Source organism: Falco biarmicus, chromosome 4 (assembly GCF_023638135.1).
Source record: "Falco biarmicus isolate bFalBia1 chromosome 4, bFalBia1.pri, whole genome shotgun sequence".
In the NCBI taxonomy this organism is placed as follows: domain Eukaryota; kingdom Metazoa; phylum Chordata; class Aves; order Falconiformes; family Falconidae; genus Falco; species Falco biarmicus.
Window position 1 is genome coordinate 34,150,552 of NC_079291.1, and position 242,747 is coordinate 34,393,298.

A 242,747-nucleotide genomic window follows, 5' to 3' on the forward strand; every position below is an offset into this window, starting at 1 on the left:
ATCCGCAAGCAGGAACCTGTGGCTGGACAGCCCCTCGGAGAGAAGCTGGAAAGCTCATCCCTGCCCAGTGCTGTGGCTAATCCCGCCAGCTGTCATGCAAAGGGAAAGGTCTCATCGACCTTGTTTTCCTCCTTCTTTACAAGGAGTCCTGTGGGGTTTTCCCTGCCCTCTTCCATCCCCCAAACCAGTGTGACATTGGGACAGGGTGACGGGGAGGATACCAACAGCACAGGGTAGCCTTACCAGATGCCCAGCCTCGATAGCAAAATTCAGATTTATCACCTCCCAAAGGGGAACCAAGAAGCAAGCCAGCATGCTGTAGAGAGAGGGAAATCAGAGAGAGAAAAAAGAGGACTTCAGCTGTCCTGCCAAATCCTTGCTTCTTCTCTCAGAGCATGTCCTGGTAATTAATATCTGCAATCTGAGGTTTCCGTACAAAGCTGTAAAATACTGTTTTAATTTTGGGGGTCTGAGTTTGGAACACTGTAATAGAAGTGGAGTGGGGAAAGGAGTGGGAAGGTAATGGGTACGCTTTGAAAGAGCCGCACCAGAGCCTCCCCCATGGCCATTTCTGCTTCAAACACCTGGAAGATGGACACCTCCATATGTCTCCAGCACCATCGCTCTGCTAGACATGTGGAATGTTCACGTCACAGCTTTGAACAGAAGCGTGCTGCCTGCGAGGAATCATATTGTCATCCTGCCCCTCCAGACAGCCTCTGCATTACAGTGCAGGCTAAAGCTGCCTAGGGACTTCTGTTTCAAATGGGTAACAAAAAATTACAGCTGACTTTTCCCTTTCAACTCCCTCCTTCATATCTCTTCCACTCTTAAATTCCCCATAAGTCAGGGGCTTTGTCCATGCTTAGTAATCAATCGAGAGATGATAGATAGATAGACAGACAAACAGATAGATAGATAGATGGATGTTGCTCTTTTTGCATGGAACAAACTTGCCACAAGCTGCGTGGAACATACCGATGCTTTTTGCAATACGCTGCTGTTTAGACCCAGCATGGTTACTCTTCCCTTAGATATGAGATTGCCAGGTTAATAAGGAGCAGGAAGAACAAATGCAAAGTCTGCCAGATTTCAGTCGGTCACATTCCCGAGAAAGACAATTTCTTCAAGAAGGAACAATCTCTTTAAGAAGGAATGATTCAACTCTACAGTCTGTGTAACTTGATCTGGCTTCTCCGAGGTCTGCTCACTAATGTCTTCATATTGGAGGTGACAAGGAAGAAGTCCTTGGAGAATTAATCCTTCAGCTGGTCAAACAGAAGGCCCTCCCAGTCTTTCTCATCCGGATCCTTATATCTCATTTAGGGGAGCACTGTGGAGGAACTCCTGGCTCCATTGGAATTACAAGCACGGCTCCTCTTTATTTCAGCCCACTAAAATTTCCTCGCCCTGTAAATTCAACAAGGTCTTCTATGAGCAGCCCAGTCTGTATGATATCTACTCAAGTTGTCAGCAGGCTCTTGAGACAAAGTTCTTACAGACAGATGAACACGTTTTCTGTCAGGTTGGGATTGATCCAAGGCCCCATTGGCTTCACTGAGGTCTTCTTTGCTCTTCAGCTGACCTCCTTAGCCAAAGGCCACGGGGACAAACTCCCAGTTTGAACTGAGCTTTCCTTCAGAAATGCTGTTTGGACTCCTCCTTCCCTCCATTGTGACTCCAGAAGAAAGGAGCCAGAAGCCTCTAGGAGCCTGAACTGTTTTTTTCATTAAAAAAAAAAAAAAGAAAGAAAGAAAGAAAGAACAGCAGGCTCCAAAGTATTCCAGCTGTGAACATGTGACACTTTTTCAAAGGGAATGCAATGTTTACAAAAATTTGACATTTAGGTTTTTTGGACACATTCTTTTGACTTTTATCTGATTCTGTAATATTGGTACAGCAGCTTAAGTGGAATATTAGATTTTTAAAAGTGAATTTTCATTTCAACCATTCGGATGCTGTTTGTAATCTTTAACAATAAGGTCCCCAGCAAGGCAGTGTCAGCTAGTGCGGTTTTAAAGAATCACAAATTCCAGGTTTACTAATGGACTTTAAAAAGGGACAATTAGACTTTAAAATGAAATTGGACTATTTTTAAAGTTTTGAAATACATTTTAACCTTTAGACATCTTCCCTGTTATTGTGAAGATAGCTTCCTGGCTTGTAGAACTGAAAGGGTCACAAGCAGAAAATCCAAAGACAATGGCAAGTGATTAATAATTGCTACAGGTTCCAATGGAAGATGGACACATGATTTAATTGCTTGAGGCACTAGAAGAAAATAGAATGTTGACAAATGCCAAATGACTGTGCTAAACTGCACAATGCAGCTATTCTGCCTAAACATGGGTGGTCATGTATGAAATAAAAATAGTAAATAGATCTGAATCCCATGTTATACTATTCATATAGGTCATGTTTCTTATTTTGGAAATACTGCTTGGAAAAAAGCAAGTAAAGCAAAGAAGGCAAAGGTGGGCCAGAGAACAATGAAATCTATTTAAAATGTGAAGAGGGGAAGGGATAAGAAGAGAAGGTCTGATGAATTAATGATTGGCAATATGAAGAACATTTCAGTAAGATTATTTACGTGAGTGATAGGAGGCATCTGGCCTGTACACTGTACAGTACATATGTAGCGCATATGCAGCTCCAGTATCTCATCTATATGCATGTTGAAGTACTATTGAATTCAACTGGAGTTGCATACGCACTACAATGACAGATTATGGCCTTCACAGCTTTTCTATATTTGTACTATCCCGTGTGCAGGCCAGATGCCTCCTATCACTCACGTAAATAATCTTACTGAAATGTTCTTCATATTGCCAACCATTAATTCATCAGACCTCCTCTTATCCCTTCCCCTCTTCACATTTTAAATAGATTTCTTTTGTTTCAAGGAAATCTTCATGTTTGAACAGACTGTTTTTATGGTTAGTATAAATACTACAAACAGAGTCCCTTGTCACATTTTATTTCCATTCTTTCAAAGTCAGAATATGATTATATGTACCATTCATATTCCTAAATATAAAATATCTCCATGAGACTTTTAATTTTATGACATTGATTTCTGCCTACTTACAGTCAAAGACATGCCATGAAGTGGTGTTACTCTGTATTCCGTATAGAAAAAATAGAGGAGTTTTCCAACCACTTCAAGAGAAATGCCTTGAATTCATGGTGTTCTTAATTATTTCTTCTGCCACTAAGTCATGAAGACTCACATGATGTTGGGGTGAGATGTGACGTTCAGCATCAAAGAAGACTACAAGGCGATGTGCAAACAGCAGCGTCTGGATCACTTAGTGCTTCCATGATACAACACAGGCAAGCCTACAGGCTTCACTAGACTTACTCCAGGTGATGTGCAGTGTGCACATGTATGCTCGGGGTTTTCCCCAAAATACTTGAGATGAGGTGAGACACAAATTATTGCCTGTATGAATAAAATGTACAGCCAAGTTTATCTACAGGATTTTCTCATTAATAATGCCTTTAAATCCAGGGGTGGGGGGGAATCGCAAGATCACGAGTAGAGGTAAAATAACTTTCTAACTTTCTTCACATAGGGAGCATCTTTTCTAACATAATATGTATGATAGAGATTTGTATTTGCATTCCACATGTATTTCATCCATTAGATCTTGGCAACTTTCTACAGTGGCAATACGGAAAATAGAAGAGTTGTAATAATACCTGTACAAAAAGAAAAGAAAAAAAAAAGAAAAAAAAGGAACTTCAAGTAATGGACGGAATCTGTACTGAATCTGTCCAAAAAATACCACAACTTGGGTGAGTTTCCTGAAGACATAATTAGATTTCAAAAATAGTGTAGGACTAAGTGAATTTCTTAATTAAAATCTAATTATTAGAATACTTCATAACAGCTACTGTAAGGATTATTAGCTGACAGCAATACTTGTTGAAATAATAAAACTTGATAACAAAAGTTTTATTAAAATCTCTGTATATATGGTTTTTAATTGCAAAATAACAAAATGTATATAATGTCAGCTGGGAAGGCTTTATCAAAGAGAGGTAAAATATGGAAGTTAATTGTATTGAATAAGAATTGATGTGGGAGAGAGTCCGCAAGGCTAGTTGTCTTCTCTTTCTGTATGATGGCAAGGAAGAAAGCAGGGAAGTCCCCGAAGGCTTCTTGGACTGCCTGCAGAGCTGGAGGAAGGAAGGATGCTCGTTGCCCAGGGCACCATCAAAGCAGCTGGTTTGGGGCTCCTGGGATCACATTGCTCTTCAAGGCTTGGACCAGAAAGCTGCACAAACCCTGAGCATTCAGGGCAGAAGGCCAGTCCATGGAGAATGAAGAATAGTGGCAAACTTCTGCCTGAAAGCCTGCTAGGGTAGGACACTCTGGCTTTACGTCACAGGTGCCAAAACACCACCATGTAGCTGAAACTTCTGAAGCAGCATAGCCAGCTTTTCTCCATTCACTGTATCGTAAGCAGGAATAAACTCCCTGACATAGCATACTGTTGCTGAAAGGAGATGTCCTAGTGTCTTTCCCTCTGCCATTTTTTCTCGTTCATACTGTATTGGTTGTCAATGCTCAACAGCAGTGCTGGGCTGACAGTCCTGAAGACAAAATGTACTTGTCACTCTACAGAGCGGCTGCAGCAGAAGCCAGGCAGGGCAGACAGCAGGCTGCACCACCAGCTGGCCTCTCCTTGTGCTGGAGTGGTCACATCAAAGGCTCTGAGGGCAGCTCCTTCCACACGCCTCTTCATCCTTTGGGCTTCGTGCCAAGCACATTAGAGCAAGGCCAACAGGGAGTGATGCTGGGTCTGCTGCTACACGCTCACCTGTTCGTGGGGAACTGGGCTGGGGCTACAGCTTTTATGCACTGCAATGAAGAGCCTCAGAGCTCTGCTGACACCATGAAGGGAAGTACAGGTGGTGAATGATTGGAATTGCTGGCGTCCAAAAGGAAGCTTATTCTCTTTTAAGAAAGCAGCTGATAAAGGGATAAACAATCTTAGTTAGAACAACAGCCTGAGAGCTGAGCTCAGACACCAGACTTTTCATGCCAAATAGCATTGCCACTGGCTGTAGCTAAGAAGAAATGGGCTCCTTGGTGAGTCTTTGGTGAGATATGTGGAGCTCTGTACCTTTTCAGATTGCTTTTACTTCATGGTGGGGTTATAAACTACCTACTACACTGATTTTGCTAGGAGCTCAGTGAGTAGCAGAACCTGAGCGAGGGAGATATTTTAACCTTTCATAATAACATGACTTAGTATCATTTTTCCTACAAGGCAAAATGAGCTATTGGGAAACAACTCAGAAACAACTCTGCCTTTTGTGGTTTAGACCCATAAATTTGGGTGGCCAGTCTGTTCCTCTTCAAACAAATGAAAGTTTTGAGGCTTCCTTCAAACGAGGTGGAACTAAGCCTCTGTGAGAAGTCTCATATGGATATCTCTTGCAATGACAAGAATTTTATAGACAGGTCTTGTCTACATCCCTCTCTATTATATGATTTAACATAGCCAGGTGTTAAGGCCAGCAAGGAATATCTTTAAAACTATTCAAGGCTGTTTGCACTTCAGAATCAGGATTTAAAATTGCAGGTATGGTAATTAGGGCTAAAAAGGCCACAACAGGTTTTATGTTTTGTTATCTAGAGGAGATTCTCTTAGTCATAGGTATAAAGGACAACCTTCAGTCAGACATCAGCCCCCTCAAACGGACGGCATCTTGCTGCTTTACTCAGCTACGAACCTGCTTCAATATTTTCAGTATTGAGAGGATAAAAAAGAAATGTGAAAATATGGGAAGGAGCTATATACTTTGTAAGACCAAGTCAAAATGTGTCAAATTTCACCTGTAACAGCAATAAAATAGTTAATTCCTTTTGCTTACCAAAACCTACATCTGGTATTAAAACAAAGAGATGTTTTGGACCAGAATAGTGTGAAATCATTGTTAGAAATGGACAAATCTTGGAAGAACTTTCACCTTTGATGAAAATCTGAAATAGGTTTTCATCTTTACAAGGGAAGAGAAAGCTTCAGGCGACATATCAAAGAAATTACAGAGAAAATGAAATTCCCACTTTTGCATGCAGTTGCTGCTCAGGTATGAATACTCGGCTACAAAAAGAGAGACAGCTGTCAGGATCACCAGCATTAATGGATACATGTTTAAAAACAAAGGGATGTCAATTCGTTCAGTTACTTTATTGTGCCGTTGCAATAGCTGTACCACACACAGATGCATTTCCATTTTACTCTTGAGAAAACTTTACTAAAAATCGCTGGGAAGTGAAGCCAAAAATAAGAAGAAAGCGAAATAACCAATTCCCACGGTTTACAACAGTGAATGTAAAAAATCGTGCTTTCTCTGTCAAAGTTATTTGCGCGGGGGGAGGCCGCAATTACACCGATTATAACAATCTTCCAGTGCCACCTTGTGGCTCAGCGTAATACTGCAACATGCAGACAACTGCACTTCGCATTCGCCAGGCATACGCAAGCCATTATGCATGCAGCAGTCCATAAAGTTAAGATAACAAACTGAGAGCAGGAAGAGAGTTTTTCATCTTATATATTGAACAACTTTCTGTCCCTGTGTCATAGTTTAACCCCAGGTGGCAACTAAGCCCCACGCAGCCGCTCGCTCCCTCCCTCCTGGTGGGATGGGGGAGAGAATCGAAGTGAGAAAACTCATGGGCTGAGATAAAGACAGTTTAATAGGTAAAGCAAAAGTAATGCACGCAAGCAAAGCAAAACAAGGAATTCATTCACTGCTCCCCATGGGCAGGCAGGGGTTCAGCCATCTCCAGGAAAGCTGGGCTCCGTCACACATAATGGTGACTTGGGGAGACAAATGCCATCACTCCAAACGTCCCCCCCTTCCTTCTTCTTCCCCCAGCTTTACGTGCTGAGCAGACGCCATACGGTATAGGACATCCCTTTGGTCAGCTGGGGTCACCTGTCCCGGCCGTGTCCCCTCCCAGCCCCTGTGCCCCCCCCAGCCCACCCACTGGTGGGGTGGGGTGAGGAGCAGAGAAGCCCCCGGCTCTGTGTGAGCGCTGCTCAGCAGGGACTGGAACATCCCTGAATTACCGTCTCTGTTTCCAGCACAAATCCAAAACACAGTCCATTGATCCATTTCATTGACACATAACCCAGAGGACACAAACTTTTTCAACAGGGAAGGAATATCTTTGAGAAGGAAAAGTGTACAAGGCAAAGGGATGTCAGCGGCAATGGAGTGACCCCAGCAACAGCTGCAGACCAGGTCATGCTCAGACTGGTACTGTGACCGTGAGTTGTGGGTGCGACAGTGCAGGTCCCCAGGCTGGCTAACTCCACATCCTACTGTGAAACTGCCAGCCTCAGCTACAAAGACTTTCAGTGATGGCAAAGACATTTGGAGGACATTAAAATTAAACCAAGGGGAATCAAGTGGCTTGATTTCCATCAGCATGAAAATCCATGAAACCCACAAATGACATGTGTATGAAAATAATCTCCAGGTTGCTAAGACAGAATTTACTAATAACATCAAAATCAGTCCTGGGTAATTATGTCTCAGATGACCATGAAGTGCCAGTCAAGCATTATGCAGCAGGCTTTATATTGGGATTCCTGTTCTGGAGAATCAGCCACTCACCCTACTGACAGATACATCTTCTACTTTTCTGCCTATACTCCTTACAAGTCTGTGCTGACAAATCTGTTGTTTCATGTCATCTGTCGATAGTATATATTACGCCATTTTCAAAGGTGCTGAGCTTATGATTGTACCACTCATAAGGTAATAGGATCATAAAACATAATTGTAAGAAGCACGTTTTCGGAAGATTCATCTTCCTCTTGAGGACATAAGATGTGTCCATGGTTTTATATCCACACATAGATTTAGGGAGGCTATCAGATGTTGACAGAGGCCTGATTTAAACAGCAATGGTGTTTAAATCTAACAAGGTGGCCATGATCACTCCAGCTTCCCAGGTAAATTGAGGCTTGCAGATTTCATTTTGTCTTTACAGACCTGGAGGACACTCTCAAGATGAATGACAATACTCAGCTAAGCACATGCTAACTAAATAGGCATCTAGGTACACAACACAACTTCAATACACTATGTTTTTTCAAGTTTGGATATTTCCAGATTCAGATATATAGTATATATTCTGCAATAACAACGGACTGTTTAGAATAAAATCTGCTTTTCTGAGCTGAGTAGTTTCAAGCACTGCAGTAAAATACACGGAGTAAATTTGGATTCCAGACATCAGTTAGTCTTAAGGGGGCATTACCTTTAAATTTAAAGCAGGCTGGGGATTGCATAGTTCAATTAGGTTTTAAGTTCAGCTAAATTTAAAACATTGCCAGCACGGTAGAGTGTACCTAGATAAAACAGACTTACAGGTTTAGAACTTGTTCAGTTTAAGACCTTGCTGACTAAAATTTAGTAAATCTGTGAGCATGGTAAACTCCTGGTTTGAATTAAATCCACAGATTCAACAATGTTTAACTGGATCCAGTATAAAGCTGGTCTGAGAGAATGATAAATAGGTAGCTGGTTTCCATTTGAGTGCTGGGCAGTGCAATGGTAGATTAATTACCCTTAATTAACTATCTCCTTTGTAGAAGCTTGGAGCACACTATCTAACAAGACCAGGAGAGCTGAAGCTACTTGATTCACTTAATGCACAGGTGTCATCTGTACAATTATCTGCCCTCTGAGCAGATGGGGTGCACTCACAGCAGCCGAGCTCCTGGCCCTGGTAAATCTAACAAATTGAAGGAACTTGGGGAGACAGAAGAGCACTACCAATAGCCACAGAGGCATCACAGTGCAGTCTCAGCTGTGGGCTAACAGCACCTGTGCTACCAAACAGTCCTGCGGCCGGGCAGCATCCATCAGAAGAGGAGTGAACATCTCCAGTAAATGGGTCCCTTGAACCATAGGATGCCCATATATTCTTTTGCACCAAGGATATCAGGCAGAGGACAAGGAATCTAGCTTACATTGCGAAGCAGATACAGTACAGAAAGATTCAATTGTCTGGCACACAGATAATCCAGTTTCTGATGCCATGGAAAACTGGCCACTGGTTTGCATGCCACGCAAAAAATGGCATACAGAGTGCTGGACCTCTGAAGGTTTCTAGAGGGTTTCTTACACAACATCAAAGATGATATGGTAGCTGTGGACCATGACAGTATCAATGTTAAAGGGAGAAAATTTAATGATTTAGGCTGGGGACTAAAGTGAACTCTGAAATACCTCCAGTACCTTGTCAGAGCCAGAGAAAAGATGCACTTAAAAGCACAGTTGAGAAAATAACAAAGGCAAAAAGGTTGATTTTTTGAACTCTTTGGAATAGCTGAAATCTATGTAAGAAGGAAAGCAAAACCAAACCAGAACCAAGTCATTAATTCATGTAAAGCCAGTTACAAAGAACTTTGAAAATAAAACTGAAGGAAAGTCAATGCTTGTGAAAAAGCATATACTCCTTCCAACCGTCTGTAATATTATACCTCTCTCTCTCTTTCTATCCAGACAAATGGCATACCTCTTCACCAAGTCCACAGCTCTGGCAAGGCACCTGACCCTCTCACTGTGTGGAAGGGATGCTCTCTCCGCTCTGTCCCTCAGAGGACTCATAAATTCTCATTAAGAAAGGATTATACGCATGACAGCCCCTGGAGGCAGAGCTGCCTCACCTCTATGATGACATGCCAAGATGCTTCAAAACCCAGAGTACTTGTAATTTCCCAATCCTTTCACAGAGAGCAGATACCCCCGTCCATGACATGAGGCCCAGCTCTGGCACTGACAGCTGAGAGCAAACTGCTAAGTGCCTGGTTTCAAAGTATCCTGAGATGCACTGGGAGCTGGAGCATCCAAAACTTTGGGATGTTCTTGATAAACACACGGCATGAAAGCACAGTGCTCTCAAGGACTAATTGGGAGGGTCTGTTCTTTGCTCATGGCCATAGCTAGGGAAATAAAAAACAAGAATTCCTTCTTAATGAGGAGATGTAAGGAATAAATGGACTCATTGGACTAAAGACCCCGGGGAAAGACTTCTGCTCCTGAATTTCCATTCACTTCAGACATTTCCTCCGGCTGCAAGGTACCGGTGGATAAATCAAGCAGGACCCTTTCAGCAGAGTGGTAGGATGGGATCATACAATCTGTGTGGTAAAGCCAGGTCAGTGAGCTGTTAGGAATTTAAAGAACCTTCCTAGATGTGCTCAAAGGTCCCAGGGGAGTGCCGTGGTGCAGAAGGATGCCAGAGGTACATGCTGTGTCCTATCCTCAGGACTGCCTTAGAAAATAGTGTAGACATTACCCACTTATGACTGCATAGCATAACAGTTTGGAGAGCCCACATGAGAAAAAGCCGTTATTGACTCAGCTCCAAGCAGTGGCCTGCTTCAAAGTGGCTTGCAAAAGGGCCGTAATATCTCTTTATATTATATGCACAGCAACTATGCCCATGGGAGCAAAAGATTTGAAAGAATTAACATGAACAGTGTTTGACTTCAAAAAGGGAACTACCTAAAAAAAGAGAAAGCTGGGGAGGAGGAATGTAAATGTAACAGGCAAAAGGGTAAAAAAAAATTTATGATGTGGAAATTGTTTTAAGATGTCTTGTTAGAGGCTCTTAGTAAGCCAGTAACAACTACCAAAACACTTTAAAAGGAACAAAATCACAAGTCAGTTATAGTAAAAAACAGGGTGAAGACAGATTTTAAAAGTAAATAGAACAAAAAAAAGAAGTTTCATCCAAGTGAGGAAAAGAGAAGAAGATCATAAAAGCTGGCAAGTTTAAAGAAAACCACAAGGAAGCCCAAAATATTTTTAGGAGCAATTTGCTGAAGGCATAAAAATGTTTCATAAAAAACTCTTTAAACACCTTTAAAAGCAGGAAGTCTGCCAGCTAGTTAGTCAGGCAAATATATGATCAAGATGTAAAAGGAATGCTCATGAAAGATAAGGCTGAAAATGTTTAATGAATTTTTCCACTACTGTTCATGGTGGAGGATCTAAGGGAGGCTTAGGCACCAGAGTGCTTTATACGGGGGAAGAATATGATGATCTGTCTCAAACGGAAATGTTAGAATAAAAGATTTCAGAGCCAATTATAAAATAAGTTGTAACAAATCAGGTTCCAGGACTAAATAAAGTTCACTTGGGACTCCTAAAGGAATTCATGTATGAAACTGCTGAAGAGTCAACTCCATTTCGTAACTTAAAACATACACTGGTCTCAGTGCCAGAGATGTGAAGCGTGATGCCAATTTTTTTAAATATTTGTCGACATGAACCTAGGAAATCTGTTTTCCATCATGGTCAAATTGGTAGAAACTATATTAAAGAACAGAATCTATAGACTCAGAAATAAACATGACATGTTGGCGAAGGGCCAGTATGACTTTTTGTGGTGGGAAGTTGTGCTTCATAAATCTACTACATTTCTTTGAAGTCAATTAATATGTAAACAAGGATACCGCAGTGCAGTAGTAGTATGTGGATTTCTTTAAAAGTTTTGTCAAACTCTCACTGTAAGGGCTTTAAAAACACTAAGCTTTCCTGGAGGAAGGTGGAGGTCCTGCTATGAATTCAAAATTTTCACAACGGAGGGATTTAGCCATGGGGCTCACAGGGATATGTGCAGGCATTTTCAGTGCTCAACAGATTTGCAAATGGTCTGGAAGGATCATCATAGCGATGTGCCAAGATTTGCACACCATAATGACACGGAATTATTCAGGACAGGAAAAAATGAAGCTGGCAGTGAAGAGTTGCAAAGGGATCTCATTTACAAAGTGGCTTGCATATAAAGTGGTAATAAAATGTAAAGTGAAGTTCAATGTCAGTAAATTAGAAGGTAGACCCTTATTTAAACTTGTGCTCTAAACTAGCTATTTCCACTCAGGAAAGAGGTGTGTGGAAAGTTCAGCTTAACAGTCAGTGGGAATTATGTAGACAAATAGACCTTAAGCATTTTTTAAAAAACAATAAAAAGCAAAGTCAGAAAACATGAGTACATCACTCACAAATGGTTACTACATCATTGACTGTGCACAAGTCTGCTCACTCGGCCTGCAAATGGCTTTAACAGAAGTAGGAAAGCTGCAGAGAACGATAAGATCACCATTGTGTTACAGCTTCCACATAAGGAGAGCCTCTACAAACCACCTCCTCTGCTAGTAAAACCAATGGCAAAGGAGCAAAATGATGTGGAGCTGGTAAGCAGGCAATGATTTTGCACTGTCTCAATACAAGAAGAAAGGCTCACCCAGTGAACTGAGAAGGTAGTATTTTTAAAGGCATGTGAAGGTCAAGATGTAAGCGAATTCTGGAGCTCATGACCAAAGGACGTGCAGCTTGCACATCTGAAAGAACTGAAAAAGAGACAACTTTATGGAAGATAGAGCCATCAGGTGCTATTAAATAGTGACAATAGCCCAGCTGCTCCCTCCTAGGTCAGTCACTGTTTAAATTGCTGGTTAGGTGAAGCTGGAAAACTTTGTTCTTATACACTTTCCTCCAGTATTTACTGTCAGAGGCAGACTTTCAGACTAAACAGATCTTTTATCTGTCCAGTCATCCTTATATTATAGTAGCAGAGCTGCACAAAACATGACTAAAGAAACCATTTGAATCACCAAGTCCATTCCTCAGAAGAGCAGGACTCCAACGACAGCTGCCTGGCTCAGAGAGCATCCATTGAACCAGCAGTCTCTAGGAGCCATAAAAAGCTTCCCCATGCTTAAAATCTAAGTAAAAGGCAGAAAGACATAACTGCAGTGAATTACCAGAAGAGAACAGGAGAGATGAAGGGCACCAGCACCCTCCTAGATCCCTCCCCTCATAAAGTAGAACTGCAAAAAGCAAACAATGCCTACCCAACAAAGGAGGGCAAAAAAACCCCCAGTAATTTCTGCTGTACTACTGTGGATGAAAAAAATTCCTTTTGAATGCAAATGTATCAATTTGTTTTTTCTTACTTTCCTAAAAATACAGATGCCTAAGAGCCACTGTTAAAAAATCTGATGTTACATTTTTCCTCTCTCTGTCGCAATTTTTGTTGAGGTGCATCTGGTTGACTAAGGCTCTAGGAAGGCAAGAGAGATGCCAATTTTTGTAAAAGGAAATGGAAGTGCTGTTATTCAACTCTGCTATACGATCACTAAATCTTAAAGCTTGTTTCATAGTGGAGGAGCAGTGAAGCGGGAAATTGCTAATGCGAAGTGTATAAGAGAAGATCCACTACAGCAGGATTCAGGCCTCATCCCAAAAGCCACTGTTGCAAAGGAAAAAAGAAGAAATACGTGAGCACAGGAGAGCACTACGTGAATAAAACAGCTTTCCAAATCAGAAAAAAAACCCCACCAAACCACCAAACAACCTGATCATTTTACTACTGCATTCAAAGTTTAATTGTGTGTTATAATTTTGTGTGCAGTGATTAGTCTTCAGCAATGCACACAGCTGACACACAGCTCAGCTCCCCAGAAACAAAACCACATCAGTCCATTTACGCAGAGCTGGAATAGTAATATAATTTACTTAAAAATTACTGATAATCTATCTGAGGAGACAGGCCAATAGCAGCACTTTTGTTTTGAAGGTTTCTAGCTAAAAGTTGCTGGCTGTCCCTGTGGGGTTTGTTGCGACCCCGTGGGCAATGCTGGTGGGCAGTTCTGGGACGTTTGGGCAGGCTCACTCAGAACGTCACTCTTTAGTACAGCTATTTGTGAAGAGGTAAGTTTTTTAGATCACTGTTTGATCTAGGGCCTTTAAGCACCTGCTTTAATTCTGTTCGCTTAAGCAGTACCATGCATCGATGGTACTATTAGCACTCTTGAAATTAAGCACACATTGAAATGTTTTCAGAGGCACAGCTTGTATTCCTGCAGGTATGTGACTTGCTGTGTCTGGCAGGTTTAGGAATGTGCAACAATTTAAGATGACTGATAACTGAAAGTGTGTGTCTGCAGAAGTCTTCACTACAAAACAGTCCATGTGTGGACAAATTACATCATCTTCTGCTGAGGTGCTGTAAAACATAAGATTCCCAATCAAAATTGATTTCACACTATTTGTTCTACCCAGATGCTGCAGTTTCTGTAGTGAATATTTTCTGTTCACAACACTGCACGGACCACTCTGTAAGCCCAAAAGGGAATCTTTTATATCTCAGATTGTCTCTGGTGTCTTCTCACCAAAGGAAGGCTGGACATCCTTCTGGAACCCTGCTGACAGGGTAAATGTGCTATGAACAAAAATGGTATCTACACTTTGGATTAGCTACAGTATCATCTGGGTTTTATTTATTTACTTATTTATGTAAAACATGGAATTCTCTGCAGAAGTAATTTGCTGAAAAATATAGTCTTCAGGAAGTAGCCACAGCCACAATTGACAGTTTTCAGTGTATTTATGTCTGTGATATGGCAGTACTTTAACAGACCTTAAATACAGAATTACGTAATGCGCCACGCTTCATTCTCAACTGCGTGTGGTGTTCTTATGTTTTAGTATTCAGCATGCTCAGTAATATTCACAAATATTAAACAACTCATTCTCACAACAATAACTGAAGCAGAGAAGTTTGGTTATGCAAGTAAATTGCAAGTTGGAAAATGTAGGGCTTGAATATAGTCTAACCTCAATAGAAAATCAAACTCTATAGTTTATTCAACATAAAGCTACACCTAGCTCCAGCCTTAAGGTTAAACCGTGGTTTGTACTTGTTGAAAGCAACTAACCTGGTGCATCACTATGCCAACAGATGCTGCTATGGATGAAATTTCCAAAGGTTTTGCTAAGCTTGTGATACAAAGTAAAATGTTCCATATTCTTCACATCCCTCTTGTGCACATTGGGCATGAACCAGGAGCATTTACTCTCAGAGGGACTGTTCAGTTGATCCCTTGCTGATAAACAGTGTTATCAGTACAGAGAACCAAACATACAAAATGGATCTAGTCTGGGTAGTATTTTCATAGCTATCTTTTCTGGTGCGGCTTCATCACACTTAAACGTAACTGTCAGAAATTTGGCCTGTAGACTTAGCTAGCTGTCCAGACTTCATGGTCAAAGGACCAGGGCAGGAAACTCCAGAGGGTGATTCATCTCACCTAACTCAAACTTGAAGCTTTAGAGGACTTTGACATTTGCTTTAGCTTCTTGGTACCAATTAGGTACCTGCTTTAGTCAGATCATATTGTGTTTTGAAGATGCCATCTTTCTCCACTCACTGAAGAAGGAGTGACAACATAGATTAGGTCCTATTTTTCAGATAACTAAAGTTAGAGAGAATGAAACCCATTTCTTGTGTCCTTTAACTTGCTGGAATCAACAACTGTGGATTTTAAATGACAATATGTAGGTAACCCCTTGTCTGACTTTGTTTCCAGACACTAAAATTCTAACCTTAAAGTCCAAACTACTCAATGGTCAAAATCAGAAGCTGTTTTGTAAAAAAAAACATCAACTAACCAATGGTCTGAGATACCAATCTGAAATCACTCTGCAGGTCAAACTTCAAAGGCTTTTGGATTTTCTCCAATACAACTGTTAAGCTGTCACCAGGTAAGGGATAATGTAAAGCTCTTGCTCAGATACAGACATCTACATATTATCACCACATGTATATACAGAATGAACCAGGAACATTCACTGTCAAGGAGAAGCAGTTGTTGTCAAACACAGCTGAGGTGCTTTCAGCAGTGGCATTTTTCACATGCTGCTTTATTTAAACAAGCAGGCTTTTTATCAGCTCCCTGGGATAGTAATCTATTCTGCTGAGAAACCCACCTCAGCCACTCAGTTGAAAATAAGTGAATAATACAATGCACAAAGACTTCGGGGATACCTTTGCTGTTCTCAGTCCAAGCAAAAAAAAATTTCACATTTATTATTTAACACAAAGATTTCAGTGAATGAGTAGTGTAGCCAATACACCTACTCTAGATGCCACCTTTGACTGTGCAGCAAACCAGTGCCTGGAAGTCCCCAGCTTCTGGGTTTCTGTCTTGGGCCCTTCATCACTCTCCTTGACTGAGATGCCCTATAGTAGGCATCAAAATAAGTGGATGCCATGACAAACAGTCTGAAGATGGCAAAAATCAGGGCGGTGGAGCAGGAACTCAAATTTATGTAGCATTTGGCCTCTACTAGAATAGGAATAATAGATCAATAGATTAATAGATTAATATTCACTGTGAAGCTCTGCTGGCAATGTTTCCTCCAAGTTTTACTACTACCAATAAGCAAACATAAATAAAAGACCTGTGTTCCATTTGGCTGAGTTATATGCTGCCCGCTCCACTCATCCATTGTCCTCATTAGCAAAGGCCCGAAGAAAAATGGCTCCATTTGTATCTATTTCTTATCCAAAATTCCCACTGGATACCCAGCTGTCAGAACATCTCTGTGCTTGAAGGCATTCAAGCATTTCTGAACCAAGATGTGAGTTTTCTCCTGTGTTAATTACAGGAACAACATGCTGAGCTGCTCTTCAATCAGAAATTTCCTTTTTGCCACACAAGAATGTGTGACATACAGTGTATGACTGAAAGGAAAAGAAAAGAAGTCAGAGCTGTATTTAGCACTTACATAAAACTGAATTTGCATGTTTGGTAGACCATTGCAAAATAATTTGAAAGAATGTCACTGGATCAAATAGTGTAACAATAAACTGCAGAGGTATTGAAGATGTTGGCTGAGCTTCACTTGTCCTAACTTTGTGCTTTCTTCTACTGGGAGAAGAAGTGCCAAAATTCTGAATTTCCCAGTCGGCAAGTTTGCTGACAACACCAATCTGTGTGGTATGGTCAACATGCTGGAGGAAAGGGACGTCATCCAGAGGGACCCTGACAGGTTTGAGAGGTGGCCCATGCAAACTTCATGAACTTCAACAAGGCCAAGTGCAAGACGCAGGTGCAGGGCAATCCCAAGCATGAATACAGGCTGGGCAGAGAACGGATTTTGGGCAGCCTTGAGGAGAAAGACTTAGGAGTATCGATTGTCAAGAAGCTCAACATGACCCAGCAATGTGCGGTCACAGCCCAGAGAGCCAACGGAATCCCAGGCTGCATCAAAAGAAGCGTGGCCAGCAGGGCGAGGGAGGTGATTCTGCCCCTCTGCTCTGCTCTGGTGAGACCCCACCTGGAGTGCTGCGTTCAGCTCTGGGGCCCCAAACATAAGAAGGACATGGACCTGTTGGAACAAGTCCAGAGGAGGGCCACAAAGGTGATCAGAGGGCTGGAGCACCTCTCCTGTGCAGACAGGCTGAGGGATTTGGGGTTGTTCAGCCTGGAGAAGAGAAGGCTCCAGAGAGACCTTCTAGCAGCCTTCCAGTACCTAAAGGGGGTCTACAAGAAAGCTGGAGAGGGAATTTTTACAAGGGCATGTGGTGATAGGACAAGTGTAATGGCTTTAAACTAAAAAAGAGGGTAGATTTAGATTAGATATTAGGAAGAAATTCTTTACTGTGAGGATGGTGAGGTGCTGGAACAGGTTGCCCAGAGGAGTTGTGGATGCCCCATCTGTGGAGGTGTTCAGGGCCAGGCTGGATGGGCCTTTGAGCATCCTGGTCTGGTGGAAGGTGTCCCTGCCCATGGCAGGGGTGTTGGAACTAGATGATCTTTTAGGTCCCTTCCGACCCAAGCCATTCTATGACCCTACTGTAGGTACCACTGTGTAGGAGTGAAAGGAGAAGAAAAGAGATGCAAGATCACTTCCACATAAAGAGGTAACAACACAGCAATGAGATGTGACGTGACACTGTCCTTGCAAAGGAAAAGATTGGAAATGGATGAGGCAAGTGAGATGAAAGCAAGAAATGGTTTATGATTGTAAACAGGCTTATTGTAAAGGGAAGTGAAAAGGTCACTGGACTGCAATCAGTGACTGACAGAGATGAAAGAGAATGCTGTGTGATGAAAGGATTCCTATTATGTACAGCAACAGGCTCTTGAAAATGGAAATACTGTACGTATCAGCTGATGCCAGATGAGCTGCTAGTGAAAGACTGTATGAAAATGACATCACTGAAGGAGAAACAGGGGAAAAAAGAGTCAAGGAAAGGATTAGAGCATGCATGGGATTGCTGCCAAACTGCTTAAAGAATTAGTGAGTGGTATAAAAGTGTCTGCCACTCTATGCCCTTATGAAAAATGTTACCTGTTCATCAGACCGTGCTGCAAAAGCAGCCACTGAAAAAGAGCTGCAAGAAATCAAGAGCTGCAAGAAATCAGGAGCTGCAAGAAATCAAGACACATGAACCTGCACAATGTTTCCAAGAAGACAAGTTGTTCGGTCCACGAGTACTGGTAGACCAGCCTACGAGAGGCTGTTTGTGGCTTAGCAAAAGATGTCGCTGTGTGTGCAGTATGTCTCCAGTGATGCTGGTAGTCAAGAGATGTTGGCTTGGAGTAGGTCATTCTGTGAAACCATGGAAAGAAGTTCTGCCAGGCTACTGAAGAAAGTCCCAGGGAGCTGGGAGGTGACTGCATGGGTTCAGATGTAATCCAAAATCTTCTTACAGGGGCTGATACTGAGGTGTCTGTCTGGGTTTCACTTCAGTTTTAATCACAGAGAGCAGCAAGAGCAGTAAGCAGTAAAAGAGTAAGAGTAAGAAAGTAAGAGTAAAACAAAATAGTAAGTAGTAAGAGAAATCCCCTGTAAATGTCTTGGGAATAAGCAAAGTTGTGCACATGGCAGTATTGCCTCCTAGATACATCAGTGGTAAAAACGTGAGGCATTGGTGGGTAAGCTCTGCCAGGCAGCTGTGAGCAAATGACTGGGGCAGCGACATGGGTGAGGAACTGCCAGCAAGTGAAGTGTTGACTGCGGGAAAGGATACACGGCCCATCCAGGGGAGCCTGCAGATTGCCCTCTTCTCTTCTCTCCCTCTACTTATACCACAGAGTAGCAAAGCCTGACTGAAACAATTCCCTCTCCGTTCTCATCCTGCGGGAGAGGCTACCAGAACAGCAGGTGCTTCAGCGTGTGCAGATCCTGTCAGGCATGTAGCTTTTCATGAGCCTGAGCTTGCCTGCGTGTTCCTGTCCACATAAAACAGGGGAGTCAGACTCTGAAGACAGTCTTCTGTCTTAGCCAAGCTAAAAGAATGAGAGATGCTAGCTAAAATGATGCTGAAGGCACAGTGAGATCAGTTCATAGTGCTGAGTCTCAGCTGGACTCTGGAAGCTGCAGCTGCTGGGTAGTGTGGCTCTGAATAATAATAGGAAGAAAACACAGCAATGTCACTAGTATTTGCACCTTACAGAAAATGTATTAATTGTGTCAGCTAGCTACCTCTGTGTTGTACTGAAAGGGTGGTGAGACCTTCTCTGTCCTTCACAGGACTGAAACCTCTGTGCTTTTCTTTTCATCCCTTAGCTTCCCACGGTGCTTCCAACTCAGAAATGATCTGAAATACCCCTTGGTTATCTTTGCATGGATGTAAGATGTTCTGCTCTGAACACACTGAGTGTGTCTTTGCGGAGTCTTTTCCCTTTGGGTCCAGGCTACCACATCACAGCAGCCTTCCATATTACACCTTCCAATGATGGCACCTGTCTGGCTTTCCTGCGTAGGTGTGTGATTACCTGGGAACAAATAAGTAGCAACAAGTGACTTATAAAGCTCCTAAATAAGCTAATATTTTGTCAACATGCTCCAAAAGACCTGTTTTAGAAGGGAGTCCCAGTTACCCCTAGTAAGTGACGCTTGTATGAAATGACATCTCATTTTATCCAGTCGTATTTTGACTTTATAATTTTTTATTGATCTTAATGAGAAATTTCTTCTGCTTTTGCAGTACTTCTTTCTGCATTCTTCATTAAGCATATAATAAAATATGCATGGCTATAAACTCTTCATTTGTTAAGTACCATAATTATATCAGAATGATTGGCTGTGACAAATGCAAGACGCTCTGTGCTACAACTATCTTAAGAGGGCTGCAAGCATTAGCTGGCATTCCCTGAGTGTATTTCTCATTACATCCCATCATTTTACTGTCTTTCAACAATTATGTCCCTTGTCTTCATTCCAGTGTTGCCTTGGGGATAAAGTAATGAGTCCTCAGGCCATTTTCCTCTCTCTCTCTCTCTCTCTCAAGAGAAAGCAAAGTACCAGACAGAGCAGAAGATAAAGCAGCTCACATAGTAGGAAAACAAAGAAGGAGATGGAACTATACATGAAGGAAATTGTGAGAAGATTTGATTCACACTGGGTCTAGGCATCATTTGAGTAAACTGTAAGAGACACCAGTTTGCTCCATTCTGCAAAACTCCATTGAAATAATTTTAGTTTTTTTCATGCAGACTGAATCCTTTCTCACTGCCTCAGCTGCTGAATTTCGAGTATCCCCTCTGAGCATTAGATCACGGACTCAGAACAAGTATTCTATCTATTAGAGAATGGTATGGTAGACCTTGATATTTATGAAATAGAAGGAAAGATAGTTAATTTTTTTTACACTGCCAGTTGCTGGAGACCTTTCCATAGCTATCGTCTCATCATTAATTTCCCATGTATAATTCTGAAACTGAATTATGGATAACACACATCATTTTCCACATCTTCAGCTTTCATCTCTTGTAAGTCCTGTGAAAACTGTACATCTTGGATTCTCCACCATTTTAAACATGGTATCATCTCTGCTTCATGTTCCTTCCTGTCCAGAGATTAGCAGAACCATTCCCTATTCCCTTTCGTTCCCCTCTCCTGGCACATCTCTATCTGCTTCTCACTTCATAGGCAAGGTGAAGGCCTTCATGGCTGACACTGGAAGGCAAGCTGGCCGTTGCTTCTCCCAGCTCTGCTTGCTTTGCTGAAGTGGAGTCAGATCTAGCCGTGCCCACTTTCTGTTGCTGCAGGACTGACCCCGGCTTAGGGCAGCTGACAGCGCTGCAGAGCACGCTGCTGCCGTGGCTTCCAGCTGAACGTTCCTCCACAGTGCAGAGACTGACTTGGTCAACATCTTCGTGCTTGGATCCTCAGGGGTCTTTATTTTTATCACCCAATGGGTATTTCAGCTCCCACTTCTTTTGACCAGGAAATAAATAACAGTGGCTCTTCTCTCAGAAATCAATATCTATTTGAAATCTCTACAGTTATCAGCGCTGTTGTCCTCTTTAAACTGCAGAACATTTGACAGCTTTATGCCCTAGCAACACAAAGCAAGGCAGACTACGCTGTTTAAAATAATTTCCTCTTGCTGGGAATGTGTCGAAACCGCATGTGTGATATAACACACACCTCACCACAGTCCCCCACAGCCTTGCAGGCTTCCTAACCTAAGAAGAATGTCCTGAGGAGGCTTGGAAATAGCTGTAGCTTGATGTGGGAGGCATGAAGGCCACCTGTAAACAGTACAGCAGATTGTTTGGATTTACCCAGGGAAGTCAGAAATAAACGCATGATTTATGGAAGAGGTGTGCAGAAAAAGAAGTTGTTAAAAGCTCTGAACATAGCTGTTGTGGCTCCTGAAGGTTTGTTTACAGAAAAAGACACTTAGTTTCCTTTAAAGTTATTTGTAAAGAAAAGGTAGAATGCAGAATTTCCATAAATGGGTTTCATCCTTCTTTTTCTGTATCCAAAACACCACGTACAGAAGGATTATACCATTCTAAGCTAAAGAAGTCACACACACATCCAGTGGAAGAAAAGAATGCAAGTCTACAAATAAGAATAAAATATCCTGCCTCCTCATTTTCCATTCACATTGCCCTTGAGGGCAATCCTGATTTTCATGAAATCAAACAGTTCTGGCTGTAGTAGGGGCAGGGTTTCTTTGGTTGCTTCTGCTCCCCTGCCCCATCCCACCCCATTGCCACCAGTCCAGCCCTCCTTGTCAGACAGGCTCTGCTCATGGCCGCAGCTATTTCTCTCTTCAGCCACAACCAAGTAATTTCTCTGTGGCTGCACCTCCATGGTAACTCTCAAAAAAGACAAGCACAGTCCAAATGCAGCAAGTGTTTGAATCCTCATCCTTTTTCCTTCCAGTTTATTCCATTCCAATCAAATGTGACCAAACTACACATTTTGGTCCCCATTGCTGCTACTTTTACTTTTGCTTATACTTTTTGGCCTTTTCAGGGCTGTAAAGTGTAATTTCTCATTTCTGCAACCTCAGCTGGTATCTTGAGTGCAAAAGCCCATTCCCAGATGCGGAGAATTATCCAAATGATCCTAAGACATCTAAACATTGCTTCTCACTACAGAACTATGGATAAACAGGCAGATATGGGTTGTGGCACTCTAGGGAAAAGAAATAAATATTTTTGGTAGATAACTTTTCATCTGGTGTTTTTATGTGATGGCACTTTCAAACGTCTGCTGCATCCTACCACCTTGCACTGTGATACCATCATAACTCTTCAGTGATGTCCAGGTGGTATTTGCATAGCAAACCTCTAAGGGATATCTAGATTCTTCAGGAAGGGAAAACAGTAATTTAGTAGCTTGCCTTTCCCCCTCTAACACTAATTCTCAGGTTGATATTGCAGGATGATGTGAGGAGCAATGACATGCAGAGTGTTCTGTCTTCCAGATAAGGTGTAAAACCAGGAGTCTGCAACCTGCAGCCACTAAAGATACTGTGCCGCTTTTCTCTAAGGTATGTTATTTCCTTTACTCCACTGAAATCCCAGCTGTGAACCTTACATTCTGCCTATCTATTTTCTCCTTAAAATTAAATTGCATAGGATGGTTTTCATTTCCTGCCCCCTCACTTCTTGTGTTGTGTGGCTATGGGCAGTTAAACAACCACAGTGTATCACCCTGGAGGTGCCTGTACCTCAGTAGAGGGTGAAATAATCCTTTTATGAAAAGATTTACCTGCCTGACAGGAATGTTGTGAAGTTTAAGCCTTTTTTTTTTTTTTTTTAAGAGGATTGAGATAAAAAGCACCATGAGTATACAGATGACCTGCATATTTACAAGGAACTGACAAACTTTGAATGCAATTAATTGAGATCTTCATTTTTTGAGATTTCACCTTCTTTCATCATTTTTTGAGAGGAGAAAGTTGGTTTTGATTAAGCAAAATAAAAGCAGTTGAAAGATAATCCAAACAGGAAAGAAAAACCAACCATGGTGCTTTTCTTTGAAGGAAACAGCTCTCTCTGCCAGGCATGATCTCTACAGGACGCGTAAAGCCTATTGTGAAGGATGGCTGTCATATTAATGCGTTTACAGGTCTTTTGCTGCAGCCACTTTGAAGACAAGTGACTCAGCTGTATTTCTTTCTATTCAGCAAAACTAGTGCTTGCTTTGAATATCAAAGGGAAAAAAACCCAAACAAACAAACACGAAAAACCACAGAGAGATCTCTGTCAGCAGTTACACAGCCAGTGCAATTCCTGATGAAAACGATGGCAGATGCCTAGTTTTCATTGGTACCTTGCACTTTCATTCCTATCTTGTTGAGTTTCACAGATCTGGAGACTTGCCATCTGAGAAAAATTAACTCCTTGAGATGAAACAAGGGAATGTGCTTAGAACTAACTGAGTGTTAACATTGATTTCAACAAATTTAGCAGACAGGGCATGGTTAGACGTTATGCCGTGCCATTCTGGCAGAGGGAGACACCAGAAACATCTCTAGTTACGACACTGGAGGATCATCTGCCTTGGAAGAGTAATTGCTATTAATAAACTATTTTTCTGGCAGCATCCAACAAGACTGAGAGACTTTCAAGTAGTAACAAAGACTAGTCCCTAACCTTATAGCCCTAAATTAAATAGAGCGTCAGAGGTAAGGTAAGTCAGTACTAAAATGTACAGGGTGCTCCTTAGCATGGTGTGAACCAGATGCTGTAAACCAGGGGTCCTCAAACCTTTTCAACAGGGGGCCGGCGCGCGGATGCAGTGGCAGGCAGTCATCTGCGGCTGCCTGGTTTCCCCCCCCAACCCCCGGCTGGGGGGTCTGTAAATACCGGGGGCCGGATTGAGGACCCTGGGGGGGTGTATCCGGCCCACGGGCCGTAGTTTGAGGACCCCTGCTGTAAATCAACCAGGCAGTCTCAAGTAAGATTTGGGATGACCTTGAGAATCCTCCAGTCTTGTATTTTGGTCATACAGTGTTTGTAGAAACTGACTGCTTTATTCCTGATGAGTTTTGTCAAGTACCTCCTGTGAAAGTAGGTATACACACTGCAGGGAGAAAATTAAGTGCAGTCTATTCTCATTTATTTTCAGGAGAATTTTCCAACTTGTAGTTTAATGAGACTTCACAGAAAAAATCCAAAATCTTCCTGTTTAAACTCTCCTTTTAAAGTCAACTTCTACCTGACCCTCCCCCCATAAAAAAGTAAATATACTAACTGTGGGCTGGCCTCAAACCCTAATTTACCAATGTTTTATATTAACCAGATGTTTATTTTGTCTGCATTATCTCATCCCTTTCTTGCCTGGATATTTGAGGATTAGCATATGCTGTGGACAAGATCAAAGAGATCAATTTACAGTTTGTGAGCCTTATAAGGCAATTATTTGATTTTTGCAAACGCAACACAGCTGTTGTGCATGCAAAAATCTACTTACTTAATGGTATGTAAAGAAAAGATTTCTACAAACTATTTTGTTCAACAGAATTCACTCCTCCATCTCATACAAAAATCAATTAAGATGAAAATGCAACTGGGCTGTGTATGTGTATTTTTTCTTTTTTATCAATAGAGACCCGTGTCTCCAGATTCTATTGAAGTAGGTTTTCAAAGCTCTTTTGTTTTCACCTGTCTACAAAAAATCATTCACGACATCCTGGATCTCAGCTCACAGTGACTGCCTGAATCCAAAAGGTAAAGCACTCCATCCCCAGGGAGGGCACCAGCTGTCTCATTGATTCCACATGGCTCTTGGCTGATGCTGAAGTAGCACTGGCATCATTTCCAGAGAGAGGTGTATAATGAGGTAGCGCCATGTTAGCCATTAGCAGGGAGAAGTAGAACATCTGGTCTGGAAGAAAAGAGGAGTCCAGAGCTGAACTATCAGCATCAAAGCATGCATTTATGGGGCAGCATAGGCCAGGATTCACAGCCTAGAAGCCACAGATTTAAGGATGAAATGGGATGTAAAAATGCGAGTAAAAATAATAGGGAGAAAACTCTTCTCCAATGTATTTCTTTTCTAGGAGTTATGTTCTCGCTGACTTAAAACCAGCCCTGTCAAAATTCTTCTACTCTGATGAAAGAAAGGATACTCAGGATAAGCCTCACTTTGTATAAATGCACAGTTATTTCCTCATCATTTTATTTATTATCTATCTGTCCCTATTACTTTCACAGACCAAGCTACCACTTTGATGTAATCCCACTAAAACCCCAGCTCAGTGCAACATTTCCTACCCTTTGCAGGTTGCAATTCTACATCAGGAGTTTGCAAATGCCAGGGAGCACCCAGCCTGTGGGCTGGGAGCAATCTCCTCATGCACCTCTCCCACAGGCTGGAGGGATGAGGATGTAAACAGTGAAAATTCTTCATCAACAGTTGGTGGAGATAGTGGGGAATGTTTTAAAAAACACAGACAGCAGGAGAGAAAAGGAAAGAAGTCATCCTAGGCAGCCCTTGCTAGCAGGTGCATTCACACCAGGTGCTGGCTCTGTTCTCCACTGACTCAATGAAATCTGTCTATAGCAGCAGGATGCTCGCAGTTTTTGCAGTGGTATATACAAATTCCTGGGTATATTTCAACTTGGCTTTTGTTGGGCTGATACTTTTAAGAAATCTTGGGTTATATTGACAAAACAAAAGGAGGGGAGAAATGCCTTCCTGTCATTTGCAAGGGGTAAAACATTCTCTGCATCAGCTTCCGAAGTACAGCTTTTTTGCTGACTGCACTGTCAGGTACCTGTGTGAGTGTATGGTACCTTCACAGCTTTCTCATCATCATTCTGGACAAAAAAAAAAAAAAAAAAATAATCCTTGCTGGGCAATGTTACCTCCTACTGATACCAAGGAAACTGGTCAAGTACGTGTGGTGCCAAGTCCTTGTGGCACGCATTTCATAATGGAATTCATCATTCTCTCTTGCAGTCATTGTGCCGGTGGGTCTGTCTGGAGTTCTGCTGTTAGCTTTGGTGGGGTTAGGATTCCCAGCATTGCTCTGTCCCATGACTGCTTTAGGATAAACTGTCTGATGAACACAGCTTGTTAGTTGTACACCAAGATTTTTGTGCTTTTGCGTATTAATCCCTAAGCTGAGATCTTTGCAAAGCATTATGATGTTGATAGCAATTTTCTTACAATGCTAAATATGGAATAGTTAAATCTGCCAGGGACCTTTTAATCAATATGTCTACCAGTTTTCCTGCTGTCCTGTCAGGCTTTTCATACTATGGATTTGATACAATATGCTTTAACTGATACAGCAAAGAAAAGCACTGTTGGAACAAAAGACTCCCATGACCCCTCTCAACCCCAATCAGGACTCCCCAAAGTCCCTTATTTCACGTTGCAGGGAGTCAGATGCACAACAGTAAGTTATCAGCTCCTAAAACAGAATACTAATCTGTTATCCTCACCCATTTTCTCCTCTTCTATTTACAAACCACTCCAGGTAGTTTTCTACCCTGAACTGCTCATTGTTCTTTCTCTACTCCCCCACCTGCCTCCTCAGAGCAATACATCATCTCCTTTTCTAATCATCTTTTCTTATCTCACTTTTGAACTACAGAATATTCTGTGCCATTTTGGATTTGCTAGACCATCTTCTTCTATCAGTGTATCCTGCTTACTGACTTTTTCAGGTCCTCCCCTTTTTATAAATACCAGGAACGCTGAGGGTTTTGGCGTATATACTCTATTCCCCAATTTAGTGTTATGAGACCATCTCTGTATTACTGGGGGTGTGAACTCTGTAAAACATCTTCTTTCCTCATCCCCTGGTTGTCCAGATTGGCAGACTGCTTGGTGTAAACTGCATCCCTGCCTTCCAGCCAGTGCATGTGAATATTTTTTTTTTTTGCATGGACACTGAGGCAGAAAGGGAGGGAGGTATTTCTCCCAACCTTTAGCTCAACAAGGAGCTGGGACACTGCTGGTGTGTGTCTCCACAGCCAGGAGCTGCAAAATACTTCCAAAACCTTAGATACAGATATAGCCATGGGCGGTGGGGGGGGGGAGCAAAAAAAAAAAAAAGCCACTGCATTAGAACAGACCATATAAAAAAGCTCTTTGCAGACCCATCTGTATGAATGTAAGTGGCTCATCCATTTTTCTATAACAATTCTGGTATCAGTTGCCTGACAAGTTACTGGGGGGGGGGGGGGGGAGAAATAACATGTCATCAAAATGAACTCCTTGAATATTTCCATTTTGGTGCAGAGAACATTTGATAAAAAGAGGCACTTGTCATCTCTTCCTTAAACATAGTCTTCTGCCTGTTTTGTTCAAACCACTAAAAGCTAGATAGCATATGCACAGGGAGTAAATTCTTCACAGGCGGGCATCTGGATCAGTATATTGAAATTGAGTCTATTTTTAGGTGACTGATGCTAGCTTCCCCATGAAACTGCATATTCGTAGTTTTCAGGCTTTCTGAAGTGGATTCTTGCCATAAATTGATTATAAGTCATTTTGAGTGCATGGGAGGAAGGGCCTGCTCCAAAGTCTATTGAAAATACATTAGAGTCTTTCTACTGATTTGAAAAGCTGAGGATCAAGCCAGCAAGGATTCATTCCGTCCATGTAAAATACGGGCAATTTGCATCAGAAATGCAACATAAATGTATATCTTATGCAAAACTCAGCTGAACAACACACTTCACTACCTATCTAGCAAATTCCACAGCTGGAGATATTGTTCTTTCTTTTGTATCCTTATTCTTCTTATCCACGTAGTTAACCAGATATTTGGGGGTTTCTCAATTGTTTCATTAGGGTATAAAGTGATGAGAGAGTCTGTGATTGCTCTGGTACAACCCATTTTCTTTACCAGGAACAAGCATAAATCCCTGATACAGCAGGAACAAGCAATAGACTGTCTTTTTTTCCCCCGCAGCATTCTAAATCTGTCTTTTTAACAATCATGCTGCCCCCAAAGCTGCTTTTTTCCCCCTTTGGTTTTCCTTCAGTCATGCCACACATACTCTTCTGTCTTGTTTTTCTGGTCCTTTCTGCTTGTTTTTCTCATGGCCACTGATTCTCTGCTCTGTTCATTAGATCCTTAGACTCTGACACTGCTTTCCAGAAATCTGGGGCTGCTGGGTTCTGGTGTCAGCGTTCGTAGTAGCAATCCTGTTGGGTCAGTTGCTGCTTAATACCTACTGTCACTAACTGTTCTCATTTACCTTAAGAGACAGTGATTGTCACACCTAGTAATCTCAGTGATGTCTGTGATTGTTTCCAAATCAAAAAGCTCAGGTCCATGATCAGGTTACAACATCAGGTAAGTAGTTACCTTGCACTACATGATCCACAATAAGTGTCCAAATATCCTTCCTCTTAGGCCATGTCAAACACATAGGAAATTAATTTAGCTAAGTCCCAGAAGAGTGTCATCCAAATCAAAATAAATTTCATATTGACTCACTTGATGTTCTCAGGCCACTGAGGCTCAAAGAAGGCTATATATAGATCAATAGGTTCACATGGGGTCAAACGAGAGGAGCATATGGTTTTAGACTTCTTCAGGGAAAAATTGAGCTTCCAATCTAGCCATTCCTCATTTTGTGAACTTGTGTTACCTTGAATGATCACACATTGTGAAGCACTGGTTATATATGAAATTATTACCTTTTGGGGACACTGTAACTTGTATAAGCCACACACTGTTAGGACAAAATTCAGTGTCCAGTGCAATTCTGTTAGATTCTTTTTTCTCTCAAGCTCAAAAATTTTTATTTCTTAAAGTTTTGAAACACATGTAAAGTCAAGATGCATTCATAGAACTTATTTTAGCAAATAAGTGTGGTATTTGATCTTGAATGGAGCCAGTAATAGTGATTCCTGGGGTTTATTCTAGGGTCAATCAGCCATTTACAGAGAGTTTTGAAGACTCTCCATGTTTTAATTTTTGGTCTTGTATGATGGCCTGGAGAATATTTTTTGGTAGACTCATGAATTCTCATTAAGTTATGAACTCTGTTTATGACTGTTATTTTCAACATGGAATAAATTTGTGCAAAAAGACACCGTGCCTGAGAGACAGAAATGAGTTCTTGGGGCCTTGTATGGCTTCTCCCCAGAAAAATGATGGAAGTCACTGCTGAGACATTCACTTTTCATCATTCCAAGCATCAAATTAAAGAAGGAACAGAGAAACAACACAGAGGAAGGACAGGAGGAAAAGATATTTAAAACTGGATTTTCCAAGCAGCATTCTAACAAAACCAGCAAACATCCCCCCCCCCCAAAAAAAAAAAACAAACAAAAAACAGGAAAGAGGGTCTGACAAAGAAAGATCCAGAAGTCCTGAAAAACTTTAACCACAATATTAATGATCCTTCAAAAAAATTGTACGGGGGAAATTTTTTTTAGATCTACAAATCTTCTTTGTTTTCCGTGTATTTCATTATTGGTATGCTTAATTTCTTTTGCAAAGGCTGAATGTGTTTAGCTTCAGCTGTCACAGAGCTCTGCAGAGTTAAATAGCCCGTCAGAGCTACCTCAGGAGAGCTCTTCTTCTGGGCCTTGATGAAACAAAAACTGTTTCAGCAGAGTGTACATGAGCACAGCAACATTCAAATGTTTCTGGAATCATATTAGTATAAAAAGTAATGCTTTTGTATGTAAGTTTTGCATGCCCCCCCTTTCACTGTTGAATAAAAAAAAGCCTATGTACACCAGAAGTAATAAATTGTGATATTGTGCTCATAGGCAAAACTATTGAAATTAATGACAAGAAAACCACAGCATGTTCAGCCTTCTATATGATTTTTACTTTCCCGCTTATTCTGGGCCTTTGCTATGCTTTATCAAAACAAAAAGTTATAAACACCTACACAATCTGTTTACCCAGGTCTTCTACTCCCTGATGGAAGGCTTTCACCTCTCAACCACTATATAAAAGATGGGCACTGTTGCTCTCCCTATCCTTTCCCTGTACCTTCAAAGAAGAAAATTATTTAATTATCTGTTCTAATGAGTTGACATGGAGGCATAAACAAAAGGAATCTCTGTCTGAGTGGCTTAAATTTCCCCATACATTAGGCATCTAACTCAAATCTGTCAACTCCAATCCCAGAGCCAGTCCAGTTTCAGATCTGAGCCTGACTATACATGAAAAGCTAGGTATAAAAGATTTGACCAGGGTCATGTAGAAGTCTGAGATGGAGTGAGGGATTCAATTTCTGTCCCTCAAATGGCTTGTTCCCTTCTAGCACACCTGGAATGGCCCTGAGGACCAAAGCACTAGCTATTCATATAATGAATAACCCTTCGACTAAAAATTGCTCCAGACACAGTCAGCAGCAGGAGCAAGGGTAAGTGGGAGGACTAAGCTAGCTGATAACACTTGGTAAACTATTAACCAGCCCACATATGGGCTTGAAAGGTTTGTATGTGTATATATTAATCTTTTCTGTAAACATACAGAGGACAATTATGGACACAGTGGCTTAAACTGCCAGTGTTAATAGATTGCTGACCCAATGCAATTGCTGCTCCACGACTCCCACAGGTATCTGTCCTTTCTGCTGAGAAGGACACCCTAGTTGGGTCCCCACACCCTGCAGGAATTGGTTGAGAAAGACAGAAATCAGTTATGCAGGGGAAAATAAATCACAAAGAAACCCAAAATAAAGGAGTGTTTCTGTATATACGTATGTTTATAATTGGTGTTTGGTTTGCACTGAAAAATAGAAGAGTCACAGAAAAGCTCTTTGTGACACCTACTATAGAAGATAATCTTGAAGAGTGTGGGACTTGTCCTCTTTTGAATCCAGTAACTCCCTCACTTAGAATGCATGGAGTCTGCAATTTGTTGGCCCAAATAACTCAGGCTATAAAAGCAGAGCAGGTCTCTGTGAGGGTGTATAAGTACCAAGTGTGAAAACCCCTGAATCTGCATTTGAGTACATGCCCTGTGTGTCCTGGAAAACCCAAGATCCCAGCAGAACTATTACATCCCGATCCAGTTTCTCTGGGCATTCTGTTTTAATGACTGTATATTGTTGGTGGCTGTAAAAAAGGTCTCTGTTCCACCCCAGAATTACATACACATCAACTCTGAGAAATGTCATTCCTCTTTATATCAAAGCAACTGGCTTCCTTTTGGAATAGAAGGTGCTATATAAAGCAAGATATTACAATCTGAGCAATAAAATTAGAAATCCTAATCTCTCGATGCTGGACACAGAGAGAAGTTCATTGAGGCCCTGATTTACTGTAGTATGTTATCGAACTGTGATAATGCAGATAAAAAGGGAATGGAAATGGCAAAGTTATTAAGCTAATTGTATCTGCAAGGATATTAATTTAATTTATCTCACTTGATTACTATTGCCATCAAGCTCCAATGCAAATCCTGAAGTGTGAGTTAAACAGATGACTGAATTTAGTTAGGGAGAAGGGAAATAAAGGAGTAACAATTATAAATGCCACTTCCTCACATGAATTCGGAAAAGAAAATCTTTTTTCTAAGTGATACTTTGATGCCCTTCTTGTTTTCTAGTCTTCTTGTTAGGAATTTTTAAAGTTCCCAATTTAAAGGAACCCATAAAGAGGACTAGTGTGTACAATTTTGCTTTACTGGACATGATTATGTCTGCCTGATACTAAAACTTAATTTTCTGGAGTTTCAGTAGATGCTTAGAAGCATACAGAAATCAGAAGACCTAGTGACCTCAAAGAGAAATGTGAATGGTTCTCCTTCTGCCTACAAATAAACAATGTGCTCTAATTAGCTTTAGAATTTGTATTAGGTTATTGTGGTGCTAACACACCCCAAGAAGAATTAACATGTGAAATACACAGTTTATGGTTTATGTTTCCATTTCAGTGTATGGATTCTTTCTTTACTTACCACCTTTCTTTAAAGAAAGAGTTAGGGTTGTGTTAGGTTTCTTATACTGTACATATTTAAAAGCTTATATCCAGGGGCTAGCACAATAAACCAGTGTATTCTGATAGATTAAAAGTGAAATTCAGTCTTCTTCTAACAAAATGGCAAGATTCCAGGGTGTCACCTAAGGTATAAATACTGGAATCAGAGACTGTTATCCTCATTCTGACTAAGGATATATCTATAATATATACTAGAGTTTCAGTCACTTGCTGAGGGTAATTTAATCTTAGAAAGACTATTTTATTAGAATGACTGTGGTGCTTCTGGTACCCAAGTAGGCTTGTTCAGAGCACTGTGCTCTGGAGATACAACCAAAGACCTGCAGCAGAGCCTTCAGTCATCTACTTAATCGCCTTTTACTTCAGTTTTCTTGTGGACAGAGTGAAAGACAGATTGAAAGCCAGAGCTGGGGCATAAGACCTAAGGTATAATTAATCTTTATAAAGTATTATGAAACACTGAAATGAAAAGAACTAAGTAACAAACCCACACATCAAGAAACAAAACTCAAACTTCATACTGTGAATTAACTCTCCTAGCCCAGCTTTACCTGTGCCTCTTTTTATTCTGTGTCCCTATCAGTTCTCATCCCTGGTAAAGTATTTACTGCCAAAAATTAGAATATCATCGACACAGTCCACTGATAAATACCTTCATACTGGACTGAAATAACTTCAAATAATCTTGCTTTTATTAGGAATCTCTAAATGAAAAACACCTGCCATCATCACTCCAAAGCCTTCCAAAAGAAACTGTAGTCATCTCTTGAACCCAATTAAATAAAAGCATAGATTAATTTCCTACAGTTTTGGGTCCTGCAACTGGGTTCTCGTATCTTTTCAGGTATCAGGACTATGCTCACGCTGCAGCCCTTCCTCAGGCCAAGAGGAAAATATTTCTTTCTGTCTCCACCCAGATATATATTTCATAAAATGTTTGGAAATTGATCTTTGAGATTAGTGTTTTTCTCTCAGACTGGCTGGAACAAGCCAGAAAATTCAGTGGTTATAATGACATGAAAGAAGGGAACAGTAAAACACACATGTATCCACACACACATTAATCCAGCAATGATTTCATTAGCCTACTTTCTTTAGGAAACTGAGCTGAAGCAGTTTGAAATAACTTCAAATAGTATATAAAAAAAGAGGAATAAACATTCAGAATTGTAGGGAGGTTGATTCACTTCTGATAAAAATCACACCATAGTGTATTACACCAAGTCTTAAAACCTCAGTCCTGCAAAACATTTAATATTCATTCTTAAGGTAATGCCTTTAAGACAGACTACATGCTTAAAAGACTTGTTAAATTGCAGAAATACTTTGTGCTGAAATTTAGGATTCAGATCTTACGAATTTAAAATAACAGCTAAGCCAAGGGTAGCCGAGGTTTATTATTATAGCTGTGTGCAGCATGGTAATCAAACCCATGGAAATGTCTGCAGCTGTACCCACAACACCGCTTCTGAAATGTTTCCTTCACTAAGTTGACCTCTTAAACTAAGTGGATTGTTGCCTACCACGCAACATACACATTAAAAAACAGAGAATAGAAAGCAAAATATTGTTTTGGCTGCCATATCCCTAGGTTAATAATCATTGTAGGAGCATATGTTGAGTTCTAGTATTAAATAGAAGGGTTTCATATTACAGATTATAGGAAAACTCATGTGAACAAAGTGGCAGATATAGACAATCAAAGTGTCTATTGAGGCATGGAGATGCAATACAAAAGCAATCAGTGCAGAAAGCAAGGCAGTGACAATACAATTTTAAATCCATTTGACAGGGAAACTATATCTGTTGAAACTTCTCACGGTGAATGAGTATAAAACTCATTATCAGTATTGCAGCATGTCCCATGACACCACTTTATTTATTCAGATGAAGATCGGAGAATGTGAGTAAATACAGCATCCCTGTCCTCTAAAAATTATTTGCAGGTAAATCCTTTGCCTATATTTTTCTTTGTGCACTTTCCATGATTCTCTCCTGCAATCTCCCTGCCCACTGTAGGAAAACAAGCTTTATAGAAAGTACAGGGCATATGCCTGTGAAGTGTATTTACCATTTAGAATGGTCAGTGAACACATTCAGGGTCTTAATGATATTGGTAAGTACTGAGTCCTTAATCTTGGCTTTTATCATTTAATGTTCTTGATTATTTCAGATGTCTGTGAAGCATCAAGACTACTCAGTCATGCCTTTTAAATGGTGAGAGTCATTTGGCTGGCAGAGTCCATTCAGTCGTGCTGTGACAACATACTTTGCATCTCTACACAAATGTTTGGGTTTTACTAAGTACTTTTCACATACCAATTTTCCCCCAGAGTCTACGGATCTCAAGCAGTCTGCAGCACATTTCAATCCATATCCACTGGCTAGCACCTTGAACCTTAATGTAAAGGGATCTGTTCATCTCTTCTCATTTGAATGCAAAGAAATCTCATAAATTATCATTCCTGAAATATTTCAAATGCACATGACCAATCACATTTGTCCATTTTTCAAGATGGCAAAACTTTTAAAGATCAGTGTTAGTGATTACCAGTGGTTTGGACTGTGATTTTTTTACCCCAAATCCAGAACTACCTCTGATTTGATAGTGTCTGAAACCTGAACACTCTCTTAGCACTGGTATGTGATTTCCAGTGAGCTTTGAGTCATAGAATCAGAGTCATAGAATCATAGAATGGTTTGGGTTGGAAAGGACCTAAAAGATCATCTAGTTCCAAGCCCCTGCTATGGGCAGGGACATCTGTCGTGGTTTAACCCCAGTCAGCATCCAAGCATCACGCAGGCACTTGCTCACTCCCCCTCACCCAGAGGGATGGGGAGGAGAATCAGAAAGGAATGTAAAACTCAAGGCTTGAGGTAAGAACAATTCAATAGGTAAAGCAAAACATGCCCCACACGCAAGCAAAGCAAAACTGAATTCATTCAGCACTTCCCATGGGCAGGCAGGTGCTCAGCCATTCCCAGGAAAGCCGGGCTCCGTCATGTATAACGGTTACTTGGGAAGACAGACGCCATAATGCCAAATGTTTCCTGCTTCCTTCTTCTTCTCCCAGCTTATATATACTCAGCATGACATCATATAGTACGGAATATTCCTTTGGCCAGTTCAGGTCACCTGTCCTGGCTGTTTCCCCTCTCAGTTTCCCGTGCCCCTCCAGCCCTCTTGCTGGCAGGGCCCAAGAAACCAAAAAGTCCTTGATTTAGTATAAACATTACCCAGCAACAACTAAAACCATCAGCGTGCTGTCAACATTGTTCTCACACCAAATCCAAAACACAGCACTGCACCAGCTGCTAAGAAGAAATTTTAACTCTATCCCAGCTGAAACCAGGACGTCGTCTTTTACTACACCAGGTTGCTCAAAGGCCCATCCAACCTGGCCATGAACACTTCCAGGGATGGAGCATCCACAACTCGTCTGGGCAACCTGTTCCAGTGCCTCACTACCCTCACAGTAAAGAATTTCTTCCTAGTATCTAATCTAAATCTACCCTCTTTTTTTAGTTTAAAGCCATTACACTTGTCCTATCACCACATGCCCTTGTAAAAAGTCCCTCTCCAGCTTCCTTTTAGGCCCCCTTTAGGTACTGGAAGGCTGCTAGAAGGTCTCCCTGGAGCCTTCTCTTCTCTAGGCTGAACAAGGCCAACGCTCTCAGCCTGTCTTCATAGGGAATTTGCTCCAGCCCTCTGAGCATCTTTGCAGTCCTTCTCTGAATCAGACTCACGTACAATAATGACTATTGTTTGCTCTGCTTTGTAGTGGAAATCTAGTGAAGATTCAGACTCTACTTTTCCTTTCTTTTCCTTTTTTTTCCTCTCATCCTTGCTATAATCTCTGTAATTGTGATAATAGCAATCTGAACTACCTTGCCCTTTTCCTTGTTAAGTAATTTGATTTCAAAGCAACTCCTGTTCTCAAGTTCAGTAACCTCAGGGAAGAGGTGAAACAGAGAGGTCATTCAAAATACAAAGACTATCAAAAAGGTTTAAATAACTGAATCATTAAGATTCTATAACCTCCTCTCCATGACAAAGATGGTAATGAGAAGAGGAAATAGCATACTATGCAATGTATTCATTGGGAAAATTACTGTAATGAAACTTAAGCACAGGAAATAATACAAATGTAGCCTGTTCTCATTATATTCTAAAGAGTGACATTTCTGTATCCCTTTCTTCCTGCCATTGTTACTCTTGTATGAAAATCAAACCATGCTTTCAGTCTCAAAATTTTGTCATATTTTGTGCAGCATACAATACAAATGTATCACAGAAAATTGTAAGACAAGATATGTGGCCAAGTGGTCAGAGTATTTCTTCAGTGTTCATACAAAGTGGGAAACAAATCTTATGCTCAAATTTAAATGCAGTATTTATCAATCATTACAACTATATTAAGATTTATAAGGTACAGCACTGCCTTTGGAAATATCCAAAATAAGTCTCTAAGTGCAACCATGAACCAGTTGTAACCTGTTGAGACACAAACTGAAATCACAAGTTCTCCTTAGGAGACTTGGATGCAGATGATTACTCCAGTCATCTACAATATTCATGGACTTGCCATCTGCAATGCAAAATGAGCAAGATGCTACTGGTACTTCCATAGCTCATTCTCCGTGTTGGCCTTCATCTAAACTCTTTAAATCTCCTATGATCATGAGCACAGAAGGGAGACCTGTGCAGTGGGGCCCTGTACTTCTCATCTCATTAAATCTGATATTAACTTAATGAAATGAGGCACACTGTATGTAACTTTTTCATAATCCTCACCTAAAAATCAATTAAATGAACCACAGGCATGTGTTATCAAAGGATCCTTTGTCCAGATGCACTAATGGACTGGAAGAACAAGTTACTTCTTATTCTTTAGACTCACCTATAATGATGTGATGCTTGAGAGGTGGGGATTTCTCTTCTCTTCCCATCTGGCTTGCTTCCTTTGAGCAGAACTCCAGCACTCACTGCCTGGTGGTCCTCACATCAATAAAAAACCCCATGTCTCCAGTGTTATGTCTTTACTTGACATAACAACAAATGAAAATGTTCTGTATATCCACTTCTGTTTCATGTAGCTTTGGCAACTGCCAGCTGGAATAGGAAAAGATGTTCTGATTTCAATGGTTGACAGAACTGATAAACAGAGAAAGCCAGCCAGTGACAACTGAAAAGGAACAGGACATTACAGAAAACCTGTATGTTAACACCAGAGTCCAAGGCCAAACAGATCACTAAATAAGATTCAAACCTCACCCTTTCCTGGTGCCAACTGTCACCAGCAATCAGACCTAAACAATTCCTAAGTTCATGTTTTTCTTCACAGACTCATAGTAAGTGCATCTGTATGTGGATAGTGCAGTGGCTGTCAAACACAGATCGCATTGAATACATTCTGGAAAGAGCAGGCAAAATGAGCGCAGCTCAGCACCTCTCTACTTTCTGGAGACCAATCTATATGCAAACTTGGGAACCACTCCACAGGCATTTCGGGGGTACCTAAAGAACCAATCACACACCTGAGACTTGGGTTCCTTCGTATAGCCAGATCTCCCCGCCACCTCCACACATCAGTTCTCACAACCATTGCACTCCTCCAGACAAGGACCTGGTAGAAGAAGACAGGAGTGTGAATCAAGTGAAGAGACCTGGATGTTCTTCATGGCTTCAGCTGTTCTTCTTCTCTTCTATCCCAGTGAAGCCTGGTGAAGAAGGGGGAGTAAATGGAAAGAGGCATATAAGAAAAACTTCGAAAACTGAGGGCTCACAATATAACATTTTCCTAGTATAAAGTCTTGTCTTATATTGGAATACTGCTTTTTCCCTGTCTGGATTCATGGCCACCCCTGCATACATGCATCTGTCCTTAGAAGGTGCAGGTGTCACCTTGTAGGTGCATCTAAGGATTTGAGGAGTTGGGGCAAGGGCCAAGGACTTGTCATGGACATTCTTCCTACCAAAGTCACACATTTTGATATCTGAGTGACATAAAAAGGCTCTGTGACTCTGGTAAAACACAGAGAGTTTGGTGCAGATCTCACATTAATACCTCCTTTCCTAAAACTTCACTATAGCAAATTCCAGGACAAGCTTGTCTAGAGATGAATTTTAATGTTGTACAGAAACTTCTTTCCAACACTTCACATGATATTACCAGGCACGTGACAAACTCTGGATGGAGCATTTATGACTCCTGACATCTAGAGCATTCACATGCCTTTTCAATGACAGCTGCTGACAAGAAATAGCATCCTCCAGCTGTACAACTTTATCCTTCCCTCACTTGTGAATTGAGACGTTTGGCTTTAAAGTGGCACTCTGTACTGTACTCTTAAAACTGCAATTGCCACTTGATGAAAGGAAGCCAAATGCTCCATCAGTGACATTCTGACAGCAAGTGAAAATCTCCTTTCTAAGGACATAATGGGCAGGATGCAGCCATATCATTCTTTCCTCTTATTAAATCACACTATCAGTGGGACTAACTATCAGGCAGTAGACACATGGACTCCACAAAAATATACAAAACAGAAGAAGGATACAAAAGACAAGCATGCGCCCCTCCTCAGAACTGAGCATCATGACATTCCATGAATAAATTCATGTGATTACTCCTCCAAAGCAACCCAAGAAAAACAGTTGGCACTAATGTAAGGCCAGGTACCCTATCACCTTAAGCTTGGCCTTCACAGTAGCGTGAAACCATGGGGGTGGAAAGAAACAGCAGTTCCTCACTATCTGCATTCACTTGCAGGATAAATTTTAAAGAACAACACAAGCATAAGCACAATAATTGCCAGATAGTTAAACAAGGATGAAAAGCATGACCAGATGAACAGAAAGTCTGAGTTTGTTCATTCTTTTCTCCCACAGCTGCTGTCGGGCCACAATCTCCTTCTCAAGTCTAATTAGCAGGCCAAATTAAGCCCTCATGTTACTCTGTTCAGTGGAGTTTGCATGTGGCGTACATTTACACTACTGTGCTATGGTAGGGATTTTCTGAAGTGACTCTCTGCTAGTATTTAGATATTGAGGAATACGATTTCAGAAATGGCTGAGTGTCCTGACACCCAAATAGTTTCTCTGTATAAAGACTGAGATGTCAAAGATCCAGAGTGAATTAATTAGTTGCAACTCTAGGGAGGGTAAATCCACTGTCGTCTCCATATCAGACCTATCAGGTACACATACCCTACAGCATCTTCAATGACGGTAGACACCAATGCTTAGGAATCTTAAATATGCCACATAAGTCAAACAAAGAGGGTTTTGGCTTTTATGTATGCTGTATCCAGACACAATGACTCTGGGTTATTTATCACATTTCTTCAGTTTAATATACAGAGAATAACGAGGCTAATAAAAATCAGATTAAATATTGATAGTAGGTTTTTGTTACTTTTAAATCCTTCCTTTATTTACTCTTATGATACTATTCTCAAATTATCACTCAGTTCCAAAGGACCCACATGGAACTAGCGAAAAGATGCCCTCTTGAATACAGACAACTGCAAGGCCAAGGACAGAACTCCCTTCTATCCCACTGGATCAAAAAGGAGCAGCTTATTTGGGAGATCCCCGCTATAAAAAGAATCCAACTCAAAGACTATCCATGTTCCTACTACATCCTCCCTAGGGAAAGGCTGACCATATCTCCTCTTCAAGAAACCATAGGAGTCAACAGAATCCTTCTACTTTTATCTATCCTTACTTAGGAGGATAGGAGGAAGGAGTTCGCACTGTGGAAAGCTCTCTTTCCTTTACTTGGTGATACAACTTGGACTGCTATGACACAATATTTTTGCTTCTCTCTTGCACAAGGAAGGCCAAATTTGTGTTGCATGGGATAAGTGATGAGTGGATTTGGGCCTTCCTAGGCAGATGTCTAGTTCAGACTTGAAACTAGAAGTGTCTCATGTAAGAAGGGCTTACATGCAGGGCAAGGAAGGAGAGAACACACATCACTACACCTACCTCTGACTGCAGAGCAAGCCCAGACCCCAGTGCTCCAGTCAAAAGTACCATGCAAATTACCTTAACTGACCCCAGTTTATTCACAGAGCATTTTATTCTAGAACATGCATCCTGTGAATCCCCTTGGCAACTAGCTAGCAGCTGGCAAAATATTCTCTGGCAAATGCCCATTAAACTTCACATAACATTCCAATAACCAAAAAGGCTTTATCTCTAGTTTGTAGTCTCTCTCTCTCTCTTTTTTTTTTTTTAAGCATGCTGCAGCACCAGATAAGCTTTTAAAAAAAGCTGTCCATTATTTGATGTTTCCTTTGTTCAGAAAATATGACAACAAATAAACTTTTGGGGAAAAAAACCCAGACCACCAATTTGATATTTTCAGTAGTGCTATTCACAAGACAAAGAAAAGATACACTTTTAACATTCTTGCCTGGAATATTAAAGTCCTGAGTTTTGCCAGAGAGATGATTTGGGTATAGAGAGCTTCATTATCAAAGGTCTCAGCAGTTCTTCTTGTCTGTATCCTCCCCAACAGCATCCTGGATGTCACAATCACTTTCAGAGAAAGTAATTTTGAGCTTCCACAGAAAGCTATTAAAAGTAACCTGGATCTTACAGATATAGCACTTTAACCTGAGAATTTTAAAAAGCCAGTAGCCCTTCTTAATTTTTTAATGAAGATTTAGCACTGGGTATTAGCTCCTGGGCAGAGCTGTATGTCAAGTATATGTCCTATAATTTGTTACTGAAGAATGAACATTAATGTCTGTTGCCACCTTAGGAGACAGGCTCAACCCGAGCAATACTTTGCTAATAGTTTGCAGGGTGGGAGGATTTTGAATTTCCATAATTTTTAATGATTCATTTGTGTTTTAATGGGGATCCAGGTTCACTTCACATCCTTGGGCCACTGCAGACATTTACCCCCTGAGTTAATCCTGTGTTCATTCCCTAAAATGAATATTCATACCATTCAAATACAATTTTTAATTAACTGCACCAGCAGCATTATCATTATTGCACCTGAAAGATCCAAAGCCAGATCAGAGAAATGTTTCCACAATAGAATTCAGTAAATTCTGCTCACATTCCCTTCTAAGGCTGATCACCTTTAAAGTAATGAGAATAAACTGTGGGATAATATAAGACAGATCTAATTAAGATAATGAACTGGAGATTATGAACATTGCTACTCTGTGTCTAAAGAATTTTAATATATTAGTCTAACAGAAGGTTAAGGATTTACAAAAGGAAAGATAGAAATATACGGTTAAGGATTTACAAAAGGAAAGATAGAAATATACGGTGCGGGGTTTGGGGACAAAGCTTGAGATTTGGCACCTAAAACATATAAATAAGAGGGATAAAAGGAAATAAAAGAGCATATTTCAGGAAACACACATCATAATTTCTTTCAATTAATTTACTTAATACTTGTATAGAACATAGTATGACAGAATTCTCCCTACAAAGTGAGGAATAAAAGAAAGCAGCCAGGGAAACATTATGACAAGCTGAGAGGCACTTATAAGGCTATACTGTGGAGAGTTTTATCCTAGTTTCCATCTGATATGGCTATTATGGCCTTGGATTAATTTTTCTTGAGGGAGCAGCCTAATTAGCTTGCCAGAAGCAGCAAGGAAAGGAAAGGGAGGGAGGCAGGCAGAGAGGAAGGGGTAAATGAGCTGTTAGGTAAAATAGAGTCGATATCAATAAGACCTACTGTTCCATTTCAGTGAAGCTTCATCTTCCAAAACAAGGCAGCAGAGAGACAAATGTTTGAGGGTGAAACTAGAACTCAACAATTTTCTGTAATCAATAGCAGATTGTCAGAAATCGTCCTTCTCACATTTGCAGAGGTATATTCTTCAAAGCAAATGCCTGGGAACTGCTGCCTTGGAACGGTACCCCCAGATAATTCACTGTAATTATTCTGCTACGGATAAAGTTTCACTCCAGAAACAACCATTATTACCCTTCTAGAATAAAAACATCAGTTTACTAGCATATTCGTTAAAGAGTAAGTAAAATTAGGCCAGGCTGTGTTGGCTCAGCACTGCTCACTGAGTGCACACCAGTCTCCCCTGCCGAGAGGGGATGTGGGGAAAACCGAGGTCCTGCGGGGTAAGTCAGCACCGAGGCAAGACTACAGCTCAGGTGGGCATAGCCCGCTCATCACTGGCAATGACAGCAGCATGTCTGCAGCGCCACAGCTTCTCCCAGGCTACACTGTCTTGCTTAAAACTGCAGGTAAGCGCTGAGCTGTGAAGCCTCCACTGCTGTAGAGGGACTGTTCCCCATACTCGAGTTACCTGGGGTAACATCCCAACCCCTATGAGCCCAGAGTCTCCATGGTGTAAGGAGTGACACAGCATCTAGAGATCATTTGCTCTGTGTGGCATGCTGTTACTGTAGACTAACAGGTCCTTTGATGTGTCCAGGTACCTGTAGAAGTAGAAACATGTCAAAATGTCCACAGTATTATTCTGATTTATCACAGAGTCCTTCACAGAGCTAAGCTAGCATTATTCGAGGCAACAGGAGGCACCGGACCCTGCACTCAGGGGAGTGCAGGGTTCGTAACAGAGGCTGGTCACTTAACAACAGGGAAGCGGTTGGTGACAGCCAGCCCAAAACACCATTTCATGTTGCGTTGCCATAGCAATACAATATGAGGACAATGGAATCAAATTTTGCCTGATTAAAGACAAGGTTTACCTTAGAAAATATCCTTTGACAGAAAGAAATATCTGAAAATAAAATGACAGTAATCTCGTTCTGGTTCATTTCTACTGCTCCAAACAGGATGCCATGGACAGTATGTAATGGCTCCAAAATGCATTTCCAAAAGAATTCTCACTGTTGCTTCCTGTTCATTTTTCATCTTGTTCCAGACACAGAGGTGTACTATAGTTAAGTGTAATTCTCATTGGCTTCACTGAAATAGCAGGGCTGTTTCTCTGTATTTAGGAGCATCTACTTTCCTTGTAGCTATCCATGGATCTGGAGACAGAGAAATTTGATATTTTTTTAGCTTTCCTTCAGACTATTCTACTAAAAACCCAAAACAAACAACAGCTTTTTGTCCCTAGAGAAGCAATGAGATAACATCCACAACGTATTCTGTACAAAGAGTAAACCCTGTCTGTGAAGTAGATAGGTGCTTCCTGGAGGCTTGTTCAATGCCTGGGGTAAGCAAGGCAATAAGGACATAACCAGTCTCACTGCTCATACTCTGAGAACCAAGCACATTGCTTTTACCCTCGCTTCTCTCCTATTAGTACAGTATTAAAAATAATTCCAAAGGAAAACATTCAGCTGCTCACACTCGTCCCCCCGCACAGAGGGTGAGAGAACAAACACACACCAGCTGTTCCTCATGCTGCTCCATGCTCTGCTGCATGTCACCCTGGTGCTTTGGACATGAGCTCAATACAAAACCCCAAAAGAATAAACTGGAAACGAAGACTGTCCTAACATTGCTGAGACCAGCCTGAAAATATCAGAACGAGAGCACTGAAACAATTGCTTATAGGTCTGCCAGCTGTGTACTACACACCAGCTCACCGGGAGAGGACAGATTAAAAGAGGAGTCATCACTCCTTGAATTTTAAAATAGACTCCTAGGGCATGTCTTGAAAAAAAATCAGTTTATCTGAATGACTTGTATTGACCAAATTGACAATGCACTGCAATGAACTGTTAATACTGCCCTGATTCATACACATTTAATATGGTCATTAAACACATTTAACTTCCACTGTGATTATGAGGAGCTGAAACAACATGGTGTTTGGACAATGAGCAAGGCAGAGAGAAGACAAGGCTCCTCTTGGTAAACACTTGGCTGACAGAAGGTTCACTAGCCCTAGGAGGGCTGTCTTAGCCTGCCAGTGAGCCCACAAACTGTCCTCCATGAACAGAGGAGATGAAGCAATTCTGAACACCTAAAAAGTTAGTATTTCTTTACTAGGAAAAAGCAGCTGGAAATATGTAGGTATGTTTAAGCTGGTATTGGCTGGTGTGGGTTGAAGAAGGTAGGTCTGCCTCCCTTTAGGAAAAGGAAACACTACTTCAGCGAGGCTAAGTGACTTGGTTTAAAACCTTTTTCTCAAACAGCTGTGCTCCCTTGGATTAGAAGTGATCTAGTCACTGAACTCGGCCTAGTCACTGACCACTGGAGACAAGGACCTATCCAAAGTACAGGAAGGTCACTTGATTTCAACCCAAGAGTTAAAGGTACAAAAGCTAAAACATGAAATCTGAGAAAGGAGAGAGAACACAGATAAAGCTGGCCTTCCAAATTGTTACAGGCTAGCAAAAAATCTTAGCAATGAAAGATGCAAAATAATCTTATTTTCCTATATGATAATTCTGACAATTTTTTCAGACAGGTAATATAATTAGAGCTTGATCATTTTTAGTGTAGCTCATAATCATCACAGAGAGATGAGACTGCACTTGTCATCTCTGTTTTGCAGAGCTGAAGTATTTTTACCAGTATTTACAGATGTGCCCGTTCTGTCCATGATTTGTTAGGCTTAAAAAAAAACAATCCAAAGTGGTCTTAGTTCACATAGACACTAACTTATTCCTTGAGCTTTTCCTCCATCCTCAGGGAAGACAGAGAATTCCTTCATAGATGGAGAACCAAGACCTATCTGCCGTGTCATTTAAGAAAATTACTTCTGATTAAACTGGAAATTAATGAAATTATTTGTTGTGAGATCACAATCTCAACTCCAAATTTGATTTATTAGCAATTATTTCTCTTTTGTCGTCAGTGTTTATTGTCTTTTTGACACTGCTGGCTTTCATGAATACCTTCATTTATAAATATTTTCCCTCCCCAATATTTAAATCAATAGTTTCAAATACTCTTTTACTATCCATTATCTTTCCAACTTTTGTTGCCCTCAAGACCACATTTCTATCCCATGCATATGCATAGAGATGAAAAGATCAAGAGATACGAGCTCATTCAAATCTCATCATCTGTCTTATATCCAATGTACCGTATATTAATGGAGCATTAAAGTTTTTGAGTTAAATCAAGGTAAAAAATTCAGCTATGATGATAACGTCTGCTATAATCCAGCAATTGCAATTTTAACTGCTGCATGAATACATGAGTAGGACATATGATTTGAATAACAATGGGAATATTGACAAATATTGAGTAACTCTGTGAAAGTGTAACATTTAATACGGTAGTATTCTTGTTAAATAATACTGTATTCTTGTTAAAAAGTGAAGGGGAAAAGGCATGTCACCAGCTCGAGGACAAATCCTGATTTTCTCACTGTCTGTGCACTGATCCTTAATTAGTTCTCATACAAGCAAACTCCAGGTGCTGAAGTGTACCACTTTACAAAAGTTTTAAAGGCCTTTGGTATTGTGCTGTTCTGTTTAAAGTAAACCAACTTAAGAAATGGCCCTTTGGTAGAAAAACCAGAAAATATCCCATTGAGAAGAAACTACAAGACTATGTAACTCTCTTATCACTCCTTTAACTCAGCAGCTGCCAAGATGACCTGCATCAAAATTACCAGGATGATGAGATGCAACTCCAGCTTGGCACAAGGAGTGTGGGGAGGGAAGCATTACCACCCTGGTAAGACCAGAGAGCTCTTAAAGGGAAAGTTTCCAGAAGTCTGGACTTACAATGCTACTGTGATGACATTTCTGGACGGTGTCCTCACAAGCAGAAGTCACCATAGTGAAAATGAGTCATTTGCCACCCCCTACAATTTCTACTCCTGAAAAGTAAAATGACCCAATACAAAGTCAGGTGCTGTGGGTTTGAAGTATTTGTCATAATTATTCACTCTCCAGTACCGGTAGGAATCCCCAGAAAAAACTGGGCTCCTCTCTGCTAGGCCCGATGCATGGAAAAAAGTCCAAACCCAACCCAAAATCTAAACCCAATCCAAAAAGCTTACAATTTAGAGACAAGTCTCAGGCATCTTATACCTGAGACTTAGAGGGATTAAACAAGAAAGCCTCATCTTCACTCTTACCCATGCAAAACAATGTGGGGACTTAAAAGGGGCCCTGAAAATCCCTTCACTGAGTGAGGTTTCTTTAGGAGAGGCATTATGAAAGGACACAATAAGCCTTGTTCCCAACATCCTTTCTCAAGGTCTTCAGTAAGAAGCATGCTACAGTTTGGAGCACGGACAAGAGGAACAGCATTACAGCTATTTCAGCCATGACATTTCTATTTCACGCAATCCTATTTCACATCCCCACAGGACACTGCAGAGGAACCACAGTTTGAGCTGAACAGATTACACTAGAGCTTCCACCAGACCCCAGGGCAATCCAAGGTTAAAGTAGCACAAAAGTATCTTGACACTACTTTAGCCTATCTTCCTTCTGGGTCATGATTTCTGTGTTTCTACCCTAGAGACAGGACACAGAATTTCATCTGATTTGCTTCAAGTTGTCAGTTCTAGAATTGATTTCAAATGTCCTGAGTTCCCAGTCTTTACACTGCAAGAACTGAGGCTGCTCAGCCTGGAGAAGAACCGGCTCATTGGGATCTCACCAATGTGCATAAATACCTGACAGCAGTGAGTAAAGAGAGAGACAGACTCTTCTGGGCAGTACCCAGCAGCAGGATAAAAGGCAGTGGGGCACAAACTGAAATACAAGACATTGCATTTCTAACACAATGAAAACCTTTTTGTGTGTGTGGTGAGTGTCATCAAACACTGGAACAGAGAGGTCATGGAGTCTCCATCCTTGGAGATACTCAAAACTTGATTGGACATGGCCTGAGCAGCCTGCTCCAGCTGACTCTGCTTTGAGCAGTGGCTTGGGCGACAGACAGTATCTAGAGGTTCCTCCCAACTTCAGCCACTCTGTGGTGCTGTGAATTCAGGAACCGCTCTAGACAATAACTTGATGGCTACTTTACTGTAACAGAAAGGTATCAGCATCTGTAATGCTTGCTTCAAAATATTCACTTCTGTGAAGGAACACAGGATGTGCTGACATGGAGGTGCAAATGGAAACATGCAAGTAGGAGCTGCTCTGGGATACAGAATTCAAAACTACTAATTATGAACTGCTAATGCTGAACACAGTGCTGGACTCATTTCTTCAAAGTTGGTATTTCTGCCTGCTCTAGCCCAGTTCTCAAGGGTCCCTGAGTGGAACAAAGGCTGCAGAAACTTGGAACTAGAGAACTCCCATACGTTCCTGTGTCTTGAATGATCCCCCAGCTTTACATTTAGTTATACACAGGCTTTCTCATGTCATTGTTCTCAAGAGACATTCCTCTTGGGGCGGGGGGGTGTGGACAACTTGTTGGGTGGGGTTTTCAAGGGCATCTGAGGGATTTAGAAAACCAATTTCCACTAGAAATTCAGCCACTCTGTGGTGCTGGGACCATCAACTGGGACATCCTGGCTGCTGATGAAAATGCTTCCCACTGTACTTATTCCTTGCTATATATGATTCCTTGCAATGAAGCCTATAATTTCAGTGATGTAAGACCATGTTAGGCTCACATGTTCATACTCCTGTAACAATAATAACCTACTACTGTGGTTCTCATCACCCCAGATGTTTCTGTCCAGTAGTTCTCTAATTTAGGAATCACAGACATCCAGGCTGGCAGCATGTATCAGGTAAGGAACAGAAAATATTTGCCATAAAATAATAACCAACATGGTGAGGTTGTTAGCTGACCTAAAACAGTATAGTTCTGCAATGGCACGTGATGAGCTTACTAGGATTTTTGCACAGCACCAAGACTGACGTTCTTCTTACCTTCTTTTTTCAGCCTCTATAGCATCAGCCTGTAACACTACTGTTCCCTCACCTTGGTAAGCTGTCACAGAAAATTACAGAAATTAGGAACTCTATGGAGGGCCACATATTTTGTATCTAGAAATAGGTTCAACTCTTCACAGTGGCTTGCCTCCATCCTAACAAAAACATTTCACCTTTCACTTTCATCTCAGAGCCCCTGCCAGCAAAATGTGAATTACATGTAGTACCCACATCCTGGACTCCTGAGCCCAAGAAGAGCAGGACCCATGAGTCCACTCACTTAGTCCTACTTTATCCTGACACTGGGATCTATGAACCTCAAATGGAAGATAAGGCAGGAATAAAGCCAGCAAAATCAATGCTGTCTGTCAGGTTTGCCTGTCACAGATAGGAGCTTCTTTGACACCGCTGCAGAGCTAACAAACAGAAGGGACATTCACATCATGCACACACTTCTCAGCGCAGCCCCCCTGCACCTCTCGTCTCTTTGAAAAGCCAGAGCTCCATCAATACTGCATGCACAGCTTCAATGATGCTGTTTCTTTGCTTCCACATTGACATTTCGCAGATCCTTAATAACCCCATATTAAAGCAAAAAGTGTAGTTTCACACATGTTAATGAGAAGAGCATAACGTTAGCTCAAGGAGCAGGAAAGTACAGCCCCGCAATGAAGCACTTTGCCAAAATACCTCAGTGTTCACATGGGCAGGTGAAATAGATACTCAAGCACAGAGTAATAACAAAGTCATATTCACATGCAAGGACATCTGAGCATACAAGGCACATAATGAATTTGTGTTTAAACATCTGAACGGAGTGCCTCTGCACAGAATGCTACGAAGGGATTAAGCCAAAAGAGTCATGTGGCAGTGACTCAATAAGAAAGATAAAGCACAGTCATTTAGGCCCCACTTTCCCCCAAACCTTAGCTTCAGCTGCTCAGGCTTCATTTACATTACCACATCTTGTGCTTCAGCTATTAACAGCATACTACATTGTGACTGGCCTTTTGTGGGGACACAAAAAGAACGAGTGGTCACAAGGAAACCTTTGTGCCTCTTCCATGGTTGCATAGGAGAGCCAGTCCTTGCAGTCCACAGCTGTATAGGGAGTTTCAGAGTTAATAATGCCAGCAGCAGAACACTTTTCAAAAGAAAGTGGAGCAGAAGGGAGGGCAGTTAAAGCTCTGCTCTCTTTCTCTCACATTAGCTACCAAACTAAAGAGAGGGAGTTTATGCTATACCCCCACAAAGGAGACATACAAACTACTTGTCATTGGAGAAATCCTTTCCATGACACTGAGACTTTCCATCTGCCCTTGAGAGCTGACAGGCACAATGCTTTCAGGAATTACCAGTGCTGCAGTGCACCTGCAGTTCCCCCATGATTTTGTTGTGCCCTTGCTAGTGTCGGGTGAATAGGCATCATACAGGATTTATGCATGTCCTATTGCTGGATTTATTTATGGTGTTTTTAAGCACTGGCCATATGCATGGTGCTTAATAAGACATAAGCTCTGCCTGGAAGAGATTATTTGTTACATAGTCATTCATTCCCTGCCTCAAAAAATTGCAAAGGCTATTTTAAAAGGAATATAAAAAGCCTTATTCACCTTAATCACAGAGTCCACCAGCATGCCCGACTAGCCAATCTGTGCTAGTGATTTCATCCTAAATGTCAAGCTTTATGAATGAGCAATTTGGGAAGTTAGAATTGGAAGCCCCAATCCTGAGCATGTTTTTACTAAGGATATGCTTACATTTTGTAATATGAGCTGAAAGCCCTATAGAAGACTTGTTCACAACCTGCAGGAAAAAGGATAAAATAAGAAATAGGGGATGATACTAGAAAATCAAAACTCTCCTGATGAGGAGAGAATTAAAAAGGCTATTTCAAATAAAATTGGACGTGTCCCACATGCAGAAAATACATTTGTGTGCGAGAGAAAGAGCCAGCAGGTGTCATCCTTGCTTTATACAACCAGCCTCTCCCTGGCTTGCAAGCAAATTCTTGCAAATTTGTTTGATCTGATTATTAATATTGACAGTAATTTTCTTCTGAGGAGTAACAGTTACACCAGTTAACTGTGTTACCAAAGAAGTCTATATCCAGCAGTATTTATATAGGTTAAAATGTTGAAACAGCTGTTACCATAGCAACCACTGCATCAGATGGATTGTAACTAGGTGAATGAGGAGACTGGAACAACTTCCTGATGAAAAATTCAATTAATATGTCAGTATTTGTAGGCAGAAGCTAAATAGAAAATCCTCTGAGTTGGCAGTCGCATTTTACATGCAATGTTTTTCTCCAAAAGGGAAATGGTGTCCATAATACCTTTATGCTTCTTTTCACATTTACATGTATGCCTATTTTCAAGGTATTCATTTGAGAAACACATTTATTTTCCTCATACCAAATTCTAACTGGTTAGATGATGTATAGGCTTTCATTCCCATATCCACCTCACACAGGTAGTGTTTTGCAATGATAGTGGTCACTCTGTTGTGTCACAACAACATATAATGTTTCTTTTATTAAAAAATGCATGGAGTATAACTTTAAAATATGGGTCTACAAAGACAAAGTGGTGTGACATACTCTATATGCTAAGGTCAAAAAAAGCCCAGTCCTTGTGCAATTTAATTTCTGAAAGGTTCCTTATCTCCTGCTACTCCACAGCACTCTGAATTCCCAGGGATGTTGTCAGTCTCATGCAGTCTGTGCATGCACTTTCATGGGTGCAGCACTCAACCCTGTTTACTTTTGATGTTCTTCTCTCATGACCTTTTCAACCCACTCCCCATCCCTCCCAGTACAGTCTAACCTGCAGGAAACTCCCCCTAAGGAAGAGCAACAATGTGTCTATCCAAGACTCCTGACTCATTATCTTTTCTGCTTTAAGTCATGCCATAATTTGGTGTAGGGACTTGTAGTCATTTCTTCTGAGACCCTCAAACAATTTTTTGGCCTATCCTCGTACGACAGTGTCCTTTGGGTCCCATACTTTAAAACCCTTTAATCTGCTTCAGCCACAAAAAACTTCAAATTTTAGCCAATACCCAAGCCATCTTGTTTCCATTTGAAAAAGAAATGCAATACGTGACTCAGATTATTTCCACGGTCTCATACTTTTTTATAAATAATGAATACAAAGAACATAGACAAATTTCTCAGAAGCTGCTACGAAGGGTTTCCCACGTATAAATTTTAAAGTCTGGATTTCCACCTAATCATCTGCTCAAAATAAGCTTCCCTCTCTCTCATTCACCCTTCACTGAGGTAGTCCTTCACCCAGGACTACATTTAGTTTCCCTTGTTCTCTAATTACTTTAGGCAGACAACTGCACCAAATTGATGCATCAGTCCCTGAATCTGTGGTCTATTTTGAGGCAAGTCCCTTTGGATAAAAGTCTTGCCAGCCTAAAAGCCTTTTCCAGCCTAACACATTTCTATTACTTTGTTTATCAATAAAAAGAGGGAAATTGAATGGCTTCCTCATTTAGAATAAAGCATAAGTATTGTAGTAATACACACCCAGCAATACTTTTGAGGTCAGCCAACAAACACCACCATCAAGCAGACCAACACCCTGTGTCACACAGGATATGGTCAAAGTAGACATTCAAAGGAAGCATAAACTCAACATGAAGCTTGATACCATCATGAGTAAATCAGTGACAGCACATGACCTCCGAAAAATGTTTTTCTGTGAGTCTGTGTATTAGTGACTCATTACCACAGTTCTGTGCGTTTGGAAGGTTTTCTGTGCAACCACAAGTATTAAAAACAGCCTTTAAAATTGATCTCTTAAATTTTGATCAGTGGATATTGCAGTTAGGTGGCATCAAGAGGTATGTGAGAGGCAGATTAGACTAACAAACAAGCCACTGAACTCAGCTGGCTGAGGCTTGACAGACTGGCCTTCTGTTTTCAGCCTTCTCACTTATGTGTGATGGGGCCACAGATAAGTCACTTTCTCTCACTATAATTCTGTTTATTTTCTGCTATCCTTTTTCTGTCTTGCCTGTTAAGATTATTTAGAGACAAAGATTACCTTCCATTTTATTTACACTGTTTACACAGAAGAGATCGTATGTTGTCAGGATGTCTGAGTGCTCAAGCAATGCAGTTATTCTGCTAACAATTACAACAAAATTATTGATAAATCATAGACACTGTGGCAAATGTCAACTCCTTGAACACAGCTTTACAATTTTGGTCATATAAGCAAGGCCATTCCATGTTTTATTGATATTTTAATTATTTTTTTTTACAATGTTACACGAAACATTTCCTGAAATCAGACAATTTTTGTCCAAGTTTCCCTTTCAGTTCTTTTTATGTAATGAAAGAACCAGGTAAAAAGATTTTTAATTTTTAAAGAAATATTTTCAAAATCTAGTTATATTGGGATTTCTGCAGGGAATTGCTGTTTGTACATTAGAATGCAATAAAGGAGTTAATTGTCATATTTTAACATCAATGCAGTTTCACCACATCTAAATTTATGGATCTTAGAAGTGGAAGATGTTGATTTCAATGACACTAACATAAACGTGGGCGTTTTATTATGCAGATTATTACAAACACATGTAATTTGATTTGGATTTGTACATGATATAAGACCAGAATAGAAGAAAGTTGAATCAAATCAAATAGGTTATTCTGGTAAAGATAAAATATTTTTTTTATCATGTTGGCAACCATATTAATGAATAAGAGGATAAATGTATAAATTCTATCTACTCTTCAGAAATATTTATACCATGCACTCCGAAGACTGTGAACACGGAGGCAGCAGCATAGCTAAGTAAGCAAGGGAACCAGAGCAGTATCAAGATGGTATCAAAATGCTGCCTCTGTGTTAACTTGTCTTCTTTTATTAGCTTGGAAGCAAGGTCATGCCTACAGGATGATAGCATAGTCAGACATCACCAAGTATCTCTCAGCTTGGTGCACTGTACAGAATTTGCACACAAGCACAGGCCAGCATGAGACTGGGCATTTCTAGAAAGCTCCACTCTGCTTTCTAGACATATCCAAGGAAAATGGTTTTGCTGGACTGATGCTATAGAATACCAGCTTAAGAAACACCAACTGACAATTACTAGCACTTCCTACTGTTTATTGAAAGAAAAATCAAAGTCACTGTCTTACACTGACTTGTTCTCATCAGCTGGAAATGTTCAACATAAGTCAACACAGGTGGTCTGGAGAAATTCAGGCACTTGCCCCTTAACCAGCTGCATAGAGATTTTTGCTATGTCATTCCAGACCAAAGATCTTTCATAATCTGCTGCCATTTCCTGTGCTGTAATTCTGAATCTTGTATCTTGACACAATCTACTGCTCCAGCAAGTTCTTATTTTTTTTATTTTTTTTAATTAGATGGTTTTTGAGATTTAGCTTGTGAAAATACGCCGGTACCTATGGACCACTTCCAGATTGTGAAAAGTATTGTACGTATGGGGCTTTTTTAATGGCTCAGATTGCAGAGAGCCTTAGATTTGTCCTGGGAGCTGGTTATCTAACTGTCCTTTGTGCTTTTGAAAATATCCTGTGGGCCCCCATATTTACTTTTCTAATTAGCTAAAACAGTTTGGACCTGAGCCAACAAGATTCATTCAGAGGCACTCAACCAGGTTCTTAATGTAAATTTCAAATGTCTTTATAAGCACAAGGCTAGCAAAAGCAAAGACAATGCTAGGAAACCAGGCTTCCTTTGGACCAGTCACAATCTCCTCTGAGTTAAAAAATTCCAACCAGAAATGGAACACAGCTAATTATTTTTATAACATTATCATTATCCATTTTCTCTGTGTGGTACCTTGCACATGAGAATCCAAAGCACTGTGCTAAAACTCAGTATTCCTTCATGACTCTGCGGTCAACCTAAAAATGACACAGATTTTACATTTTGGAAACACAAGTTACAATTTATGAAGTTCAGAGAAGGTGATGGGGAAGTTTAAGGAATTCTAAACAAATTAGATGAATAGGTACTCTTATAGCACAACGGTAATCAAGGCAACAAAGGCAAAAGTTACTTTTATGGTAAGCTTCTATATAATTTGCACCTCTTCTCAAAAAAACAGAAAAACTGGCAGGTGGTGTGAGGAAAGGGCTAGAGAAAATCACCAAACATGCCAGAAGGCTGTTAGATAAGCCACAGAAATAGCCTTTTCTCTGTGTTGGGTGTGCATCTGATCATACAGAGTGTCTCAAGACCACTGCAGATTTACAGGAAATTCAGAGAAGAATGAAAGAAAGAAAAAGAAAGAAGGAATTTTACAAATGGAGACTGAAAATACTTATACTGCTTTTCTTAGAAAGGAAATGAACAAAAGAGTTACAGTACAGGCACTTTAATTCTACCTCCTAGTAATCCTAACCATGTCTACAAACTAGTGTGATCAGGATTATAATGGTCAATATGTAACAAACAGCTAGAAGTAAGAAAACTTCATGGTTATGGTCTTAAATTGAGGGATCAGGGATCAGGCTGAGAACTATATGTGACCTGCAACTAGCTCCTGTACAGCTTTTTGCATCTTCCCCTAGTGCTGACCATAGTTAGACACAGGACAGCACACAGTCTCACTCGGTAGCGCAGTTTCTTTGCTCCTTCAGCCAATGGACACAGACTATGAAAATGTGAAAACGGACACATGCCCAAAGCTATAAACTGGAGTCGTTAATGTGACGAAATTGCAGTTACAACACTACTCAACACTAACTTTCATTCCTGAAAAACAGAAAAGTCATTCATAATGCACCCTGCTTCCCCATTCAGTGCAGTCATTTTTTCCAGCTCTTTATCTCCAAAACGTCTTGGAAAAAACCTGCAAGAACTAAAAATAACAGCATTAGCTCATCACCACACTCTGGTCAACGAGTTGAGTAATGCAGACCTTATGAAGATGTACGTTTAAAGCTCGTTTAGATGAGCTGCATAACACAAGCCATTAAACACAACTCTATTGATTTAACTTCATTACCTTCAGCAGACTGGAGTTTAGAAATTATCCGCTCCATTAATGAACACCAACCACAGGAAAAAATGGTTATAATTGATTAAATCTTAGTTGAAAACACCTAAGATGAGATGTTTGTCATTATAGATAAAGGTTTACTATAATCTAAGTCTATGTTAATGCAAAATGCTCATAGTCTACTTCTGTTCAAAAAGCCAATATGCAGAAAATCAAATAATCCTAGTGATAGGATTAGAGACTGGTATCTTTCTGGAAAAGCATACAAGATAGTAAGTTTAAAGAAGGCCAGAACAGTAAGTTCATATTTGTTTGCTGAAATAGAAAGGAGCACTTTATATGTTGCAATTAAATAAACCATTTTTTTTCAGAAGATTTAGAGAGAACTAGCCACACAAAGCAATCATTTCCTCACCATAAAACTGTATTATTTTCTTGGCAACAAGAGCCTTACGGAGTTCCTTCCCACAGTCACAGAAGTTAATTTGGAACAAATGAAAATTCATGCTACAGGGATATGCTGGCTGTAACACCACAGCAGGGTATCTAATGTTGCCTCCCATGCATGCCAACTACCAGGAATTATTTCTATCAATTCCTACTGAACTTGAGTATAAACTTTATAAAAGAAAGACCTACTGCCCTCTTTGTGATTCTCCACATAACAGCCACGCTTGCTTGACATGTTAAGGATCACTGAACGTCTTTTGACTGTTTTGCTGTTTGATTATTCTAGCATCATGGGTTAAATTCTGGTTTCAGTTAGAAACATAAACCTGAAACAATGAAGTCCATTCATTTCACATTTGTAGCAATGTAATAGAAGAATTTCGCTTTGATGTGATGAAAGAGGGAGCAAGTAGCAGTGTTTACACATTTCTACAATATGGAAATACATGTACATTTTATGATAAAGTTTTTTCTGTGCTTTTGAGCAACGTGATGTAAGGTAAATTTGTGCTATTTTCTCCAAAGGCTGTATCCAGCTGACATGACTGTACCATGAGAAGTAAAATCCTGGCATGACTGAAGTTGGTGGCAAGACATTTACATTACTGCTATTTGAAAACCTATCAAATCTGACTGTACCTGGGTGCAACACAGGCATTTTAGGATGTATTATGTGGTAGTTGTTCTGCTTTGTAACTTGAGTGCCAGGCAGGGCATAGCGGTGTTCACAGATCTGAACCAAGTCACTGATTAACAGTTCTATTAAACAGGAATAATGTTCCTACACTTAACACACTTATCATAATTAAATCATATGGCAGAATAATAATAGAAATTGTCCTGAGGTAAGTCTATGTATATGCATCTACTAGTTAAGACACATGCATGTTATGTAGTACATCAGCCCCTTTCTCCAGTCTTTCAAGATGCCCCTAAATGGCAGCTTTGCCCTCAAGTGTGTCAGCTGTTTCCTCCAGTTTGGTGGCAGCCATGAACTTGCTGAGAGTGTTCCATCCCATCATCCAGGCTGTCAATAAAGACAGTAAACAATGCTAGCCCAGGATCAACCTCAGAAGAGCTACACCAGCAGTTACCTAAACTTCAAATCACTGATTCTTTGAGCCTAGTGGTTAAGCCAGTTTTCCAGCTGCCTTGTAATCCACCCATCTCTCTAATTTGGCTATAAGGATGCTATGGCAGACTTTGACATAAGCTTTCTAAAGTAAAGGCATACAACATTTGTTGTTCTCTCTCAGTTACTAAGAGGGCCAGTTATTTCATCATAGAAAGCTATCAAATTGCTTAGGAATGACTTATCCCTGGCAAATCCATGATGGTTGTTCCTAACTACATTCTTTTCCTCTAGGTGCCTGGAAACGGCCTCCAGATGGATTTGATCCACAGTCACCCTAGAGACTGATGCCAGACTGAACAGGCTGATCATCTTTACAGCCCTTCTTAAACACAGGGGTGTTTACCTTTTCCCAGCCATCAGAAATCTCCCCCAGTCACCACAGCCTCTACAGGATCACAGATAGCACCCTCCCCATGACACCAACCAGCACCCCATGCTGTCCAAGGAACTGCTGTATCGTGTCTGCCCAGCGAGCCTGAGTGGTCCTTAACCCAGCCCTTCTCTCCCACGGGTAGTACATGCCTCCCTGCAACTCTGCTGCAAGGCACAGGTAGGCCTGCAAGCAGATCTTGCCAAGAAATACCAATGAAGATACTTACGATTCTACACATTCTTCTGTAGCTCTCAAAAAAGCTTTATAAAGGTAGGCATAAAACCAATAGGAAGGGAGGAGGTTTCTAATGTTGGTGGGTTTTGTAGCCATATTTTGTAACGCATGTTTGGTATGGCTAAACAGCATAATGTCTTCAACATTACTCAGATGTTTGGTTCTGCATTGTTTTTCCTGGTTCAAAAGAGAAATGTTAACCTGAGATACGAGGTTATAGGCATTGTAAATGTATCTTGTTTAGTTTGAGTTACAGTATTAATGTTTGATTTAGATTGCATTGATTTTAGTCTTAAGGAACCCACAGAAAAAACATTGCTCAGGGACTGAACTGAACTCACTGGGCCTGAGATTCTGAATTTACATAAATAGAAGGACTATAGGAGCTTGGACCAGCAGCCATTGTAGTCATCAAGACTTCAAACTGGACCTGTAGCTACTGAAAAAACATTTAAGTGGCTCAAACCCTAAATTTTTACTTAGTCACTATGAGTCCGTTCAGTGAAATTTTTCATTTTTATTACTTGTTCATCCCTATAACATATACCTTCAAATACAAAAAATATATAACTAGCTAAAAAATTGTTAATTGCATTATTTAAGAGGAAAGATAACATTGGGGTTGTGTTCCTCTGCCAGAGCAGCTAGGTGCATAAAATGTTTGCCTTTGTACCAACGAGCAGACTACTTAGGTCTTGTATTCTGGTATGCAGAAATAGTAAATATCACATCTTTCACCACTCAGATTAATTGGGAAGGAGAATAGATAGACCTCTCCTTTACACTGTACAGGAACCACCTCTTACAGGGGAAGTTAGAATGAGCTGTTGGTGTAGACCAGAGGGATGCAAGCCCACAACACACCAGAGTGTCCCAAAGGCACAATGGCTTCGAGCTGCACAGATTGCACATCGTTCATGGATCAAGGCTCTGCTGAAAGGAACAGTCTAGTCCTGAATAGTTTTATTTTCCAGCATTCAGGATAGTGAATTATTTTGCTGTAGAGGCAACAGATTAGAAATAGAGCTGTGAGAATATGACATATTTTGCATTTCCAAATGCAAACGAATTTAAAACTACCAATAATATGTGTTATAAGCCAAGTTTTATCCTGATGGGAATTGAAATGAATGAATTAGGATTCTCTCCAAAAAGGACGTGATAATGGAAAAGCTGACAGATTTTTCACTGCAGCAGCTTAGCACAGTACTCTATTGTGGTACAAATCACTACGTTGATCATGAGAAAACAGAAAATTTTAGCAGATGTTATCTCTAAAAGTATTAAGATGATCCATGGTTTTGATAACTCAAAATGACAAATAAGCAATCTACTGTGGTCTCACAATAAAAAAAAAATGTTTTCTCAAAAATTACATGGATATTTTAAGTCTTCTTACTAATGGCATCTGAGGAGCTTAAAAAAGCCTTTTTCAAATCCTGCATTAGGAGAGAAGTTGAATCTCAAGATTTTTTTAAATCTATATTCCAAGTAAACATTGCGCTCTCTTCAGCAAGAGTGAGCTGAGTACATCAACCTGGTGAGCAAAATAGTTTAGTTGTCCACAACATTTTCACCTTTGTTAAGTGTTCTGAGGATATCAAAACACTTCTCATAGAATCAAACTGAAGATAACCTCATGAGCAAAATGCAGGAAATTACTTGTCCTCAGTTATGTGGAATATGCTTATATATATGTGATAGAAAAAAGGAACAGTACAAACAGAAAATATTTAATCTCTAAGAGAGCACAGCTTGTCTCCTGGCATAAATGATCCATGCTGTTCCCAAAAGAGGAGAGGGGGGAAAAAAAACATTGCTGAATGAGTGATGCAGCAGTATTTTGAAAAACATATACTTTCTCTATATAAAAGAACACTTTAACCTTTTTTCTTCAGTTCAGCTGGTGAGTTCCCATGGTGAGGTGAAGTGCTTTTCAAAGGCATATTATGAAAAGGGTTGGAAAATAGAATTTTCGATAATAATTGACATTTCTCATCACTTAAAAAAAAATATCTGCCTTACACTTTAGAAAATTAAGTGGTTTGGTTTTCCAATGCAAAGATGTATTGAAGTTGGACTAGGCACTATTTTCAGAATAGCAGCCTCCAAGACTCCTGTTGGGGCATCTTAAAAAAAAAAAAAAAAAAAAGGAAAATTATTGGTAAATATATTTTCCTCAGGTGTAAGATCGTAGAATATTAGAAGATGAAACTTCACCAATGTTCTGTTCCTCAGTTTCAAGAAATGCCACATTTTTTCTGCTAGACTGTAAAAATAACATAAAGTCCTTATGTCACAAGGAACTGAAAAATATCTTCTATCTCAACGTGGTCATTTTGGGACAGCCATCAGATTGCCTTGGAGGGCAAAGAGATTATACAGCACTGGAGGACCTGATTCAAGCTGTCAAAATCTGAGAGATTATTTAAACCATGACGCTTGGTTTTACTTCCATTTTATAACTAAGAATTCTTCAGCACATTACAAGGACTTACCAAGCAAAATGACCTCATTTTTAGTTTCTTTTCAAGTAAATATCAGAATAGTTTACAAAATTGAACATCAACATGTTTTGGAAAAAATCAAGTATTTTAATTTATCTGCAGTTTGTCTTGTTAAGGGTGCTCAGTAGGAACATGAAGTACCAAGCCACAGTATTACTTGGTAACAATTATCTATTAGGGATCATATCTTCAGAAAATTCAGCAAGTATGCATTTTAATATAGAAGCATTTATACAATACATGAGTGGTTGAACGTAAATTAATCTCTGTAGTTGCTTGTAATAGTTAATGTGCTATAGGATTTATTTTTTGATGTAGTAGAATTATTCTTAAACTTCCGAGAACAAGCAGTGTCTACAGTTCACAGCATAACAGCTGTTACAGTTTTTTTTAATAGACTTTCATCCTCCTAACACATGAAACATCTCCAGGAGAGCTTTCACAATTAGGTGACTCATATTCTTAATGGACAAGAATATTTTAATAATATAATTGTTTCAAGATTTTCTTTTTTATATGGAACAACTCTCAATGAATGCATCAGGAAACATGGTAACATCCAGGAGCTTCAGCCTGTATTTACTATATTATTCTCTTCTAAAGAATTGTAGGCAATAGAAAATGTGCCATTCAGTCCATATTACCACCACACAAATCTATTCAATGAAGAACAATTTTGTCAATACAACCTCCTCCCAAGAAGTTTTATTTATTAAATATAGTTTCTGTTAGTACTCTGCTCCTTTCTCACCCCCAGCCTTGTGGAAAAGGCAAACACATCTTACGAATTTCTAGGCTCTGAAAACATTGGAAGGAAGATGGAATGGTTAAAAGCAGTGGTAAATCAATGTAAGAAGCCTTGGCCAGGCTGGCACAGGTTTTTGACAAATCATTGTATCTGTGTCTCAATTTCTCATTTACAAAGTGGAAACAATGATCCTTGTTGTCTCTCTCCCATTTTGCATTTTCTTTCAGACTGTAAGTCTCTTTGGGAAAGAAATTACTATTTGCAACATGTATGCATAGTGGCCAAAACTCCAGCGCTTATGTTTGTGTTGGGATTATTCAATAGTATTGTTGCAGACCACAGTAAAATAAATTCATAGTACACTGCAGGGGCTGGACTGCTTACCCAAGCCCACAGGAGATGAACGTAATACTCAAGTATATCTGCATTTCAGAGCACAGCTGATGACTCCAGGTTGTCTGAGTGTTTAAATCAATATTTTCAAGTAAATAAAAGGAGATTTTATTATTATTATTGTTCTCAGATAGAAATCAGTGCAAATTGCCACCATGCCAGTTCTTATCTTCCTACTGTCTACTAGTCTTTATTAAGGATAAACCAGGTATTTGAATGCCCCACTGATTCTCTGGTGAATTTCTACAAGTACCAACTCAATCTAAACAACTGATTAGCTAACACAGCTCTTTTGATTCAAAACGTCAGGCAGGAAAAATAGATGGTCACTCCACATGCTCCATCACTGCCACTCAAATGAAAAGTATTTGACAGTAAAGAGCATTTAGTGTGCCATTTGCAAGAGTATCCAAGGAGTTTGATAATGACAATAAGGGAGAGAAATAGTGTAGGGTAGTGGAAGAAAGTACAACAACAATGTTCAGTATCAGTTCAAGAGGAAAGAGAAGTATTGCACAACTCATTGACCATGAATTGGCAAAAAGAGTATATTAACCTCCACTTGGACAGCAACATTAAAAGTTAGGATTTTGGACAGTATCTAGAAGTGAAACCAATCCCGCACACAGAAAAATCCAGGCAAGCCCTTGTGCTCATAACTGCTTAATCTTAAACTTGCAGAAGCATAAGAAAGTAATGTTGACTAAACGTCATGAAATCCACTGTTACAGGCTGACTCCTATTTGGCAAATGGAGTTTGCAAAGTTTTGGTCCTACCTTAATGGTCAGAGATGCTGGCACACCTCCAACCTTGAGCCCCCTAATTCTAAACCTGCTGTCATTTCAGCAGCCTCACTATCCTAGTACAGATTTTCCAGCTTATGAAAGCAGAAGCAAATAATTAATTAATTAGATCTCTGAAGCTCCCAATAGGCTGAAGGTTTTCAGCAGATCACTAAACTGGAATTGTGTTTATCGCAGATGCAAGTGGTCAAGCAGTCCTTACATTAATATAGCTTCCTCAACTGATGACTAGAACTGGCCTACATTAGCCTCTCACTAATGTAGTTGCAGGAATATAACACACACTAGTCTCTTCCAATCTATATGGATTGGCTCCTTCAGTTGATGATGTTAATGCCTAAAGAATATCCTCTACTTTCCACCGGCTTTTCATCTAATGGTCTGTCACACAAAAAATACAAACTACATGCCTCATCAAGCTGAACTGCCTAATTATAGAAATAAATACAACACAGCAGAACATGAACTGAAGAATTAAACACCACTAAACTGGACAGATAATTTTGCTAAAAAAATTTGAAAACAGATTAAAGATTGAAAAGCCATTTATAAACTGCAGTGGTGTTCCAGACACTGTGAGCAGTGTGGCAAGAAAAATAAAAGACAAGCAGATAAATCAGAGACCAAAAGACCAAAAATTTTCATATAAGGGACTGGAGGAAGTTTAACAGAAGCATCATTTCCCTTCCCGCTGATTTCTAAATTTTGAGCAGAAACTCAAAACCAGCAGCAACTGTGTCCATAAAACACAGCATGAAATGATGGCGCTTCCTTATGTGGATGACAAACAAGGGGCAAGTGATGTGTTATAGGAAAATTAAAAAAACATCTTATCGTGTGAAAGTTCGACCACCAATTAATAATAATACTATTACAGTCCAGGGAAGATGAGAAACCTTCAATGTCATATCTGGGACATCTGAAACCATGCAAATTTTTGAAGTAACTAATTCACAGATATATCTAAATTGGGCATAGAATTACAGTACATGCAAATCTTGAAAAATCTTAAGAAAATAATACACAAAAGGGAAAATTATCACTCCTATTTCTTCAACTGTTAAACAACTCACTACCACTGGGCTTCCAAAACACTTGAATTTCTAGTTTACTTTCTCCAGCTCCTGATGGTTTTCCTTTTTCTTATTTGAATTTCTGTCTTATTACTTACAGAAATATAATAACCTAGGTTTGGAAAAAACCAACCACAAACCCACACACATTTGTTAAGATTATACTATATAGACAGCACAGAACACAGGGGAATGTACCAAATTAAGTGACAAGAGCAGCCTAGCTCATAGTATGCTATAGGAGCAATGTGATATAGTAAACATGACTGGACAGTGAGTTTCACTGAGTCAACATCTGATTCCAATCTTTGTCCAATTACAAATTAAATGCAGCTGGAGCAAAGTGTAACACAAGGCTCATGCAGAAAAGATCTTACAAGAAGAGGGCTAATATTTACTGCTAGCTCACTTTTTCAAAAGCTCTAGGTTTGTGTGACTGGGGGCTTGGAAAGTCAGCTCTCTAGCATAAAACATGACACCTCCATCTGTGGTATGGTTAATAGTTATACCTCAGAGGGCTGCGCTTTATTGAATCTTAAAGCAATTTTGATGATGTCATCCAAACAATCTCAGTTTGCAAGAGGATGTGGAGTTCTATAAAACAGCAAAAATGGACCTTTTTCAAGGTTAGTGGATCAACTGCTTAGTTGGTACAGTACTACAGTACTTTGACACCTAGGTGGGGAAAAAAATGTTAGTAACACAATGAATGTAGCACCATGCTTTGGGGTGTTTTCTGCATCTAGTCAGCCTTGCCAAAGAACTAAACTTGTGAAAACTAGTAAGTACACCTTATCTCATGTATTACTTGCAGAAACTGTTTTCTGTACTTACATTTCTGTATTTCTGCTGCACTAAAAATATATCCATGGGAGTTAAGGCAGGTGCTAGAACAACCAGATGGCACTTGCTTATATTTATAACATTCACGTCTGGTGATAAACTATATGAAACATGACAAAAGATTAAGAAATGCCTGCACTATAGTAAGGAAATAAAGGGTTAAACTATTTTTTTTAAGATTATATAGTAATCTCAGCTAATGCCTCAAGGCAATTAAGCTGGACAATGCTAGAAGTTGTCTGTAACTTGCAGAATGTGGCCTCATGTAAACTAGAAAGAAGCTAGACTCAGTCCCTGATTCTAGGTATATTCACACACATACATAACTGTTGGCATAGAAATAATTCCATGATTACAAAAGTACAATGTTTTCCAGAATCAAGGTTTATTCAGGACTGTTTGAGTTCCTACCTTACTGTGGTGACATTAAAAAAAAAAAAATACTGTCCAATTTACCAAATAAAGTCTCCCTTGGTTCTGCTCCTGCAACAGCTGAAGTACTTCCTTTACATGCTGTAAGATTTTCTTTTTTTTCACGCTCTTCTGGGAGATTTGCACATATAAATCCCATTAAAAGACACAGTGAGTTCTTCAGGTTCACTTACAAAGAAAAAACTACCAAAAAAGCAATGCCAGACCTGGATAAAGTGATCCCAGATCCTCATCCACCACAGAAAGACCTTTTGTTAACTATTAGCACTGCTTCCCTTTGGAGAGGTAAGAGGTAACTCCATCAACATTTTTTCTTTCAAAACCAGCAATACCTGGAATTCATTTGACTAATCCATTGATACCTCTAATGCAAGTTTTACACCTGAGCCTGTTAGTCATTCATAATCAAGGGAACTCATGCCCAGAGAATGATTACTCTCATCAGCAACTAAAATAAATCAGATAAACCACACCCTCAATCACACCTTTTTCTATTTGCTCTAAAAAGAGCTCTAGATAGTCAAAACAGCTTAATAGTGTCTACAGTGCAACATCTAAAGGTAAATGAGATCTAACATCAGGTTTCCTGTATACCAAACTTCCAGCTGCTGAAGTGTGCTATACCTCTTTCTGCAAGACTGAAGACCCCATTAAAAGATTTGTCTCCTATGAAAATATTTGCTTACTGTTACTATGTCTAAACACACAGACTATCCTATTAGGGTTTCTGCAGTTCTGGAAAACAATCCCATATTCTTTGCCATAAACCCATTCAGGTTGTCAGCATACTGTCTGCGCTACATACATCATGCTTGGGTACAACGTGCTGTTAGTCGTCACACCAGTGTCAATGAGGGAAATTATAAAACCTCCCAAATCTTGCCTGAAATTCCTCAGGTTATACAGCTGTTAATTAAATTATCCCTTTTGACTTTGGTGCTCTGGGAGTGCATGCTTAGCTACCTACCCATTAGGATCCCAAGTCTTTTTCAGAGCTACTGTCTCACAGTAAGGTCCCTGTTGCTGTAAACACCTTGCATTTTCGCTCCTACACGTGCAACTTCCAGAAGTCATTCGGCCAGGTCTCACAGAAACACTGTGACAGCCACCAACATGAGCACTTCAGACCTCAACAAAGTTCAGCAGACGATGCCCCACTACTATCCTCATTTCCACTCCTCTCTTCCCTTTTCATTTTCTACAGTTCCTCCCATTACCACTGTTCTTCAACCCTTTCCTGGGGCCCTACCAGCTCAACCTCATCTCCTCCACTCCTGCTTTTGTTCTCTGTGTTGTGCTTAAACTGCTGCTCTCCGTACATGCAGTACAGGGAAGTTAACACTTCCACATGCAGGTGAGGTAATTTTTCACCCTATGTTGCTGCTCCCCCATTTCTCCTTTTAACTCCCACTTATCCAACAGATCGCTTTCAAATGCCACCTGTGAACTTTCCCCCCACATTTCAAGCTCTGAAATCAGCTTAAAACCCACCTTCAGTACTTTACTCAAAACAGCTCTCACAAAATCCCAGATGGCTCGTTTCTGACTCTCGCTCCAAACCAATGCCCCTTGACACTGCCACCTGCCCGCTACACCAAAAGGCCTTTTTCTCCAAGTTTCCTTGACAGCAACTACCAATTTATAGCGGCCAAAACATAAAATCGAGTATTCCCTGATGCGACACCTGCAGCCCACAGCAGGCGGGGGCTGAGAAGGGCTCGGGGTTTGGGGCGAGGCGGCGAGAGGAGCCCCGGAAGGGCCCGAGGCCGGGGGGTCTCTCCCGCCGCCTTCCCCTGAGGCCTCCCTCACAGCGCGGCCGGGGAAGGAGGAGGAAGCGCGGCCCGGCCAAGCCCAACGCCAGGAAACAGCGAGCCCCGGCCGCCACGGACCCGGCAGCCGCCGCCCTCCTGCCTCAGGGGCTGGGCGGGCGGCGGCTCCGCCCCGCTGCGGGGACCGCCCGCGCCGGCAGAGGCGGCTCCGCTCGCCGCCGTGACGCCAACGACGCTGGAACACCTGGAGGGGCGGCGGCGGCGCCTCCGGCTCGGCCCTCCCCTCCCCTCCGCCGCGGGCAAGGTGAGTGCGGGAAGGGGGCACTTGCTGGGCTCCGTGCCGGATCCTGGCGGAGAAAACGGGTTCTGCCAGCGGCTGCTGCGACCGGTGCCGGGCAGCCCCGGGTGGGCGCCGCCTCCCCCGCGGGCCGCCCGCCTCTTGGGGGGAGGAGGCGGCGCGGCGGCCGGGCCTGAGGCGCTGGCGCCCGTTAGGGCTTGGCGGCCGGTGTAGCCAGGGCCGGACCTGTCCAGAGGTGAAATTTGCGAGACGCAAGATGGCATCTGCCCCTCCTTTTCGCCTTGCGTTCCCTTTCCCGCCGTGCGGTTATCTCGCCATGACTATGACATTTATCCGTTTCTGCCCCCCCTCCCTCCCGTGCATCGCCTCTGGCCCGCCGCCCGCGGGAAGCGGGGAGGCTGGGGAGGGAAACGGCGGCTTCTCCTCAGCGGTTTGCGGCGGGCGGCGTGTGCCGCTGGCCGGGGCGCGGCGGCCCTCCTGCCCCTCGGGCCGGCTGGCGGCGGCCGGGCCTCCCGTGGTAGCGTAACGTCAGTTACCGAACCGGGCACCGGGGCGGTAACAGCTGGTGAGATGTGAGTTGCAAAATCCCCAAACTTCGGGCTCAAAGCTTGTGTTTTGTGAAAGGTTCATCTTAGTAATAAGGTTTGTTCTGCATCCATCCAGCTGGCATGCGAACGTTGCTTATGTGTTCTGGTTGTTTAGAAGGAAGAAGGAAGATAGAAAATTGCTTGAAACGTGAGGCCAGTTTTTTAGCAAGAGGGAAGGGTGAAGGGCACTGTGCTCTCTTGATTCGTTGGTGTCACTGTGTGTATGTTCAGCACCAAACCGAAGCCAGTCTCCTGTGCCATGCTGCTCTGCATAGCGCTGACAGGCGCAAGGTCGTGCGTGGACCCTCGTAAAGCAGTAATTCAGATTTCCCTTAGTTCAGATGTCTAAGTGTGAAACTGAATCAGGTAATATCAGGAGTGTGTCCCTTAACACCCTACCCCCAAGTTGCATTGTGTACATGTTTTGGAAGCTTGGCAGTGGAGTTGTTCTGTTTGATTGGTTGTAGTATTTTGCCCCTGCCTGCAAGCCTTGCTTTAAACCAAGGTGACTGTTTCCAGGAAGCATCTGTTTGTTGGGGTTTTTTTCTCCCCATGTTTTCATTCTGTTATCCTCTTTCTTTCCGTTTCTGCGTGGATTTTATTTGATTTGGGTCTCAGAAAGCAGCTGTGGCTCTTGTTCCAGAGCAGACTTCTTGGAAATAAACTGTTCTTGTGTTTTGCTCTGGCAAGGCCATTGCTGTAAGGAAAAAAACTGTGTTTGATAGCTTTTCCAAGGTGTTGGGCAGAGAAAATGGCAGGCTGGGTTTTGGAGTGTGCCGTGCAGGCTGTGTTTGGTTATGGTCTTTCATCTGATTTTTCTGGTAATCCACACTTTTTCCACTTTGTCTATCCAGGGTTCCGGAGGACTGAGTGCAAGCACTGCTTGACAGTGCATGGCACAGACCTAGGAGTTGCAGTTCTTAGTGGTACTTAGCATGAAGTCCAGGAGCATGTTATTTAGACATCAACAATTTTTTATACTACTGTTTTAATAGGGTAGCGTATGGGTTTAAACTGAGTGACTGAATGATTTAAGATTTATGTTAATACCACTGAAGAAGGAATTTAGTGTAAAGCCACATAGACCTTTTGAGTGGTAAACTGCCATAACTGGTATAACCAGTCACTTTTTTCCCATGGCAAGCTCTACTGGAAGGTGATGTGGCAGTGAAATGCTGCCAACCCTTGGTCTGAATGAGTTTCTAAAGTTTTACTGTCAGAACTTTATGGGTGAAACGTTATTTCCAGAAAGATTCAGTGCACTCAAGAGTTAGATGCTGGTAACTTGAATTTGCTGCCTTCTTAATTGAGAAAGAATTAAGTGCTTTTTAGATAATGGCAATCTATTTCATTGTGTTTGTGGGAGCTGAGATTCAAATACGGAGGTTACTGAAAGTTTGCAGGTTCAAGAACACCAGTTATGACTGTATGGAAGGAGGAGGGTTTCTTTAACATTTTTCTTTCAAAAGATTGTATTATTGGGGTGTGGAGGCAATCAGTGCAAAGTAAAATTTCTGTTGAACAGGAATTGTTCAACACAATTCAACCAATATACTGGGTTTTCTTTTTTTTTTCACTTCAGTAGACTTTCAAGCCCACCCATCTTGCCTGTTCTTCTCTGTTACCCATACTCTACAGGGCTGCTAAATTGTTCAGATGAATTCCTAAGTAACCTTTTCTGGAAGAAACGAATAATAACAGCTCTTTTCACTCTTCAACTACTGTTGAAAGCTGTTGGTAGGAGTTGGCAGAAAAAAATGTGCTAATATCTCAGCTAAACTAGAAGTCAAGAAATGTCCTCAATGACTTTTTTTTTTTAATACTTTTTTCAAAATCTTCTCCAGCAGCGTTGCTCTGAAGTAGTTGATTCTTCAAGATGTTTTTCCACTTTTCGACCATAAAATCACTCTAAAGACAAAATTATACCATGTGATGCAGGAGCATTAAAAATACAAAAGCCTAGAGAGTGAACAATGTCAAGCAAAGATCAAAGCAGTCAAGAACAGTAGAGACATTTGACCTTTTATGTGTTGCTAGTAGTAACAGTGACACGGTAGTTTTTCCTGTGGCTATTGTTAGTCATGGCAAACTGAGGGGCATTTTGACCGGTTATGCAATCACTTACGTCAACCTTGGGAACTGTCTCTTCTGAGTCATTGAAATAGTAGTCGGGTCCATCTTGCAAGTAGCTTCACAGGCATCGCCGCTGCTTTAGGAGCAGTCAGCTGGTGTGCCAGGATCTGAGATCAGTATTGTAAAAGTTGAGTGGACTGTGCATCTGTCAAGAACAGACAGCCTGTATTGGTTGTGGTGTTTACTCAGAGAGCAGTGAAAGAAGATCATCGTGTAATGTAGTTGCTGTGCATGCTAGAACTGTTTTGTTAATCAAATCTCTTATCCACAGATGTAAATGATCTTCTGAGGGAATCTAGAGAACATTATTTTCCCCTGTTAGCTCCCACAGCGTTATTTCTCCTTAGGTACAATGGCATTGCTTCCTGGCTTCTGCATGGATGAAAAGGGAAGAGGGAGGGAGAAACTTGAGAGTGTTGACTCTGTCAGTAAATAGGGTATGTAAACAAGAAAGCCATTAGTTTGAAATTCTAAAAACATATTTATTCATATTTAGTGTAATATACATGTGAAAAGAGGCTCCTGACTTTTTTTGTACATCCACTGCTTTTCTTATAGGTTCTACAAACGGAAAGTGTCCTAAGGTCAAGGCTCTAGACAGATATGGGTAGAATGTGTCACAAAAACCATCTTCATATTGTCTTTTATAGTCTGCACACAGCAGGTGTTCCATATGGCATTTTCTTTTATAGTATTTGGCTACTAAGTTTAAAAATACTGCTTTTTAAACTGAGAGAACTATTGTGTAATACAAAACAATCTGATAGTAATTTCAGAGACATGAAGCGAGTCTGCATTTAGAATGAGATTAAATACGGTATTGCATATATCCCCAACTTTGCTCATTTACAGAGTGAGGTTAGACCAGCCACTCAACAGCTTGTATTCAAATTATTCATCCATAAAATGCATGTAGTACTTATCTGGTTCTTTCCTAAGGACATTTGCTCAGTGTTCTTCACAAATGTAAGTGGAACAGTAGTAGTCAAGTAAAAGATGTTATGTGAGGGCAAACTGATACTATGTGCAGTTCTTATATTATTTCACAATAAGCAGCTGAAAAAACAGTATAATTTAGAAAAGGACTTTAAAATTTATGTGTAAATTTTATTTTATCTGTGTTTGTATGTAAATGATGAAGTTCTGCATGCAAGCTAACTTATCTAGAAAGGGCTATTGTTTGCTCATCAATCTTCCAAATAAATGCTGGTAGCCTCACAGTTGGAATATTTTGTTCAGAGACTGTACTATATTGTGACTACATGTGCCATTCTTATCAGTCTTTTTGAGATAACCTGCTGGTTTTAGGAATTTGTCATTCAGCTGTTTAAAAAGTGAAGAAAAAAACCCCAGTTCCAAGTGCCATTTCAAGACATGTTATATTCTAGCAATTACGCCTGTAAGTTTAACTTGATAGTCTTTGTACATACATATAGTACCAAATAGACACAAAATTGTTTTTTAGATAGGAATAATAACAGTTGACTTGATCCTTGCACATCATAGGAGCAAAACCAGGTTTTTAAAAACGTGGGTTGGCCAAAACTAACCACTCGAGTATTGAAAACCAGTGCAGTTAAGATGTATTGATGCTCTTAAGTTCTAGGTGTAAATGAGTAATAAGTTCCCAGTGTTCAAATGTGCTCTGTTTACCTGCCACTGTCTTCTATTAACTTGTACTTGTCAGAGTTGGGAGTAGAAAAATAAAAGACTAAATCATAGCGTAAGAAACAGGGCCCTGAAAGTCACCCGCTGTTTAGACTACACCAGGAAAATAAGCAGAATAATTTCCTATGTTAATTGTCTATTCTGAAACTTTAGAAGCATGGTAATTGTTACTGGAATAATACAGTTATTATTTAATGAATATTAAATTACAGTACTCTCTGCAGTAGCTATTGGTCATTTGCCCTGCATAGAGAATATTAAGTCAGCATACAGTTCAGTGAAAGACAGGTCATTATATACTTAATGTTAATAATACTACTAATCACTTTGTTGGATATACTGTTTGCAGACAGGTGCCTGGGTAGTGCTACAAAATGATAGGAGGAAGACCTAAAACATCCAGATTTCTTCATGCCTTTTGCATGGTTTCTAATCATGCAAATCCTTAATCACACAATCTCAGTCATTTAAGATACCTGCTTGTGTTACTGTGGTTTGTCCTCCACACAAAATAGCTTGAAAAAGAAGGGAGTGTTATATTGGCTCAAACTAGCTCCTTGGAAAACAGACTCAAATTTCTGTGGTACTTCTTCTGTTTTGAGTACATGGTTGGGTTTTTTCTGTGTGTCAGATTTTTTTGTTGTTGTTGATCCTTTGAGGAATCAAGACAAATGGATAAATGGAATGGAATAAATGAACTTTCTGCTAGGCTGTCTCATAAACCTTGATAGAGAGAAGAAAATAGAAGAAATTGTGTATAGGAACGTTAGTTCCAGAAGTGCTTGCAGTGAAAGAAAAAATTGGTTCCAGTGGGCTTACGGGATGTGGCTGTGTCCCAAGCACAATGTGTTACTCAGTATGCTGCTAAATCTTTTTTTCCCCCGCAGTAATTCAACAGACCATCGTGAAATCCCAGTGTTAGGAGTAGTAGAGAAGCGCCTGTTATGCACGATTTAGCCGTGTGCAGTTCAGGTGCTTCAAGCAGAAACCACCATTTCTTTGTGGTGGTGAGGCTCTGGTTCAGGTGCTCAGAGTTGCTTTATGGAGGTTCTACGCCCTATCTGCACAGGGGCTTAGTACTGAGAGACTTATATGGTAATTTAGGTACCACAGTTAGATAATTGGGGTCAAACAGCATGAATTTCTTTACCCCTTGGCACCTCCAAGGTGTATGAATATAGCAGGAGTCCTTCTCTGTATAACAGATGCTGTTTTGCCCTGTGCTTCTTTTAAGAACATACGAAATTTCTTCCTAGATGTCAGCTCCTGAAATAGTTTAAGAGTAATTCTGTTGATACAGCTCCCGTGGAAGACTGCAGTATTTCTGCTGAGAAGTTGTGGATAATATGTAAGATACACACTTTACAGGATAAGTAGCAAAGCTGTGGATCTGTCTGAGACAAAGGAATAGACAAAAAGTTGTAGTGGATGGAAGGAACTGCTAATGCAGCACTTGCAGACCAATACTATAAACTTTTTGAATTAATAAACAACGGCATCAGTGAGTAGTCTAACAGCATGAAAATACTCCTGGATTTAAAGCTAAGTATGGATGATTCTGGAGGATTAGAACATCAGTGATGAGCATTAAGAGCTTTAGAGGAAAAATGAAATCTTGTCATTCATCACACTGATGTAACTTAAACAGCACAGTCATTTTAGCAGAATTTCAGTGGTAGCTATTAATGTAGTTAAGAGTAGAAATATTTGTAAATCTGTGTATAATCTTGACGGTGAATGCCTGTATAGACCCATACTTCAGTTTTTGCTCTTTTCCTGTGTTGACAATATGCATAATTCAGATCAGTAGTCTGCCCTATTCTCCTTTGCTTGGTCAGGTCAAAGTGAAATGCAATTTGAAGCCCATGGTCTCTGTAGGAAGACCAGAGAATATAAAACTGTGCGATGCCTAATCTTCATAGTGTGACAGCTTCTTGCTTTGGAGGCCCATTTACTTGATTCAGTTTGATCACAGCTTCCAGGGAGCAGGGTGGGGGAGATAGGTTGTCAGCCAAGAGCTGTTGGAGACACAGATGGCATTGATTCCCTCACCCAAGCACATTTTCTTTGCTGCAGAGTATTTTACATAAATGAAACTATCACACTTAGCTTTTACAGATAGAACTCCTTAAAATTCCTATCTTTTGTTACTTAGTACCATTCTACTATTACTGTATTAAAAGTTTCCCGGAAGATTATTAGATTTAATAAAACTTTTATATTAAGTGAATCAACTGCAATGCATGATTCTGCCATATTTGAAGTTACAAGCTGAAGGGGGTTTAGGGTGTAGAGAGTCTCTTGGGATTTGATGGACCACAAAACATATTAGCTGCTTTGAAAGGACAGTAAACCGAGAAGACAGTGCTGTCAGTGAAAGTGCAGACTCCTCTGTATCTTTTTTTGATGAACACATTACTTTCACATAAGGGTTGCTGAATTCTGCTCTGCTTCTCATTCAGTTCCCTTTTGTTGTTTCTGGATGCATCTCAAAAGAATGTGTTGTTCAGTCTACTGCCTTCCTACATAACTATACTAGGTCATCTTTGGATGTTAAATATGATCTGTAGATCAGCATATATAACATTTTTGCAAGGATTGCAGCTCATGTCTTGGTTCTGAGAAGTTGTGATTAGATCAACAGTTTGTTTTAAATAGTCTTAACAGTTGAAAAGATTCCTGTTTGTTGTCTCTGGTTATAAGATCTGTTAGCTAAGCTAAGAGCATAGTAAGGACTGTGTAAATAATGCTCAGCCAAGGAGAGAGATTTGAATTAGGGGAAAAGATTTTATTTTTTAAAAAAATTGATTTCCTCATAACCTAGAAGAGCATTAAAGTCTGAACTTCACCTTGCCATGTGACAGTATTTATAATTACACTCACTGGAAAAGAAACACTGTCTGAATGACATTGATATACAGAATTGTTTATTATCAGTTTAGCTGTTGAGGAGAAGGTACTCATACCATCTTTTTCTTATGAATAATCTCCAGATACTACTTGTATAAAGTTGTTCAGCTTTAAAAAAGATAAGCAAGCATGTATATATGTTATACAGAGCATGATCTGGAAGGTAAACCTGTGGTATGCTGGAGCTTGAATCACTCTAAACACCATGAAAGCATTTTCCTGTTTGCATAGAAAAATGTAGATGGTGTATGCAAATGGTCTTGGCGAATATAGAGAATTGGAGGATTTTCCATAGGAATAGAAATATATTGCTAATGAGGGTGTTGTCCATCAAGTTTCATCCCAGCATCATGGCTAAAAAATTATCTCAGTAGGAAGACAGGGTGATGTAGTACAGCAGAAATATTACCAAGTTGTGTGTGCATTCCAGCTATTTGGGCTTTCTGTGGAAATAATTTCTGGGCCAATAGCCTACAACCCAGATAAACTGCCACAGATGCAGAGGTGCCATGGTTGGCTGTTTGCAGGGCCATCTTGGATCCAGCATGTTTTATTAGCTGTGGCAGAGCACTACGTGAATGCAGCTGTACCGCTTCTGAAGCCAGGCTCAGTCTAGAAACAGTTCAGCTGTATTTCACAGTGTCCAGGCTGGTAGGTGGTGCCAGTCCTCTTTGGTGTCATTCTGCAGACGAGGAGGTTTGTGGAACACAATGCTGAGGCTTCTTTGTGGCTCCTCAGAGGACTTGATAGGGATTTACAAGGTTTTGGCAGGGTTTATGAACACAGTTCGTTCCATATGTGAATGGATGTTTCAGCGCTGTGCTCCATTGTGTGCTGGGCAGGAGCGCCAGCTTGGGTTTAATATTGAAACTGAGGTAGCATCTGTCTCAAAACACTGGGAAACACTTGCAAAATTACTAGAGCTGTGTGTGGACTTCTTCAGGAAACCTTAGATACAGCACTGTGCAGCAATAAACATGGATTTGTGTACAGTGAGCTGAAATGTAGCATTGCTTTCCCTAGCATGCTATAGATCACTTATGTTTGCTTCCTCCCTTCCCCCTCTGCCATATCTTAGAGTATCCCTACCTTTTGGGTTGCCAACATAAAGGCTGCCTGTCATGGAGATCATAACTGTTGCATAACTTCCTATCATCAAAGATAATGGAAACTTCCCAATAAAAATGCTTTCCAGTGGGTGCTTTTTTTTTTTTTTTTTAATGAGTGTCAGCATAATATTATTTGCTGAAATTTTTCTTCTTTTTAGTCTTAATACACTGGGAAGAAAAAAGAAAAAGTCTCTTTCATCAGCTCCTTGTGGCCAATTAAGCTTGGTTTTATATATAAAACTGTATGGTAACAGGTTAATTTTAAGTTTGACTGCAGTTTATTGGTGGACTCTAGTTAGTGTCATGTGTTCCATTGTTGTCAGCTTTGGCAAAAAGCAACACTCTTGTTACCTCTGTTGGGACATTTACATCTTGTTCTTCAAAAGCATAACAGAGTTCGAAACCTAAAGGAGTCAAAGGTTATGTGATGATTCCTTGGTCTCTCTGCAGCCTCAGGGCCAGCATTTCGTGACCGTAGGGATTCTTTGTTACATGGTTATGAAGTGTTCCTTTTAGATCCTGAATAGTTCACTGGGCTGTTCCCAGACCCTTTTATTAGCATCTCTCACTTTTTGTGGCTAGACTTGGACTTGGAGATTTTTTATTTTAAAAAAATCTCACTGCTTTCAGCTATCTCAGATGCTTTTAATAAAGCCTTTTGTTACAGTTCAACCAGTATCTTAAACCTCTTTTATTCCTGGACTTGGAATAGGCAGTAACAACGTGTGAAGTTAGAGATGATAAAAATAAGTAAGTTATGGCCATGTGACTGCAGGGACAATTCACATTGTACATGTAGCAATATCTGAAGAATAAAAACTGTTAATGTCAAAAGTTTCAGCTCTCAATGAAAATAAGCAATATGACTAAAAGATGAAAATATTGTAGGTAACTCTTAGAAAGCAAACATACTATACTTTTTTTTTTGTGTAGCCACAGTGGTAATGGTGCAATGCTATTCTGTCCATTCACACCATTCTTGTGGAAAGTCTTCTGTATTAAACCAATGGTAGCAAACTTGCTGCTCTCCAGTCTCATCTTCTTTTACATTGTACAGATTTTCACAGAATCATATAGGCTGGAAGGGAGCACTGGAAAGGACATAATCCAGCCTCCTGTTCAACCAGGCCCAGTTAGAGCAGATTGCTCAGGGCCATGTCCAGTGCTTGCCTCACTGGGCAGCTTATTCCAGTGCTTAACCAGCCTTATGGTGAAAAATTTCCTGCCTATGTTAAGTTGGAATTTCACATGTTCCTGCTTGTGTTTGTGGCCACTTGTCCTTCCAGTGTGCACCTTTGAGAAGAGTTTGGCTGTTTGCTGTACACCTGTCGTTAGGTAGCTGTAGACAGCAATAAGGCCTCCTGTTAGCCGGGTAGTCTCATAGCAGAACAAATATGTTTTGGGATCCAGACCCTGACTGGTGGACCCACTCTGGTATGCCAGTGTTTTTCTTGTATGGAGAGCCCCAAACTGGACACTGCTGCAAATGTAGTCCCACAAGAAGCTGCAGGAATTCTATGGGACACCTAACAAAGGCATTGCCAAAATCAACATACAACATCTACTACTCTCATTCACCAGAGGCAGTTATCTCATAGTAGAAGGTAGCTGGGTTACTCGGGCACGATTTGCCCTTAATAAATCTATGCTGGGTGTTTCCACTCACCTTTTTGTCTTTCATGTGGCTGGGTATGGTTTCCAGGGGGGTTTTCTCCATGATCATTCCAGGAACTGAGGTTGAAGTTGATGGGCCTGAAGTTGCCCTGATCGTCTTTGCTGTTTTTTTGAAGATGGATACGGTATTTGTCTTTCCCCAGTCATCAGCCACTGGATGTTTCTTAAAAATAAAATCCTAACATTACAAGCTAGAAATTGATAAATTTGCAGTAGAACTCGGATACAAACATGAGTATTCTTGTAATAGCACATCAACTACATCCAGCTCAAGTAAATATTACTTTATTATCTTCTTCTACCTTTGTTTCAGACTCCAATATCTGTGTTAGTATATACTGTTTCCATTTCAGAAGAGCTGAACTGTGATGCTGATACATGAAATATGAATTAGTTTACAGTTCTGCAAATGTTACACAAGGGTATCTAACTTCAAACAATGTCTGTGTGAATGGAAGTCATTTAGGGTACTGTTGAGATCAGTGGGACCCAAACCAATTTGGTTTGTCATCTAAATGAACAGCTAAAAAGAATAGCCTGTAGTAGTGGACATCCAGGTTTTCTGGAGTGTTCTCAGTCATTGAGAAAGGTGAAACTAAGCTGAGTCTTCTGAGGCATAACTGGTCTATTTAAGAAAGTTTCTTGAACAGCATCTGGAATGAATGGGATCCAGGAACATTCTTGATGGAAATTACAGGTGAAATAGTGCTGCCCTTATCAAAAGTCATCTGATTGGTTTTGAGCAACCACAGTTGAGTTTTCTCAATGCCAGCGCTTACTAGGCTGTCTTTGTACAAACAGAATTCTCATTTTAGACCAAAAACTAGCTCTGTGCTGGAAATAAAGTAGGCCTAGGGATTGAGCTATGTGGTAATACCACATGCCAGTAGCCATTTCCACCAGGCAGGGTAGGTAAGACTCCACTTGTGTTTCCTGCCACCCTGACTGGCCATACAACACTATAGCAGCAGGTATTGTAGCCTCAAATGCCATCATGTCACACGTCAAGACAGGGAATACATGCCCTCATTTTCATACCATGAAAACACTGTCCTAACAGCTGTGACACAGTCCTCACTCTGAACTAACATATCCCCACAAATGACATCCTAAGGCAGGGGTCCTCAAACTTTTTAACCAGGGGGCCGGCACGCGGATGCAGTGGCAGGCAGTCATCTGTGGCTGCTTGGTTTCCCCCCCAACCCCCGGCGGGGGTGTCTGTAAATACCGGGGGCTGGATTGAGGACCCTGGGGGAGTGTATCTGGCCCACGGGACGTAGTTTGAGGACCCCTGTCCTAAGGGCGTAGGGGTGCTATGTAGGACTCTGAGGAGTATAAGTAGGAGTCAAAATATAAGCTCGCATGTTTAGGAAGAAAAAGCATGAGCTATGCTTGCAAATGAGAACTGTTTCACCATGACCCTGGTATACATAGGTATATATTGAATTTTATTTTATTTATAGGGAATTGGTTTCCAGGAGAATCAGGTGGACATGTAGAGTGTGTAAAGTCAGTGCCTTAGACCTGTTCCTTGTGTTGGTCATTTACACTTTGTTCCACATAATTAATGCATGTTATTCCGTCTAGATAGACTGTTCTTTGGTTCCTGTCAAACCAAGTGTGCTGCTGAATAACTGAGTCATGAATGTGTATACAAGCTAAATCCTATGTTCTTATCTTATTCGTGCACACCCACTGTTGACTTAAGGAGGACCAGTGTTAAAACAGTGAAGTTGAACATAAAGATGTAAGATGTGCCTGTGCCTTATGGCTGTAGAAATTACAGCAAAGCCATGGCCGATGCTATCTATTCTGTATATTGTCTGACTCAATGGTGCTATAACACAAACAACAATCTGAAACAGTTCTTTCTTCCTCTTTGTTGTTTAGCTGTTGGTGTTTGCATTTAAACTCTGCTCTGAAGACAGTTAGGAATTTTCTTATGTTATCTCCTGCAGTGCTTGTGAGCACTTCACAAAAATTCCAATTCAGGAAAATTTCCTGCTCTGATGCAATCTTGCAGCATCTCATGGAACTTTGCCAGGAAGTTTCACAGGTACTGGTAGCAGAAAGGTTAGAATTGTAAATCTGGGATTTGGCTCCATTTGGCTTCAAATGGAAGTGCATGTGCTTCACGGTTGCAGGAAGCACTCAGGTTGTTTGCATTCCCTTGTTCGGGTTCCTGCAATATGTTCCAGTCCCTTTGCCACTCAAGTGGTAACCGTACCCTCTGTAAGCAGCACCGTGCTAGATATGTTGCCGGTGTCACCTCTCCCGATGGCAGCCCCTTTTCTCTCTCACCCAGATTAGTGCCAAAGTCCAGTTTAAGCACCATTACCTTCCTAGATGCTTTTTCCATTTCTGTTTTCTCAGTCAGTCAGCTTTGTATCTTAGTGCAGCCTGTTGGTGTGTTCCTTCATGCCTGGTCTTAACAAAGGCCATTTTCCAGCAGCACCATCTGGCCAGCTTCTTTTTGGTCTCCTGTGATCATGCTGCAGTGCCTCCATTTGCATGCTGGCTGTACACTGGAGAATAGAGTCCTTTGAAAGCAGCAGAAGAGAGAAGCCAGGTGCTCTTTGTTTATGAGGAGTATCGGGCTTCACTTGTAAATTTGGCGTGGCAAGTGTGCTCACTTACTGGTGCGAAGTGGTGTGTGTGCCATCTCATCAGCTCAAAATATAGTGGGAGACTTGAGTATCCAAGCCGGAGATACTGACTTATAAAATCTGAAGTCCAAATGCATACAAATCATAGTCCCTCATAGAAAAACTACCTGCTCGTTAAAGTTCACACCCATGGCTCAAGGTATGATGTACCTGGTGTTTTTAAAAAAACAGATCAGTGGGACATGGGCAAAAAAAGTAGCTTGAACTTTGTTGCGGTTAGAACTTTGGGGAAAAAATTTGACAGAGGAAGATACCTAGCATGGACTTTTTTGGCTTCCTTCATCAAAAGTCACTGAATTTATGTCAGATAGATTAGTTTTTGCCTGGAAGATTTGCTAAATTATAATAATTGGCAACATCAGTGACAGTACTACAATGTGTTTGTCATGGGTTTAAGCAAGAATTGTGTGTTACATGAGGAAAGCATTTGGTCCACAGATTGAAAGGTTTTCTGTTGTAACATGGTAAACAAGGTGCTACAACATAGTATTTTTTTATGTGAAAAGGTAGGACTTTTCTAGTGTCTAACTTGAAAATTGTGGTTTAAAGATGTTTGTATTAACTGATAATTTTGTATTTTGTTTAAGTGTTTGAAGAAAACAAGAACCATGGAAGGTCAGAAGTAGTAAGTACCTTGGTCACTTTTTTCTTATTCTAAAGAGCTAATGGTGTTTGGCATGTTGATTTGTCACTGCCTGAGTCTATCACACATTATGTTCTGGCATCTAGTGTTTAAATGAAGTCACTGGTAGACATTCTGTTTAAAAAGAATAAAAATTAAAAAATGAAAAACTACCAAAGAGTGGAAAAACAAGTAAATTGACTAGACAGAAAAATAGTGTGTTATCAGTGTTTCCTGCTTAATGGAAAGAAGTGTATGAACTGTCATATTTCAAGAGGTTTATCTGTGGTCATCAACCTCAGAATAAAGTACATCCTTCTTTTAGTTATATTTTCTGATTGTTTAACAAAACCTAAATACGTCCATGATTGCTTGACACAAAATCCATGTTAAAAGGTATTGACAAGTGTCTACCAGTAAAAATTTTACACCAAATATTTCAGTAATGTGATTATAAATCTTTCATTATCTTAAGCATAAACGGGAGCCAGTAAATTCTCCAAATGAAATTAGAAGCTGAATTTGTGTGTAGTGGTAAGAGATTATATTCCTCTTATTCCTTCATTTGGTGTTTCAGTCTCTAATTCAGGAATCTCTATTAATCACAAAATATTTGTGTTTGTGTGTCCTCATATTAATGACTCATTTTTATTCCTTGCACCATGCCCCCAGAATTTCTAGTGTCCTCAAGCGAGGTAGATAATAAGGATGGTTGATACCAGATGAATTACGGTGTTTTCTTCACTTGACCACTGAACTGAGATACTGGCTGTTTGCACAGCTGTAGCAGAAGTTAAAGCACACAACTAGCCGTACAGCTAGGGTCTTTATACTACCTTGCCAGCAGTTTGCTTTTTTTATTACCATTATTATTATTTTTAAAGTAATGCTATTTTTATTAAACTCTGATATTCTGTTTTTTTCATAATGCAGGGGGATCATCTTGTTACTTATTAGAGATTGTAGATTTTGTATTTTAAAGGTGTAGCATATATCAGGTCAATATAGGCTTCACCTACCTTGATAGGCTGGCTGTTGTCAGGAGTGTGTAATGGTTTGTTTATGTAGAATTCTACATGAAATGTGGTATGTTTCGCATGTGGTGTTTATTTTGTGCTGTAGCACCAAAAAGGCCTATTATTTTAATTTTAATGAAATTCATAAATTAAACCCTTGGAACTAATGTTTGAGTAGAATTAAATGGGTAAATACCTTTGCTTTTAAACTTTGGGGAAGAAGCCAAGAAGTGCTGTGTGTAAGTGCATTTTGAATTTTATCCTTGCTCGCTTCCAGTTTAATTTCTTACCGTTTCTTTGGTGATTAAGGCGCTGTCTCCCAGCTCACTGATTAAAAATGACTAAAGCAAGTAACAAATCCCTGTGAAACAAACTTCCTTTTCAGGTTAAGCTGTGTCACTAGTAACTACATAGGGAAGATGTTCTACCCTTTTGGGGAACCACTTGTGTCAACGGCTTGTTGGTTTAGAATGGCCATAGTATTTCACAGCAAGCATCTATCTGTCTGTTGCTGTGTGGCTCAATACATGACGTGATGTGTATGTTAGGTCTGAAGACCTTTCGTGGTAACATCCAAGTGAACAGAGCTAGTAGGCAGTGTCTCAGTAATGAACCACAGTTTGTCACTCCACAGGTGAAGGGTATCTTTTTTTCAAGATAAACTCAAGCTCTTTAATTTTCCTGGAGTATTTAATATAGCAATGTTTAGCAACTATTTATTTGTACTAAAGATCTGCAAAATCACTGCAGCTTTTTATGTATGCACATAGGGGAAAAGACATCTATTTTTGCAGAAATTAATAATGGAATAACACTTCCCAAAAGAGATCAAGATTTCATTGTAAGGCTATATTTTCTATTAAACCATCTTGGTATGGTTTAAATATTGTGGAATATGGAGTTTGTCTTTAGATTGCACTTTCTGTCAGGTCTGCTACAGGAATGCAGAATCATCTGTTGGTAGAAAATAATCCTTGAAAAAATGTTACCTGTTATACACCCAAGGTTGTCATGTTGTCATTGCATAAAAAAAAATGTGAGCTAGCTATCTTTCACATAGCATGTTTAAAAGAGATGTGTTCTTCTAAGTCTTTGTTATTCAATTGTAAAAAAAGGAGAGCAAGAAGTAGTCTAATTCTAGTCATAAAATGAACTTTGTGAAATCCTGACACTGTTGAAATTGCATGAAAATTGATGCCTGCTTAAGCAGCTCTGCTAGTTCACTTAAAACTCTTCTACTAGTTATACAAAAATAAAAAGTTAATTCCATGGGCTGTAAATCATTCTGTAATGCATTGGCAAGAATTCATTGCAGCTGATTATTTGGCAGTACTATATGCTAGAGACATTCAGATTGAAAGCAGTGTATTATTTTCCAAAGCAGGATGGGAAATACAGTACTAATTTAATTGCTTTGTTATTAATGCATAATGAGGAAGTGCATTTTAGAATATACATGTCTTCATGCAAATGCAATATTCTTGATCTAGCATGTTAAAACATTTTTTTAAGCATCCTATTGAAGTTTTGGAATTTTGTTTCTTAATATTCTAGCAATTATCCAAGGGAGTTTTATGACCAATATGCTCAAAGCCAAGAAAAATCCGTGGTCAATAAAATGCAACAGAAATACTGGAAGACAAAGCAAACCCTTATAAAAGTTACAGGAAAAAAGGAAGATGAGCATGTTGTGGCTTCAGATGCAGATCTGGATGCAAAACTAGAGGTTTGTAATGTTTACATAATGTGTATTGTCTGTTAATTTATTTTTTTTTTCATTTCAAGCCTCTAATATGTGTACACATAGTATATAATAATGTATAAACATTTTTATCACTATTTTCTTGTAATAGTTTTTCTTCATTTTGACAAAGGTACCTGTGTATATACAAGAAATATAGCAGCATTTTGTAACACCAAAACCCATGTCCCCCAATCTTATTTAGAACCAACATCTCTTGTATTTATTTTAAGGTTTGGGGAGCGGGTTTTTTTCTTTCTGTTGGTAGGAGGGAGCAGGAGATACCCTTTGTGCTTGTATCAGTCATTCTTACCCTTTGCTTATATCTGTCGAGTATTGTTTTAAGAAAAAATATCTTCTATAGTATATACAAATGACATCCTTTGTACAGTTATACAATACCACATATACCAGAAAAATATGCAATATACCAAGAAGGAGCAAGGTGCATGGTAAACTCTGCTTTCTGGAGCTTTTATGCTGGTAAGTGGGTTCTGACATGAGCAAAGAAGCTTCTGAAAGTCTGTAAAGTGTAACCAAGAGAGAGAATCCTGCTGTGTGACAAATACAGTCCTGCGCTGTGTGACAAATACAGTCCTGCGCTGTGTGACAAATACAGTCCTGCGCTGTGTGACAAATACAGTCCTGCTGTCTACATCCTCAACCTCATTGCAAAAAAAAAATTATAATCAGGGTTCTATGAATTGAAGAGCTTGAACATCTCTGGCACAAAGAAAAGATAGAGAGTGGCCTTCTGAAGTGTAATAATCAAGTTAGTGTCCAGCTAAGTTTTATTGGTACCGTTTTGTTACCTAAGGGTAAAGGTTTTGCCTTACTGGTTTTCTTGCAGTTTCTCAGAAAATTATTGACTTAGGATTCTCAGTTTATTCACATTTTAGCTGAAATACACGAAGCTGATTTACAACAAACAAATATTTGTAGTTCTAGCTATAATAGTGATAACTTACAATGTGATGATTCCAGCTATGGGGTCTTCATAGTGGGTTATAAATCAAGAGTACTGATGTAAAACAAGCTGGAAGGATGGGACAGTATTTTGTAAATGTATATCTGAGTTTGTACCGTGCTTACAGTGTTGCAGATCATCAGGAAGGATGCTTTGTTAGCACTGGGAGGGTTGGAAATAGGAAAATCTGTGTTTACCAGATAAAAAGCTAAAGCCTGTTTTCACTTGAAGAACTTCTCAACTGCAGGCATGCTGTCAGGTTAAAAGACAAGACCTGTGTAAATGTACAGAAGGTCAAGCAGATGCAAAGGAATACAGTTACTGTGCCAGTAGTCCATTTTGCTTATATCTTTGTAATACTTGGTACAGTGGAGCTTAGGTTTGAGTTACAAGTTGAAGGTTTTAGACAGACAGACAGAAAGAGTAATAATTCTCCTGTTTCCTAGAAACAGTCTCCAAACTTAGTTAAGACTGACTTACACTTCCTTCGGAAGCTGCTGCTTTATAAATTTGGTTAGAAAACTGGACCTATGCCAGTGAAAAGTTCAGTTTAAATCAGTAATTTTCCATGTTGACATACCAATGCAAGTATGCATATTGCTGTACATGATAAATATGATAGACATTTTGATAACTTTTTGCTCTGAGTTTTTTAGAAACAAAGATTTATACATCATCATGTATATCCAAAGATATCATAAAAAAAGAAAAAACAACGTAAGTAGTTTGGTTAACTATCAGCTGTTTAGATTAGACCTGTTTCCAAAATTATTTTTGTCTTTAATTTCCTGTTGTAAGTTATGATTTGTCTGTCTGTAGTTTCACGGGAAAACTTAATCGAAAGGAAGGCACAATTGATAAGGAAAAACTGCTTTCAAGCTGGAAAGATTACTCATTGTTCAAGAAAATAGTGATCCCTAATAATTCCTACAGAAAATTAAGCTCTTGTATTTTGATTGTTGGTGTTTCTTGCATACGCTTACGATTTTTTTTGTGTATTTTTTTGCAATATCAGCTGTTCCATTCTATTCAGAGAACATGTATGGAGTTGCTGAAAGCAATTGAACTGTATCAGAAAAGGATTTGTTGTAAGTATGATCAAATACAGTAGTTAAAGTGATAAGGAGGTCTGCATTATGAAGTCCTCAAACAAGTGGAAAAGTAAAAATGAAAATGAGGATCTACTAGCTTCATCCTATTTCAAAATAAAGATAACATTCCTTGCAGACAGCTAAAGGCAGACTTGCTTATTTGCTTGAAGATCTCCTATTCTTAAGTTTTATATTTGATATGCAGTGATAGGTAGCAGTAATTATGGGAGAAAGCTTGTGGTTTAGGGTAGGTTTTTTCCATTACTTGTTTGGCTTGTTTAAATGCAGAAGTAAACCCTAACTTCGTTCTGAACTGGTTTAATTTTTTTAAAATCAGGATTGACTATGAAGAGTATTTGGTTTATTACTGGTTTTATAATTAAGTAAGCCATGCTATTACAATGAATTTGATAATGCTCACTCAGCTGTAACAGGTGTACAGTAACTAGCGGCAGCCATTAGTGAGAGACAGAGACCTCATTTGGGAAGTTTCAAACAGCAGGTTGTATTAAATGACCTCTAAATGTTCTCTGCAATCAGTACTGTTTGATTCTCTGCCCCTGTGATTTCTGGCCTGGAAAAGAGAATCCAGCTTTGGAGACATCTTTCAATTTCCTTTTGTTAAATGTTGCCCATATTTTCTCAAGTGTTTCCTTTTTCTCTTGCCTGTCCAAAGAAAGGCAGAGAGAACGTTTCAGGATCTGGAGGTGAAATTAGAATACAGAGTAGTAGTGTATTGAGTTCAAGAAGTGTTTCAGAATAGCAGGTGAGATCTCCAACACAGACATGCATGAGGCACGTTCTACCAGAGTACGTTATGAGTCTGCATTGGATTTCACTGTCAACATTTGGAAAAGTAACAAGAGGACTTCACGAGATCTTCTGTCATTGTGTTAGGCCATTCTCCCTATTGATAATGGGAAGAAATTGGTACTATAGGAGACAACTGCTTTGGAAGACTAATAGATAAGGCCATAATGAAATGTTTTTATAAGGATGTGAGAATGTGAAGACCCATGGTCTCAGTTTGGAAGTAGTCAACAATTCAATGTAAACCTACTTTGTTATTTTTCTTCATCTTTTTGTTTAGAACACAATCAGTTGATTTGAAATAGAAATATTTTGGATATTTGAGATATAAATTAAAAAACAGTGTTTTAATTGTGTAGAATGTTAAAGTTGTAAAATAATCTTGCAAAGTTATTTGAAAGTATTCTTTAAAATGAAGTACTGGATTTTTCATATGAAAAATTAATTTCTGTAGTCAAGCATGAGACACGGAGAGCGAGAGAGAAGCAAATGAATGAGCTTTGGGTAGTATAACTCAGGATTAGCTTCAGCTGAAGCATGCTACCAAAGATCAGCTGAGGAAGTCCAGGTGGTAAAACAGGATCAAAAAAAGCAACCAAACAAAACCAACCCAAGACTGTGATACTATAATCAAGATCGGGCCCTTTGTGTGAACTAACCAACCTCATTCTTCTGTTCAAGAAATAAATAGCATGTTTCTCCTGTCTTCAGACACTGAAGTTTTGTGATTCTTGCTAAGTATATCAACAAAAGTCTCAAGTGCATTGGATCTTCTGTTTACTAAATGCAGAAATTCCCTGAAATTATTTATTTTTGCTGTGCTGCTTGGATTTAGAGTGACTTAACATATTTGATGTTAGGCCAGTTTTAAAGCTGTTAGGAACCTATTAAATAACAGGTTTGCCCACTCATTTGTTTTTTTGTTAGTTCTGTCTCAGGAAGAAAATGAATTGGGGAAATTTCTTCGATCGCAAGGTTCTCAGGATAAAACAAGAGCAGGAAAAATGATGCAAGCCACAGGAAAGGCCCTCTGCTTTTCTTCCCAGCAAAGGTATATGTGTCAGAATTACTGCCTGATTTACAAAGTATGTGAGGTAGTGGTAGTTGATTCACAGTTGTCACGATTTTGCCATTTGAAATTTGTGAGGAACCGAATAATAGGAAAGTTACTATAGCAGGTTTAGTCAATAATATAGGCAATGTTACTGGCTTGTTCTGTGTAGTTTTGCCTGGTCCTGTTTTTTGTCTTATGGACCTGCTATGTCTGTGTAACTCTGTGTCCCCCACCTGTGGCTGGTTCCGCTCAGCAGTTCTAAAGCTGTAAAGGTGCATCTGCACGGCCTCTGTAGCAGTGAGGTTATAAAGCAGCAGTTAGGTCCCTCTCCTGGTTGGTGGCACTTCTCACTCTGCAGAGAAATGTTGCAGCAGGCTCATTGTGGAGGTGTCTGGGTCCTGGGAAGGACAGGTAAACAGGTATTTTTCTGGGCCATGAAGTCTCATACCTTGAGTAGAAGGAGGAGAAAGGAGAGGTCTGAATGCCTTTTTCTACTTCATCCTGACACCATTGGAGTCCCTCAGGACAAGATCCTAGATCCCCACTGAGCACAGTGGGTAGGAGCAAATCAGTAAAAGATAAGGACTCCGGAGGGACCCACATACACACAAACACATACTGTTATCCAGAGCTTTTGACTTCTCACTGTGACCCTGTGTTTGCTCAAAGAGTTTAAAAGTAACAGTACATGATGGCATTAAGGTATTATGATGCTTTTTTTTAACAATTTTTTGACTATGAAAGTTCAAAATTCACCATCATTTGCAATGGAAAATTATATTCCATGATGTTTTGCAGGATTTTTTGAGGGGGGGTTAACTATTGTGATACTTTCCAGCTTTAGCTTAATAGCTGTTTGGCTCAAAATAAAACATTGCATACAGAGCACTAGAACTTCATATGTTTATCTTGGGCTAGAGTCTGATCATTAGCACATCCAGTAACAGCCATGAGTGGGATCTTTAAAATACATGTAAGGCACCTTTGAGCAAAAGCAGTGATGGTTTGCTTCTTTATAAAGCTTAACTGTTCATAGAAATCCCAGTGTATGACGTGCCTACGTAAAGCCAGTTTTCCTTTGAATGACTGGGTATTTGTAGGATGAGAAAACATGGGGGCGGAGCCACTAAGAAGTTCACATTTTATTATATCTCTTAACACATGTTTAAGGCATCTTTTTACATAAACTCACCTAAAAATAAAACTGATTGTTTGTCTCTCTTGAGCCATTCTCAAGCTCATGTTGAAACTGGGACTGCTTTTATTTGCATTGCATGCCGATAGCTAGCTCAGTAGTTGGAGATCATGAAGACACAATTTGCTAGTTACTGGAGCTGAAATTAGAAATTCTTTTATGCTTAGGAAGACCCCAAGTAGCACACTAAACTAATTCTACACTGATATGGAACTGATTGAACCCATTCCAGTGAGGTGGCTGCTGGCAACCAAGAGGAAAGTAGAAGCAGCAGGAGGAAGCAAAGCAAAAGTTGCAGTAATTCCGTCTAGTTTTGAGATCCCATTAGCAACTGAAGTGATGACATAGGGAAGACAACAGTGTCCCCTACTGCTTTTCCAAAGTGTAGTTGCTGGAAGAAACATATAAGAAAATGCCTAAGTCCTTCCAAAAGACAGATGTCCTTCAAAGAAATTGTTCAGGTTCCTAAAAAACCCAAACCAAACAAAAAAAAAACCCCAAACACCCCCCCCCAACAAAACAAAACAAAACCACAAAAAAAACAAACAAAAAAAACCCCAAATAAAACGAGGGAGGAGAAGGAAGAAAAATCAGATAATTATCTACTTGACAGGTGACTTCTTTTGTTTACATTTAAAGATTGAAAGGCTAATGGAAGTGCTTATTGTGATGCTTAACATGACAATCCTGATACATCTGTGATACGTATCCACTAATAAATCACCTCAGATACATTTTTTTTTTTTTTTTTTTTTTTTAGAGTTGTTAAATGTAACTTGTGAAGAGGAGTGGTAATAACATACGTAGGAGCAGCTTGGCAAACTAGAATACATATATGCATTAGGAAAGGTTCCTTTTTCACTTGCATGTGTAAGTGAAAGGTCACTACTTGAACAGGAAGGTTCCAAACACAGTATTCAAGCAAAATCACACCATTCATGTGTACCCCCAACCAAGCTGTAGAGCCATCTGAACATACACTAGCACTTAAGTGAACTGTTTTGGCTGTGTATGTTTTTTTCATTGCTGGTAAAGTGTCAGTAGTTGTATTAATCCATCTGCCATTGTGGAACAATTTCTTTAACATGTTCCTCTCCTTCCTTTCCTTCATGCCTTTCCCCAGGTTAGCACTACGTACTCCTTTGAGTAGATTATATCAAGAAGTGGAGACTTTCAGATATAGGGCCATCTCAGACACATGGCTGACAGTAAACCGAATGGAACAGTATCGGACTGAATACAGAGGAGCTCTACTCTGGATGAAAGATGTGTCTCAGGAGCTGGATCCAGATCTTTATAAGCAGATGGAAAAGTTCAGGAAGGTATGAAGTTTCCTGTAGCATCCTAGAAGGGGATGCCTGATGAATGACAATGAAGCATGGTTTCAGTTCTTCTGAGGAAGGCATAATTCAGCAGCACTAAGGATGCCATTTATCGTAACTAATCTTTTCTGTGTGACAGAAGTCCAGTTAATCTGATATGGAATACAGTATCCCTCACAGAGTTGCTGAAAGGAAAGATACAGTAGTAGGAAACAGCTTTTTCCAGTAGTCAACTTCAACCTAAATCTTTATAATTTAAATAATATATATTTTTAAAGAAGGTTATCTATTTTTAAATACTTAGCTGCAATACCTGAGTGACTAATGGAAGAAGATACGTGTGCTGCCAGCTGGGGAAGGGAAAACTGTTTTTTGCAACTGAAAAGTACAGAATAACAGAAATGCTATAATATCTGCTGCTAAACTTTTGGGTGTAGTTAAAGAGCAACATCTACAGAATTGGCTGTTGTTGGTTTTAGGGGAGGAGCTGCAAATGTGGAATTTGTTTTTAAGTTCGTCGTGCAGTTCAAGCATGACTCTTAGGCAGCTGCTAAACACTAAAACTGCTAAGAATGCATTCTCCATAAATCATCTTCATTCAGTATCACTCGAGTTTGCTAAACTCCTCCCCTCCCAAAGGGCTTCCAAAAATCACAAGTCTTAGGTGGTAGTTGCAGGTTTGCTACCAGGTGCAAGTATAGAATTTATTTGGACTGACCTGCCCTAGTCAGTTCAGGAATGCTCATGAGAAATTCACATTTGCTAGTGAGACACTAGAGCTGATTTTGTTAAAAAGACTGTAATGTTCACATTTTGCTGTTCATACATCTTGATTATTAGGAGCAGTTAGGATCCTAGGTATAAAATGCTGGCTTGTGCTTGGAGTAAAGGCAGTAAAAAAAATGTACTGGAAGTGTGTGATAATTGAAAGCAGAGGCCTAATAATAGAAATAGTATTAAAGTGTATATATGCATGTGGCTCAGAGATGGGTAGTGTACAAAAGAGAAAACCCTGTTCATTGATGGTTTAAGCAGCCTGTAGCTGAAAGTGTTTGGAGATGAAAGATGCTTAATTTGGGATTTTAAAAGCTTGAATAAACCATCCTAACGGGAAATGGCTGGCATGCATCTAGGCTTCGCCATTTTTTGTAAACTGAAGTGGTGACAATAGCAATTAAGGAAGGGATGGAAAAATGAAACTCCAGCTAGTCATCTAATCTTTATTTAATGCTTCAGTACAGGATATTCCTGTAAGTCTTGTGGCACCAGACATATATTTTATTATGCCTTGTGGGAAATGTTCATAATGGCATGTTCTTGCAGGTAAAGTAATTGGTATGGTCTTGGCCTCAGCCAATTGCTTATGTATGTTTGATTTATTAGAAAAACACTTAAAAAATGTAATGTTAGAGTGAATAAAGCAGTACTAGTAATGGTCATACAAAACTGATTTATAGCTTTCTTGCAAAACAAATGCTATGGAAGGTATAAATTATATAAATGGCAAAGTAATTAAAATAACGTATGCTTTGTACAGTGAGCTGCTGTAATTGTTAGATGTGAATTTTTGGCCATCTTGGATTGCTGTGCTTCAAGGTCAACAAAACCAAGATTTTTTTTAAAACTTTTTTTTAAAGGTCTCTCAAAACTTAGTAGTAAAACTGGAAATACTAATTATTTTGGATTATTTCTAGGTCTGAAATGAGTTATATTCTGACATAAAGAAATAACGAATGTAGATTCTAAAATTCTGTACTGTTACCTCAGTTTAAAAAAAGTAAAAATTGGAGAAAGTCTGTTTTTTGAACGGTTTTTGAACCGTTCTTTCTTTGGACTGGCTGTCAAGTGAAAACATTTCAGATCACACCGTAATGCAGAGAACAAAAAGCTCTAAATGTTGTAGCAAACAAAGTAAAGAAATGCCCTTGGTATACGCTTCCCTACATATCCCATCTGTGCAACAGGCATATCAAACTAGTCTTTGAAGATTTTAACACTTGCAGAAAGTAAACTTTTTTTCATTTGGAAAAAAACCCCACCCCACAACATTACAAAAATAAAATCCTCAAGCATAATGTACGTAGATAGCTGCTGCTGAGCAAGGCACAACAGTTTGTTTTTAGTGCTTTACAAATGTAGTGGGCAAACAAAACTAATGGTGGACACGTAGTCCTAAATAAGTAAAGGAGTTTTATTGTCTTTGTGTTCTATCCTTTCGTGCAGATCTTAATCATGCCATAGTGTGGCAGTGTAATGCTGGGTTTTTAGGGCTTTTTTTGGATCTGTAACAACAATTTAAGAAGTCCTGCTAGTTTTGTGTTGACAAAGATGTAATTACTAGTGTAAGGTTTTTGGTTATAAAATAGTGTTTGATCTGATGCTGCATATCTAGTAATACACTGGCAAGTAGTTAATGAAGCTGATCCTCTTGGAGCACTTGAAAGAAAGTTTTCTTCATTCTTCTACTTGTAAAAATCCTAACTACTACTTTAGTTAACATCTTTTTTATTTCGAGTAAAATGTGCTGGTTTAGTGATCTTTAATGCACCTGGTGCATCAGCAGTATTTATATCACTTGGCTATAGGACTTTTTCAAGTATGTAGCCTTTTATAATGTAATCCTAAATGTATCTCTGTGTATACAGATATGGTATTTGTTTTTGGAGACCAAAGCTAAAACAATCCAGATGGGTTTTTCATACCTTCCCTCAGAATAACTCAGGCTAAAAGATCAATGGTTAAGTCAGTATTTTCAGAGCTGATAAAATCTGAGTTAAAACATTGGCATTTTTGTAGCTCGCTTTCAGAACAGTGAGGTACTTGAAAGAATTTTCTAATGCTGTTTTCAAGGCATCAGTCTAAATATGCAAGCCCCAGAGCACTGCAGAACAGCCTTTTTACATTGTTTGAAGATATCCATGTGATTGTAGCTACTTCAGTCAAACCAAGGAAACAGGTGAAGTATTTGCTTTTCCCTGCAGAGTTCTATAAATGCTATGTAGCTTCATTCTTTTTTTTCCTTTTTTTTTTTTTTTTTTGCTGTTAATGGGTTTTATGCACACTCCAGTGCTGTTCTAGATATAGAGGTCTTCCACCCCAAGTTTTGAGTTTGAAGTGTTTGCTTGAGAGAATCTAAATAGTACCTTGGCAATGCTGTGATATTGAAAAGAATTTGAGTGAGTTAATACCCCTTTACCAAATTGTTCACCACTGATGAGGTTTTTAAGGTTCTTGAATCCAAGGTGTTTTATCTGTCTGGTGACTGTACACTACAGCATGAGCTCTGCCGTGATGTAAAAATATAGAGCAAATCACCTAAGTGCTGATAGACCCCCAGTGTCCTGCCTCCAGCTCCGAAAAAATTAAGGTGTTCTATGCATTTCCTGAGAAGGGACATGCCAATATGCAGAGTGATATGCTATGATACGAGGCAACAGCCTCCCAGTGCAGCTTACAGGAACACTGAAGAGACTCTGCTGTTCAGTTTTACTTAGCTATCTCAGATGCCTATGCAGTGCAATGTAGACTTTCTCATCAAATCTAGACATTACAGTGCTACCGCTAACATGTAAAAAATGGGAACTGAAAAAATTATCATGCTGACCTTTAGGTTAACTAAGAAAAATTACGTCTGTGACATGGCAGGATATATATCTTGCTACAATGATAGAGCAAATTAATCCTTTCTGTATTTGTTTTTTGCTTCTGTCATTCTTCTGCTCCTCTGCTTCCCCTTCTGAGGCTTGAACCAAAGCTGGAGTATCTTTGTAAATACCCAGTGGCAGTGATGTGATATGTGAGACAAGCTGCGCTGCAGCAGTGTACTCAGAACTGGTTACCTGGAGGGTTGGGCTCTCTTTCTCCCTGTTGTCTAGTCATCTCTGCTTTGCCAAAGCTTCTTTCCTAGGAGTTCTGCTTCGGTATGAACCAAACAAAGCTCAGATGGGACAAAAAATAGGTTGAAGCTGTGTAATTGTAAGGAATGATGCATGGGCTGGTTGCAGCAGAGCTTTCTAAATGCTTTGAGATTGAACTGCTTGGCGTACGGTGTGTCCTGTAGCTGTCTCTGTGGTACTTGGATATTACAGTAATAAATATCTGAGTTTGTAAACAGTGTGCATTAGATAGGGTACTGTCTGGAAAGAGTTGGGTTACGATCAATATATTTGCATGGGATCTGTGAGGGGAAGAAGTAGCATGGTTTGTGCTGGGCCTTCTTGTTCTTGAAAATTAGAAAGTCCCTACTCCACAGTGCAGGGCCCTGAACTACCTCAGTGGTGTTAAGGAAGGTAGATTAGATCGTACCACAGAGAAGAATTGTTGGAATATTCCTGACAATATCCTAAATGATTATAGGATCCTTAATGCCTAGCTGTTACTTTGCATGCAGCTGTCAAGAAACTTGCAAGCTTGCAGCTGAGTTGTTTCGGCAGTTTACTTCAAGTTCTTCCTGGTTGTAGCACACTCTATACTTGAAACAAAATTATTGCCCTTAAGTGGCATTTTAAAGATAAATCTGGCAAGAGAAAAAGAAAAGCAGTGAGAAAAAAACAACTTCAACAAGAAGAACTCATAAAAATAGCTTAAACTATTGTTTTTATAAATGTCCTAACATAGGGAGTGTCTGATCTATGCAAGTTCTCTGTTAAGTATCTTTTATGAAATAAAAGTTAAAGCTTTTGTGGACAGCTGGGGAATAATGAAGATCTAAGTAAATCCATTGATTAAAAGGTCACAAGGGAAACACTGAAGTGTATGTATTCATTGTAAAGATCTCCGCAAGCATGGGTAAGATATATCTGCTGCAACCTTACAGGTAATGCTGGGGAGCTACATCCCTGTTCCCTTGCTGTCCCCTTGCTGTCCCCTTGCCTGCTTGCAGTGCCTGGTATGAGTGTATTTTGGCTTATGTGATGATGCAAGGGGCTGCAACATGCTACAGCATCATCTGCTACTCACCTATTCATTAACATCAACTGCAAACAGCCCTGCAAACATGGAGGCACTGTGGAAATGTGTTGGAGCTTTTTTTGTTTGTTTTTTGTTTTGTGTTTGTTTGGTTTTATTCTCTGTTACATTTGAAAACTCTTGGAGAGCTGAGAAAATACAAAAGCCTAAGGAAGGAGAAGAAACAAATATGATGTTGATCTTTGACTTAAGAACAGACTTGGTAGTTGCCGTCCTTGTAAACTTAATTTCAGTTCCTGTTAAAAAAAAAAAAGAAAATTAAATCCACAGGCATTTAGAGTCTAACAAACTGAAAAGTAAGTAAACAACACAGCTTTATAAATAACATCACAGATTCTTTTTATTATTTTCCATTTTTTATCAAAGTGTTATATTAGTAGGAAGAAACTGCAAATCTGGATTGTTGCAGTGCCTTATGAGCAATTACTGGAAAAATGTATTTAACTTTGCTAGAAAAATAAGATTTCTCAGGAGCTGAGAGTTGAGAATACTGGCTGAGGGACACTAAACAGAGTTTCAGAGGATCATACAATATAAAGATGGAAAATACCTTAAAGATCAACTAAACTCTTTTCCTGCCAGGGCAAAATTGTGCATTTGTAGAATATTTTCCAAGTGTTTTTCTACATCTAATAAATACAATTCAGTTGAGCATAACACTCTTAGAAGTTTTGTGGATATTGGTGATGTTCTAGTTCAATTATTAAAAAATCAACTAAAAGAAAATGTGCTAATGATAATTACATCTGCAGACAATATTGAGCTGGAAAGTTTTTTGGTTTTTCAAGCAGGAAGCTGTACCAAAGAATAATTCTGTTGGCCATTGCAGTCACAGTGGTGTAATCAATAGACTCTCAGCTGCCATAGTTACAAATAGCAGTGTAAGTGATCGATGTTAGAGCCAGCTATGGTAGTCACTGTTTACCAACTTTGGTTTTTAAAAAATTAAAAAAAAAAAAAGTCATGGAGAGCAGTTGTGTCTGTTTCTTTTTAGGTGATACTTCCACATTAAATTCCGGCATTAACCTCATCTGGAAAACTTAAAGCATGTTTGCCTTTAGGTGGCAAAAATGTGGGCCTTTGCATGTGAGAGAGCAGATGATTGTTGTGCTCAGGAAATGTCAGAAAGATTTGAGTAGCGTTAGTAGACCACACAGTTAGATATGTGTGGCACTATAATGTGAAAAATAATGCTGCCTTTCCTAATACCTGTTAGGAACGTGAGATGGTAAAATCTATCACTTTGATAGTCTGTCACTCTTAGTTCAAAATCTTCCCTTAAAAAAAAAAAAAAAAAAAAAAAAAGCTACCCCCACCCCACCCCCCAGTCTGTTTGCTGATTTGGGTTGCTGCTGCGTAGTAGATGAATAGGTGAGATTCCAGGATATCCAAGATCTCGCTGGATCTTTCACTGCAAGATAGCTGCATACTCTAAAATTAGTAAGGTGGTGTCATACTGCACTCGAGATCCACATCTTAGTGTAGCAATGTGGTGTAAAGAGATAACAACATGCTCTTACAATATGATGATAAGCAACACCTACACGTATCGCTTCTTGTGACATGCCTGTGCCACCAAGAACATGTTTGATTTCATTCTGTTAGGGAATAGCAGTAAGAATGTTATTTTGTAATGGTTTTTATAATATGAAAGTATATAGGGTTGGCAATGTTAAATTTAATGACTTATTTAGCAATTACGATAGCGAACATGAAAAAGTGGTCTTTATACACAACTGTAGTTTTTGCTTTGTCATTATTGTCTCTCCTTGGAAAAGCAAATGGAGTTTCAGTGCTGAGCATGTTTTCTCTGTGCAGTTTCACTGTAGTGCTTTTTCCAGGTTCTCCAATGTCAAATTTGGTAACACTAAGTGGAAAAACCAAAACATTCCAAGGTACTATACATGCAAAATGCTCAAGCATTTTAAGGCAGTTGTGAAAGATGCACCTTTTTTGAAAACATGACCTTAGGTAGAAATGTTCTTCACAGTGTAGACATTTTATAGACTTTAATTACTATTTCAAGTACCATTTGTAAGAATCGGGGTAGACAATAAGAATCGATGATTTTCTGAAGCCATTTCATGTATATTAAATATCACTGATGATTGTTGCTGCGTTAAAAGCAAAGTAACAATGTGTGATGGAGATGCCCTTTTAAAAGCATAATAAGAGTATGCCACTTAAAAATAGAAACAGGCTTCTTGGAACAGCTTACATCATCTTAAGAGGTATTGCTTGTAGATCATAGTTGCTTTCACAGGTTGATGTTTGCCCTTGAGAGGCAGTTCATCATCTGTTCAGGTTTTTTTAAGGAAAGAGTCTGAGGTGAGACTTAGCAAAATGGCTGTAGGGTAGAATAAAATGAAGTGCTAGACTATGGATACAATGCATCTTCTAACCATGTAACCTAGCTGAAATAAAAAAAAGGTATAGTCAGTGGTTTAATTGTGCATTTTCAGACTTGTATTTATTTAAAGAAAAGTCAGGCAGACATATCCTAAAAATGTCTGTTTACATAAGTAGCAGAACTTGTAATGTTTCAACAGGATACAACAATATATATTCTAAAAAATCAGTGATTTAAATCAATAGTAATGTTAAGTCCAACTTTAATGTAACAGTTATTAGCCCCAGCATTAAAAAGGCACTCTCAAACATGATGTGACAAAAATCAAGCTCCAAGAATTTTTCTCGTGTCTAATTACAGAAATATGTAAGCATTAAATGTAATACTGATTATTATTTTTTTAAAAAAAGAAAGGAACAACTGAACAGTTTTCACTTAATTATTCTGCTGTGGTTTAGTCTTAGAATGAAAAGATGATTGCCTAGACAGTTTCTGTTGCTCACATGAAAACTGCAAACTGGTCTGTGTGGGCAAAGCCCTTACCCCATGTGGATCATTATGTGAATTCAGAACCTAAATGAAGTGTAAAAATGTAAACAGAGGAGGTTGTGAAAGGAGAAATGAGATTTGGAAAATTCCCTTAGCCTTAATAATCTGAAAAAGCTAGGAGGATAGCTAAAGAAATATTTTTTAAAAATAAATGAAATACAGATGTGACTGAACTGAGAGAATTCTGCAGGAGAGAAGAATAAACAGGAAGGGAAATACAGCTGTTGGGAAAAACATTGTTTACACAAGAGAACCAAGTTTTTCTATGGTCACCACTGCCCAGGAATTCTTCTTACACTTTCCTAAAATGCCTGGGCACATACATAATGTAGTCCATCTGCTTTTACTTCATAAGGCTTTTGCCGTTCAGTTATATGCTGCGTAGGCTCTGAATGATTACAAAGATACTATGCTAGATTTTTCTCTTTCAGATAATGAAACCAAATTGAAGATAGGATTAAAAAAAAAGCCAACAAACAAAAGGTACTGTTCTAAGCAGAAAAATGACTACTATGCCATTTCATCTCTGTTTTAGGGATGTTCTGTCTGAACCCTGTTTAGGATTGAAATTTTGTTTCTTGTGTAATAGCACAGTATGAAGTCTGAAGAGCATTACAGAAAGATTTGGGTGGGTGGTTGTTGGGTTTTTTTTTTACAATTACAATCTTTCTGAGTTTGTATCTGGACAAAATATAATTAGTTTTGAGGGAAACAAGGCATACTTATTGATGTATTAAATGCCAACCAGGAACAGCAATAATAATGCACGGGATTATGTGCAGCACACATTGTGTTACAAATTAATCATGATTATTAGTAGAATGACATTTCACATTCTGTGCTGAAAGAGGTTGAATAGAAAACAAGTCCCAAAACCACAACTTATAATACATAACTTATATATAAGATATATAACTTACATATGTAACTGCATTAGCGCTGTAGACAGTGACTTTGCACTCAGGAGAGTGAGAACATCTGGAGACAAAATACAAAAGGCAACTTGGTTGTCACAGTGATCTAGTTAAAGGTATCTTTCTTGGAGTGTTGGTGTCCCATCCAGCCAGGATTTGCAACGTATCTTTCAGTGGCATTCCTTGGCACTTTGTACATTTGCCTATCCCACCACACTCTGCAATGGCCAAGAGGATCTTGCAGGCCAGTTTACTGATTTATGATGCTTTCACTGGGGAAAAGGTTACTGCACCTGAACTTGAGCTTTTCATACAATATTTCCAGGTTTTGGATGCAAAGAAATGAAAAAACATAAATGACATTTTCTAACTATGAGGACAGTGCACCTAAAGGAGTCAAGAAGACCTCCAAAATGTCTTCAGTAGATGAGATAAACTGAACTGTGCAATTACTAGATGCATAAAATCTTGGGCATAGTAGAGAGACTCGTTTTATGCTATATTACAGTTTTCTTTACATTGCCCCTCTGGTCTTTCAGTGTTCAAAGGTAGTAATTACCTGTCTCCATTTCCTGCAAGGGCTGTCTAATTGGTCTCCACTTGCCAGCATCCCCCCCTGCACTATGTGTGCCAGCCATCCTTGGCTCTCAGATTGTCTAATATGATTAACACAGTTGAGTTAATGATAAACTCAGAGCAATTCTCAGCACTTTTAACTCGTAAGTCCAGGTTACCTCTGGTTTAAAGTTCAATATGATCCTGCAGACCTGAAAACTTACTTCTATGCTTTTGCCATTTATTTTGGTAAGCCTGCTTCTTGCTACAAGTATTTCAGTCATTTTTGGCAACTCATAGACTTTCATCTTACTAACAAAATGTGACTCTCTGTTTCCAGACTACATAAAATTCTTTGCATCTGTGCAAAGAACTGCTGGATTTTATCAGCTCCCTTGTATGAGGAGAGGAGATGTTCAGAGTTAAGAGGATCAAACTCTTCCCTAAAGAGAGAATGTATTTTCATGCGTGGAAATGTGCACCCATTTGTAGTTTAGAATAGTATGTGTCCAAGCATGCTGTTGTGGTAATTACTCACAGCTGCAGACTGACGGATGCGTGCTCACTACTAGAACTACATTTGGGGCTCAGTGTAGAAGTCTGTCCCCAAACTCTGAAGTAATGCTATTTAGATGAACATAATTCTGTATGCAATTTAAGAGTCTCCTGGTCACATAAACAGAAAAATCATTGGTGATTATTTTCTCTGTATGTCCTTGCTTCAAGGTCTGTATTAGTGTCAACATGGTTGGGTGGTTGGGTGTTTTTTTTTTTCCTTTCAACCTAGTGAAGCACACATCCTGGGTTTGGCTAATACTGAAACTTCTTACCAACAAAGTTGAGGCATGTATCCAGGCTGCTTAAAGTAGAAAAAAGCAGACCTTCAGACAAGGCTAGAAGCTATATATTTATTGACTTCCCTTCATTTAAATTGTCATTTCATGTTTGCTCCCTTTTAAAAATAACTTGCATTTTCATCCAAGCTGTAAAAGCGAATAGAATTACTGTGGTAACCTTTCCATTTTAATAGCTTGAGGAACGTGTTATGTTCTGTGCTGGCTGATAATCAGAGAGTAGCCAGAAGGTGTGAGCTCTGAGGGGCAGAGCTGTTCTCATACACACTTTGTTCCTGTAATGACCCAATGTGAACGAGTTGGAGTACAGACAGCCTCTCCTCCTAGCTCTCTGCTGTCACATACCTATCTGCATGAAAATTCCCTCCTTTGATACAGTTTGAAGTTAAATAGAGTAACTAGAAGTTGTTTGGGTTTATGCTGGAGAAAAGTAGAGGAGAGGCCTCACGCAGCCAGCAGTGGTATCAGCTGGGGTGTAGCTGCTGTCTGCAGCCCTCTGCCCCCTGTACCTGCCTTTGGAGGAGAGCTGTGGCTGGCTGGGTGGAAGCTGCTGAGGTCAGGCCCTACCCTGCATAAGGCGTGGACACATTCATTCGGAGCTGATTTCTTTCTGCACAGGCAGGAGATGGGGAAGTTGATAGGTAACGTGTAAGGAGCATGGGGTATTTGAACAGTGAGGAAAGATTTTTGGAAAGGAGAAGCGAGGAGTACACATAGCCCTTTTTCCGGGAAAGTGTGTGGCTATGCAGAGATGCTGCTTTTTGGAAAGATGGAGCCTAAATGAAGCTGAGCTGGTGCACAACTCTTTGTGAACACTTACTGCATTTTGATAATAGCATCTATCAATTTAGCTTAAAAATGTATTTTCCTCAGCTTAAATTCAAGTAAACAACTCTTAATTAGATATAAGCCTTGTGTAAACACTCTTAACATCTGTTTAATTCAAAATAATTTTTAAAACAGTTAAGCTGCAGAAGAGTGACATACCTCCTCTGTTCCTAGGCCTGTGGGCTCAGAAGCTCTTGAATCTTTTAAGATGGGGTGACTCAGTACCGGTTTCTGGCTTTGCCTGATTTTTATGTTGTGATCTTAATTTCAGTAATGACTTTGAGTGTGGTTTTGAAAAATTGAAGACTGTTGCTGCTTTCAGCTTCTTAAATTTAACAAACTTTGCTTCATTTTGCAGTAAATGGTGGTTGGGGTTTTGAAAGTGATCTGCATCTTATATTTGAGAGTTGGTTGCATCCTGTGTTTGACAGAATTTTTTTTTTTAAAAGCTTATAAATTGTATTTTCTGTGTATATTCTATTTTATACCTTGTTGCCATGAACTCATTGCTGGTAGAGCAATTGGATTAATATTCTGGAACTGCACTGTGCTGCTCTGTTTGTGAAAGCTGTTGTGAGGCTTAAAGATTTTGTTTTCTGATTCTTGGTTGGATGAACTTGCTGGATTGTGCTGAGAAATGTAACTTTGATCAGGGCTGTGTCCAGCTGCTGCATAGGTGGAAAAGATTTTGCAGAGGCTGCTCTCTCACCAAATGGTGTGCTATGATGCTGGAGGGGCAGAAATCAGGAAAGAGGAGGAAAATATCTCCTTAATTCTTGGTAATTCCTTAGAAAAAAAACTTCAGAGGTTTTCTGTGGCTGTTGGGCTGTACCTTTTAACCTGGTGTTTGGTGTGGTTGGTTGGTTGTTTTTTTTTTTCCTGTGAAGGGAATAAATTATTTTTTAATAATGGAGGAGGAAGTGTATTCCTACTGCTGCAGGGCAGCTCTTCAGAAAGTTGTTACTCAACACAGAGAGCAATATTACTTGCCACAGAAAGTTTTCATGTCTCAGAGAAATTTGATTTGGATGTCACAAGACTTCGCTGCTGCAAAGACATGTTTGGATCCAGGTCTTTGCACTACTATGATATTGGTAGCAGGGAGGAAAAGATGTCAAATTCAAGTCAAAAAAGTAAGGCAAGGGAAAAGACACATTCTCTTGAGACACCTTCAATTAGAATACCTTGTTGATTGAATAGCAGGAAAACTTTTGGCATATGAATTTAAAGTATCTTTAATTGATGGGCCTGTTCTGATTAAATATCTAACCCAGCAGTAGGGCTGCTCCAACAATATTTTTAGCAAACTACCTTATTAGAAATAAAAAAAGGGGGGGGGGGGGGGGGGGGGGGGGGGCGGGGAATTAGCTATATATACTTTTTCCCAGAGGATTAATGTAGACAATAACACTGTTCAGTGTATCACTCCCCTCTTAAATATAATGAGTAAAAGTTTCACTCAGCAGACAACCCCTTTAGGACTTGAATGAGGAGAGAGGAGTGTTGCCTGCATGCTTGGGCAATGAATGCCGGAAGATAAGCTAGGCCTGTCCAGGTAGATCCTGTAGGTTTTGGCAATCTGTTTCCAAAATGAAAACCCAAGGTCTTTATATATGTGTGTGTATATATATGTATATATATATGTAATGTAGACTTCTGTACAAGGGGGTACAAAATTTTATGGAAGTAGTGATATCTGAACTGCTCCTCTGGACTGCAGTTATAAAGAAATGTTGGAGCATCTCAAAATTGCCCCCACCCCTTCTCTAAATGAATCTGTGTGAATGCAAAGCTGTCATACAGTTACAATATGTGAAGCATTTTTACGTGCTTTCTGTTATTCAGGCATGTTTGGGCGTAGGCAGTGCTTGAATACACCCTGGCAATTGAAACTGAGCACTTGTATAGTTATAAAATTGTATAACTCAAGGTACTTTTGAATTGTGATAATGGCAAATCTGCTGTTACATGGTGTTAAAAAAATTACTACCTTGATGGAAAAGCTCATTTGAAATATCAGTGCTGCCTTAGACCACAAAATAGAATTCTCCCACCATGAGAAGGCACTAAGCCAGTCTGAATCCAGCATAGCAAACTCACAAACCCGCCTTGACCTGCAAACATGCCTGGGGGTTACCTTATTCTTAAGGGTGGACATGTTAGTTTAAACAAAAATCCACTGTCTGCCCATCATCTCTCTTCGCTGGTGACCAGTGCTAGCAACCAGGGACCTTGCATGGAGCAAATACACAGTGGCTTTTTTTTTGTAGCACTGTGAACGGTGGAGGTATCATAAGATAGAGTGTTTGGATTTTGTCTATACAATTGTCTAGTTGCATTTTGAACCAATGTAAATTCTCGCCACCACAACAGATTGCTGTGATCGGAGAGCTGCCCTACTGACAGAGTTGTGTAAAGATCCATGTCCCTGTGTTGTACTCGAATGGCTAGCTTGGTATATGGCCCTCTGTTTTCTGTGTTGGCTGAAGTCTGGTCTTTTACAACTGTTGTATGTGTGGTATGATGGACTTCCATCATACTCCTCCTTAGTCATCTCGCTTTTCTGGGCTGGAAAATCCTAATGTGTCGTTCTTTTTACAGAAACTCATTTACATCTTTGATCAGTCATTTTGTTCTCGCCTGCTTTTTTTTCCCCATTGCTAAGCCTGAACTGATCCACTCTTGCAGATCCAACTTGGCTTTGGGTGGAAGAAAAATATAGAGTGCAAAAAAGTCTTCATGTCACTGTGTAATATTTACAGAATCACATGCATAATATGCGACGAGGTTCTCATTTTTCCCATCCTTAAAGAGACACGAGAGAGTTGAAAAAGGTACATTATAAAACAGCAGGAATAAACACAGGGCTGGGAAGGAAGTGAGGCAGTAGGAAAAAAGAGAGAAAGGACTAAGATAAATGTGTATGTGTTTGCATAAAGGAGAGAGGGAAAGCTACTTGGTAGGATTCAATTTCTGTAGTAGCTGTCATGGAATATATCAGAAGATAGTACAACCAACCTTTGTTTTTTGAAGGGGGGAAGAAAGGAAGAATATGCAAGCCAGCCATAACCTTATATCCTCACAGGGGTCAGAGAACTGTTCACATCTGCTGACTGTCAGTGGTTATGAAGTAAGCAGTTTTGACCATGGCTTACTCATTACTGCCAGGCTGGAGTTACGCGGTGTGTGAGCCAACAGGCTCAAGGCAGTAAAATTTTTACAGGCTGAGTACTGAAAAACTTAAGAGGGAAATGTGGCATAAATGTGACACAAAAAGAAAATTTCATGTTCTGCTGAGTAAAATCCAGAAAGTAGTCATGGTGCCTGTCTACAACCTGGCTGTTTGGTAAATATGATATTTGTATAATATCTTTTAGAAAAAAATCCTCTCTTGGGATTTCAAAATAGCAGTACGTAACACAGCATACCTAACACCTTTTCTTACCTTATATTTTTATATTGCTGTTAAAGGAAAAAACAAAACAAAAAAAAAAAAAAACCAAAAAAAAACAAAGGAAAAAAAGAAGAAAAAAAGCAGCATTGTTCATTAAGCACTTTGCTCTTTAATATGGCATTCTCCTAGACCAGGACTATAGACACGGATTTGAAACCAGGAAGAAAAAGGCAGGCATCTGACCTAAAGTACTGAGAGGATAAGGACAGGGCTAGAAATTGGGACAAAGTTACTTAGGCAGGAGAAAAAAAGCACGAGTCTCTGTGGTCAAAGAAGAGAACAGAGAATGGAAGTAGTAATTTGTCCGGGATATATTTGTGTCCCAAGCCCAATGGCTGCACCTCCAGTGACTGGAGATACAAGTAACGTGACAGTCTGTGTTTGGAGTTCTAGATTAAGGAGCTTTTTTGTATATTTAATCACAATTTCATCTCATTAGTATATTTAATTATTTTGTCCTCCCCAGCACCAAATTGCTAATTGCAGCTCTGCAAATATGTTTGCAAGGTTTCTGCAACAGTTTTTGTGAAGATCTTCTGTAAAGATATAGTTTAGTTGTCAGCCAGTGGCAGGAGTCTCTTGATACAGTTTGAGTGAGCACAGATCGCAGTCCACATCTCTGGCTTGAAAAACTAGATTAGGAAGAGTATCAAAAAGTGTAAAATGTAACTTAAGGACTAGGGGAAATTACTTAAAATGAGGTGTTTCTATGTCAATCTGTCTTGTTTAACAAAGAGTTGGCTTGAACATGGTGTTTAACTTGCTGGGGCTCCTCAATCTGCTGCTTAGGAATTCATCAAGAATCAAAGCTTGAAAACTTAGAGTGGATGAATTAAAATGGTAAATAAGGCATGTATTTATATACTTACGATTATTATTAGCAATAAGGATTTTATTTTTTTTTTCCTGGACATCACTTAGGATAAGATTTATCTAACCTAACTTCAGACATCTGCTGTGTAGATGTCTGCACTTAAACTAATCAATAAGATCTCCCTTTATAGTCCAGTGGAGAGAAACAGGCTCTTTTAGGGTAATATGAACCAAATTCTAGTCTCAGTTGTGTTGGCTTGATCTTCATCCATTAAAACAGATCATAGGGTAACAATGTGGATGTCAGCCCTGAGCTAGGCACACCTACTGTGTCCTTCTGGAAGACATGCCTCAAGGTAAATGCAGGAGTAATGTTTTGTGAGGTTAATCTACTGATTTGTTCTGGCCTTAAACTCTCTAGCCAAATACATGGCAATTGTCTAGGCACACTTTTCTAGCAAACCTGCAAAGCTTCACAAAGCTGGATCAGGTATGAATGACCAAGCAGATAGGAATCCTGCTGTGCACAGGGACAAACTGTGGCAAAACCGGAGCCAAATTAGTGACTACAGTTTTGAAGATTGCTATGGGAATTGTAATGGCTTTTTTCAAAAAACTGTTGAAATGAGCCATATCTGATAAGGACATGTGAAAATCACAGGATCAGAGAAAATATGGGATCATTTCTGGTGCTTCCTGGAGTTCAAAACTTGTTACCTACAGATACCTGAATGTTTCTAATATAGTCTTTTTAACATAATGAAAAAAGTAAATTAAGTATATATTTTTTTTAATTTAAAATAACATAAAAAATATTGGTATTTTATAAAAGTAATAGTTTAACTAAAACTAATGACTTCTGATGTGTTTTTAAAACTATGACAACTTAATTCAACACAAATACACACAAATGTACTAAGCCCCTGCGAACCTCGTGAAGTTCAGTGAAGCAAAGTGCAAGGTGCTAAACATGGGTCAGGGCAATCCCAAGCACAAATACAGGCTGGGCAGAGAATGGATTGAGAGCAGCCCTGAGGAGAGGGACTTGGGAGTGTCAGTTGACAGGAGGCTCAATGTGACCCAGCAGTGTGTGCCTGCAGCCCAGAGAGCCAAAGGAGTCCTGGGCTGCATCAGGAGAAGCGTGGCTGGCAGGGCAAGGGAGGTGATTCTGCCCCTCTGCTCTGCTCTGGTGAGACCCCACCTGGAGTGCTGCGTTCAGCTCTGGGGCCCCCAACATAAAAAGGACATGGACCTGTTGGAACAAGTCCAGAGGAGGGCCACAAAGGTGATCAGAGGGCTGGAGCACCTCTCCTGTGCAGACAGGCTGAGGGATTTGGGGTTGTCCAGCCTGGAGAAGAGAAGGCTCCAGGGAGACCTTCTAGCAGCCTTCCAGTACCTAAAGGGGGCCTACAAGAAAGCTGGAGAGGGAATTTTTACAAGGGCATGTGGTGATAGGACAAGTGTAATGGCTTTAAACTAAAAAAGAGGGTAGATTTAGATTAGATACTAGGAAGAAATTCTTTACTGTGAGGGTGGTGAGGCGCTGGAACAGGTTGCCCAGAGGAGTTGTGGATGCCCCATCTGTGGAGGTGTTCAGGGCCAGGCTGGATGGGCCTTTGAGCATCCTGGTCTGGTGGAAGGTGGCCCTCCCCATGCCAGGGGAGTTAGAACTAGATGATCTTTAAGGTCCCTTCCAACCCAAACCGTTCATGATTCCCTATTATATGATTATGTTGTTTTCTAGGTGGATCAGGTTTTAAAAGTCATAATTGCTAATAGATTTAAAGTACAGAACATTATCATTCAACCTTTAAAAGATTTTCAGGTTCTTCTGTTCTATGAAGGGAGATGATACTCTAATTATATATATATATATATATATGAATGTATGTATTCATAGTTTAGGGTCTAAATAATGCAACTTAGGGAAGTTTCTTCAGTATAACTTCTTGAAAAGCACCTAATCTTTTCCTTTTCAAATTATAATTTATTCAGTGCCTCAGGGCAGTGGGGCATATTAGAGGCAGAAGAAAGAGCTATCAGAGTATGATCACTTCCCTGATGAAAAAACAATTAACCGCCTGGTTTTTCTGCAGCATAGTACAGCATCACAGGCACAGATGGGAACAGAACACATAAACTGTTATTTTATTTCTGTTAATTTCATGGACTTGAGAAATTCTGTTGTTTTATCAGTTGCATGCTACACACTAATTTAGCGCTGTGCATTGTATCGCAGCTATCATGTGTTGGTGTAATGTGTCTACATGAAATTTAGTTCTGTCATATAATCCTTTCCTCGCCTGGTACACAGATATTCTCCTGTCTGTAGCATCTTTAATAGCCCTTCCTGAGGGGGACAGAAGGAAAAGGGAGAGAGGAGTTTTAAATCCTATGGCCTTACCCATGAGAAATCGCAAAAAAAGCCCCCCCACAGAATTTGGAATTTTATGTAGAAGAGTTCAATTTTGTCTTCACACCAGTCAGGATATGTTTATATTTTACTGCAAATCAGTATAACCAGAAAAAAATCCCCCCAAGCCCTTCAAACTCTGTAAATTCTCAGACCAGGAGCACAGCTGAAGGCTGAAGTTTGCTTGAATGTGTTATATCCCAACAGCCAGTGGCAGCTCTAATGCTTTTTAGCTGGTAGGTGTTGCAATAGGAAAGTTTGCAGTAGACCTGGGGGTGGATGCGTGTGCATATATGCCTATAGCGTAACAGAGGTTTAAGAGAACAGCGCCACACAAATGATGGAACGGTTCAGGCTATTCCTGGTTACGTTTACAAGACAGGGATTTTTAGCTGTTTGATTTTGCAAAACAGAACAAGTGGCTGCTGTAATGTTATATAATGTTCTGATGGGGTAGACTCACTATCCTGGGGGCAAGTCACTCACCCCTGTAGGTACACAGTAAGGGCTTGTTTTCCGAGTGCAATACTAATTTAAGACCCCTGTCCTTCAAACACTTGGGCTTGTGCTTAAGTATTCCATAACTCTGGGGCAGACCTGTAATTTATTTGGTGCATTTTGGTGTTGAGGACAATGAGACCCAGTCTCATTGAAACCTTCAGGAACTGCTGCAATATAAATGTTAAATAATAATGAGTAATGCTATTGAAATCAAAGCCAATAGTCACGTATTTAAATGAAAGTGTGAATTATCATCAGAGGCTATTGTTCTTGTGTGTGAATTAAAACTATTACAGCTGTTATTTTGTCTCCCATTCTGATTGCAGAGGTAGAGGAAGAATCTTGGTTTTGACTAAACTCATTTTTTGAGAAGAAAACTTAAGTTTCAGAAGGATTCTGAATGTAAATTTGAATAGGGTAGGATTGTGGAATAGCAAAAATGTAGCAAGTTTGACAAAGTTTGCGTGAAAGCTGCTGGGTTTGCGGTAATAACATATCAGTTATAATGTGACTTTTTACTAGGATTTTTTTTTCTAGACAACTTCATATTGTAAGGACAGCAAAATACGTGTTGAAATCATGGAGATTTGATTGTTCTGACTAGGAACAAAAATGTTGTGATTAAAGGAAAAAACCTTTTTAACAGCATATGATGATTTTATGGTCATTCTGTTTGTAGACAATTGATACAATTGATGTTTCAGATACTTTTTTGGCAGAGAAACATGATTGTTCTTGGTCCCGGTAAATACAGTGAAATGCTGCTACTGCTGTGCTAATCCGTATTAAGCTGCATTTGCTTCTGATATATTTGCTTCTGCTTTTTTTCCCCTTTTTTTTCCCCCTCTTTTTCTTTTTTTTTTTTTCATTGCTGTACTTTAGCACTCTTCTATTGTTTACATTGAATTCCAGGACTGTTGTGAACATGCTGCAGCCTCCAGTGATAAATCTGAACAGGTGAATTAGATGCTTCAATTAAATCTCAAATCTTTGTGCAATTATGGCAGGTACTTTGCTAGTAGATATTTGCAGTTATTTGAGTAGGTATTGATTGCATTGGATTATGTTGTCTATCACTGTCTCTGTTGAGTATATAGTTTGTTTCTCACTGTGAATGTTGCAGTGACTAGAAAAATGGTCTTTGGTGGCTAAAAGGTCTTTGTGAGGTATCGTGTCTTGTGATAGACTTGCCTTGATCAAGTCTGTATATAATGAGAGTTTTCTACTGTTTACGGATACCAAAAAAGTTGTGCTAGTGTCCTTTCCAGAATCTTTATCTCTTACAGTGCAACTAGCCTAATACTCATTCAGCTTTCACTTACCTGCTGTCTTTCCATATGAATTTGCCAATACATTTAAACTACTTCAACACGGGACGTGCATTTTCAACAGTCATTTCAAAGTATTATTTGCTTCTCTGCTGCTGCAGTGACTGGGAATCCGAGCCATAGGTAGCAGCTCCACTCTGCTAGTCTTGCGTAGGAAAAGAAGAAAAAGGCAGTCCGTACGGCAGGTGTACCTGCAGTTTCTCCTCTCCTCACACAGGCATAACTTCTCTTTCGAAGCTGACATATCAGTTGTTCTTTTGTGGCAGAAAGGCAGACAGTACTTTGTTGTAGGAATGGTTTGGGTTGGAAGGGACCTTAGAGATCGTCTACTTCCAGCCCCCCTACCGTGGGCAGGGACACCTTCCACTAGAAGTTGTTTGGTGCTTTCCAGAGTAAGACAGGTAGATGTGCAGTGGTAATTAAGTCCTTTATATGAATTGCAACATGACTGCAAATTTGCTTAATCAAGCTTAATAGGATGAGACGCATGGGGATGCGTGCATGAGCGCAGATGATCATAATTAAGTCCGAAGTGGCAAATTGAAGTAATGTATCATTGGAACTCATTATACACTTTAGGTTATCTAAATTCATATCTCAAGGATAGTTTAATTTCTTGAACAAATCTGATGTGTATCTGCTCAGCTTTAGACCAAAGAAATATTATTTGGGTCTATTATACTGCCCAAGTAGTCTTCCCTTTTAGGTAGGTATTTGTAGCTTTATAAATTTCTTCTCCTAAAATTGATTTTTATCAGTGTTTCTCATCAGATCATAAACAAAGATTTTAATAACCAGGGCTGTAGCAGAAGTATGCTACCTCATCTCTAACCATTGTTCTTATGTGTTACTCCTGCAAGTTGATGGAGGATTGCATTAATAAATGCGATAAATACTATTCCAGCCCAAGGGAACAGTTGGGTTAAAGTATAGTCTGCAAAATCTAGACCATACCAAAGCACACTGAAACCAGGTTTAGTACCGTGCAAGATATTGGAAGTCCTTACATTGCACATGGAAGAATTTAGTTACAGGCATTTTGTATAAAATATTACCTTTTCTGTTCTCTGGCTACCCAACATCAATCTTGAACTTATAAAAAAAAAAAAAAAAAAAGAAAAAATCAGTAAGTGCTTATATATGCTTCTGTAAAAGTGTAATGGGTACTCCTTGTCATAACACCACTCAAACTATGAAGCTATTACAGTTTTGTGGAAACTGAAAATCTAGTTCCATATGCTTTCTGTGCTATATGCAGAAATGCTGTAAGTTACACTAAATAATTTGTCCTCAAACTACAGCCTACTTCAGGTTGCATTTAATTTTCATGTAGTCTTTAAAACGATCAGGTATGCCAGAAAGTGCATACCTGACTTAAAGCAGAGATTTGTGCCAATTCCATCTGCTGGTAGAGTTTACCCAGAGTCTCCAGCAGGAAGGTTTGCTATATTCCAGGCATTTTTCCCTCTTGATTTACTTACCTCCCTCCTTCCAGCCTATGCACACACTGTGCATGCTTTTCAGATCAAGTAAGTGAGAGGTTGGGTGACAAATTAGACTGGAAGCATCTGTTTCTGCTTCTGTGCTGGAAATGCTGAGACAAAAATATACTGTATGTGAAGTGAGTTAGTGCATTTATCCAACATAACTTCACTTTGGAGATGATGCTTCACTAGGTGAATTGTCCCTGAAATTGGACTACTACTGAAAATAAATTTTGCATTTTATAGCAGACTAAAGGAAAGTTAATAACACAGATGTACTGTAGAGGGCATAAAGATTCACTGGAAATACATGACAAATCTGTATTTTAGTAGCTGAACATACTCAATAGGGTTTTCTAACTGTATCTGAACATTTATTTATTTTTTTAATGCTAGCACTCTTGAAGACTGGGAGTTTTCTGTTTGAATATAGGTTTAGGAACCTGTGTTAGTAAATATTTGCTCTTATAATCAAGCATTCCAGAATCTGACCTTCAAGCCCTTAGGATTTAGGATTTTAACATTTCTTTATTTACTTACTTATTTTAGTCTTATGAAATTATTTCAGTTTTATCTGGCATCTTATAGTTTGTCAAGTTATTGATTTAATAAGATATTCCTTTCTAAATTTGTGTTTTCTTATGTGCTCTCTTCAAAGAATTCTATTCCATAAAAATTGTACTTAGATGTTTGCATTGGGAAATTAAAAACAGGGTGCTCCAGGTTGCTGCTTGGAAAAAGAAAAAGGTGAAGAGTAATAATCTCTTTTTGTGTCAGTACTACCATAAGATTTTCTTGTACAGCATAAACTTCACAACTAGCACCTGCAGTTTCAGGTGCTTAGGAGGTCTTTCATCATAAAATGTCCAAGTTGCATTTGGATCGGCGCAGTTCTCTTACGGTTGGTAAAATCCTGACACTTTTCAGACCAGGATGTTGAAGAAATTTTTTATGTTCAGCTTTAATGAAGTTAAATGTATGAGTAAAATTCTGCAGGACTGAAACCACAATGAGGTCCTCTTTCTCATGTCTTCGAGAGTAATTACAGAGAAAGGAGATTAGTATGTATTACATCAGCTTTCCCTTGAGTAGAAAACCAAAGGTTCATTCTAATGATTTGTGTGGTATTAAGTAGATTATGCTTTGTAAGCACTAAGGTTTTATACCTAATTCCTGAATCCACAAGTAATCTTAAAAGATGTCTAATAATAATTTGAAATGAAAATGCATTTATTGGCAAACATAAAAGGCAAAAGGTCATGCTGATGTACTATGCGGTGTTCTTTCTTGGCTGTCCTGCACTGCTGCTGCAAAATGGAGAGTACTGCTCAATAAACTTTCAGTATATCAAAAAACCTAAAAGCATCCTTAATTTAATAGTTCTCACAGTATTGCATCTTCCCTGGGTGGCAAGAGAAATGTGTGGCATTTGGTAACACAGCATTAAGTATTTTGAATCATCTGTCTGAGCATGTCAAACATACGGGTTTGTATTTCACATTGTGTTGTAGATCTCCTCTTCCCCTTTATGAATGCTCTAGGTTTTAAAAGAGACACTAATTACTTGTTCAGTTAAGATAAATGCTGACACTGTCTCTTGCTAAATGTCCCTGAAGACTGTATGTAGGCAAACTACAACTCAAATTTTACAGGTTTTGGGGGGGGGTTAGATTTTTTCTCTCCTTTTGAGAAGTTGGAGAAATGAGGTAGACCCAAATCTCAGTCTGTTATATAAAGTCCTTGTACAGACTTGCAGTTGTAGAAATTAATAATGATATTTAGTAGTACTTTCTTTTTCTTGTGGCCCACCATCTTTGACAGAGTATTTATATCCCCCATATTTATATTTGTTGCTCACTTGAACTATCAGTCTACAAAGCCACATCTATTTTTACAGTGTTTCACCAGTGCTATGATATGCTGAATAGCAAAGGGATTCTGATTTCAGCTGCACCATTGTAGAATATAGTTTTATATGGGACACATTTCTACTGACATCAGTCAAATTTCTCTGGATTTTCATGGCTGTAACTGAGATGAGAATTTAGTCTCAAGTCTCACTAGGTTTTTCAAAGCCCTACAACATCTCTTACTTAAATACCTTCCTGTTGTAGCAATTCTTTCTGGCAAAAGATGTAGGTAATCCCATGTTTGGATTTCAGTTAGAAGTTCCTTTTTGCACAGGCCCATGTTTTCCTTCACAATTCTCTTCTTTAGACTGAAGTTGTAAATCTGTGCTCTCAGTCACTCACAGCTAAAGCAGATAAGGGATTTGAGGACCTAATGTAGGACAAAGGTGTTTTATCCAACACTGGATAAAGCTTCCACGCTCCTTTTGCCACTGTTCCCATCCTCCTCCATTGCTGCTTAATTTTGAAGGCAGGTAAGCGCTTTACCCACCTGGTGTTCTGACAAAACGATAGCACATGGGGTGGGACTCTGGCATTCATAGCATGGTTTCTCACTCAGGCTTCACCAGGCACAAGCTGAAAGAAGTAGTGTAGAGCCCCTCGAGGATCTCAAACCAAGAGGCAGCTCATGCCAGTGTGGTTCCAGCTGGGTAAGGCTCTTCATAAAATATCGTACTTCATAGGGAGATATCTTGGCAGTAGTTGCTCCTTGCTTTTTGTATCATTTGTCATGCTTGCCAAGGGAGTAGAAGCCATGAGAGCAATTTCCTCCTTCCTGAGGGAATCAAGAATTCTTCCAGCTCTGGACACCCTCCTTTGATTTGAAACTCTTCATTATGCAAAAAAACCAAAGCAACTCATCAGTAAAATATTGTAGTCTTGTGGTTAGGGCAGTGGATCAGGTCATAGGTTTGAGGTGTGTTATTACCAGAACTCAAGATTTGTTTGTTGATTGCTTAGTGTAATATGTGGGGTTATCCTGGAAGACTTCCCCTTTTCAGGTGAATGCACTAACCGCAGCACTGTTTTATAAAGGTAGAGTATCACTGCTGTTCCTTTATTTCTCATTTAAAAAAAAAATAAAATTGTTTTCTAGGCATCACCTTTTTCTACGATTAAAATCTCACCTGTAGGATTCTGCATTTATTGGTAATTTTAAATTACAGTAGTTTCTTCCTTATGAACACATCAGGCCTATGATACATGCAGCCCTATTGGATTACTTACGCAGAGCTAAGCTGATCAGTGAAACAAAGTTTGCCTGTATCCAGCAGCGCAAGAGTCCCACAATTTGTATGGGTAGGTCATCTGATGAATTTGTGATGCAGATCTTTTGCTGGTTTTCTGCCTGGTTGGAAGTCTCATATGCTCTAATTGAGTTTGGGAAAATAAGGTTAGAAATACGGTAAGCCTAGTGTTCCAGATTGCACTATGAGGTGTGTATTTGTCCTGTCTGCACAAGGAGCACAGGCACTTGCTTGCAAGGTTCTGGATTTACTTCTGAAGATCAGGAGCATATAGATTTCTCAGATCTTGTTTGAGTCTGTGCATTCTGAGCAAAATCAGTTTACTCTGTGATTTAGGCCAGTAAAGGAAAGGAAATGTATTTAATTTTCATTCAGTGGGTTTTTTCCACTGTGAAGGTTTTTTTGGGTAAAAATTTTATTGTAAATGTGAAAGAATAATAATAAGAAAAATAGGAAAATCATCATGGTTTATGATTTGATTGTTTTCCATTGTTTTTGGAAGAAAACCAAATTTTGCATACAAATTTTGTCATCAACAGATTTGTTTTGTTAATATAGTATTAGGGTAGTGTAAAAAGCTGTCATAAAAATGAGGGATCCTGGGTACAAAATACCTACATCAACTTTCTACTCCGATACCTGATCATGAGAATACCACTATTGTTGTCAAACATGTGCGGCTTGTGTAACAGAGGGTGTCTGGTATGTACTTAACAGGTGGTAGAATCATTTGAAAAATGAAAATACTTTGAAACTGAAATTGTTTGCTCCTAAGAAAGGGGACCTTGTTATTTTTCTTATAGCAATAAACAAGAGAAGCACTCCATTTTAGAAGGAAAACTTTAATAAGCCAATTTTTGTAGCAGTTCAAAGTTACTGAAGTGCTGTATTGTCAACAAGAGTTGCAGTTTGACTTTAAAGTTTGTTAGTGTAATTTGTCTCCTACTGTAGGTACATGGAGACATCTCTGTGTGCCTGTATGTTAGGTAGTAAACTTTTGTTCCAGATTTGTTGGCCAGGCTTTGAATTGTTATTTCTGTAGAGATATCAAAATGAGTATGTTTTCCAATTATTATCTTCTCAGTATATATTTAATACTAATATCCATCGTATAAACAGGAGATAGAAAACAAAATTTCTTCACTGAATATATTAGAAAAATAGTAACATAGAAGATAGCGAAAGTCATATTTTAGCACGTATCAGCCTGCCATACATTAACTTCAGTGGGACTGATTCTATAAATAAACTTGTATATAAATTTTAATTGAGTCTGTTCAGTTGTCTGATTTCCCTAAAATCTGTATTAGTTCGCTGTTCTGTGAAAAACAGAGAACAAAATTCACTACATAAACAATTGCCCCTTTGTTTGAAGGTTCAAGCTCAAGTGCGACACGCAAAACTCAACTTTGACAAACTGAAGACTGATGTCTGTCAAAAAGTGGATCTTTTGGGAGCGAGCAGATGCAACCTACTTTCTCATGTGTTAACAACCTATCAGGTATACAAATAAATTGTTGACTCCAAAAGAAATATTTCCTGTTGATATATGGGGGTTTTAAGAGGTTACCGTGGCAATATTCTACTGTAAGAGTATGTAACTCGTATTGGAGGAGAGATGTGAAGATTGCACTGAAAGCAGATTGTTGTTAAGCTAACGCTGCATTAAAATTTTATCCTACCTTACAGACAACCCTTCTTCATTTTTGGGAGAAAACTTCACACACGATGGCAGCCATCCATGAAAGTTTCAAAGGCTATCAGCCATATGAATTCACTATGTTAAAGGTAAGGAATGTATAGATATGTTTGTTTGCCCCGTGATAACCAATAAGAGATCATACAAGGATGTGGAAAGTACACATTCATATTTTTTCCATATATTATCTGACAATTTTATCCCTGTTGTGTCTTCTCATTTAAATACAGGTTTTCTGTTTAATGCACTTCTGGCTAGCAGGATCAAAATCTGCGTGTAGAGTGCAGTGACTAAGGAATATTTCAAAGGAAGACATTATTCAGGGCTGGACTTATGTATGTGTTTAATGCTAACTGGGATTATGTTTGATTATTCCTAAAGAATCATAAAATCCAGCAGAATTAGGGACTTAAGTTGCTCTCCAAAATCTCACAAGTGAATTAATATTTTGCATCTGTTTTTAAAAACTCACACGCTTTAAGAACACTGTATTGGACTGAATAGGAGTACATGGATACTCAGGGTTCCAATACTTGTACTCAGACTTTTTAACCCTTAACTGATCTGGGAAATACTGTTTTGCTTGATTAGTGATATTTGCTGATCCTTTATAATCTTTGAATATGGAATATGTGCAATATCTGACTGATGTCTGAGTTCAGAGTTTTACCAGGTGTCTAAAAATAATCATTCAGCACTGTGTATTTTCCTGGTCATGCCTGCCCCTGATATGAAGTTGCTTTGCCTATTGCAATTCGAGGTTCAGTAGAGGAGTGGGAAAACAGTGAAAAAAAATGTTAATTTTCCAGTTATCCCCATAGACATCTTTGTCCTGTAGTTATTTTTGTGTAACATAATAACTATGTGATTGCCTGATCCTGTTTGCATGGGAGAAAAATAACATTTGTCTGAAGGAGGCCCGACAAAAAGGTTACCATTGGGAGCAAAGTGGGGAATGAACAGCTTGCGGCAAAGTCACTTTTGCTTGGAGAGACAACCCAGTTTGAAAATGGTTACCAGTCGTGGCCTCAATCTATGAGACACATGTGCATATGACACCCAGAAATGGAAGTTGGGCTGCATTGTGCTATATATAGCCCGTGGCTACCCCAGAGCTCCTAGAAAAGGGGCACCTGGAGGTATAAGGTTTAATTCACCCCAGATACCAAACTTGTCTGTACATGACTATGCTATATTTAAAGTTGTTTTCTAGAATGCGGGTTGGGAGGGAGCAGTTTCTGAACTTTGAAGTGCATAAAGAGCTTGTGGAGACTGTTACTCCTGCAGCTTGAAACATCACAACAGACCAACCAACAAAAAAATGTCAAGCTCAACCTCTCCTAGCTGAGGTCAAAAATAAAAGAAGGCTCATAAATGTTTTCATCTTACCTAGCCTCTGAAGAATCCTGTCTTGCAGAAGTCCTCGTTCGCTATGAAGTTAACATAACTAAGCTTCTTTCTTGCATAGTCCACATCATGAAAGACGGGGTTTAGACAGAGCTTATATCCAGATTTCAGCAGGAGACAGCTGGGCATAGGTCTTGACATTGCTAGTAATTGCCTACAGACGCCTCCCATTGCAACAGTGTCTAGTTCACAGCCTGGGTACCATGCTGGTGGGCTGTTTTCACAACTTCCTGGTCTTAGAAGGTTTCTGAGGAATTTTTTCTCTTTGCTTTGATACAAACCAATTCCAGTCTTAATTTTGTGTAGGTAGCCTATATTGTTGCTGGGTATTTATTCGTTATTCTCTTTTATATCTAAAAATGTGATTATTTGAACAAGACATACTATGTTTCAAAATGTACAGTAACATTTGGACATTTTGGAGATAAACTTGTACAGAAAATGCACCTGTTCTGAAGTGTGGAGTACCCTTGTGATGGAGGATGAGAGAGGCTGGGGGTGCTTGTTATTTTCTGAACTTCCTCCTGTGAAAGATTTCAGTATAATCTAAATTTGAAATTAGGGTGGGAATCTATGATGAAGAAATACAATCTATATTGAGTCCACACGTGTAACAAGCACTCCCTTGATGCAAAAAGTTACTGTAAAAATGGCTGTGAATATTGTATTGTGTTTAGGATGCAGCCTAACTTTGTTATGAGAATCTTAACCATTTTTATTGTTGGCCTGCTGTGCTGAAAAGATGTGATTTCCTGGTTTTTGCGGTGGTATGTATGCTGAGAAATTATGCTAATCAGGAGGTAGTTTTATACTACAGTTTCATGGAAGTCTGTGCTTTCAGAAAACAGCTGCTTGGGAGTAAGACTTTTGTATCAGTTCTTTATTTCTTTCCATCTCTAGAGCATGGTACCATTTTCTGTACCAAAGTTAAGTGTCCTCCATGATCTCTTTTCCCCCAGTTAGTAGTTTCTGTTTGTTTATGTTATGTGATTGCTAAGGAGATTAAATCGAAATCTGGTGGTTGCATCAGGTGAGGTTCTGTTGCCTAAAAGAATAGAAGTCTGCGGCTACTTCAGGTGCCTTACTAGGGTAAGTCACCACCTCTGCTTGTCATTTCTGAAGGGTGGAAAACTCCCGTGAGTCCCGTGTCTCCTCTGCTAGACCTGGGTGTGGAACAACAGGTATTTATGGTTAGGGATCTGATCCCTACCAATCATACCATATGTTCGTGCCAGAGTAGCTATATATTAAGAAGGACCTGCAGCTAATTCTACATTGAGATTACATGGTGTTATTTTTTTATGAAGCACTAATAAATGGCTATAGCTGATCTAGGTTAAGTGTAGTTTCTGATGGAGAAACTTGTGGTCTAAAAATGTACCCAGTGAAGATGCCATGTTTGCTTTGACTTTATGCATTAAAAATATACAAGCAGAATATATAATTGCTTAAAACATACATAAAATGTTTCGGTGTGCCCATTTCTACATTTAATTGGGAGCTGTCCCTTTTAGAATATTTTTCCTTTTCTTGTATCTTAAAAGGAATCTTTCCTAGAAGAAAATATTGAATTTGGTTCTTGCAATCTTTTATGATTCCAGTTCTGATACTACCAGCTTAATTTTGCTCATACAAATGATTCTTCTGAATTAAACTAAGCATACATGTATGTAGGATTAACATTTTACTTTAAACAAGAATTTAAAGGAACTGTTAACATTTGACTTAGACATAGATTGTCTTACTGAAAATTAGAAGGTGTTATGTACTGGAAAATTACTATTTGTAGTTTGTACTACGAATATATTCGGGTACCAGGTTTACCTCAGGAAAGAGACTCTTAAATACCTCTTGGGATTGTTTCTGGAAAGAAAACATTGTCTTTAGAGATGTTTGCCAAGCGCCCTTAATGAAAAGCAGCCCATTTGTTTTCTTTGCTTCAGGGTATATGCTGAGAGTAGTATAATTGTGCTATTGCAGCTGTATTTCCTAACCGTGAGTTTTATGCTTGATGAAAGATGATTATTAATGTGCTAACAACTCTATGTATCGTGATGTAAAAGTATCTGTTACTGTATGCATTGCTGTAATACTAAAGATGATGGGCTGCTGTTTTGTTAAAGCCTTTAAGGTCTCATTGTCTTGAAATTACCATATATCAAATGAGTTCACATTTATTGCAGGGGCTACTTTTCATGAATAATACCTCTTTCTAATTTCTGTCACTGTTTATTTGCTTTAGTTACTTAATGAAAATTTAGTTGCATTTTTTACATTTTAATGCTATAATACCAAACTTCCTGAAGAAGCCTGGAAATAATAATAGCCCTGGTAAGGGAGTCAAAAGACGTAAATCTCAGGGCATCCATTTATTTCTGTGCAAAGTGGAATGCATCTGCCTGTGTTCCTAATGTGGTTTGGAGAACTCTATCTGAACAGGTACTACAAAATTGTTGCCTTCTGCTGACCTCTGCTGTAGTCTCCTATCCTTTCTTGTTCCTGTTCGCTGCAGCATGACTTTATGCATAGGTCAGATTACATGTAATTTTATATTTTAGGGGTTTTGTAGGGATTTTTTGTGGAGTGGGGTTTTTTTTTTTCTGATGAATCTCCATGAGGAAATTCTGAGAGTACTTGCTTCTCCTCTTCCCTTTCCGTTCTCCCCCCATATGAAACATATCCAAGTTTTTGTCTCTTCAGTGGTGTTGCACTTCTCCATATGCACCATGAGGTCCTGGGATATATCCCTGTCTCCTGGACCTGCCCTTAGCTGTATTGCTTTGATTCTTTCTCAGTCAAGAGGAAGCACATTAGTTGTCCAAGGCACTTGGGGGGAACTGTGGGCGAGCTGAGTGCGTTGTCAAACTCTGGTGATTTAATTGCAGAGGATGGGTTTTGTGTGCAGTCCAGATGATCTTGGCTTGACTTGATAGCAGCCCAGAGGCAGGTGAAGGAATTTTGTGAGTAGCAGTCAGACTCAGAATGGTGCCTGAGCTGGAACCAGGGTTAACTCTGCGGCAGAGGCACCCTTTGTCAGCTTGGATATTTGGTCTGAGTACTGGGAGCGTGCAAAATATCACTTGGTGACTTTTGGTTGTAGGAACAGGCAAGACAGGCAGAGTGAATTCACTGTGAACTTGCTCTGCTACCATGTACAGTCTTACCCTGATAGTAAGTATATTTTTATATATATATATGTGTGTGTATGTATATATATATAGTAAAAGAGAAATAACCAAGCTAGGAAAATAGCTTTCTGAACGTACAAGGATCCTGCCTTAAGCCACATACTGGTGTAGCTCGCAACAGAGTCTGTATGAGTGCCCCTGAGCGAAGTTACACAGTTGTCTGCTCTGAACCAGTGAAGTCAGGGACACTTCATACACCCAACTGAAAGGTGCTTGCTTTTGTCTGAACTCAGTCTGTGTCTTTACAGTCTCGTTTAATCACTACACTTGCTAGATGATGGGACTTCCCTTCTTCTGATGTAACCTGAAACAATTAGAATTGTTAGTGTGATTTCTATGCATGCTGACAGTAGTGATCACGTTACCATGGGTTCACGTTTAGAAAATGGTTGAGAGTAGCTTTTTAACACTCAGTTTTATTTCATACCCATTCTCTAGCTTTTTAAAATCTTTATAAAAAGATAACTCAGTTTGTAGTGCACGTCACCATGTGGAGCAGAGGGGGAGGCAGGGGAGAGAAAAATAATTTCATTATTTGCTATCAGAATTTGAGGGAATATTGTCTGAATTATATTATTATATTGAATTATTGTATTAAAATAAATCTACTGATTTAAAACAATATTTATCATAATCTCCATTGAAATCAAAGCTATATTTCAGAGCTATGTTTATTTTTCTAATACAGGAAATAGTAACTGCCATTATTGTCATGCTGTTTCCTTCCCAAGGTGCTTGTGAGCTCCATTCTATATGCTGTTTCCGTGGTTTGATCACAGTTCTTTAAATATGGACTTCCTGAAACACTTACAAAGGAAGCACCATAATATAGTTCCTTAAAGACGGATGCTGATTCCTCTGTATTTCTCTTGGTGAAGATGCAGAAGATTTTTACTCCTGATAACTTTCTTTAACTGGTATAATTAGGCAGCAGTTAGAGTAGTTCTGTTGTTCAAAACCATTACATCCTTCTTGGGGCAGGCTCTGTGCTGCTATACTTAGTGGTAGGTGTAGCACCACAACTGGTGCACCGTCACCTCCTGATTACAGTGGACTGTGTCTCCTACTGTGAAGGTGTCCCAGACAGTTCAACTGCCTGGTGCCTGGAGGAGTACGGTCCCCATAATGCAAAGCTCTGCTGTCTTTCCCTGCACTGCACTTTTCTACAAGTATAGTGCATATTCTTACGTTTTTGAGCTCTAATCCAGGTCTTCTTTGAGTCAATGGAATACTTCCCATCAATTTGTCCCTTCGTGTGGCAGGAAGGTTGGAACTAGATGATCTTTAAGGTCCCTTCCAACCCAAACTATTCTGTGATTCTGTGATTCTGTGATTAATGTTAATAGTACAAGAAGTACAGTCTAATCAATAGCCAGTACAAATGCAGTTAAAGGGTAATACATTCATTCATAGGTGATCCAGCTGAGGTGGCTAGTGTCCGTTATTTGGAATCCAAGAAGTAGATTTACGTGTGATCCTAGTTAGCACTGTTACAGTGTCAAAAAAAAGTGTCAACCACAGAATAAGATAAATGTCTTTAATGCCTCTTTATTATTGCTGCTTTTGTGCATTTTGATGCATGATGTCTGCAGTGCTAAAGGTGCTTATGACAAATTAATCTGTGGTTCTAGATAGAAGAATTAACTTACTGAGAGGATAAAAATGCAACTGCAGTATACAACAGGTCCATTAGTTTGGTTTCCAGAGCACTAAATATAGATTTCCTCATACAGACAAGTACTGAGCCAAGCAGAAATTGGAATGCCCCTTCTGGGGACTCATCTGTCCCAGTTAACAGGACAGTGCAAACAAGACCTGCAACATGCCTGGGAATGCCTTTCTTGTAACAGATGGGCTGGGAACTCTTAACTTCTATTCAATAGATGGGATGACTTATAGACCATGGCTTTTATTTTGTTTTACTATTCTGATGAAACATACTACCACTTTGTTAAAACTCCAGATGCAAACCCACTACATTTTTGTGTTAGTTAGTTTTGGCACAAAAGGGGTTTATTTGCTTTAGCCTCAGCTTTTGGGGGGGCAGCGGGAGAAGGTGGGTGAGGTGCACTACTATGGATATCAGTGAGACGTAAATAAACTTAATTAAAAGTGGTCAGGACTATTCACATGAAACATGGTTTTATTTTTCTGAAACTGAGTTGGACTTTGGAAAGAGGAGCATGTTTTCACCTTCACAGCAAAACCATTGGATAGAGCCAAATATTCACATTGCGAATATCTGTGATTATTTAATTACTAACTTCAGTTACTTAATTTTTCGTACAGAAATCCTAATTAATGCATAACAGGGACAAACCGTAGTATATTTATCACATCTGTGATCTCAAAGAGTCAGTCTACAATCTTTTATGTGGTAGGTTGTTCAAACATCCAAATTTTTGTTATAAAAATACTGACTATGAAACTGCAAATTGTTACCTTGTAGCATGATCTTTCAGATTACAAAGGGACAGCAGGGTTTCAGAATACCACACCTGAACTTCCATCTGTCTAATCATCCAAGATTTTAACCCTCATTTTCAGATTGAGAGTACATGTAGTACCTTCCCACTACACTACAGTTGCCAAGGTTATGTGAATAGGTGTGTCAGGAAAATAAGAGAATAAAGAAGAAGAAAAGCAGTATATGAGGAACAAACAGATGTAAGGAATGAATTTTTCTGATCTTCAAAAAAAAAAAAAAAAAAGGCAAACCTCCCAAATGGCAAAGAAACATGCACTCAGTGCCTGCTTTGCACATGGTATAGATTGTTTTACTTAGAAATATTTGAAACAGAATATGAGCTTAGAAGTAGCCAGGAGTCACCTTGTTACATAAAGTGTATTATTGTGACCCAATTTGAATGAGTATCTTCTAACATTTTTTTATTTTGCTTGTTTGAGTCAGATATAGTTTTGATACAGCTCAAAAATGTTCTTGCATAATTTATGTAGGTTCTGTAGCCTGGTTTGGCCTTAAATGATAAACTTCTGCTTAACTGATTCTATTTTGTTTTTTCTCTTCATTTATATTACGGTTATGATCTAGAGCTTACAAGATCCTGTGAATAAACTAACAGAAAAAGCAGAAAAGGAGGACCTGCAGATTGAAAGCACCAAATCAGTACAAGATCAGCAGAGTCAGTAAGTCACATGGCCTTTATATTAAAATAATAAGCATTTTTTTCTATAATCTGCTTTCTCATTGCTAAAGTCACTGAACATTTATAAATGGAAATACAGACACAGCTAGTCTGATCATATTAGCTAACAGTAAGCTTAATACAAGAATTCCTGAATTGTTGCAATGTGTACATGAAAACTAATAAACTTTACGGTGAAATTAAGAGCTTGAAAAAGACCCATTAAACCTTTTAAATGCTTTTCATCTTTCCTAGCCTTCTCTTTATTTCTCAGCTTTTGCTTCAGTTTTTCTTTAGCAAAAGAAATGGTAAACAGCTACACATGGGAGAAGATATATGGGCATTGTATTTCTCCCTTCAGCAGCATCTCCTTTCACCTGGGAATAGGATATGGATTCCTGATTGCTTTGAGCAGCGATTAGTTTTTGTAATGTATACAGCATCAGTTAGTAATCCAATGAAGCAGTAGGTATTTAGTATATAGTACATCTAAGTGAGCTGATGCTATCAAGGTTTGAGTTACCTGTAGTTCTGAGGCTGAGAGACTTATGAATGGGCTGCTGTGGGGAGCGGAGAACAGGAGAACGAGATGCAATCCCTCCCCTACGGGACCATCAGGATTCAGGATTCAGTTGCGAGGAGATGCAGTGTTGATATAATCCTGCTGCCACCTGTTGTTTTGACTATCCCTGGTTAAATGAAGCACCCAGCAAAGGATCAGTTGTCAAAAAGCAGAGAACAGCTTGACTGATTAGTGGATTTTTCTCGGTTATTTGTAATAATGGATTTTTCAGTTTTGCATTCCTTTTACTTGTTTAGATTCAGAACCAAAGGCAAAAACCAGTTTATAAATTGGCCAGGCTTGATGCTATTCAGATTAGAAAAGACTCACCCAAGTACCTTTTAGCAGGTGGTTGTTGCCACAGCACTTCCTTGAATCTGCTGCATCTCCTGACAATAATAAAGAATTTCATAAACAATTGTTTTCCTCAATGTTTGAATATAAAGTTCTAGAATGAACACATGACTTAGGCAAGATGTGCGCATTGGCACCTACCAGCAAATGCATCACATGCCATGTCATGATTGTCCTTGGTTTTATTTATGGATTGTATTTTTCCTTGTCTGTCAAAGAACAGGGAGGGAAATGTCACCATTTCTGCTGTCTAAAACAAACCATAAATAAACATCAAAAATTCTAGAAGAATTACTCAAAGCAAAGCTTTTAAAATCCTCATGAACTTCCCATTCACACTAAACGTTCATTATACTGGAGTATAGCCTGCATCTAATTCTCCTCTGCTCTGCCACAAGCCTATTCTCAAGAGCAGGGCAGGTGGCTCCTCCTGTCCTGTAGCTACTAGGGGATGGGAGGATGTGCCTGCACAGTCAGTCCTCTTCAGTGCCACATCAGCCTTGTGGCTGCTTCATTCCCTACTGGTTGAATGGTGTTACACAAAGTAATAGCAGTTAGAAGGTATGTACTCTTCATTGAAGAGTATATTTTTTTACATGCAATTTGTATAAGAATTGCATGTAAACCCCAGCTTTTTTTTTCTGTCAAGAGCTTTTTCATCAACACTGCTGATGTGTTTTTCTAGAAATCTGCTGACATAGGACAAAACTCACGTGACTGTTGATTTTTAATTAGTTGCTGTTAAAAAGACAATTGCAAAGTGGGGTTTTTTTTTCGGTTTTGGGTTTTTTGGGGGGACAGTTGTATCTCCTTCATGATAGTTATGAAAGACCAAATCTGGAAAACCAAATTCACTGTACTTTTCATTACAGAGATTTAGTTAGATTAAAAATGGAAAGGTGGTAGGTTTTGATAGTTGGTCTTCAATCTAATTTTGGTTTTAACAGACTTCCACCAATGAAATAGTAAAAGTTAAATAACCAACCAGCATTACAGCAAATGCAAGAGCCCATCTGAATTATTGTTTATTTATTATTGATATGATTTTATAGTGATGTGACCAAAGAGAGAAAAATGTATTATTTTTCTGTAGCCTTAGAATACTATTCTCAACTTTTCTCTTATTCTTTCAAATTAAGGTTGATATCATTAGATGAGGAAAGCCATACCAAGGAGTCAAACTATTCAGGTATTTTATTTCACGCTATCATAACTTTCTGAGTGCTGTAATGCATGTTTTTTTCATTTTTGTTTTCTATATGTTCAGCTTCACCCAGCGAATCCTTACAAATGCATCAAACTCAAGGCCAGGAATATCTGTTAAAACTAATCTCTTACATGTCATTCTATTACTCTTAGATAGGTCAAATAGCTTGTCTTCCAAAGTATAGTTCTTACATTGGGCATGTCTTCAAGGAAAGGATCTACGGATTAGTAGGTGTCAAGACAAGGAAACCACGACACTTAGCTTGCTAGTTTGTTCCAGTGATTAAACATGTACTATGTGAAGAACTTGATGAATTCAGTAGAACTTCTGCCCAAAAGTTAGGCAAAGTCATATTCAGCTGCTGCTAATGACCTGATAGGTTGTATTACCCGGTGACACAGCCAGGCTCTAACTGGAGGTGCATGGTGAAAGAATGGGAGGCAGTGGACACAAGTGACAGAAAGGGAAAATAGCATTTACAGTAAGCGTGGTGAGGTGCTGGAAAAAGTGCATGGACTTTTTGAAGTCCTCCCTGATTGAAGACCTCCCTGGAGATCCCTAAGACTTGACAGAACATATCCCTGTGGAACCTGACCTAAGTTCATAGCTGACTCTGCTCTGACAAGGATCTTGGCCAAGATGACCCCCAGAGGTCCTTCCAGGCAAAGTAATGCCATGGCTTATATTATATCTTTTTCTACTAAATGAATGGAGAATCGTTTTAATATGTGGTATTGTATTCTCCATGAAGATACTTAAAATCAAGACTCCTCTCGGATCTTCATTTTGACAGGCTAAGCATATTGATGCCTTGAGACATCTTCCCTACTCCTTTATTTCTGAAGTTTTTGTTTCCATTCCACTTTAGAACATCCCTTTAAAAATATGAAATATATAATTGTGCAAGACATTTCTGATGTTGGTCTCTGCTGTCATGTTTCTGGAAGGCAAAATCACATTCCTGTTTCTGTATCCAAGAAGGATATCTCATTTTGCTGCAACATCAAGTTAGAAGCTCGTATTTGAATTTGTTGTTTATCAAGTCTCAGTTCCTTTTGGGCACAGCTTTCCAGGATTCATTCTTCCTTTGTGCAGTATGGCTTATATTTGTTATTCCTAGAGATATGACTTACGACTCAGTGGTATAAAACTCTCCCAGCTCTGACCACAGAAACTGAATGACCACCTCTATAGTCTGTTTGCACAATTTTTTCAAGAGTGATATTGTGTTTACTTCCAGATGAGTGCTAAAGCCATTGAATAGTGATCGATATAACACTAAACCTTGCCGATCTAAACTAAAAACACTTCTACTTTGCAATTATTTCTCCTAACAACTGTTTTTTGACATCTGTTAGTTGTCATGTTCCTAATCCATTCAATATGTTCATTACAGATATTATGCAGTGCTAACTTTTTAGCTGGAAGGCTATGCAGTGCAAAGTCAAGTTGTTTCTAAACAAATATCTTTACCAAAGAAGGTTCATAGCTTTATCAAAGGATGAAATTAGTTGGGTTTTTTTAACTAGGTCTGCTTTCCATAAAAGCACCTTTTATTATAGGAGCATTTATTATGCTCGTTTTCTTTTGCTGAATCCCATACTGAACAGGATTCAGTTAATGTTTTGCCTAGGAGTAGTGGTGAGCTACCAGCCCATAAGCTACCTACAGTTACTTGAGTCACCCCGTTTATTGTTGTTGTTGTTTGGGTGTTTTTTGTAATACTGACACAATATTACCACTTTTCCGGTGTTTTGATGTTTCACCCATTTTGCAATTAATTAGATCAGATATCTCTTTGATGAGATATTTTAATATTCTTGGATACAAAATCTGGCTTGTATTTTCTTAACAGATGTTTTCTAGAATCTCAGTTACTTATGGACTGTAAAATATTTCACCATCATCCATAATATAAATAACTTGTGCTTTCTCTTTCTCCGTCGCCCCTAAAAGGAACTGAAGTATTTTGGAATACTTCTGCCTGCTCAGCTAAATTTTTCCATCTCCATACACTAGTGGGTCTGTGCCATTGCTAAGATTTTTTTTTTTCTTAAAGTACTCTATATGAACTAAAGTAATACAAATGTAGTGCTACTAGCGATGGAGCTGTGTTTCTTCTTAGTTTTCCTCATCAACTACTTCATGACTTGCAATTTTTTATCATTTGCGCTGGATTTTCCCTTAATATACTATGGATGTTTTTAAGATTGGTGCCATCATGTTTACAACAGAGCTAAGGCAGGATTTCAGCAACAGTTGTGCTTTCTTCATTACAGAATTGCGGCCATCCATATCCCACCATTCGTGAACTTCCATTTCTGATTTTTCTTTTCTCCCCTTTTCAGTCACTTTAGGTTGGGTGTTTCCCCTTTAGCTTTGTGCATTGTCCTTTTATGGAAGCATCATGTCTATTTGTCCACGTGTGTTTATGCCTCTCCTATCTATATCTGGTGTTGTAAGATGTGATCATGGGTCCTTAAATGACCAGCTGATTCTAGTGCAGGTAGCATGTTTCTGTCATTGTCCTGGTAAAGCCTTGTTAAAATAATACGATTCAAACAGCAAGCTGTTCTGATTCATGCAGTTCTGCTGAACAGGCCTTAGAAAGGGTTTGGCATTCAGTTTTTATTCCCCTATGGAGAATTTTGTTTCTCCTTTCCAGCCTCAAGTTTGAGGCTTCCAGCAGATCTGCCTTGCAGTTGTGATAATACTGTAACCAACCTCTTCATTTGCCTTTAGAGCTACAGACTTAGTTGTCTAGTTCCTCAACAGTTAATGGGGAGAGAAAGGCATGTTCAGCAGGTAATTCATCCCTCCTGTTTTGCTACATATCTTAAATGAGATTAATCACCTGAGAGAAGCGTCTTTCTTTTCACTGGTAAATGGAATCTAGATGATTGTTTTGACTCTGTGTCTAATCTAAGAAACTTGCTCAGAACTTAAGGTTAGTTAGGGTTGGGACATGGTGGTGGTTTTTTCACCTCTCATAGCCTATAACGCTGAGCTATACATTTTCCATCCTATTGGTCTTAGCCCATTTATTTTCCTGCAGAAGAGGTGCTTATATACTGACCTGGGGTGCTTTGGGGGAAGATTCCTTTTCCCCATTCCCAGAGTCGGTGTCATGAGGAAGAACATATTGTCAAGGATGGTGATTTAGGGAGTAATGAGGTCCTGGCATTCTTGTGCTCTCTCCTGGCCTGTGTAAGTGCAAGCCTCTGAAAGAAGTGTCCCCACTTCTGAAGGACGGCAGTGACCCGTCTGAGTTTTTCAGTTGTCTCTGTTGGATGCACTCAAACTGGAGATGGGCAAGTGTGGCAGGGCGGTGATTCAAAGGAAGGTTCCCCCCAAGTTATTACTACGAAATCTGCCCCACCGCTTAGAAATGCTCATATCTTGAGTCTTTCATCCATTGTGACCAGGTTCATTTAAAATGTGAATCCAAACAACCATTGCATGTTGATCTTACAGTGACGTTGTTTACAAGCATGTTCTTGTGCCAAGTGCAATTTGACATGTTTATGGATCTCAATTACAGCTGACAATGGCAAGGATGTCATATCCACGTTACAAGGAAATTGTAACCACAAGCAGAACTCAGGTGAAGAGACTTAAGAAAACTGCCTTTGGGGCTATACATACTGATTGTCAGTGTACTGCAGATCTTCCTTTGTTGCTTTTCTTTTTTCTTTTTTTTTTTCCTTTTTTGTTGTTTTGTTTTGCTTTTAGGTGCCATAGATGACTTAGTAGACCTGCAGCCTCAAGAAAATGGTATGCAACATTTGTGCATGTTTTTTTCATCTGCTTTTCAAGTATACTTTTCATCTTGGATCCTAATTGTTTTCATAATCTGAGAGGTTGAATGAAATTATTCAGCTGCATTATTTAAACAGTGTTAAAAGAAACTCAACTTCATATACATGCAGATGCACTATTTCTGATGTAACAGTAAGAAGTAAACCTTCCAGGGGATAAAACACATTGTAACAGGGATTCAAAATTAGGTATACCAGACTGTATCGTATCTGCCCTGCTGAAGTAGGTTCCACTGTAATCCTTACCCCTCCTATAACATTTCACAAACTTTTCTTTTTGGTTCTTTAGTTGTTGTATCACAACCGATTGGCAATACACTAGTAACCACAAGATTTTATATCAGAAATGTACATATCAGAAACAATTTATATAGTCCATTTAAAACCATATAAGAGCTGATGACTGCTTTCAGCCAGATAGTGAATTAAATCTGCTGTGCTGTTCTCATACACACATGAGAAAGCAATTTTTCATTCCAGGCTCTACTCCTATCCTTACACTTTTGTTAGATCCATGGCAGCTCAAGGGGATGTGCTGTTTTTTTCCAAGTATACTGTTTTACCATGTAACACATTAAAGATCTGGCTAAAAGTTTTATATTGAGTTTTCATATGTGGTAAGAGTACTGCCTATAATTTCCAATTTGCTTTTCACTCAAACATCTCAGAGGAATGAGTAAAAAAACCTTCAACAACAATAAAAGCAACTGTGGCAACGCAAAAAGCAAGTAAAGAAGCAAAGAAAAAAAATCCCTTTCTGCGGTTTAGTCAGAGAGTGTAATTTGGGGTATTTAAGGCACTGCCTTCATGGTGGGTAAGGCAGAGAGCATTTGCAAACACCTTGACTTTGGATTTGCCACAGGCAGCCTTTTGCGCTGTGGGGAAACTACCTGTGTGGGGAATCGCCCATAAAGGTACAAACAGGGAACGGTCCTGAGCTGTCTGTGCAGAAGCAGCTCTAATCTGTGGGTACATAAGGTAGTGATGCCTTCTGTGCCTAATAGAAAACGTCGATGCAAGTCTGATAGTGGCCTTTTTTCTTCTGGTTTTCCGCTTACTCAGTTCTATTATTTGTTGGACCTTCTTAGTGGAGATGCAGATACTGCATACAAGTATTGGTCATACAAGTTTAGCTATGTCAGTTAGAAGGCTATTTTTTTTTCCTTTAGTCAAGTACTTAATACGAAAACAGTTGTGGGGTGGCTACATCAGATAAGGATGGTTATGTTAATATTATAGTATCGGCCATTTACACTGATTTTACATGCTAGCTAGCTTTAGGCTAATGAGTATTGGATTATTTTAAGTGAAGTAGTATAGTTAGAGGTACACTTTGGTGTGTGTTTCAGAAGGAAGTCTTTATCCTGTATTTCCAATCATGTATGGTTGTAAATATTTTTAGTTTCTCATCCCATTTATTTTTCTTAAATACCAGCAAAACGAGGCATGTTTGCAAAGGAATATGAGCATTGCTAGAGGCTTGTTCAAACAACTACAAAAAGGAATATAGTGACATTGTTTTTTCAGTGTTTTATTGGGAGTTTGGGGTTTTTTTCATGGACATTTTTAAGGTTAGGGGCAGCATGTGCAGACAAAAAAAGGATTTTGACACTGAAAACAGGCGGTGAGAAACAGGAAGAGTAGTAATAGAAGAGTTACGGGTGAGGTAACAAAGTCCCTATCATTCTAGTAATCTAGCAGAGATACCACATGAGTAGTATCTTGATAAGCAGGACTGGTTTCAAGATAACCTTTACTGCAAATAAGAGTAGAACTTACTGCTGCTTACTCAAGGTAGCCTGAGCCTAAGCACCACCTTATCCTCCCCTGCCCCAGGTGTGTTGTCCCTGCAGGAATATCAGAAAGACTGCTGAGACAAGGAAATGTGTCATTCCTGATTTCTGGTGGAAGACCTAATGGCCCTTCAGATGTTCAGCTATATGTTGTACTTTCTCTCCCAGTAATAATGGGACTACTGCAATGGGCTACCCAGATGAAGCAGAACTTTGCTCTGAGCTGTGTTGCTGCAAAGTTTTTGTTCCATTATAGGTCTTTTGTGATTAGGTACAGTGTTGGCAGTAGGTCTTAGCAGATCTGTTACTAATGCTCCCTTTGCATGTCCCCCTGCAAGGCTTCCAAGTTCACAAAGGGGCCTCCTGAAAGCAGCTTTGAGTTGGTGATGCCCCATAGAGTTCTTAAGTACCTTTGAAACAGCGAGTGTGTTTCCCCTATGGAAGGATTTACCTATCTGCCTCACCTGCTGAATAGCTTGGAGGAATTGTAGGTGCTTGGACAATGTTAATATTCTTTGCTGTTTATCTGAAGATGACAAACCAGCCTGAAAATTCATGAGAACAAATTGTTTTCTATTGTATTTTAGTTATAGTCCAGTGGGAGCATCAGGAGATTGACGTGTTTGTAATGTTTCCATTTCTAATTTTTGGGCCCTGTCAGGCAGTACAGAGGTATATAAAAATGTGAATTAGAAAGGAGATGAATCTCAGAGCTGAGATCAGTAACGAATAAAATCCTTATATTATGTGTTGGTTTATTTGTTTCTTAGTACGTAGGTGTGTATGCTGACTCACCAGCCTATTTTAAAACACAGGTTTGCACTTTTTTCTCTTATGACTCAACTTCAGTCATTTCATTGTAAATTATTACAGCTATTAAAAGGGAACTTTGCTGAGAAGGCTGTTACATTTAAATAAAATGGCCTGTTGCAACCACTTTGTTACTATCAGTCTTCTATCCTAACCCAAAAGGGTTAAAAACATATTTGCAAGTTGTATGCAACTTGGAGAGCTCAGCTGATCTACCCAAACCTTGGAAAACTGAAGCTGCTTCTGTGCCTTACCACAAGTTCAAAACAAGCATAATTAAGATCAATTGATCAGAGTTTCGGTGACATAACGTTATCAGCGTTGTTAACCACCATTTTTGTCCTCTGCATACTGCCACAGTGGAGCTCTGAAGGTTTCCAAGTAAAATAACACTTTGGGTTCCTTGATAGTTCTTTCACTTTCCAAATACTTTGTAAGCTAGAGAGAAGGGTTAGGATCCTGGTTACAAGTTTCATGTACTTTGTATAACTATTCAACATTTCTAAAATAGGAAAACAATTTTTTTTGAGGAGTAATGGCTCAAGTGGTCTAAGAGCTTCTTCAGCAGCAGCACTGGTGCTAGAAAAACTAGCAAGGGGAGTCAGAAGCAAAGTGGCCCCAGTTCTTTCTCAGCAGCCTAAAAGAGGGGAAAAAAGGTTACTACAGCATTGAACAGCGTGGAAGTCTAACCCTGTGTAACATAACCTGTTCTCATGGGGAAATACCCCAATAGTTCCAGCACTGCTCAGAAGGTCATCAAAGTAATCTCAAGTATGTTCTCACAAAATTCTGGAATAATCCCCGACTTTTACTTATTTTCAGTTTATACCATTCTGAATTTTTGGCAGTTTTATGCTTCAAAAACCAACATAAAAGTAGTCTTCCCCAATGTTTTAAATATTAGACTATGTAATGATTTTGGTGTGGTGTTTATTTGTTTTTTAAGCATACTTGTAGTATTGTTTTTAATGAGAAATGAGTCTTAACCTCACTGCTGTTATCTGAGATAATCATGGAATTATTTGTTGCATCAGCTACAAGCCCAGCCATCCAAGAGAATTGGGTCTAAAAGAGAAAACAACAAAAATTCACGCAAAAATATTCCATCTCACTTCACATACAGAACCTAGATTGGATATTTTTAAAAGATTCCTTCTTTTCTTTGTCTAAAAAATTATTTCTCTTGACTCTGTTGTTCTGAGACAGCTTCAAAGGTTCAGTTTGTGAAGTCCTTGGAGTCAGAACCTGGTGACAAGGATGACATGGTATTACTGAATGAGATCCTCAACGCTTCCTCCCTGGATGAGGGGGAATTCAGCAAAGAGTGGACAGCTGTTTTTGGACAGGCTGCACTTGCTGATCTCTCTGTGAACTCTTCAGCTGGAGATGTGGAGAACGCTTCATCTTCTGGGGCACCAACACCATCAGGCTACTTGCCCTCACAACTGTTAGACCAAAACATGAATGACTTGCAATCATCTTTGCATGGTGAGAGCTTATCTTGTTCTCTTAGCGTTTTGGTTTTGGCTTTAGGTTTTCTGCTATGTAGAAGTATGGTGACAGCTTATGTTGTGCCACAGCTGCAGAAACCCAGAAGGTAAAGCAGAGCGTGCCTGGAGGAAAACATGAGTGGCATATTTGGTTTTCTAGCCCTGCTCATCCAGTGCTTGTGAATGAAGTGCCCTAAAACCTAAAGTCAAAATTACTGTCTTTCATTGAGCTTCCTGAAATTTTATGTAGGCCTTTGGGATATTATTTTTTTTTCTGTAACAGAAAATCTGTTTGAGTGGGTTTTGCTATTTAAATCACAACTTCTGTCTCTGTTAAGGGACCAGAGAACCTAAAATGGGTTACTGTATTTTGTCTGGAAATACTATTTTTAAACAACTTAATGAAAATCAATTGCACTGGATTATTTCTGGGTTTTTTTCAAAGAATCCCATACTGTTGTGTGTAGGGATATAGGTAAGGTAGAATGCATTGTCTCATGCTGGCAACCATACAGGTGGATTCCTCTTGTAGGCTGGTTATCTGCTGATGCGACCCTTTCTTCTATGCATTCATTTTCTTGGGTTTTCCATGCTGCTGTGGGGAAAAGAAAGGAGAGGGGGGGACTAGGGCAGAGTTTTCCTGCTGCTGCTTTGGCCTTGATGGAGGGAGGGAGGAAGGCAGGCTGGTGGTAACCAGCCAACAGCAACTACCTTTGTCCTCCTCACATTTTTTCTAGATTTTTTCTAGGGCTTTGCAAGCTGGAAGAGAGCCTTCAATTTTTGAGTTCTGTCCTAAGTTAAATCTCATTTGGGGAAGAGTGACACAGGAAAGGCTAGCAGGCTGATTCCATCCTGAAGACTGCTTCTTGGAACCCATGCAACTGGTGGCAGTCATACATAAAGTAAAATCACCTGTGATGTTTTGGCAGGAACTAGAAAGTCAAATTTACCTTACAATTGATACAGTTACCACCACCACCCCTAAAGCAAGATATTTGGGTTCACGGACTTCAGTGCTTAGATGGAAACTGGGGGAGTGACATTTGCCGTGATGCACAGTTTTAGATGTATTTTTATGATGAGGAACATGCATATGTGAGTATGACTGATAGAGAGTAGGATTTGACCTTATAAAACACAAGCTAAAAAAATAATGAGAATTAGTTGTTGCATTGTCAAAACAGTTTGTAACCAGAAGCAGACATAGTATCTATTGAAAGGGGGAAAACAAACAGTGAAAAATACCTTTCCTCATACAGAGACATAAACACATCTTAAGCAAATTACTGAAAATAGCAACAGAAATATTATGGGTTATTTTTTTCAGAGTTTTTACATGTTTCTAAATATAAACATGTTTTAGAAGGAAAAATATTTTTGAGGTGTCGGTGGCAAACAGGGCTGGGCATCCTCTCTGAGGTGGTTGTTAATGCTTTCATTTGCACAATACACTGGCATTGGCTGCACTGTTAGCACTTCAAAATCAGAACTCAGGTGTGTTGCATTCCAGGAACACTAGAAATGGAAAATCCATTGCAGTCATCCTGGCATCCCAGAATCTTTTTGTATAAGAAAAAGAATAAATCTGTATTGGAAGAATAAAATATGTTGATGTTTTCAAATGGATTTCCAAGGTTTTGGCAGAAGATGATGGTAATTGATCTACTGGCATTTGAAAAGTCAGGGCTAATCAGATGAGTGATTGTATCTGATAATCAGCATGTTCCCAGCTGACTCTAGTTGCCAAGGAAAATGTCTTTCTTTAACTTTATTAGACTATTTTTCTTATTTTTTTTCTTATTTTCTAACAGAAGGTGAGATTCCATCCATTTTGCATCTTGTGAAATCTCATCTTTAATCTTAAACTGCATATCGTTTCACTTCGCAGCACTTCTTTGACCTTCTCAATGAATTTGGGAACAGACTTTTTTTTTTAAATAAAATACTAACTGCAGTATAAACATACCTAAACATACGAGTTGGAAGTATTAGAATATATGAATTATGGATATTTTTACTGAGGACTGGTGATGCATCTTTTACATGTGTTCCCCCTCCCCCAGTTGGTAGAATTGCTTCATAATTATTCAGTGTGAGGTGCTACACTGGAGCCTCAATGTTGCATACTTCCTGTGTGAATTTGGCCTTAAAACCATAAAGATTCTTAAAACTCACATGCTTAACTTTAAGCACATTAACTTTTCTATTAACTTCAGTGGGATTACTTACTTATTTTACGTTAAGCACGCTCATAAATCTTTGGGGCTTTGTTTTCTCTCTGCCTCAGATCTTAATCTGTAAAACAGGCACAATGCTATGTAGGTTATAAACTCTTACGGTCAGGAATTCCCAGCTTGGAGTTTTCTCTGGCTGTATTTATAGGCAGGATCTAGCACAATGGGACTTTGAATTGCTATGGGACTACCAGGTGCTGCTTTAAAATACGTATAAATATGTGTGTGTGTATACATATATATATATTTACACACACATATGAAACAAATCTGCTGTGCACAGTCCCAACAAACCTTTTTAGTTTCTCCTCCAGATACAGCTTTGTAGTTTCACCACCTTTCCACTGTTTCAGAGAGAGCAGTGGCTTTCTCTTTCCTGATTGCGGCCTCATTTACTCACTTACTCGTACCACTAATGGCTCTTCTTTATCTTCCCTACTTGTGTGTGTATATTCTAGTTGGTAAGAAAATGTGCAGCTCACCATTTCCACTTCCAAATTTAATTGTGGTAACATTTGTGAAGATGCTAGCTGAAAAGTAAGCTGTTTGGTTTCCTTGCTGTCTCGGCAATAATCTTTTGTCTAGTCACGTAACAAAGCCGTCCTTTGAACAGGCAAACCAGAACAGGCTTAGGGCCAACAACTACTTTCACATTGATAGGCTGCAGTTTGGTTTTGAAAAGCAAAGTTGTTCCTTGTAGCTCACTGTGAGTGGACACTAAAGACGTAATTCATGAAAGTAAAGTATTCAATAAAAATTCTGTGTCAGTCTTTCCCAATACCTTCATAGATGGGTAGGTTCATTACAAAAGCATCCCACATTTTCTGGAGCATTTTTGGTTAGATGTTTTTGTTGCTGCTGTTAGGTTCCTTTTGTTTCCTAAGAGGTATTTGAGCTACCTGCGTTTCAATGAACAGAGAACCAGACCATCTCTCACAGATGTGCTACTTGCCAAGCCTTAGTCCAGGGACTCAAAAGGAGGGCTCCAAAGGAGTTAACTAGTCTGCAGTGTTTCACTCTGTGGTCTGCCAGTCACACAGTGTAAACAAACATCAGAGAGGTCTCAGGGAGCCAACTCCTGATCTCACTGAAGTCCCTGGGACTTGCACAGAAAGTTTCCAGGCAGCACTCCCATTCATTTCTTTGAAATTAGGATTTGGCCCTATTAGCTTAAGCCACTCAATTAATCCGTTGCCATCCGCTGACATATTAAAACACTCACTTGCAATACCTCTCCAAACAAATAAAAGCATTACAGTTTACTATAGTTGTGCATAATGTCCTCTGCCATTCTCCTCTTCTGTAACGCAAGCAGAGAAAATACCTGAAAAAGTATGTCTTTCTGAAGTGTTAACGCCATACTTCTCATTATTTACGAATCAGATTTGCTTTTTGGAAGTTTAAACTGTAAAAATCTCTTTTTCGGTGGGCACAGGCTAGCTCATAAGCCTTTATCACCTTTGCCTAGAACAAATACATGTGAGTGCTCTGCGTCCTGATTTTGAAGTGTCTGATTTGTTTCCTTAGTGATACAGAGGATGCCTGTGGCTTTAAGTTTCCTTCCTAATTCATGTGATTTTATAGAAACGCTCTTCTTGCTTCTCTTTAACAACACAGCTTGGGCTTCAGACCTTTTATAGTCAAGGTAAGATCAGAGAGTGAGGAGAATAATCCGCTGGAGAGAGGAAGGGTTTATGTGGCTGTTACAGTAACTGAGGGCACTGGCTACCAATATCTGACAGGGCTCTCAAAAGAGGAGAAAGTAAGGGGAGGAAGGACAAAGAGAGTAGAAAAGGATGTGAACTTGTAGAAAAAAGAGACTGAATAAGGAAACTAACTGTGTGCACAGCTGAGTATCCTGTTTGCAGTACTACAGAATTAGATCTACTGGATCCCAGAGACAGATGGATAATTGATCAGGTCACGCTTAAAGGAGTTATTACTGAAATTAAAATTATGACCTCCAGTCCTCTAAATATGATAAAGCATAAGAATTTAGATGTCTTAAGCCAGGGACAAAAATGCTCCATTTTTTCCTAGTATGATTCCTTGGTATGACACCCCTAGTTCATTTTGCTAGCCTACCTCATCTGGCCTCATTAACTATATTTTTCATTACTCTTTTGTGGCTACAGAATATACATGTAAGAACAAAAAGTTGTGAATACCCAGTTTTGCTTTTTCCTGCGTAGTTACTCTCTCCCTGTTGAGAACATCCTTTCAAGTGAAGAAAAAAATTAAATACTTCATTAAAACCTACTTTTAAGTTAACTTGAAGTAGTGCATCTTGAAATTAATTCCTCCAAGTGTTTTGCAAGAAATTATTTTTTTCAGAATTCATAACTTCAACATTAAAAATCTAAGGTCTCTCTGGAATAGTTGATGAAATTAAATTTTTTGCTGGAATAGTTGATGAAATTAATGTCTTTGGAACTGTAAAAGTAAAGAAAGGTGGAAAAAATGTTTAGCATGTGTGACATTTTTGCCCAAATCTAAGTGATATTCTTCTCCCTTACAGCTATGCTTGACTTGATTATTGTGCTGTCCCTTCTGTGAACAGGTATTAACTGTGATTAGGTAAAAGGGAAAAAAAAATATTTTTTTGGCCAGGTTAAAGGTTTGAAAAGAGTACAGTTGCCTGAATCTGGAGGTGATGAAACTGATCCAGAGATATTCCCCTCCTAAGGATACTGCTTGTCTGCAGCATCTGACTCCTGATTTTTTGTGTTTGAGAAAAGATATAAATGGCCATAACCATAATATTCTGCTCCATCGTCTGAGGTGTGCACTGTGCTTAGAGGGTGTTGGAGTAAAAGTAATTCTTCATGCTAATGCTGCTGCATTATTGAATTTTAGGATGGGCAGTTAACAGTGTGAGCCCGCCATCTATACCACAGCCAGCACAGAAACCGAACAGCCTGAATGTGAATGCTAACAAGACGCCTGTGAAAGGTGATAGTCATGTATTTTTTTCATTTTGTGTTTCCTTTTTAGCTGTGACTCTTGTATCTTTCCAGTCCTCTCAGTTACTCTATCATAATAAAACCTACTTTTGTAGTAGTTACATGTCAAGAATCTTGTGCTTACTAATGAACTACTCTGTTTCAGCATTGGTTATGTGTATGACATGTGTGTGTATGTGTATTTTTGGTAGGCTTCAGTGCTAGGAGTATGTCAGGAGAGTGATTTACTATATAATGAGGGAGCTGAAAGTACAGTTTCTTTTACTACTTCAATTTTGAGTCACACAGATTAGCATCTGCATGCGCTTTGTCTAAGCTAAACAATGTTCCGAAGCTCTAGGAGGACGTTGTGACTAAAATACAGGCTACTGATAAGGCAGAAGAGCCCTAATTGCAGATTTTTTTGATAACATACATCATATCAGTAATGATCTGTTTGAAACTTAATTCACTTCTTGCAACTGAGCCAAGAGTGCATAGTCCTGCCATCTACTGAGCCAAAGCCCTGCTGATTTTGACTAGGGTTTTATGGATAAGTGAACCAGAAATACGTTGAACCCTTATTGCCAGTTTGTAGCCTATCCTGTGCATTCACATTCAATCAGAAGCTACATCAAAGACACTCAGTGCAGGGGAAAAAAAAAAAAAAAAAAAAAAAAAAATAGAGCAAAGGGTATTGTTCCCCTGCCTCCCAGGATTAAAAGACTGATATGTTTCAGCTCAGCAGAAAAAAAAAGAGGGTTAAGGTGTTTTGAAAATGAGTGCAATACCACAGCCACAGTACCTTCATCATAAAAAGGACCAGCCTTCATCTGCTTTGAAATCTGTGTGTGTGAAGGCGGCAGATACTCCAGCCTTGCAGAGGTGGAGATGAAAATCATGCCAGTGGAGCCTATTTTGTCCATAAATTCCTTGTGTCACAAAGAATGCTTTCATGTGACATTATTTCTCTGATTGGAAGAGCACATCTTATTTCACTATCAGTATAATTAATACCTGTTAAGCATAGGGTCACAAAAAACAAAGCAAGTGGTGACATTCCTTCTTCATAGCAGCCAAAGTTGTCACTGCTTTAACATGAACATCTGCCCTGTTGGAATAAGAGAAGGCAGGAGACCTCTGTGAAATCTGATGTCAGTTTAGGCACATAGATGCAATAAAATATGTTGGAACGTATTCTTGATTCGTGTTATTTTATATCCATCAAAAAACACACCCTAATACTAGAAGCTGTACTTGGGACTGGCTATCAGATGTACCCCCCACTCTCTCTCCAGCCAATACTTACTTGTTAAAACTTCATTCCAGATGAGTAATGACCTTGTGTGGCCATATATAGGGGGACAGAAGAGTCACATGAAGTGGATTTAGACAAAGGAATTTAGTCCTGTAAGAGAGGTTGAAAGTAACATTTGACTTCACTTTCCTTTTACTTTTTTGCAGGCATGCAGGTGCACACACAAATAAAATACCTTTCATGAAACAAAGCTAGACAGAGCAAGATTGTTTCTATTTTTAATTAAAGTATTCCTGTACTTAACGTGGGAGGAGCTGTATAAAATAGACACAGGCAGACAGATGCAAAACATTCATTCTTACTAAAGTTCTGTATTCTGTTACAGGCAGTGTTTTAAAATGCCATCACTCATTCCAATTTTCTTGTCAGAAATGCCCTTAGTAATAAATTAAACAATAGGGTGGCATTTGTTAGACCTCAGTCAAACATTCAGTTTTGGTTTAGAATAGCTGACAGGTCTGTACTTCCTGGTTTTTTTTTCTTTCTTTCTTTCTTTTCTTTTCTTCTCAGAACCTACAAAGAATCCTAAAGACTTGACTGCCTGGTTCAGTCTCTTTGCTGACCTTGACCCGTTATCCAATCCTGATGCTGTTGGGAAAACTGATAAAGAACATGAATTGCTTAATGCATGAGTCAGCTGACTATGGTAACTCCGTTCATCAACATTATTTTGGGGTTTAAAAACCTAAATGAAAATTAGTATGCTGTTGTGAAACTATAAAGTATGTGCCATGATAATAAAATCCAAGGGAATTAATCCCCTTTTATATGGGTACAGTTATTTGCTCTTGTTTTGTATAAAGAGTTTGCATTTATTTTCTACGTGGATTTACAAAAATGAGGTTAAGAATTAGGGCAGATTTCTTGCCAAATTAGATTATCTGAAACACTGTCTTTGCCTGAGGTGATGCAGCACTAACACTGGAGTAAAATAAAAATTGCAAACCTATTTTTTTATAATGTTTCTTGAGTAAATAAATTAAAAAATTACATAACTGAGGAGGCTGCATGAGTCAAACATCTATCATGTATATAATATATATATTACTGCTATGTTAAGATGTCAGCTAAATTTGTTTTGTTAGTACTCACAGTGAAAAACCTGTGCTGGGGCTAGTTATTGAAGAAATACATTTGGATCTCTGCAGCCATGGAAATTGTGCTCTTTCTGATTTAACTTATTAAACTGCATTACAAAAACAGAAGTCATGCCCGGCAGGCTTCTTTTTTGAGGTTTTTCTCCATTGCACCAACTGAATTTGCACCTGTTTGCAGAGGTTTCTTGCAACTGATGCTTTGCCATGCCTTCAAAACTATTCATATTCCGTTCAGAACATCTTTCATCCAGTTTATTTCTGAAGCATGTGTTATTTTGAGCTTGTTATGACATTAACTTTAATAAAATGATTTTGACAAAAAAAGACCTTTTATTCCCACTGGAATGCTGGTATGCCGTTGAATTAGTATGTAACACATCTGAAGATAAAACATATGACCAGTTTTTAGATGTTACCTAATAATTCACACTGTTTCCAAACAGTAATCCGGTAGGACAGTAAGAAAATTTGAATTCACTTGATCTCCCTTTGCCTCCCCACTCTCTTTTACAGCAAAGGAAGGGAAAAAGGATGTGTCAGTAGCCACTTAAGATCACAAGTTCTGTGTACGGTATAGGACCTGCTTTGCAATTTATTATATTTGGCCTTTTTCAGTTCAGTTGATTTTCCTTTTACGTTGGTGAAGTTTTTCCCTTCCAGTTAACTGTACACTCAGTTAGTTAATCCTTGCCCCATTATGTATTAGATAACTAAGTACCTGCATTGGAAACCTGAAGATAACTATATACATACAGAAGTTAACTGAGAAGACCTGCTGCTTCTCAGATGCAGCAGAACATCATTTGATGGCCACGGTGAGCAGCATTAACGCGCGTTTGATACTAGCTAAAAAGCTACGTGCTGTCTGTGGAGCAGGGAGTTGGTACTGACGGGAGGTCATCTGGCTGAACGCTCAGCAAGTCTGAAACACCTCTGTTCAAAACTGTAGTTTCAGAATCCCACCCCATAGCCTGGAAGCGTCAAGCTACTTCAGTTTTTGGCGAAGAAGTTCTTCAGACGTTTAGCAGTATATTTTTATATATAATGGGAAAGGATGGTCCGGTCTTCTTTTTGCACAGTACCCAGCCCACGCAGGTCCCCAGCACTGAAGCTGGTAACTAAGACATGGAAGCTGATGTAGATGCCTAACTGTTTTGAAAGATAAAACTTGACTCCTTCCACAGCATTTCCTACTGTTCAGTACTGGCAGCACCTTGCTCAGTAAGCCATCTTTTCTGAGATACATAACTTTCTTGAGCATTAGTGGGGAGCCTGAACTCCTGACTTTGAGCTGCAATCTCTGGCAGTAATTAAGTCCTCTACAGAGTGGATTAACTGGGAAATAGCTAAGGTTTATGCTGGGGCACACATACGCTTACGAGTGCTAGTTTGTACTCATAACACAGGATGTTTGCCTGAAATCCTCTTCATCTCCAACCATATTATCTGCAGTGCCAAAAATGTTAGGAGCTCAAGGGAGAGACAGGCTGCTTTTCAGCCCAGCTTGGTTAACACTGACATCGTGAACAGATTCTTGCAACTTTAAGCAGGTCTGTGGTTACTGAACTTGCTCTGGATTACATTTGTCTTGGTGGTTGCTGAAACACTTGTGGACAAGCCACTCTAGCATTTTTAGTAGCTGAAGCAGTTGGGCTATAAGCAAAGATGAGGCTGTACTGACTTCAAAAAGCTAATTAACTGTTCTTTAAGACTGGGGGAAACGTTTGTGTTTGTATTGTTAGTCACATATTCTAGACTCCCAGGATTTAAAAAAAGAACAAAACCAAACAAAACTCCTGTCTTGATTGGAACAACTAAGGTCATTGCACAAGTTCACCTAAAGATGTTCTGAATCCTCAGTATGTTTTTAGGTAGAAAACAATCTGTGAACATTTCTTTTACACAAGGCAAACCACAGCTGCAAGCTTTTTTCCTCCCCTTTCTCCCGCCCCACCCCCCAAACTGCACTACCAATTAGTTCATACTAAGCATTGATTTCTTGTAATACGTGATTTTTGAAATTAGCATTAGCTTTGAATTCTGAAGTCTTTAGCCTATGCAATTTTTTCACACTTTCAAATGAAAAAAAAAAAAAAAAGGAGCCAGAGGTATTCAAAATACAATTAATTTTGCTTAAAGAAAAGCAGTTGAAATCCCTATGTACAATGCATTATCATGAATATTTATTGAAGTTGAAAACTAGAGCAAGAAAGCTAACATCCTGTAAATAGGCATTTTTCAGGCACAAATCTTAATTACAGAGTTACAAACAATACTTCCCTACTACTAATGAAGCATATGGCATGCGCTTCTCGGCAGCCTGGGCTGCAGAGCAGCTCCGAGCTCCAGTGCCATTGTGAGATTTTCTGTGATGTGCGTACAGGCTCAGCAGTAGTTGGGACAACAGGGTAGTTCATCATCCTGGTAAAATTACAGATTGATTGTTCTACACACATAACATTCATCTTGATTTAATATACTTCATTCCAGTTGCATATTCTGGTTTATTAGATTGTTTTAAAATAAAACCAGCTGCAGAAGCCCTATGGCAGATGAAAACAGTGGTAATTGATTAACTGCCTTTATCGGGAAGTTTGTTAAAGTTGATATAATTGATTTTGGTGAGTCGAGGTTTCTACAAATCTAAGAACAGCTGCATCAGGGGAACTGGAGTGTGTGCCTAGGGGAAAGCTCATAGGAAAAACAAACAAGCAACTTTTCCAAGTAACATTTCTGGCTCTCTTAAGTGATCAGAATTTACTGCCGACATAGTAGAGTATGGCTTACCGTGTTAGTTTCTGCTGTTCCCATATCCAGTGTTGCACGGGCATGACACTGATGCACTCTGAGCAGGGCCACAAGCAGCCTTCCCCCAACACCCTCTTTTAAATGAGCACCTTTCAAATGTTAGGGGTGGGGCTGCACATGCTAATAAACCCAGGACCACCAAAGCAACAAGGTGACCGTGAGTGGAGAAGCAGCACTAGCAGCAGCTTTGCTCCAAGCTGGTGTAGCAGACAGGCCTACAAGCCCCGACAGCTCCAGGATCTGAGCCTGGAAAGGCTCAGCAGAGCAGGAGGTTGAGATGAGGACACAGCACCCAGGTGTTGTGCATCATGCTGCATCTTCCAGGGGCCTCTGTCACTCCCACCTGCCATTGCACCTCGCTGCAGGTGCCAGGGGATGCTGGATGAGCACCACACTAAGGAATGAATGGTGGCTGCTTCCTGCTGAGTATGTGGGGTGGAATAGCCCCAGGGCAAAGGGAAAAAGCTGGAAGTTCCACCCCCTTTCAGTGCAGTGCAAAGACACCACCTCAGATTGCCAGAATAACACTGACATGGTAAAGGCGTAGCTGCCAGTGTTGGGCCACTCCTCACTTTTTTGAGCCCACTTCCTCTTCTGCCCAGCATGCAGGTACTGCTTCCGCTCACTTGGTCCATCACCTACCTGCTTTCTCCTCCCTGGCAGGGCGGCACTGGGGCAGGCTGGCAAGGATGAGCTGGGCAGCGTAGGGGGCCCTGCTGTGCCGCAGGCTAGGCAGCCTCTGCCCCCTCTTCCTCGCCTCATCTGTGAGGACCTGGTGCAGGAGTTGGACCTCTGCCCGTAAGCCAGGGGCAGCCAGGGGCAGCCAGGACCCAGTGATCTTTTTAGGTTTAAAAAAGATCTAGATCTTTTTAACACTACAGCTGGGTAAGTAACCTGAAGATGAGCCCTCACTGCAACCCAGGCACACTATCTCATCTAGCCTTTGCTGTAAATCCCCCTCTGGTTAGCCTACTTTTACAATTTCTGCTCCTAGTAAACATCTTATTTTAAAACGAGCCACCATATGGGAAGGCAGGAAGCAGAGCAACAGCCAGGCTTGCCAACAGCCAGGCAGCAGAGGGTTTGCCTCAGCTGAGAAGCAGGAGCGCTGAGGCAGTCTAGCACAAACTAGGTACATACACATGAGCTGCTTCCCACTGTTGGGGCTGCCGGCCTCGCTCTGCATGTGCTTAGCACGCAGGGCCCAGCTGTGCCGCTGCCGAGATCCTGCTCAGGCACACGGAGACTCTGCCACCACAGCAAACCAGGGCACCACGGCCAAACAGGCCCTGCGGGTTCAGCAAGTCTCGCCTTGGGTAACCATCCAGCCTCCGGCGCCAAGGCGGACTGGCTTTGCAGTCAGTCAGCCCATCACCCAGCTGTTCATTAACAGTGCTCTCCTAAGCATAAGATTGACTTCTCCCCTCATCGTTGACGAATGAGAAACCGGTATCATCTTCTCTTGAAGTAACATAAGGTATTTGCCTGCACAGGAGCCCACCACATTAGACCTGCTGGAGCAGCTCCAGAGGGGGGCACGGAGATGGCTGGAGCGAGGGAGCACCTCTCCTGTGAGGGCAGGCTGAGGGGGCTGGGGCTGGTCAGCCTGGAGAGGAGAAGGCTCCGGCGACACCTTACTGTGGCTTTTCAGTATATAAAGGGGGCTTATAAGCAAGACTGAGAGAGACCTTTTTACCAGGGCCTGACGAGGGGCAATGGTTTTGAACAGAAAGAGGGTAGGGTCTAAACTGGATATAAGGAAGAAATCGTTTAGGAGAACGGTGGTGAGACACTGCAACAGGTTGCCCAAGGAAGTTGCAGTTGCCTCGACATTGGAAGTGTCCAAGGCCAGGCTGGATGGGGTTTTGAGCAACCTGGTCTAGTGGAAGGTGTCCCTGCCCGTGGCAGGGGGGTTGGACTAGAAAATCTTTACACGTCCCTTCCAACCCACACCATTCTGTGCGTCTGTGACAAAATGAGGAGGCTGCCATTTGGCAGGGAGCAGTGTACAATTCCCATCAACTGCATCAACTTTTAACTCTGTTCTATCATAGTGAAAGCTTGATGCGCCCAACCTTGTAATTAATCCATAGCGGAAGGGTGTGAAGTTTTGGCTGCTTTCAAAAAATTACAAAATTTAAATTTAAAAGAGAGAAGCATGCTGTAGCTTGGAGGTGAAGGCCTGGCTCATTCTCCCTGCCATCTATTTACACTGACTGGTTGCTGTTGGAATCTTTATGGGGTAATGAATACCAAAAAACGGAGAAAAAAAAAGTAGATAAGGGATTTTAGAAGTGACTGCAAACCTACCTAAACTCTTAAAAGAAGTTACAGCCAGTCTTCTCTTAAAACAAAGCCTTTCATCTAGCCCAGAAACCTACTCTGTAGGGCATTTCTCTTATTTTGGACTTCCACAGCTATTACGGCAGTAGGAAGGGCCCCAGGACAGGTGCTGGAAGCCATATGCTTGCTTTATCAACAGGCTGGAGAGAGGAGGAAAAAAACACTGTAAAAGCGCTACACGATTCAATGATCCACCCTGACTCCATCTAGGTGGTGGATAACAGCTGGCTGCAGGAAGCAAGCATGCTGAACCTTAACAGGAGCAGGATCTGACAAGGAAAAAGCCAAACTCCTACTATTATTCCAAGTGCAATCCTCAGAATAAACCTTTGACACACAAAACAGAAATTAAAATCACGGGCCACTGAAGTAACTGCTTTGCTGTTACAGCTGCATATTTTCCCCGGACTGTTTAGGCAGCCTGTGTGGTCTTCCACCGTTATCTCTGCTTTGAACTTGCGTACCAGAGCTTCAGAACACCAAAGTCTGGCAACAGAGAGTGACCCTCACCGTGGCAGGGTGATAGCTTGATTTTATTTTTGGAAGACAGCAGAGGTTCCTAAGAATGAGACAAGCCCTGGAAGGATTTTTCAGATCTGTGGTTCAGCTGCGTCTTGGGCTGATCTGACCTTTCTGCAAGGGTGTCCCTGGATCTGGTGACAGCAGCCAGGGCTGCAAAGGAGCCAGAGGCACGTGAGCAGTTCAAGGCTTTTCCCACAAAATGCCAACCTATGCTGCCGAGTCACAGAAGCCTGCCCAGGACTCACCTTCGTGATCATCCCAATCCCATCTACATGTGGTCCACCACACCACAGTGTTCTAGCACCTGATCTGGCTGCAGACTTGGCCAAAAAAGAAAAAAAAAAAAAAAAAAAAGGAAAGAAAAAAAAAGTTTGAGGCAGCAGAGGTCATGCTGGCACACAAGCCTGCACAGCAGGGAGATGACAGTGCTACCAGAGCCCTTGGGCAGGGCCTGGGGTCACCTCCACTTGTCACCAAACCACAGCCAAGGTTACCTGCAAGATAGCACAGCCATTACTGCTCTTCAGTTGGGAAACAATTACTAAAAGCCTTAATTGAACAATGTCTTCCTTTTGTCAGTCTTCAACCCTCCCACTCCCACACTGAGCACTTGGCAGCTTTTGCTTTCATTTTTAAGGGATGTGATCAGGGTCTCCTTGGAGGGGGAGAGCTCTTGGCTTCACCAGCCTTTGCCACGTTCATCAGTTATTATTGCCACGCTTCAAAGGCTGGATAGACCTCAGAGAGCGCAGGTCCATCTCACCGCTCACAGTTTAAGCCGTGGGAATGTCGCCAAAACAAAGTATAAAGGGAAACAAGATTAAAAAGTAAACAGAGGCATTCAGGAAGAAAGGCTGCACCGATGCTGCTCCAAGGCCCTCACTCTCACCCCCGCCCATTTTAACAGCCCATCCTGGTAGCCAACATTAAATGCAATTGGGAAACACTAAAAATCCATAATGGGTCATCTTCCTACTTGAGATTTGCAGGAGCAGATGGAACTGTTTGTCCTGGGGTGGTTTTTAATGAACAATACAGCTTGCCTGTAAGTGGTTTGGGTTCCCTCTCCATCCCCCATAAACACATGAAGTATCTAATGGAAGGCTTAATTGAGGTTGAGGTACGTAATGTTTTGGTTTTTTTTTTTTCTTTGATGTTGTTATCTAAGTGAAAAAAGGAAAGATACAGGAAAATGCTTTCATGGCCTCAAAACAAGTCCTCCTGTTGCGTAGCATCACCACAAGTTCCTTTCCACAGGGAAGACTTAATCCCATCTACACACCATCAGCACCGACAAAATCTCTGCCAAGGTACTTAAGCTTCTGCACCAGGGCATATGAACAAAACCACACCACGCCTCACCCATGGCAGCGTCACGTAGCTTGGGGCCGGTCTTACCATGATTCATGGTTTCATGATGGTTCCTGTCCCCATCTTACTGCCAGAGCCCAAAACACTGTGATGCTACCTGCCTTAAGTCCTGAAGGCTGCAGGAGATCAGGTCACATCCTCTTGGTTTGCAATGAGGAGGAAACCTCTCCCAGTCATCAGAGATGGTGGAAAGGAGACTCCCACGCAGGAGGGGCAGGCAGAGCCTGTACTTGCCAGATTGGGAAATGGAGACTCCCACGATGGTGAAGGCTGGGAGCTGGTGACTTTCCAGCACCAGGAGGATGGCTGCTGCTCCACCTGCAGATCTGCATTTGCAGAACAGGGCCAATGCCATGGGAGCTGTGTCCCAAGAAGCCCCTGCACCTGCCAGGCCTGGGCCACGCAGCAGTACTAGGAGGCAGCAGCAGTGGACAACTTCCCCGCTGCCAACCCGATGCCATCATTTAGGGAGGTTGGCGGCTTGCTGGGGACTTGCATCCCAGACATCATGGAGACACTGCTGAGGCCAGTCAAGTGACAAAGTGGTGGTCCAGGTTTGGCAAACAAGGCTGCAGGGTGATGTATTCAAGAGAGATCTTGGAGATGACAAAGGGCGGGCCCACTCCAGGTGACCCAAATACACAAAATACAGAGAAAACAGCACTGTGGGGAGCTCTCCTAATGCTTCTGAGAGGTCAGGGTGGCCCCTGAAGGGGCTGTACGCTAATGCATGCAGCCCGGGGAGCAAACAGGAGGAACTGGAGGCCTGCACGCAGTTCCAGGGATACCATCTCACTGGGATCAGGGTTGTGGTGGGACAGCTTACACAACTGGAGCACTGCCATGGCTGGATATGGGCTCTTTAGATAGGACCAGACAGGATGGTGAGGAGGGAAAGCTGCCCTATATCTGGGAAGGATGCCGTGGGATGAGTGGTGACCCAGCTCATGGGTCAGGATTAGAGGGCAGACCAACATGGGTGACTTGTGATGAGTGTCTGCCACAAGACCACCTGATCACAAGGGAGTATATGAGGCCTTCTTCAGAAAATTGGAAGAAGCCTCCCATTCATAGGCCCTGTTCCCTGGGAGCCTTGAACCACCGTGAGATCTGCTGGAGAGACAACACAGCAGCAGACAAGCAACCCAGGTTTCTGTAGTACCCCCGTAACCTCCCGAGACAGCCAAGGAGCTGGTGAGAGGAGACGCTCAGCTAGACTGCACACCTACAAAGAACAGCTCATCAGGCACATGAAGGTTGGGGCAGGTTTGGCCAAAGTTACCAGAAGACAGTGAAGTTTAGGATCCTGAAAGGAAGGGGGGAAAAACAAAAAGCCAGATCACAACTATCGACTTTAGAAGAGCAGACTGTGACCCCTTCAGGGACCTGCTTGTAAGTTGTGGGATACAGCTGTGGCTACATCCATGGGATACAGAACTGGAAAGGAGTCTAGGAGACCTGGCTGATTTTCAAGGATCACCTGCTTCAAGCTCAGTCCCTCCTCTCTAACTCAGTGCTGTAGAAGGCTCGGGTGGAATGTCATCCATGTGGATTAGTATCTGAAATGGGAGAAGGGGGACTGGTTTCAAAAAAGGTGGACCCAGACTTTTCTCACTGCTGCCCAGAGACAATGGACAAACTGAAATACAGGATATTCCATTTAAACGTACCAAAATACTTTTTTTTACTGTAAGCGTGGTCAAACACTGGAACAGGTTGCCCATGGACATTGTAGAGTCTCTGTCCCTGGAGATACTCCAAACCCAACAGGACACCGCCTGAGCAACCTGCTCCAGCTGACATTTATGACAATTACATTTTTGATCCAGAGAGTTATATCTAAAACTTTACTTTCCAAATCCAGAATATTCTTACAAGTCTATTCAACAGTCCCTAATCCCAAAGGCACATACATCTTTAGTTTCCCTCTGTGCATTTCCACAGGCACCACAGGGCAGCTATGCAAATACCAAGACCCCAGGCTGCTGGGATGCCCCACACTGAAGTTCTCACAGGATTTCCAAACAAGCCTCCCCCCCCCCCCCCCCCCCGAGTGCCTAGTTTGTTTTCCAGTCTAGTAGGTACATTTTCTCACTTCCTGGAAACCAAACCAAATCATGCTACAGTGCTGCATTCAACAGCCTTTCAGTTAGGATGCCACCAAGGAGACAGACCACAATCTACAGATGGCCTGGTTTGGAGAACAAATGACACTTACGCAAGCTAATGCTCCTCTGGAGTATTAAGGGATCCACTGTCCTAACCCAGAGAACATCCTGTGCATATAAATATGCACATACAAGGTTGCTCTCCAAATCAGGTACGGGTAGGGCCTAGGCTGCCTTTGCTTTCCCACTGCTTAGAAAGTGAAAGACCTATCACCATCTTCATCGCCCCCAAGGGTTTAGTGTTCCCCTCCAGAAGAAGGTCAAAACAGAAGGTACTCCCTAGAGGGAAGCAGGTTTCTTAGGTACTGAATGCAGAAAGTGTCTGAACTGTCCCTTGACATTCCTCATGAGAACAGAAAACACACCCACCATTGTACCCAACTCCATTTCACGAACAAGAGCCCCTCAATGAGGTGGCAATCCTTAACGTACACGCACGTGCCCCATCCAAAATAAAGCCATGCGGTGCCAGTCTGTAGTATGGTATCACCTCTGTACTGTCACAGAGATGTAAGGCTACACCTGAAACATTTTTTCAGCGACTGACACCAAAATGCTGATTGTTTTTCAGCATTCAGGAGGTAGAACGAATCAGAATCTAAAGGAATCACAAAAGCAGAGCCAAGTGGGTTTTTTTCCTACTTCCTAAAAACAATGTTTAGTTTCAAAAGGCAACACCCTTACTTTTTCTTCCACGAGAATGTTCTTCCTTCCCTGCCTAACAAGCCGAAAGATACCACCAATCTTATGGAGAGAGTATCACAGAGATAGGGCAGGACCAGCCTTAACAGGGAGCCTAGTTTCTTTTAGCTTTCTCCTCGGAGAAAGAACCTCTTTCCACAACAATCTCAAGAGCTCTCAGATCTCCTCTCCTCTTGCAGTGAGCAGTTAGACACCCGGAATTAATTAGCAGGACTGTTACGCCCAGCAGTCTGGATTTAGATAACGCTATTTACTTACAGCTTATTTGGATAAGTAAAAGTAAAAACAAGGGTAAAAGAAATAGATTACCATGGGTATTACTAAACATACGTTGCCCTGAGCAAACCGTTTCTCAACCAACAGTTGTACAAATCACTGCAAAGTTTCACCACACAACTTCACTATGCACATACACACACACACACAACATTTTTTTAAAAACCCAGAACTTATTTTTCTACAGGCACAGTTATTAGCCTAATTGTGCTTCATTAACAAGCCCAGTTTCTAATTCGAGAGGTAAAAAAAAAAAAAAAAAAAAAAAAGATTACACAACTTCCTCTTCTCCCAGGCTACCAGCTCTTCTGCATTTTGAGTTTCCAGGCTACAGTTCAAGGCAGCCAATTTAACATCAGAACTTGTTACAACCTGAGATAAAATTTCAAGTTCTTAAAAAACAGGCCATCTCTCTATCCAGCTTCATCTGACTATTATTATTTCTTGTTGTCAACTGTATTAGCAGTTTAACTTGCATGTTCACTTACTTCCAACGTGGTCTTTACTGAGGAAACACTCTACCTTCTCAATCAGCGTTTTCCAATCAGCCCCACTTCAGTGACACGTTATTTCTGTGACCTGCTGCACTCCAAAAAGACACCGCCTACTCTCCAAAACTGCAGTGCTATTGAGGATGTGACAGAAATCAAACCCACTGTGTAAAGCCTCTCAACCACCTCTGCTTTACTGGAGACTTCATTCATGTGTGACAAACCAAAAATTTTCAGAAGCCAGAAATTACCTTCAAAGAACTATTCCAGACAGTTTCTTTAAAAAGTGTTAATTCTCTAGTTAAAAGTATTGCAGCATACCACTTTTTTACTGATGCAAGAATGCCTATGGTAGTTTAAAAAAATCTACTTCTTTTAAAGTCAACTGAAATATGAAAAGACTCAAATAAACATGAGTTAGTAAGGCTTATAAAAACATCTTTGAGCACATCCTTTGTAAAATCATCTTATTTTAGGCATATCAGTACTTGAAAAAATCCACCTTTGCAAGTTGGTCCAGTACCTAATTACTTTTAGCGCTAAAATAAATCCACTTTTCTACTGTGAATTCCTCTAGCTTCCTTTTCTTACTGCTTTAGTATTCCATGTCTGTTAAATTTAAGCAGCTGATTACTAAGTATTTCATATGTAGGTATTTACTAATTGGAATTAAATGTCACTCAACCACCAACATAAACATGCTGAGCCCCTACAAAACCTTGCTGCATGTTTTTTCCAGTACCTCACTCATTCCTATAGTTCTTCCCTGAGTCTTCTCCAGCCTTTTACAGCATCTCCTGAACGAGACAGTTTTCCAGGACCAGCTACACTAACGCAAACAGAGAAAGATATACGTATCTTAACTGCATGACAATATTTGAACAACTTTCTGTAGCCAAGTACCAAGTATGAATGGCTGTACATGTACAACCCAGTAACAGGTGTACTTTCCCAACTTGCACTCCTTCCCTGCGTTTAGTTTCTGGCAACACACTGTATGAACTATGGTTACTCCCTCCCAATTCTGTAGCTTCAGATTTGTGTTTGCATGGCTATATTTTGCAAAGCATGCCAGGCTGTTTTACAACAGTAATTGATTTATACTTCTACTAGTCATCTGTCATCTTCAAGCTGCTTGGATTTTACCTCAAGTAACAGATGAAGGTATCAATCCATTACCACAGAGTCAGGCCAGGAGCTAGTTTGCTAAGCCCCAGTGGTCTTTGCTTGCAACTGTGATGTCAGTCAACATCTCTAATCCATTCAATGTCTTGTGTTTATTTTGCATTAGTCCAGGGTTACATTTGAATACTATAAAGCTACTGAGACTCTACCCTCGGGCCAGTATCTGGCCCTTCCCAAGAGCTGGTCTGTCAGGAAGCCATGGATCATTTCCCTGACCGTATCCTCCTTCCTAAAAGAAGCAGGTCACTATCTGTTGCCCTCTACCCCCCGCATAGGTAGCCAAGAGCTCCCCTTACACAGCCCTCCAGTCTCTTCAGAGTCCTTCCAGAGCCATGAATTACTAGAAAATAAAATGTTCAAGTCAAGGAAGATCTTTTAGTCATGAAGCAGGGACACAAGGCAAAATAACTTCATTAGTATCTCATTTCATACTCTCGGCACATTTCAGACTGCTTGTCTTGGCTTTGAGGAAGACATACGCAGTGAATTACACCAAGCACACAACTTCCAAATGCGGCTTATGCAGAAGCGGCACGTTACCGCAACCGTAATATCCACGCAAGGCCTAGGTGCACCTGGGTGGCGAAGAAGTTACCCGTGGTGCAAGTTGCAATGTGTCGATTCAGGACAAACCACGTACTTTTGTCAAAGTAATACTTGAGGAGAAGATGCCCTCCCCTGCAAGGGCAGCCTGAAACTGCTGCAGCCAAATCCTTTTAGAGGACAAGGCAGTCACAAAGTTTCTCCTAGCAAGTCCTGCAAGCTGATGATGAATTGGCAGAAACCAAGCAGTTTCTGACCGAAGAACATGAAGCATCTTCATAGCAAGGTGGGATAACTATGGCCTTTGAGGGTCCAGACTTTCAGCACTTTCAGTTAATATTTTTAACGTAGTTATACTGAAACCCTGTAACCCATGGGAAGTTGAAAACTTACATTTCCACTTACTGATAATGAGCATTAAACCATTCTTGATGGTTATTGCCATAGTGCTTCGGTAAACACTGACTTTGGAGGATTTACATGTATTTAAATATTATTATTCTTTCTTCCTCCCTCCTCCTCACCCCCCATCTGGAAAGAATTATTCTGCAAGTCAAATGACAATCATTTGACTCACACAAAACAACATGAAACCAAAACTGTCAGTAGATTTATACCACATCCTTTAGGGGTTTAGTTTAGTTTCACACAGTGAAACATCTAATGGCTTTCATAATTTTCAACAGATAACTTGAAATTAGCCATACCACAAACATAGCAGCAGATACACAGTTTCCAATAACACTTAACTGATATTTTTTCTATGCTCTGCAGAAAGAAAAGCCGTATTATATGCAGAAATGAAATATGCTATTTTTAAGCATATTTAAGCATTCAGCTATTTTTAGACACTTTCCCCTTCCTAGAACAGTGTTATGCAAAAAAAAAAAAAAGATAAGAGATTAACATATTCTAGAAGACATGGCACACTAGTCATAAAGAAACATGGTTGACATTATTCTAGATGTAAACTTGGAGTAATATTAACCTTTAATCTCATTCTATAATGTTTCATACACAGTTTCCAACCCAAATAAATGAACTTTTGTGTGTTGTCTCCACCACTTCTTTTTTTAACTATAATTTTTATTTAAATAAGACACAGGAACTTCTATACTGAAAAAAATACAAAACAAAAGCCACACATTTCCTTGTGTAAAGCAATATTGTGTGATAACTTGAATACTGTTCAGCACAGTGGCTAGAAATAACAGTACAACTATGTACAAAACTTTAAACAATATTTGACAAATTTCTACAGCTGGATGTAGAATACAATTGAGATAAACAACTGCTGGGAAATTTACATGGCAAAGCATTAGCTTTAACACATTTGGTTCAAAACCTCCAAATCTGCCAAGAACAAATGTGCAATTTAATTAATATTTAGTTTCTCGTGGAAAAAAAAGAACACATAATGGCATTGCAAATATTGTACAGACCTCATCACTGATCTAAAAACCACTCATCATATCCCTGGTAACCTAACACCAACAACCGAGACTACGATTTCTTATCTGGACATAACTAGAGCATAAAAAGATCATCATACTGCAGTGTTAATCTAGAAAGAAAAATATTAAAAGGAATCGATACTTAACATCACGAGTATTTTCTCCCCTTTTATCTTCAGTCTATAAAATATATAGTGTTTTCACCTAGGCCTGAGATTAGTAGGGTTAAAGATGGCTGTTGTGTTTCAGGAAGGTTTTTCACATGAAAATGGTTAGAGACAGACCTCTCCCTCCTCTATTTTCTGTAAGGGGAGTCAAAAAACAGTGACTGTTTTATAGGCTGCAGATTCCACCTTGTAAGATAGTATTAACAAAAACACAGTAATAAAAAGGAAACAATGTTTTATCTCCAAAGAAAGCACACATTTAGTGAGTAGTTATTGGTGGCTCACTCCCACCCCCCTCCAATCTCATCTTCAGCAGAGGAAAAAACCATAATGGAGCAAGTTTAAATGCTCAGTAGCTGCAGGCTACTAATCCCTTCAGTTCCTGGAAAAGGTGAACCTTATTCTCTTAGGAGCAGACAGCATAAATGTAGTTCCACTGAGCTGAAAGCAATGGAGCAAGAACATCAAGTTTATTTTGCCTTTGGGGTCCGCTTTGTATCACAGGAAATTACCTCTGAAAGCAATGCTCCTCTTGTTCCAGTACAACAGAAGAGCATCACTAACCCGTTCTTGCCATGTACTATTTTGAGAAAGTGTCCTGCCTGCAAAACCAGGATTATTTTACAAGGATTTTTTTTTAATTCACACTTGAGGGGGGAAACACACTTTTACACACACAAGTTTAACTGGAAGTTATGGGCGAAGCTTTGATTAAGTAACATAAACTTAAAACCTATTGTCTTCCCCACCCCTCTTAGAACACCCACTTGCTACTTCTGGACTTTAATCCAAACACAATTACTCACTACATAAATAAAACGCTGCTCATCTAACACTGCTTGACAAAATCTGAAAACCTACTTCCAACCAGCAAATGAATGAGTATTTCCAAAAGAGAAACTAAACATTAATTTGACTTTTAGACGGTAACAGTAGCATTTCACATCCTTAACTGCCAACAACAACATGAGAGGAAATCCCCGTCACCCCCTGTGAAACCTGAAAGAATTTCTGTTCTTGAACAAAAACATTCTTGTCTTTCAAAATCCTCTCGCACACAATGTGGAATGTTTCTCATGTACAGCCTAGTACTGAACACTTTATTTGCAACAGTTTAACAGTCACTAACTGAGCAACACCTGAAACCTTTAAATGCCACATTTTTACATATATTGAAATGACAGTAAATGCAACAGTTGTTTTACTTGTAAGCACATGAAAAAGTGATATACATCACAGATTTGCTGGTTCTCCTCATGTTCACCCATGTCCAGGGTCATCGTTCACCTGGATCTGAATGCACTTATTCCAAGAAAGTGGAATGTAATGAGGAAATATTAATGCATAAAATAAAGGCAAAAGAGTGATGTTCCCTCTTTAGCTTTGTAGCTGTAAAATATTTTATATCCCAATATGATATACATTCCAAGTTACCTGAGTTTACACTTCAAGAGAAGTACCTGAAGCTAGGCCATAGGGTGGGCACTGTGCAACTGTTGTGGCCATTTTTTTTTTTTTTTTTTTTTGCATTGTGTGTATTACAGAAGTTAGAAACATAAACACCTGGATCAATTGTAAACATAATCCTGAAGTACAGTATTTTCCATAGGACACAACACAGCAAGACATTTTCTATTCAGACAGGCAACTTTTTTTTTTATATATATATATAGAGCTTATTCATACTGTAGAATTTGAAACAGAACACAGGACACAGTACTAATCTGGTCAAACATACTATGAAATGCATAGTCTCCACTTAAAACGCTTAATGATATACGGATTCTGCAGGCATTACTGCTTTCTCACAAAAAATGCTGAATATGAATTCGGTCCCTGTCAAGAACAGCGTTGAGATTTTTTCTGAATGCTGCTAAGTATTCTGTGTTGTTCTGAAAGGTTGCCACCTCATGCAGATGTATCTGAATGATTATCTCCTCAATCCTTGTTTCAAGGGCAGAGGCCCGCTCCACCTGGGTCTAGATTAACACGTAGCTCTGAGGAGAGGAATGGTCTTCAGTCTGAATTTCTTGCAAAAGCGGCTGCTGCTGTTGGGACGGTTGCTGTACTGGGACCTCTGTAGAGTCCATTGTGCTGGTGTCATCTGACAGAGATGAGAAAGAGATCCGAGACGAAAGCTGCTCAACAGTCAGGGTGCTCAAAGCTGTGCTTTGACTAGAGTTTGGAGAGTTCTTCAGCGTCAGGTCTGAAGCGGGAAGGAGGGGGCCCAGAAGTTTTACAGGACAGAAAGCTGATCCAGTTGGGATGAAATTAACCTTGTTTTTGTCAGGACATGAAAAGAGAGGGGCTGAGACAGGCTGACGAGACCTACAACAAGAAAAAAGATTATATACCTGGCCAACCAAGATGTTTTATATGTCGTGAACTTTGTGGTTCTACACGTTGCTAAAATGTGAATGACAAGGAATGGGATTAATTGGACAGAGGGGCAAACATCTTCCATATTGGTAGTCAGCTAACTGATCCACAGCATTAAAAATAGTACCATCACATTATGATTTGATAATTACTGGATCAACATGCAACTTCCAGCAAGAAAAATCTGTAGTTCATATGCACATGAAAAAATGCTGCGGTAATTTAGAATGGCACAAATTCTTCTTTAATAAAAACACTGCAGAAACAACACATTTAGTCACATTAAATCCCTTTGAAAACCTCCATGAAATAGACCTCTCCTTTCACATATTCTGTAATTTGTCTGGAGGCTTCCTCCACAACCCAGCATTGCTCCCTTCACCATCCAGCAGGCAATGAATATTGTTAAGAGCAAGAAATGTCCCCTCCTTAATTCTTTCATCCACAGGAGCTAAGCATGCAACCTCGACAGCATGTGCTCAAATACTGCTGAGTCTAGGGGAAAAAGACATAATGTCCAGGAGTTTAATTTCCGATTTGTTGCTCAGCAAAAATATTGAGCAAAGTCTATGCCATAAGTATACTACTGTCTACAAACACTTTACATATGCTTCATTTTATTTTGTATGTTTCATTCATATTAAACTGTAACCTATGCTTCAAAGAGATAAACAATTATGACAAGGAGAGTTTTTGCTTTAAGCCATGAACATTTTAAAAGTTAATAAAAAAAATATGGAAAGAGGCTTATAAATTCTTAGGAAATTAAAGGTACCTTTCTTTTCTGCTTGGATTTTTACTGCCCTTTATAAATGCACAAAAAGAGTTCAAGCATAAAAGACTCCATTTCCTCTTCAAACCAACGTGAACACTTCAACCTCTCTTCTGTACAAACTCTAAGAATAGTTTGCTCCTGAAAAACTCATCAGCTGGAATAGTTTATTCATCTGCAGTTGAATAGGCTCAGTAAACAGGTTTACTGCTTTGCAGATACCAGCTGATACAAAAGGCATTACTTACGACATTTCCTCAAAGACCTTCACTCGCTCACATCCCTCTGGGGGCTCTCGTTTGAACATGTAGCTGTTGTTTGGTTTGGGAGATGAGGCATACTTGGGCAACGGTGAGCTACTCCCACTGTCTGAAAATTTAAAGCAGTTATATTACTAGAGATTGAGAGTGCTTTGTAATTAAATTCGATTTCCAAACAAGATGCCTTTTTTCACAATTTAGCCACTATGCCGGTTTGCTTCTACTACAATGCTTCCTTTATTGCAGGCTATTTCTAACAGCCTTGTATAGCACATTTATTCTGAATAAAGCTTCAGTGCAGCAGTAATCTATCATATAACAACACATAACAGAAGGATATTTTTATCCAGAACACTGCAATCGGAACAAAGCAGAGCTGTCATCCTGGAAACAAATACGTTCCATATTATGTATTTCAAAAACCATAAATGAACAAGGTAATATGCATAATACATGCAGAAGAATTATGAGTGGTAATGATAACACACCTTTCTCACTGTATAAACACAGTTATTGAAAACGTGTGTATACAGCACGTATCTTATTTTAAAATGTAATTCTTCACTGGAATATTGACCTCATTAGTCTCATGAATAGTTCAGAAGTTACAAACACGCTTTGTTTCTTTGCAACGCAAGTACCGATACCGCATCATTACAGTGTCCTATCTTATTCGCTTCACAATTGTGAAGCTGTTTTAGCATCCAAAATAAAACTTTCACAATTAAATTCTCCCATCACTACCAACTGTATGACACAGGTATTCTTTGTAATGCCAGCTGTCTGTGTCTATTTTACTAGACACACTTAGAAGTAAAGGTGTGAAGATCTAGGACACAAGGCAATAGGCAGATTTCTTTGTACTTCTCAGAAAATAAACGAGAGAAGGCTCAACTGCACAAAAGTTTGAAAAATTAAGACTATGAAAGGATTCATTTTAAACACTCATCTTGACAACATGATATTCAATGCATTAAGGAAATAAAGTAGGTACGCAAATAACTACTCACAGAAAATTAGCTTTCTGCAGTGGCTTCTACCTTTTTCAAAGAGCAACATCTATTTCAGGCTAGTATTAGTGGCTCCCTAATTCCCTGAGAGGATCCCTCAACTTACAAACACACCTTATTTGGAGAAAAATAACTGCTCTTGCTTTAGCTCCTTTTGAGTCTTTCCACCAATGTGGGGTACCTTACCATTTTTAACTCAGGTACCTTTGCTTATTCTGCTGTTGTTCATGTGTGCCATGAAGCAACCAAAGCTTCAAGCACTATGAATCACTGAAGCATATACAGTTGTCTTTAACAGCTGACAAAGAGTAACTACATAAACTTTTGTAGAACCATGACTCAAATACAAAGGCTAATCATTAGAGGTTTTGAAACATCTCTGCTTACTCTTACAAGACACAAATCAACTCAAACGGCACACTTCCCTCTGAAGATTTACTATGAAAGATACCAGAAAAAAGCCCAGTTGAAGCAAACCTTGGCAGCATATTGATTATTCAGTTCATTCCTGCTTCAGAGCGAACACAGAACTTCTATTTACAGAATTTTAGGCGTTAACTGTACGAAGGCAGAAAAAGCTTGGAGACAATACAGGTATCTGCCAAGCTGGGAGCATGATGGTCCGGTTGGCATCTTTCCACTGTTGGCCCACACAGCTCATTCCAAACACAGAAATCATTAACAGAACCCAGACAGTTTGTTTCCTCCTTCTAATATTTAAAATTGAAGATCCAAGTTTCTATTTAAAAAAATTGAGACACAAATGTGCTACTGTTCATTCCACCAAACAGTGGGAAACTGTGGAAGTACATCCAAGGAAAGAATCAAATGGAATTCAAATTTAAGTCAGTTCTTGGAAGATTTAGAGTCTTGTCTAGCCAGTTCAGTTTTCAATCAAGTTTTTGGTTTATTTAGCCCTGGCTGGCTGAAACTTTCTATATAAGACAGCTGTTAAACAAGTAAAAGACATGACAATGTATAACTTAACCATGCTGTTTCTCCCTCTGCCCTCCCTGCTTTTAAAGCTTACTAAGTTGTTAGCTTTTCATTTTGGCCAAATACACACGTTACTGTTTGAAAAACACATGTGGTTATTAGCAGGCTCGCATGTACGAGCTTGGTGTTGGTTCTACACCTACAGCAGCAGTGCAGGAACAGAAGTGCACTGGGAAAATAGGCTATGAGTTAAAGTGGCAAGAGATGGATATTAGAGCTTAAGCCAGTGTATCTTGTAAGTTCGTAAGTGCTAAACTGTCACGTTAGCAATCCTTCATGGCACTGCAAATGTTGTGTTCTCAAGCTGTACTACTTACACATTTTTTTTTACTGTCTGCAAGGCTGCAATCAATGCATGTGCCTTCACGGCACAGGACACATCTGAATCTTGCTCCCACCAGCAGGGTGTGCACTGCTGGCCCGTACCAGCTAACTAATCAACTTTCATTAAGATGACAATGATTGAAGATTAACAGATGCAACCTTTAAAGTGAGTTTTGTTACCATAACCGCAGAGCAGACAATATGGAGCCTTATTACACAGAATTTGTAAACATAAATGTTCAAAATGGATATATTCTGTTATCTAGAAAATGTTTAAGACTGTAATTAAACATTAAAAATACTATTTTAACCAGAAGACTTAATATCTCAAATTCTAGCTTGCATATATTACAGCACAAAAGGAGGCAAACTAAAAAAGAACCCGTAAAACAATTTTTTGAGTGACAAAACTTAAAGGAAACAAGAAACTTTGCCAGCGAGCCTTGGGATTTGTTTTGATAGGTTCAAAACCACCTTTGCTTCTTAAGACTATCCACAGACCTCACACACAACTTTCATTTTAAAAACTATGAATCAGATGCCCAGAAGTTAAAAAGTATCTTTAATTCATGAACATTTTGCTTGTAACAGCCTGCTAGCAGCAGCGGGAATACTCAGTGCTACACAAAAGCACCTAAATCAAAATCCCAGAAAGCAGGTTACACTATCTATTTTTGTACACCACCACCCCACCACCCCCGCCCATTTTTGCCTTTGAACTTTACCTCTGCCAGGGCTGCTAAGTCTCCTGTGTAGCACACTAAATTGTATTCTCATGGACCACAGTATCATAAAACAAACCTAGTGAAACTGGTAGCTTTAATGCAGCAAGGCAGTCACTTGCCTTGCAATAGGCTGATATTTGAAAACAAAATCGTAAAGCCAGATGCCATTAAAATACCTTCTCTCCCACCCTTCCCTCCCTGCTCCAATCAATACCATTTACTGCTACTGCTCCATTTGGAGAAGTATTGTGGGCCTTTTCTGAAATTTAGCTTTCACTGTCTTTTGAAAAATTCAATAGATTTAGCAGCTTCTTGCAGAAATGTAAACCAAACAGCTGATACAGTCCAAAGAGCAGCTGTGAGGGCCTCAGGCCAAAGCAGAGCTTTGCACAAGAAATAAAAGATGCTTTAGAAATGTAAAGCAGTGCTGTGTCTATACAAAGTGCTGGCTCCTCTCACTGCTCATGTCTCTCAGTCAAACTACTAACCTTTCTTTCCTATTTAGCTACACACTCAGGAGCATTCATAAAGCTGGTAATTATATTTTGTAATGGTAAAGGCAAATTATTCCCGTAGAGAGGGAAGTAAAACCTCAACTTGAGAAAAGTTACAGAAAAATATGTTAGGTTTAAAATGTCTACATTTGGTTATACAATGCACTTTTCAAAACTTAACAGGCCTCTCAGCAAACTCATGACAGTTTTATTCCAGCAGAACAAAAACGTTTAAAATGAAGGTGCAAAAAACTGTCTGAGTTTTGTTTCATAAAGCAGTTAACATCCACAACAGATGTTAATAAATTGTCTCTCAAAACTTGTTATTCTTTTATAATTTCTGCTTGTATCCCTCATTTACCTATGATTTACCTATTTTGAAGTTCATTCTTATTCAGAAGAACTAGCCTGTGGGATCTTAATGATCTGAGAATAAAAGGCACCTTTCTGACTTTACTTTTACAACCTCTAAACAAATTACTTTGCCTTGGAAAAATCACTACACATTTTTCTAGTTTCTACCTTGCCCTTAAAGAACAAAGTTTTGATGAGAAGTTAAAGCTTTTATTTTTTGTAAGCACAGTATTAAGTACCTTACTTTAATTTAAAAATGCCATTACATTAGCTTTACAAAGCTGGCTGTCTATCACCATCACTATACACTACTGCTACAGTGGACTTTTGATATAAACCTAGCATTAAAGCCAGTCTTAAAACCAAAATCCACAAATAAGTATCTACTCATTGTAAAGTTCAGCAGTAAATTTTACTCCAATTAGCTGTTCAAGATATCCAAGGCAGGAGATAAAAACCCTTGAAAAGCATTAAGAAGATTAGATACACTGTTGTCTTCACTTACTACTGCCAATAAAGTATCACTGAAAATTCCAATTACTGTGATAACTGAGTAGTAACTGCAAAAGGAATTATTCTTTTAATTCCCTTGCTTTTTAACTCATATTTATTATCAGGACATATATGAACAAATTTACCTGTCACGATGTTTCCTTGTGTGCTAATACTTTAGTGGATGTGTCTCTAGTGATTCAGTGTTGACAACACATTACAATTCACACGCATACTACAAGAAAGAAAAAGGGTGGGGAAGCTAATATCTCTGTTATATTTGGAGCACGGCCAACTATCATGTTGAGCTAAGACTTTGATGTGATTAATTTATACACGTGCACACAGCCACCCCCCCATTCAGGATCTGGGCAGGTGGATTTGATTTCCACTACTTCCTTTTAAATCCAAGATGGGAAAGCAATACTTTTCAGAAACCAAGAAAAGCTATTATTTCTCCTGCTACCTTTCCCTAATCTTATTCCCAAATTACTTTAAGAATTATTAAACAGAAAATATTTGCAGAAAAAGCTTGAGCTTACTTATGACCTCAAAATACTGCTGTCTTTAGCTTGGTAAATCTACAATGCATCTTGAGTTTTCACTTCCTCTGTGAAACTCACTATGCTTAGCTTGCATGTTTTCCCCAAACACTGCATCCCTCCCAACCAAAGTCCGTGTTTCCAGCTAGCTGACCAGAAGCCCAAGAGAAATTTCATTAGCAAACAGTTGTTCAAAAAACCAGTGTAAAAATGTTTTTACACTGGTGCCTGTATTTTCATACTACATGTTCTGTCAGTAACTCCTAATTACTGAAACTCCAGTTTACTCCCTCTACAAAACCAAATGACATTTTACAGACTTTGAAAAAAATGAAGGATATTGACATATAAACATATAAATTATTCAGAAATTTTGGGTTGTTATGCACCATACACAGAGAAGTAATTACTTTCCATCAGATTGTTCAAACTCAGATATGAGGCTCCTCACCAAATAGCTTCAAGAGGAACGTAAGAATTCAGAAGCACTTTTAAAAGCAGTCCAAAACTTCAGCATCACCATTTTGATCAGCAAGTAACTCACCCATGATGAATATATAGTCTACCACAAACTTTCTTGAAACCTTTTTTTAAACACAAACATATTACAGTCTGAATTCTTCACATTAGAATCTTCATAAATAGTTAAGACTGTTTGCTGTGCTCCTCTGACATATTTATGGAAGATGTTTGTGAAGTTTCACAAACAAGAGGGAAAAAGATATGTAAACAAACAAAACCAATTTTAAGATAAATCCTTAATCCCTCCCACAATCATCAAATAAAACCAAAAACTGATGTAATGAGTAAAATGAAGGTAGTTGTAAAAGCAGGACATCACATGCCTCCCATAGGTAAAGGCGGGCCATTCTACTCTCACCTTTATCACGGTCATAGAGTAAATCTTCTGTTGAGCAAGGACTCCCATCCTGAGATTCAGGAGGGCAAAAGGGAGACACACACGGTGAATGACTGCTGCAGCTGCTGCTGCGCTCCTGGACAGACGGAGTCTGAGTGTCAATGCTTCGTGTACTACTACTACGATAGTGAGCAGGTAGTGGGGCCCTTCGACCATCGGGGATATCCAAAGGCTGCAAGAGAAACAGGCAATTCAGGTTACAGAGGGAAGATCAAATTCCTAAGCGGTGTCAGCCTGCAGCACTCCTAACTACAGTAACGAGGCAAAGCCTTAAGGACAGAAAACGAGCAATTTCGGAAAGAAAAAAATTGACAGAAGTTAATAATGCAATGGACAATGGACACAACATTAATTGTGCTGAATGCTGGGACAATGAATGTACGGATGTTCCAAGCCAACTATATACTCTTAATGCAAAGTTAACCTCAGAACACATGTGCTAGTATTATGTTTTTATATTTTTAATGACAGTTTAAAAACCCAAACCTTTCAAATAAACAGATCTCTAATTACACTTAGTAATACAATTTTCAATAAAGGTCACTATTGTTATGAAAGAAAAACAGGTACCCTGACAGAGATCATATTTGGATAGAAGGGAAAGTAGAAAATGTCAAATACAGTTGCATACTATTGCCATAACAACCAAATGAATTACAACTATAAATGAAGCCATCCAAGTTTTGCTAGTAAGTCATAATTCTCTGACACACCTCTACATTCCATCCTTCACTTCTATAGGTGACTTCTGACAAAATGGCAACTAAGTAGATGATGCACAGGCTTACACAAGGTTCACAAGCTTTGTCTTGAACCAGAGCTAGTAAGCACTGCCTGCTCCTATCAGCCCAGTTGGCACTGGCCAGGGTGATCTTGCATCCCGTTCTGCAATATACTGTGTAGACATGTTCACAGGAGTGGATTGGCACGTTCTACTTACTTGTCCTTACCAGTGGAAAACCAGTTTTATCCTAAATACAGTGCTGCTTTAAATGTAAGAAATCAAATGAGAATTACCATTTTGCTTAAAAGAGAAGGGGAAAAAATGCCTGCAAGATTTAAATATAATTTATCCTCATTTCGGTGAGGACTGTATCCAAGTCATAGAGAACAACCCAAATGATCTAGCTACAAGAAAAAACGTTTTTCCTTCTCACTTCAAAAGAACGTTTTTATTCTATTGCTTTCCTCTTCTCCGTATACTCAAAAACTATAACAGTTATTGTTCCAGAGCCTAAAACGCAACCCAACACTTTCGCTAGCAATGAGGACATGAAACTTATTGGCCAAGTATCACATTCGTCTCTTTTCAGCAATAATCTATCCAGAAAACCACCACATATTACACAAAGACGCAGACATAGCAGAGCTGGAAGATCCTTCTCTTAAGAGCCAGTTAATACCATTTCACATTTCAATTAAGAGCAAAGAAACACACTATAAAGAGAACATTACAGTTGCTACATCAAATGCTGAAAAGTTTGGACACGGCTGTGCGGTCTGTTCCAACAGCTCCTTCACACTGTATATGTGTTACAACATGACTACATGTTGCTATTCCCACCACCCTCAACAGGCCATGACTCATTCAATGCACAAGATAGATGTGAAGCATTCTATCATTTGTTACACAGACAGCACAGAGGTAGAAAACAAGACTGAAGCTGTAGAAAGAAAGCAGTCTCATAATTAACATAACCAAAAAATAACTGCTATGCAGAACAGCATTTTTATTTCCACCTCTGCCATAAAAATTCTGTGAGATGACAGGAAGTCATTTGAACCAACCTTTTCTTTTATGGTATCTTTTCTGGATGTCCAGTCTATATAGGACTGATTTGCAAAAGTCTTCAACACTCACAGATGCAGCAGGCGACTATGGGAGCTGCACTTTAAACTCCTAAAATGGCATGCAGTATCCTGAACTACCTGAAGAATCACATTATAGAAGCCTGATGGATTTGTGTTTCTCCATCCATAAAGCGTAGATAATACCATCTTTCTTCTCACACAGGTGTGATAAAAAGAGAACAAAAATTCAAGACTCCTATTATATAGAAGCAAAAACCCAGGAAGAAATTCAGATTTCTAACTTCAAAGCAAGGTTTAATAGTGAGCATTAGGACACATATCTAATGAGGAGAAAACAAAAACACCAACAGCTGCTCATTAAGCGCATATACTAAGCTCTATGTAACAGGTAAAGGAAGGATTCCAGGGAGAGAAAAAAACAGTAAGTGATCACATAATTAAAGACTTCAGGATGACACAGATGTTCTTCCACACCTGGAAGAACAACACAGTCTTATGTAGTCAGGAAGCATATATACCAAATCACATATTTCAACCTCCACTGAATTAAAATTTGAGGTACAAAAAGTTATCTGTATTTTAAGACATGCCTCTAAATATACACACAACTAGAAAAAGTTAATATTTATCACTCTTTCCAAGTAAAGTAACTTTTAAGGCATAGAAAATGCCTGCAAATATTTCAGATTACTGTGCTTCTGAATTTCTTTCCCTTAGTTCTGCATCCAAGTTTTGACAAGTGCAAAAAACTTCAGGAAAATATCAACTAGAAGTATTCCACTTTTTAATAATTTTACGTATTCAACCTCATCAACATTGAAAAATACTCTAGAAGTTACTCTCCAAGAGACATGCCTAAACTATTCTAAAAACTAAGTCTTCACAATCTTACAACATAAGAAATAGGGTAGCTAACTTGATGGAACTGCAATTAGTTTTCACAACACTCGATGCATGGAAAACAACTAGAAATTAATGCATTCTATCTGCTGGGGTTTGGTTTGTTTGGTTTTGGGTTGGGGTTTTTTTTCTTGCAAAAGTGTCCAGTCATGTACTACCCTTATGTCAGATGTATTCTGACAGGACAACTGCCAACCCCTATAGGACAGGGTGTTCTTGGACACAGTTACATGCTGCCTTCACATGCTTGCAATGGTGTGGAAATGCTCCATTTGACAACAACATGCATCTCTCAATACACTGTTAAAATTCAGCACATTGTTTTAAGCATCAGTATTTTCCTGGAAAAAAAACAAAAACGCCCTACTCAGTAGCATCAGGAACGATACTGTGATATACTAATGGGAGCCTTAAAAATAATCTGTTCTTCACAAGCCTTAGATCTATTTCGGAGGCAACTTCTTGAGAGCAAAACATTCAATGTTTTTGATTTAAAAACTGTTCTCTAGATTGGAACACAAAGGCAGATATAGGAAAGTGCTTCTTTCTTTTAGCATCAGTGAAGTCATCGACGTATTAGGTAAGGTGCGAGTGCAAAAACCGGTAATGTATCCTTGGAAGGAACACTATGAAAAAAACTCAAGACTTTTCAGATGAAGGATATGAAGATTTAAGTAAGGATCCTTTGCATATGTGCAAATTAGAAAAAGTTAATTTATTACAGGATTAAGTATTCTGATAGGTACATAAAACCATATTGCTATTTCCAGAAGCATCAGAAATCAAAACACGAAACATGTTAATCGTTTTACTTATATTGTGCGACAGTCCATCGAAATTGCTTCATTTCCAATTACTTCTGTGTACCTGAAAGATAGCTCTGGTAATATTTTTTTCCTATTACAAGACTTATGCATGTGTCTGTGTCCTGCTACAGGGCACTTTCCATTATTTTCGCAATGCACCCTGTAAGGGGGAACACTTCCGACCCCCCGCTCTCAACAAGTCCATCATCTTATCGTACCGGTCTCCAACATTTGTGTTGTGGAGTCACAACGGGACAAAGAACAGAAGTCTGTCACAACTTCACAAAAAGTTGACTCTCGTTTACACGTTTTGGTGGGAACAGAGATATACCGTCACAATTTCCTGGAAAACTAGTCACCAAGTTATAAAACAGGAAGGAAAATATATCCAGGATCTTTGAATAAATGCATGAGAAGATGAATTAAAGCTTATTAATAAATCTGAGGAGAAAGGTGATTAAGAAAGTGACTCAAAAAAAGCCGACTTTAACTTAGTTTTATGAAAGAAAAAGAACACCTTCAGCTAAGCAAGATGAATGATCTGAAAGAATATACACTTAACATGGCTAAACTGAAAAGAATTTAGTATTTGGAATGCTTTGACCACTTACAATGCAAGCCCTCTAAACTTTATGGTCAATGAGATTATTAAAAGCTAATGACATAATGACATTACCGTATTATCACCTATCTTTGTGAAACACAAAAATAACAAGACTGATGTCTACAATAATTATTTTCACTTTTATAAGTAATAATACTTTTGTAAGTACAGTTTCTATTAAAATATGATTAAAAAACAGCAAAGAAGCACGTTTCAAACTGCTAACAGAACTAAGTCAGTACAAGAGAAGACAGAAGACATATTCCAAATCACTTTATATGTATTTTAAGAAGTAGGATTACAAAATTTCAAGTCGGCAAAAGGGAAAACAGAAAGTATGGTAACATCATACCCTACAAAACCCCAAAACAAGTCTAAAAAATAAACAGATTTGTGTATCTGAAGACTAAGCAAGGAAGTATGAAACTGGGAGAAAAGGTTCACTGGTTACCCATTTTAACCGGAGGCTAAATTAAAAAAGTAATTCAAGTAATAGCCATAAAACTATCCATAAAACTGCTTTAATATTAAGCTTATTTTTGTCCTACCTAGTCTGATTTCAATACATGAACTAAGAAGCATTTTTTAAAAGAAAAAATATTAAAATCACAAGTTTATACTGAAGAGATGAGACAGTAGTAGAAAAAAATTCAAGAACACTAGACTAAAATTCTTAAAAGTTTTAACAGAAATAAAATGCATTTTATTTTACTTGGGACAGCCCAAACGTGGTTATCGAAATGAAACGGAAGGAATTAGAAAGCTATTAATGTAGCACCTAAATCTGGGGTGTGTGTGATGGGTGGGGGGATGGGTGTGTGTGAAAAAATTCAGTAGTACGTGGCACCTAAAATAAAGGTAATATTCCTTCTTGGTGTTTTTAGCAGGTTGTATGTTATTCCCCAAATCTTTCCTGGCAAACAAATACAGATTCACAATAGGGCAACAAAGCATTTTATGCAGTTGGATATATAAATTCCTATGAAAATTAAGGTTTGAACATGCACTGTTAAAACTGTGAAGTAAAGGTGGAAACAGGTTAAAAGAAACAGGTTAAAACAGTTAAAACCAGCTGAAAATCTAGATGCACACCAATCTTACAAGTAAGCCTACAGAATAATTTATCCTTCACACATCACCCAAAGCAACCAACCACATTTGATTGCTATTTGAAAATACTTTCTAAAAATACAGAACGTTACAGCAAGTAAGAATGGCAGAAAATTGAAAGAAAAATAAATTGTTTCACTGACAGTGAAACTTAAGAATTTTGGTTTCCTATGATTTATCTTTTGTTCAGTAATTCCTAACCTTTAACCTAGCTGCACCAGCTCCCCCTGGCTAAAAACAGGCCAAACTGTTGTATTAGGAGAAAGTTCACCAGCAGTAAGATTGAGTAAATTACTCTTGTTATGATCTTCCTTAAGTAAGCTATATGAGATCAAGCTCAGAGACAGTGCTAGGAGTCCCACTTCAGGTCCCACTAGACCAGACTTCACAGAAATTAAGAGTAACATAGCAGGAAACAACCCTCTGCCCACAAAAATTGACTTCAAGGGCAATGTCTAATTTATGACTTTCTTTTGTGTCTGAAGACTCTCACCAGCTAGATGTTTGCAAGAACGGTTCACTATTGCCTTGGTTGCATAAACTGCTGAGCACCTCTGGCCCCATTCCAACAATGCACTTAAGTATGTGCTTAACTGTTTTGCTGGATCAGAGCCAGTACATTCAGTAACTTAGGAGTCTGAGTTCTGCATCCCAAGCAATAAGCTGTCAAAGCCCAAGGACAGCATTTATGAAGATGATTTGTCCGATAAATAAATGACATGTCCCCTAACCACAGGAGATTACAACCTTAGCCATAGCAATATAATGGTGGCACTGTAATATATACCTTTACATACTCTCTTTGGAGATGGTGCAACAAAGTTTATTGATTAGGGCTTTCGGTTTGTGTGCTTGTTTTTTTCCTTATTCCCTGTTACAACACACACCCCTTCTAAAGGGATGAGACAGGCTTAGGAAAGCAAACTTAGCATAAAACTTCTACTACTACAATATTTCATTCTTAAGACTGCTTTGTCTGCACAGCTAAGTCTCTGGAGAAGCCAGAACTATTCCAAAACTTCTTAAGTTTACTGCTGAAATGCAGAACTACAAATACAGGTTTTGAAATTCTAAACCTCTGATTAAAGTTTTATAGGTTGACTTGTACACTGAATTGCTACTACATGAGCACAAGAAAAGAACCTACATCTTAAGAGAACACTAGAAAAAACAGTACTTTATTCCACAGCAGAAAATCTTCATTGGCTATTTAGGAAACAGTGGCTGTAAACCATGTTATTTCATGTTTTAAAGTGTCATCTAAGCACTCCAGCACTCCTCAATGACAATTCCAACTCCCGTTCTCCCACATAAGCAAAGCTGCCCATTTATCAGTATTTCCCATACAGAGATCTCCTATGACAGATCACAGCGGTTTCATGGAAGTAAAATGGTCCACATTCAGTTTATGGAAGAAAAGCATTAAAATAAAAAAGCAGAGCATAGCACAGGAAACTTTAAGTCTTGCCTAAGAAAGAGAATGCAAAATGAAGCAAATAAATTAATCTGGTCTCTAATTGCTACTGTAGCCTGAAGTATCTACATTTTCAAGCACTTGCATTTCACACAAAAACTTTCAAGTTCTCTACAGAAATGGCATTCTAAACAAAGTATATTTGGCCAGAAGCACTATAAAAACAAAAAAAAAAAAAACCCCAAACCCCCAAAAACAAACATCACCCTAAAACACTAAACCAAAATTTTCAAACAAACAGTTCTTTGAAGAAAATTATTTTTAATTTCAGCCACAAGAAAGGTTACTCACTAGGAAGGTTTCCCATGTGTTTATAGATTATGAAGAAAAAACCAACCATAAACATGTTAATATAAGCTTACCTTGGATACTTCTTCTTTTCCACTGTTTTCTTTAATGAATACCTTTTCCAGTTCAGGGCTTATTCCTTCTACATTACACGGCACACGTGAAACAGTTGATTTTGGCACTGAAATGTTTGACAGTGGCATAGGGACTGATCTGGAAATAGAAGCCTAGAAGGTAGAGAGTAACATGATTTGAAGCTGGAACATGGAATAAAGACAGAAGCCTGAGACCAAAACTCTAAGCACTAAAGTACTAAATAAACTTAAAAAGCAAGAAGCTGTGTATTACTTTTACCATCTAGAAGATCGTCTTTACTTGGCAAATTTAAATAAGAAAAAATGTTTGCACAAATCAAAAGCCACTACAATTACCTCTACTTAATTCAAAGAAGTGTCCTATAACAAAAGCATTCTACTACTTCACTTATCAGTATGTAGGCAGCTATACATATTTTTTTAGATGTATTGACTACAGAATACACTGTAGGGGGATGGGGAGCACATGGGGGGTGGGGGGGCTGATGGTTTAACTGGGACCCAAAAGACATTTCGTAACGTTCCTAAGGCTTAACCACACAACTGAAATACTCACTGTACTTTTCTCTTTTAGCTGGCTTTAGTGAATGAAAAATAAAGCATTTGTTCTGAACCTTTAATTTCATTAGCTTACAGCTTTTCAGAACTTAAGTTCTTAAATCATTTCAAGTTTAAGAATCATGCATGTAAATAAATACAAGTATGTTTTTCAGAAAAACCTGTTGGGAGCGGAGCTCTCTTACCAACAGGAACCATTCAAAAGCGTGCAGATGCATCTTGCAGTCAACCTCAAAAGCTACCTTGGCAGCAGCTACACAGCATAGATGTACTTATGCTGACAGCCATGAACAACGTTCACGTCCCAATATATGTTCTTTTCTTGTTCAAAGAATCACAGGATGCTTAAGACAAAATCTAAAATTTTTTCTGAGTTCTTGATAGATGAACATTGCCCAATATGCAGCTCCAAAGGCGCACATCACTTGTGTACAGGCATTCTCTGACCTGACAGTGACAGCTTCCCACAATGATTCCAGCACTGAAAACTTTACCAGCCTCATCGGAGAACACCTTCTTGAGAAATCAAAATGTTGCATGAGCCATGACAAAGTGAGCTTCAAGTACTAAAGTGTTCCTTCAAAGCACATGTCCTAGGTGGATTTCAGTCAGCGTCAAAGACTGTGCCACCGTTTACAGTCACAGTAAGAACAGGTACCTGCTACAGCTTACCTTGAAATGGGAAGCAAAACCTTTTTCTATGCAAAATGTAGTGGGATCCTTTGTTATAGAGGCATAAAAGTTTCAGGAAGAATATCAATTTCCTGTGTGTCTTCATCACAAGATTAGGCTTTAACCATGAGGTTTTATCCAAACAGAAGGAGGAAAATAAAGGATAAGCCATCACACCTCAACCTCTTCTTTCTAAAACACTAGCTATTTAAAAAGGCAGTCAGAAAATACACTGACAGAACCAACGCTTCAGGAGTTCACATGGTGGCCTGTTAGTAACATGGGGTCCAAGTTAAGGATCCACTGTACGTAAAATTTAATCAGGACTCAAATGTCTGCAACTGTTAAATGAGACATGATTAACTGCTTTCTACAGTGACTTAAGGTTCACGAAGTCATTGGCTGAACCTCGCCTGAGCTTTAGAACTCATAATTGGGTTTCAATTTCACTGGCAGTTTGTAAAGGCTAGAACAGACACTACATGGGGCATCTTCCATTGTACCCTGCTGAGAATCTGCCTCCATAGTCAGGTAATTTGGCCAGGGAATCTGTCCAAAGCTATTCTTCATGTGTGTCAGCATGTTCATAAGAGGAGAAATACAGATGTACTCAAAGCAGAACTGAATTTTTCTAACTTCATGAACACGAAAGTTACCTGAAAACAAAAACTGTCTTAGCCAGGCTAGTGTTAAAATGATCAGCTGTATTAAAATTTGCCTAAACTCACTCATCACTTTGAAGAATCGGTAATACAACGGGAAACAGAGGCTGTCAGGCTAGGAGCCTGAGCTTAACCTCTCAGAGACGAGGATATCAAACACATACACTGATGGCTAAAAGAAGTCCAGTCATCACAATGCCCATGGGTATAGAACATGAGAATGGTCATCAACATAAACTACACATAATATTTTGCATCTTAAAGATTGCTGAAGCCTGATGGAGGTTTTACTTTAAGTCACAGTGTCTAGAACAAGAACAGGCTGGTGATGATAGCAATTTTTCCATTTAGCGTGATGTAAGCTCTCAAAATACACTGCAATGACTGAAAACATAGCCACTGCAAGTACAAACTCTCATGCTAGAAGAAAGGATCCTTTATTGATAATGATTCTGAACTACGGTAACAACCAAGAGGTCTCTCCTAGATAAAGCCATGTAGAACAAGACTTTTATCCTATAGTGTGACAGTTCCTCTCTAGTCATCGGTCTAGAAAAAAGTCACCAGTTTCACATGCACCACCTTGATTTCAGCTGAGTTTAAATTCAAGGTGAATTATCACTTTCTTTTTAGAAAGTAAACACCACAGTATTGTCTTCCTTGATGTCACATAGAAATTGCCTCTCTGGCCAAGAATTGACCAATAAGTAAAGTATCAGTAAGATTCTTAAAATAGGATAAGGAAATGAGATCTTCCCTCAAAGCTGGTGATACAGGATTGCTGTCTTTTACTGATGAATACGTGGTAAAGTGAATTACAAGTCCGTTCATAACAATCTGTTAGCTTGTTACTTACTGCTTAAAGACTAATTAATTGTTAGGCTGCCAATCCAGACTGCTTAGCCTTGGTACTTTTTATTTATTTTCTATTTTTATTTTTTTTAACCAGCTGAGATGAAATTGGGCTGTGAAACTGATAAGCGAATACCTTCCAGAGGAGCAGAGGTTTTTGAAAGCGTACCGCAAAAATTAGACTTGGAAGCAAGTATGTATCCCTGGAAACACGTTCTTATCTGGCCACACTCAGAATTTTTACAGCATCTTGACATATTTTAGTTGCTATCCTGCTTACATTTTCTTTCTTTTATTATATGACAACTATCAGATAAATGTCAGTGAAGATGCAATGGTATCAGGTTGTTAAGCATTTCAGTGCACCACACAAGAAAATAAACAGAAGAAAGATGGGAAGAAACAGCAGGTTTTTCACCCAACCCTGATAAGGTAGGAGGCTGTTAATATAAGCAACTATCTACTTACCTGAGTCTGACTGATTGCTATATGGTTGCCATGGAGAGGTGACTGACGTTCTTTCTCTTTACTGTGACGACTACTCTGCTTACTGCGCTGAAGCTGCTGCCTCAGTTTGGCAATCTGCTGAAAAGAAGTTCAGGTGAAGTGATAATGAGTTATTGAATGGCATATAAAGTGATTCACAGCCATTTTAAGTCCTCTTTGAAAGATTTTACAAGCACATGGGATTGCCTTCTCTCAAAGCATTAACATTAAAGCTTCTTTCTGCTTATTAGAAGATACTCTCTCCAAAGCATCTGACCTATTCACCAATCTGAACTTAGTCTAGTTACTTAACTTGCTCGTTTACAAACAAGCACTGTAATAACTGATGCAAACAAAAGCAGTCAGAGTAAGAATTTGTAGCAATTTCTAGGCTATAACTGGTTTAAACTGGGGCCTATACCCTACAGTTTAACTTATTTGATCTTAAACCAAACCGATGATTTTCTATGATAATTCATCATAGAAGTGAAGGGCCTTCACAAACTACTGGCAATCAACATCCATTGCTCATCCTGGAGAACTTATTTAATACATTTAATAGCATTTCCCTGCAGGCTAAATTATCACAGGTTTTTTCAGGCAGACAGAATTATCTTTTCTGCTGTCTGCTGCAAAGATGTTGAATAAGAAGTTACGTATTTTAAAGGTCAAATACAACTAAAGCTATTATCCATTTGACCTGCTCCTTTAAGAAGAAAACAAAGAATTTCATTTGGGGATTTATTCCTTATTTATGTATTTATAATAAATAACATTAATTTCTCTTGGATAATTTCTAGATGAGAGAGAGCATTTACCTCTATAAGCATTGTCTCAGAAGTTTAGACTGTGTGCAATTTCACACAACAGGTACAGATGGTTCCTTAAGACTGGATAATCTTTTCCTTTGGGTTCCAGCCCCACTATTCCTCATGCTCAGCACGCTAGCTTATAAGGCAGAGCATGCATGGCTCCATTTAATTTTTAACTCAGCTAGCGATACAATTGTTAAAAACCTAAAGAGCAAGTAAGGAGAAGCGAATGCACATGGAATTCATATTTCAAAGAAAAGTAACCTCTCTTTCCAAGTGACAGCTTACAAGCGTACGCACTCCGTGGTTAACTCCAAGTAGCTGGATGTATCACTAGAGCTCCTGCAAAGCAACTCTGTGGTACAGAACCACTTCACATCACTCTTCACAGTCTCAGAGATGAGAGTGCTTGGTGAAGAGGTCTGGATGAGCTCCGCTCCAGGCTGTCAACTTTTTTTGTGGTATTTCTGGTATCACTCACTAAAGAAGGATCCACCTTTAAGGCTTCATATCAAGTCTTGCCACAGCTCGTTACCCATATTCGGAGAACTGCTAATCAGAAATGGCTGAATACTTTCACCTTTCAGCAACAGACTTCCAAAAGGGTCTGCGTGTAGAATGCACCTAGAAAGACAGAGCCCTAATATGACTGAGTTTCTAACACAGACGAGCTAGATTTACAGAACTGGGAGACTAATCTCTCCATGGAAGGTGCAAGTCGGGTACCATGCTGGAAGAAATTTAAAAGGAATCTGTGGACATACTTTACCTCTACAAAAAAAATATTTTGCCCAGAACTTCCTCATTCTCTCAGTAGGAGTAATGGCAATTAGGAAACCTAGCTCCACAGAGAGATGAAAAAGCAAGTAGGTGACTAGTCTGGTAAGTATACCTACTTCTACAAAGATGTAGATCTTACATGAGAATGGGGAGAACAAGGAAATAACCTTCATCTTCCCCTTTAAAAACAGAAGAGAAAAAAGATGCCCAGATCAGAAGGCAGCAGTAGACTAAGATGGCTGGCTACAAGAATAATCAGGAAGCAAGGAGAGCTGTATATGAATCTTTCATTTCTGCTGCCTCTCCTTGATGCTGTGTGCTTCCTCACAGTTAAAAAGTTAAATATCCTATTTTTTTCTTTAAATAAAATCTGGCTTTCTGAGCTTTCCTCAGGAACATGCTATAAAAAAAGATCTATACAATTCCACCTCAGAGATCTGGCCGACTGATTTCTGTCACAAACAGAGAATCTTTGAAAGCATAGCCTCTCACTGTAAAACCTGGAGAGTGAAAGCACTAAATGGGAGAGTGTTGATAGGCTGGTATGTCTCTAGGCTAACCAAAACCTTGAAGTTCTGATACCCTGAAAGGAATCGTGGGCCCCTGGAATCTGAGGTTCTCTAAGCCACCTCAAGAGTATTTTTATTTTGACAGTCAGTAGTTCTTGACAGTAAGAGAAAGAAAAGACTTCTTGTGTCACTGGGGATAAACAGAAAAATGAAAACTTGTTGACGAATCTGACTGTGTATCTGGAGCCGATATAATCGCTGAAGCCAAACACGCCATGCAGTGAAGAAACAGATATGCCTTACCAGATCATCTGTCCTTAGCCCTGAACTTGAAGGGCCCTAGCTTTCCATGATGTGGTAGTTACCATCAGATTAAAAAAAAAAAATGAGAAAGGAAGGATGGGCATATAAAAAGGAATTTTCCATTTTTTATTCATCCTCCAGCACAGAAGACAGAGGCCAGCAGAAAAAATCCAGCTTCAGAGCAGCCACACTAAGCAGGTAGTGCAACCAAGCACACAGACAGAAGAATCCTCCAAACTAAACAATGCTCCATCTCTTCACTGAGATTCACCACTTACTAAAGCTAATCTTTAAATCCCAATAGCTTTTTTCCTTCTACAATATTGTCTTTTTATTGCAATTATCTTCCATCTCAAACTCAAATAAAGCCACTAATACTAACAGAAGAGGTAGCTGTGCTAGCTTCAAAGTTTCTCTTCACCTTCTTCCCCAGCAGCAGAGAAGCACAACCAGAGCATCAAACATAACCAAAGTGAGCTGCAGACAGGTATAAGGCACACTAATCCTAGGAAAACATACAATTTGTGTAGTGAGGGAAGAGTCTGAAATGTATGTTTTGATGGCACCTGTCTTAGCAAGTATCTCAAAGAAACAGCAGATTCTGTCTCTTGGGCACTTGACCAATGCAACCAATACAAGCTAGGGAATTGACTGTGCAAAGAAAATGGTGCAAAGTAAGGGATATCAGGGAAACATCTACTTACTGGAAAATCCAGCCATTACACTGTTGTAAATACATTCTGAAATTTAACTCCATTCAGGGCAGCAATACAGATATTTCATTTAGGAAGACGAGGCAGAAAAGGAATAACGTGCTATGCTGGGGGAAAAAGTGCAGTAAAAAACCACTCCATTTTAACAGGGCAGCTAAGAACAGAAAGGGGTTGGGGTGACCGTTTCCCTCACATGCCCAAGTACTGAGCATGAAGGTGATTGAGGCATACACAATCACATTAAGGAACACATGTAAATCATCACAAAAGATCTAATGTGTATCCTCTAAACCATCAAGCTGCTGAAGACATTAAAGCCTTAGCCTTGCACATATGTGCACCCAGATCCATAAAATGTCACCATTTCAGTATACCAATTCAAATGCTCTCCCTGTCTACCTAGCTTGAAGGTGGGCAGAATAACACAAGTGTCTTCTTAGATGATACAGCTGAAAACACAAAAATTAAAAAATTTAAAAAATCAAGGTACTCCTCAAGGAACAAACACAATTGGAACCCTACTTACATTGTTCAGATACAATTACTTAAAATTATTTTGCTACTTTACAAGGTGTAAACATATATTGTAGTAAATTTCAAAATCTAGCTTTTAATTCATACTTGGCAAGTCCTCTCACGTGACTGTATGGCAGGGGAACACAAGGCACATATCTGTGCGCATTTCAAAAAGATTAAGATGTTTTCAGCCTTTCCTCTTCGAGAGGCTGTTCCCTGCAATATTTGTTAACATATCAGAAAGATTCTTTTCTTCATGTACTTTAAAGTTTTATAAAATCAAAAACCAAAACAAGCTGACAAAAACCCCCAAGAAAACACAAAGATCAGTGCATCCTAACAGTAATAAACCTACATCAGGTCATTCAGGGCACGAACTTGCAGTTCAGCCTTGATGGTTTACTGTTATACAACTAACTGTAAGATGACCAAAGATTATTAAACAAACAAGAAGGTGGGAAAAATACCTATATTTTTTGCTTGCTGATTAATTTTACAGCTAAAAGTATACTTGAAATAAACATGAATCTTGTCTACACCACTTGTAATATTCATGCAGTCTAATACAACTAATGGCACAAACCTGAGAAATAAGCAAACTGGTTTGGTTCTTTACAACACTGGAATAATCTGAGTATCCTGATAGTTTTTCATTTGAAGAGACCTAGGTCTGCAGACTACTAATACGAAGGAACACGTCACATCTCAGCATTCCTGTCCAAACGCTCATTAATATTTACCAGTCAATAGGTTGTATTGGCCACATATACATACATCAGGCTACACAACATGGTAACTTCCTATTGCTGAACAAGCCACAAACTCCTCATTAATGAGAGCAGATTCTAACTCATTCATGAACCATTTGTTAATAAACAAGTTAACCAGTAGGTCAAAGAGCAAAATAAGCATTAGAAATTCAACCTAAGTCTTTGAATGCAATCTTTCAATTCATATATGAAAGCACATAAAAAGTGCAAGCTCTCATATTTGATTCCCTTTTATTCCAAAGTCCTTTTCAAGTACTCTGTGAGAGCAAAAGGGATCTTCCAGTGGGGTTTGCTGGTGTCAGTGTAACAGATCCAGCATACAGAGGTGCTTAAGAGAAGTGAAAAATCAGCTGTCTGAAATACTCATGTCTTTAAAAACCTACACAAACTGAAAAGTATTTGTTTTAAATCCTGGGGGTTTTCCAGTTCTGAGTACATTCCACTTCAGGGTAAGTTATAACTAAAATTATCCCTATTCAACAGAATTTCAACCTAACTTTCAGGTTGAAAGGGAAAAAAAATACCAGTGGTTCAAATCACTGCTTGGTTTGTGTCCAGTAAAAAGACCAATAGCAATCTTTATCTCCCAATTAAGATGTGTATCTCTTAAAATAATGTTAAAGGAGTCTGGCATTGTCTTAGTTATATTCAAGTTATATTCAAGACTTCTTAAAAACAAGCAGTAGAACTCTTCAGACTGATTAAAAAAAAGGTAAATTTTATTAGGAAGTGATTAAAAAAGCACACTATCATTACAAAGTTCATATTGAGAACTGAGGAGTTTTAAATTTTTCAATAGACCCACTACAATAAAGCAAGCATTGCCTGTTTCACTGTTAGACAGATTCAATCCTGACACTCACCTATTTCAATTCAAGGGCAAAATGATTTTCAACTACCCCAAATGAATTTTTTTTTAATGTGGTAATACAGAATTAATTGCTTGCTTGGGATCTTGAAGTCTATAGATTCGTTTTTAGTTTTTTTAAATGTACATCTTCTAAAAAGAGCTCCCAGTTGTGCTGAATAAATGAATTTAATTGCAATAGCTCTAAAAGTAACCAAGAAAAAAAACACTATTTTTTTTTAAATTTAAAAGTACATTCAATCATCTTTATCAAAAACAATTAAAACTATGCATACAAGTAGTTGGCTAGTTTACAGTATCAACAGAATAAAAAATACATGCTAGAAATCAGTCCGTTAATTGTTGGAACAAGAAAACATGAATCCAAACTGCTAAGACAAGCCAAGGAAACTGTAAACAGCTATCTACTTGTTTACTGTCAGATCTATGGGAGACAATTCCAAATGCTGAGCAGAACAAGTTACCTATGTTACTCATAACAAATGCAGTCACCCAGGAGAGGTGATACTTTCATTTCCATTATTTAAGCTCTTGCTTTCAGCTACCTATAGCTTTGTCAAGTTTTCTCTGAAGTCTACCATGTAACATATCCAGTTCACCTATCCCCTTCCCATCAGAGATTTCAGTACAAGTATTAAGAGCTGTTTTAAGAATGAGATTAAAATGAAAGGGAGGTGGAAATCATTTTACCATGTTATGCGCTAAAACACATCATGGTAGCTTTTTACCTGGGAAGCTCTGCTGTCCAATGCTCTGGAAGAACGTGCCCCTCTATTCCCTTGGAAAAATCTTTACATTGGGCAAAACTTTAACAAAAATTTCAGTTTGCACAGGGTCAAGAAAGATGTTTGGAACTGACAGCTGCATTTGCAAGTAATTCTGTCCCTAGTGGGCTTTACAGTTTGAATAGAAGTGCCCCAGAGAATTTTTCCTTCCAGAAACTGCAAATTACTGTGGCACAAAGAAACTGAGTGCAGAGATACTGTTGGTATTGAAAAACTCTTAACACCTACCACACAGGCATTAAGTAGCCAGACAGAGAAGTTGGAACAGGACTTACAGGGAGGGAAAGGAAAAAAGAAAGGCATGAAATAGAAGCCAAAAAATGGAGAGAGAGAGAGAGAGAGAGAGAGAGAGAGAGAGCACGCAGACAGAAAGCTGAAAAGTACCTGAGTAAGAGCTCAAGTAAGGGAAGATAGGCAAAAACTGGCTGGATAATGCACATAGAATGACACTGGGACTATAAACCTGGGGAACTAGAAAAGGCAAGACAACTGTTGGAGGAAAGGGAAGAACTATCAAATGGAGATGACAAGGGGAGGTTTGGGGGTGAATAACCACTGCAAAATTTGGATAGAAACAATTCCCTTCCACACATCCCATTTTGCCCATTACTGTATTCTATCAGAAAGGAACCATGAGACACATTGGCCCCGCATTTCTTGTATTTCTTTTGTGGTCACTCCATAAAGAAGATGGCAACCCAGCACAATGGATCACTGTTATCAAATGGCAGAGACTTGCTTACATGCTGAAGGTTTCGCTATCACTGACAGCCACAGCCCTGTGGTGAAGAAAAGCTGCTTGCTGCAGAACTTGATAGGGAACTGCCAGAAGACGAGGGACGGTCTCTCAGTTAAAGCAAGCAAGCGTTACCCTGGAAATGCTGATGCTGTTCCTGCCCCTGCTACAATTCCTTTGTGCTGGTAGGTAAAGCCAAAACTTTGCAGACACAAAACTCATTCTGCACTAATTTCCGGTCACTTAATCTGCAATTCTGAGTGCTTCTCCACAGCTGCAGATGAAGTCACCCAGGCACCTGAAGGCCCGTGTACTAATAAATTACCTATGATGGGTTTCGTAACAGGTATTCAATGAGACAGGAATAAACAACCCTCTTTGGATTGACCTCTGTTTAGCCCAGGTCCTCATCTTTAAATATGAGGCTATTGACACCAATGGAATGCAAGATTATTCCATATTTGTCAAATCTGATTTTAAAATTCAAGTAATCAAACTTACATTGCCCTTCTTGACAACTGTTCTTCCTATCACTGGCTGTCTGGAAGAGGACTATATACTGCCAGCAACCTCGTCTCCTCAGGCAACGTATACTTTCTTCTCATTTTTGAATGTCCTTTTAAACATGGAGCCAGGAGAGAGGACACAAAAAGCCCAGAGTATCAGGGAAAAGTGCCATCCCATAAGAACATGCTGCAAGATCCACTTCTTAAAAATAAAGGTGTAGCTCTTGAAGAGGCTGCACCCCTCCTGACAGGGGCATGGAGCTGACTGCAGGTCAGCCCTTAGGTATTGGACAGAGCTAGAGTTACATGAACTCTGAACAGAATGGAGTTTATTGGGACAAAAACTGAAATACTGTCATTTCAGCTTTTACTCTTATCTACTTTCTCATGATGTGAATCCACTTAACTTTTGGTGAGTTCTTTCTATTTGCAATTGTAGTCTACAGAAAAATACATATGATTAAAGAGCATTTCAAGTAATCATACCGTTACTGTATCAACACCTACCCTCCTTCTTCATTTATCAAAGTGATGTTCTCTCTATCTCCGCTGTAAACCTTGAATCACATTTCTAAACAAGAATATGCTAACATACCAACTTATACTTTGCCTGTTTCAGGAGAGCGGTGTTAAAGAACAGAAAACTAGCTAAGGCAACTCTGAAGAGAAAAGTTAGTAAGCAACAACAAGCTGGTTCCACGGCACTCACTCTGGCCACTCCTTCACAGCCAATACTGTGTAGTAGGCAGGGAGGAAATCCAACAGGCATAAAATAACAACCACTCTTAAAACAACTCTTACGTTGGAGGTAAAACCTGTTTCAAAAACAACAGAGCAGAGGGAAAGGGTGCAGTTTCCTGGACTCTAGATAGGAATTAAAAAATGTCTTAAGCATATTAAAACTTGAAAGGCTCCACTGTGCAAAACTTCTCACCTCTTTTAGTTGATCAGCACTTCCCCATGATGCTGAACGCTGATGTGATCTCTTTTCTGCTCCTTCTTCAGCCCAACAGCTAGGTGTCTAGAAGGGAAAAGAAAACCAAAAAAACCTTTTGGCACACATTACTGCTTTACTCTATCTGCAGTGTCAGAGTGCAGGCATTACACGTGAAAATAAACTTCAGGATCTGATAAGCAGCAGTAATAATCTCAATAAATAAAAAGAATATAGAAAACTAAGGCTTCATAAACTTGCATTTACCATGGAGCAGGGCAATGCACGTCACCGAAGAAGGAATCTGAGGCCCGACAATCAAAGAAAACCTTACCTGTCTACTCACATCTGCACTTTGGCATCCATTTCTAGTTTCCACTCAATGGACAGTTTGGAAAACCACCAGGTTAAAAAAAAAAGTTCAAACAGAGACCAAAAGCCAGGATTCACTCCTCCCACCTGTCTTCCTTAATCACTGGGCCAGTTAATCAATTCCTTCTTGCTAACGCTCACTTGATGCAGAGTTTGATACACTTTTTATTATTTTTGGGACCAACCTACATGAGCAGAACAGTGATGGGTAATCCTTTTCCAGCCCTGTCTGCAAGGCCAGAAGTTTGGACTGTCCTTGGATGCAGGATTTATGAAGTTAAACCCCAAAGACTGAGAAGGGTCTGTAAGCCAGATCTCCCAACTCCTGTGTTTATTTACCACAAGACTACTGGAAAAGTGAGGCTATCCACCAGCATTTCCAAACAAGAGTCACTGGCTGCCAGAGGAGCAATGGGGACATCTAAAATCCATGGACAGTTTGAGGTATGAACCATATAAAACTCAGGTCTACAGACACATATATAAATCTGTGAAAAGAAAAAACAAACAGGCTTTTTTTTTTTCAACAGTTCCTACTAGTATTAGCTGAATCTTTCACAATAAGGCTGCAAGAAATAAAACTGTAACAATGAAAATTATGAGAATTTGGCAGTGAGGTTTTCCAGGGAGGGGACCACTGCTGATACTTCACCACAGGAGACAGGACCCCAGCCCAGCAGGACACATAGGGCCTGGGATCCACCACCCCCTGGGACTTCCTCCTCCTGCATGGAAACCTTGTTCCTCCACAGCTACTCTTGCTTCCTCTCTAGGGTCTAGAAACTTCTGGAGCACCCACACACGTAGCAGACAGTGTTCTGCTCAGGAAGGAGGCTAGGCATCACCCTGGAGAACACCACAAAAACACCTGCAGCTCCTCTCCCTCACTACCCTGCAAAGGGAGGTGGAGGCAGCCCTCCAGCGCCAGCCACCCAAGCCAAGCACACCACACCAGGCACCTTTAAGCACTGAGCTGTAGTTTCAGAGCACAGGCTATACTTTAATAATCATTGCACTGCCATAGTATTAATATGGCCTACTGCCCAGCACCTCACTGCTAAGTGCTAGTACTTCATGTGCCAAGTCACTTTGTGTGCACAGGCCTACATACCCCTCCTGTGTTTTCCACCAGCCCTGCATTTCCCATGTGTTTGGTGAGGATTTTTCTCCATTATTTTTACACCACCAGGAATATTCCACCAAAGGCCCAGCAAGCTGCGTGAGCCATTAGAAAGCACAATGGAGAAAAATCAGTAATGAAGTTTTTGCTGCATGTTCCCAGAAAGGGAAAAACAAGTCTTCATAAAAGTTAGGGTTCTGCATATTTATTATATGACTCTCTTTGTGGGGGTCTGCAGAAGAGGCCAGAAGATAATGCAGTTATGAAAAAAAAAATATTAAGAGTGAAGTGTTAAACTAGCTATTTAACATATGGGATTCCTTCAGCCAAGCAACCCATGACTCTCCCCAACCAAAGCACAGCCTCTGCCACAGGCACACCACCTGTGTGTGCATTCGCTTGCTCTGCATTTTAGCAGAGCCATGTTCTAACCAAGTACTTGTTCTTGCAGACTGGGTACTTACCACCTCCCTGAATTCTGCCTCAAAGACATTGTATTGCTTTTGTTTTTTAAACACTGAACTGGCTTGCAGATTTGTGAACAACTAGAGAAAATGGGGAAAACTTGCTCCTTTTTCAAAATCATGGGCTTTCACAATCTATTACAATTTACTTTCCAGTTTAAATTGACTTTCTCTTAAAGTATTTTACTATATCCCAAATACAGCTGAAACCTCATACGAAACCAGAAAAAACATCAATGCAAAGGGAATTCTTCAAAAATTTATCTTCCAAAGAGTGTTTTCTGAGCACAACGCAGCTTCATAGCATGGAGGACTACTCCAGGACAAAGCAGAAACAGGCATTTCAGGTGCTTAAATATTTACCTGTAGTGCAGGAGGGTGTACCAAGGATCACTACAAGCTCACAGCCTTTCAACTACAGCTTAATAACCAGAACAGAGAAGACATGGAGCATCTAAAAAGCCAAAGTGAGTTTCTCAACAAAGAGAAGTAACTGTTACAAAAAACAAAACAAAAAAACCACCCAAAACCAAACCCACAAAATATATGTAGAAAGCAAGAGCTTGCCAGTATTTTTTAATAAGCACAGATATTGATAGCAAAGGCAAAAAACAAACTTATAGCAACACTCTGAAGAACTTCACCAACAGTATTGGTGACTGTTAGCAGAGAGATGGGAATCCTTAAAGCTTATCAAAGTATCAACTCTCTTCCACTCAAATACTATCTCCCTTGAGACAAGGATACATGATTGCTTTTAATCTCTGGTAAATTGAGTCAAGTCCCAGTCTTTCAAAATGTACATAAAAGTATCAGTATAGAGGGGGCATTTCAAAATGTACATAAAAGTATCAGTATAGAGGGGGCATGCTATTTGTGTCCCTCAATTTTATTTGCAGTATTAGATTACAAATACTATATGAGGTCCATAGCACAGTACTGGTCAGGCAATGTTACACTGAAGTGCTATTTATATTCAGATGGAAAGAAGAAAAAAAGGTTAAAAAATAACACAACATAAGCAGTTACTAGATTATTATAGCAAGCAGTCTTCTTCAAACCCTAGAAATTGCTGCTTATAATACACTGTAACCCACATATGACAAAAGTTTCAGGGTTGTAACCTAAAATGCTTACATCCAAGCAAAAGCTTTTTCAAAAAAAAAGGGGGGGCACAAAACCCAAACAAAAGAACTCCACACTTCTTATGTGCAAACAGAAACTCTACTTTTGTAAGCTTAGCTCATGTCTGAGCACCTCATATCTCACAAAGTTTGTAACTTACATCACAAATAAGATGGGGGTATACAGCACCCTTGACATGCCACATTTCATGAAAATTGTTTTCCCCTCTTTATTTACAACTTCTACAGAACAGGCTTATCCATGGAAGCCTTCATTTGAAGCGGCAAGTGTACTTCCCATGTGTTAAACATATTAAAAAAATAATGAAAGTTTAAAAAGTACCTCAGAACTGTATTTGAAGAAAAATTTCTGGATTACAATAAATGAAACCAAAGTTGCTGCACCTCAAGTCAAAAACTGCATTAAGAGAGGTCACAGGCACTATCTGTCAAACTGGTAATATTTCAGAGCCAAAACAAATTTACAGCATCACTTAAATATGAACTGAACTTCATGAAACTGAAGGATTATTCCTGCTACTCTATATTCAGAAACTAAGATTTTAAAAAATTTAGGAGAACCTTGAAAACATTAAGCAACACATGCTACAGTTTCAAGAGGAGGATCGCTGATATTTTGATATGTGAAGGTTCACGGTCCCAGTTTCAGTGGACACAATGCTTAAAGCATGTGCATGGGCTAGGACACGGTGAGAACACCACATCTGGTTGCTCTCTTCAGTCTTAATGTAAATCACAACTACCATTGTTCTAACTCACCCAACCTTACAGAGATTAGCATTTTTTCCAACACGTTTGGTAATTCTGCCTTGCTTTTCCACCCGTGTCAGGGATATACACCTACATTCTTTCCACTTCATTTAGATCAGAATGACTGCATGGAGTATCAACCTACCTAAATCTCAAATAAGACTGAATTACTCCAAATATCTCATATTTTATCGCCAGCTCTTCTCTCTAATTACTGTATCTAGCCTGCATTCCAGACTAACTACACTGGGGGATGGGTGCAAAGATTAAGGACATAAATCCATGTTTTACAGGGGAAGCAATAATGTTTTTTAAGAACTGCCACATTTAAAAGAAACGCAACGGCAGCACTAGAAGATAAAGTCTGATGACTTTTCAGATGTTTCTGAAGTATTCAAAGGCCCTGCAGAAATTTTACAGAAAGAAATAGCCTAAAGAGTTAGAGGTTAATTTGACTATAGGTGATGACTCCTTTTAAACATCAGACAGGCTAAGAAAAGTTAAGAACAATAAATTCATTGTTCTATGATGTGGTATCTCTTCCTCTTTGTCCCCTCCGTCCGAAGTGCATCATTAAAATATCCCATGAAAGCAACGATAACTAATACACCAATGAAAGAGCTTCATGTAATTGAGCCTCCTGGTTTATAATCTTAATTTTTAGGCAACAAAATTTCTACCCAAAATAAAACATTACTCAGGTGACTAATGACAGCCAACTACACTAAAGCCTTGACCCACACACAAGAAGAATAAAAACATACTTTAGCCAAGCATTCCAGTTTAATAGCTCTGCATTATTCTTTAGCTTAGAGAAAAGTAAAAATGCTGAAAGGCATTTTGCAAACTTTCTTCATTTCCATTCGTATAATACATACTTGCCATATACAATGAAAAAGGCATATCCAGGCATATTGGAATCCAGTTTAAGTTGTCAATGGGGAGTGGGGCGGGGGAGATCACTGATCCATACTCCACTTGGTCATTTGTTCTTTTCTTATTATTTGGATTGAGAAAGATTACATAGATGAACTTTAAATGGCAGTATCTTCGTTATGACATTAACATCATATGTTTATCCCTAACCTCACCTTCTTTTCAATTTTATAAATACCTTTTAAACTATTTAGTTACTACCAAATAATTACATTAATAACCTATTACTATTATCCAAATATTTCTGAAGATTCTGAGGTTAGGCATAACCATTTAACATTGAATTATTCCTTAGACTAAGAAGGGGAAAATACTTACATGTAGAATATGAAGGAGAAGTATACAAATTTGCTTCACCAGTGCTCCCAAGAGAGATGGAAAAAAGAGGGAAAGAAGCTATACTGTGTTTTAAATGGCCTTAACCAAAAGTTCAAATTTTACTGAAAAGGAGAGGGAAGCATCACAAAGGAGGAACCTGGGAAGGGGATCACAAAGTACATCAACGCGTATAACTTCCTATAATAGTAAAGTAAGTTTCCCTGCATTTCTGAAATCCTTAAAATGCTACTAAAAAAAATGGTGTACCTTTGATTATCCAAAACTTGCTAAAGATCAACTAGTTTTATGCATATGCACACATACACACGTGAACTTAAACACATGCAGAATTCTGAGAAATCTGGAATTGTATAAATGTCTCAGTGCAGACTGTCATAATATATTTTGCCAAAAGCAAACAGTAGTTCTCTTCAATGTTTTCAGTCTGAACACTTGAGGTGGTTAAGAGGGACACAGAAATATGAACTATAGTTCCTACTCTCCAAGATGCAACAGAAGCTAAAACAAACAAAATTCCATTTCCTCTGTTTAAGTAATAAGATATTATCGAACTCTTTTTCAAAAATCCTGGTTTAATTTTAGAGAAAGAAGAAACATTTGATTCATGTGCACTCTGTAGGTTCAAAGAACTTAAGTGGGAAACAAGGACTTGGAAAAAACTCATTAAAGGTTCATCTGATCCCAGTGAAGACCAGAATCTGACACCATTTTTTTTTTAATACAAGAATTCTAAGAAACTTGGAACAGCTATAATCACCACTTCCACACAACTGCACCAAATTTGCATTTAAATTAATGTTTAATTAGGGACAGAAAGTACCCTTGAAAGAGGAATAATTATTCCACCTACAATGTAAGTTATACTGACAGTACTGTTCATGAGTTTAGAAGTAAAACAAGATAATTTATTCTACAATGAAACATGCTCACACAAAAAAATCGGTTTATTGATTTTCATTATCTTGTTTTTATTTATTTTGTTTATCTTCCACTTGGCTAAACTAGCAAGTATTATTATTTTTACCTACTATAAATTATATGAACTCCCAGGAGCTAAACTGTTAGTTAGCCAACAAGCATGAAGTGGCAGAAGTACTTATGCTGGTGCTCGGGCAAAGAGCAAGGTTTTAATTTAATTTAACTTAATTTGCCAGACATGCATCCTATCAAAACTTGGAACTCATCTTTAGTTTTGAAATTAGACATATTTCAAACTATGCAGAGCTCCAACAGCAAAAAAAAAAAACCAACCATGCAACCAAAACATAACCCAAGTCAGTATTGTATGATCATCTACAAGTCTTCTCAGCAAACATTTAAGAAAAAAAAGGAATCTGCTGTGCCAATCACTATGCTTGTTACATTTTACATATTCATATAGACCCGTGTAGTCAAGACATAAGTTTTTCAACTCAAACACTGCAAAATGCTTGATTTTTGCATAATTTGAATAAAAAGACAGCTAATACAATTCCTTGTTAGAAGATATCCACAAAAATTCAAAGCATGAAACTTCCCTACCCTTATCCCTTTGAAACAATACTTGCAATGACAACAGTACTGCCTTTCCTCTCTGTTACATTTGATTATGCTGAAAAGGTGAAACATTTTTTTTTTCCTTCCTCCCTCAGCTTTGTTTCTGAATGAGGCAAAGGGTGGCAGCCAACGGGTCAAATAACCTAAACACTTACTTGAGCTCACTAGGAAAGCAACTTTATTGCCAAATGCTTGGAGCACAAATATTTACAGAACAAGTTTGTTTCTCTCTTCTGTAACTACTGAAAAGGTTTGTTGTGAATGTTTAAGTACTCTACATTTTCTATTCATAAGGGTATTTTCAAAGTTTGATATGGATATATGTTTTAAGAGAGGGGTTAAGAAATACATGCTACCAAAAATGTCCTGAATGGAAATTATGGTTTCAAAACAGAAAAAATGTTAAGGCATAGTATTACGAAAGGAAGGCACCTTGGAAGTAAATTCAGGATTAAGGGCTTTTTAAGTAGACCTTTCATGACAGTAAATATGACTGCTGCTTCTTTTTTGCTAAAACTGGCTGGCTGGTTTCAAAATGAATGAGTAGGACATGAAGACAGCATTCTCTAAAAAAGGTCCCACCAGAAGCTATAAAAGTTTCCTTGTTCATTTTTAATCATCAGATTCCCAAATTCATTCAATAGGATTTATGGAACATACAGACAAATTTTATTTTTTTCCCCCTAAGCGTTCTACATTTAAGCCATTCCACATCAGAGGACTTCCTGTGTGACGTTACAGTATATTTTAAAGAGATGTGGAAAATGATTTATACATTCTAACTTGTCCTGAGAAATTCATTATTACACAGAAGACTAAAACCTAGAATCAATTTAAAGAGCTGCTGCATTTGCTCTAACAATGGTGGCAGAATGGGTGACAAGCAGTTGCAAGTCAGTAGAAACTAACCAAAACCTATACACCTAAAAGCGAAGTTTTCTGAAGACAGAAAAATCCTTGATATTTTAAAGGTGTCATATGCATTGGGACAACATAAGCTTCCATTAAAAACAATTCTTAATGCAAAAGACAGTTATAAGCAAAAGGTAGGATGTCATTAAGTATCATTTTTCTTTGCAGGACACCCATGATAACAATGGACCTGAATCATAGCACAAAAGATAGAAAACTGATTTAACATCCATCCCTACATGGCCTGTAAATTGAAAATGCCACCAAAGATAGATAGTCTCTTCTAGTTTCCAACTGAGTTTAGTATACAAACTCAGATGACTTGCTCCATGCCCTAATAACACTATTGAAAAACCAAGAATTGAACCTCTTTGCTAATAATTTGGGGGTTTTAGAATTATGTATTTTTAACCTGTTTGATAGCGATCATCTTTGTGGGCAACAAGCTCCAACATGAGGAGGAAGCTGGCAAGAAACAATGTTCACCCGTCTTGCCAAAGAGCACTGGAGCACTATGAATGCCACAGCAGCCTACCTGCCAAAGGTTCCCGCTAAGGACAGAGCCCTGAGGAGGATCCAAGGGTATCACAAGGGTATCAGGCCATAAACAATCTCAGTAGCCTTCCCTTTGTAGCTGGTGGTAAGGCTCTTATTCTGATGTCTGGCTTCAAGAGGCAGCTCCTCCACAAAGCATTTCTATTTGTCTTTGTTGCTACCAAGCAGCAGAGGGGACATCTCAAAACCATATTGCATGCACACTCCCAGCTTCTTCTTGATTTCCCCTCTACTGACAAACTGATCAGCTCTTGACAGCAACCACTATCCTCCTCCCCACCCCAAATACACTTGAGACCTACAGATGACCATGATTTAGTAAAATCTTTAGCTTGTCAGCCACTGCTATTAAGGAATCTTTTTTTAAAATAGCACTCAGCACAATTTTGCATATAGCAGCTTCAAAATAAACCAGATACAAGGCTGAGATTGAAATCTGCTTATTTAGCTCCAACAAATCTGTCCACATACAGAAAATTATTTTTAACAACTGTTTTCTAACAACATAAAAATATTACCTGTTGCATACCATGTTACTGAATTGACACTGATTAAAAAAACCCACTACTGTACCCTACTTTTAGAGCTTCGTATTTGTAACAGAACTAAGTGAATCCACATTTCTTCAGAATTAAGTTGAGCTAAGATTCCAAATCAGGTGATAAAAGTATTATCAGGAAGACATCAATTATATGAAACATGTCTGTTGTCTTGTTTTACAGCTTTTACCTGAGTAGATTTATCTTTCATACATGAAGGGTAGTGTACATGGGGATCACGTGGCCACTGTCCTGTGAGGTAAGGTCCTGTTATTGTGTCCAAAGAAGAAGTTCGCCTTATGGTACCAGAAGTTCTGATTTGCTGGGATTTTGGCCTGTCCACTGTAGAAAACCAGAACAAAATCAACAAAAAGTCAGGCTAAATTTGATGTGAAATGTCAAAAGCTAGCTATGACACACAATGGCAAGAACACATCAGAAACCTTTGTCTAAATGCCAAGCTGAAAAGAATGCCATCACATCAAAGCAAGTAACATCAGACAAAGGAGGAAAAAAAAATACAAAAGGGAAAACTTAACAGTTACAGAAAACAACAAAGCTTAAAGTGTTCATATCTGCAAAAAACTGAGCTACTTAAGCAATATATTTTCATCAACAAAAAACATCAAGCAAATTTAAATACAGCGACGAGGCAACTCAGGAAAGCCAGGCATACAGAAATAAAAAATATAAGGAAATATAACACAGTAACAGTATTTGGTTACTTTTGGGGTTTTTTAAAGTCAGTTTGCTTAGCTTTCTAAACACTAAAACACAAATTGTGACAAAAATTAAGTCTTCTTAAGAAGATGCATATCTGATTTCTTGCTCTTGTGTACGTCATTCTGTATTATTTACAAGATCCCAATACAGGCCTTAGCAAGCTGAAAGCGTGTGACTATTTCCCTCTGACACGGCTCAGGTCAAGGCAGCTACCATGTTTGTCTTCACTCATCACTGCGCCTGCAATCTTTGACTCCTCCCTGTATTTCTCTCCCCATACACCTAGATCATGGAACACTTTTTCCTGTATTTCATTTGGAAAGCAGTGAGTAGGGTGATTCATGAGATTGATGTGGGAAAGAACAGTTTTACAGCATGCTCTCTGGATCATCTTACTTTGTCCTTTAGGCAAAATTACTTCACATACTCGTTCTCTAGACTTCACATAAGCCAACCTCAGGCCCTACATTACAACAATCGTCTACTTTACTCATCCCTGCTAAAAGAAGTTTGCAAGTGAGACTACTTTCAAGCTAGTCACATGCTATGCACTGATCTGAGCCACCAAAACCCAACTCACTGCTCAGAACTTGAGAGCAGACCTACTAGCACACTTCTGAGCCCAGACGTGGCCCACTGACCTCTACATGCATTTTCTTTTTGTATACCATCTGGAATTGCTGGATATCAAAAGTCAGGCTCCATCATCAATGTTTTACAAAGCATTCAGCACAATAATTAGGTTATAGCTTGCAATAATACAGCATGCTTATGGTATGATGTATAAACATGATAACATTAAACCAGACCATTTTAGAGAAATTTAGAACTGCTGAAACATATTAGCTGCTCATTAGGTGAAGAGTTCTAAATAATACTGGGAATTGGAAGCATGACAGTGTATAATACTGCCTTTGTTAGAATATAATTGTTTTGACTGCCTTATCTGTAAATCAAATCCCTGCAATTTCAAACAGATCTATCCTCATAGGATTCCAATTGTGACAAATTTACATTTAAGAAATATTTTTGCACTATTAAAAGTAAAGGAGCCTGAAATCCAAAATAAAGGTGACAAATTTTAAACATCAAACCAGTATTTACATTTGCACTGAAACACAAGTGTACCTTAAGGGTGCATGCATACCTACAAAACATTCTTCCAGCCTTCACTGTCATGCTATGGCACAAGGCTACTCTCTCATGTAGCCTGAGTTTTGAAAATTTCTCCAAAGGCTCTGTTCACTAAATATACGTATAACACAGAAAAAACTTATCAGGAATTTGTTAAATATGTAAGTAGCTAAGTATGTTCTTAAAAAAGAACTTTTACAACAAGTTAGACACCATGCAAAGACAAAGTGGTAAAACAATGTCTGAAAATGAGGACATAAGGACTAAGCATACTTTTGCAAACTTTAAATTTAAAAAGCCTGCTGCAAAACAACCCCAACAAAATACAAGCCCAAACCACACAAGTAAAATATATACAACCAGAGATTGAACTAAGGTCAGTGTCTTGTTCTACACTGAGAAGGCAGGCAACTGCAATCCCAACATTAATAACTCAACATAACTCCATTACAACTAACTACCACCAGAAGTTACTACATTTATATTTCTCCATGGCCATCTTGGAAGCAGACTGCAGGACACTGTCAAACCCTAAAGCCAAGAAAAAAAAAGTTCAAGATGCACTCTTGTAAGTCCATACTACTCTTCAGTACTTCTTTGAATTACAGAAAACAAACCACTCCTCAACTGCACAAACCAATCCAAGTTAATGCTAATTTCATGTCAACTCTATTCCATTGTTGTCTGCGCTCCTTCCACCTACTTGGAGCTGGCATGCTCACAGATGTGTGAACCCACCTAGCAGAGTGATTTACTGAGTTAAAGAAAATTAAAATGTACCCTCCAAAAGACATAAATACACGGTTTTCCTCATTACAGGCAGAACTGGCATAATATAATGGGCAGAAACAACCACAGGAGAGCCAGAGGGAACAGGGTTGTAGCAGTGTCAAGGTCTGTTCAGTAGCAATTTCTGCTCTCACCCTTTTATGATATATCCTTAGGTCATAAAAAATAAAAGAGAAAGGATTTGCAAGCATGAAAATTGAAGGAACTTTTTTACAAATTAGCATTTGACAAACTGTCTTGTACAGTAATATACTTAAAGATGACAGGATGCCACAGAGAGCAGCATTGAACTGGACCACAACATTGGTGGCTCAGATCAGCTTAAACAGTTTTCTAAATATTAAAACTGCTCTCAGGATTTCTTTCTTAATTTTGCTTTTCTCACCTCACTACTCCTCCGGTCCAAATCACTTTCTCCAGATGGAAACCTCATGCTCCAGTTTTCTCACAGAAGCAAAAGAAACAAAACAAAACAAAAAGAAGCAGCAAGTACCATCTGACATCTGAAGCATTGCAACAGCTCCTGAAGTTAGCCAACAGACTTCAGCATTCAGAAAGACTTCATCAATAGCCAGAAACTTCTAAAATTACAGACTGATTTTACCCAAGTTTCAGACTATACCTCATCTGACAATATCAAAGTGTATATGAATGGATTTTACTACAGCAGTAAGTCAAAATGATTGTTGTCTTCCTCAGAGATGTGTGACATACCTCACAAGGAGCTCAGCTCTACCTCCAGAACAAGTAAACTTAGCAACACAGCACTTAAGCAACCTGAAAAATTTAGCTAGAAATTACGAAAGCAAGATGTTATGCTCACAGGAAGCCAAAATACCTCATGTGTTATTTTAAATACACCAAGTTTTAATGACATGTATTTAAAGGCTATCGCTACACATTTCCAGATACAAATCATGTTACGCAAAATGACACAAGGGTCCATCTGAATACTACAGCTGGTGAAATTCGGCATGATCCTACCTCCCAGCAGGAATCAACTAAAATAAACTGCATGAAATCATGAAATTATGGTTCTGCATGCTGCATTGAGAGCCAAAAGAATTCTAGTTATACCACCTAGATTGACAGAAAAAAGGTTTCCATTCCTCTGCCAGCAAAATGTAATAAGGTAAGAGACTAACACATGACAGCTCTTTTGAAAAGGACATAGGGCTCAAACAAAACCATCTGCTACAACTCTAAAATGAAGAGATTGCCTTCCCATCCAACAGAGGCAGCTAACCTGCACATAATCTCAAAGCCATGTTCACAGTCCATTTTAGCTTAAATAATGCTTTCGGCCATGCGTGCAATGAGGAAAATCACCTGCAGCACAAGAGCAGAATTGACAGCTAGCATTGGTACCATTATAAAAACTGCTTCAGCTAAATCCACCAGAGCTCATCTGTCAGCATCTTTTCTTCACATCTCTCTTTCAGTCGTTAGCAGATGCAGTTCAAATTTGGCCAAAACTTTTCCATTCACATCCTTGCATGGATATATCCAGCTTTAAGAGGCTAAAATTATCAAGAGAACTTCTCAGATGACACAGATTCCTCTCGAGTTGAGTGAAAAACATGAAATAAAAATAAAATTCATTCTTTCCTAAAACTAGATTACAGTAGTAACTTCATTGTTTTTCTTGAAAGTTCATCTATAACTGAAACTCTTTACCCAAAACAGCCAAGTCATGACACCATAAAATATCAGCACTAAATTCCCCCACAAAGTTTCATGAAACATTGTCCTCAGTTCAGTTGCTGGCATCCTGCAGAATCTTCTGGTTCACCTTCAGAGCTACTAGTGAAATGAGACCCAAGCTTACATCTCATCTGTTCCTAAGAAATTTCAGATTTTACCCAGGAAATAAATACTAAATTCAAAAGAATTTTCTCCAAAAATACCAAAGACTCTTGAAAGGACTCACTTTGATGGATAACCTAGTCTGCCTAAGACTCTTTTCAAGAGTCCCAAAGTCAAAGTTCTAGTCTGGCTCAAAGGAGACACAGAATAGGTATCACATTATGAAGGAGTAACAGATATTTCTAGGACATTTCTACAACAGATTTACAACAATCTACAAAAACAATGATTCAGATGTGCCTATATCAATGTCTTAAATAAAGAAGTACATGGGAACGCAGCTTGGGAAATCATAAAATAGAAATGGAAAGCTGAATTTTAAGGAATGGTGACCCACGACGACTACTAAGAATGATGGCCCAGCACTTAGGTCATGGTTACCACAGCAGTAGCTGCTGCTACTTACTGCTCCATACGTATCTAGTCAAAAGTCCCCTCTTCTGTTACATCTTCTACAAGCACGGAAAGCAATACCTCTGCTCATGCTTGCTTCTGACAATGATCCTTTGAGTACTACAGAGGCAGACTTTCAGATACAAGAACAGTCTCTGAAGAGTCTGGTCAAGGGTTCGTTTGACTTTTTAAGCAAGTATATAGTGATATTGTACTGATTCCTGAATATGTATTTGATAGGTCTTTCCTGCTCTGATTATGTAGGTAGATGGCCAAACTGGTATATGTTTATTTTCAGAATCTGCCTCTGACTTTGTGAGGAAAAGGATGGAATAATGGGGATTTAGAAACCAGTCCAAAAAAATATTTCAGTCTTCATTCTCAAGACGGCTTTCCTCTTGTAATTGGAGCTAAAATCTCTTAAGAAAGAGATTAACAAGGGATTTGGGATCCCTAGAAGTTTTACTCCACAGGATAGATCTATTGGCCTAAAAGACACTTCTCAGTTGCCGGTGAGTGACGGACCTGTTTCTGACCCAATCTGCAAAGTGGCTGAATGACTGACTGCATCAACAGTTTAGAGCGGTACAGAACAACAAAGAGTATACTGTTTGCCATGTACTGTTCATACAAAACAACAAAAAACAGGATTTCAAATAGCAACATAAAACCCCCAACACCTTAATATGCAACTGAACAGGAAAAAATATGAAGTTACTGCACTTTTCCTTCAATAATTTCAAATTAAACAGGTTAATAACTTTAACCAAAGCAAAATACTAGCTTTTCCAAACACTTAAAATGCAGTTCAGTGTTTTGCTACTAAAAGGATATTTCTAAGAGTACATAATAAGAGACAGTCATTTTAAGTTACCTTCTGACAGATCTCTAAAAATACTGTATGTTCAGTTCCATAAATCATGTCTTCATTATGTGCACCACACTGTTGTATCAATTTCAGAAATTATTCCCAAGTTTCAGTTTTTAGAAATCAAGACAGAGGATGACTAAAAATGAAAGGGGGTGTGTGTGTGACATTCTGAAGTAACTACTCTGATCAGACTGACAATCGACTCTAATTTCTTCTCATTATCCATTAACACTGAAGTGACCAACAAAAAGGCACGGAACAGCCTAACCAAGGCTCCAACAACCAAACTGAACAAGCAGTAAGCAGCCCACTTCATGAGATCTGAAATCTTTCCAGAGACCCAGGTCCGTGAATGTGCTTTCTACACCCAAGATTCTTCAGGGGAGGAAGAAGGGACAGGGAAGAGGGGAAAGAGTCTTCTACATGGGTCATATTACAGTCTGGTAGTCAGGGCAAATTCAGTTTTGTACCTGACGAGGCTTACGAGAACTAAACTGCATGAGACAGCAAGTCTATGAATACAAGAGGTAGCCTGTACTGGGGAAACAAATCGTAATGGAAACGTGTTGCTTGCTCTTTCCAAGGGAAACTGTAGACAAAGACCCACAGTAAGAGGTTTGAGTATCAACCGTACTGAGTTATCTTTTATAGCCATGACTAAGCCATCTAGAAGGGGAAGAGGTCTTCTGATTAGTCACTGAATCCAACAGGTAGATCAAGGCATTGCCTTCCATCAAGGAGGTTTTATGCATGACTCATCAAGGACATACAGCTCTACTCACCTAACTGCACAGGAACACACTGCACTGGGCTAGGCTACAGATATGCGGACGAACAGATCAATTAATCTGTAGGCACAAGAATTTCATTGAACGTACAGTTGACTCAAAATCTTGGTTGCCTATGCATAAATGTTGAAACACCTTCTCTGCCTCACACCCCTATTCCACCAAACTGCAGGTCAAGTAAAATGTGACTACACGTATCTTTCAGAAGTCAGATTTTGTTCAGAGCAAAACTCTCCTGCTTAAAATCAACATTATCCTTGGAGATCAAGCATAGAAAGAATGCTCTAATCTCAGTAAGAAAAGTAAACAAACTATAAGGAATAAAGTTTCAGCCCTCTAAAGCTAATTTATTCTTCTAACAAAGATTACTGCTGGCATGTATAGGACCTATATACAAAAGATGAAGCATTCAGTATCACAAAAGCCTGCTTTGTTAACAGATGTAACCTACACGTTTGCACTCTAACAGGACACCAGGTAGGTAAAACACTAATTCCAAACCTTTCAGATTTTTACGTAGTTTACATTTTTAAAATATATTTTTCTTTTTAAGGTTATTATTTCAAACTTACACAAATACCTAAACTTAGTATCATTTAATAAAAGTATCTAAAAAAATCTTCCTACTTTAAAAAGTTAAAACAAAATTGATTGGAGCACAGCAGCTAAATACTTCGGAAAAAGAGCACATTGAAACACACAACTATCCACTGACTCTCGTGTACTCCTGCAGGTACAGAGAATTTTCTTCATTTTAGTTCATTAATTTATATCTGTTGAATGATAAATTTATCCAATATTCAAAAATTAACTGGGAGAAAAAAAATGCACTAAAGCTGTTGGGTTTTTTTCTTCCAGTATATTAATAATTAAAATCTTGAAGGAAAAAACCTTAAAAAATCAGAAGGTATGATTGACCATTTTCACAATCAAAATACACAAAGAACTGTAACCAATGCACAGTGGGCGACTATACGATGCCATTGTAACAATCATCAATGACCAGAGACAGAAAGCACTCTCCTAAATAGAGCTAATTATATTAAACAACAATTTTTATTTCTGAAAAAAAAACAAACCTGAAAAATAGAAATGTAAAACAAGATTAAATCTGATTTTTTAAATCAGGCTGCTGAACTTTGCTGATTAAATACATCATCTTTTCATTATCAGTTAAGTCACAGAAACAAAGGACTAGAAACAACTTCCTAAATCAGGAGCTGAGTTCTCAGCCATCACTGACAAAACATACATAATCACTTAAAAACATATGACAAACTAGTCTTACAGCACCTGAGTATTCTGGCCGCATGATTCCTACTGGAAAAATGATACAGGAAGATTTTTTTTTTTCTGATAGATTCAAGTTTTCCGTATAAACTTTCCCATTGTCAAATCAATCCACCCATTCACGTCCTAACACTAACTTACAGTTCTTCCTTCCCACCTCTCCACTGCTTTTCCTGCTCACCTGGATTCAAGCAAAGCAACTGTATTTTTATTCAGTAATTTTTTATTTTTATCATTGCATGGTTAAACCCCTAACCTAGCAGTTGTCCTCTGAATTTGCTTCAGCTTGATTCTGCCTTTCTTAAACCGTGGAGCACCAAAGCCGCAGTATCCCAGCTGATGCCTCAGCAGGCCCCTGTGTGGCAAGTTGCTCATTTGTGCAAGACCTGACCTGTGCCCAGTACTTATTCAGTCACTTCATGTGGGCAGTTTAGAGATCCCACCATCACCCAACTCTACCCTCCAGCATTTTGAAATTACATGCTCCCCCCTTACAGCAAAAGATATTCTGCTCAAGTACAACCTCACATACATAAACCTCCATTTTTTATTATTTCAATTCCCAAGGTCCTTCAACTCTTCTTGCATAATCTTCCTGCATACTTATTAAACCTCTCAAAATTCATCAACTGTTTCATCACCCTAATTTTCAAATTTGCCTAAGCAGATAAAATCTACTTCCCACCTAGAAAATCGGTTCTCTTATCAAAACCATCAGGTTAGAATGACACAATCTGGAAAGCTCATTTTGCACTTTAACATTTCTCCCTGCTTTCCACCATCCCTTAGAATTTCTTTCAAAGTTTCACCTATAGCTTAAGTTAGACGAATAGATCTCTATATTATGAACTAGACTCAACATTTTTCACCTTTCAAAAGCATCAGCATCCTATCTACTATACTTGGGGATCTAATCTCAATTGGCGTCACCATTCAGGAGCTCACCTTAGAAATCTGAAGGCAAGCATGAACTTCTGAGTAGGCTTTTCTAGAATCCCACAATGAAGATCACTGAATTGACTTTATTAAAATATGCAATCTGTATTTATTCTAGTCTTGGTAATTCCCAACTACAAATTACCCTCTCCATTATTATTTTTTTAATCTTCCTGGGTTAAAAAAGTTACTATCCTTATTGAAAGCTGATACTTCATCCCAGTGAGCACAAAGCATTGAATAATTATCTGTGCCGTTTCCCCTGAGATTTTTGCACTACTCCTTGGACTTGATTTTGAAACCATACATCCCAGCATATCAGCCTCATATCATGCTTAATCTCTTTTTTCTTGGTACCAAATGGCTGCAACTACTTTTTCCTTATTTTTCTGTTTGTGTGTTTTTATTGTCTGTCTTAAAACATGCAAAATCTAAGTTTGTTCAGGTTTTAACAATTCTCAGCTAAGATTCACTTTTTTATTGATAATGTGACTTTTTTTTTTTAGTTTTTCCTGCTGTTTCTTGCGGGCTTACTGCTTATTCCTAACAGCCTTTCTGAGACATGTCCACGAAATCAGATCACATCCTTGAGTTTTTCTCATGTCTGAAAGATTCCAATAGTGTTAACATTTTTCATTAAAACAGATTCTCTCCATGTTCAAGTCAGAGAAACCCTGTTTAGCCAAGTTATCAAACTATTTCCTTCTAAAATCTGACACTTTACTTTGGATTTAAAAATTTTAGAACATACTTCTATGTAGGATTTTCTGCTTTGCTGTATATGCATGTAAACTTGCATGATTAAAAAAGGCCTAGCTGTATAAAACATGTAATATTTATCGTATATACAGTGCCAGCACACCCATTTCTTCTGCTTCCCCCAAATTTTGAGTTGTCAGACTTGGTAATAACCTCCAATGTGGCCGAACTCAGTTATTACTATAATTCTTGCAGTCAAGAGATTTCCCTGCATCCTCCAACTTCATATTAAAGGTTACACACACCACTAAATAAAATCGCAAGAGACTGATCATCTTTATAGGCTAACTCTTTCTTTGGAATAAATTCAGGTAGATGTACACAACAGTTTCAAAAATTAGTATTTTAACCAAAATATAGACTACACACTTCAGTACAACTTGGTTCGAAAGCATGAGCATCTCTCTCTCTACAGTAATGCCCAAAAGTTATTTGGATCTTCAGTGTGGACAACCTCTCCAGTTGAGTAAGTGTCTCCGGTCATTTCCTTGTATGGATGCTTCTCAAATACACAATACTTTTAAACACGCATGAGTTAATTACATTTCTGCCCATGAGAAATTCTTCCCTTTCAGATTAGGACTACTTCTGTTCCCCTTGAAAAGAACATCAAGTATTTCAAATGTATTTTATGGTTTCTTTGTGGGGGAAGAAAACATTGCAAAGATTATTATCCAGGGCAGGGTATCTGGTACAACAAGGGAGCCACTGAAGGTGAAATACCACAGAAATCAGAGTACAAGAGAAAGGATGAGTAAGGGTATTCCCCTATCAATTGCCACAATAAGCAAACACAGCTAACAGTTAAGAATGAAAATTTTAAGGCCTTGAACAGATATTTACTTCTGTGAAGACAGCTTCCCCTTTAACCTGGCAGCTTCCCAAGTACTGTGGAAACGCAAGTCTCATACTGCATTCTTCAGCAGTTAGTATTTTTAGAGTCGCACTGTTCAAAACCTGTTCTAGGACACTCAGCATAAATCTGGGTTCAATTTTAGTGAGCAAGTCAACTCTCCCATTACTTTGAAAAACAGAAAGTGAAGGTATCATGTATAACAAAGATTTTTTAATAATAATACATGACATACTGGATATGGAGGTATAACACCTAACTGCACAGAGTCAACACTGCAAAGCCACTTTGGTTTTGCAATGTACTTTCCCATGGCTCCAGACTCCAGAAAGACTGATTAGCTAACACGTGGGTGTAGTTGGGTCTGCATGGCAAGGTTTTGGTAGCAGGAGGGCTACAAGGGTGGCTTCTGTGAGAAGATGCCAGAAGCTTCCCCCATGCCCAATGGAGCCAATGCCAGCCGGCTCCAAGATGGACCCACCGCTGCTCAAGGCTGAGCTAATCAGCAATGGTGGTAGCACCTCTGGGACAGCGTGTTTAAGAAGGGGGAATAAAAAATACTTGTGCCAGCAGGAGAGACAAGTGAGACTATGTGAGAGCAACAGCTCTGCAGACACCAAGGCCAGAGGAAAAGCAGGGGCAAGAGGAGCTCCAGGTGCCGGAGCAGAGATTCCCCAGTAGCTCCTGGTGAAGCTCATGGTGAGGCCTGCAGCCCCGGGAGATCCATGGTGGAGCAGATCTCCACCTGCAGCCTGTGGAGAACTCCACACCAGAGCAGGTGGGTGCCCAAAGGAGGCTGTGACCTGTAGGAAGCCCACACTGGAACAAGTTTGCTGGCAGGATTTGTGACCCCCTGGGGGACCCACACTAGATTAGTCTGTTCCTGAAGGACAGCACTCCATGGAAGGGATCCATGCTGGAGCAGTCTGTGAAGAACTGCAGCCCATGGGAAGTTTGTGGAGGGACTGTCCCCCATGAGAGGGACCCCGCAATGGAGCAGGGGAAGAGTGTGAGGAGGAAGGAGTGGCAGAAACAACATATGATGAACTGACCACAACTCCCATCCCCTGTCCCCCTGTGCTGCTCAGGGGGAGGAGGCAGAGAAAGTCTAGAGTGAAATGAAGCCCAGGAAGAAGGGAGGGGTGGGGGGGAAGGTGTTTTCTCTGATTTGAATGGCAATAAATTAAACTAATTTCCCTAACTCGTCTGTTTTGCCCATGACAGCAATAAGTGAATGACTCCCCCCATTCTTATCCTGACCCACAAGCCCTTCATTGTATTTCTCTCCCCTGTCTGGCTGAGGGGGCAGTGATAGAGCAGCTTTGGTGGGCACCTGGCATCCAGCCAGGGTCAAACCACCACAGCGGTGCTGAATTTAAACTGACTCCATGTGCAAGAACTGCACTCACCAAACCCTTCCAGAGCACAGACCACACCACACCGATACCTGCTATAATCATCAGCTTCTTCTAGTCCTGCTTGGCTCATGAACTCTGCCACGATGTGCAGAGGACATGGTAGTGTAACCATGTCAAATACCTACAGAGACCCATAGGTCTTGTAAAGCTACTTACTGGCTCCTCCACGCTATGTGCCTCAGTGGCCTGAGTTCTGAGAACACAGTGCAAAATTTTCAAGGTTTATCCAGCAACATTTCTGATCCAGCATGGGTACAAGCACTTCATCTAATGAGACCAACCGTACTGCTATCCCTGCAAACTGTATGTTCATAAACCTGGGCATTTCTGTCACTTCCAAGTAGTTAATGGCTGACTGCATCTCATACTTTGAGGGAGTGGGCTTTGTGTTTACAGGCTAATTTCTGCAGACCAGAATTAATAGAATTATCTAGTGACAGAGTACTGAATAACCAGAATTTGTTTTCTGGTAAGAACACATTATTTCCATATCAGTTTGGTTCCCAAATGCTGACAGTTGTCAACAGATTAGTAGTGGTTTGGGGTTTTTGTTGTTGTTGTGTGCTTTGGTTTGGGTTTGTTTGGTGGTTTTTTTAGTACTGTAGCCTAAGCACCTTTATTAAAATGTTTAGTTTTTTCTAACAATGAAGCCTTCTTTAAAAACGTAGATATGCAGGTAATCCAGCTAGCCAACTTTCACGAAGTGTTTCTATGTCCAGAATAGGCACTATACACCAGAGATTAAAAGGCACAAAACATAAGAATACCCGTTTTGCTATACATTTAAATCTGTTCAGAACCGAGTGGGTACTGTTACATAAAACATTTCCAATAGAGATTTATAAACTAAAAAAACTTAAATTCATATAGTTACAGAAATTAATTTCAAGTTTGTAGTATGAATAGCAGTGATCCTGTAATGACTTGTCAAGCCACTTGGATATGAGTGTTAATTCCTGAAATTCAGAAGTGTGTCTACAACTAATCTCCTTGCTTAATGCCTGTGGTGAGAGTTCAGGAAAGGAAGATGAAACTAACCTTGTTCAAACAGGTGACTTGCACTGTTCAGGGAATGGGACACTTAAAAATTATTATTCCAGTTCAGACTAAACCCAGGCAGGGTACGAAGAGAGTATTCTATAGTGGATTTTAGATTATTCAAAAAACATGACGGAACTGCTATTGTACTGTTCTTAGTCACCACTTTTATGAGCAAAACAAGACACATTCTTCCTAAAGAGGAAACAAAGCGAGTATTTTGGGTAGAACTAGTTTCAGGTTGTGCAAAACAAGTGGCATATAAGAACCAGTGCTGTTAATCACTCATTTGTATTTGCTTCAGAGAATAATACTCACTGCTAACAGCTACTCCTCAATTTAACAGTAGCAGCAGTAAAAGTTAAATCCTTATAAACACCAACATCTGTGTCATTGTTTATTGTTAGGGCACATGCAACACTAAATAAGGTCTAACTAATAGAGCATTCTGCATTAAGGTTTCAAAATCCAAGCTTGTAACATTTTATAATACATACTTCCTGGTAGGTTGTCTTTAAAGCAGCAATATCTAATATGGAAAGCTAATTAAGAGCTCTACTACTACAAAAAATTAAAACTTCCCCTCAAAACCATCTTCCATTGACCTAACACCAACTGGTTAGGTTAACCCCCATTTACAAGTTGTGCAGAAAACAGTTACTGCTTGAGTGTAGACACCCACACCTTCTGTGTTACCCCACCCCGTCAGAGAAAGCTAATCTGTTTTTAACGGCGTGACAGTCAACAGTTTGGTAGGACACAGCAGCAGCAGCAGCTAGTAAGAAGTGGTGCAGACACCAAAGGAGCAGGGAAGGTGCAGAGCGGAAAGAACAGGACCAGGGCAGAGGCAGTACTACAGTGCCAGAGAGAGCAGGCCCAGTGTACTCCCCAGCACAGCCCCACGTGGCCTCCTGGGTTTCCATCCCTGACAGACTTCCAGTAGCTACATGCCCTCTTCTCTCTTACCAACAGCAGTAGACATAGTCTGAGCAGAGTCATCACCACACAGTCCAAGGGGACCATGTAAGGGAACAGCTCTGGCCCCTGGTGCATATTCACACAGCTGGGATTGCTGGGAAGGGCTCCTGACAGAGCATGTATTTCAGTTTCAGCCATGAATGTTTCCATGGACAAGGTCATCCTTCAGAAAAATAAGAGTTGGAAAGCCTGGCCTGCCCTTCGAAAGGATTGGTATTACACACTGTATCTTGATACTCTGTGTAGTATCCATACTGCAGAAGTCTCAAATTGTGATCCCTTTCAGTACCCACCAGCTACTTGCAAGCTTTAGGACTTAATTCCCATTTCAAAAATAGTCATAATACAAATTAGTGGTGGTGAACTTGAGCCGAATCAGGAGGGGGAAAATGAAGAACATAACTGAAAAACCATCTAATTTGGGAGAATAGGTAAATACACACTCAAAATGTAAGCATTAGATTAAGTATAAACACCTACTTTCCTACACTCTAATCTCTGATTCTCCTCATTCTGCAATTGCCCACACCTTAAAAATGGTGACATGAGGGAAAGGCGATAATCTCAGGCTGACAAGTCACTGTGGATGTACCCCTTCCGATGATGAGATGTAAATATTATTTTATTTGCCTGAAAATGCCTTAAGCCATTGTTTAGGCACTACAGGTTTACATGGGAGACTGCACTGAGAGAACTCAATGCATTTAAATATTAACATTAAAGCAAGATCATTAACACAGTTAACTATCTCAAGTCTTGAGCAAAGTTTTCTAGTTCTGCATTTTTACTACAGTCCTTTGTTTCATCAATAAAAGATGTTTTTTGTAAAAAATCTAGTTGATATTTAAACCCTACTATATTACCATTTTTCCTGAATATATGCTAAATCCATGGAAAACTATCTTGTCAAGTGCTGGCAGCATTTTTCTCCACTTAAGATCTTGCCAACCAATTTAATAAAGAAACTTTCATTTATCACTGGGGGGGGGATGACACGGGACACAAACACTATTACCTTCTTCAGATTAAAATAGTTACCTAATTAAGACCCCATTAAAAAAAGTCTTTCAAGTAATTACTTAAACTGAAATGTTCATGAGCATACACTTGATTTCCAATAGGTTTTGCATTGTTACAGCTCTTGCTTTCAAGTTGAGGTTGAACTGAAATTCCAGAATTACTGCATCAGTTTTGTGGTTTTTTTCATTATATCTACAGTAGTAACATAAAGCCCATTTTAAAAATAACTAGCTTTCCACTGTGAATTTTAGCAACTCATTATGTATCAGTATATACTTGGCAAACACTGAGTTTTTCGTAAGAATCCAAGACACATTCCCTTGATCTACCCTCACTGCATTTTAAGATACACTTCAAGAACCTCTATTCACCCCACCACCATGGGAAAGAAATGGACAAAACACAGGAACCATGAATTTCAGAAACCAAATTTCAGTATCAGCCACTGTTTTACTATGCATGAATGCTGGCAAGCAACTTCAGTTTAGCCATATGTAACACTAACACTTGCTTACATCCAAAGAATAAGAATTAAAGATCAGGCAGTTATTTTAAACAGAGATATATGTATACTTTATAAGTTATTTTTTCCATGGGGCAGGGGGGTGCTTTCTTAATAGCTAATGCCTTGCTATTAAGATTCAATGGAGAAAATACCTGTTTTTCTTTCCTGCAGTTGTTTTAACACCCGATAGAAATTCAATTAATTTGTCTTACAAAACATTAATGACATCTAACATACTATTCTCATTTACAGTGATGTTAAAGCTTGTAACTAAAAAGCCTTTGAGTTCCAGACAACTGATTCAAATTTAACCAACGCTTATTTTCTCCGTATTATATTCCAATGAAAGCTATTTTGGGAAGAGAGAGGGACAAAGCTGGAGCAAAACTGTTTTGGCCATACAATTATGGGAATACTGCTATTATTCAAGTATCAGGAAATAGGAAGCGTCACAAAAATTACTTCCTTACCTACATTTGTTAGAAATAAAGGAAAGATTTTCTTGCTCTGATATAAATGCTTATGATGTCAAAATATTGGATGGCTTGAATCCAGGATATTAAAATAGTTCTGCCTTTTGAAGTCTGAATTTTGTTTTTTTTTTAAATACTGATACCCTTTACAAGTCTAGAGATCAGCAATATTGCCTGTCTTACTCCACTCCTCTATTAGCCTTTTATCTACTAGCGTAACAACAGGTATATATACTTACTACTCAGAACTGGGTTACACAATTGTTTTGCCTCTTTTAATTCCTTTCTCTTACTAATGTTGGCAACACTTCAGGAGCTATTTTGGGAAGCAAAAGATATTGGGAACCCTTAACAGCCAAATTGATTACAGTATTTTTCAGATGTCCTTAAAAACTAACCTTTGCTTCCAAAATTCGATATGGAAGTAAGCTTGTACTATAAACTATGTAAGTGAAAGTTAGAAAAATATGGGGCATAATATTGCAGTACCACCAGAGTTAACACTAAACAAATTAAAGCATTTTATGACAGCAATACTGAGCCTGAAACATACAGAAGTCATTTACACCTTCTTGAAGACAAAACATCACACACCATGTGAAAAAACAAACTGAACAGGAAACCCACTCATACTTACACAATCCACTTTAGCTAATAACAGAAACTACTGATTTCATTCAGGTAAGGCAAAAAAGAACAACTTGCTCTTTTTCTGTAAAACATAAGTGTTCACTAGCAAGTTAACATGTTTTGTTTGACCTGTCCATGGGGTTTTTTTTGGATTATTGAATGCCCTTTGTCATAAACCATGCAGCTTCACATTCTGTTGACAGTATGTTTATGTTATCAGAGATGTATCAGTTATATTCCCTCTAAAAAAAACATGCATTGTTACATTTAACCAGACACTTTTTACATTGCCAACTCTACAAAACATGAATACAGGCTATAAAAATGTATCTACTAGTAAGGAATAAACACATTTTAAAAAGAGGAAAGGAGAAGACTCACACATTGCAGGTTTATCCTACAGTATCAGAAGTTTTTTCCCCTCTTTTTTCCTTTTTTAGCACCTTGAAATTGGTATATAGCATTCATGATTTCTCATTCATGCAGTACCAATCCTAACTAAATACAAATATTGGCACCTATGGTTTCCTAACAACTACAAATCTCCAAATTTGCCTAAAGAAAACATCATCAAATTCTTGAAAGTTTCAGTTCTCAATACACAAGGTTTTGCTGCAGAACAAAAACATTTATGGCATCCTAGAATGAAGGGAGAGAAAGATGTTGATAGGAGAAGAAACAGAGCATGCTGCTTTCATTCATGTAGTGATGTCAATGCCTGCAGTGGTAGTTGCTCTGACCTGTAGAGACTCAAAGCTGGAGTGTTTTCACAGAAATCTGCTTTACAAAAAGAACCTCTGGCAATTCACTAATATTTCCACAGCAGGATAGCCAATTCAAGGAATCTATACCAGAAAAGGCTGAAAGGAGGTGGGGAAGGGGCAGGTGTCTTAAGAAGAGAAAAACATCTATCCATCAGAATCATAAGCAGTCTCCAGCACAAGCGTATTTGTGAAACAACCCAAATCAGACTGCAGAGCCAAAGACAAACAGACCTCCTGCACTGGTGAGAAAAACAACAGGATTATACCTAGAGCCTAAGCTCACATTTTACAGCAGTGGGAAAAGGTTTTGAAAAACTGACAGAAAAACTTGATCAAGCTGCTTTTCCCCCAAGACTTGCATACTGATAACAACTATAAATAGCTGGAGTAGCACATTGTTTAACAAGCCACAGCAAGATGGTCCATGTTTGAAAACAGAACATTCTTTTTCTTCCTCAAGTCCTCCATTATTACTGCAGCAGTCCTCCGGTTCAGCCATCAGTTTTCTATATACTACCATCACCATATAGACTACAAACATCCTTTTTATTATCTGTACATCATGTACTAAAACGCTAAGAACAAGCAGGGAAACAAAGACAAAATCCTGCCCTATGGCATGCAACTATATTCCAAATAGTGTAAAAACAGCTCTAGGTTTTGGGGGGGAAGGGGGGGGGGGTGTTGGTAACCTTTCTTCATTTGCAGGACTGAAGAAACAGGGTATCTTATTACCCTCGCCTGCTAGAAAATGGTGCCTGTATTTTGGTAAAATAAAGCTGTTGACGTGTGCAATTGTGGTCATTATTAGGGCGATCACGTTGTTTTCATTCATTCATTCAGGATTTGCTAGAGGATGTCAGCTTCTGCAGCAGCAGCTGGCTTGACCTGGAGGAGGGGGAACAAATTCCTCGCAGCGCATACAGATTACAGGGTGCATTTCTTGACGGACCATTTATGATTTTATACATTGCACTCAATTAAACCAAATCAAGCCATGTATGCTGCTAACGTGGTTCACCATGAGGCAAGCTCAAGCAAGTTTAATGACAGAAAAGTCATTCGGTACTAATTTACAGTCTGATTTATTAAGGCTAAAATAGCCCACAGATGAAGAAGCCTGGAACCACTTTCTAAAATTAAAGTTTCCCCTCCAACAAAAAATTAATGTGTAATAATAAAATACTTCACAGCTTTGCAGTGTTTTTCCCTGCTTGCAGGTAACTGCCCACATTTCTCTCTCTTCCATACACCTTAAGCATAGACCTTTATACACTGCACCACTACAATGTTTTCCTCCAGGTTCCCATAATGAAATAACATCGCTATTCATATGCACCTATTTTTTTGTTTGTTTTGCCTAGTTTCCCATTAGCACTTTCCAAAGGTTAAAGAGGGAGGAAAATAAGGAAGCCTACATTTAGTACTTCACACAGTAGGAAACACATCTTTAAAATTTTAAGTAGAGCTTGGATGAAGCAAGACCACTGAAGCTCAGTTCCATTTTCAAGCATGCAAAAACTTCTGCATAAACAGATGATCTTTTTGAGTAGTTATAAAGTATCTCTGTTCAGATTACAACAGAACCCATTTGGTCATCTGCATAAGCACAGATACTGTATAGGGTAAATTAACTCCACGCATAACTGGCAGGGACATTTTGCTCGTTTGCAAAACATTGCCCGTGTCCCAGGATCATTCTGATGACAGATTTGCCAGAGTTACAAATACTACAGATTGTAAGGTTTTGCTACACATTACAACGCGGGGCGAGGGGAGGGGAGGGGGGGGGGGGGGGGAGGTAGCAGATTCCACTGCTACAAAACACGTTGGCAACGAACACAGACCACAATTTGCCACAGAAATGAAACACAGTAAGACTTAAGGGACAGAACAAGCCAGGGGTATTGAACCACACTGAACCCAGAAAGAGATGATGTGCGATATCTGATAGCTGCAGCAGGATAACATAAAAAGTGCATTTAGTCCGATTCATTCAGCTGCTAAAGTGATGGGGGAAGGCAGAGGGAGCGGGGGAGGTAAGATGGCCACTGCCACTTTAACACATTCAATAATTTAACAGACAACCTGACGCAGGTTAAGTTGGACTTGCTGGGAATCAATTTTACATTTTAAACTTTGCAGGCCTATTTTGGCTACGTTGGGATTTTAATTTTTTTAAAACACAGTCTCAAGGACTCAGTATTGAGTATCACAAGGACTCAGACTGTGTTATTTGTTTTTAAGCATCTCAATATGGGAATTTCTCTTTTATTTTGGGGTCTCTACCTGAGAACACTACATATTTTAACCCAAGACGTTATAAAAACGCAAGTTTTAAGAAACCGAGCTGTGCAGAAAGGAAGCGCGTCTGAGGCTCGGTTTTCACACACTCGCAAGAACTGGACTGTGACACCCCAGATACGAGTTTAACCCATTAGCCACCCGCACGACATTATTACACCTGTAGACAGGGAAGCGGGTTAGTTTTAGACGCGTCCCCCCATTACCTCCGCTCCCCCAGCCCGTGCTGAGGGGCCGGGGCGCTGCCGCTGGGGCCCCGGCGCCTGCCCTCCGCGGCGGGGCCGGCCGGGCCGGGGGGGCCGCCAGCGGCACCCCAGGGCGGGGGGCGGCGGGGGGGCTCCTCCCCGCGCCGCTCCGCCGGGGCGGCACTTCCTCCCGGTGCCGGTGCAGGGGGAGGCCAGGGGTGTTTTTCCAGGCTGGATCTCCACCTCGCCCGAGGAGGTGGATGACATTTAAGAGCTCGCCCCCGTGCCCGGGGGAAGGCGGCGGGACGAGGTGCTTTCGCCCGCCCGGCAGCCCTCCTGGCAGGGGAAGGTTTAGCGCTTACCCTCGCCCCTCCGCCCCTGCTGAAGGCTCTCGCCGGGCCGGGCCGCAGTCCCACGGGCTCCCACCCTCTCTGGCCCCGGGGCGGACCGGGCGCAACCCCACACACGGCGCGGAGCCGAGGCCGGGGGCGCCCGGAGGCAAAGCGGCCTCAGCCCCGCCAGCACCCCCGGGGAAGAGGGACGCCGGCTTATGTCCCGGTGCTTTACCTCTGTACACCGGGGAGCTGGGGCTCCGTCTCTCAGGTGAGCTGCTCCTCCTGCTGCCGCCGCCGCTCTCCGGCGAGCGCCGCTGCCTGCCCTTCACCCTGCCCGGCTCCGCCGCGCCGCCTCCCACCGCCAACGGCGGCGTCGCGCTGGGCGGCGGCGGGCTGCCTCCGCCGCGACCCCCGCCGCCGCCCCCCGGCCCCGCCGTATTGCTGCCCACCGAGGCGGACGGGGACCGGGTCGGGCTGTGCTGGTTGCCCCGCAGGAGCTGGTACGGGACGGTCGCTCGGATGGGCTGGAGCAGCCGGCTGGTCCCCGCCGCACCTCCCCCGGCGCCGTTACCGGGGCCCCCGGCCGTGCCGCCGCCGGCAGTCGGGGAGCCGGCGGCGCCGCGCCTCATCCTCTGCGGCGTGGGCTGGTGGTGGGACGGGGGGGTCTGCGAGGAGCTAGACGAGGAGGACATGGCGGGGGATGCGCAGGACCCTGCGGGTCACTCGCTCCGGCGGCTGCGGGGGGCCCGGGCTCGGCCCCCGGCGCCCCGCATGCACGAGCCACGGGGGGAGGGGGGAAGGAGGGAGGGGGCGGGGCGGGACAAGCGCTTCACGGCCCGAGGGAGTCTCCGCGCCGCCTGCCCAGCTGCCCCCGGCGCTTCCTATCGGCGACGGCGGCTGCTCCCACGCCAGGCTCTGGCCATCGCTGCCCGCCCCAGCGTCGTGGGCACGGGGGCGCTGCCGAGCCACGCGGCCGCTCACATCGTACAGCGCTGCCGGCTCGGGGCGGCCGGCGGCGGGGCGCGACGAGGGCGCACGCAGCCGGAGGGGGTAGGATGGGGAAAGGGGGAGGCGCTCGCAGCCAGCTCCTGCTCCTGCCCCCGCCAGCGCCCGGCAGCCGCAGCCAGCACCATCCGCTCCCCGCGCCGCCCTGCCTCCGAATGGCAACGCGCAGCCCCGACGCCCGGCCGCGACAGGCAGGGGCGGCAGCACGCGCGCCTATTGGGCGCCACCACCGCGCCAGCGCAGGCTCCATTGCCCAGCGGCCCCGTCGCTCTCCGCTCTCAACCAATGGCAGCGCGGGGCCGCGCGGCGGGGGGTGGGGCGGCGCGGCGGGGCGGGCCCGCCGGCGGCGGGGAGGCGGGCTGAGGGAAGTGGGATGTGGCAGGGGCGGGGAGGCGGCCCCGGGGCGCTGGGCCCGCGTGCTGCCCGCGGGGGCGGTGCTGCGCCCGTCGGTGCGGGGAGGGCGGGCGCGCGGCCTGCGCCGGCACGTGGCCCCGGCGCTGTCGGTCTGCGGCGGCCGCTGCGGGGGCCGAGAGGCGGCCGAGAGGCGGCCTGGCCGGGCGGGGCCGCGGGGCCCGTCGCGCTTCTCTCCCGGGGCTGCGGCCCGTTTCTCCCCGCAGAGCTGCCGCCGCCCGGGCGGCCTCCGGGAGGCGCTGCGGTGGGGTGCCCGCGCCGGCGGGGCCGAGGGGGTGGGCAGCTGGGCTGCTTGGCAGGGGGCGGAAAGGGAGAACGTCAGCTCCCGGGCGGCCTGACCCGCGAAGGGGCCAAGATAAGCCCTTGAGTTTGAAGTCGATGTCAGGAGGATACCGACTCGGTACGAAGGGGAGCGGGTACCTGAGCCAAGGCTCGCAGTCGCCCCCATCCCGGGCGATGCGCTGCTTCCCGGCTTCCCCCGCTCCCGTGCGGGGAAGGTGCAGAAACAGGGCCAGAGTTACCCGCGGTGAACTTTGTTCACATCCATCCATGTGACTGTCAAGCCTTTACAGTAATTTTCTTTTTGCCAAAAGATCAAGATGTTCTTCAAATTCCAGTGAAGTGTAGTCTCAGCATTTCGTAGAAGTGTATATGGAATTTGTATGAATTTTTTGCTCATGTAGATCCAAAAACCCTTCCCGGAGAATGTCAAGAGGAAAATAAAAAGTTGTACAGTAGTATTAAGAAAAGTGCTTTTGTTCTAGGAGAAAGCTCCCAGTAGATGAATTGATAACACGAGACAATGGGACAGAAAGAAAATAAAGGTTGAGTAGCTTAATAGCTAAGAAGATAAATGTCTATAAGATCAGAAAGATAAATTCAGCTGAGTCCATCAAGAGAGCAGTATTTATGTTGGATCTGACAAAAATAGGATGCTAATGGAGGTTAAGGAAAAATGCAGCGAGTCCTGCTTAGTGGAGGAAGCCAGCTCAGTGTGACAGCCTCTCAGAGTGCTGGCTTTAAAAGAACAAAAAGGATGGAGAACATAGATAGAAGTAGAATGGGTGGTATTTAACAACCTGTAATCTACTATATAAGACACTGCCTTCCAGTTCATCAGTAATCAAGAAAAAAGGGTCACAAAATTAACTCTGTCCCACGCACTCTTTTTAATTATATGATACACTTCTAGCACACTTCGATTACTACTCTCACTCTATACTTACAAAGCTGTCCGTACCTACCTAGCTTATCCCTTGGTAGGCCAGGAACCGGTCAACAGTAACAATGAGAAAGCGTATTCTAGGAAAATGCTTTTGTTCATGGGCTGTTAACGAGACTTTGTTTGCACTAGCACCGTGTGCTGCAGTCACTGTGGTTATGCTACAGAAAGAGTTGGAATAATACGCCCTACATCCACATGAACATGTGCTTGGCCAACAAAGCCACTCATGTAAATTAATTTTAAGAAAAAACATCATGTATTTTTCCATTAGTCCAGTCTTTCTTTTTTCCTACTAGCATGAGCCAAATTTGTTTGTATAACTGTGGTGTAGAGACTTATTCCCCCAAGGCTTTTGCACCGTGCTTAATCACAGTTTATGAAGTCTATCTAGTTTATTTTTCCTGCTTCACTGCACTGGGATCAAAATGGCTGGAAAGCATTCACCTGTAGAGGTAGTCTGCCCACACTAACATCGGTAGTGTTTTAAACAGTAAGCACACTTTTTTTGTATCTGTAACTTTGTTGGATAACAGTGCTGATACGGTAACATCTTATAGACCGAAAATCATTTGGTGATTTTGATGCGAGAGAAGGTACGTCTTTGACTAGGGCAATAGCTGATACTTTGCAGCTATTGACAGTGCTCAGGCTTACAGCAGACTAAAATAAAGAGGAACTGGTATAACTCTTGGATTTAGCTGTTCAGACACTATTCTACAATGCCTGCAGGTACTTCTACCACATTCTTTCCCATCAAAACAAGTGGGATATTTGTATAGGAGGAAGAGATGCATAAAGACAAGGTAAACGTGCAACGTGAAGAAAATCCCGCAAGCCCCATAACAGCAACAATAAAACCCAAACCATAAGACATGGCAGTGTAAAATACCAGTAGCAAGTCTTCCTTTCCAAACAAGCGTGGGACCTTGCCGCAACCTTACAGTCCAAACATCACCTTCAAGGCAAGCGGAGAGGAAAAGATCCACTGGGGCCGCCTCTAGTCAAACTGTTACCAGACACATCGACAGCTGTACAGGGGAGGCTTCGCTCCCCAAAAGTTATTTCTGTCTTCATCCCCTTCTTAACTAGAATTAGCATACATAGTGTAACAACACCGTGCCATGTGCCCAGGAAACTGATTTCGGAAGAGATGAAGGAAATATTCTTCTTTATTTTAAAGCGGTATGCCAACTGCTGAATTTTTCATTATGTTTTTGGTCCAGGTTTCAGAGTACTTCCCTCAGGGAATACCATTGTTCTGTAATATTCACAGGATACAACAGGGAAAGTGAAGCAAAACCAGCTCCTATCAGAATCTTCGTATCTTTCAAAAACCCATGTGTGCCTTAAATACCTTGAGATAACTTTTCAAAAGCCACATAAGAGGCATTTCTTGCTTCTCATTACTATTTTAAGAAACTACCTCATCAGATGGGATGTGCTTAACGGAGTTTACACTGGAGGTAACGGGTATTTCTGAAACTTAAATCCTTCCGCGAGACACAGGCGCAGCTTCTGGGAGAGACATCCTGAAAGCAGTAGAAATTATACATCACAGCAAGAGCGTGGGAGCAAGGGAGTGAACTCAAGGAGTAGGGCAACAACAGGCAAGTGTGGAGCAAAGCTACACACATTTCTCCCACTATTATCAGTTGCTAATGGGTTCATCTCTTGAGGGCAGAAACAGGTTTACTTGAGTATCATGAGCCACAGAAACAGAGGTTTCAGCAGTCACTATACACAGTGCAATCCTAATGCTTACTTTGTTCCTACTTCAGGGTTTTAGAGAGGAAAAAAGCTCTTCAGATCTGGACATGTCTTTTGTTTCTAAGCGCTTGCCTGGGCATAAGGCCATGAATACTGCACTCCCAGTGTATCTACCTGGTTGTTTCATTATTTTTATGTCTCGCTTATCTCCCTCTATGTTTTCTTTGCTGCCCTTTGCCCACTCCACTTAGAATCAAGTCCTTTGTGACCATCCCTGGGGTTTTCACACAGCACCTAACACAAAACAGTAATGAGAAAGGGTGCATTCATCTTCGTGTATCATTGGATCCATTCCCTGTACCCTGTATTTCACTTATTTGTAAAGAATATTACATTTGTATTGAGAATATTACATTTGGGAAGAGAAAAATAACAAGATGAAGTACTTACATCCCTGTAATATTCTGAAAGAGACAACTAGAAATCATGAGCTGTGGCCGAAGACTAGAGCAACCCCAAACAATCCAAGGTACAGCTCTCCAGTAACAATACTAAGCTTGCCACTGTGCACTTGCCGCATCCCTAGGCGGGAACGGGAGCACCACCTGTAGTTAGGGCCCCCATGTGAAATGCTGCTATTGGGCACTGAATAGCTCTGCTGAAGCAGGAGTGGCACATTTTCCTAGAAAATGTCTGTCTCAGGCTGTGGAGGTGTTGGTTTAGGGTTTGGCCTATTTTGCCTTTAAAAAAAGTTCTAGCTAGAACAAGCCAGTCATGGGAAAAACAAAATACATGGAATTATTTTTACTACAGGTTTTTTTGACAGCTGGACATCATCTTCATCAACCACACTGCATCTTCTCACAGCTCCCAGATGTTCTGTGGCACGGATATGACCTCTGCAGATCAGCTGAGCACTTTCAGTCCACAGGCTTTTTGGAATTTACCTTGCAGTTGTGCCCTTGAATTCTCCAGGGCTGCTGAGGCAGAGTCATCCCCACTGCTGGATTTGTTGGCAGTCACCAGGGAAGAGATTGGAGTAGAGAGGTGTAGGTGAAATGCAGAGGAGTGAGAAATGGGAAAAGACATTTAAAAAGATATTAATAAGAAGGAAAGTGTTTGGGAATGGGGTAGGAGGGCCAGGATTCAGGCACAGAGAACAAAGGAGAGCAGGAGCCAAAATGGGACAGGTAAAGGCAGGCAAAACTTCTGCCTCCCCATTCAGTGCCATTTACAGCGCTTCCAACTCACGATGAGTTTCAAGTCTCTACATGCTCAAGTTATCGTCCGACAACAAAAGGAAACCCACTACTAAGGACTTACCTTCACATTGCTGATCATCCAATTTAGGGCCAGACATGTGGTCAAGCATTAGATTTCCTTTCCTCATGTCTTTGTTTTCCTGGAGATGGGGAAAAGGCATTAAGTAAACAAATGTTAGACCTATGGATTCAAAAAGTATACTAGGTCAGAGTAGTATTTATGAATACTCACAAACTGGAAAATTTCAGAATTAAGTTTAACATTGAATTTCAGCAAGAAAGGTATTCTAGTGTCATTTTAGTCAAGCTACTTCTTACTGTACCTCATTCATGCACAAGATTGTTGCTGTGAGTAAGGACTGCATAATGAACAAGCCAGGAAACTACAGAATAAGAACCGTAAGATTTTCCCTTAAGAAAATTGAATACCATTTTGGATAATTGTCTTCTTTTCCTGTCTGCCAGAAGCTTTTTTGTGATACTGAATAACTCACTTAAACCAGAACCTGCCCATTAACCATTACCTTTGTTATAACAAAATTTATCTCGTTTGGAATCAGACCTGCTGCTACATCTTTTTCTCCTCTTCAGGAAAATAGGCCAACCACTTGGGACTTTTGAATTATGTATTCCTTAGGCATCTGGTTTAGCATAAAGGCGAACGTTCAACTCACAGCTGAATTCGCCAATCCTTGTTTCTAGGCTTCTCATTCAGTCTGAAATTTTTCGTTCTATCCTTTGGTACAGGTAATTTCATTCAGCACTTTCCTTTAGCTAACAAGTCAACCGTGTCAGACCATACCCTGTGAGAAGCTGTTTTCTCCAATCAGCAGCCCTGCCCTAAGTTACTGTTCTAATTTTGGTCACTTGCCTCAATCTCCACCTCCATCCCCTTTCCCCAGTTCATCATCTGGGAAAAAAAATCCAATTTGCACAGCTAGGACCGAGACCAAGTCTTGTCACAGGAGTAGCTGACGGCTTTTGCAGGTTTGTTTTCTCTTTATTCTATTTCTAGGCAATTAGCATGAGGAGGATGCTTGTGGCCAAATTTATGTGGTTGCTGTACATCAAAGTGAAGCTGATTGAAACAGTGTAAAATGGTAAGTGTTCTGATAACCTGACATGTCAAATGTAATGGACACTTCTAGCATTTCTTACCTTAATTCCTTGTGCCACTGTCTTATCTGTAAAATATTTATTATAATAGCTAAATAATGACACACTTCATGTTGCAAAGATATAATGAAAATAATTCCTCCTATTTATAAAACAACCTCCTGCTACATCATAGAACCATCTGTGCGGAAAGAAATTATGTTTTCAGAGTAGATTAGTTACTCTATGTTAAGTATGTACAGCAGTAGCACCTGGAATTAAAAAAAGGTAGAAACAGTAAACAAATACCAGTAGAATTTGAAATGTTTATATTGTGATATTTATTGCTAATCATACAAAATATAATAAATGAAAGGAAAGGCACCATTTCATATGGGCAGTTACCTTGCTAAGGATATTAGGAAAGCACGAATGTGCTGTATAGTACTGTGATTTATATGGCATTTTACTTTTTAAATGAACAGCATCCCCTTAACGAGGTAGATTTGCAGCCATTATGATCCATTACAACAGTTATAAGTGCCTGATAGTAGAGTCCCTGACATCTTTCTGTTAAGATTTCTTGATTTGGTCTGTATCTGGGTTTTTTGTTGTCCTTTTTGGGCTACATTAATTGTGAATGCCCCTACCACCCCAGTGCCCTAGCTGTCAGGTTTGCGCTGGTGTTAGTAAGGGTACATTTTGACAATACTGATTTAAAAGGCAAATCTGAGGGTTTGGGAAATCCAGCCTCCGTTTCAGAGAGTCCTCTAGATTTCTTCTCTCTCTCTATTTATCCTAGTTTGCTTTTTCTCACAAATAAAGCCTTGTTCACCACCATCTCTGTTCCTAGGCACAACAAACAGCACCAACCTTTATTTGGAGCTTGGCACCACTGTTCCTTCCCCAGCCAAAGGGATGCTGTTGAGTGACACAGTGCACTCCACAACCACTACTGGGAAGTAAATGTGCTCTCTCTACATCTTTAAAGCAGGATAATATTCTCTTGTTAAATAGATTTTGCAGCCTGGTAAGAAGAAAAAAATGTATTAGAGCACCACATTGTTTAAATAATTTTAGGGTTTGCTTCTTTCTAAGTGACTGATACTTTTCATAAGGATGATCCATTTTGAGAGCTTCTGTGATGGGTTACAGGGACAGAGCAGAGTCACAGCACTGAGACAAAATACTGGAAATAATTATTATTTCCAGGCAGGTAATATATTCGCCTGTAGAACAGATACTTACTTGTAAATGTGGTTTCTTGGTGTGACAGCTATAAAACAGGCTTTAACAATTCACCTGATGCTAATTTACATACAATAAAAGTGCATTTACATAACACTAAGGGACAAACCTGTAAAAATGAGGAAGTATGCAGTTAGCTTAAAAGTGTACCATTGAGGTGGCATGGTATTTAAGTGAAATACATGATGCATTTCTGGTTTAACTGTATGTTTCCGTGGGTTTGTGGGTTCATGTTAGGGCCTTAATTGCATTTAAAAGCAGGTTTGGGGATGTGAAATTCCTTTGTAGCTTTTACATCCCAAATTAAAATAGAATGCAAAACTTAGGCATCATTAAAAGAGAGACAAAGGAAAGGGAACTGCTGGTAGGTCTCAGCAGCTGGGATAATTTCCCACAGGGAGAGGTGGAAACCTTATTCCATGAGTCATTTAATACCGAATAAACAAAACACTGGAGAATAAATTGTAAGGCATGATTTTTTTTGTTGTTCATTGACAGAGGGAGGGCTACTCAGCTTAATGGAGCTTTTCTTTTTTTTTAAGTTCTGCAGTAGTAGAAAGCATGGACAATATTATGGATATAGTTTGTAGTTTTTTCTCATTATTATTTTGGTTCTTGCTGTAACATAGTAAATGCATGAGTAACTTTAGCCCCTGCACCATGAAGTAAAACTTTATTGGCAAGATTGAGCCCTCAAGAGTTGCTGAAATTCAGGATCCTCTTAGAAACTGCCCATCACTGATGTACTTACATAGTGTTTTAATTACAGTTCCATAAAAAGTTTTGCACACATGACTTTCAGAGCTCCTGCTGTTAAATGTTACGCTTTAGTGACAAAGCTCTAAGGAAGGCAGCTGAGTAAGCTCTGTGTGCTGGCATGGTGTGCTCTTGGTCTCCAGTGAAATCCAGAAGACTGATAGAAGGCAACAAATAACCCCTTTGCATCGGTACAGTAGGAGCATGTCTGTAATCAAACATAATTATGGAATCACTACCAGTCAGAGCAGTTTTATTCTTGCCTGTAATCAAGAGCAGCATTATTGCAATATTTATTGTTCTCAAGAGTAATCTGAGATTTATGGGTCCTTGGAAAGAAAAGCATTATTTGGCAAATCTATCTATATGTGTTGTTCGCCCATAAAGAGAGTTCTTTCTCTAAGAGATCAGAGCAGTTCCAATGAAATACATCTTTTGGATAATTTCTTCAGATTCTTCATAGTCTTAAAGGACAAAAAGCCCACACATTACTTGAAGAAATTCTTTCCAAGCTTCTCATGTGCCATCTTTGACTGGCCAGCCAGGCAGATGTAGGCACATGTAATTTTCCTGATGCTTGACACATAATGTAACCACTACTGGTGGAGATGGAATTACTACATTCAAATAAACAGCTGAAATCAGTGTCACCATACAGAAACCAACTCTAATGTAATTGTTCAGTTGTTACAAGCCCAGGATAAAACGTCTCAAGGGAAAGACCTTCTCCTATAGTACAGAGTTATGGCTTTGGCTCTTCGAGCAGGGTGTATCTCTGTTACATGAGAAGGAACGTTAAACAGTAAATGTATTTGGAAAAAGGATATGTGAGATAACTCATCATAAGAAGTATAGAGAAAGGGAGTAAGAAGTGCAGTTAATCATGCAAGGATAGAAGAAGATGCATCTCTTAATGTTGGAAAGAAGAGGGAAAAAATTTTTTGTGACTTCTTATCTCACAAGGGGATGGAAGACAGCTCTGAATTCAGAAGTGGATGTGGGTGGGAAAACAATAGAGGCAGAAAAAGCTTGTTATTTTAGAAATGTTACCTCAAAAGGTTTGGAAACCCATCAATAAAACCACCTCAAAGCTCCTCAAGGAAATCGTGTGTTTTGTTCTACAAGTTATGTAGATGATCTGGAGGGCACAAAAGCCGATACAGACTACTCCCCATACCAAGCCTCTGTTTGTGTATATGGCGACAGTTCTGCCAAATACTTCTCAGATACAGCAGCTTTATCAGTCAGAAGGATCTAGGCTGCCATGCAAAGATAATCCTCCCAGTGGTGTGTCAGGCTTGAGGAAGGGTGTGATTATCATTCCAGAGGAGGGTAATGTGAACCTGTGCCTCCTGTTCAGCTGAGTGGTGGCTAGATCAAGGACGCTTCTGCTCTTTGCTCACTCTTTCTCTTTTTTTCTTTCTTTTTTCTTCCTTTCTTTCAGCAAACAACTTATCTTCATATTAACTTCTTGTATCATGTACATTTAAGATGTCCAGAGTGTGAACCAATGCCTCAAGGTACCGTGGTCCTGGGAAATAGATCTCCAGCTAGACCATGAGCAGTGTACCAGGTAGATGGGAGTTTCCTACCTTGGGGTGCTTGGATGGCTGCTGGCTCTGATTAGCATCTTACAATGATAGGTTTTCTTTGAAAACAGCCTAGTGGAGTCTTTCACCAGAGTGAATCAGCTCTGCTAAGCCTGGCGTTTCACGACTTCTCTACTAGCCACAGCTAGGGACACACGAAGCTCCAGCCCCCATGTAAGGGGAATTATGGCACTTCCACACCTTTGATTGAACAGGTCTTGAAGAGGGATGTTGCCTGTTCTGCCACGTCAAGGAAGCAGGTCCTCATCTAATGAAATCAGGTGTCTGATCCCCCAGGTCTCCCGAACTCCTGTGTGTCTTTTTTTTTTTTTTTTTTTTTTTTTTTTTGCAAGGGAATGACAAGCACATCAAACACCAGATGGGGGAATGATCATTCTCTAACCACATTGGGCTGTGCTTATTTATGGGTCATAATCCAGGAACGAAATATTTATGTGTGTTTGGGGTTCTGTTCTGGTCTTGCAGGTCCAGTAGCAATGACGAAATCAAGCCTGGAATTTAATACACAAAAAAACATAGAAAAGTAAGGCCAATAAAACTCAAGGTGAAACAAGTGACTGCTGCATGACAACAGCAAGTGAGCTTGATCTTTTTGAACCAGACAAATTTCTGTACTGAAACCCCTTTCCTCACTGCAGGCTGCTTAAAGGAAGGAGCAGAGGCATCTGCAACCACCTCTGTTTTGGAGATGAGGCGCCCAGTAGTCAGTCCTGCAAGAAAACACCTGGCTGGCCTTAACGAACATTATTTTCTAGAATGTTCCCTGAGCTCTGCTGGCAGGGAAGTATACCTGCCTTGTAAGGGAGAACATAAAGAGGCAGTTCTCAAACAGCACATGGTTTCACTTACAAAAGCTTTCCTTAAGGGCAGAATTAATTATATATCATACAGATCTATTATATATTCTGTTTATACAATTATAAAGCATTATGGTTAATTAGCTGTGGTGCAGAGTCCTGAAGCAGAGTCTGGTTAGAGAATAAACAAAATGCTCAGTCAGCTGCGACAGCGTTTAACAGCTTGCACTTTCACATCACCTTTCACACTGAACTCCCTTGAAGTGATTTGTAAGTTATGCAATCCAGGGGGCTTGAGTTTGGGGTTTTGGGTTTTTTTGGTTTTATATAAAATTAGAATATGCTGATCTGAAATGGCCTGGGATTCTCATGCCTTTAAGAAATTAAATTTAAATATTCCCTAACCAACTTCAATTCAACTGTTTTTCCCGTTTACTGTCATAGCACCTGGGTGACCTAGTGGTTAACTGTGATCCTGTTATGTCTGGCATTGTATGTACATGGAACATAAGTATTTGTCCATCTCCTTTTCCTCTCCTAATATACACAGCTCTGACTGACAGCAGTGGAAACCTCTATCTGCCTCACTATCCTAAAAACAGGCATGAAATCCTGATTATTGAAAAGATTTTGATTGGACTGAAGTGTAATACTGCATAAGTTTGGTTTTCAAACTATATTTTAACATTATTTTAATACAATGAAATGGGCTGACATGCCACAGTATTAATGCCTCAAAACCATCTGACTTCTTTGAACTTTACTTTTTTGCCATCACATTATTTAGCGCTGAGTTGTATTGTTGTGTATATGGTGCTACAGGTGTCTGGGGAGAGTAAGTGTTTTTGGAAATCTCATCAGTGTCATGTAAGTAGAGCTAAAAAATATAAATTAGTATTATTTGTTGTGTCATGGGATATTGTACTGCTTACTGCGCACACCCAAAAAGGCAGTTCTTAAAGCCAAGGGCTTGTAATATTTATAAGAGAAATTGAAGTAAAAAACAGGAAAAAGGGAGCAAGAATGAAGTTAGAGTATGTATTTTGTATAGACTAGATATCTATACTGTGAAACATAGGACACAGCATATTTACAAATCTACAAATAAATTAAAAAGAGCACTCCCCACTGAAAATGCTGCATGAAATGAAAGAAATTCTGAGAGAAAAAGATATATGGGCAACTGGAAATGGCATCTTCAGCTTGGAACAATGAACCGCACAGTAAGATACGAGAAAAGATTATAGATGAGCGTCCAGTGGATGCCCTTAACTTGTATTCAAAATGACAGTAAAGGGGAATGCTAGGAAAGGATACAAAGACAAGCTGATACAATCATCAAAATGATTCAGGAAGGTCATCTTGACTTCAATGTTTTAGGCTCAAGGGGAAACCAGGTATGCGTAATGAAAAGTGGAGAACTTGCATTGTAGAGATGACAGTTGCACTGATGCAATCACAAGAAGTCACCTAAGAAAACACACGAGCAGAATAATAAGAGGTAAAAATAGAGCCTGGTGAGATATCTGTTGATAAAGAAAGCTATGATGGAAATCTCCCACGGCTGAAAGAAAGGTTGAGGAGTTGGCAATTAGTTGGAAAAGAAAACAAGAAAAGACCCTGAGTCAAGAGAGGACAAGATTTCAGAGTCACAGCACGATCAATAGTGTCACAGGCTGTGGAGGTGGAAGGAGTCCTGAAATTCGGTCACATCATTAATAGTGACCTCAGAAGAGCTGAGTGAAGCATGCACAGCCAAAATTAAAGACAACTGGAGAAAAGGTAAAGTTGGCAGAAAGCCATCCAGGTAATTGTTTCAGGCAATGCATTATTTTAGTTGAGAAGTTACGGACAAGAGGAAAACTCAGCAGAAATACGAGAACAAGACTAGGTCAAATGTAGGATTTAAAAAAATACAAATGAGACAGACATCCTTATATGTATGTTGGGATAGCCATGAAGAGTTAAGAAAAACAAAGAACAAGGAAAAAACCACAAATAGAAAATTACAGGATTACTGGTAAAGGAGGAGGGGTAAAATGAAAATCTGATAAGAATTGCCAGGATAAGGGATTCGGAGAGAGAGGGGAAAGCGGGAGAATGGATGGAAGGAGAAAGAATATGGACCTGTTGATGAGATCTTCTATTGAAAAAGAAAGAACTGGTAACATGGATAAGAAGATGGCAGAAGTGTGTGAAATTGATTTTAGGTGAGCATTATTTAAATTAAATGTCTTTTACAAAACAAATGTATTTTTAGATTGTAAACATTGAGAAGTCGTTACCCAATTTGATTCAATTTGACAAATATGTAAAAAGTAAAAAACTTTTCCCAATCTCATGTCTGAACTGTAAATAATACTAAAATCCTTGGATGGAGACAAAAAGTTTAAATATCATGAATTTGTTTGGGAGCTGATTATTTTCCAAGGAATTATAAGCGTGCTGATTTTTGTCTTCTGCCACTCAGGAAATGTGTGTCTGTAGATCAAAACAAGATGACATTTTCAAAAAATGTTACTCTCTATTGTATATTAACATTTGAGTTAATATAAAGAGATTTTTTTAAAAAAATTAGAAGTCCTATTCCTATGGTTTATGCAAGTGGAACTCCACTTCTGCTATTAGTGTTTTGCCAGCTCCCCGGCATTCCTCTGCTTCCTCAGTAGCCCTGTGATAAATCGCCCGTGACTGCTGTGTGAACATCATTTCATGTATCCGCTTATTATTCTTACATACCTATAAAAAAAGCTTTTTGCTGCTTAATTTTAGCAGTGACAGGGATCAGACACATGGGGGTGGAAAAGATTTAGAAGCTCAGCTTGTCCATCCAATAGTCCAAAAAGCTGGAATATTCTATCCACTGGAGGTTTAAGCTTCCAAGTAAAATAGCTTTGCTTCTTTCAAGTGGCAAACTTTCCAAAAAAGAGTTCTCATTTACAATTTTCCATTGAACATTTTATTACATTTAAATTTCAGTACTTTATTGCTATTTTCCATATACACAAGTTAGCTATGCTAAATAACACTAAAAGTATCCCACTTTATTATATGCAAGTGAAGAATTTTAATTGGTATTAGCTTCATAGAAACACTCGAGAACTTGAATAGCTGTACAAGTCACTATGTAAAGAACAACTATAAAGTTTGTGAGAACAAAGATCCCATTGGTTTAGCTTTTGCAATAGTGTTTTAAGTAATGTATTTAGAAATGGTAATACATACACTGGCGTGATCACTTGGATCCTTTGATTCAGGCATTGGGGTGCATCGAATGGACATCACTGTGACATCTGAGCACTGTACTAATACACGCCTCTCACTTTTAAATGTTTGTAATAGGCAGGCAGGCCTTTTGTATTTGTGTATCGGCTTTATTAAGTGTGCCTGTAGTCCAGCACCATCTTTCTGAGGATGTCTTAGTGCTTGGGAAATGCCAGCTTTGCCCAGAGCTAGCACAGCCCTTGGCAGCCTAGCTGTACCCTGAGCTAGCACGGGCTCTTAGGAGCCACGAGCAGCGATAACAGCTCCACAGCCACAGAAATAAAATATAAATTTGCTTCCCTCCCACTGCCTTTCTACCCCAGTGCAGAGGGAAGGAAAGGATATTGAGTGCTGAAACTAGAGAGAGTTCAGGTAATAATAGCACTTTAGGAATAACTTATGAAGTTACATGTATTTCAGGCAGTTCCCACCTGCCACTAAATTATAGCTTGTAGTGCATCACTCCCTGCAGCAGCCTTAAACACTTGGTAGAAAAGTACTGGGCTGAGCCTACGTATAAACTAAAATTTAACATGTTCAAAAAATAGCATAAATTAAAAGTACAGCACAAGCTGTCATAAGACCTTTAGGTTTGTCTTGAAACCACGATTTTCTTTCAAGTTGTGCAGCATCCACATAAGTACACAGCAGCAGCTCCAAAAACATCGTCCTCCAACATTCCAGCTTTTATGGGCATGCTTTAATTAAAAGGATTCTGAAGAACAAGGAAAGCTGAATCTTTAGGAGAAAAACACTGATTATAAAAGGACATTATTATGATTTCATAGAGATTCAGAGAGAAAAGGAAGTGCTTATTGTAATTACATGACAGAGTTTTAAGAAAACCAAGGAAGTTAGTTGGTGTGCCAAATTCTGTTATGTATCAGCAGTTTGGAAAGAGAAACCTTGATTTCAATCGCCTGTTATTCTATCTCTAAACAGTAATGGTACATCAATAGAAAAACAACATAATAAGGGTGATCTGATATAGTCCATGGCTTATTTAAGGAAGAAACTTCTACAAGAAATTAATTGGATAAGAGTCAGAGTTACCAGTTAAGTTTTATATCTGCATACCTTATCTTTCTCCTGAGATACTGAGTGTATGATATACACAGAGAAAATGTGTAGCTGTTTGCACCAATAAAACATGTCAATGGATTTCCTATAAGATGCTTTACCAAATCAATCCTAGATGTTTCTAATTATTTATGATTTCTCAGAACATGTATTTGGTACTGGTTACAGTACATTCACTCTGGAAAGGCAAAGAACTCCTACCTAAGGTAATTCTGCCCTTTTGAAGTGTTTATTTGTAAGAATCCTTATTGCTGGTATTATGTACTATGTAGTTGTCCTGTAGTCTTTTTTTTTTGTTGTTCCCTGAATGGATATTTTCTGTCTCGGCTTATGTTGAGATCATCTTCCATTTCTTGTGTGAGACTGCTACTGCTCTACACACAGTGCACTTGCATGGATTATCGATTGAAACAGAGCGTCCGCTGCACCTCAGAGTAAACCGTCTCTCTCCTCGCTGGTCTTTTTACAATCACATCCAGAAGATCAGAAAGAGCTTCTTCATGGTCTCTTTCTTGCCTACGAAAAAATCTTTCAGAGGTCCACCTGCCTGGCCTCACTCATGTACTACTTGTCTTGGAACGATGCTCCAGTCTTGAAATAAAACACTTTACAACTACTTTTAATTCTATTCATGTTTAATATTTTGAAGGGGTACATGACACACAAAAAACTGCAAAAGGATAGCTTGCATTTGAGCAGCCTCTTTTGTTTTCATGTCAAGTATTGACTGTTTATATAGTAGATTCCATGCTGCAAATTGTTTTATCAGCCCAGTGAATACATAATACCACAGAATTTTATTTTTTTAACTGTTCAAATAGACATGGAAGGTAAATGACATTATGCATTAAATTATTTGCTTAAAACATACATGGCATATGTGGGTTGACAGACTTGGATCCACAGCTGCAAGCTAAGTCTTCACTCCAGGGAAACTATCAAGGTTGATTTCAAAGGACTGTTGTAAGAGGCAAAAGCTTGCTTTTCTCATGTAGGAAAATCAAAACAAAATTCATCTTTGCAATGGGGGGAAAAAAAAAAAGTATGGGGCATACTCCATAAACACTTGTTAAGAGGGAGATGGCCTTTTTCCAATCACTTTCTTGATGAAGTTGTATCTCCTTTTCACAACTAAAAGTCTTCCAGATAGGTTGGATAGATTATAAATACAGAATAAATACATTGTAGGTGAAAAAATAAACTATGGCAATACCCGAATAACACAGCAGAACTGAAAGGCTAACATGATCCACGGTTTCTGGGAATTACATCAGTAGCATGAAATTCAAGCACAGCGTGAGCTCCTTGCAAAGCACGTAAGCACACGCACAGCCACGGCCCAGCTCACTGCCCGATTCCAGTGACAGGCTCCTGGAGAACAAACAAGGGGAAAAAGTGCTCGGGCCCCTCTCTTCCCGCTGGAGGATGTGGTCCCCCCTCACCAACCGAGGAACTGTTTGGGCTGGCGCACACAGGTGCACTGCGACAGAAAGGACCATTTGTGGAAAGAACAGGGAGCCAGAAAGGATCCCTCCCAGCAGCACGGCTCACCCAGCCAAAGCAGCACCGATCTGCCACCTTTTGCAATAGGAACGAACCCAAAAATTCTTTCCTACCTCTCTGGCAGTAGCTTTTACCCCAATAAGAGCAGCTGCATGTCACCTGTTATCAAGAGAGTGGCTGCTGGCCAGGAGATCTGTGTTACTCCTTTCTGGTTTTAAGTTTTAATTTTCACCTGCTGTGCAGAGATAAAAGGAATTCTAGTTTAACTTGACAATCCTGCCTGCACAGGTGTGCTGTAAGAATACCACTGTGGTGTTCAGTTGGGTGAATGTTCTAGATGACTACAGTAATTACCAAAAGTACTGGTTTTAGTTTCCCCCCACTTAAACCTGGATCAGAATTGCCAAATAGTTTCAGCTGGCTCTTTTCCCTAGATAAATAAAGCTGGAGGAGGAATAGGAAAAGCTCACACCTCCTTTTGATGCAATTCCTAGCACTTGAACAATGCAGAATATGGGAGCTGTATTGCCAAAACCTTCCTCTTCATGAGATTATTTGAATTTAGATTTCTAATTCCTACCTAACTCAGTCCCCTAATTGCCATGTTATTAGATTTTCTTGGGTGGGGTCCTCGGTCTTCCTTCTGATACTGGTGTATTTTGTGTACGTAATGAAACATCCAGGGTGGAGCAGCACCTCTACAAGCAGGGCAGGGGGAAGGTCAGGAGGAGCTCAAGGTCATTGCCCTGAAGGTGTCCAGCTGCAGGCTCTTCTGTCTTCCATGGCCGGGGAAGGGAGGTAAGAGGCACTGTCTCTCCTTCGCTGCCATCCTTCTTTCCATCCCTTGGCAGAGGAGAAAAAAAAATGTGAGGGTCAGAAGTAAGGAGTTTGTGGGAGGGATGGGGTGGGATTGGTTTACAGGGATGCACTCCAACTGACCTAATATTTATCATGTTTTTCATGTAGAGGTAGGATGGAAGAGTTGCAGCAGCAGGGACTGAGGAGTGTTCAGCTCTGAACGCCCTGCTCCTGAGGCTGGAGGCTCCCTCAAAATTTAACCCAGGTTCTCGCATCTCAGTGAGTGAAGCAGCATGACCACGCAGCTGTTCAGCAGGGGGAACCCCTGACTCCCACAAATTTCCATGAACTGAGCGCTTTGAATCCTTTTGTTCTAGTTACTTCTAAATAAACTAGCTCATTTCCTGTCAAAAGGAACAATTTACTCAAATTAGGCTTCTTCAGGTTTTTCTTTTTGTCATGAAAAAATGAAAAAAATGTTGGGTCAGTCTACACAAATTTTATTTAATTTTTCAGTTTGGCAATTGATCCAAAAAAATAATTTGCACAGCTCTAGTCCCACTGTTAACACTCCACAGTTTCTACAAATATAGCAATTAATTTGCACTCTAAAAATAGTATGGCAAAAAAACCACCCTAGGATAGAGAAGAACACGTAGATGATTCCTGTGTTAGTACCAGCCGTGTCAGTCAAATGAGGCCATCTGTAATATCCTTGGAATCTACGACAAGTTTTAAATTCCCATCCAGCTACACCTATGCCACTCCTCTGTTTTCAGTACCATTAGATAGGATTAACTGAGGAAGGAATCAAGTCTTCAAAGTTAATTAAAATGTTGTTGATGATGACTAGGAAGGCGTACTTCGAATCTATAGGTAAAGAGATGCGGATGCTCAACGCGGGGCAGTTGTGCCCAGGCTTTCAAGCTCCTGATCTGTGGAAGAAAAACGCCTCTGGTTCCTCACGGCGGTGAAGCTGCCAGCTAGACATGGAGTGAGGTACGGCCGCTGTGGCTGCCCCCGGAGGCCCCTTCTTCTCAGTCTGGTGCTGTTACATCTTTAATAAGATCAATAATCTTTCTTGGCTTTAGCAGCTTCATGAATTCTGATTAAGTTCCATGACAGTGGCTGTGTATTAAGAATAATAGGCAAGAAGAAGACTTTAGTGTCTCAATCCATGAGGCGCGATAGTTCCTTCTTTAGGCAAACTGTTACTGATTTGATTTTGGGTTCTCAGCGCGGCCTCTGTAAATAAAGTGCTAGCACACAGTACGCTGACTGTATGTCTCCTCTTCCCTGCAGACCAATTCTTTCTGATGAGGACTGACTTTAATTGTTCCGTGACTACTAATGTGTTTAATTAAGGCTCACGTTGCTAAGTCTTCGGTGAGAAACTCGGATGTGTTTACAGGAATTAATGTAGTAAGAAATCACAAAGGTGCAATCAGGAGCAAAAAATTGGAATGGTCTCTAGCACTGCATTTCAACCAAACACCAGCGTGTGAGTTTCTGTGTGTCATTAAAATTCAATTATTTGGGGGGAAAAAAAGCCTGGCAGTGACAGGATACGTCATCTGACCACAGGAAGCTGTGCTGACAAAAATTCATAAAGTGGAAACTGGAAACCCATGCTCTGAAGCTTTCCTGTATTAACAGTTTAATGTCCAACTATGTAATATATAATTTATGAGAATTCTCTAATGTGATCCAGCCTTGCATATTTTACAATTTATTATTCTTATTTAGAAAGAAGTGAAGACCAAACTACTGTGATTTCTGAAGCCATTTTTTATCATTTTTAATACATACATCTCATGGTAATTTTCCATATACTCTACTTTGAAAACTCTTATTTTCAGTTCTCACTAGTGGGCTCATTTGGGCTCACTTTGGGGTGAGAAGGGGGGAGGATGATGCAATTGTGCAGAAACGTCGATAGAATTATATTGTTGCTTCACTGTTTTTTATGAAAGTGTCATCTAAATGCAGTTCTGGAATGACTCCTATTTTCAACTTTGGGGATTTAATCTAGGCAAAAACATTCACAAATCCTCTTTCCATATGCTGAATGTTTTGTTTTCTATAGTGTTGTATATACTTGGTGTTTTAAAAGTGGATTTCTTTGTTGCTTATGGTCCTTCCGTGACTACAGTAATACCTAAGCATCTTGGTTTAACTACTTTGTGGGATTTTGTGTATTTAAACCCTTTCATTTCTGCTACTTTTTCTGAAATGAATTATGTGGAAGAACATTCTGCAAACTTCTTTGTAAATCCCATTTTTGTTTGTAATATCTGCTACTAGTTGTGAGTATCCACTCCATCGGGAGCCTCAAGAGATACGGTAGATGCCAAAAGTACCATATTTGGGAGTGAACCTGCAGCGGAACAAGAAAAATCATCATAAATGTGCTTTATTTGGGAAGGAATATGTGGCCTTTAAGAAATGGAAAGGGAGGAGAGAAGCTGCAGAGTACCAAAGTATGGCCGAGGCTAGCAGGCGATACCTTGCTGATTGAGACTACGCAGCAGTGCGAGGAGAAGGCGCAGGCAGCGAGGCACTGGCAGCTGCCGTGGTGAAGGTGACTGTGCCCTCCAGAGCAGCGACCTCGGCAGTCAGATTGGAAAGCAGATACCCACGGCCTGGGCCAACAGCTTGCGGCAGGATAAATGTGCCACAAAGATGAAGCTAGGGGAAATTGAATCCAGAAACAGGGAAAGTAAAATTAAATGGAAAACAGTCTGATAAGGAAAAGTGAAAGACTAATCGGTGCATTGAGACTAAAAGAGAGATATTTTTTTTTAAAAAAAGAGTTATTTCAAGATGCAAAACCTTCTCCAACTATTTCCTATGTACATGTCAAAGTAGTTAGATGGCTTGGACTCGAGGTATCTAGAAGAGGACTAACCTGCTTCAGGTCAGTTCAAAGGTGACATAGAAGAGTATTCAAAACACGTTTGTTAAAAAGTAAACTTCACTGAAGTTTACTTCAAACTTCCCCATAGCGTTGCTCCAAGAACTGTCCAAGATTAGCTAGAAAACAGAGCGGGGGTGGGTGGGGGGAAGCTCAATTTTATGGTACTTAATATTGCATGTCTAGATACTTTCATGTTGCTTTTTTATTATTTTTATAATAATAACACTCCCACTGATCATCTGGGTCTTTCATACAGCAAGAAGGAAGAAAAAAAAGTTTTTAAAATTACCTATACTTTAAAATTTAAAAAATACTGCTACTTTAAAGTCATGTTAGAGCAACTCTCAAGCTGAGGGTATTCTTACAGATCCCAGTATGACAAGAGGCAGAAAGTGCCAGAAAGGTCTATAACAATACCATGGACAAAGATCAGGACCTAAATCCAATCAGCACACTGTTAACTTCAGTACAGTTACTCACAAGCACTTGGCTTCTGGTGTTTGAGCACAACATTGCATATTTTCACCAATACCATATGTAGAGACGTAACAGCTTTGCCAGATACGCCATGGTGCAAAATAAAGGAAATTTCCTTCTTTGTCCTTTGTAATGATTCCTGTGTTTCCAGCCTAATCTAGCTTGCACTGCTGTACACATGTGCAACAAGGCTTAATTACATAGAACCAAGATGAAACTGGAGGAGCGCAGTAACCATGGAGATTAGAGATCAATAATATAACACTATTTGTTTGTTAATTATCCATAGCCCATATATCCTTTTGTAAAAGACAAATAGGCAACTGAGATCCAGGCAACGTGCTCAATTTATTATTTTCTAAAATCAAATCTGATTATGCTTTCTGTGGGTGACTACCTTCCCATTAATAATGTTATTTTCAAATTGTTCAATACAGTATGGATTAGGGGAGATGACTGTCTTTGGAGCAGAAATACAAACCTCCTCAATGTAGGAGTTATATAAATACAGGAGTCCTATAAAGTTATATCAGAAGAATGTACAGTGAACAGTGCTGCTTCTTTTGACCAAAACCCTTAGTAGGCACAACCAGTCTGTGTTACATCTCATGGTGTGATTAGGAAGAAGTTACGTAAGCACGTGCACCATACACAAGACACAACACACATTCCTAATTCTTTTTCCAGTTATAAAAATCCTCATCACGAAGCTCACTAACAGTGGCAATCATGATTTGAAGGCTATCTCAGATAATGATGATGAAGCACCTGAACGAGGTTTCAAAACCTTATAGTTGCTTTTCCTTTTGGATAGGTAAGACATTTCCTGACTGAGCATTATTTATCTTTCTCCTTAGTTTTAAAGAAGGAACTAATCAGTTTTACTGAGAATATTTTCCACTGGGAGTCAATAGTAATCAAAATTTAAGCACTGCACATGCTTTACTATTCTGGCAACTTTTGACTTTGAAGGAAAAGAAGAGTTTTTCATTAACATCTATTTCAATGTTTTGTTTTAGTTTGCTTTCAAAATTACTTTGCTGAAAAGGAATAATAAAGGTGGAAAGGTTTTTTTTACATTATTTTACATTTTTAAATAATGCAAACCCAGAAGCGACTTGTTTCAGGTTTCACTCCATGATGAGTTTGTTTTCTTTCAATTAGAAATAATAATTTTTAAAAAAATCTTGCCAAAAATGCAGAGTCTGTCTCCTCAACAGTTACATGTATAAAAGGCAAAGCATGGAGAATTAGGAGCCATTTCAGAATAATTTATTGTACTGTTTCAGTATATCCAGAGAGTGAACGGATGAAGGTAACTGGATGATATTCTTGAATAAAAGTATTGTTATCTGATCTGCATCGACAGGATAAGAGGATAACTGATTTTATGACAAATCCCACTTTTGTAGCAATTACATAATAATTATATAGTTGCCATAACAAATCCCTGGATAATGACTTTACAGGAACATTCAGCACCTCGTCAGCTCGAGTCTGTGCTTGCCAAGCACTTACAGTGAAGTCCTATTTAAACATAAGGGGTGCATATATGTTAGCGTTTCAACTTGGGAGTCTGTGTCCAGAAAATTCCAACTCATTATGTTTCTGTTCAAATCATGGAGCCATCTCAGAGCATGCAAACTGGTTTCCTTTTGAATGAGGCTAAAGCAGAAAATGTGCTGTGGAATGCAGGGGACGTTCAGCCAGAAGGCCAAGAGCAACAGTAGTCTAAACTAGAAATGCTTGTAAAAGCGGGTGCTAAGTCTTCAGCCTTGTTTTGTTTTTACTCTACAGATGCACTCCTCTTGGGCTGCGCTACTTCCTCTAGTATGGAGATGGCTAGTGAGAAGCATTATTACTCTGAGTATTAAGAAAGTATACTAGCCAGAGTATCATCTTAAACTGATGTCCATTGAAGAGGATGGATAGGGCTCATGATTTTCTGAGAACCTCACGTCCTCCACAGATGTTACCATCCTGTATGAATTTCAAACCAAGCCATTCCATTACCCGCTGCTCCCACCGCACCCTTGCTCAGCCGGTTAAGAAACTGAGATTACACCATGTCTGCCCTGAGACAGCTTCCAAGTTCCCCTTGTAAGTCCACACAACAAGTAAGCAGCAGATTGACTTTAAGTTGGCTCTGCTGGCTTTCCAAGTGCCTAATGGAGCTGGTCCTAGTGGGATATGAATGTTTGCCCCAGCGCCTCCCGCTGAGGAGCGGTGCTCCCCCAGCCTGCAGGGACTGCAGGTACTGCCTGAGGCACGGCGGGAGCTGCAGTGCTGCTGTGGTGAACCCCAGTGTACAGAACTTGTTTGCCCATGGCATCAGGCTTAGTTCATCCTCCACTCCAAGCAACACCTGGAAACATGTGTTTTCCAATGGTATTCTGACTATGAACAGGCTGTACTCAAACCATCTTTCTTGGATTGTTTTTCTTAAAACTTTCTGTTTTGTAGCCAGCCTCTAAAGGTTGAACACATACCCCTCTACTTGAAACAAGAGGAGGACTGCAAGGATTTTAACCCTGAGAATCAAAGAGCCCCTCCTGAAAGCCATCAGACTGCTGCTGAATGTGCACCTTGGGAAGGGATGCTCTGGGATGCAGGATGCTGTGTCCTACAAGTCTGGATCTCTGATGGTCCAGATGGAGATGTGCTGAAATGCACCACAACTCCTCCTACCCACACACACTCTTTCCAAATGAAGGCAGCATAGGGAAGAAATAGCAGACGCCACAGCCTTGACTTCATGTGTACCCAGAACACCATTTGGGTGTGTACGTGAGGCTAGAAGTAAGTATTTCTGACCCCAGAGTTAGATGTCTAATTACTAGCAACTGTGAAATAGGAGTCTGTGTCCATGAGAAGTAGAGTTCAGATCCAGCAGGAGCTTGGAAATGGGAGCAACAACCAGTCAGAGGAGCAAAATTTTGCCTTCATAAGACAAAAAAGCTCCTGGCTCCCAGCTGATCTCCTTGCTTCCACTGAGATCAATGATCACTCCATCTCTGGGAACAGCAGGTGAACGCAGCGAGGGGCTGCAGGCTCCAATCTGTGTCAGCGAGGCAGGCAATTAGCTGAACACGCTGGCCTGCAAAGCACAGCTCCTACACCAGCCGCCTTTTAGGAACCCTGTGGTAACAGCCACTTTGCTGAGCTTCTGGAAATACTCCAGATGCAGACTGTTCCCCCCAAAGCAGCAGAACTCCCGTGCTTAGTTTTGCAATCTTAATGCGCTTTTAGATCAGAATGAAATGGCTGAAATTGTCTAGATTTAAAAAAAAGGAGAACAACCGTAGGATAACCTGAACCCAGCTCTTGCCCCAAAATCCATGACATTGGGTTGAACTGCTGCCCCACCTGGGCTATCAACAGCGCTGGGGTTCAGCTGCCTCACCGGCCTGACAGTTGAGACCATCATGAAGAAGGTACAGAAGACTGTACCAGGCCCATTTCTCAGATACTTGCTAAGAGCAGAGCAAAGGTGAGACACAGTTGCCTGAAAACAGAGATGAGATGCAGTCGCGGGGTGTGCATTGTTGACTGGAACACACAAGATGCGGGCAGGCTCCTTGGCAGGCATCGCACACACAAACAGCACATTTCTTAAAAGCACGGGAGGCAGCCACATTTTCATAGACTTTCTCCCTGTCCTTTTTAAATCTTCCTTCAAATAAGAGGTCACCACAATTCCTTTACCCTGAGCCTCGTTCTTGCAAATATCTATGTCACTTAGATTAAAAGAAAAAGTAGGAAAAGGTAGGCTACAAAAAATGAGCTGGAAGTGATCCCCTACCAAGAGGGATCACTGGTTTTGACCAGATTCTGCCAGCTCTTTCATTATGAGGATTTTCTCCACATTTGACACTGCATCACTAGAGAAGGGGAGTAAAGGGAAGGCAGCAATCAAAATAATAAACAATTTCGTGCATGCTAAAGAAAGTGTCCTTTAAATGACAAGAAAAAGATAATAATGTGTTTTCTTTTGTGCTCATAAAATCAAGTATTTTCACACTAGGCCAGTATTAACATTTTTAAAAAGATTTAAAATAGACAACCAGGTTCTGTAGTTAAGATGGGAAAACATTTTAAATTGGAAATGTGAATTTAATCCCCTCAATTAAATGCAAAATAGTTAAATGCTTAACCTGATTACTGCCAACTGCAATTTCCTATAACAAGGGTAGAGCAGTTCTTATAGGCACATAGTTCATATGAAACCAGCAAAGATTCAGGTGTAGAAACTGCAGCTTCATCTATGTATACAGCCACTTTGCCCCTTCACACAAATTACAATCGGAAAATTTCAAATACAATTTTTTACACGGCATTAATTTTTTTTTCTTTTTTCCCTTCATGTGGACTAGCTGGTAACTGCATTATTAACAGCAGATATGGCAAACCAACACATTTCCACCCAGTAGAGTCATATGAGGCATCTGACATCTGAATTAAAGAACGCAGGAAAATTCTTCTGAAAAAACTGAAGACCAGTCTCACACAATGTATCTGCTCGTGAATAATTATCTTGTATGTCTATCTAGCTCTACCTACATATATACACACAGACTTACTATGTATCTAAATTCTCTGTATATGTCCTTGAGTTTATGATGCATTTTTGTTGCGCTAACTTTTTACAGTGATTTTGCTATACCCTTTAGGACAAATCCTGTTCCCAGTTACGATGACGTGAATTATTACAACTTTGCTGCAACCCAAGTCTATGCAAAAATCTCTTTTTCCTTTCAGAACTGCTTTTTTGTGTGTGTGCATAAAATGCCTCTACGCTGTGAGGCCAAGATGTAGGCACCGACTGGCAACTGAGCTTCAGGGAAGTTGTGTGGACTCACAAGGCCATCTTCTCACACGTTAGGAGAAAGCAGCAGAGCGAAAGACGCTGGTTGCTGGCCTACAGCCATGCAGTATATTCTGAATTCCACCTCAGTCCATTTTAGGAAGTGTTCATTATAAATTAACCTCCTCTACAATCTCTCTACTTTGAACTGCTGTTCACTTCATAAGTAAAACTGTATCTACAGAATGAAGTTTTATTTTTATCTGACTTCTTCCTTAAAAGCTGCATATTCTAATTTCCTCCTCCTCCCTCCGTGGCTGGCAACAGACCAGCTCTTTCATTATATGTGGAGCGCAGAAACAGCCCACTGAACCTTTCCCAGACCACATTGCCAGGACTTAAACACTTTGAAAAAATCAAAATACTTATTTAAAACTAAATTAATTTCCATTTGTAATACAGCTTTCCACTGCTAACGACAGGCCTGATCTCTGCAGAAATAATTCATTGGGAGAGAAGCAGGACAAAAAGGCTGAGACAGATGAATTCATCCCGTTTCCAGGCACTTTGCTAGAGCCATCTCTGGCAGCAGCAGTCATGCTCGGCTCCCTGCATAGATGGCCAAAGGAAGACAGGACAAGCCAGAGGGTGATTCTCATCTTAATGTTGGCCGAGGAGATCTTCTTTCCCTCCTCTCCTGTAAGCAGATGGAAACTAGGCTGTCTGGGGCTGTAATTAAGCACATCAGCATGGAGGAAGCAGAGAAGAGAGATTTGTATCGGAGAAACTCCCTGGTTGGACCTTCTGGCCTGGCCTGAGCCAGCATACCATCAGGCACTTACGAACAGCACCTACAGGTCCAGGTTGGATGTATTTGTGGGCAAGAGGTTCAAGGGAGGGAATTCTCAGATAAGAATCATCCCTCTTCTCTGTTTACCCCAAATTTCATCATCTTAATAATGTAATAAACACTGTACAAGAGGCTTTCTCTATGTCTTTAAGATCAACAGATACATACAGGGGGAAAAGGTAAACAGAGTAAGCCAAATGTTGCTGAGTTACCATGTTCTCAATAAAATCTCTGTCAGCTATTACAAACTAGACCCTCAGCATTTTTAAAAATAAGAGCAAAGTGCCAAGTGCCACGTCTCTTTTTTATTTCCCCTCCCCGCAATGAAAAGCATAGGATATTCTAATTTCTGATGTCACCAGTGCTCTACACTAAATCCCATTGTGGGGATGCCTTGTCTTGTCTTCTAACACTCTGGCAATGCCTATGCTCCCCCCGTTTGCTGAGATTGTTTTGCACAGATTACCTGTTCTAATACCACTTTTGGACTAAGTCCTAAAAGAGAGTGGACTGTTCTCTTGGAGACGACAAATTACTGGGTCATGATTTCCAGACTAAAGTAATATATCAGAAGTGAATGGTGTTTCAAAGGAGAACTTTTTCAGCATTATCTTCATAGTCTGCTTCTTTGGGGAAGCAGAATATTAATTTGTGTATGAGCCAAAACAACTCTTTGAAGTAAGATGAGGCAGTAGGTGCCAGAACGATCTTGTTCAGTTAATTGCAATTTATCTAAAAACACAATAATCTCCTTGCAAATTTCCAAGATTATATCCTTCACTTGAGTTACATTATTTGTTCAAGAAGGGTGTACTAGTTGGCTTTTATTCTTCCTAACACAATTATTTTTTATTTTGGAGAAAATAATCTTTGTACAACTAGGCTGCTGTTGCAGTGGACACACTAGGAACACTTTTCCTACTCTGTGCCATGACGACAAGGATATACAAATCCATCTAATACCAAAAAGTGATTTTTTTAGTCACCTCCGCACATATTATTATCAATAGGCAGAGACTTTCATTGCTACAGGAGATCCTCACAGAGCAAGCATTATCTGACTTCTTTTTGATGTCTGTGGTGAACACATCAGTCTTGGGATGACTTCTTCTTCTAGGAGAAAACCTTTAGCATCCTGACATAAGTCTCCCCTTTTGGTCTAAGCAGGGTGAAATGGCTCGGGCAATCTGCTAAGACTGGCAGACCACCAGAAGATGATCTTGCTCACTTCAAAGTTTTTAAAGGTAAGTTGTTTTCCAAGAAGACAGAGTGGGATTTCAGCACCACCTTGCATGCTTAGAGGAACTGTGTCAGGTCTCTGTCATTGGCCTCTGTCATTGCATGGCTAGTGATATATGAGATAGGAATGGAAGTTGGTCAAGTCTGCATTGCTTTTACCCACAGGGTACCGATGTCCAACACACCTTTTCTTTAAGGGCTATCACCCTTGAGATGCCTGTCGACCAGGACATGCCCCATCCCCAAGACAAACCATCTGTCCAGACCCAGCTGGATGGAGTATCCCCCAGAAGGCATTGGACTGATGCTTCTAAAACAGGGCACAATTTTCTTCTGAAGGAGAGACAGCTATTGGAGGTGGTGGTGAAGAGGATTAGTTTGAGAAGACTTACGAGGTCTTAAATAGGAAGGTAAACAGTTTTGGACAAGACCTATCATCCTGGAAAATGGCCTTCTTCTTAGACATTCTCTCAAATTTGTACAAATCAAGAGCTATAAAAACAATCTTCCATACAAATTTTTTAATGGAAATAATTGCAATATGAATAGAGGTAATTTTGCTAGCTAGCCTCTACATAAACAAAAAAGCATCAGCCATCTTTGTTCATTCACTGTATTTTTTTACAGCTGCCCTAAGATTTAAAATTTGTCTTCAGTTTAATTTATGATATTGAGATTCAAGACTAATCTTAAACCTTCAGATTCAAGATGAATTTTAATACTGATTTCTACTGTAAAGTATGTGAGAGATCTACAGAAAAACACTACATTTCCATTTCTCAATCAATAGTCTCTTATTTGATGCCATTTAAAAGCCTGATGGCAACTTTTAGCTTTGAAGCAGTTATTATATCACTGGGTGGATGCATATACTGCACGCTGCATGCAGTAAATATGTAAAAAGGAAGTAATTTTAAATCTGTCTATGAATCCAACATCAATTGCCGATATAACATCTTCCTACTTTGCCTACCCCCAAAACATGAGCTAAATTACAACATGAGTTGATCTACATCAAAAGATAGGGAATATGTTAACTCTGTGTGTCAAATTAAGATTAATATGTAATATCTTCAAGTACTGTAATACTACTTGAAATAAAATTTGGCAGTCTTTTCTGGGATAAATTTAATGCATATGTTCTATTCCACCCTATCAAGCATAGGGAGAAGTATAAATGTTTTTTATTTCAGAGATAACTGAAGGAGAACTAGCCAAACTACAAAAGACATAGGAAGTCAAACAACAACAAAAAGATCCTTTGAATCAATTGGTAAGATAAATATTAAGTCTTTGACAAAAGCCTTATCTAAACATAGAATAGACAAAATCAGAGTTACAGGAATCTAAAAATGTCTTTAAGAGCAGAATAAGCCAAGCAGATGTACTGCTAGTTTCTAAAAACAGCTGAAAAAGGAAATTACAGTACAGTTTCCACAACATCACACATTGCTTAATTTTCTCAAGGAAAACAGACAAATAGCAGATCTCTTCATAAAAGAGTGACACAGTGGTCAGACTGAAGTCCCAATGTCTTTTTCAGTTCTAACAAGTATCAGTTGCTTTAAATAAGTAATTCGCTTCTCACTGTGATGGTCTGTTTCACCTGAGTCTTTGTTTTCTGAGCCCATATGCTTCAGACTTCTTTTCCAGTGAGATTTAGATGGATGCCCAGAGCTGACCTCCCAGAACAGTTACATAAACATTTGGATGCGAGTGGCTACTCTAACGATAATGCTGATACCCACAAACAGTTGGATGAGGCATGTTTATAATGAAGGCTCATCTCTTTTTTGCTTGCTTGTAAGCAGTTTCTTTTATGTTCTGTTATTGAAGTATATGTGTCGACTGACTTAAGAGGACAGCCTTGTAAATTAGATCTTTGATCTCAGGAGTTTATCTTTGCAGCAAGGAAAAGTGAATTGAATTGGCTGAAAGAACTAAGCCCTCTCTTGTCTCTGTTCTACAGCTGCTGCATCCTTCTGGGGTCATCATAACTTCCACTTCCACCACTAGATAGTCTCTTTTGCTACAGAATTGAAAAAGGACTTCTCCTACATCTCATAAGCTGCAGTACTACGCTGAAAGGTTTACAACTCCTGGTTTACTATACAAACCATGCAGCGTGATCAGACTGTTCTGTTTCTATAGAATTGACATATTTGACAAACCACTGAGCTGTGATACAGCAAAGCTCTTTGACCTACCCTGACACCTCATCAGAAAGTACTTTAATAGAATACTTTTTTTTTTTTTTAGTAAAACAGTCTAGAAAGACTACTGCATAGAAAGCTGTAGACTGAAAAGAATTATCTGCTCTGAGATGTTGAAAGGAGTATGTGATCCATCATTACTCTCCCATTATTTATGTTAATGTACAGAGGCATTAGCATTAGGGACCATTGTGCTATTTACTACACGTACACAAAAAAAAGACTATGGGGTGTAATACTGATTTACTTCCTGATTCAGATCACCAATATGATAGTGTCATCGTATTCCTACCACCTGCACTTAATTTAGTTTCCATATTTTCATTACTGCCAATGTTAGCTACTACAGAAATGTTAAATCAAAACTGTTTACATGTCTTTCCCCCACCTGCCTTAGTTTTATATAATTTTACTACTTATTTTTCCTTCTATGCTACTAAAAGAAGTAACACACACATGAGAACCTCACCATTTCATAGCAGGTACATACCTGTAAGAAACTAATATTTTTAACGGCCTCAAAGTAATTTTATGTAGAATAGCCAGGCTTAGTCATAATCTACTGCACTCACCATAAAGGCAGAAAAGCTTTCCATTAAGATGTTATGCTGAATGCTTAAAACTATTTATACATGGAGGAAAAAAATTCTCCACTGCATGTGCAGGAGAATTAAAACAGTCTTTCTCATTAGCAACCTACAGTGCAAAGAAAAACTTCACACCTATATGTAGAACCTAAAATGTGTGCTCCGGAACTAAACAGACAGTGAGATGCCATGTCTATAAGATCAGGTTTACTTCTTACACTGCTGACATCTGAAAACGGTGAAATTCTGAACTAACAAAAATCTCAGTTTCATTCTACAGGCAGTAACACTTCCAAGTTAACTGTCAACACAATGGGAACAAGGTAGTGACTTTTCTCTCCTTCCGTTCAGCATGAACACTTACATTTCTTCTTTTGGATGGCTGTGATTCAGACAGAAGGAAGGCTAAGAAAGAGTCTATGGGAACAGATCCCTTTTGCAGAATGAAGCCCAGGTCTCTTTTCAGAAAACAGTCTCATCTCTGTGAACTATGTTGAAAATAAAGAGATTTCATCATATGTAAACATATTTACATCAAAGGATGTAAATATCTAACTGGTAAAGAAAGAACATGGTCTCAGTGGAGGATACAGAGAGGTAACTTTCCTGCTTTCCTTGGTTTATGGAATCCGACATATTGATGGGAAGAAATCAGGCCTAACATACCTCTTTCTAACTTTGCCAGCTCGTCACAGAATGCCAGGCTTAACACTAACGAAGACCTGCAGCACAGCAGGCCAACTCAGCAAACCCAACTTGGCTTATTAAACCTTCTTCTTCCTACAGTGCCAAACAGGAGCCTACCTTTGGAATTTAAGGAGGATTTTCTGCCTCTTTGTTGCTGGAATAGACACTCTCTGGCTTCAAAAGGAAATCTGGTTAACCTGGAATTGCCCTGTCATCAGCAGAAGAGTTGCAGTTACCTAAGAAGGGAAGGACTTACCCCTAGGAGTTGCATTTCTCGTTCCTCTTCATAGTCAGTAGGCTGAGCAGAGAAAACCCAAAGCAAGATGAATTATCATGTCATAACAAAAGGGGGGTTGTGGGGAGGAGGCAAGAGCGATTTCTCAAGTGCAAGTTTTATGCTATTGTTCATAACAACCCACTCGTCTTGCCTAGGAGGCTGCTTTAGTGTTTTTGTGAACATAACAGGTTCTTCAGCTAAAAATGCAATAAACTGTGTTATTTTGAGATACTGTAATAACTGTGGTGAATATGCTCTTTGCCTTTCTCCTTTAGTTGCTCTGGGGTCAAAACCTCTCATCTGTGACCACACAAGTGTGTATTTGCCAGCTGCAGGACTGTAGTATCAGGGTTGGGATCGTACTTTACATAAAATGTCAGAAACTGGATCTGTAACCACCTCCTTGACTGACCTGCCAGACACGGCATTGTCTGGTTCCACTTCTGAGTTTGTCACCAGGGAGTTGCCTGTAGGGACCAGCTCCCAATCAGCCTCCTGTCAGGCTGCTCTGGATGCAATTATTCTTTAATTTACCTTTGAACATGTGGGCTTTGCTCCCCTTTTTCTACATTTAAAATTAAGACTTTTCCAGAGCCTGTATTTACAACTTTTCCAGAGGAAATAAAAAGTGTCTTGTTTTGTTTGATTTATTAGAAAGTTCCATAAGGAAGCTATCACACAACTGAGAGTACATCTCTTTCAGGGAAAAGGTAGAGA

The 242,747-nt window shown here is 39.8% G+C and overlaps 2 protein-coding genes and 1 long non-coding RNA gene across 8 annotated transcripts; 2 read left to right on the top strand and 1 right to left on the bottom strand.

The window, feature by feature from the left end:
- The first annotated feature begins 65,725 nt into the window (after positions 1 to 65,725).
- Positions 65,726 to 139,326, top strand: ICA1 (islet cell autoantigen 1). 3 transcript variants are annotated; one of them, XM_056338747.1, is made up of 15 exons: positions 65,726 to 65,858; positions 79,187 to 79,224; positions 81,792 to 81,963; positions 83,961 to 84,033; positions 85,774 to 85,897; positions 88,219 to 88,417; positions 113,961 to 114,086; positions 114,275 to 114,373; positions 121,932 to 122,026; positions 124,081 to 124,130; positions 127,690 to 127,752; positions 127,881 to 127,922; positions 131,776 to 132,057; positions 137,150 to 137,245; positions 139,064 to 139,326. In XM_056338747.1, the coding sequence occupies exons 2-15, from the start codon at positions 79,208 to 79,210 to the stop codon at positions 139,183 to 139,185; spliced, it is 1,560 nt and encodes a 519-aa protein (XP_056194722.1). In that variant the 5' UTR covers positions 65,726 to 65,858; positions 79,187 to 79,207; the 3' UTR covers positions 139,186 to 139,326. The 3 variants fall into 3 exon arrangements, with proteins under 3 accessions (XP_056194722.1, XP_056194723.1, XP_056194724.1); XM_056338748.1 differs by lacking the exon at positions 127,690 to 127,752; XM_056338749.1 differs by lacking the exons at positions 127,690 to 127,752; positions 127,881 to 127,922.
- A 13,688-nt stretch (positions 139,327 to 153,014) lies between these two features.
- Positions 153,015 to 211,399, bottom strand: GLCCI1 (glucocorticoid induced 1). Of its 4 annotated transcripts, none has more exons than XM_056338750.1 (8): positions 210,451 to 211,394; positions 190,357 to 190,508; positions 181,499 to 181,585; positions 173,249 to 173,365; positions 170,016 to 170,168; positions 162,909 to 163,119; positions 157,080 to 157,200; positions 153,015 to 156,008 (listed from the first exon to the last, which is right to left on the bottom strand). In XM_056338750.1, exons 1-8 carry the CDS (start codon positions 210,908 to 210,910, stop codon positions 155,660 to 155,662), a joined length of 1,650 nt encoding a protein of 549 aa, XP_056194725.1. In that variant the 5' UTR covers positions 210,911 to 211,394; the 3' UTR covers positions 153,015 to 155,659. The 4 variants fall into 4 exon arrangements, with proteins under 4 accessions (XP_056194725.1, XP_056194726.1, XP_056194727.1 ...); XM_056338751.1 differs by having other exon boundaries at positions 173,249 to 173,362; positions 210,451 to 211,393; XM_056338752.1 differs by lacking the exon at positions 157,080 to 157,200 and having other exon boundaries at positions 210,451 to 211,399.
- On the top strand, positions 209,186 to 220,021 carry LOC130149286 (uncharacterized). The gene is made up of 3 exons (XR_008821851.1): positions 209,186 to 210,486; positions 216,844 to 216,928; positions 217,777 to 220,021. It is a non-coding gene; the product is annotated as an uncharacterized LOC130149286 (long non-coding RNA).
- The last annotated feature ends 22,726 nt before the right edge of the window (positions 220,022 to 242,747 follow it).

What these genes read in the sequence shown, in the direction of transcription:
- ICA1 (XM_056338747.1), top strand. An exon ending in CAAGGAGTCAAACTATTCAG is followed by an intron (nt 124,131 to 127,689) that starts GTATTTTATTTC and finishes TCTCAATTACAG; the next exon opens with CTGACAATGGCAAGGATGTC. An exon ending in CTTGCAATCATCTTTGCATG is followed by an intron (nt 132,058 to 137,149) that starts GTGAGAGCTTAT and finishes ATTGAATTTTAG; the next exon opens with GATGGGCAGTTAACAGTGTG.
- GLCCI1 (XM_056338750.1), bottom strand. Translation starts at nt 210,910, where the DNA reads ATGTCCTCCTCGTCTAGCTCCTCGCAGACCCCCCCGTCCCACCACCAG. An exon ending in GAAAAGAAGAAGTATCCAAG is followed by an intron (nt 163,120 to 170,015) that starts GTAAGCTTATAT and finishes TTTCTCTTGCAG; the next exon opens with CCTTTGGATATCCCCGATGG. An exon ending in AAGGTCTTTGAGGAAATGTC is followed by an intron (nt 156,009 to 157,079) that starts GTAAGTAATGCC and finishes TTCTTGTTGTAG; the next exon opens with GTCTCGTCAGCCTGTCTCAG.